Source organism: Rhinopithecus roxellana, chromosome 18, assembly GCF_007565055.1.
Source record: "Rhinopithecus roxellana isolate Shanxi Qingling chromosome 18, ASM756505v1, whole genome shotgun sequence".
Lineage (NCBI taxonomy): Eukaryota > Metazoa > Chordata > Mammalia > Primates > Cercopithecidae > Rhinopithecus > Rhinopithecus roxellana.
Genome location: NC_044566.1, coordinates 47,603,223 through 47,891,580, shown reverse-complemented (window position 1 = coordinate 47,891,580; position 288,358 = coordinate 47,603,223). Strand labels below are relative to the sequence as shown.

Here is a 288,358-nt window from a genome sequence, read left to right as displayed (position 1 = left end):
TAAATTTGTTTAAGTTCTTTGTAGATTCTGAATATTAGTCCTTTGTCAGATGGATAGATTGCAAAAAATTTTCTGCATTCTGTTGATTGCCTGTTCACTCTGATGATAGTTTCTTTTGCTATGCAGAAGCTCTTTAGTTTAATTAGATCCCATTTGTCTGTTTTGGCTTTTGTTGCCATTGCTTTTGTTGTTTTAATCATTAAGTCTTTGCCCATGCCTATGTCCTGAATGGTACTGCCTAGGTTTTCTTCTAGGATTTTTATGGTTTTAGGTCTTACATTTAAGTCTTTAATCCATCTTGAGTTAATTTTTGTGTAAGGTGTAAAGAAGGGATCCAGTTTCAGTTTTCTACATATGGCTAGCCAGCTTTCCCAGCACCATTTATTAAATAGGGAATCCTTTCTCCATTGCTTGTTTTTGTCGAGTTTGTCAAAGATCAGATGGTTGTAGATGTGTGGTGTTATTTCTGAGGCCTCTGTTCTGTTCCATTGATGTATATATCTGTTTAGGTACCAGTACCATGCTGTTTTGGTTACTGTAGACTTGTAGTATAGTTTGAAGTCATGTAGTGTGATGCCTCCAGCTTTGTTCTTTTTGCTTAGGATTATCTTGGCAATAGGGGCTCTTTTTTGGTTCCATATGGACTTTAAAGTAGTTTTTTCCAGTTCTGTGAAGAAAGTCAGTGGTAGCTTGCTGGGGATAGCATTGAATCTATAAATTACCTTGAGCAGTGTGGACATTTTCACAATATTCATTCTTCCTATCCATGAGCATGGAATGTTCTTCTATTTGTTTGTGTCCTCTTTTATTTCCTTGAGCAGTGGTTTGTAGCTCTCCTTGAAGAGGTCCTTCACATCACTTGTAAGTTGGATTCCTAGGTATTTTATTCTCTTTATAATAGTTGTGAATGGGAGTTCATTCATGATTTGGCTCTCTGTTTGTCTGTTCTTGGCGTATAGGGATGCTTGTGATTTTTGCACATTGATTTTGTATCCTGAGACTTTGCTGAAGTTACTTATCAGCTTAAGGAGCTATTGGACTGAGATGATGGGGTTTTCTAAATATACAGTCATGTCACCTGCAAACAGAGACAATTTGACTTTGTCTTTTCCTAATTGAATACCATTTATTTCTTTCTCTTACCTGATTGCCCTGGCCAGAACTTCCAATACTATGTTGAATAGGAGTGGTGAGAGAGGGCATCCTCGTCTTGTGCCAGTTTTCAAAAGGAATGCTTCCCATTTTTGCCCATTCAGGATGATATTGGCTGTGGGTTTGTCATACATAGCTCTTATTATTTTGAGATATGTTCCATCAATACCTAGTTTATTAAGAGTTTTTAGCATGAAAGGCTGTTGAATTTTGTCTAAGGCCTTTTCTGCATCTATTGAGATAATCGTGGGTTTTGGCGTTGGTTCTGTTTATGTGATGGATTACATTTATTGCTTTGTATATGTTGAATCAGCCTTGCATCCTGGGGATGAAACCAACTTGATCATGGTGGATAAGCTTTTTGATGTGCTGCTGGATTCAGTTTGCCAGTATTTTATTGAGGATTTTCACATTGATGTTCATCAGGGATTTTGGCCTAAAATTATTTTTTTGTTGTGTCTCTGCCAGGCTTTGGTATCAGAATGATGCTGGACTCATAAAATGAGTTAGGGAGGATTTCCTCTTTTTCTATTGTTTGGAAGAGTTTCAGAAGGAATGGTACCAGCTCCTGTTTGCACCTCTGGTAGAATTCGGCTGTGAATCCGTCTGGTCCTGGACTTCTTATGCTTGGTTAGCTATTAATTATTGCTTCAATTTTCAGAACCTGTTATTGGTCTATTCAGAGATTCAACTTCTTCCTGGTTTAGTCTTGGGACAAGGGTGTATGTGTCCAGGAATTTATCCATTTCTTCTAGATTTTCTAGTTTATTTGCATAGAGGTGTTTATAGTATTCTCTGATGGTTTTTTGTATTTCTAGGGGATCGGTGGTGATATCCCCTTTATCAGTTTTTATTGAGTCTATTCGATTCTTCTCTCTTTTCTTCTTTATTAGTTTTACTAGTGGTCTATTCATTTTGTCTATCTTTTCAGAAAAGCCACTCCTGGATTCATTTATTTTTTGAAGGGTTTTTTGTGTCTCTATCTCCTTCAGTTCTGCTCTGATCTTAGTTGTGTCTTGCCTTCTGCTAGCTTTTGAATTTGTTTGCTCTTGCTTCTCTAGTTCTGTTAATTGCGATGTTAGGGTGTTGATTTTATATCTTTCCTGCTTTCTTCTGTGGGTATTTAGTGCTATAAATTTCCCTCCACACACTGCTTTAAATGTGTCTGGGAGATTCTGGTACATTGTATCTTTGTTTTCATTGGTTTCAAAGAACATCTTAATTTCTGCCTTCATTTCGTTATTTACCCAGCAGTCATTCAGGAGCAGGTTGTTCAGTTTCCATGTAGTTGTGTGACTTTGAGTGAGTTTTGTAATCCTGAGTTCTAATTTGATTGCACTGTTGTCTGAGAGACAGTTTGTTGTGATTTCTGTTCTTTCACATTTGCTGAGGAGTGTTTTACTTCCAATTATGTGGTCAATTTTAGAGTAAGTGCAATGTGGTGCTGAAAAGAATGTATATTCTGTTGAGTTGGGGTGGAGAGCTCTGTAGATGTCTATTAGGTCCACTTGGTACAGAGTTGAGTTCAAGTCCTGGATATCCTTGTTAATTTTCTGTCTCGTTGATCTGTCTAATATTGACAGTGGGGTGTTAAAGTCTCCCATTATTATTGTGTGGGAGTCTAAGTCTCTTTGTAGGTCTCCAAGAACTTGCTTTATGAATCTGGGTGCTCCTATATATATTTAGGATAGTTAGCTTTTCTTGTTGAATTGATCCTTTTACCATTATGTAATGGCCTTCTTTGTCTCTTTTGATCCTTGTTGGATTAAAGTCTGTTTTATCAGAGACCATGATTGCAACCCTTGTTTTTTTTTGCTTTCCATTGGCTTGATAGATCTTCCTCCATCCCTTTATTTTGAGCCTATGTATGTCTTTGGACATGAGGTGGGTCTCCTGAATACTGCACACTCATGGGTCTTAACTCTTCATCTGTGTCTTTTAATTGGGGCATTTAGCCTATTTACATTTAAGGTTAACATTGTTACGTGTGAATTTGATCCTGTCATTATGATGCTAGCTGGTTATTTTGCCCGTTAATTGGTGTAGTTTCTTGCTAGCATCGATAGTGTTTGCAATTTGGCATGTTTTTGCAGTGGCTGGTACTGGTTGTTCCTTTCCATGTTTAGTGCTTCCTTCAGGGCTCTTGTAAGACAGACCTGGTGGTGATAAAATCCCCAGCATTTGCTTGTCTGTAATCTCCTTCACTTATGAAGCTTAGTTTGGCTGGATATGAAATTCTGAGTTGAAAATTCTTTTCTTTAAGAATGTTGAATATTGATCCCCCCGCCCCCACCCCCGCTTCTGGCTTGTAGGGTTTCTGCTGAGAGAGCCACTGTTAGTCTGATGGGCTTCCCTTTGTGGGTAATCCGACCTTTCTCTCTGGCTGTGCTTTAACATTGTTTCCTTCATTTCAACCTTGATGAATCCGACAATTATGTGTCTTGGGGTTGCTCTTCTTGAGGAGTATCTTTGTGGAGTTCTCTGTATTTCCTGAATTTGAATGTTGGCCTGCCTTGCTAGGTTGGGGAACTTCTCCTGGATAATACCCCGAAGAGCGTTTTCTAACTTGGTTCCATTCTTTCCATCACTTTCAGGTACACCAATCAAACGTAGATTTGGTCTTTTCACATAGTTCTATATTTCCTGGAGGCTTTGTTTGTTTCTTTTCACTCTTTTTTCTCTAATCTTGTCTTCTTGCTTTATTTCATTAATTTGATCTTCAATCACTGATATCCTTTCTTCCACTTGATCGAATGGGCTATTGAAGCTTGCGTATGCTTCACGCAGTTCTCATATTGCGGTTTTCATCTCCATCAGGTCATTTAAGCTCTTCTCTACACTGGTTATTCTAGTTAGCCATTCGTTTAACCTTTTCTCAAGGTTTTTAGCTTCCTTGCGATGGGTTAGAACATGCTCCTTTAGCTCAGAGAAGTTTGTTATTACCGACCTTCTGAAGCTTACTTCTGTCAACTCGTCAAGCTCATTCTCTGTTCAGTTTTGTTCCTTTGCTGGCAAGGAGTTGTGTTCCTTTGGAGGAGAAGAGGTGTTCTGGTTTTTGGAATTTTCAGCCTTTCTGCTCTGGTTTCTCCCCATCTTTGTGGGTTTTATCTTGTTTGTAGATAGTTCTATGCAGTCTTATTGCATATATAGCTTTATGTAAGTTTACTTTTTTTTTTTTTTTTTTTTTGAAGATAAGGTCTCACTTTGTGGTCCAGGCTGGCCTGCAGTGGTATGACCTCGACCTCTGCCTCCCAAGCTCTAGCCATCCTCCCATTTCAGCTTCCCGAGTAGCTGGGGCTGTAGGTGTGCACCACCATGTCCAGCTGATTTTTGTATTTTTTGTAGAGATAGGGCTTCACCATGTTGCCCAGGCTGGTCTTGAGCTCCTGAGCTCACGCAACCCTCCTGCCTTGGCTTCCCAAAGTGCTGGGATTACAAGCGTGAGCCTCTGCCCAGCCATCTTACTTCTTTGTTTTTTTGAGACAGAGTCTTGCTCTGTCACCCAGGCTGGAGTATAGCGGTGTGATCTCGGCTCACTGCAACCTCCATCTCCTGGGTTCAAGCAATTCTCCTGCCTCAGCCTCCCAAGTAGCTGGGACTACAGGTGTGCACCACCATGCCTGGCTAATTTTCTTTTCTTTTTTTTTTTTTTTGTAAAGTAGAGATAGGGTTTTGCCACATTGGCCAGGCTGATCTCAAACTCCTGACCTCAGACCATCCATCTGCCTCGACATCCCAAAGTGCTGGGATTACAGCTGTGAGCCACTGCGCCTGGCTGGCTTACTTCATTTACTTCTTTTTTTTTTTTTTTTTTTTGAGATGGAGTCTCGCTCTGTCACCCAGGCTGGAGTGCAGTGGCTGGATCTCAGCTCACTGCAAGCTCCGCCTCCTGGGTTCCCGCCATTCTCCTGCCTCAGCCTCCCGAGTAGCTGAGACTACAGGCGCCCGCCACCTCGCCCGGCTAGTTTTTTGTATTGTTAGTAGAGACGGGGTTTCACCGTGTTAGCCAGGATGGTCTCGATCTCCTGACCTCATGATCCGCCCGTCTCGGCCTCCCAAAGTGCTGGGATTACAGGCTTGAGCCACCGCACCCGGCCCATTTACTTCATTTTTAAGACATTTGTATTACTGTTCAAATATACTCCTGGTAGCATATCTTTTGGAAAAATTCCTGAAGAATGTATTTTTTAAGTGGCTTTTTAAAAGTGACCTTGGAAATTTCTCTTACAAAAAACTATTAGTTAAGGTAATTATTAAGATTAAAGACTTTCTGAGAAACGCATTGTTCAGTCATTTCATTGTTGTAGGAATGTCATAGAGTATACTTACACAAACACAAATGGTATAGCCCAGCAATATCCCCAACCTTTTTGGCATCAGGGATAGTTTTCGTGGAAGACCATTTTTCCAAGGATGGCAGTGGGTAGGGGGAAGGAAGAGGTGGGGGAGGTTTCTGGATGACACTGTTCTGCCTCAGATCATCAGGCATTAGTCAAGAGTGTCCAATCTTTTGGCTTCTTTGGGCCACATTGGAAGAAAAAGAAGAATTGTCTTGGGCCACACATAAAATACACTAACACTAATGATAGCCGATGAGCTAAAAAAAGAAAAAAAAAATTGCAAACAAATTTCACAATGTTTTAACAAAGTTTACAAATTTGTGTTAGGCCATATTCAAAACCCTCCTGGGCCATATGCAGCCCACAGACCACAGGTTGGACAAGCTTGAGTTAGATTCTCATAAGGAGTGTGCAACCTAGATTCCCTCGAATGTGCAGTTCACAATAGGGGTTCATGTTCCTGTGAGAATCTGATGCCTGTACTGATCCGACAGGAGGCAGAACTCAGGTGGTGATGCTAGCTTGCCCTTGCCTCACCTCCTGCTGTGCAGGCCAGGTTCCTAACAGTCCATGGACCTGTACCAGTCCGTGGCCTGCGGGCTGGGGACCCTGGTATAGCCTACTCCACACCTAGGCTATATAATATAGCTTGCTATGCCTAGGCTGCAAACCTGTACAATATGTTGCTATACTGCATACTGTAGGCAATTGTAACATTATGATAAGTATTTGTGTATCTAAACATCTCTAGACATAGAAAGGGTACGGTAAAAATATAATATAAAAGATTTTAAAAACGGTGCACTTGTATTGGGCACCTGCCATGAATAGAGCTTGGAGCTTGCAGGACTGGATGAGTCAGTGAGTGAGTGGTGGGTGAATGTGAAGGCCTAGGACATTGCTGTACTGTACTGTACTTTTATGCAATGGACAATGCAGTTGGTTTGCTTACACTAGCATCATCACAAACATGTCAGTAATGTGTTGTGCTATGAAGTTATACTGCCTCTGACGTCACTAAGAGATAGGAATTTTTCAGCTTCATTATAATCTCATGGGACCACTGTCATTACTCAGAACATCATATGTAACACAGGACTGCATATGTGTAGAGAGAGAAAGAGGAGGATGAGTGGATGGCTACATAAATATTAGCTGTCCTCACTAGATTAAAACTCCCTTAAGAACAAGAATCCTAGTCTTAGAAGTCTGTAAAACTCACAATGTCAATGTATGCCTACTGCATGCTTAGTGTGTGCCTAATAAATGCCTGCTAGTGGTTAAGCTGGTTGATTGTCTGGGAGCAGAGTTATCTCATCCTACCAGAGCTACCTCTGGGTGATGGTATCTTCAGAGGAGCAGCAGCGCTAGCTGAGTGAGCTAAGCTGTATGTCTCCACGCAGAAGTCGGCTCCTGGAAAACTTGAAACAAACAGACACATTTGCTTATACTGCTCCCAGTCTAATGAGCCTTAGCAAAATATTCTTGGGAACATTATAAAAGCACATAGACAGTACAGTGATAAGATGTGGGGTTTTTTGGGGGGGGTGGGGGTTGGGGGGTGGGTTGTTTGTTTGTTTGAAACTGAGTCTCACTCTGTTGCCCAGGCGGAAGTGCAGTGGTGCGATCTCGGCTCACTGCAAACTCCACCTCCCAGGTTCAAGTGATTCTCCTGCCTCAGCCTCTCGAGTAGCTGGGATTACAGGCACCTGCCACCGCACCTGGCTAATTTTTGTAGTTTTAGTAGACACAGGGTTTCACCATCTTGGCCAGGCTGGTCTTGAGCTCCTGTTGTGTTTTTTTATTTGTTTTTTGTTTGTTTGTTTGAGACAAGGTCTTGGTCTGTCGCCCAGGCGGGAGTACAGTGGCGTGATCTCCGCTCACTGCAACCTCCACCACCGGGTTTAAGCAATTTCCATGCCTCAGCCTCCCGAGTAGCTGGGATTACAGATGTGCACCACCACACTCAGCTAATTTTTGTATTTTTAGTAAAGATAAGGTTTCACCATGTTGGCCAGGCCGGTGTGATCTGCCCGTCTCAAGTGATCGGCCCACCTCAGCCTCCCAAAGTGCTGGGATTACAGGTGCGAGCCACCACGCCTGGCCAGGGATAAGTTTTATCAAACAGCTTGGAGACAGGTAGCTAGGCAGTTACACTCTTAGTTCCAAATGCCATCCAAGATGGTGGCAGTTTCCTACATGATTTCTGGCAAATGTGTTGTGCATATTAAAGAAGCAAAGGATCAAAAAACACATGCTGCTTGTTAGCTATCCAGGGTTCCTCCTGGGATGCTAGGGCAGGCTTCAATTAAGGCTACGTTTGTCTTACTTTGTATTCTTTTTTGCAACATTATTATTGTATTACATACTTTGATTTCACTGAGGTCAGCCAGAAAAAGAAACCAGAATATTAGATGTAAAATTGATTGTAATTTTAAAGAACATTGCTTATTTTTTAACCAAGGAAACAAAAATCTGTAAATAGATAAGGATAATCTATCATAGAAAAGTTAAGTGTTTCTTTATTTTTTTCAGCCTGAATATGTTTGTTTTTTTGTTTGTTTATGAGATGGAGTTTCACTCTTGTTGCTCAGGCTGGAGTGCAATGGCGTGATCCAGGCTCACTGCAACCTCTGCCTCTCGAGTTCAAGCGATTCTCCTGCCTCAGCCTCCTGAGTAGCTGGGATTACAGGCATGTGCTACCACGCCTGGCTAATTTTTGTATTTTTAGTAGTGACAGGGTTTCACCATGTTGGTAAGGCTGCTCTCAAATTGCTGACCTCAGTTGATCCACCCGCCTCAGCCTCCCAAAGTGCTGGGATTACAGGAATGAGCCACCGAGCCTGGCCTTCAGCCTGAATATGTTTGTTAAGTCTTTCTTTACCAATTCTATCCTTCTTTCAATATGGACCTCAAACTCTACTACCTTCTTGAAAGATTCTCTGACTAAAATCCAAGACTTGTGTGACAGTCAAGAATGTGGAATTTGACTAGGTGTAGTAGTTCACCCCTCTAATCCCAGTACTTGGGGAGGCCATACAGGGAGGATCACTTGAGTCCAGGAGACCAGCCTGGGCAACAGTGAGACCTCATCACTACAAAAAGAAACAAAATTAGCAGAATGTGGTGGTGCATGCCTGTAGTCCCAGCAACTCAGAAGGCTGAGGTGGGAGGATCACTCGGCCCTGGGAGGTCACAGCTGTGGTGAGCCGAGATGGTACCACTGAACTCCTGGGCAACACAGCAAGACCCTGTCTCAAGAAAAAAACAAAAAAGAATATGAAATTTACCATCAAAAATACCTGTCTGAGTCAAGTCCTGACTCTAACCATTTACAGTTCTGTCACTTTGAGCAAGTTATTAAATCTCTCTGAGCCTGAATTTCCTTATCTGTTACAATGGATAACAACAGTTTCTGGCTTGCTTTGAGAATTAAATGTAAAGTACTTAACACAATACTGACATGTGGTAAGCATTCAATAAACATTAGTCATTTATTATTATTTTATTATTATTATTTTTTACGCAGAGTCTCGCTCTGTCGCCCAGGCTGGAGTACGATGGCACCATCTCGGTTCACTGCAACCTCTGTCTCCCAGGTTCAAGCAATTCTCCTGCCTCAGCCTCCAGAGTAGCTGGGATTACAGGCACACGCTAATTTTTATTTTTAGCAGAGATGGGATTTCACCATGTTGACCAGGCTAGTCTGGAACTCCTGACCTCAGGTGATCCACCTGGCCTTTGCCTCTCAAAGTGCTGGGATTACAGGAGTAAGCCACCATGCCCAGGCAGTCATTTATCATTAGTAGCACTTACCATCATATTTTTCAGCCTGTTTAAAGTATGTTATAACTGGAAACCCCCTATACCAAGGACTGCAAACAATGACCTGTAGGTCAAATTGTGTTTAGCCAACAGTATTTCTAAACACATGTATTAGATTCATGCGTTGAGGTCTGGAATTTGTCCTTTATTAGCTAACACATCCTATTGTCACTTGCTGCATCACACATTTGCAATACTTGCATGGTCTGTGAAGACACCTGAGTTTGTGAATACCAATCTAAACTTTTAATTTTGTATCCTTAGAGGAAGGAGGACGACCAAAGAAAAGATTGGTCAAACTTCAACAGCTGTCATCAAGAAAGAAAACAGAGGAAACAGTGGTAAAAATCTGCTTCACTAATCCATGCCCAGGACCTGAGAAAAAATATATATATATATTTTTTTTAGACAGAGTCTCGCTCAGTCACCCAGGCTGGAGTGCAATGGCGCCATCTCAGTTCACTATAATCTCTGCCTCCTGAGTTCAAGAGATTCTCCTGCCTCAGCCTTCCGAGTAGCTGGGATTACAGGCACCCGCCATCATGCCCTGCTAATTTTTGTTTTGTTTGTTTGTTTGTTTTGAGACGGAATTTTGCTCTTGTTGCCCAGGCTGGAGTGCAGTGGCGTCATCTCGGCTCACCGCAACCTCCACCTCCCGGGTTCAAGCGTTTCTCCTGCCTCAGCCTCCTGAGTAGCTGGGATTACAGGCATGTGCCACCATACCTAGCTAATTTTGTATTTTTAGTAGAGACAGGGTTTTCTCCATGTTGGTCAGACTGGTCTCGAACTCCTGACTTCAGGTGATTTGCCTGCCTTGGCCTCCCAAAATGCTGGGATTACAGGCGTGAGCCACCGTGTCCAGTCAATTTTTGTATTTTTGTAGAGATGGGGTTTCACCATGTTGGCCAGGCTGGTCTTGAACTCCTGACCTCATGTGATCCTCCCGCCTCAGCCTCCCAAAGTGCTGGGATTACAGGTGTGAGCCAACATGCCCGACTGAGAATTCCTGTCTGTTCTACTCATTGAATGCTTAACCATAGATTGACATATTATCTATTTACTCATGTTTATTTGTTTTATTTTCCTAAGAAACCTACAATCCTCTTGAGGATAGCAATTACATCACGTTATTAATATTTTTTTAATGCGTAAGATACCTAGCTCATTTTTTTCTCATAGTAATGAAGCAGGAAATTTTCCCTGACCCCTTTGTGGGCAGGAGCTGGAGTGCACGGGCGCTAGAACTAGCCAGCCACTTTGGTGCCAGTAGGGGCAGATTCCACTGCGTTCCACCCGACACAGGATAGGGAGCACAGGTAAGCAAGTGCAGCAGCTGGAGCAAGCACTTTTAAGTGCTGGCAGGAGGAAAATTTCATGTGGCCCTGTGGCAGCATCTAGGAGGATGCCCGAGACCCCTGAAGCCCCAGAAAGAATGTTACAGTCAGTGGTCTTTTAACTTCGCTGTCCATGATGGTTTAAGTGTTACCAGCTCAGTGGAGGGTCAGTGTAACAGCCTTTTGCACTCACACCCAAGTTCTTGTCTGGCATCCAGGAGGAATAAGGTCACACAAACCAGTTGGGGATGGTAACACAAGAGATTTTATTGCCTATGAAAGTGGTGCTCGGCGGGAAGGGGAACTGAAAAGGAGCCAGAGCAGGAAGATGATCTTCCTCTGGCCAGCCAGACTCTTCTTTGAAGCAACACCATCAAGCTGTTCCTCTGAAGTCAAGCTGCTTCTCTCCAATGTCCACCCATAGTCTCCGACGTCCAGCTGCTTCTCCTCTTCTCCTCTCCTCTCTCTGCCAGCAGAGCCTGAGGTTTTTATGGGCACAGGATGGAGGTTGGGTGGGCCATGGTGGTTTTGGAAAAGGCAACATTTGAGCAGAAAAACAGAAAATCCTGTTCTCACTTTGGGCCATGGCTCCAGGATTGAGGGTGGACCCCTCGATGAGGACCCACCTTCTTCTGACCAGAATTTCCCTGCCTCTTGTCCCTATCAGTAACACAACAGTAATAGCACTACATATCAGTGTAGGTTCATCACTTGTAAACAGTGGACCTGTCTGGTGAAGGACATTGATAATAGGGTAGGTAATGCATGTGTGGGGGCAGGGTGCCTATGGGATACCTTTGCACTTTCTTCAATTTTCCTATGAACCTAGACTACTCAAAAAAAAGTCTTTAAAAAAGATTTTAAAAATACTATATAGCATTTCCTGAACACTTGCTGTATGCCAGCATGCTGTATACTAAGTGTTTGCTGCATCCATCCCATTTAATCTTTGCAGTAACCAAAAGAGGAAGGTACTACTACTACCTGGGCACATACTACTTGGCACGTTTTATAACCTTTGTAAGTTTCACTTCCCTCATCTAATAAATTAGACTTATTTATTACATCTAATACATTACATCTAATTTACTAGAAGAAGAAAAAAACTTACAAAGGCTGTAAAACGTGCCTAAGAGCACACAGCTGGTAAATGGTGAAGCCAAGATTGGAACAGTGGTCTGTGATCCCAAAGGCCACACTTCCAGCACTTTTGAATATTGCCTCCCAAACACATAAACCAACAAACATTCCTTGGCGAACTAGATGGGTCAAGCTCCCTTGTAATTTCTAGGACACTTGACAATAACTATATATTTAGTATTGTGGATGTTGGAATTTGAATTTTGTTCAGTCGGCAAAAAAGTTTTGCTAAGTATATGCTCCCAAGGATAGATGAGTAAGACAATGTAATGGAAACAAACAATCATAGGACAATATAATAGAGTTTTAATGACCATCTGAAAAAAATGCTGTGGAAGCACAGATGATAAACTTATCTAAAAGTAGTTCACCATATGCAGTTGGCATTTCTGAAATTTCTGCTGTATTCCCAGCATTGTGCTAGGCAATTGACAAATATGTATTTGCTCAACTCTCACAACTACCCCGTGAAATAGGTTTTATTATCCATGTTTACAAATAAGTAAATTCAGACATGAAGTTGATAAGTGGCTTGAACAAGGTCACACAACCAGTGGGTGGTAGAACTGAGATGGAACCTCAGATATGCGATGTGCCAAAGTCCACGGTTGTTCTAGCTTACCAACTAAGCTGTTGTAAGATAAGTTTGCTTCTGATCCTTTGCACAATTAGAAAACACCAACACAACTGGCGTGTATAAACAAGGCTCCAGATCTGTCTCTTTAAGGTACCTCTGGCAACTGTTTGAAGAAGCAGGGTCATGAGACTGAGTCATTGTCTAACTTGGGGAATAACTTACTTAGATATTTTGCTGCTCACTTCTTTTTTTATCAGCTAGGGTTTATAATTCTTCTTGTTCTTTAGGCTGACACTAGTTTTTATGCTTGCTAATCGTGTTTAATAGTTTATCTTCTCATATTTATTATAAGTTCCTTGCAACCATGGTCCTTTGGGTTAATGAATTTTTCCCTGTCCTCTTACCACATCAAACAAGAGAGACTTGTCAGTTAGTTGGTGTAGTTTTATTTGCCATTCCCATGATGAAGGGTCTAGGGCAAAGCCAAAGCATGATCAATAACATTTTTTTTTTTTTTTTTTTTTTTTTTTTTTTTTTTTTTTTTGAGGCGGAGTCTCGCTCTGTCGCCCAGGCTGGAGTGCAGTGGCCGGATCTCAGCTCACTGCAAGCTCCGCCTCCCAGGTTGATGCCATTCTCCTGCCTCAGCCTCCCGAGTAGCTGGGACTACAGGCGCCCGCCACCTCGCCCAGCTAGTTTTTGTATTTTTAGTAGAGACGGGGTTTCACCGTGTTAGCCAGGATGGTCTCGATCTCCTGACCTCGTGATTCGCCCGTCTCGGCCTCCCAAAGTGCTGGGATTACAGGCTTGAGCCACCGCGCCCGGCCGATCAATAACATTTATAGCACATTCTAAGGAAATAAAAACATCAAACAGGCCGGGCATGGTGGCTCACACCTGTAATCCCAACACTTTGGGAGGCCAAGGCAGGTGGACCACATCGGCTCTGGAATTCGAGAGCAGCCTGGCCAACGTGGTGAAACCCTTTCTCTACTAAAAATACAAAAAGTAACCGCGTGTGGTAGCGCACGCCTGTAATCCCAGCTATTCAGGAGGCAGAGGCAGGAGAATCACTTGAACCTGGGAAGTTGAGGCTTCTTCAGTGAGCCGAAATCGTGCCACTGCACTCCAGCCTGGGTGACAGAGCAAGGCCCTGTCTCAAATAAATAAATAAATAAAAATAGCAAAAAAGGAAAAAGAAAGAAAGAAAAAGAAAACCATCAAACAAATGGGGAACATTTTCAGTACACTCTTTTCAGGAGATGCTTTGGGACTGCTGTCCAGCAGAATCAATTCTGGAGCTTGGCTTGTATGTCCTACATCACTAATGGGAAATGCAGGAGGGAGCCCAGGACTGTTAGCAAAGAAGAGAGAAAAGGGGCTGTCACTGATGGAGCGCATTTTGGCAGCATGCAAGCAACGCCTTGAATACAAGCCTGCCTCTGGGCTCAGCAGCTTCATTTCTAGGAATCCACTCTAAAGAAACAATTAGAGAGTGTACAGTGATTTGCATATCTTTAATAGCAAAAGAAAAAAATCCTTTAACAGTTTGATGATGAAAAAATTATGTCAATAAGTTATAATACATCCATACAATGGAATGCTACATTAACAACTTCATGTTGTAGAAAAATATTTAATGACATAGAAGAATGTGCTCCATATATTTCAATCTTTTTATAATAAAATGTTTCAAGCATGTACAAAGCAGCAAGCCCATTATAACAAACCGATTATCCAGTTTCAACAGTTATTTATTCATGGCCAATCTTATTTCATCTACAGTCACACTAGTTTCCCTTCTCCTCCCTCCCTGCATCACACTGAGGCAGATCCCAGAGTTCTTAATGCTTTCATAAATATTTCAGCATGTATCTCCAAATAATAAGGCTCTTTTAAAACACTAAACCACAACACCATTAATACACCTCAAAATTGATGATAATGCCTTAATATCAATATCAAAACAGTGTTTAAATTTCTTCCATTATCTCATAATGTTGTGCCTTTTTAAAAAAAGTTAGTTCTTTCCAGTTAAGATCCAGATGCAAGGTTAGGCGCAGTGGCTCACGCTTATAATCCCAGCACTTTGGGAGGCTGAGGCGGGTGGATCATCTGAGGTCAGGCGTTCAAGACCAGCCTGGCCAGCATGGTGAAACCCCCATCTCTACTAAAAATACCAACTCCTTGTAATCCAGCTACTTGGGATGCTGAGGCAGGAGAATCACTTGAACCCAGGAGGTGAAGGTTGCAGTGAGCCAACATCGTGCCATTGCACTCCAGCCTGTGCAACAAGAGCGAAAGTCCATCTTAAAAATAAAAGAAAAAAAGCTCCCGATGCAGTCCATACCTAACTTTTGCTTACTAGGTCTCGGAAGTTTCTTTTAGTCATTAGGTTTCCATCCTATTTTTCCTTGCAATCGCAATTTGTTGAAGAGACCAGGTTATTTGTCCTGTAGAGTTTTTCTCTTCCTAGATTTTGCTAATAACTTCCCCCATGATACTTTAAACAATTTCCTCTGTGTCCTATATTTCCTTGACTTGATAGTTACTGTTGGTAAAAATACTATACAGGTTGTTACAGGTTGAATTGTATCTCCTTAAATTTATATGTTGAAGTCGTAACCCCTAGCACCTCAGAATGTGGCTATATTTGGAAATAAGGCCTTTAAAGAGGTCATTCAGTGAAAATGAGGTCGTATGTGTGGGACCTAATCCAATCCAACTACTGTCCTTATAAGAAGAAGAGATTAGAACAAATACGGGTACAGAGGGAAGGCCATCAGCAAGGCGAAAGAGAGACCTCAGAAGAAACCAACTCTGCCTAAACTTTAATCTTGGACTTCCAGCTTCCAGGGCTGTGATAAAACAAAGTTGTTATTTCAGCCACCTAGTCTGTAGTTCTTTGTTACGGCAGTCCTAGCAAACCAATGCATCAGTAGTATTGTACTCTGATTAGAAGGAACATATAATTCGTTCTTGAGTATGAAATTCTTTAATGGGGAAAAACATATTACAAACTAATTTTTAAAAAATCTGTGTAATAAGAATGGTGGCCAGGCATAGTGACTCACACCTGTAATCCCAGCACTTTGAGAGGCTGAGGTGGGAGGACTGCTTGAGGCCAGGAGTTCGAGACCAGCCTGGGCAACACAGTGAGATCCTGTTTCTGCTCACACAAAAAAGAATGACGATCAGATTGGACCACATTATGTACTACACACTATGCTAAACACCTTACATTCATTATATTACTCGATCCTTTCACCAGCCCTGCAAGGTAGGGATTATTGTTGCTATTTTTAAATAATGAGACAATTCAGAGATATTTAGACATCAACCCCAGAACACACAGCTAGTGAGGAGCAGAGCTGAGACTCAAAGGCAGCTAACTTGGCCGTCTGCCTGCAAGTTCCAGGCTGCCCATGCACACGATCACTGAGAGTTGAGGTGATGTCAACTACAGCTAGGGGCCAGCCAACATTGCCAAACCCAATCTGGAGAAGAAAGCAGACTGAGGAGAGAGCTCTCCCAGTAAGGAAATGAGGAGCGCCTCTCTGGGGTACTCAGCATCTGAGGTCTCCACCCTGGTTTTAATAGTTCACTCTGCAGTTGCTGGCAGCTATCTGCTGGTGGCTGCTGTAATGACCACAGCAGGGGATCATCAGGGAAAATCACCAAGGCATTATCTTTCACAGACCTCCTGCCTCTTCCCCTCTTCCCCATCCCACTAACGACCCTGCACTTCATGTGCACGTTCATGGCTGTTTCCTTCTGTTTTCATTTCCTTAGGATCAGATTTCTTTTTCAATTCAGAATGAAGAAGCAGTCAATGGAAGGCAATGCGGTGTTGAGGTTAAAAGCACTGGCTTTGGAATAAAACTGACCCGGGTCAGCATCCCTGTTTTGTTCCTTTAACTGAGCAGCTTGGGTGAGGGCCTTATTTCCTCTAGGCCTTGGTTTCCTCTTCTTTAAAATGGAGTTAGCCTTAGCACCTACCTCACAGGGTGGCTGGTGATTAAATGAAGTAATGCACACAAAGCATACAGAGGCTGGAATTTAATGAGGCAGCTTTGAAACATTAGGTAGAGACAAGTGATGGGAGTCAGGACACCACAGAATTCCCTGCCTCTGCAGGGGGCGAGATCCACCACGGAAAATCAGGTCAAATGATTCTGAGTTACTTGGGCGCTAGCAGTACTTGACCAGAAAGTTCCAGGCACTCCTGTCTTCCTCATACGGGCCCTCAGGTTACATTGCCCATGCTTTCAGGGACTTTTTAGCTCTCTTGTCACTCAGTCATCTCTGGACAAATGGAGTTGACTCTGGAAGCTACCATCTGGGTACAGTTAACTAAATAGCAGTGGATCTAAGAAAGAGCCTAGAGCCAGTTTCTTGTTTTCTCATGAAATTCCTGGTCACTAGCTTTGACCAGCAACGGGAAATTTCACGTCTGGTAAGCATGTTAAGCTTTATCTTATGATGTTGGTCTAGGTCAGGGTTATCTCCCTTCTTCCCCCAGTGGAAAAATGCATTGTATTGAGGACAAACCTGCTGTGTTGATGTGACTAACTTGTGTTGATGACACCCAGTGTGATGCAGTCAAGGCTGGTCCGACATCTTCTCTCCATTGCCTTCTCTCTACTGCTCCGGCCCAGACCACATCAGTGCCACCAGCTTCTTCAGATCCTGCTGGCTCTCCCGCTTGTTGGCTTGATCATTCTTGATCAATCCCAGTATGGTTTTGTCTTCTGTCTTCATGGTGGGCTCCATGGTTGAGGAAGCATTATGCTGATACTGGTGATCAAACATGCCTGTCCAGGGTACTCGAGCAAGTAAAGCTCAGCCCAGGAATGCCTAGCCTTGGGCTGCGTGACAGCCTCCAGATCATCTTTTTGTGGGTGTGCATGTTTTCAGTATATGGCCTTTTGGGTTTTCAAGACCTTCACTCTGCTGGGGTGGGGTGGGAGGTGGAGGCTGGTGCAGAGCTACAGCTTCTTTTTTTACTTCCTCTGCTTTTTCTTGAGAAGAGTATGAAGTTATATGTTTAAAGTAACCAATTCCAGAAAAGAGAACTACATTGTTTTATCTACAATGCCATCAAAACCACATATTCTTGCTGTTATAGGATCTATGGGGTGTCAATTTTTCTGGCCAGAAATCTCTGTGGCCATGACACCTTTGCCTGAGTTCTTGTCCTGCATCCAGGAAGAATGAGGTACACAGACAAGTGAAGGGTGAAGAAGAGTTTTATTTAGTGTTAGAACAGCTGAGAGGCGTGGTAGTTCCTCTCCCTAGGCAGGTCATCCAGTCCAGTTGAGTGTTCAGCTCTTAGCAGAGAGGAGGCCCTGGAGAGGGTGGCTCCTCTCTGTAGCCAAGTCATTTGAAAGTCTCTGCAGGTCTCTGAAGCTCCCAGGAGAGGGTAGCTCCTCTCTGCTGGTCAGTCATCTCTGCAGCTCTCAGTGGAGAGGGTACACCTCTCTGCAGCTGGTCATCCTGTCTGTAGTCTTTTTGACCTCTTTGCCCTCTAGCCACCCTTTGGCCTGCTCTGGCTGAGCCCAGGGCTTTTATGGCCCTGAGGGGAGGAAGTGCCTGCAGATTGGTCCATGGGTGGCTATGGGCAGGCCTGAAGAGGCACCATGAGTCCTCACTCCAATCTGCACAACTGGCAGCTTGGCCCCCAACCTTCAGGCCCTCCCTGGCCAGAAGGTGGGACCTTACTGGGAACCCCCAGCCCCTTCCACCCAGGACTCTGTCTGCCTCCAGCTGCCATTCGTGACCCCAGGGCTTGGTCCCAACCCCACTCTGAGATCCGAGTGGGTGCTGGGAGTGGGGAGAGGCCAGGCAGTGGGAGCAGACACCCCTGAGCCTGCAGGGATGGGGGTGGGGTCCTTACTGGGGTACCTGAGGGTGCAGGCTGCACAGATACCTCGGTCCTGCACCTGGGAAGGCAGCTACGGCTGCACCCGGGAGCTCCTGCCCTGCCAACTCTGAAGGGTCAGGACTCCCGCTTGTCCCCAGACCCTGCCTGCTTCCTGGACCTGGAGGCCCAGGTCTGCTGCCACAGGTGCCAAGGCTGCAGCTGCACCTGGGAGGGCAGATCCTGCCTGCTCCCAGCTCCCCCAAGAGTACAGGGAGGCTTGGATACACAGCTGCAGTTTGGGTGGCTGTAGTTGGGCCCAGGAGGGCGGGGCTCCTGCCTGCTCCCTAGAGCAGGAGGTCGGCCTGGGTCTGCAGCTGCGGTTTGGGCAGCTGCAGCAGGACGGGGAGCTCCTGTCCCAACTCAGAAGGGGCAGAGTTTCCACTGGCTCCATGGAGTGTACAACCCTAGCCATGCCTCCCTGCTACAGCTGGCATGGTGACAGCAGCCGCTGCCATCACTGCTAATCTTTGCTGTTCATAGCTTGGGGAGTTAGGAGGGAAATAGGTAGTTATTTTCCCCTGGGTCATTTTTCTAGCCTTTTATTCTTCTATTTTTTTATCTAGCCAAAGACAGACCAATTCATTTATTTTTTGGTTGGTAGATTTGAGGGTTGCCTTCCAAGTAAAATGTTAAAATAAGAGTGGCAGTCACAATGACATAATATTTTATCCTACGAAAATAATTTTCAAGAAATTTACAGTGAATTGTGTGTTACATTTCACCAGAAATGCCCTATGCCACTTTTAAAAAATGAAGTGAGGAACAGAGCATTGAAGGTTTTAATGTTTGATTTACTTCTGTCAAAAGCAATATTTCAGATGTACCAGTCTTCTGTCCAAGAATCGCCAAACACATGGCATTGACTGCCCAGCAAAATAGAATGAACCCCTTATTCTCCCATCTGGAGGCTAAGTTAAGAAAAGTGAAGAAATTTGTTTGGTTATTCAGTCAGTTCAGTGAAGCCTAGAGTGAAGAAACTTATATATATATGTGTGTGTGTGTGTGTGTGTATATATGTGTGTGTGTGTATATATATGTGTGTGTATATATATATGTGGCTTCTGTTAGTCCTCAGTATTAAAAGTTAACTTTTTGTAAAAATTTTTCATTTTTATGAACTTCTGAAATGTAATTTCAATTTTCCTCTTTGTTGGCCAATATTACCTAATATTAGCTAATTATGTTAGCTATATTAGCAATATTAGCTAATCATGTTGCATTATTAGTCCTTTCATTGATATCACATTTTTTCAAGTTACAGACGTGTATCTGTATCTTGCATCTGCTATGGTTTAAATGTTTTCATCTCCTCTAAAATTCATGTTAAAACTTAATTTTTAATGCAAGAGTATTGGAGGATGTGGGTCATGAATGGGATTAGGGATTAATCCTTTATAACAAGACTTGATGGAGTACCTGTAACAGTTGGAAGCTACCTCCTTGTCCTTCTGCCTTCTGCCATGTGAGGACATAGAATTCTTCTCCTCTGGAGGATGCAGCTTTCAAGGCACCATCTTGGAAGCAGAGATTGGACCCTCACCAGACAACTGAACCTGACAGCGCCTTTATCTGGGACTTCTTAACCTCTAGAACTGTGAGAAATAATCTCTGTTCTTTTTGAATTACCCAGTCTTGGATATTCTGTTATAGCAGCTCAAAGAACTAAGACAGCACCTAATTCTACCCATAGACCAATATTTCTTCTATGATCCTTGATTAAGCCTCTGATGTTGTTTAAAAACTCCTCATACAGGCTGGGCATGGTAGCTCACGTCTATAATCCCAGCACTTTGAGAGGCCAAGGTGGGTGGATCATGAGGTCAGGAGTTTGAGACCAGCCTGGCCAGCATGGTAAAACTCTGTCTCCACTAAAAATGTAAAAATTAGCCGGGCATGGTGGCACACATCTGTAGTCCCAGCCATTCAGGAGGCTGAGACAGAAGAATTGCTTGTACCCAGGAGGTGGAGGTTGCAGTGAGCTGAGATCGCGCCACTGCATCTCAGCCTGGGTGACAGAGAGAGACTCCATCACAAAAAAAAAAAAAAAAAAAGCTCATGAAGGAAAAGAAAAGGGTTGAACCAACAGACATTGCACACCAGTATGTACCAGGAAACCTACCAGGCATTTATAAACATGACTTCAGCAAATCCTTCCTGTAATCTATAAGGAAGTTACTTTTATTCTCATTACATGTGAAGAGATTGGGGCTCAGAGAAGTTAAATAACAATTTACCCAATGTAATACAAACAAATAGGATAGTGGAATTGAATTTTGACCCATTCTCCAATGCCAGTATTCTCTAATGCCAAAGTCCATGCTAATTTTAAAAAATATTTTCATTTGTAGCCCAAATTCCTTACTTCTCCCAGAGAAGCAAACACCTGGACACAATGCATCTCTTTAAAGTTCAAGTAAATACTTGGCCCCTCTGAGAAGTTGGTCTTTTCCATAGAGGATCCAAAAACAAGTGTGAACACTTGCGGAATACAATTTTGAATTCTCTGTTATACTCTAGATAGGGGCTAGGTTTTGATAACTGTCTAGAAATGTTGATAGCAAGTAGTGCGATTTGGTTTAGGAATTTTTACTTCTCAAGCACTATCATAAGTGATATTTCTGAATTTCTATATATTATTCTTACCTCTGATAACGGTAACGTAGTGTTATTGCTCCCATTCTAGAAGTAAAAACAAGACAAAGCAAGACAACAAGCTACCAAAAATGTGGCTAACTTGGATTAAGGACTTGGCTGTATACACAAAATAAATTATTGAAAAGTAGACTGGCAGTGGAATCTAGATTTCCCAATTCCTGGTTCCATACACACATTCTTTTCGACAAGTAGTCTCTTTCTAGATTATTTTATGAGCACAAATTATAATAGAGGGACTTCTGTTTTGAGAATGTAACTTGCCATAAGATTTAATTGACCAAAAAATAATGATTTACTGTCTTGCTATGTTCAAAATGTTTAGGATTGGGATTATGTCTATAGTGAGACTCTGTTTTCCTATTTAAATATGCTTTTTTTGCCCCAGGGACCTCCCTCTTAATTTGTATGGCCCTATTCACTTTATGGTTTCCTCCAAAAAGGACATCTGGTGTGGGACTTTAGGCTAGATACTGAGGCCTATACGCAATAATTACAGTTGTTGGTAGGTGTACTAGTCCGTTTTCACACTGCTAAAAAGAAACGCCCGCCCAAGCATAGTGGCTCACACCTGTAATCCCAACACTTTGGGAGGTCAAGGCAAGTGGATCACTTGAGGCCAGGAGTTCGAGACCAGCCTGGCCAACAATGGTGAAACCCCATCTTTACTTAAAACACAAAAATTGGGTCGGGCGCGGTGGCTCAAGCCTGTAATCCCAGCACTTTGGGAGGCCGAGACGGGTGGATCACGAGGTCAGGAGATCGAGACCATCCTGGCTAACACCGTGAAACCCCGTCTCTACTAAAAAATACAAAAACTAGCCTGGCGAGGTGGCGGGCACCTGTAGTCCCAGCTACTCCGGAGGCTGAGGCAGGAGAATGGCGTAAACCCGGGAGGCGGAGCTTGCAGTAAGCTGAGATCCAGCCACTGCACTCCAGCCTGGTTGACAGAGCGAGATGCCGTCTCAGAAAACAAAAAACAAAACAAAACAAAAAACACAAAAATTAGCAAGGCATGATGTCACACACCTGTAGTCCCAGCTACTCAGGAAGCTGAGGCAGGGGAATTGCTTGAACCTGGGAGGCAGAGGCTGCAGTTAGCTGAGATGGCACCTCTGCACTCCAGCCTGGGTGACAGAGCGAGATTCTATCTCAAAAAAAAAAAAAAAAAGAAAGAAAGAAAAAAAGAAAGAAAGAAAGAAAAAAGAAAGAGAAATACCCAAGACTGGGTAATTTATATAGAAAAGAGGTTTAATTGATTCACAGTTCCACATGGCTGGGGAGGCCTCAGGAAACTTACAATTGTGGTGGAAGGGGAAGCAGGTACACCTTACATGGTGGCAGGCAAGAGAGGGAGAGACTGTGTAAACAGGGGAAATGCCAGATGCTTATAAAACCATCAGATCTCATGAGAACTCACCCACTACCACAAGAACAACATGTGAGAAACCATCCACATGATCCAATCACCTCCCACCAGGACCCTCTCACATATGGGAATTATTAGGTTCACAATTTGAGATAAGATTTGGGTGGGGACATAGCCAAACCATATCAGTAGGCATTTGTTAAAAGTGAAGAAGCTCAGGACATGGCCAGAGGACCTTCACAGACAGCTCACCCTCTCAGGGCGGTGCCTGGGAACAGTTCTCCAGGGCCCCAGATCACATTACTCAATATTGAAATGGCTAGATTGTTCCATCTCATCAAAGGAACAAACAAAGAAGAGAAAACAAAACTAAGCAAAAGTGCAGAGGGAATTGGGTGAAACAAAATATAGGTGTGGGGATTCACATTGCTGGGAGTCAGATAATTCAACTCACTAAGGTAACAGAGATGGCTTGGATAGCTTTTATTATTTTTCTCACCATCTCGCACAGTTTTGCAATTAAAAAAAAATCTGGGAGAAGATAAGAGAAAATACTGATTTTAGTCTGCTGCCTGGTGATGTGGGACCTAATAAATATTTGAGAAGGGATACGAGTTTGCAGTGTTATAAATAAGAAATTCATTTTAGAAACTGTAAGACCTGAGCCCTGTGTATGTGTCCACCTGTGTGGGAGACATGGCCATGTGGCACCTGTTGATGAATGTTAGTCTTCTCCAATAAACCATAAGCTCCATAGGTCAAGGCCAAGGACCGTGTGTGTTTTGTTGAAAATCAATCCTCGGCCGGGTGCGGTGGCTCAAGCCTGTAATCCCAGCACTTTGGGAGGCCGAGACGGGCGGATCACGAGGTCAGGAGATCGAGACCATCCTGGCTCACACGGTGAAACCCCGTCTCTACTAAAAAATACAAAAAACTAGCTGGGCGAGGTGGTGGGCGCCTGTAGTCCCAGCTACTCGGGAGGCTGAGGCAGGAGAATGGCGTAAACCCGGGAGGCGGAGCTTGCAGTGAGCTGAGATCTGGCCACTGCACTCCAGCCTGGGTGACAGAGCAAGACTCTGTCTCAAAAAAAAAAAAAAAAAAAAGAAAAGAAAATCAATCCTCTGGGCAATAGTAAGCCTTCATCATTGAATGAATGTTTTGAATGAATGAATGAATGGTCATATGTCTAGAAAGAAATATGTAATTAAAATATTGAGGTAATTTTTATTTTATTTGTAATAGTCTCTGAATTTTTCTTTTTACAGTAAGTATCTGTTTTTTGTTGTTGCTGGCATTTTTTCAAAGCATTAAAAGATTCATTTCAAAAAGAAGAGACGGAAATATATATAATGCTTTTAGGCCCAAAGGAGAAAACACTTCTTGTCAAACAGTCTAAATTTTAAGAAAACTGTCTGCACAAAGATCTTCTACCAACATTATCTCCAAAGAGAGAGAGAACAGAAGAGAGAGTGGGAGCACTTCGCCAGAAGGTCAGGACAGCAACTCCACCTTTTTCCCAAGTGGCTCATTCCTTATTGTAGGGGAGACTCCAGTCTGCAATGTTGCACCCTACCCACCAGGAGATCCCCCTACATTAGACTGTTAGGCCTTCCTAACAGCCAGATAGACAGCTTAACAAAGCAGTCCAATGGAGAGTTGTAGCAGTCAGAGTTCTTCAGAGAAAGAGAGCCAATCGAAGATAATATATATAGATCATGATGTATAGATGTAGAAAGAGATATATAGAGAGACTTATTATAGGGAATTGACTCACATGATTATGAAGACTGGCAAATCCCAAGATCTGCAGGGTGAGTCAGCAATCTGGAGACCCAGGAGAGACAATGATGTGTTTCCAGTAGAATCTGAAGGCCTGAGAACCAGGAATGCTGATGGTGTAGTTCGAGTCAAAAGGCAGAAAAAAAGCTGTCCCAGACCAAAGGCAGTCAGGCAGAAGGAATCCCCTGTCATCTGTGGAAAGGTCAGCCTTTTTGTTCTAACCAGGCCTACAACTGATGGGATAAGACCCATCCACATTTGGGAAAGTGTTATGGACTCAATGTTTGTGTCCTCCCAAAATTCGTATTCTGAAATCCTTACCCCGAGGATGATGGTATCAGGAGGGAGGGGGGGCCTTTAGGAGGTGATTAAGTCATGAGGGTGGCACTCTCATGAGTGGGATTAGTGCTCTTATAAAAGAGACCCCAGAGCGCTCTTTCTCTTTCCGCCATGTGGGCATACAAGAAGTTGGCAGTCTGTAACCCAGAAGAAGTACTGCAGAACCTGACCATACCAGCACCCTGATCCCAGACTTCCAGCCTCCAGAACTGTAAGAAATAAGTTTCTGCTGGTTTTGTTTTTGTTTTGAGACGGAGTTTCACTCTGGTTGCCCAGGCTGGAGTGCAATGGCACAATCTCAACTCACTGCAACCTCTGCCTCCCGGGTTCAAGCAATTCTCCTGCCTCAGCCTCCCAAGTAGCTGGGATTACAGATGCTTGCCACCACGCCCGGCTAATTTTTTGCATTTTTAGTAGAAACGGGGTTTCACCATGTTGGCCAGGTTGGTCTCGAACTCCTGACCTCAGGTGATCCACCCACCTCAGCCTCCCAAATTGCTGGGATTACAAAAGTGAGTCACCATGCCTAGCCAGCTTCTGCTGTTTATAAGCCACCCAGACTATGGTGCTTTGTGATAACAGCTTGGCCATACTAAGACAGAAGACAATCTACTTTAAACATTAGTCATATCAAAAATCACCCTCACAGAAACACCCAGAACAATATTAGACCAAATATCTGGGCATTCTGTGGCCCAGTCATTGAAGCATAAAATTAACCATTACAGGAGTCGTTTCAAGGGCTGGCACCTCCATTTCTATCCATGCTCCACGGTAAAGATTATTCAAAGGGCTTGAGAGACTATCTTTTTGTCTTTTCCTATATCGTTCAGGGTTTGCAAGCAACAGAAACCAAATCTGGTTGATTTATGCGAAAAGGTATCTGTTGGAAGGATATCAGGTTGCTGGCAACATGGATAGAAGGGCTGGTGAAACATGATTTTAAAGTAGCATGTATCCAGGGAAGCTAGCCAGTAGAAACTAGCTTGCAAGAGCCCTACCACCACCAGCTTACACACAGCCCTACCACTGGACACTAAAGCCACACAGCTGCCATTGCTAAACCCATACCATGGCTGTGAATCAAACCCCATCATTTGTCTGCTTCTGTGTCCCTCAAGGGTCAAAGTCCCTGGTGGGAGTGTCTGATTGGCCCAGACAGGTCGTGTGCCTTTATCCTGATGCCAGAGGGATAGGAGAGGAAACATCATCTTTCCATTCCAGCTTATTTAGTGGAAGGTAGAGGCCTGTTTTCCACCTAAAAGAATAGAAGATTCTCCACAACCAGGAAGTGGATTAAGATGCTGGGAAGCCAAAAAGTAGCAATTGTGCACTGCAGTCCTGTTAGAACTGATCTATTCTTCATGTGATCAGTCAGTGCTTAGAATAAAACGAACTCAAGGCAAACACGCCAATTAGTAAGCTTGGCACAGGGGATTATAATCAGAAGCAGGAAGCAACATCTGAGACAGGGCAGTTGGCTTGCTTTTGGATGACTTAGTGTTTGAGACCCAAGCAGAAACTTTGGAAAGAGTCCCTTCATCAATTAGTCTCCTGAAAAAGCACTTAGCGTACATTGGTTATGCACCTGGTGTGGTACATACAAAAGAACAACCCTTGTGAAATAAACAGGTCTTTCAGCCTCTCCACTTCTCCTTGGCATACTATGTTCACTTAGCAGGACAGAAAAAGGAGGAAGCTGTCAGAAGCTGGCCCCTTGCTCTGTCTGTAGTTTGTTTCCATTACTTCCTGTACTTTCTGGGCTTTCTCTCCCTCTATGCCCACAGGTCCCAGTTCCTGGATCAAAACTTGGAAGTGAAATGAAGCTACTCGTAAGGGTTGAGTGAGTAGCCACACTCAGTGGTCTCACTCTATGGGAAAGATTCTTCACCTGTTTGGAAACAAGATGCCTTTAAAAATCTAATAAAAGCTACATCCCTCCTGTACCTTCCCCCACCCCCCGAAAAAATTCATGTCTTCTGTCAAAAGACATTTCAACAAATTCAGTTAAATAATCTAATTGATTTTTACTTGCGATTCATGAATCAGGCAGCATCTCGTCTAAAAATAAAGAGGTGCTATGCCAAGCATGGCAGAATAGCCAGCTTTTATAAAGAAGCTGAGCAGGAACAAGGAAACTGCATAATACAAGAAATGAGTTGGTTAACATCAGGTTACTTTCCTTGGAAGTATTAAAGCGGAAGGGACTTCCTTATCATCTGCCGAAATTGGCCTGTTTGGAGATTTGGCTATTATCTCTCCCGCCTGATTTCTCAGAAGATCACTTAAAACAATTTACTTTCAGCTTGGTGAAGTGGAAATTTAGCATCAGTGACTCCATTTTGGTTTGGTCTGTTGGGGTCTAGTGCAGGAGCTCAGTCCAAATCAATGGTCTCCTCTGAATTTTATTTAACACCTCACAAAACACCAACACATTTGCAAAACACTTGAGAAACTTTACAGCTTTACTGAAACTCAAAAGAATCTAAGAAACAAAGATTAAGAATTGTGATCTAAAATTAAGAAAAGAACAGTTTCCATAAATGTTTCTTCCTTCCTTTACCTTTAAAGCATAAAACCTGGAGGAAAGACCGTCTTTCTGCAGGAGACATCTAGACTCAACAACCTTCTACAGACAAGAGTCCTCAGAAACAAGTTCACTGACAACTCTTTTTTTTTCTTGTTTTGCTTTTTAAGTTCACTAACAACTCAGTGAAATTTCCTCCTCCTCCTTTATCGATACTCCAAGACGGTCGTTCGCTTTGCTGTGCTGCAATTTTATACTGTTCAACTGTTACAAACTTTAAAAATTCTCTGAATACTGTAGTGTGTTTCAGTAGAGTAGAATGGCTTTAGTCTATTAGAATAGAATGGCTTTTAATCAAGTAATTGCCTTTCTTTTTTTTTTTTTTTTTTTTGAGACGGAGTCTTGCTCTGTCGCCCAGGCTGGAGTGCAGTGGCCGGATCTCAGCTCACTGCAAGCTCTGCCTCCCGGGTTTACGCCATTCTCCTGCCTCAGCCTCCCGAGTAGCTGAGACTACAGGCGCCCACCACCTCGCCCGGCTAGTTTTTTGTATTTTTTTAGTAGAGACAGGGTTTCACCGTGTTAGCCAGGATGGTCTCGATCTCCTGACCTCGTGATCCGCCCATCTCGGCCTCCCAAAGTGCTGGGATTACAGGCTTGAGCCACCGCGCCCGGCCAAGTAATTTCCTTTCAAGGGCCGCATTTCTCATCATCTGGGCTAGAAAGAGTCCCTTAATCAATTACCCAACTGAAAAGTACTTAATGTACATTGGTTATGCACCTGGTGTGGTACATACAAAAGAGCAACCCTTGTGAAGTAAATTTCAAAAATCTCAGCAGCTTTTTTTTTTTTTTTGAGAAGGAGTCTCCCTCTGTTGCCGAGGCTGGAGTGCAGTGGCACGATCTTGGCTCACTGCAACCTCCGCCTCCCGGGTTCAAGCGATTTCTCCAGCCTCAGCCTCCCATGTAGCTGGGATTATAGGTGCCTGCCACCACGCCCAACTAATTTTCGGTGGCTCAAGCCTGTAATCCCAGCGCTTTGGGAGGCCGAGACGGGCGGATCACGAGGTCAGAAGATCGAGACCATCCTGGCTAACATGGTGAAACCCCGTCTCTACTAAAAAATACAAAAAACTAGCCGGGTGAGGTGGCGGGCGCCTGTAGTCCCAGCTACTCGGGAGGCTGAGGCAGGAGAATGGCGTAAACCCGGGAGGCGGAGCTTGCAGTGAGCTGAGATCCGGCCACTGCACTCCAGCCCGGGCGACAGAGCGAGACTCCGTCTCAAAAAAAAAAAAAAAAAAAAAAAAAAAAAAAAAAAAAAAAAAAAAAAAAAAAATTTTTGCATTCTTTTAGTAGAGGTGGGGTTTCTACGAAGTTGGCCAGGCTGGTCTCAAACTCCTGACCTCAGGTGATCCGCCTACCTTGGCCTCCCAGAGTACTGGGATTAACAGGTGTGAGCCACCACGCCAGGCCGCATTTTGGATTCTATCATTGCCCTCACTCTCCAATTCAGCTGCTTAGCAAGTTCTATCAATTCCTCCTTTAGAATGTTTCTAAAATCTTGACACCTGATTTCTATGTTTTCCTGTTCAGATCTCTATAATCTCATATTGTCACTGGTAAACTGAGTTTTTTCCCTACTTTGTATTGGTAGCAAAGAAAGAACATGAATTGTAAAAAGCAATCTGGTTTTGTTCACTAGCCAGAGATGGGAGAACGCTAACTCTCACTCTAAACACACCTTCTCCCCGAGCAGCAGAAGGCATGGGGTGTCTAAGGTCTGGGGCGGGCAGCCGGGGGTGTGCAGGGTGCATGTAGGGAGGAATGTTAGCATGTACAGGGTGGGACTCTAGGTGTGCAGAGGCAATTCATAAACTTATGTCTTCATACAACCCGTGTTCACAAAATGGCAGGGAATGTTAGCATTATAATCATGTGTTAATGATCTGAAGGCAACTGGGGGTTGCCAGTTCCAGTTCGTGCCCACTTGTGGGGTCTTACTTCCCTGTAGTATCCAGTCAAGGATAAAGAAGCTCTGGTGCCATCCCAGGCCATCTGGTTTCTTCAGCAGTTGTGCCTATAGATAAAGAGACTGAAGAAAATCAGGCAGAAAAAAGGACTCTCCCAGTTATTTCATCATAGGTGCCCTGGTAACAACACCTGGACTACTCCAACAAACTTTTTTTTTTTTTTTGAGATGGAGTCTCACGTTGTCGCCTGGGCTGGAGTGCAATGGCATCATCTCTGCTCACTGCACCCTCTGCCTCCTGGGTTCAAGGGATTCTCCTGCCTCACACTCCCGAGTAGCTGGGATTACAGGCGTGCACCACAATGCCCAGCTAAGTTTTTGTGTTTTTATTAGAGACGGGGTTTCACTATGTTGGCCAGGCTGGTCTTGAGCTCCTAACCTCGTGATCTGCCCACCTCAGCCTCCCAAAGTGCTGGGATTACAGGCGTGAGCCATCGCGCCTGGCCTCCAACAAACTTTTAATTACACTCTACTCTCTCCATTTTCATCTTCCTCCAACCTGTTATATTTTATACAGCAGATTAATCTTCCCCAAAATATCAATTTCATCAAATGGATGCCTTTTTCAAAAAATTCTGTTTTCATTGCCTACAGAAGAAAGTTTATAAGTCTATAGTCAAACCCTGTGATGGGTTTATGCTGAGTTAAATTGGCTAATCTTGAAACTATATTTCCTCAATTCCCTTCCCCAAAGAGTTTCATGTTAATGTTGCCCACAAGAGATATTTGCATGATATTTGGATAGCAGGCATGAGGGATCAGCCATTTCCAGGCTCTGAGGGTCAGAATGGTCCCAGCTGCGACAGCTAACACAGCACGGGGGTCTACAGGCTAGCAGCCTGCAGCTCCTCAGGCTCCTGCCGGGTCCTGTCTTTCAGCTTCTCCAAGTCCAGGGCCAGGTTTTTGTGCAGCTCAAAGCAAAGGGCATCAGTTCTTCTATATGCCACCGTGTCATCGAGGCTGGAAGTGGTGAGAGACAGAGTCAAATGGTTCTTAAGAGTTTCAGTCCTTGAAGCTCCCTGTTTGCTCTGCTTTTTCCTACTTCCTATCCAGCCGTTCTTCCCGACTGCCAACATCTGACCTATGGAAACAGCAGACCCAACATCAGATTCAAGAAGCAACAGCCCTGCATAGATTCCTCCACCAGCACCCACAACTGCATCAGGGCTAACCCGTGGAATAAACCACTCCTAATGATTCCGCTTCTCTGAGCAAACCCTGATTATGCCCAACCACCCCATTTCCCACTTAATCTCTTCACAGACATCTCTCTGGTACTCCAAGCAGTTTAATTACCCAGGCACGTTACGTGAGCTCCACCTGGATGCCATTGCTATGGTCTTGTCTTCCACTGACACCTCTCTAGTCACCCAAATCTCACGCACACCCTACAAACTCCAACTCAAGTGCTCTCTGCAGCTTCCCTTGGCCACTTCAGCCCATGGTAACCTCCTCCCAGTGACTGGAATGGGGATTCTCAATTTTTCTCATGAGGGTACACATGGGAAGTGAGCCCCAGGGTTCTGGCTGCTCCCAACACCAAGTCCCTCCAAGGATCGAAAAGATTAATATCTCAGCATCAATAATCATTTGCATCCACTTGGAGAGTCTGGTGCAGATCTCTTTTGTATAATATCAAGTTGAAATTTAAATTGTCTTGCAATGGAAAGAGGCAGTGTTACACAGTGACCCAACATAGAACAAATGAGTTCTGAATTTAAATCTCTACATCAATGACAAGGGGAGCTCCAGGTGCAAATCACTCGGTCTTTCTAAGCCTCAGTTTCCACAGCTATAAAAGAGAAATAATCATGTCTACTTCACTGCAGTGATTGTAGAGATTTAATTAGATAGTATGCAGCAAGTATACAATGCCTTGCTTATAAAATTGCTAATAATATCTGCTATAATTATTATTGTATATGTTTATTGACTAGTCAAACATAACAGCCATTAATAAGCTATTTGCAAGAAAACAAATATGTAACATTGTTAAATATTGACCTTGGGGTGAGCATTAGACTAATCACTTTTCATAACTTCTCTAATTCTCCAACAATGCTATCAGGTAGGTACCGTTCAAATACTGAATTTGTACATGAGGACACCTCCATATAATTTTCTTGGCCACAGCAACATAGCGTTTCTCCTACCTCCTGCTGGGAAGCACACATGTTGCCTCCTTTGCCTAAAATGACCTTTCATGACCCTGCCCTACCCCTTATATTCATAATTGTATCCTCCTAACCAGAATGCAACACTGGGTTCTGGCCAAGAGGGCCCCAGACCAGGGAAGTTGTTTAAAATGAGTCGCATGAATGTGCAGGAAGAAACATATGGTTTTTCCTTCCCTAGTAGGAGAAAGGCTGTTGACTCCTATTATAGATTGAAGTGGGTTCCCCAAAAGATGCTGAAGTCCTAATCCCCAGTACCTGTGACTGTGACCTTGTTTAGAAATAGGATCTCTGCAGATGATCAGGTAAAGATGAGGTCGTTAGAGTGGACCTTAATCCACTATGACTGGTGTTCTTATAAAAAATGAAATGTAGACAACGGAAACCTGCATGCACCGTGGAAAGACCATGAAAAGCCACAGAGAGAACGCCATCTACAAACCAAGGAACGGCTGAGCCCGCGGAAGCAGCGAGAGAGGCATGGGGGCCATTCCCCACAACAGGCCTCACAATATACCAACCCTGCCGAAACCTTAATTTCCGACTTCTAGTTTCCAGAACTGTGAGACAATAAATTTCCCTTTTTAAGCCACTCAGTGTACAATACTTTATTACAGAAGTCCCAGGAAACTATCACAAGTGCTAGTCATCTTTCCAAACCAGAGGCCTTTCCATATTGCTCATGCTCTTCCAGGACGCTGAGCTCCTGACTTCTGGGAAGGAAAATGAACTGACCATTTTTGAGGGCACCAGACTCTATATTAGACATTCCTCATCCCATTTAGTCCTCAGACAGTCCCAGGACATACTCATTACTCTCTCCCTTTTAGAGATAAGCAAAATGGAAACAAAGAGATGTTCAATAATTGCCCAGCGTAAATGGTGGAAGTGAGAGTCAAACCCAAGTCTAGCTCCAAAGCCAATGCGCTTTCCAGCATTCCATCCTGTTTCCCCTTCCATTAAATAGCAGATGATTCAACCTTGCAAATGTTCTTGTCCTCTAACCTTTCTCACCTTCTCTACACTTCCCAAAGGGGACACTCATTATTGCAGGAAGAAATTGAGAGGCAGGGTGTTCTCTTAATAAGGCTCAACCCCTAGCCTGGGGTCCCCAGACTTACATAGTTTCCCATCTTACAGAGATATTCAAGGATATCTCATCTAATTAGACTGATTGCAAAGAATGTCAGAAAGAAATGGAAAAAAACAGACTTACGGGATGTCTTTAAAGTTACAATTTTATTACCCCCAAGTGTACATGAAATATAAAATAGGCCAACAAAGTGCTGCCTGGGGGAGAATCCTTGGGGGATCGGCTTTAATGAATAAATAAGTGTGTTTTTGAAATTAGCTTTCCATTGTTTCTAGTAAATCCCCATGAGAGCTTGCAAGTAGTTTCTTTCTTATTCATGAAAAGAATTTCCCTCTATTGTCTTCCTTACCCTGTTGGGGGGATGGTGATGATTGAGAACTTCAGTTCAGGGAAGGCCACTGATACAGACCAGCCAGAGCCAAGGTCAAAAGGCAGAAGGTCCAGCCCAGGGAAGGCCCCCATAAAGGGAGGGTCAGATGAACCGGGCATCCTTGGGTCACTAGAGGTTCAGTCATTGATCCTATCTACTCCAGGAGAACTTCAGAGAAGAGCTCCTATCTACCGGAAGACCTCCTCACCTACTTTGTTGGTAAAAACCAAAATGTTCCTTGACTTAATATATTGATGGGCTTGGACCCAGGTTCCTGTACTGATGTGACTGGACCCAGACTCTTGACCCTGAACAAATTATATCTCGTTTACCACATATGCTGGATATTTGCAAATCCATCTTAGTCCATTGTGTGTAGCTATAACAGAGTACCTGAGACTAAGCAATCAAAAAAAAAAAACACAGAGATTTTGCCGGGTGGGTGGCTCACGCCTGTAATCCCAGCACTTTGGGAGGCTGAGACAGGCAGATTACCTGAGGTCAGGAGTTTGTGACCAGCCTAGCCAACATGGCAAAACCCCATCTCTAATAAAAATAATTCAAAAATTAGCCGGGCGTGGTGGTGTGCGACTGTAGTCCCAGCTACTCAGGAGGCTGAGGCAGGAGAATCACTTGAACTGGGAGGCGGAGGTTGCAGTGAGCCAAGATAATGCCATCGCACTCCAGCCTGGGCGACAGAGTGAGACTCCGCCTCAAAAAAATAAATAATAAATAAAAATTTAAAAAACAGAAATTTGTTTCTTACAGTTCTGGAGATTGGAGGGTCCAAGGTTGAGGTGCCGGCATCTGGCAAGGGCCTTTTTGTTGCCTTATGTCATCGTGAAATGTGGAAAGGAAAGAGAGCAGGAGTGACAGAGCAAGAGAGGGCTAAGCTTGCTTTTATAACAAAACCACTCTTGAAACAACAAGTCCACTCTGAAGATGACAGCATCAATCCATTCACAAGGGCTGAGCACTCATGACCTAAGCATCTTAACTGTCCCACCTCTCAACACTGTTGCGCTGGGGATTAAGTTTTCAATACACAAATTATGGAAGACACATTCAAGCCATAGCCTCCCCTTCCTCCTGATCCGTTCCATTCTCCGTTTTTCTCCACCCTGCTCCATGCCTCAGTTCTTTATCTCTAAGAGCTGCGTCTTTGGACTCTTACCTTCTGGCTTCCCTTTGGGTTCATCAACGTTCCGGGTGTTTATTACCCCCAGATTCTTCAAGGATGGGCCAAGATTTGGCAGTAACTGAATTCCTCTACCAAGGACCAGCTTAGCTATCTGGAAGTCCCATTTCTACAGCTACATTCTTTCCCTAGTTCCTTTAGTCCTTGCCTCCTCTTGCCCCTTCAGGCTCAGCAGAGGTAAGAGTTTCCTGTTATTGCTATCCTGGGTCTTCCCCATCTCCCACCATTGCTCTGTCTACAACTTTTCTAATAGTCCTTTCAATTACCTCTCTTAAAGTGTACCCTCTCTTTTCTGCTGGGATCCTGACTGACATGCTACTGTAGCTTCAGTACCTAGCATTTTGGCAAATAGTAGTGTATTAGTCAGGACTCTCTAGAGGGACAGAACTAATAGGGTAGAAGTATATATGAAGGGAAGTTTATTAAGGAGAATAAACTCACAAGATCACAAGGTGAAGTCCCACAATAGGTTGTCTGAAAGCTGAAGAGCAAGAAAGCCAGTTCAGGTCCCAAAACCTCAAAAGTAGGGAAGCCAACAGGGCAGCCTTCAGTCTGTGGCTGAAGGCCTGAGAGCCCTTGGCAAATCACTGATGTAAGTTCAAGAGTCCAAAAGCTGAAGAACTTGGAATCTGATGTTGGAAGGCAGGAAGCATCCAGCATGGGAGGAAGATGAAGGCCAAAAGATTCAGCAAGTCTGCTCTTTCCAAATTCTTCTGCCTGCTTTATTCTAGTCATGCTAGCAGCTGATTAGATGGTGCCCAAGCAGATTGAGGGTGGGTCTGCCTCTCCCAGTCCACTGACTCAAATGTTAATCTCCTATTGCTTGAACCCAGGAGGCGGAGGTTGCAGTGAGCCTAGGTGACTGCACTCCAGCCTGAGTGACAGAGCGAGACTCCGTCTCCGGAAAAAAAAAAAAAAAAGTTAATCTCTTTTGGCAACACCTTCACAGACACACCCAGGAACACTACTTTGCATCCTTCAATCCAATTAAATTGACACTCACTATTAACATCACAAGTAGGTACTCAATAAGTATTTGGGGGGAAAATGGATTGACGGATAGGCAATTAATTTTCCTTTAGCTCTGATGTGATTCTGCTGCTCTTCCTCTCTCTTCCTAGCTCCTTCTTTTCCTCTATTCCCTTCTCAAACTTTTGACCCTTCAGTCTTTGGTTATTGATATTGCTCTGAAATTGTCCCCTGCAACTGAGAACTGATAGGATAGTCACCCATCACCTCTTAGACAAAAGTAGGAAGTTAACACCTGGAACATCCCAAAACCTGATGCCCCAAACCAGTGTTTGGATTCTTCCCAAAATGTCAGTGGAAAATGTGACACAAGTGGTTGTTGACATGGGAGACATCAGTGCGTGGAAGTCAGCAGACGGACACAGGAGTAGTACACCCCATCCAGCATAAACGGACACAACAGAGAATAAAACGGGCTTGGGAAGGGGAATTCCAGATTCACACTCACCATGCCAGAGAGCTTCTCATTCGGCATTTAACATGCTGACACACTGGGATGAAAGGTTGTCTCATTTTCTGGACCCATAGTGAAATGATAAAGGAGAGAGGCCAGCTACTTGGGGGTCCTTCTCTAGCTAAGGCCGCACATGCTGATTGAGGGCATCTGGACAGTGAAAGGTGATTGGACATTAGCACACATGAAGTCCAAGGTCGGGAACTGAAAATGATCAGCAATATAACCAGGTAGGAACATGTGTTAGCTGGAACTTCTGACCCTCATAAGAGAGAGACAAGAGACCGATAGTTTTACTGATAGAAAAATTGATCTCGATTTCTTTTTTTTTTTTCATTTTATTATTATTTTTTAGACAAAATCTTGCTCTGTTGTCTGGGCTGAAGTGCAGTGGTGCCATCATAGCTCACTGCAGACTCAAACTCCTGGGCTCGGGTGATCCTCCCATTTGAGTCTCCCAAGTGTCTGTGACTATGGAAATGCCACCATGCCTGGCTAATTTTTATTTATGAATCTATTTTGTAGAGACAGGGTCTCACCCTGTAGCCCACACTGGGATGCAGTGGCACAGTCGTAACTCACTACGGTCTCAAACTCCTGGGCTCGAGCAATCCCCCTACCTCAACCTTCTGAGTAGCTGGGACTATAGGCAAGTGCCACTGTGCCCGGGGCTCTGCATTTCTTTTTATCTTGATTTTTTTTTCAACATTCTTTTTTTACAGGAGCATTTTTTGTGGCTTTTAGAAGAAAATATATTTGAATCTCAATCCCTGCATATCTTTTTGTTTCTGTTGTGTTTGACATAAGTATTTGCTGAAAGTCAGGGGCATTCTAGGCCTCCCTGGAGATGGAGGGTGAGAGGACAGGTCTACCTTTGGCCTGTCTGCCATCTGTAGCAGGTATACATTGGGAAAAGCAGTAAGCTGAGAGTGAATTGGGCCTGGGTAGCAATTCTAGTTCTGCCACTGTTCACTAGCTGTGTGACCTTCACCTCTTTGCGTCTCAATTTCCACATGACTACAGGGGGATAATCCCTACAGCATAGCTTTGTGGGGAGGATTAAATCAGGCAACATGTGCCCAGTACCTAGAATAGTCCCTGGGCCTTAGTAGGCCCTCAGTAAGCAGTGGTTATAAGGATCGCTGGCCACAAGGCCTCCCTGCATTGGTTGACCACAAAGAACATGGTGATGGTGCATGATAAAATGAATCGTTTTTGTTTTCCCTGTCCTGACAAAAGAAGTCCCCTGGCTCTTGCTGGGTATGGGGCAGCCAAAGCAGAATGAGTACTAAGAGCCCCCTTTGTCCTGAGTGAGGCCTCATTTGTCGGACACAAATGCTGCTCTGGCAGTCCTGGATGCCTGGGCCACTGTTACAAATCTGTTTGGGTTGGAGTAGCACCAGTTCACCACTGCGATGTGTCCAAGCTCCCAGGCTGCCTGAGTGCAGCTGTGAATTCATTCAGAGTGGCCCTGCACTCGGGGCTCTTGTAACCTCAGGCTTTAAATTCGGAGAATCAGCAATTAATTTTCATGACCTTGCTCCTCTCTGGATGGAGATTTCCCAGGGGCCCTGGCCTGCCAGTGGGTAGGATGACTTCTGAAGAGACTTCCTAGGTTCCAGGAGCCAGCGTTATTGGAGTTGGAAGGGCTAGGACCTGGCAGTCTTCTTGGCAGATGTTCTTCAGAGCCTGAGCATCCCACACATTGGCTGCGGGGAAGCCACTGCTACGGCTTTGTACCTTGTTAAGGAGAAGGAAATGCAGGGTCGGGGAGGGGCGGTTAACCAAATTTAATGGAGAAATTTATTATGAAGAATTATGTCTTTATTATGCTCATTCTGCTCAGACAGACTGCAGGCTTGAAGAAAAGGACAACTGGGAAGCTAATTTCTGGGGCAGAGCCTGAAGCTTATTAGCATACACCCAGGCCCTTGTGTATGAACCAGGGCCACTCTGTCTGGGAGTGCCTCACAGTCACACCCATTCTGCTCAGGCAGTCTGGGCTTCACTCTTCTACTTGGGGAGGGCAGAATGATCAACAAGAACAGAGCAATGGGTCTATAGAACTTTACTGCAAGTGAACATATGAGCTGTCTTTTTAAATAATCATTTTTATTTGTGGTAAAATACATATAAAACTTACCATCTTAACTATTTTCATGAGTACAGTTTAATAGTATTTAGTATACACACGTTGTTGTGCAACCAATCTCCAGAACTCTTCATTTTGCAAAACTGAAACTCTGCACCCATTAAACAATAATCTCCCCAGCTCCCTCTGCCCCCAGATCCTGGCAACCACCATTCTTCTTTCTGTCTCTATGAGTCTGACTACTCCAAGTACCTCAGATAGGTGGAATCATATGGTATTTATCCTTTGGTGACCAGGTTATTTCACTTAGTACAATGTCCTCAAGGTTCATCCATGTTGTAGCATGTGTCAGAATTTCCTTCCTTTTTTAAGGCTGAATAACATGATAAGCTGTCTTTTAAAGTTGCAGTTCAATTAGGGATCTTTCGAATATGCGAGGGAGCAGGATTAGCCCTTCAGGCATAGAGGTTTTCATGAAGTCCACAGAGATTGACTCCTTTCATGGGTTTCCATAGCTCATATTTCAATGACCCCCTTCACATGCTGCCAGTCATTCAGTGGAATTTTATCATTGACTATGTTGACCGTCCTGGGCTGTGCCTGCCCTTTGTACCAAGTTCTGGGGAAGACCAGGCCTTGCATCCAGGGGAGAGAGAGGCCCAGTCTCAACACAGCTCTGACATTTATTAGTGGTGACATCCTGGGTAAGTCACTTCACCATTGTAAATATGGTGCCTCTGAAGTAAAATGGAGATGACATTATGAACTCTGTCTAGGTTGGGTGGAGATTAAATGAAAGAATATATATTAAAGCACCAGGCATGGTACCTGGTAAGTTCTCAGCAAATGGATGTTAAATCTTAGTACAAAGCAAATTAAAGATGAGATTTTTATTTTGACCAAGCATAGAACCCAGACAGACTAGTGGCTCTCCAACATTTTTTGAGTCAGGGGCTCCTCTGAGAGTCACTTACATGCCTACATAATGTGACACTAAATTTCTGGAATTCTTGAATCTCATGATGTCCATCCATGACTTTAGGCACAAGATCAAGGACCCGGGATCGAGATAGCAGAGGATAAAACATTCCCAGAAAATGTAGATCAGGCCGGGTATGCTAGCTCACCCCTGTAATCCCAGCACTTTGGGAGGCAAAAGCAGGAGAATTGAGCTCAGGAGTTTGAGACCAGCCTGAGCAACACAGTGAGACCCCATCTCTACAATAAACAAACAAACAAACAAACAAACAAACAAATAAAATAGCCAGGTGTGGTGACACGCACTTGTAGGTCCCAGCTACTCAGGAGGCTGAGGTGGGAGGATCACTTGAGCCTGGAGGTTGAGGCCACAGTCAGCCAAGATCATGCCACTGCCCTCCAGCCTGGGTGAAAATAAAAAAAAAAAAGAAGAAGAAAATGTAGATCATGTTTTATATAGAGTGTAAAAAGTAAGGAACAGAGACAGGCAAGTGCTAAAGAGACACTAATAGGGAACGCTAAAGCAGTCAGGTGGATCCAGCCAAGAATACTTCCTCGTGGATATTCAGAAATTTCTCAAGGACTTAATGTTTACTTTTCATTCTCCTGTGAGTGGTTCACCAGTCTTAAAATTTCTCCCTCATTTCCACTCTGGGAAAGCACTTGCTCTCATGCAAGCTACACAATGGAAGCATTTACTTGTGTTTGTCTTGTGCTTCGGCTGATTCGACTGCCGGTGGTCCTTCATGCATTCCTCCTGGTGCCGTGTGCTCTGGAGACCCTGTCTGCTGCTGAGTCTCTTCCAGGGCCCCACAGATGCAGCCTTTCCAATGAGATAGTGAGGTAAAGTTGCTCAGGGAATTGTTTTGAACTTTCAGATATGCCACTGTCTCATGAGGTGGAACCTGTTCTCAACTGTTTTTGTTTTGTTTTGATACAAGTTCTAGCTCTGTCACCCAGGCTGGAGTGCAGGCGTGACCTCAGCTCACTGCAACCTCTGTCTCCTGGGCTCAAGCCGTCCTCCCACCTCAGCCTCCTGAGTAGCTGGGACTACAGATGCACACCACCACACCCGGCTAGTTTTTGTATTTTTAGTAGAGATGGGGCGGGGGGGGGTCTCACCATGGTGACCAAGCTGGTCTCGAACTCCTGACCTCAGGTGATCCACCCGCCTTGGCCTTCCAAAGTGCTGGGATTATAGGTGTGAGCCACCACACCCAGCCTGTTCTCCACTGGTTTAAAGACACTCCATATACGTCTGTAGGGAAGCTTAGCACAGCATGGGCAAACATAGCCCCATGTTTCAAGGAAAATTTTGTTTTAAGGGCTCAGATGTCTTAGCCCTATAATTCAACTGCCATCTTCCCCATCGTAGTTATCTCTTTCAAATGCAGGACTGCAGTAAATGATGTGGGGAAGCTTCCAGGCCTAGTGCCTCCCTGCCACACCCTGGCACATTCTCCAGCTAGTCCAGGCCATGGGCATCACCAAAGCAGTTCTGCAAGTGCTAGCTGTCACCTCAAGCTGTCTTTCCCTGGCATCATGCCAACTGCTATTACAGACACCATTTCCACACCCTCCCCTCTGTGGCCTGGTATAAGCATTTTACTAAATTTCAGTATTCCTTGTCACTGCTGCTGCAAGTGTAGCATGAAAGACCTGTATGGTAACAAAAAGCCTCTTGTCTAAGCAGGTAGGGGAAAAAAACATATAGGAAGCTTGATCTTCTAATTGCCCAGGAACTGGCAGGTGACCTTGCTCACCAATTATAGAGCCTTTGATTTAAGTCAAATAGCAAATCTATTAAACCTGATACCTTTGAATGGTTTGAGTAGGTATGCTGTTATAAACTACTTTAAAATGACAGTAATCTGAAGAATCCAGAGGATGATAAGAAACATGTCTACTCACAGGGCCAGAACAAATAACAGAACTGGCCCAAAGTATGCTAAGCCTTCCAAACCCAGAACCAAACCCAGATACCATCGACTGAAAGGATTTCTACTCTTTTTTCCTCCAACAATCTTAATTCCAGCAAAGCCAAGTCTTCTCAGTGACAAGAAAAATAAGTCAGGGTGTATTTTTTTGTGTGCTTTTGTTTTTAAAATAGCACTTTTCTCCTAATTACAAAATCCATTTACGCTTCATGGGGAAAGCTTGGAAAACAAAAACACAGCAGATTCAAGGTTACTTAAGATCTTGCCAAGACTACTTTAGGCATTCTAATATATGTCTCTTTTATATTTAAATAGATTTTTTTTTTTACAAAAATTACATGTTTATACATAAAACCTTTTGGTTTACTGATCTATGTATTTTACTTAGCAATATGTTATAAATATTTTTCATACCAATTGATATTTTCTTTAATATGTTGCCTAGCGGCTACATACAGTTCTGTCATTTGGACATATTATAATCCTTTATTTATTAAGTCATAAGTAAGGCTTTGATGGACATCTTTGAATGAAAATCTTTAACTTCATCTCTGATTACTCTTAGGATAACCTCCTAGACATTTACTTTCTGTTATTAATACATGCACATGTTTTTAATCAGCAGTCTTCAAGTTCATCCTTTGATTCTACTTACTTAGGAGTCATTTCACTACCAAACAATAACATGAATATAGATGCCAAAACAAAAGGAATGAAAATGCCTCCAGTAGACCCAGAAACATGTTAAAGATTGCAGTTGTTCATTAAGGAAAGCTTTAAGGTCAGACCAGAGATGAGCTATTTCCTGAAACGCCAAATAGAGAAAATGAGCGGATGTCAACAGAGAGATTCAAGAGAAGTTACTATAACACAATTTCAAGTTAAATTTCTTAACACTTCCAAAAACAAGTGTCATTGAGGAAAGTAATACGGTTAGAAAAGACACGGGCACACTGTGCAAAAACAATGTATTGCTTGCAGTGATAATAAATAAACTTCCAATATTTGTAGATTAGTATGTCAAAGATAAAATGGTTGGTGGTATGAGTCACAGGTATTTTATTTTCTAACTGTGTTATGGCTGCATACATTTAAAGAGTGAGATAGCTTTACAAGGTTTATTATGAAAAATAACAGTGGTCCCACCCAGTCGCTCTCATTTTCTCCTTATCAGAAGCAACCATTTTTCACATCCTTTTAGCCATTACCTTGACATTTGCCTCTATAATCCTAAATAGTTTTTTTATATACTTGTTTTTACCCAATACTTTTCTGGCTTTTTGTTAAAACAATTGAGAGTACTTTTTAATTTTTTTTTTTTTTTTTTTTTTTTTTTGAGACAGTCTCCTTCTGTTGCCTAGGCTGGAAGGCAGTGGCGCCATCTCGGCTCACTGCAGCCTCAACCTACCAGGCTCAAGTGATCCTCCCACTCAGTCTCCCAAATAGCTGGGACTACAGGCATGCATCACCATGCCTGGCTAATTTCTTTTATTTGTTTGTTTATTTATTTTTTTTTGTAGAGACAGGGTCTCACCAGCTTGCCCAGGCTAGTCTTGAACTCCTGGGCTCAAGCGATCCTCCCTCTTCAGCCTCCCCAAATGCTGGGATTGCAGGTGTGAGCTACTGTGCACCCTGCCACTTCTTAATATTTCTTAGATGAAAGCATTACACTTCGACTTTCCACTGTGGAAGATGAGAATTTAACTCTATTTCCACCACCATCAACACACACATACATCCTCTCAACGTAGTTATCTATCAATCTATCTGCATGTGCATGTGTATATGTATGTGGTATAATCTTGGTTAGATCAGTAACCAGTGATTACATTATAATAATAATATTATCTGATTACTTTTCTGTACAATTCTGTTTTTCCTGGAGTTAATAATGATAGTTTTCTTTGTTGGTTTAGCTTTGTAATGGCAAATATGTATTTGCCATTGAGTCAACTTCAACCTTTCCACCTAGTCAAGAATTACTTAAAGACATTCAGCTGACTAAATCAAGACATTCTGATGCATTAACTATTCTGCGATTTTTGCCTAGAAGTCATCTCTCCTAGAAATGCTGATGGCTCCAACCTGATCTGGTACACAGATCAGACTGTGCCAGGTACACAGCTGCCTCACCCTTGTCCTGAGTGGGTCTTTCATGTGAGACCTCCTGTTTTCTAAAACTCATGTCTTCCTTTTTCTTAATTAATTCTCCCAAGAGATTTTCAAGAAAAAGTGCTTAGGAATTAAACATTTTAAGATCAAGAAAATGTTTTTGTGCCACCCTCTCACTTGATTAATATTTGATTGAAAATAGAATACTAATCTAAAAATAACTTCAATAGCCTCATAATTTTAGGTGGCATTGATCCATTACTATGTAGATTTCAGAACTGTTGAGAAACACAAAGCCCTTCAGATTTCCAGTCCTTTGTAAGTAGCTTGGTTTTCCTCTCTGGAAGACCATAGGATCTTCTTTTGGTTTTAAGTGGTCTGAAAGCTCATGATGCAGTACCTTAATGTGGTGTTATTTTCCCTGGTTGTTCTGGATGTTTCATTCTGTGAAATCTTCTGATTGAGTGATTATTTTCATTCCTTCTGTTTTTGCAGTCTTATCTTTTCTCTTTTCCCTCACTTCTGTTTTTATTTTTGTTCCACTTTGAGATAAGATAACTTTATCTTCCAAAACCTCTTGTTGGTTTTCCATTTCAGCTGCAGTGCTTTTAATTTCTAAAAGCCCTCTTTTATCCCCTTGATATTTTTTTATAGCATAACAGCATCTTGTTCGTGTTTCATGGATGCTTTCTCTGAGAATTTAATTATATTTTTAAGTATTTTTTCTTAAATGGTTTCTGTTTCTCCAATTTGTTTTTTGCTATTTGTTTTGGTTTCCATCTTTATTTTTAGAGGCTCACCTCAAATGCCTAGTGACCCCTGATTTTCTGCTCATATTTAAGAGCAAAGCCTTAAAATTCTGATTGGAAGCTGTCAACACACGGATGGGGCTTATTGAATGTGAGCTTCAGTGTAAAGTGACCGGGTTGGGCCATTCCCTTAGGGAACCTCTGACATTAGTATCTTTAGGTCTTTCCTCTTGAATTGGGCAAATTCCCCAGAGAAGAACCATCTGGTCTCTTGCCTGGAGGGTAGAGGCCCGGCTGTCAATATTATGGGAAGAAGCCTGGTGGTCAATGCCCCTGTTTTTATGGTATCCTTATTGTTAACTCTGCCTAGTGTTCCCCACGACAGAGACCCCCCCTCCTCTTAGTACTCAGTCCAGAAAATAACACTTATCTCCTGCTGGGAGTGGTGAGGAGCAGCCCCTGGTCTACACAGAGCAGGCAAAGCTATCTAGAGATCTAACTGCCTGTTGACTAGACTTTTCGTCAAGAGTCGTGTTTCTAGTCTCACCTTTAAACCCATTTCCATAGATACTTGTGTCATGGATTCCTGAGCCTTTGGGTATCTTCGTAAAATTGCTGGGTGTTTTTTTTTTTTTTTTTTTTTTTTTTCCGACTATTGGCTAGAATTCTGCCTCCTCAGGTCAGCCAAATTGATCAACACTCATCCATCTGCTTACTAGTTTCCAAAATTTGTTGCTGTTATCTTTTTATTCCTATTGGAATTATATCCTGTAAAAAAAAATGTCGGCCGGGCGCAGTGGCTCAAGCCTGTAATCCCAGCACTTTGGGAGGCCGAGACCGGCGGATCACGAGGTCAGGAGATCGAGACCATCCTGGCTAACATGGTGAAACCCCGTCTCTACTAAAAATACAAAAAACTAGCCGGGCGAGGTGGCGGGCGCCTGTAGTCCCAGCTACTCAGGAGGCTGAGGCAGGAGAATGGCGTGAACCCGGGAGGCGGAGCTTGCAGTGAGCCGAGATTGCGCCACTGCACTCCAGTCTGGGCGACAGAGCGAGACTCCGCCTCAAAAAAAAAAAAAAAAAAAAAAAAAAAAAGTCATTTAATTGGGGTTTCAAAGGAAGAAACTCCTGCATGAACTCCTGAAAGTGGGGAATACTTTTAAGGAAGAGAAACCAAACAGTAAAACTACTACCACAAAAGTTCAAAGGGCGATATGCTAAGGGGAGGGTGAGAGTACAAGGAAAATGTCCCAAGCTTAGCTCTTTCTCCTAAAGCATGCAAGCGGAATGCAACTGAACCCAGTGAAAGAGGGAGCAAGATCCTCACAACAGTAGAAAATCAGATTGGGAGGAAGCTTTATAACGATCGGTGATTTTATCTGCCCCAACTCATGTAGACCTATATTTGAATGTAGGTGAATTTCTTTACCAAAACCTTGATAGGTGTGCATTTGACAGGTGTACCTTTGAATGTAGGTGAATTCAAATGAAGTAAAAGGCCCAAGAAGGCAAAGTAACATATTCATGATTATAGCGATCACCAGGACAGGGTCAAGATATACACTCTTGTCTTTCTGATACTAAACTTATGTCCCTTGGCCATATTGATCATGTGGCACTCACAGGCCATATTGCTAATATTACACTTGAGAGTGACCAGCCGTCTATCTGTACTGTCCCCACCTTCCCCCCTGCCTCACTCCCACTGACACTTGGAGCCGTGTGCCCCATAGTTCTTCTTCTTCTTGCAGGACTGTTTGCCTTCTCTCCTCTGTTGGGAGGCTCATTTGTTTCCTTTAACTTCTTGGTTTCCAATTAGTCAAGATCCACATTGCTGACAGATGGTCAGGGTGTGGTTCTCAGTGATGCTTATGGATAATGTAACTTCATCCAAATAATGTCTTGGGGGTTACTCAGAGAAATTTAGCAGATTAGCTAAAGGAAAGAAAGAAGCTTGATGTTATCTTTGCCAGATATAATGCATTAATAGCTAAGGTCAAGTGATTATTTCTTTTGTGTATTACTTATAACATAGAAAATGAGTTTTTATTTCTGAATGATTAGTTTCTGGTCCATGCTTGGATGAGCCAGACATTTAGCTTTGTTGGCACTCTGGTTTTATCCATCTTTCTTCAATTATTCTTTGAAGTTTTTTTTTTTTTTTTTTTTTTTTTGAGACAGAGTCTTGCTCTGTCACTCAGGCTGGAGTGCAGTGGCGCAATCTCGGCTCACTGCAACCCCTGCCTCCCAGATTCAAGCAATTCTCCTGCCTCAGCCTCCTGAGTAGCTGGGATTACAGGCGTGCACCATCACGCCTGGCTAATTTCTGTATTTTTAGTAGATACGGTGTTTCACCATGTTGGTCAGGGTGGTCTCAGACTCCTGACCTTGTGATCCACCTGCCTCGGCCTCCCAAAGTGCTGGGATTACAGGCATGAGCCACCGCGCCCCGCCTCCTTGAGGTTTTGTATGTTGCTACTCCTTCTCCTTGCTCTGCTAACAACTCTTTCCAGAATTAATGCTTTCAGATATGAGTATTGTGGAGGATGTGGAAGGTGCGGCCTGGTATAAGATCACTGAACCAATGCTTAGTGTCACCGATGAATCTTTGCACGGTCCCTAGGTATCACTGGGTACCACACCAGGCCTAGGGTGACAAAAAAAGGAGAAGACAAATGTGGGGGAAAAGATAAAGAGACATAAAAGAAGGGAGGGCAAGAAAAAAGGGAGGGAGGAAGGGGAAATAGAAGGGGTGCTCCTGGGTGAGGGCGGCTAATCTGGCAACGAGACCCCCAGTCTCTGGCTCCACACCTGTGTCCCCCCTGGGGCCTGGGTATTGCACCACAGGTCCAAAGGGCAAGAGTTCTTCACCTTTCATTTTGGCCGTAGTCTGGCTTCCTGTTATTGTCTCATTTTTTTTTTTTAACCCATCCTATTTTCCTTTTCACTTCAAATCTCAGTAATTGCAGCAGCTTCTGAGCATGACTCAGCCCTCAGATGTGATCGGTACAGCCTACAGAAAGTTTCACAATGCATTGGAATGCCTGCAGATAGACCTGCATGTCTAGAGGCATTGGAATGCCTGCAGACAGACCCGCATGTCTCGAGGACTCAGACTCCCTACTTCTTGTTACATCCCTCACTTCCCAGCTTGAGCTGCCTACTTGGCCTCTTAACGACACCTGGCTTCCACCCTGTGAGCCCTAATCTGCATGTGACCTCCTAAGTATTATTTTATGTGTGTGTGTTCTTCATCCACCACCACATCCTGAAGTTACTGAAGGCAGGCACTGTCAGTAAAGGCGTCCCACTGCCGCTCTGCTTTACCACGGCTGTAACAGGAACCACAGATATCACCATAGCTGCCATTTAGTGAGCTCCTCACGTGTGGCAGGGTCTGTTCCAAACACTTTACATGTGATAACTCATTCGATCCTAAAATATAAAGAGGTTTAGATGAGGAAACTGAGGCACAGAGTAGTTAGCTTGGCCACATTTAACACAGGGAAAGCCCAGGACTCCAAACCCTTTCAACTTTACAGACTGTGTGCCCAATCACCGCCCCCAAAGCCAATTGCCACCGTTGACAGTGAACAGCCACTGAGTTAATTACGTTGGAGAAGTCATGGGGAAGTCTGGGAGTTGAGGTGTCTGGATTCCAGTTCCTAGTCTCTCCATTTCCTTAATTTCTTTCCTCTCTATGTGAGGGGGCATATTAAGCAAACAAATGATGATGTACCCCAGCTTTTCTGTCTTTAAAATGGGAAGAACAGACCACTTGTATCCATCTACTGCCCAGAGAAGCCCCATTTGTTGATGATGCATCTCTTCACCAACAGCCCATCAGGGCTGCAACTCTACTGAAGGAAGGTTGAGGGAAACCGTGAACAAAATCAGAGAACAGCTTTCAGAGCAGAGCAATAGCTTACTTTATGAAAGCTTGGGACACGTTCCTTTTTTTTTTTTCTATAATGTCTTTGAGCATTGCAGGAATGCAACACACCAGGTGTTAGCTATTTTCTTAGAGTCCAGAAGTTTGCAGTACAAAAGCATTTGGAATTGCTTTTGAATGCCAGGTATTTAAAGTTGCCAGCTTAATGACTTATTAATAAAGCTCTCCACTGCTTATAAGTGAATGTGATTAACAAAGCCTACTTAATCAGTTCATATAATCTGATTAGCTGGAATAAAACAGGCATCTAGCTCCCCTGTATTTTGCTGAACTTGCACTACACTAAGGGATGTCTATGCTGCAAACCAATTTTTTAAATTTGTGTGTGAGAGGTACGAGCCATGCCCAACACCTTCCCAGGGTGCCATTGACTTTTTGACTCATCCATACTCATCAGCAACCTCTCCAGGGGCCCTGTCTGATCTATCCAACTCCTGCTGGCAGGAAAGCTCCAGTTCCTCTGCCTGCCATGTTCTGAAGTCACAAAACTGTGTAGCCTCCTCTGGGCCCCCTGAGATCATGATGTGGGGGGGGGGGGGGGGGGGGGTAGTGGAGCTGAAAATAGCCTCTGTTTGAGTCACAGGGACAGAGAATCAGGGGCAGCCACCCAGGGTCACCATCCGGTGCCACCCCCTGAGGGTCACCATCTGGGATCTATCACTTGAGGCCACTACCCGTAGCCACCATCTAATGCCACCTCCTGGGGCCACTACCCAGGACCCTCCCCGGGACCATCGCCTGGAGCCTTGTGAGTCAGAGCAGGTCAGGGTGCCTGTTCCTGCCTTTCCAGAGCTTGAGGTCTGTGGATCACCATTTCCCATTCCTCTCTAGCAGTTTCCTGGGTTATTTAAGCAAACAGCTGCTTCCTCATTGTGTCAATCGCAAATCTGGGCAATCACTGGAAGGAAAAATGGAAAAAATCAAGCAAAAAGGCCTCATTAACATCATTTAAAAACTCCTCAAATTAAATGCCTGGATCTGCTCTTCCAGTTGTATTTACCATAATCCCATATTTTTTCCTCCATGTTACAAGCAGCCCTGAACACGGCTTTCTGATTTCCACACCCCTTTGCCTCAGCTCCTCCAAACTCAGAATGTCCTCTTCCCCATGCTCCAGGCTGAGTGAGGTGAATGGAGAGGGGGCTATCTGAGCCACTCCTAACCAGCCCCCTCTCCTTTGAGTCCTCTTCAAAAATTCAGGCCAAATATTACCTTTCTGGCTCATTCTTTGACAAATTAGTCTACAGGAATTTTTGTCCCTAAACTCTGATACTATTTCAGCCCATGAATTACTTATTTAACATGCAGCGAGCCCAGGTTGTTTATAACCCATCTTCAGGATTGAGGAAACAGATAAAGAAAGCATTGGTCCTTGTCCCAGGGAACTTCCAACCTAGGGAAACCTACTGATTCAGATTGAGGTATTATAGCATGGTATGTGCTAAACTAATTATGTGACAAAACTGTGGAAGTGCTTCCCAGCAGGGGGAGAAAAATCACTTGTAATGGTCAGAATTCAGCATGAGATGCATCATCAGGGACAGTAGGTACCCCCAGCAGTGTGGCTTCAAGCAGGATTCAGCCAGGTTCTGCATTTACTTAAGTACCCTTCAGCGTACACTTTGCAATACTTTTAACTGGATTTCTAAAAAATCTCATAATAAATGAACCTTCCTTTCCTCCTCTTGTTCCCGATTTAAAAGTTCTTGGTCCTACACAAATCTCCAGTTGCTCGTGTGCATTGCCGAGCTCTAATCTAGGATCTAAACAGTCCCTGGGAGGTAACAGTAACATTCCTAAATATTGCCATCCTGTGGCCACATGAAGAGAGAAGAGGAAATAGTCATGGATGCTGCCATTTAAAGAGGGAAGTCAAGCACAAGCTGCAGTCCCCAGACCCTCCTTCTCACTCCATATCATGCCCCCAAACAATCGCTAGCAACCATAAAGATGAATTCCTGACCCGGAGAGGCTGTTACTCAAAAACAGACCCACAAGCAAAAGCATTAATGAATGCAGGCCCTCCTATCAATTCAAACGCTCTGCATCTTGGGAAGTCATATTTCTCAAGAGGGCAGGTTTGGGCAGGCTACCAACCAGCCACTCCTCCGAAAGTGCTGGTCTTCAGGAAGGTTGTAGACAGCCTGTTCTTAGAGGCTGCACCTCTTTTCCAGGTCAGAGTTTCTGCCTTCTGTTTGAATAAGGCTGTTGGGAACGGCACCACAGATTTTCAAATGTCTCCAGGAAGCCCCTTGCAGCTGGTAACCCTGCTGTTAGGCCATGTTGACAGCATAGGCCAGGCCTTTGGGACTCTGGCCAGTGATGCTGGCTAGGGAGGAAGGGGGATAAGCCTGAGTCTGTTTGCCTCTTGATCCGTGTGGGTCATTGTCACTGGGGGATACCTAAAATTGAGCCTGAGCAGCCAAGCATGAAGAGAAGAATGGACCCCATGCTTGACCTGCTCTTGGACACTTGATTGGTAAGATACCTAGGTCATTATGTTCCCTGTCTGCACTATCCTGGGCTGGCTTAGGTAGCCTAGTCAATCTAGACAGTCTTACGTCTGTGATGAGGTCAGGTTTCTTTGCTATGAGTCATTTCCCCCACTCACATAAGTGGAAAAAATTCATCAAACACATGCTTGTTTGGTCAGCTCTGCAGCTTATCACACGAGGTGATGAGCACATGACTTTGTCAGCCTGCAAATTTACTGGAGTGACTGCTGATGGACAAAGAAAATAGTTGATGCTAACCCCTCCACTAGTGACAATAATGACAGAAATATCTTACATTTGATTGAGTTTTTAAGCTGTGTATGTACTGTGAGACACAGGTATGAATTTTTTGGTTGGGAAATTGATACTCTTTCAATTAACTAGAATGGAAAGAATAGAGAGCAGTTTTGTAATTTTAAAACATTAGATTCATTTTTCTAGCCTCGAGTAAACATAATTAGTAAGGATAAAATGAAAACTGATTACCTTCTTTTATCTGACAGAGAATGATAGTAAGAGTCATGCCCATGATTGGAATTCCAACATTTATTTGATTAAATGGTCTATGTATTGAGCACCCATAGAGTACACTGCACAGACTCAAACTGTGGGAGCTTATGACCTAAACAAATCTCCCCAACGCAAGGCAGTTGTGTGATGAGGCTTTGCATACATTCCAACAGCTCATTACTATACAGCACTGCGTCTGCAAAAGGAAATAATTCCAGACATGGTAATCAAGAGGGCATTGTAGCAAGAGGATGATTTTGAAGTGATCCTCCAAAAACCCAAAATATTTTGACAAGCAAAGCCAAGAATGGAGGAGGGGCATTTCACATAGACGGAGTGGCTTGAGCATACCTTTCCTGAAGCGGAAAACCATGTTTAAAAATAATAATAATAATAATAATAATAATAATAATAATAATATGGTTTGGGTTAGCTAGAATAAAGGAATCTAGGAGATAAAGTTAACAAATAGTTTGGTGTAACGTTCTAAAAACCCCTGAAAGCCAGTATATCAGTTGGGGTTCAGTCAGAGCCTATACAGCTCAAGACCAGTTGAAATAATTTCATAAGAGGAATTAGTTACAAAGGTGTTGGGAAGGCTGAAAAGTTAATAAGGGGATGGTGAAGCCACCTTTGGCTTATCACCAACAGGGAGCTGCTACCACCCATAGGGCCAGAGCCTTAAGAGCTGGGGCACCCCTGGAGGAGCTGGGTCTTCGGTGGATGTTGCCCAGTAAGATCTGGGTCCATGGAGGGAGTCTGTCTGGCAAGAGTTTGGAACCCTAAAGAAGGGCACAGCCACTAAGAGACACTGCCTGACTTGGGGCAGAGGGTGTACCCTGGCTTTTTCCACTACCCTCCAATCTCTCACCAGCACACTGGCCAAACACAGCTGCGAGCTGGTTGGCAAGACAGCCTTGGATTGGAAATTAATTTGCGGGGAAAAGGCAGGACAGATCTGGGAGCAATCAGGCAAGCAACACCATAGTCATATTGTAGGATTGGACTATTCATTGTAGGATTAGACGATTCATTAAGTAGTGAATAGTCCAATCCCACAATCTGACTGTGCTTGGGGTTTTTGGAGGAGAATGTTAGCAATCATGGCATTGCAGTTTGGGAAGGAGGGGGTCCTGGAGGAGAATGTAACAATCATAGCATTGGAGAATGACAATAAGTTTCATTAAGTTGCTGTGAACATTTATACAATCATCGTGGGCTGAAAGCCTCCAAAAGATATCCACATCCTGATTCCCAAAGCTTGTGATGTTACCTTATATGGCCAAAAGACTTTGCAGATGCTACTAAATGAAGATTTTTTTTGAGATGGAGTCTTGCTCTGTCACCCAGGCTGAAGTGCAATGGCACAATCTTGGCTCACTGCAACCTCCATCTCCTGGGTTCAAGAGATTCTCCTGCCTCAGCCTCCTGAGTAGCTGGGATTACAGGTGCCATCACCACACCTGGCTGATTTTTGTATTTTTAGTAGAGATGGGGTTTCGCCATGTTTGCCAGGCTGGTCTCGAACTCCTGACCTCAGGTGATCTGCCTGCGTTGGCCTCCCAAAGTGCCGGGATTACAGGTGTGAGGCACTGCACCCAGCCTAAATGAAGGATCTTGAGATAGGAAATTATACTGGATTATCCAAGTTGACCCAGTGTAAACACAGGGGTCCTTATAAGAAAGATGAAGGAGGCATCAGAGTCAGAAGGTGATGTGACAGTAGATGCAGAGGTTGGAGTGATGTGCTTGGAAGATGGAGGATGTGGCCTCCCAGAACCTGGAAAAGGTAAGGAAATGGATTTTTCTCCAGAACTTCAGAAGGAACCAGCCTTTCCAATAACTTTAGCCAACTGCAAGTGACTCAGGATTTCTGGCCTCCAGAACTGGAAGAGAATAACATTGTGCTGTTTTAAGCCATTAAATTTGTGTTAATTTGTCACAGCAGCAATAGGAACTGAATACAGTATCGGCCAAGTGCATAAACTGTGGAGATTTCACATTCCCAGGTCTCATTTCCAGGACCCGCTGGCCAGAATTATTCTTTTTCTCCAGTTTAAATCCTTTGAAAATGTAGATTACTCCACAAGCTCCCAGGCACACAGTGATACAAGTCCCTGCCCTCAAGATGCCTGTTTACTCCACTGTAGGTGGAGGTCCAGTCCATCAATAGGTCCACTCCATGAGGACCTACACTGTGTGTGCACGAAGCGGTTGCAGGTCCTTGTGGTAGACTGCTTCTGAAGTGGGTTCTGCTGTTCATGCCCTGATAGAATTCCCTCCCCTTGACGGGCGGCCTGGACCTGGTGACTTCCTTCTACTGGCTACACTGGAGTAGATAAGCTGTCACTTCCAAGAGTGGGTTATGAAAGACTGTGACTCCTTGCTTGTACATTCTCCTTCCATCCTTCCCTCCCTTTCCCCTCCTCCCCGCCTTCTCCTGCCCCCTCCTCCTCCTTCTCTTTCTTCTTCTCCCCCCTTCTTTCCCTCTCTTTCTCTCTGCACCTCTCTCTCTCTCTCTCTCTCTCTCTCTCTCTCTCTCTCTCTCTCTCTCTCTCTCAGGAGCCAGCTACCAGCAGATGCATCCAGGAGACCTCCCAGCCTGTGAAGACTCATTCTTCTTCTGAGGCCTCATGCCTTGAATATGAGATCAAATAGGGCCAGCATTTATTTGTCTTGGGCCGCTCTGTTTGTGCAGGCTGTCTTCCCGCAGTAACTCGGAGCGTCTCTTAAGGAGCGTGGGGAGAGGCGGCAAGCCCGCCGTGAGAATGTTTCGTTTGTGTGAAGGCCCCCACAGGCCCCGGCCGTGGACTGCTTATTTACGTTCAAGAAATAAATATTGAAGAATGAGAATCAAAACCAGCAGGAATTTAGACAGAGAAATTCTGGGTGGTAAGGAAGATTGTGTGATGATTTCACAAGCAGGATTTCGGAGAGGATTCTGTCCTCATACTAATACGTTTGAGGGTGCAACGCTCTGTTTTCTCGCTGCCGTGCCGTTACCTGCAGTCCTTGGATTCCAGGCCCCTGTTCTTCCCTGCTTTTGCTCTTACCTTGCCTCCATTTATTAAGGGCTTATTGGATGCGACGCTTTGCACTGAAAGCCTTTGCACTGAAATCCCGAACATTTGAGATGGGTCTCAGTTAATTTAGAACGTTTATTTTGCCAAGTTTGAGGACTCACGCCTGTGGCACAGCCTCAGGAAGTCCTGCCGACATGCACATTCCCAGGTCTCATTTCCAGGGCCCGCTGGCCAGAACTATTCTTGGTCAGGGCGTAGGTTAGTTTTCTACATTTTAGGGAGAGGCGAGACATCAATCCATCCACGTAAGAAGTACATTGGTTCAGTCTGGGAAGGCGGGACAACTCGAAGCAAAGGCAGGAAGACTTAAAGCGAAGCGGAGGGGCCTCCAGGTCACACGTAGGTGAGAGACTAATGGTTGCATTCTTTTGAGTTTCTGATTAGCCTTTCCAACGGAGGCAATCAGATATGCATCTACGTCAGCAAGCAGAGGGGTGACTTTGAATAGAATGGGAGCAGTTCCCAGCTTGAAGGGGTGCAAGATCTTTTCCTTTCACACTTCTATGCTCTGCTCATTTAATTCTCACAGTTCAGTGAGGCAGGCACCATTACTAAACCTATGTTACAAACGGGGAAACATACCTAAAGAGGTTCACATCATTCGCCAAGGTCACAGAGCAGTAAATACAGACTCTGGAGTCCAGCAGCACCTCAACTTTTACTTTAAAGCCAAGCCATTAACCATTGGGCTTCACGACCTCCCTCAAAGAAAACTGCTTCCTGCCTTTCCCTTTAAATAAAAACTTGGTTCTTTACATTCTAAACTGATTTCACTTGTTAATAGCATTATGTATAAACCCATCTCCTCACAGTTTTATTTATGTATTTATGTATTTATTTTTATTTTTTTGAGACCGAGTCTCACTTTGTCACCCAGGCTTGAGTGCCATGGTATGATATCAGCTCACTGCAACCTCTGCCTCCCCAGTTCAAGCAATTCTTGTGCCTCAGCCTCCTGAGTAGCTGGGTTTACAGGTGCCACCACCATGCCTAGCTCATTTTTGTTATTTTAGTAGAGATGGGGTTTTGCCATATTGGCTAGGCTGGTCTTGAATTCCTGACCTCAAGTGATCTGCCCACCTCAGCCTCCCGAAGTGTTTGGATTACAGGCATGAGCCACTGCGCCCAGACCCACAGTTTTATTTTTAAAGAGTTGGCTGTAGTGCGGGTTTCTCAGCCTCAGCACTATGGACATTTGAGGTTGGATGATTCTTTGTTGTGGGGTCTGTCCTGTGCATTGTAGGATGTTGAGCAGCATCCCTGGACTCAGCCCACTAGATGCCAGTAACACGCCCCTTACCCCTGCAACAACTGTTGGAGCAGGATGAGCCACAGGCAAAACTCCTTAGACACCAAGTTAAAGAAGGAAGGAGTTTATTCGACCGGGAGCTTTACAAGACTCCTGTCTCAAGCGCCGAGCTCCCCAAGTGAGCAATTCCTGTCCCTTTTAAGGGTTCACAACTCTAAGCGGGTCTGCATGAGAGGGTCGAGGGTTGTGATCGATTGAGCAAGAAGGGGTATGTGACTGCCTCATCCTCCCGAAGTGCTGGGATTACAGGCATGAGCCACCACGCCCGGTCTCGTTTTCACTAATCCTCAAGAAAGGAGCCTAAGGATTATTAGAGGCATAAAAAGTTCTGTAATTTCCATAGGCACAGCAGTGCTGAGGGGGGCAGTGGAGTAGTGACAGAGGACTTGGTGAGGAGCAGAGACCATCAGCCATTATCTCTATGGCACCAGCATTCACAGGATCCTCTGAGACCATCACACAGCTTCACTATTTGATTGTTTGGGTATATCTAAATTCTCAACTCTAAAACATGTGTTGCTTGTGGTTGTCATTGTCACAAGCCCTAGGACTCTTAGCATCATGGAGCAGACATTGAGATTTATAAATGAGGAAAGAAAGAAAAAGTACTGCAAAAGTTACTCAGGCTCACCCTATTCACCCTTGTCTAGAGGAGGTGCTTGCTGTTGCCTTACATACGGAATTGAATACAACTTTTGGAGGTTGTGTTAGCTATTTTACATCCTTAAGGGAACTTTTAGAAAATACCATATAGAGGCTTCATTGGGGTTTCAGTTCCTTCAGACCCTGAGACAGTATTTGGATGCTAGTAGTTTATTTGGGAAGTGACCTCAGGAAGCATGGTAAGAAGTTGGGGAAGGGAAGGAAGCCACTGACATGTGCTTTAACAAATGGTGACCTATGTGGGCAACTGTGGCTCAGTTCCACTGGGCCCTCCAATGGGTTGTGCCAAACACGAACATGTCTTAGAACTGTGCCTCTAAGCCTTAGCGAGGGGGAATATTTATCTACCACCTCCCATTCCTTGCTGGTTGAGGGTTGCTCCTGGGACAGTAACTCCAGGCCTGTCTAGGTTGTTGCTTCTGCAGCCAAGGATGCTCTAGTGGACAGAGAAGGCCCTTGGTCAGAGAGAAGCAGTAGTTGAAGTTAAGCAGACGGCTGAGTCACATTAGTTTTCTATGGCTGCATAAAAAGTTACCCCAAAATTTAGTGGCTTCAAGCAACACACACTATGATATCGGTTTCTGGGGGTCAGGAACCCAGGCACAGCTTTCCTAGGTGATTCTGCTCAGCTTCTCTCAGGGGCTGCCAGCAAGGTTTTGTCTGGGACTGCGAGCATCTCAAGGTTCAACTGGGGGAGGATCCATTTCCAGGCTCACTCAGGGGTTTGTGGGCAGGATTTAGCTCCTCACAGGCTGATGGGCTGAGGAACTCAGTTCTCTGCTGGCTGTTGGTCAAAAGCCACCCTCATTTCTTTGCCAAAAGGGCCTTCCATGGGACAGCTCACACATGGCAGCTGGCTTCCTCAGAGTAAGCAAGCAGGAGGGCAAGAGACGACAAGCATGACCAAAGACAGTCTTCTGTGTGTAACCCAACCTCAAAAGTGACGTCCATCACTTTCATTGTGTTCTGTTCATTAGAAATGAGTGCTAAGTTCATCCCACAGTCAAGGGGAGGGAGTTACACTAGAGCTGGAATAGCAGGAGACCCCCAGGAGCCAATGTAGAGGATGCCTATTGCAGGGGTGTAGGCGAACTCCCCACCAAAGTTCTAGGTGAACTCTCGGCTTAGCCAAGGACTGTGACTGGGGCACTGGCACATCTGCCTAGGTGAAGTAACTTCATGCTGCTGCACTGTCGCTAGTTACTGGGAACTATTGCAATTATCTTGAAACAGAGAGGCCCTGGGACACAATATTTTTAAAGGTAAACATTATTAAAAATAAGGACATTTCATTAACCTGGTGCAGATTTAAAGAGTCCTTCTGTCTCTCTGCAGATCTGAAACTCACTTCAACTGAGTGACAGGGGCTTCGCTAAGTTCCAGGGACACAGCATTAAATCCAGAGCAATCCCCACCCTCAGGGGACTACATCTGCTGGAACTGAAAGGGACAGAAGCAAGGATGGCAGAACAGGGCAGTAACTGCTGTGCCGGATGTCAGTACACGCAGCAGACGGATGCCAGCCCACTGGGCTTCAGACAGTCAATCCCAGCAGGGTGGGGAGGTGACTGCCTCTCCTTCCTCTAGAATGAGGCTTGCGGGATCACCAGCATTCTTACCATGTGCCTTCATGTGCTTTAATCTTTCGTGAAGATTTACTGTCAAGCACTTTCCAGGTAGGCGAGTCATGCTTTAGGAGGGACACTATGCTTGGCCCTCAAGAAAAGCAGGAATAAAAGAGAAAGAAGAGGAAACAGAATGGCAGAAACTAACACATCCCAAACACATCAGATGGCAAGCAGCTCTCCCTCTCCCACCAATTAGTGTCCAGTATCTGACCCCCACCCTGCCACACCAGCCCTCTGCCCCGTTAACCAGGCCACCCGCCCTACCCTCCACTATGGGTGGGCACTCCCAGGTGCTGATCTAATCTACACCTGCCTACCAGCAGTATTGGAACCACAGATGCCTCCGGAGCAGACAGCTCCTCACTGTGAGAGCACTTTATCCCCTTTATTTAAGACAAACTTTAGGCCGGGCACGGTGGCTCAAGCCTGTAATCCCAGCACTTTGGGAGGCTGAGGCGGGCGGATCATGAGGTCAGGAGATGAGACCAGCCTGACCAACATGGATGAAACTTCGTCTCTACTCAAAATATAAAAATTAGCCGGGCGTGGTAGTGCACACCTGTAATCCCAGCTACTCAGGAGGCCGAGGCAGGAGAATCGCCTGAACTTGGGAGGCGGAGGTTTCAGTGAGCTGAGATCACACCACTGCACTCCAGCCTGGGTGACAAAGAGAGACTCCATCTCAAAAAAAAAAAAAAGAAAATAAATTATCTTGAGGTTAAATCCATTATCCTGGATATGAGAATGAAGTTCAATATCTTATGAATGAACCTGTTGCCTAGTTCCTGCCTCCTATCCATTTACAGTACCTGGAGGGAGGCCCCAAAGGTAAAAGGGAAAGGAAAATTGAGTCATAAGAATTAAAGACAGGACCAAGGGTGTTTCCTTAGTCAAGGCCACAACTGATTTTTTCAGCATCTCTCTCCTTCCCTTCATTAATTTTCATCTCCTCTCATCTTTTTTTTCTGTTATTTTTTTCTTTTATCCTTTTCTTCCCCTTATATTTCTTTTTCTTTTTTATTTTATTTATTTATTTATTTATTGAGACAGAGTCTTGCTCTGTTGCCCAGGGTGGAGCGCAATGGCGTGATCTCAGTTCACTGCAATCTCCGCCTCCCAGGTTCAAGCAATTCTCCTGCCTCAGCCTCCAAGTAGCTGGGATTACAGGTGTGCATCACTGTGCTCAGCTAGTTTTTTTATATTTTTAGTAGAGACAGGGTTTCACCATGTCGACCAGGCTGGTTTTAAACTCCTGACCTCAAGGGATCCGCCTACCTCAGCCTCCCCAAGTGCTGGGATTAAAGGTGTGAGCTGCCATGCCCAGCTCTTTTTATTTTTTTAAACTAACTTCTGTTGAATCAGTATCTTCAGAGGGTGATTTAAATAGTTAATTAACCAATTAATAACAAATAATTATTCATATGAATAATGATGTAAGTCATTAAGTGATTTAAGTAATCATTTTAATGCTTTCAGTGCTGGTGGGTGAGGACATGGGACCTTGTTTCAGAAACCCCCGTGGTAAGTGCCACTCATGCAGCCCTTCACCTGTGTCTTCTAAATGGCACCTCATACAAGCATACAAGGGAAGAATGAGGGCTCTGCTTTATAGAAGAAGAAATGAGGTGTGACTAAGCCTCTCTTAAGTGATTGAGCTGAAAAACTGAACTCTTATCTGTGCGGCTCCAAAGTCTATGCTTTTTCAACCACACCAAACACCCTAAGTGCCCAAAACAAACCGAAGAGCACTACTGTATTTTGCAAACCAAAGAACACTACATGTAAGTTGCAAATCCACTGATCCTATAACTTTTTACTGTCCTTACCCCTTCATGTCCATTTTGCCCTCCTCACTTTCACTAAATCTCACATCATTAAAATCTACAGTGTAGAATGCTTCCTCATGTACATTCTTGCCTAGTCCATTTTGTGCTGCTATAGCATAATACCCGAGACTGGGTAATTTATAATGAATGGAAATCTGTTTGACTCATGCTTCTAGAGACTGGGAAGTCCAAGATCAAGAAGCTGCATCTTCTTACTGTGAGGGTCTTCTTACTGTGTCATCACATGACGGAAGGTGGAAGGGCAAGAAACAACAAGAGCGAGGAGAAGGAAAGGGGCTGAATTCATTTTTTTTTTTTTTTTTTTTTTTAGATAGAGTCTCACTCTGTTGCCCAGGCTGGAGTGCAATGGCACAATCTCAGCTCACTGCAATCTCCGCCTCCCGGGTTCAAGTGATTCTCCTGCCTCAGCCTCCCGAGTAACTGGGACTATAGGTCCATGACACCACATCTGGTTAATTTTTTTTTTTTTTTTTTAGTAGAGACGGGGTTTCACAGTGTAAGCCAGGATGGTCTTGATCTTCTGACCTCATGATCCGCCCGCCTCAGCCTCCCACAGTGCTGAGATTACAGGCATGAGCCACCATGCCTGGCCTGAATTCATTCTTTTATCAGGAGCCCACTGATGTGACATTACTCCATCCATGAAGGCCAAGCCCTCACGACCCATCATCTCCAAAAGCTCCCACCTCTCAATGCTGTTGCACTGGGGATCAACTTTCCAACATATGAACTTTGGGGAACACATTCAAACCTCAGTATCTCTAAACTCTCTTTTCTCTGTCTGAACTAGTCAGTCTTACTTGCCAAGCGTCCACCTCTGGTAAAACCCAACTCTCCACCCATCTTAAACCCATGCCCAGGCCGCTGACTGTGGCTGGAGAAAAGCACATGCTGGATGACATGCTCCAGTGGCCCTCAGCCTTCTCCAGACATCCTTTGATGTGCTCCTGGGCCTTCCCTCCCACTGTGTGCTTTCCTCCAGCCTCACACCCTACTCCCAGCTCCTCCCTCTCAAGTGGTACCCACACTTCCTGTTTCCCCTAAAACCATCCAAAGAGAGCACCCAAGCTCCCCTGCCCTCCTACCTTTACAGAAGAACAGTTCTGCTCCTGTGTAAGGACTACAGTCATGTCCTCCCCCACCCACTCACCTGGTCCTGGCCTTTCTCCCTCTCTCCTGTATCATCAATTCCTCTCTCTACTGATTCATTCAAGCACACGGTTCCCTCTCAACCCCATCTTCATGTCGCTACCACCCCATTTCATTCCTTCTTTATAAAGAAGGTTAAACTTCTTAAGAGAGTCATCTCTATTCTCCACCCGTAATTCCTTCCCTCTCGTTTCCTCATCAATCCCCTATAATAGGACATTTGCCTTCACCCCTCACCAAAACTGATCTTGTCACCATTGGCCTCGCATTACCAAACCCAGTGGCCAATGCTCAGCCCTGCCCCCCCTCCCCCACCCGGCCTGTTGGCATTGGACTAAGCTGATCCTTCCCTCCACTTGGAAACACTTTATTCTCTTGGCTTCTGGAACTCCCCCCCCCCCCCCCAGGTATTCCTGTGCTTCAAAGGTGGCTCTTTTTCAGTCTTCTCTCCATTATCTCCCCAACTTGTGAATGTTGTAGTACCCCAGAGATTATCCTTTGTCTTTTCTTTTTAATCAGCTATCCTCTCTTGGTGAGCTCAGTCAATCTACAGCTCTAGACACATCTAAACACTGTGAACTCTCACATTTCCCTCTGCAGACCAGATGTCTTCTCTGAACTCCAAACTCAGAGATGTATCTGCTTATTCAACACCTTCACATATGTATCTAATATACATCTCAAAAGTGATACATCCAAAGCTGACCTGCATCCATGAAAATCCCCACTTTCCCACGAAGCCTGCCTTGCCTCCCTGCCTTACCTCCATCCCAGTTACCAGACATTTTTGTGGTCCAATTCTTTAGTCCCAAAACCTTGCTGTCACTAAAGTCAGTGGGGTTTCCTCAAATCCCACATCCAAGTCATCAACGATTCACGTCTCCTTTTCCTTTAAAGTATATCCAGCATCTGATTACTCCTGAGCACTGCTACCATCCTACTCTGCACCATTATCCTCTCTCTCCTGGATTATTGCAAGCACCTCTGACTGGTGGCTCTGCTTTTGCCTGTGCACCCAGCAGTCTATTCCCCATACAGCAGCTCTAGCAAACCTGTTAAAATTCAAGTCAGGTAGATGATACTCCTCTGCTGAAAATCCTCCAATGACCAGACTGAAAGCCAAAGTCCTTAAAATGATGTGGGATGCCTGCATGATCCGGCCCCTGTCACCTGTTGGTCCTCAGTTCCTCCTACTCTTCCCCTTACTCTTTCTGCCACAGTGGCCCCTTCTGTTCCTTGAACATACCAGGCATGTTTCCACCCCAGGGCCTTTGCACTGGTTGTCTCTCTGCATGGGAGCACCTCCCAGCTATGAATATGGCTCACTCCTTCAAGTCTTTGGTTGAATATTACTTTCTCAGTGAGGCCTTTCCTGAGAAACCTATTTGGAATTATAGCACCTTATATTTCCAAATGCTGTTTTTCTGGTTTTATTTTTCTCTATAGCATTTATCATCATCAATATACTATATTTATCATTTTGTTGACTTTGTCCCCTATTAGAAGATACGTCCCTTGAATGCAGGGAATTTGACTGGTTTGTTTGGTACTGTATCCTCAGAGCCTAGAGTTGTGCCTGGCACATAGTAAGTGTTCAATAAGTATTTGTTGGATGAATGAATACTCAGCCCAATTCTCTGAGATGCCCACATCCTTTCTTGGTAAGAAGTCGGCTGTTTCAAAAGTCCCCAGTGTCTTTCAGGTTTAGGAGGCAAAAAGTCTAAAGGTTAGTATTCTCTGCCCCTTGGGCCTGGTATTTATAATAGTGCCAGGCCTAAACTCCAGTGAACTTTAAACTCCAGACTAGGCTTGATCTACTTTCTCCCACCTTCCAGGCATGTGCATAAACTCAAGGTTCAGAAGTAAAATCAAAGAGACAGCCCTACTCCAAACCACCTGCCTGTCCAGGGTCCTTCCAGTTGTTATTATTCTCTGTCTTCCCTGAACTTGTCATCGGGCTTTCCTAAGAAGGAGAGTATGGCCATCCATCAGTGCCCGGGGCCGGCCCATTCCTTGGGCCAAATCCCACCAGCAAACAGAAGAACGGCAGCTACTACCCAGCTCACCCCACAGGCAGGGCCTGTGTCATGGAGCTCAGGAACCAGGAGTTCTCAGTAACACAATGGAAATGATGATACCCAACTCACCAGCTCCGATTCTCTCTTAATTTCCAATACAACCAGAATCTGGGGATGGGAAAGGAAGAAACAGAAGAGGAAGAGCTAAGAATGAAGCAAAGGAAATAAGCTTTCCCCTTTCTCTAGGGACACCATCAACTGTGTCTCCAGGAGATTTAAAGGGCAGGGAACATCACACACTGGGGCTTGTCGTGGGATGGGGGTTGGGGGAGGGATAGCATTAGGAGAAATACCTAATGTAAATGACGAGTTAATGGGTGCAGCAAACCAACATGGCACATGTATACATATATAAGAAACCTGCACATTGTGTACATGTACCCTAGAACTTAAAGCATAATAAAATAAAAAATATAATAAAAAATATGTTAAATATAAACAATATATTATAATATAATATATTATATTATTATATATATTATTTATAATATAATATTATACTAATTAGATATATTATATATTAATATATATTATATATATAAATTATATAAGATATATTATACTAATATATATACTAATAATATATATAATATATAATTATACTAATTAGCATAATAATATTATACTAATATTATATATATATAAATAATATATAATAATATAATATATTATATTATAAATAATATGTATAATCCTATAATATATATTATTAGTAATATAAAAATATATTATATTATTATATATAATATAATATTAGTATAATATTATTATGCTAATTAGTATAATAGTAATATAATATAATATATTATATTAGTAATATAATAATATAATAAATATAAAAATATAATAGAATAAAAAATATAAAAATTAAAATATAATAAAATAAAAAATCCATTGATGAGTGGATTTTACAAGTGTGGCATATTCATACAATGGAATATTATTAAGCAATAAAAAAAGGAACTACTGCCACATGCTACAACATGGATGAACACTGAAAACATTAGCCTAAGTGAAAGAAGCCAACCACAAAAGACCATCTATGGTATGATTCCATTTCTCTCAAATGCCCAAAACTGGCAAATCTGTATATAGAGAAAGTAGATTCATAGTTTCCCAGGGCTAGGTAGGTTGGGGAAGTGATGATTGCTGCTAATGGGCACAGGATGTCTTTTTGGGGTTTTGAAAATGTTCTACAATAAATTGGGGTGACAGTTGCACAACTCTGTAAATATACTAAAAACCAATGGATCATACACATTAAATAGGTGAATTGTATGCTATGTAAGTTATATCTCAATAAACGTGTTTTTGGTTTGTTTGTTTTTTTCTTCAAAAAAGTTAATTCCCTGTCTGGGAAAGTTGTGTTAAGGGGCAGATTTAATGTAAAGCTAATGAAGCTTACACTTCGGGACCCTCCTTTGTATGGGACATATCAAAATAAATAATCAAGTCATAGCTAATTTTGGATTCATTATTTTTATCCTTTTTTTCTTTTTCTTTTTTTGAGATGGAGTCTCACTCTGTTGCCCAGGCTGGAGTGCAATGGTATGGTCTTGGCTCACTACAACCTCCACCTCCTGGGTTCAAGCAATTCTCCTGCCTCAGCCTCCCGAGTAGCTGGAACTACAGGTACATGCCACCACACCCAGCTAATTTTTGTATTTTTAGTAGAGATGGGTTTTCACCATGTTAGCCAGGCTGGTCTTGAACTCCTGACCTTGTGATCCACCCACCCCGGCTTCCCAAAGTGCTGGGATTACAGGCATGAGCCACCACGCCTGGCCTATCCTTTTTTTTTTTTTTAATTAGCTGATTAAAAAAAAAAGTATTCCCAAGCTGCATAAGCTTTAGGATCCACAAAACCTGGATGTGCCCAGGTAAACATAATTTTTATGATCAGAAAAAAGTAACCATGATTTAAGCTTTTTTATAAAATTATGAATGCAACTCCTTTTGTGCAGTGCTAGGGCCCCAAGGAAAGCAGAGCCTTTGAACCTCTTGAGATCTCTTCTCACAGTCACCTACAATGGAATCGTCATGTGACTTCATGGGGAATTTGATCATAGGCTCAGGCTGGAATAATTCACAGGTCCCTCCAGGCTGGAGAGAAGGAGAAACAAGGACATATAGCTCTCCCCATCCATGTGGGAGGTGACTTGAGAACACTGGTGTTCCAGGAGCTTTTCCAAGAGTAAACAGCTCAGGAGCATCACGAGGAGAAAGGTTGTTTTAAAAAATAATAATTTGCTTATTTATTTTTTAAATCCATGGCTTAACTTTAGCCCTGTGGAGTCACCCTTTCCTTTAATATTTAAGAAAAACTGGCTCCAAGTCTCTAGTGCACAGACTGTAGGAAAACTAGAGCCCGCTGCTCTCCCAGGTCTGTTGATCCCTTTGCCTCACATTTCAAGGAGCAAGACTTTTAAACCCACTCCAGACAGAGTTCTAAGCACAGAGACAAACAAGAGACATTATTAGAAAAATGAGCCATTGTAAACCTGTCCTTTCCTCCAGGCCCTCAGGAGGTGGTGCGGGATCTGGGCGCAGGATGCGCTTGAGCTGAGTGGGAAGGACAACTGGGAGACCCCATTCAAACCAGGATAGAGGGAAGCTTTTCCGGGTTTGAGGTACAGGGTATTTTCAGGCCTCCAGAAAGAATTCAAGAAGGAGGCAGAGTAGCAGGACTCCTGTGGTTTTACCAAGAGAGGGCATCCCTCACAGACAGGCAACTGTTCTGAGAATTGGGGGTCTACTCCTCACCCGCTGCTGCCCCCCTTCAGTTGTATAGACCCCTTAGTCAGGAATCAAGCAAATTAGAAAGAGACTCAAGATTTCAAGATTGCTAAAATTCAGGCTCATAGAAAATAAACAAGATGCCGTGTTTTTACATTAATTCAAGATTTTTGTCAGTGGCTAATCAAGAGATAGCCTTATTGAGTTAACGGGATCAAATATTCTGGTTCTGGGATCCTCCCTGTAATCCTGTAACCATGCTGGCTGAACTCTGCACTACCACAGTTTCTGAAGCAAGCTGCTCATCAATATTCAGGACCTGCCGCTTGAGGCAAAACCTCTAAAGCCTTTGGGATTTCCCAGAAACTGTGTATGATTGCAAATATTTAAATGCCAAAACAGTCCTTAGGTTTAAATTAGCCAAGTTACACGAAATGGACAAGAATTCAACTTAACAGATACATTGTGGAGCCTAGGATCACACTGGTGGGGATGTGTGAAGTGGGACATGGGTTCTGGGTCCCTCCACACTCTCCGGGTGCTTTCTCCTCACCCCAGCATTAATTTCCCCACACCCTAGGGATAACCCAGTCATGGCTGGTGAGGCATTTTGCTATAAATTCCGTTTAAGCAGTCCCTATCAGAGAAAAAAAGGGCTAACATCATCCAGCACTTCCCAGCTCTGTACAAGTGGACTGTTTATCCATTATCAGATTTTAGCCTCACACAGCCCTGGACCTGTACAGCGAATCATCATTTTTCTAAAGAAGAAAGAAGCTCGGAGAAGTTGAGTAACTCTCTCAAGGTCACCCAGTTATTATGTGGTAGAGCAGGGATTCCAACAAGTCTGTCTGATATCAAAAACTTTTTTTTCTTCCCACTATACCATTCTTTTTCAATTCTAAGCAGCAGAGAGACTTTTGGCAATTAACAGAGGCTATGAAGGATGTTTCCGAAATTTTTACTTGGGGTCTTCATTTAACTTTATAAATAGTCTAGGAAGCCATTGATGAAAATTTCGACTCCCAAATTTTTAGCCAATCGGTTTTCCCTCTTGAACTTCAAACCACAGATCTGATTTAACATCTCCAGTTGAATGTCTGATAATGTTCCCAAATTTAACACACCCAAGCCAGTCTCTTGATCACCCTTAATGCTGCCACTCCTGCAATCTTCCCACTTCAACTGATGATGACTCCAGCTTCCAACTGCTCAGAACAAATATTTTGCCATCATCCCTGACTCCTCTCTCGCTCACTCCCCACATCCCACCCAGCAACAAATATTGGTTTGTCCAAAAGGAATTGCGGTTTTGGACCATGAATTTTAAGTCATTATAACTAGGCTCAAACGCATTTTTATTAATCAAAATAGGAACTATTATAATCAACACATTTTTGCTAACGAGAAATAAGTTTGTTTATTGTTGTAGTATAAAAATCCGTGCTTCAGGATTCAACAAACTCTTGGAAAGCATTTTCTGCATCCTGCTGGTTGTGGAAACATTTTCCCTGCAAAACATTGTTGAGATGCTTGAAGAAGTGATTGTCGATTGGCAAGAGGTCAGGTGAATATGGCGGAGGAGGCAAAATTTCGTGTCCCAATTCATTCAACTTTTAAAGCATTGGTTGTGTGACATGCCATTGGGCGTTGTGGTGAATTGGGCCCTTTCTGTTGACCAATGCTGGCTACAGGTGCTGCAGTTTTCTGTGCATCTCATGGATTTGCTGAGAATACTTCTCACATGTAATGGTTTCACAGGAATTCAGAAAGCTGTAGTGGATCAGACCAGCAGCAGAATACCAAACAGTGACCATGACCTTTTTTTGGTGCAAGTTTGGCTTTGGAAAGTGCCTTGGAGCTTCTTCTCGGTCCAGTCACTGAGCTGCTCATTGCCAGTTGTCAGTTGTTGTAGAAAATCCACTTTTTGTCACACTTCACAATCGGATCCAGAAATGGTTCATTGTTGTTGTGTAGAATAAGAGAAGATGACACTTCAAATGACGATTTTTAAAATTTTCGCTCAGCTCAAGAAGCACCCACTTATCAAGCTTACTCACCTTTCCAATTTGCTTCAAATGACGAAAGACCATAGAATAGTCAATGTTGAGTTCTTCAGCAACTTCTTGTGTGGTTGTAAGAGGATCAGCTTCCATGATTGCTCTCAACTGGTCATCGTCAACTTCTGATGGCCAGCCACAAGATTCCCTATCTTCAAGGCTCTCATCTCCTTTGCAAAACGTCCTTGAACCACCACTGAACTGTACATTCATTAGCAGTTCCTGGGACGAAATATGTTGTTGATGTTGCGAGTTGTCTCCACTGCTTTATGACCCATTTTGAACTCAAATAAGAAAATTGAATTTGCTTTTTGTCTAACATCATTTCCATAGCCTGAAATAAATATAAAATAACAAGTAATAAATCATTAGCAAAGAAAAGCAAGAAATGTGCATTGAAATGATGTATAACGTAAACACATTTATTTAAGAATGTCTTCTGGTGTCAAACAGCAAATTTCAACAATGCAAAAACAGCAATTACTTCTGCACCAATATCAGTTGTACTTCCAAAACATGTACAGAATCCGATCACCTCTCACCATCCGCCTGCCAGCATCCTGCTCTCACCTGAATTACCTTTTGGGGTCCTGACTGGTCTCCATCACCCTTGTTCTCCTACGGTCTTAACGCAGCAGCCAGAGTGATTTTTTTCAAGTGTAGGTTTTCTTTCCCATTTCACTCAGAGGAAGAGCCTGGCCTTCCCTGCCCGCAAGGCCCTGGGCTCTGGCCCCTCAGCCCCACCTCCTGCCTCTCTCTCCCTCCCATCACTGCCCCAGCCACACCAGACCAGCCTCCTTGCTGCTCCTGCGTCAGGCCCTACCTGGACTGCTCTGCTCCCAAGTCACCCAGGCCAGCCCCCTCACTCTTTCAGTTCTTCACTCAAAAGCCAAGGAGGCCTTTCCTGGATGCCTGTTTTAGTCCCTCCAAGCTGCTAGAACAAAACACCATAAACTGGGTGGTTTATAAACAACAGACATTTGTTTCTCACAATCCTGGAGGCTGGGAAGTCCAAAATCAAGGCACCAGCAGACTTGGTGTCTGGGAAGAAATTGCTTTCTGGTTCTTAGATGGTGCTTTCTAGCTGTGTCCCCACACGGTGGAAAGGGCTAGCTGGCTCTCTGGAACCTCTTTTATGAGCCCATTCATGAGGAATCTACCCTCTTGATCTAGTCATCTCCCAAACACTCCATGTCTTAGTACTATCACATTGGGGATTAGGTTTTCAACATATGAATTTTGGGGGACACCAGCATTCAGTCCATAGCACTGCCCTTTCTAACATCACAACCTGTGCTTCCTTTTCCTCTTTACTGCTTTGTTTTCTGCCCACTCCTTACTTTCTGACTCACTGTGTGTAAACTTGTTTATTTTGGTTATCTGTCTCCTCCACTAGAATATAAACTCCAAGATGTCAGGAATTACATCTGTTCAACAAAATATGAGTAGAGCTTAGGAAAGTATCTGGCACACATGAGGCTCTCAATTAATATTTATTGAGTGAATGAACAAATGAATCTTCCCCTTATCATTCTTTTTAGTGCATACTATGTAAAAAGAAACATGAGCTTTATGATCCCTACAGAAAATAATTCAGCTCATGTTAGCTATGTCTCCAAATTCAGTTTCAGCATAACACATTTTTTTTGTTGTTGTCTGAGACAGGATCTGGCTCTGACGCCCAGGCTGGAGTGCAATGACACGATCTCAGCTCATTGCAACTTCTGCCTCCCAGCCTCAAACCAGCCTCCCAAGTTGCTGGGACTACAGGTGCACACCACCACGCCCAGCTGATTTTTGTATTTATTGTAGAGATCAGATTTCACCATGTTGCTTAGGTTGGTCTCGAACTCTTGGGCTCAAGCAATCCACCCACTGCCTCAGCCTCCCAAAGTGCTGGGATTACAGGCATGAACCACCGCACCCAGGCTACATTTTTTAAAAGTAATATTTTATAAAAATCCCTGCAAAAATATTAGTATTCAAGACAGCAGATTCTTCTTTGCAGTACTCAATAGGTATAGGTATTTAATACTTTTTTCATTGACAAATGAATGAATGAATGCACAAATAAATAGGTGAGCCCATCATTCAAACCCGAACTCTGTTTTAATAAGATTGTGAGTGTCTCTCATAGGAAAGATGCACCAGAGAGCCATTCGAGTTTCATAATAGTAAAAAAGAATTAATATTCTCCTAAAATTTGGAACACTGCAGTACTTCTGGGAAGGGATTTGTGTAGGGAAAACGCACCAATGTCATGTTATAATTAACTGCACAAAATCGAACTGTCAGGAGAAAAATGTGTTAGAGAATGGGTGAGAAAAGGTCCAAGAGGAAAAACCTGGGCTAGCAGTCAAGTGCTGCTTTAACAAAAAGGCAGATGTAGGAAGATGAAGGAAAATATGCATGATAATAACCAAGCTTTTAATAAGTCTTGTCACAGAGGAGTGAAAAGAGTCCACAAGGAGGATGCCTGGATGAGTGCTGCCCTTAAGTGACATATTTACAGAACTGCTAAAATGACAATGAAATATAATCAGCCAGGGGAGCTAGGGAGAAGACATCCTTACAGGAGATGAGTGATGTAGCTAAAAAACTTTTTTGGTGTTTTTTGTTATGGTAAGTGTCAAATACACACAAACATATAGAGAATAGTATAGTGAACTCCATCTATCTACCGCCTCATGACAACAATCATGGTCTATCTTATTTCCGTTTAGTGCTACCCATTCCCCCTCCTCCACCAAATGAACTATTATGAAGCCAGTCCCAGATATCACATCATTTCAATGTGAATCTCTTAAAAGATAAGGAAGATACCTTTTAAAAATCACAACATAGGGCCAGGTATGGTGGTTCCCGCCTGTAATCCCAGCACTTTGGGAGGCCAAGGCGACTGGATCACTTGAGCCCAGGAGTTTGAGACCAGCCTGGGCAACATGGTAAAACCCTGTCTCTACAAAAAATACAAAAATTAGCTGGGCATGTTGGCACATGCCTGTAGTCTCAGCTACTCAGGAGGCTGAGGTGGGAGGATCATCTGAGCCTGGTGAGGTGAAGGCTACAGGGAGCCATGATAGCACCACTGCACTCTACCCTGGACGACAGACTGAGCCCGTATTTCAAAAACAAAAACAAAACAAACAAAATCTGAACACCATACTATAAGCACACTTAAGAAAAAGCTAACAATAGACTACAGATACTGAAAATCAGCAGCAAAGAATGAGCTATATTCTAGTCTAGCTAACTAGAGGTACAGGGCACCTGACTACAAACTTCAAATGGGGAGACAAACTCAGCACCCATAGAATTTGCACTGGCCCACCTGACTGCTAATCAACACCTCAATTTCTCTATCACTTGCTCCTTTATGGGTTCAAGGTCATCTGGCCACAGAGCAAAGTAATATCGAGTGGACTTCTGAAGAGGGCTCGACCCCAGCTGTGTCACGTCTCACTGTGTGAAACTGGGCAGAGCATTAAACTCTTGAGAAATCTCATCTGTACAGTAAGAAAAATAATATAATAGTATTTAGCTTGTAGGGTTTTTATAAGGACTAAATGAGCTAGTGCTTGCATTCACTCAGCGAAGCAAGTGCAAAATCTATTAACTTCTCCTATTATCATTGGAAAGGGTGGTGGGTGAGGGTATCACAATCGGGATTAAGAGTGATGATTTTCTTAGGCTGGGCACAGTGGCTCACATCTGTAATCTCAGCACTTTGGGAGGTTGAGGTGGGCAGATCATTTGAGGTCAGGAGTTCAGGACCAGCCTGGCCAACACAGCAAAACCCCATCTCTACTAAAAATACAAAAACAAAAAAGCTGGGTATGGTGGCGCATGTCTGTAACTGCATTACCCCCTCTACAGCTACACGGGAGGCTAACGCAGGAGAATCACTTGAACCCGGCAGGCAGAGGTTGCAGTGAGCCAAGATCATACCACTGCACTCCAGCCTGGGCGACAGAGCGAGACTCTATCTCAAAAAAAAAAAAAAAAAGTGATGATTTTCTGAGATATCTAAGATATTCAGTTTTGAGCCAGTCACTAATGCTTCTGGGCAAATTTTGATTGTGGATTTTTAAGTGCCCAAGTATCTCAGACTCCATTTAAATAGCCAGTAGAAATTATTTATTTTGGCTTCAGCAAGGTATGTTATTCAAAAGCATGTGACATTTTTATTGTAATACCAATTTCGATATCTTGGCCAAGAACATCCTAAAAATGGGCTAAGTCCTAGTAAAAGCATTGTATAGCAAGGAAGATGATCAGTGTGAAGGAAAATGCTATATTCTAAAGACCATTTTGGGGACTAAACACATTTTAGTCTTAACTGCTCACAAGACAAAGGAATGAAATAAACACATGAAAAACTTAAGAGTGACCATCAGTTGAAGGCACTAAGAACAACAGGAAACAGTGGGGGAAAAAATCTAAGACTTTATAGAGTGGGAAGAAAGTTAACCTTAAAAACAACAAACTAAATCTAAAAGGGTAAAAGAAGCTAAAACAAATATTCCCTGGGATGAAAAATCCCAGGGAGAGGGGGTGATGAACAAGACATAAAAGCTGAGGATGTGTAAGGGGAGAGGGAAGTCAGGCAAGATCTGAAGCTGTCCTTGCAGAAGCAGCGTCACATTGGCCACTCTACATGAGGGGCCATCATTCTGGGCTCCACCTGGGACTTCTGAGAAACAGAGAAAAACTCAAAAAGAATGAAAGATGTAGGGGGCGGGGAAGTTGTTTAATTTATTATCACTCTTTCTTAGTGCATCAAGGATTTGAGGAGCTTAGATGGTAGGACTGCAGTGTCCACAGTCGTTCTTGCCACGGACTTTGCATATGCTGTTGTTCCTGCTGCTCGGAATGCGTCATCAGACCCCACATGACCTCACTGGTTCTTGGTCACTCTTTAGGAGTCAGTGGAGACATCAGCCCTGGAAAGGCTTACCTGACTTCTCAACCGTATAGGGGGCACTCCTATGGCATCTCAACTCCAATCACATTATGCCCTACTGTTTACCTGCCTGTCTCCATCTGTGTACTGTCAGTCCCCAGAGAATAGAAAACACATCTTGTTCACTACTGTGTCCTCCGCATCTAGCATAGTGCCTCATCAATAGTTGGCATTCATTAAATACTGTTGAAAAAAAAATCAACACATACATTTACTGAACGCTTACTGTGTGCCAGCATGTAAGTAAATGCTTACTGTGTGCCAGGTTAAACGCGATTTCCATTTAATCCTTTCAACCCTATGAAGTAACTGTTGTTATTCCCCCCGCCCTCTTTTTTTTGAACAAAGTCTTGCTCTGTTGCCCAGGCTGGAGTGCAGTGGTGTGATCTCAGCTCACTGCAACCTCTGCCTCCTGGGTTCAGGCGATTCTGCTGCCTCAGCCTCCCAAGTAGCTGGGATTACAGGCACGTGCCACCACATTGAACTAATTTTTTCTATTTAGTAGTGACAGGGTTCCACCACATTGACCAGGCTGGTCTCAAACTCCTGACCTCAGGTGATCCGCTCGCCTTGGCCTCCCAAAGTGCTGGCATTGCAAGTGTGAGCCACCGTGGCCGGCCTATTTTCCCCATTTTAAGGTGGGAAACTGAGGTGCAGGAACTCTAGATTATACAGTTGAGATTCAACAAAAAGTGTGACTCCAAACCTACCTCCTTCATTGATCATACTCATGGAATGAAAGGAAGAACAGATGGAAGATTCAAGAAGGAAATACACACATATAGCACTCAGAAATTTCACTAATCTGTGACCAACAGCAAGGTGAAAATGTTTTAAATATTAGTACCTGGAAGAAGGGACAAATATTATTTTGCATAAATGTAAGGGATAGAAAAATAGCCCCTCTTTTCCGGGTGAGCAAAATAAAAAATTCAGGATGCCCTTTCTCATGGGGTCAGCTGTAGATGAATATTTACACCAATAACCCCTCACTGCCTTTCTTGAAAAACCTTCGTCTCCAACATCCTACAGTGTCATCACTGGAGGTTATTATTATCTAAAGGGGTATTCTTTGAGCACAAAAATGAGAGGTCATGTTCTCTACCTTCTAGAATAATAAAGACTTTTCCTCTTTTGATAGTTAAGAATCAAGAGAAGAACCTCAAATATTCTTAGGTAAGAACTAAAATACATTATGAACATTCATTCTGGAAATGTTAACCTTGTTTCTAATCTAGAAATGAAACATCTTTAAGGAAGATAGAGTTATAGAAGGAAGTATAGCTTCTCAGGAAATGTGACTGACCCATTACTGCATTTTTGTAAATACTGGCCCATTAGGGGCCTATTTTTACTCTTACGGAGTTAGGCCATTTATACAAACATTCATTATAAGTCAGTTTTTGTGTATTGTTATGTTTTCTTTTAAAAAGTTGATGGAGCAAAGTGCCGTGGCACGTGCCTGTAGTCCCAGCCACTTGGGAGGCTGAGGTGGAAGGATCACCTGAGCGCAGGAGTTTAAGGCCAGTCTGGGCAACATAGCAAGAACTCGTCTCTATTAAAACAAAACCAAAAAAAAAAAAACAGTTGAGGGACTAGAAATGGCATTAAATATGGAACAGGTTTCACTGTTACTGTCAGTTTGGGTTCCCCTCTTTTGTTTGTGTGCATGTGTGTGTGCATGCATACATGTGTGCTAAGTGACTGCCATCATACAACAGCATAAGTGACAACAGAACTGGGCAAGCTAGAGACCAGGAGTGGAAGTCCAGCCAGACTCAGGAGATCAATAAAATGAATGAGCCAAGGCAAGGAGTCAACAATTATAGACAGACCATCTTAGATCTAGGCAAGAGGGCTCCTGGGCCCACACCAGAGAGGGGTCCCCTGTGGCCCGCTTCTGGCCATGCCCTTCCCCATGAGGTGAGAAATCTGTTGAACCAAAGGCATGATCCACCTGCAGCCAACTCCTAGATTATGTTCCAGGTCCCCAGGGCCCTGGAATTGCCTGCCCAAGCAGCCCAAGCCCTTACCAGGCCTGTAGGGGCCTCTCTCCAGAGATCATCCTCCCAAGGATGCACATCACTGCCAGCGTGACTGGACCTCTAGGCCCAAGTGGTAGCGAGGGGTCAGCTTGGATGTATGAAATGGGATGTGCATACTCTTGAGTGTTCAGCCTTTCACAGCACAAGGCAAATTCAGAGCAGAGAGGAACCAGTGAGGAGTGGGAGGAGAAGGGGTATGGAGATGGGTCCCCCCCACTGCCATGTCCCAGTTCAGAACACTGAGGAGCTCAAGACTTCTCACTTCAAACATGACCCTCCTTGTCATTATGAAGGGAGGAAGAGAAAAGCAACATGGCACCATTACCCAGACCAGTGTCACCAGAAGCTGGCTCCAGTTCTCAGATGGGTCCTGGTGTTCTCCAGTTGAACCCAAACAATTTCACAAAACACCAGCATCAGACAAGGCCACTCTGTGACCAGGATGGAGCAAGATGAAAACAAGACCAGTCTGTAATCATATCTGAGCACAGACCAAAACAAGAACATTATCCAAACCACAACAATGACCACATCCCTTTTTCCTTGCTAGTATGAATGACCACTACTCCTTTACCAATCACAGCATGAGCCCTGCTTTGTTAAGATACCTGCTCACTGAACTACCCCCACTTTCTGATGGTGACTATTTAATTCAGAGCAAAGTCGTGCCTCCTTGAACCCTCCTGGCAAGTTTCCCATCATCAGCCCAAATACTCCAACAACTCCCTTCTACACGTGATTGAGATACTCCTTGGGTCCCCATGGAGTGTGATCTCTCAGTGCAATGAGTCAACCCACCCAACTTTGTTCACTCCAAGTATGTTCCTGGTGGTCTTTGCCTGGAGGGCATCAAGAGAAGGTATATTTGCCAAGGAAAGAGAGTAGAACATAGTATATTTAACAGCTCATAAACTTGCTTTCAAACATTTATGCACTTAAACAGGCATCATATGGGCCTCTACTTGGATTCTCACCCAGCTCCTACAAATATTCCAGCAAACCTGCCTCTAAGGCAGGGCTTCAAGACGGCATGACCTACTGTGACTGTGGGCTTCTGGGGAGCAGAGCCGTGTGTTCCAAGGAGATGCATTTGGGAAACCCAGAGACAGAGTGGTTTCTAGGGAGGCCATGAGAACCGGAACAGGTTCCAAGGTGGGCAAATTGAAAATCGTGCTCCAGGATTCCAGAAAACATTTAGAAGGTCAAGTAAAATACGGTACAAGGACAGATCCTAGAATGTGCCCATTTGGAGATGCCAGCGGGGACAGCAGACACTCCACGTGAGAGTGAGTTCCACAGAGTGCTGTAGTTACTGATGCCAGCATGGGCAGGGTGTCCTCAGGGAGGGGAAGCTTACCAGAGAGGAGCCCTTCAGCATCCGCACGGAGGAGACCACACCGGGAATTGTAGGTTACAGCCATGACTTCCCAAAGACATCCACGTGTCTGTACGAAGTGTTCCGTTTTGTTCTGGTATCTCTGTGTGCCATCTGATTGTTCTGAAACTTCTAAGGTAGCACATCTTTTCATTTGTCCTTAAGCGGGAGCTGAGGATGAGAGTACCCTTAAAGTGAGAACTTCAAACCACTTCCTTTTTTTTTTTTTTTTTTTTTTTTGAGACGGAGTCTCACTCTGTCTCCCAACCTCCGCCTCCTGGGTTCAAGTGATTCTCCTGCCTCAGCCTCTCAAGTAGCTGGGATTACAGGCACACGCCATCACACCCGGCCAAATTTTGTATTTTCAGTAGAGACGAGGTTGATCTGCCCGCCTCGGCCTCCCAAAGTGCTGGGATTATAGGCACGAGCCACCGTGCCCAGCCTCAAATCATTTCTTTAAGTGTTAATATGAGGTTATTTCCTGGATTTAGATATTACGACTCATCAGAATAGGTTTTAATTGGACAGAAATTGAAAATATTTCCCTTCATGCTGAAGTTTATTCCTAATATGATTTTAGTAAGACGTTAATACTTTAGTTATGACATAGGTAAGTAAAAAAATGAAAAGAAAAATAGCATTAGATGCACACCTATCATAAGTCTAGAACTGAACTGGTTCACTTAGGTAAATTCTCGTTTAAGTAAGGAAACTAAAATGAATGGCTTGCAGAATTGAGCAACTGAAGTCTTCTAGATGTGCCTCTTTGGGTCCTTCCCTAGTAGACCCTTAATAAAGGACTTGAAAGCCATCTATAGAGGTCCAGCTAGTCAGCCATTGCATCAACACTCTCAACCGAAGTCCCTAAAGTAAATCAACTTGAGTGATTCCCATGGCCAGAAGCTCACAGCTTACCTCATCTGAAATCTTTTTTTGTTGTTGTTTTTGTTAGACAGAGTCTCCTTCTGTCACCCAGGCTGGAGTGCAGTGGTGCAATCTCGACTCACCACAACCTCCACCTCCCAGGTTCAAGCAATTCTCCTGCTTCAGCCTCCTAAGTAGCTGAGATTACAGGCACCTGCCACCACACCTGGATAACTTTTACATTTTTAGAATAGAGACAGTGTTTCACCATGTAGGCCAGACTAGCCTCGAACTCCTGACCTCAAGTGATCTGCCCACCTAGGTCTCCCAAATTGCTAGGATTACAGGCATGAGCCATGAGCCACCGTGCCCAGCCTTTTTTTTTTTTTTTTTTTAGAAACGGAGTTGTGTGCTGTCACCCAGGCTGGAGTGCAGTGGTGCGATCTCAGCTCACTGCAACCTCAGCCTCCCGGGTTCAAGCAATTCTACTGCCTCAGCCTCCCAAGTAGCTGGGACTACAGGCGTGTGCCACCATGCCCAGCTAATTTTTGTATTTTTCAGTAGAGACGGGGGCTTCACCATGTTGACCAGGCTGGTCTCGAACTCCTGACCTCAGATGATCCACCCACCTTGCCCTCCCGAAGTACTGGGATTACAGGCATGAGCCACCATGCCTGGCCTTTTGTTTAAAAGTAAAAATTCCAAGCTGGGCAAGTTGGTTCATGCCTGTAATCCCAGCACTTTAGGAGGCTAAGGCTGGAGGATCCCTTGAGCCCAGGAGTTTGAGATTAGCCTGAGCAACATAGTGAAACTCCGTCTCGATTAAATTTTTAAAATGGATAAATAAAAATAAAAATTATATTCCTATACAAACGTTGAAAGGGTACCAGCACAGTGGATACTCTCCACCTAGGTTAGCCACTCTTTCTATTAACATTTGCCTTCTCTCCTTCTCTCAACACACACACACACTTTTTTCAGGTAGACCATTAAAACTAAGTTGTATGCATTCTTACACTCCACTCTTAAATACTTCAGCATGCATCTCCTATGAATAAAGAAATTCTCCTATATAATTACAGCACTCTCTATTACTACACACACCCAAGAAATTAATATTAATTGAATAATACCATCTAATATACAACCTCTTTTTAAACTTCTGCAATTGCCCTGGACAGAATTTATTTTCTTGTTTCTTTCTTCCCCTGGAAATAAGATCTTCTCAAGATTTATGTATCATATGTCATTGGTTTGTCTCCATCTTACTTTTCAAGCAATTATTTAGAGGAGTTTTAGATTCACAGCAAAATTGAGAGGAAGATGGACAGACTTGCCTTATATCCCCTGCACACACATGTGCAGTAGCCTCCCTTACTGTTAACCTCCCCACCAGAGTGATAGATTTGCTGTAACTGACGAACATACATTGGCACATCATTATCACCCAAAGTCCACAGTTTATATTAAGATTCACTCTTGGTGTTATACATTCTATATGATGGATAAAGGTATAATGACATGTACCATTATTGTATCACACAGAGTATTTTCACTGCCCTAAAAATTCTCTGTATTCTATTTGTTTATTCGTCCCCCATAACTCCTGGCAACCACTGATTTTTTTTGCTGTTTCCATACTTCGCCTTTTCCAGAATGTCATTGTTGGAATCATACAGTATGTAGCCTTTTCAGATTAGTTCTTTTCACTTGGTAATGCGCATTTAAGTTTCGTCTACATCTTTTCATGGCTTGACAGCTCATTTCTTTTTAGCATGGAATAATATTCCATTGTCTGGATGTACCACAGTTTATTCATTTACCTATCAGAGGACATCTTGGTTGCTTCCAAGTTTTGGCATTTATCAATACAGCTGCTATAAACATCTGTCTACAAGTTTTTGTGTGAACATAACTTCTCAATTTCTTTGGGTAAATACTAAAGAGTGTGATAGCTGGATCTTATAGTGAGAGTATGTTTAGGTTTGTTAAAAACCAAACCAAAACAAAACAAAACAAAAAAATCCCACCAAACTATCTTTCAAAGTGGCTGTGCCATTTTGCATTCCCATGAGCAATGAGTGAGAGTTCCTGTTGCTCCACATCCTCATGAGCATTTGGTGTTGTCAGTGTTCTGGGTTTTGGCCCTTCTAATAGGTGTATAGTGATTTTCTGTGTCCTATTTTCAGCATCTCTGATTCTCAATAAATTCCTCCCAACATTGAGCCAACATAACCTCCCTGTAAATTTCACTTCTTGGCATTCTCCAGTGGTTCTCAATACATTCCTAACACACATCTGCAAGTACGAGTGACAAGATTAAACAAACAGAGGTTAATATCTAGCCGTTCCAGACTTATAAATGGTTCTAAAAATGTCTTACAGCAAAAGTCTCAAATTAGATGCCCACAGGTTCCTTCCAGACAACAGATACATATTGCTTGTCCCACCCAGTGAGTGTGCACACACGTGTACATATACATGTACTCAGTGTGAATTTGTTGCCAGAATTTAAAAAGTAGGATTTTTTTTTAAGATCTGGATTTCTGGTTCTTCCTTAAAAATGAAATCAGAAGAACTGGCAACACTGGCTGCATATTCCCAAAAAACAACAGTTGGTTGAAATTGAGTAGCAGCTGCTGCCTTCAGATGGGCCTGGACCCCCATTTTCATAGTCCACCAGCCGGATACCGTCTCCTAGTGTCAGCTGCCATTTTTCCTTGTGATGTTACTGTCACTTTTCTTATTCCTGGATTCTCTGTCACCTTCACGTTTCCCACCTGGTCTCAGTAGGCATTTGTATAATCCATGCCAAGTACTTCTTTACATTCAAACACCTACACATCACCATCTCATTCTTTTTTTTTTTTTTTGAGATGGAGTCTTTCTGTGTCATCCAGGCTGGAGTTCAGTGACTTGATAACGGCTTACTCCAGGCTTGAACTCCTGGGCTCAAGTGATCCTCCTGCTTCAGCTTGAGCAGCTGGGAATACAGGCAGACACCATCATGCCTGGCTAGTTTGTTGTTGTTGTTGTTGTTGTTGTTGTTGTTGTAGAGTAGGGTTCTCATTTTGTTGCCCAGGCTGGTCTCAAACTCCTGGCTTCAAGCCATCCTCCCACCTCTGTGTCCCAAAGTGTTGGTACTTCAGGTGTGAACCATAGTGCCCGGCATCCATCTTAATCTTGAACTAATCTTACAAAATAGATAGGAATATTATTATCCTCATTTTTTCAGATGAGGAGACCAAGATTAGTACGTAGTTTCCCTGTAGTAAAACAACAATTTGATAAGATATAGGATTCCGGGAACGACAAAAATGTGTAAAACCTATGATGTGGAGGACAGGATTCTTTAAGAGACAGTCATCAGAAGTGTAGGGAATCTAACCCTGCTACAGAGAAGAGACACCTATTTTAAGCAATGTTACATCATTTGCATTAAGGTTATTGTAGATGGACTTGAATAGAGCCGTCAGTTGGTTGCCATGGAAACCTTGAATTAGTGAAGGCAGTCTAGTAGCCTGGGTCATGTGGATTTAAAAGAAAGAAACTTTTGAAAATACCTAACTAAAGAATTTCTGGAATGAGAAGAAGGATACATTATTCAAGGTGCTTATGAATTCCATCTGGGAAGCACATGCTGATCAGAAATCATGACCAAGGCTGAGGCCACGCGAATGAACCCTCGAGCTTTCCTGTTTTGCTTGAGTAGCTCAGACGCCTGCTTGAACATCTCACAGTTCTGGCTGTGGGTCTTCCTGCGCTAAGTTATTGCAAAGAGACAAAGGACGTTTGTACTCATCTCAGCTAAACGTGATCTTGTTACAGGCTCCTCTTCCTGACTTCTTCCCTTTCCTATATGGAACATCTGCTTATGTAAAAATATAAATCAATAAAGATTCACAAAGACCTTCTTGTCTATTGAAGTGGAACAGAGATCATAGGCTTTACTCCCAAACTCAACTTGGCTTACATGTTCTTGCTCAGATAATTAACTCTCCAATTAAACTCAGATCTGGAAAACAAGGCCACAAAGTCCTCTGAAGTGTTGGAGCCAGGAACAAATGGACATGGTTTAACAGTCAGAGAACACCGTGTTCCGGGACAGTCAAATATAGAAGCTTTCAGGGCCAGCAAATTCACCGAATCTCCAGAGTGATTTATTTTACAATTCAGACAAGTTTTAGGATAAAGATTTTAAAACTCATTTATTTTTAGGTAAACCTCCCTCCTTGCTAAAGAAATACTCCCTAGCTGATGACCATAAGAGGAAGTCAAACTCTACAGTACCAACAATGGTGAGTAAAACAGAGAGTGTATTTCTCCAGCACAGTCCTCAAGATGGGTTCAGTATCAACTGCAAGTAGGCAATTGATATTCTTTATTAAAAATAGTCATTAATCGTCATAGCAATGACCAGCACAGAGAGGATTTTTGTTAGAAGTGAGAGCTCACTTGAGAAATCAATGCAGAATAAGACTGAGCTCTATGGGTATGGAGGGCATACTGGTACCCGTGCACAATGTCACCAGGTGTGGGCTCTTCAGGAATCACATTTCATTGGCTATGCAATTTTAAGAAAGCAACAGATGAAGAAGCAAGATTAAGTCCTCGAAATAGTGGTGAACAGGATAACACAGCTTCTACACCCATGGAGTAATGAGCCCCTGGGAACAAGCATTTAGCACGTTTTTACAAGCATGATCAGTGATTTGAAAGTTTAGAATCTATGAGTGGATCAAGCAAGAGCCGGTGCACTGGTTGAACCTCACTCTCCACAGTGTCTTGGACGTGGGCTCACAAGGCCTGACTGTGCCTGCCTTTCCCAACTCAGTAGTCAGTGACCTCATGTCGGTAACCTGAATTCAGCTCTGGTAAGAATATTCACACCACAAAACTTAGTAAATTTCCTCCTCTGGAGAGCTGCTTGTTAAACAATACCAGCACACTACTGCACACTATCACTGAGAGAATAAAAGATGTAACACAGGGGTGGTAGTGCACGCCTGTATTCCCAGCTACTTGGGAGGCTGAGGTGGGAGAATCGCTTGAGCCCAGGAGTGCAAGGCTGCAGTGAGCTATGACTGTCCCACTGCCCTCCAGCCTGGGTGGGTGACACAGTGAGACACCGCCTCTAAAAAACAAATTTTTAGAAATATGATTATTAAATCATAAAACATGAACAAACATAAGGTGACAACAAAAAGCAGTAACGAGTAAAAACAATGGTGCTATCTTTTTTTACTCTGAATGTTTATAAATGTAAACATGTAAAGAAAACAGGATAACAATATTATGGCATTCCTATAAATCTTCCATTTGGGTTACCTTTGGCTTGGGCTACACCTATGTGCAGTGGCAGAATTTTAATTTCATTTCCGAAGATTTCCGTTATTTGCCCATCAGAGTAGTAGAAAATGCAAAGGATATAGACGTCCACAAACCTGAGTTCTAATCCAGTTCTCTGTGAGGAAATGGGTGAATGTTACGTAAAGATCAGCATCTATCCACTCTCTGCTTCAGAGTACTATTCAACAAATGATAATAACGAAACATACACTGTCTACCATCATGAGGATATTTCAAGAAGCCAAGAGTCGTAAATATTTCGATCTGGAAACTGACCGGTCAGCTGGCCCACCCCTCACTTTATGGATGAGGACAATGAGGCCCTAAGAGATTGAGTGACTACCCAAGGAACAGCTACGCAGTAAGTAGTAGAGCCATAACCTGAACCCAAAGCTTTTACCTGTAGTCTTTCCAGCAAGCCACACTACTTACGCATAGAATGAAAGACTGCTATATAAATGAATCATAGAAGGCTTCTGTGTATTGGTCCCTCAGTTGTTTTTTTTCCACCACTGCAAGCTGAGACCAATTAACTCAAAAGCCTGCAGGCACCAAACTCAAACTTTAAGACACCCAGTTATTTTTTAAATAACCCAAATAAGTAGACTATTAGCCATTTAGAGTCCACCTGTTTTGCACACTCCTTGAAACCTCACCTAGCATCTGTTGGCCATTGATAAGATACAGCATTGCAATGATGAGACCCCCAAGCTACTACCGCCCTTTAGGGGTCTCTGATCCAGGGACTCGCCTCTGTGCTGCTAAGCAGCATCACCTAGACACAGAAGCCCCCTCACTGATCCCTCCTCTCCTTCTGGATGTTGGCCCCCTGGAGCCTCTGGCTATCTCATGCTGTGAGGGGCTTCCCTTCTCGTGCAACCTTCACGTCACCCAGTAAAGGTTGTGTGTGATTGCCTCTTGTGGTCCCCCCTTTCCTCGATCAGCCCCCAAGTCCCTCAAACCTACAGAAGATGCAAATGTGCAGAAGTGATAAACATGAACTAGGCAGGGCATGGTGGCTCACACCTGTGATTCCAGCACTTTGGGAAACCAAGATGAGCAGATTGCTTGTGCTCATGAGTTCAACACCAGGAAGGGGAACATGATGAAACCTCATGTCTACAAAAACAATTTAAAAATTAGCCAGGCATGGTGATATGTGCCTGTGGTCCCACCTACTTGGGAGGCTGAGGTGGGAGGACGGCTTGAGCCCAGGAGGTTGAGGTTGCAGTGAGCCGAGATCATGCCACTGTACTCCAGCCTAGGCGACAGAGCCAGTCCTTGTCTCAAAAAACATTAATTAATTAAATTAAATAATTAATTAATTAAATTTAAAAACATAGACTGTACTCAAGGTCCCAGCACGGGCAGATGTGGGGAGCAAATGCCACAGAGATGTTTGGTGCCACCACTAAAACTAAGAACCAGGGCAAAATGAACCCCAAATGCTGGTTTCCTGATTCCCTGCGGGTCTTCTTACTACTGTGCAGCAAGAGACACTGATAGGTCTTAGTCTTGGCCATATGTAGATAAGGCCTGGTAACTTGGCCTGATCAAATTTTACACCTCTCTTATACTCATTCCCAGGTGTGAAAAAAGAGATTAAGAAGACATCCATATCATGAATTGGCCCCTGCGGCCACAAAGCACAGGTGCATTCCCTTGGTGTGCATCTGGAGCACCACAATGAAACTGAGACTCCAGGACAATGCAGAATTCACACAGCATGTGGCTGTCATTCAAAGGCAACACTGCTTTAGAAAACTAGGGAAGGAATTCCAGCTTTAAATGGAATGCTTTACTATTTTGGAAAGCTCCAAAGTCAAAATTCTGCCCCTCAAAATGTAAATGCATGTACTTTTACAAATAGTATAATCACGCAAAACTATTCAGCTACTTCAAATGCTTCTGACAAGCTGAAGTAAAAATTGGCAGGTAACCAGTTAGAATTATTCTTACTTCCTCTTGCCATGGGAGTGGGGAGAGGCCATTTTGTGAATTTTTCAATGACAGGTTTGATGAAATCATAGAATGAACTAGTTCAAGTATATTTTCCTGGTTTTGGCTGCTAAATAATTGCACCAAAATTAAAAAAAACTAAGCTGTAAATTCAACTCAATTTCACTTGGCTTGGAATCACCACATTTTGAGATAATTTAACACATTCATCCCTTGTACTAAGAATGATAACTAATAATGATAGTTGCCACAGGTTGATCAAATCTGTGCCAGGTACTGCACTAAGGTTTTAAATATATTTACACATATCATATTCATGACAAATCCAACAAGATAGACACTATCTTTATTCCCATTGTAGAGATGTGGAAACTGAGGATGCTTAAGTAACTTGCTTAAGATCAGGCAGTTTCTCAGTCAATTCGTTTTGGTTCTAGAACCACCCTGCCCAATACAGTAGCTACTAGCCACATACAGCTATCAAGCTCTTGAAATGTGCCTAGTCTGAATTGAGATGTGCAGTAAGTGTATATTTTGATTACTTGTATAAAGAAAATAATGTAAAATAGCTCACTAATAATTTTTAAAATGTTGATTCCATGTTAACATACAAAAACAAAAACGTGCTGTTAAAATTAATAAGTAAAATATGTAAGCTACCACAATTAATTTCACCTACTTGTTTTGACTTTTTAAATGTGGCTATTAGGAAAGTTAACACTCCCGTGCTTGGGCCTCACATTATACCCCTATTGGACCCCACCACTCTAAAGCCTCAACTCCACCATTCTGCTTTACCCTCCAAAGGAAAGAGTTTATACTATTTACATTTACAAGGAAGTGTGATCTTCTTTCCTTGCAAGATTTGTGTATTGTTTGTATGTGAAGAAATTGAGGCATAAAATGGTTAAGATCTAAAGTTAAATATTAATCCTAAAACAATCTTCAAAGCCTGCTGAGAACAAAAGATTGCATCCTCTACTCAGCTTGACTTGTTTGACCTGCTTTCCAACCTGGACTGAAGCCATGGAGTTCAAGAAGTTTAGCAACTGTTTGAGGTTTAATGCCTAATCGAAAGCCAAACATAGCCGTTGCTTGTGTTTTTATTCTTGTTTTATGCCCACTCATGCTATGCTCAGAGAGAAAAACACAGCAAGGTCGGGAGGATACCAGCTTGTGTGGCATTTTTCCAGGGGTCATGTGCTGCGTTATATAGGATTCTCTAATTATTTAATGATAATCATTGGGTTTCCATTGTCAAGGAAAATATGCAAAACACATGCTGATAGGCAGATTCATTGAATGGCATAAGAACTCCTTAAGAAAGCCAAAGCTATTTATGAACCCTACTCATGGCTCAGACACTGCATTAGTTCAGAGTTGAGGCTGGATTTTCACATATTCCTCTGAAAGTCCCTCAGCAGAAAATATTTCCTGAAATATGAGCAACTCCGCAGGTGCCATCTAATAGAACAGGACTTGGCAATTAAAACCAAAGACGTTCTTGTACTTTCTGCTGAGCTCCTGGTCCACCCCAGCCCCATCCAACTCTGAACATTTGACGTCTGTGCTTATTTACTTAGTTCCCTGGAGCACCGGTGGCTTTTCTCTGTCGCTGTGTTCACCTGTGAGAGGTCTATTTAAAGAGCCTTCATAATGTTCTGAACGTTTACATTTGAGCCAAGCCCTCAGCTCGACCTTTCGACATTCTCCTTCTCTTATTTTTTCTCTCTCCCACTGCAGTCCTCTCCTTCTTTCTCCCTTGCAGACCTGTGAAGGGAGAGGCTGTGACACTGAAAACCTTCCTGGGGAGGTGGTAGGACTGGCCCTCCGCCCTGCAGCCCCTCCTTAATGAGGATTAAGTGTTCCTCCCTCACGTCCCAACACTGGGCAGCTGTCCCCAAGCCATTTAGGATCAGCCAATGACATGCCAGAGAGTTACATTGGAGAGAACAGAGACCGCGTGCCTTTTTATTCATAGGACAGTGTGTGCTCATATAACCTCTCTCTATATATAGATAGACCCAGCTATTACCTTTCACAGCTCCTCCTTGTTTAACCTTATCTTTCTTGACTCATTGTATGTTTCATGTTCCTAATGGACAGTATTCCACGTGGCACGGTGGAAAGCTCCTGAAAGCCTGGAGGCACAGATTCTCATCGCTGTTCTGCTGCTAACTCGCTGCCGCGTGACTTTGGACATGTCATCAGACTCTCTGGGCCTGTTTCCTTAATGAAATAGAAAGTTGGATTGAATGATACCTAGGATCCTTGCTGTTTTACAATTCTATGATCCTTGAACGTCTCAGATCCTCTGTAATAATTAGTATTCACTTCTCGAAATATGTCTTTCCTGTGGCTGACTCCATGGATTTCCTTCTCTTTGGAGACGAGTGGCTGCCCAGTGGCAAGGACACTGACCAGGTCCCCTCACAAGGTGATTAACGTGACTGCATCCCAGGCTCCAGGACAAGGCCCAGGCGATAGGCAACTGCACAGGAGTTAAATAGAAACATTTTTAAAAACACTTCAAGGGGAGGAAATTGATTTACTGAAGAGTAGTTTGTAGGAAACAGAATGTGGATAAGGCCCACATTAGTTCATAGAAGAATCTCATGAAGTTTTCTTTTTGTTTTTTTTTTTTGTTTTTTTTGTTTTGTTTTTTTTTTTTTTTGCGACGGTGTTTCATTCCTGTTGTCCAGGCTGGAGTGCAATGGTGCGATCTCAGCTCACTGCAACCTCCGCCTCCCAGGTTCAAGCGATTCTTCTGCCTAAGCCTCCCAAGTAGCTGGGATTACAGGCGCCCACCGCCACCATGCCTGGCTAACTTTTGTATTTTTGGTAGAGGTGGGGTTTCACCACGTTGGCCAGGCTGGTCTTGAACTCCTGACCTCAGGTGATCCGTCCGCCATGGCCTTCCAAAGTGCTGGGATTACAGGCGTAAGCCACCATGCCCGGCCAGAATCTCATGAAGTTTTTATGGTTTGCTTTGTCTCTTTGTTTTCTAGAGTCTTGGCTGAAAGGAGGAAGCCCACCTTCTACCCTACGGGGTACTTCCGGAAGTACTGTGGGGTCATCACAGCATGTCTCCCTGCTTCTGGTTCTCCCCACTCCATCCCATTTTGCACACGGAGGCCAGATAAACATCACTAAAGCTGCTCCTATCACTGTGCCCCCTGCCCCTCTGGGCCACCTGGACTAAGCACAGCCTGCTTGGTCTGGCTGATCAAGGCTCCCATGTTAAACCCTCCACTGTCCTGATCAGCTCTTCTGACAGCTGCTCCCTGAACACAATGTCCAGGGCTCTCCTGCACACCTAACTCACCTGGCATTACCCTACACAATGTCATTGTGCAGTCTTCTCTCTCAGGAGGGCCCTCTACACTCTCCAACTGCTCAGTCCGATCGGTTCTGTAACACTTACGTCAAAACATTAACTTCATGGTACACTTTCTCTTTCCTTCAAAACCCCTTGACCAATGCTGTTCAATAAAAAATAGATGCAAGTCACAAATGGAACTAAAATTTTCCAGCTGTCTTATTTAAAACAAGGAGGAAAGTGATGAAATCAGTTTTTGTAATATTATTCTATTTCACCTAAAATAGTTAAAATTCTTTTATCTTGACATATAACAAACATAAAAACTATCAATGCTTTATTTTACATTCTTTTATTTTGTACCTAATTTTCAAAATTCGTTTGTGTTTTCAACTTATAGCACATCTCACTTAGAATGCTACATTGTTTTTTGGTTTGGGGGATTTTTTTCAAGACAAAGTCTCCCTCTCTTACCCATACTGGAGTGCAGTGGTGTGATCATAGCTCACTGTAACCTTGAACTCCTGGGCTCAAGCCATCCTCCTCCTTCAGCCTCCTGACTACCTGGGACTACAGGCGCATGCCACCACACCTGGCTAATTTTTTATTTTTTGTAGAGTCGGGGTCTCCCTATGTTGACAGGCGGGTCTCAAACTCCTGGACTCAAGAGAAGTTTCTGCCTGAGCTTCTCAGTCTTGGGATTGCAGGTGTGAGCCACTGCACCCAGCAGGATGCTAAGTTTTTATAGGAAGTACTTGATGTGTAAGTCAATCTCATAAAACTTACAATTAAAAAAGTACCTTCAAGTGCCCAGGTTTGTTCCAAACATACTAAAAAGTCTGCCAATCACCGAGTCAAGTATCCATTTTTTAAAATTTAAACCTAAACGAATTAAAATAAGATAATATTAAAATTCCAACTCCTCAGTTCTCTAGCCATATTTCCAGTGTTCTGCAGCCACATGTGGCCGGGGGACAATATTGGACAGCATAGCCACGGGCCCACGTGCCTCTGAGAGGTGTCTATCACGTTTGGTTTTGTTCAAGGTTTCGTTTTTGTGTAAACTCAGTTAGACCACATGACTCCCAGAGGGCAGAACCGTCTCATCCTCTCTCACCTCTCTACCTCCACTGTCCAGCCAGCCCTGAGCCTGACACACACCAGGCTCTGAATCAATACTTTATGAATAATATCAATACTTTATGAGTAAATGATCATATTCTTCCTATCAGGTTATTAATTATTTGAGCACATATTTTATTCTTCTTAGCAGTTTCTATTGCGCTAACACAGGGCCATGCCCATAATAGACAGTCAACAAGCATTTCTTCCTCACTTAGATGAATTTAGGATGCTATGGCCATGTAGGTTTCACTCTTCACATTATTTTGTACTCAAGCACACAAAAAGCATCTGTATCTCATACATTAAAAAGAGCTTTTAAGGTTTCACTATTTAAAATTCATTTTAGTGTTAAAATCAATGGATTTAACCACCAGATGTGTTAGGATCATACTGTAAAGTTGGCATAGAAATATCCTTCCTTCTTAAGCAGTGATCTCAGCGGGAAGTTCTGACAGATCTCTCTTTCCCTCCTTCCCTCCCTCCTACATTCATTATTCACCAAATCAAACACTTGACTTCTAAAGACATACAGGCACTATAAAAACTTTAAACAAGGTGGAAAAAAAAAAAAAAAAGAGACTAAGAAGGAAAAGAAACTAAGAAGGAAGAGGACAATGGTACCACCAAGTTCAAAGCCCCCTACTACAAAACCCTCCCAGGGCTGTGGGTCCACACAAGAGGGTGGGGCCAGATGGGCACAGCAGGGGTTACACCAATTTCCAGGGCATCGGGTGCCTCATCTGAAGGTCAGTTTCTTGAGAGAGAAATCTTGTGTCTATGATGGAAGTATTCCTGTAAGAGCAAATGCTTCAATCTCATCAAACGTTTTCATAAAGACGTGAAATCAGTCCCATTGCTTCATGGAAAAATTCATCGTCAAGCCAGGTGAGGGCGACGAAGCCGATAGCAGTGCAAATGCAGAGTCCTTGACCTTCAACACTGAACGTGAGCGTGGGGGCTCTAGGGACGTCTATTCTCAAAATTCCTGAGGACTAGTGGGTTAGGAACTTAAAGAGTTTATGATCCCTCCCATACCACAGCCTTCACTGTCTGACCGCACCCCAAGAGAAGGATATCAGCCTTCATTCTTCCACTCTCTTTTTTTCTCTCTCACTCCCACAAAATGAAACTAACGATTGGTGGTGTTGGTGTTCAACCCTTCAAGGCCCCAATATGCTGCCGATTGATGGATTTACCTTGAACTGAGCTACTTCTTGCCATTTGTCCTAATTAAGTCCCTGTGACAGAGTGGGGATGCCAATTACAGTCTTCCTACCACACATTCCATTTGCCTCTGCACTAGTCCAGCGGCTTCTCACCATGGCTCTATTTATCCAGCGGTACCTGACATCTGAATAGGAGACAGCAGAGTCTGCTCCAGGGCAGTGCCACAGCACAGCACAGATAATCGCTTGACCAGGATTCCTAGTGATTTCAATATGGTTGGGGGCAGGGGCTGCCTTCTTTGTTTCTTGGCTTTTTGTTATTTCTAAATGTATTGAAGGCTGTTTTCAAAAAACTTGTTTTGAACAAAATTGAAATTATAAAACTATCCAAGGCAGCAATTATAAATGGAACCTCACTTTTAAGCCTAAAATGTTCCACCCGAGTTGGAATTTCCTGCCAAGTTTCCTCCCTTGAATATTTTTCCTTATAGTTGCATGATTTCCAATTGATTTTATATTTAGTAGTGGTTCCCAGAAGTCCTAAGACAATAGCCATTTCAAAAAAAGTTACATGACTAAATGAATCCTCACCTTAAGGGAATTATGGCAGTGAAACACATGTGATTCAGAAGCTAATCTTTATCATCAGATGAAGGATAGACTAAAACTATCCTTAAGGCAAGATTCAGTGACTGGATTACTGAGGACCCTTTAGAGTGAAAGTGACAGAAAACCAACTCAAACTACTTAAGCAAAATAGTCTGTCTTGCCTTATATATCTAGTATATTTATGAATGAATCTGGACTTCAGGCAGGGCTGGATCTAGGTGCTGAAACAAAGTTGTCAGGATTCTCAGCATTCATGAACTCCATTTCTCAGCTTGCTTTCCTCTGAAATTGTTAAATTTTTATTCACTCCTGTTTCAGCAGGCTTTCTTTAACATCTAGGGGAAATGGCTATTGGTTATTCCAGACCATATGCTCCTGGCTTGGAAATCCTATTGGGAAGAGAAGATCTCTTTCCTAGTATGTAAATCAATCAATCCTTAGAAGGATCCTCACTGGCACTGATTTTGTCACATGCCCTTATCTGCAGTAGCCACTTTTTCATGGGACTAGGGGTTGAGAATGGAACATGAATGCAAACGTGATGGCAGGGCAGGGAGTTTTTTATCAGAAGGAGAGTGGGGGATAAAAACTACAGTGGCTACACCAAGGAATGGCTGGGAGGAGTGGCAACTACTTCCCTAAATTTTCATTTATTAAACATCTACTCAGCTATGTAATAAACCAAACACATTAAAATGGCTGCTCCCTCACAGTTTATAATCCATTACAATAATCTTTATCAAAATGTAAAAGCCATAACAACTAAATGCAAAGTGTGACCTTTAATGGGATCCTGTATTAAAAAAAACTATAAAGGACATTCTAGAGATGGTTGGAGAAATTTGAATGTAGACTGCATATTCAGTTACATTGTTATAAAATTTTTGGAGTCTATTTACATTGTTTTATGGTTGTAGGAGAAGATCCTTTCTCTTAAGAGACACATGCCAAAAGACCTAAGGCTAAAGAATGGTGGATGCCTGCAACTAATTCTCAAGTGGTTCAGCAAAATCAAAGCGAGTGTGTGTGTGTGTGTGTGTGTGTGTGTGTGTGTGTGTGTGTTTTCATCTGCAAGCCATCCTTAAACCATGAAAACCATGCAATCCAATTAACAGTAGTAGGTATAGAAAAGCAGTAGGTTTACATACCCTGGTCTAATGCAAGTCCCTTAACCCCTTCCAAATTGATAAAAACCTTAGGTCAACCTACAGGGAAATTCTACAACGCCAACTGTCCATTACTATGGGCATTTAGTGAAATCAAGTTATGTAATCTAATAAAATCCTAATAATTACCAAGAAGCTCTTCTACATCCTGTTTTACATCATCCTGGTCTCAATATTTAGGAAATCCCTCCACTCCAGAGCCTCTACACGTTTTGAAAACTTTACCAACCTATGAAACAAAGCACATTCTTTCCTCCAGCTGCAGCTCTCTGTTCTTACTAAATCCAGAAAGGGTGTGACACCTCTGGATTAGTTTCCTATTGCTGCTCTAACAAAATGCCAACCCAGATGTATTCTCCTGCAGTTCTGGGGGTCAGAAGTCTAAAATCAAGGTGTTGGCCAGGCTGCACTCCTCCTGGAGGCTCTAAGGGAGAATCTATTCCCTTGCCTCCCCAGCTAGACGATGCACATAAACAAAATTACCAGGCACCTTTTGCAACTCCTAAAGAAAGCACATGTCTAGGCGACAAGCATCAATAATGACTGTCAAAACCAGTAGGTCACAAGTTGACTGGGGATTTTGAAAGGACTGGATGAAGGATCAGGATAACAACACCAGGACCCTGTGATTAAATCTTAATGTCTCAAGGGGAGGGAAATTCCACCATCTGAAGTGGTGCAATAGGAAGTACACATCACAGCCTGTGAAGAATTTTGACCTAAAAAATATGATAACCTGAATCTGATCAAGCTTCTAGATGTATTTATCAGACTATAAGAAATAACAGAACATAGGCTGGGCATGGTGGCTCACGCCTATAATCCCAACACTCTGGCAGGCCAAGGTGGGCAGATCACAAGGTCCAGAGATCAAGACCATCCTGGCTAACAAGGGGAAACCCTGTCTCTAGTAAAAATACAAAAAAATTAGCCGGGCGAGGTGACGGGCACCTGTAGTCCCAGCTACTCTGGAGGCTGAGGCAGGAGAATGGCGTGAACCAAGGAGGCGGAGCTTGCGGTGAGCCAAGATTGCGCCACTGCACTCCAGCCTGGGCGACAGTGCGAGACTCCGTCTCAAAAATAAATAAATAAATACAAATAAAGAAATACAGAGGATATGGAAAGTTGTTAAATAAAATCTCAAGGATACAACCAACCAAATCCAGTATGTGGGAAATTCTATAGAACAAAGTACTTATTTTCATCAAGAAGTATCATGAAAAGAAAATACGAGAAAACGGCGATTTAGATGAAAAGAGATGTATCGGCATATAATTCAGGCTATGTGTGGACCTTCTTTGGATTCTGATTTAACTAAACCAACTATAAAAAGACATTTTTGAGACAACTGGAGAAAGTTGAACATAGACTATGATAATAGTAAGGGATTTTTGTTCATTTTAGTGTTATTTTTGCTTATTTTAAAAGTCTTTATCTGTTAGAAAATCATACTAAAACTATTTATTAATTAATTATTATTATTATTATTTATTTTTTGAGACAGAACCTTGCTCTGTCGCCCAGGCTGGAGTGCAACCTAAAACACAATATCTACGTGATACAAGGGCTATACTGGAAATGAAGAGACTGCTATGAGAAAAATAGGTGAAAGGGACAACATTTTGATTAGGACAGAGGATGAAGGGGGCAGGGAAAACTTCTTTGAAGAGCTGACATTTACCTGAGATCTAAAAGATGAATAAATGTTTGCCATCGGTATATGTCCATCAAATACTAAAAAAAAGAGGGGCTGAGTATGGTGGCACGCGTCTGTCATATCACGCTTTTGGAGGCCAAGGCGGGAGAATCGCTTAGCCCGGGCGTTTGAGACCGGCCTGCGCAACATGGTGAGACCCTATCGCTACAGAAATTAAAAAAAAAAAAAAAAAAAATTAAATTAGCCAGGCATGGTGATGTGCACTTGTAGTCCCAGCTACTCTGGAGACTGAGGTGGGAGAACTGTTTGAGCCCAGAAGGTTGAGGCTGCAGTGAGACATAGAGAGCGAGACCCTGTGTCAAAAAATAAAAATAAATAAAAAAGGAGGAATATTATGAAAATAAATGTCCAAGTAATATCCTGGAATTTGCAGAAATATTATGCTCTTCCCAAGCTTCAAACCCTATTTGCTGAATGAATTAGGGCAGTGAATGATTAGAGTAACATGGGCTGTTGGTGACAGAAGCCAATTGGCAGTTGCCAGTCTTAATAACCTGACTCTACTTATGCACTGTCCCCCTTTCTCAAAGTGTGGATTTCAGGAACTCTGCCCATTTTTGCCCAGAATAACTCTAATTTAATGGGAACCGAACTTTTCCACTGGGCTCTGAACGCTTCCCAAGTCACCCAATCTCTCCTGACGCCAGCACTGTCTCCTTGAGATGGTCCAGGTTGCCTCTCACCTGCCCCAAGACAAAGTATCCAAAGGTTAAATCTGGGACTCTGGAGAAACCAGACAGGAAACAAGGGTGAGACCCAACCACAGGGAGCCCAAGACTGGGCCCAGAGGACGTGCGGGGACAGGGGACTCGGGCTGAATGAAGGTCATCTGAATTTGGGAGTGTGTACCTAGTCTGCAAGATGGGGGACCTGATCCCAGCCGACCTCTGACTCAAATGTGAACTTGCATCAATCACTTCACTGCCCTACCCCTGAGTCTCAATGTCTTTTCACTTGTATCATAATGGTGAAAATCATGGTGGCACACCTTTGGCCCTCAGGGATTCAGCTGTAAGGTTTCAGTTATTCCAATAACTTTGGGAAAGGCATGCTGGTACAGTTTATCCCTACAAGCAGAAGGCTGTCAAATTGTTGATTCTGGACACAGCATCCAGAGGGTGGTACAGAGCCATTATTATCCCAACCCAGCACCTCTTGTTTCACCATGAATGGGAATCCTAGCTACCTTGTCTCTCTGGCCTTCCTCCCTTTCCTCCCCATCTCCCAGAGCTCATCAGTCTTTTCCAGTTCCTCTTTCCCTGGGACCAGGGAGCAACACGAAGTATTGCCTCCAGGAGGGCGGGGCAATTGGGAGGGTCTGTCCTGAGTCTTTCTTGAGCTTCAGAGGAGGAGACATTAGATTCTACAAAGTGGACCATCTACAAGAAAAATAGTCTTGCGAACATTGTTGGTTTTTTAAATACATAAATTTGTTATATTATAGTAATAAATCACAGTCTCTGCTGTGCTTACCATATATTCCCTACCAAAGGAAAGGGGCAAGGGAGTGAGAAAGACAGAAGATAAAGAGGAAAGAAAATTCCATTTAACTGTAGATATAAATTATCATCAAACACTGTTAGCTGTGGAACATCTTGTGACAATTTGAAGGCAAACACCTGCCAGTTTCCGCCTGACTTCACTTTTAAGGATCTTTGTGTACATTGGACCCACCCAGATCATCCAGGACAATCTCCCTATCTTAAAGTTAGCTGTTTAACATCCTTAATTCCAACCTTAGTTTCAGACTCAAATATAGAGAATGAGGAGACAAAGTTGGCAAGAGTAGGTCTATGCATTAACTAGTTCTCAGAATACTTAATAGCTAACTCCCTATTCTTTTTAATATTGTACATTCTTGGCCAGGCATGGTGGCTCACACCTGTAATCCCAGCACTTTGGGAGGTCAAGGCGAGTAGATTGGCTGAGCTCAGGAGTTCATGACCAGCCTGGGCAACATGGTAAAAACCCCATCTCTACTAAAATACAAAAAATTAGCTGGGCATGGTGGTGTGCACCTGTAGTCCCAGCTACTCGGGAGGCTGAGGCAGGAGAATTGCTTGAACCTGGGAGGTGGAGGTTGTAGTGAGCTGAGATCACACCATTGCACTCTAGCCTGGGCGACAGAGTGAGACTCTGTCTCAAAAAAAAAGAAGTCCAAAATGGGCCTCACTGGGCTAAAATCAAGATGTCAGCAGATCTTCGTTCCTTCTGGAGGCTACGGGGAGAATACATTTCCTTTTCTTTTCCAGCTTCTAGAGGCTGCCTGCATTCTTTGGCTGGTGGCCCCATCCTCCATCTTTAAAACCAGCGGCAGTGAGCTGGGTCCCTGTCATGCTGGCATCTCTCTGGCTCTCTCTTCTGCCTCCCTCTTCCTGATTAGCAACTTTTTTTTTTTTTTTTTTTTTTTTTTTTGAGAAGGAGTCTTGCTCTGTCCCCCTGGCTGGAGGGCAGTGGCACGATCTCGGCTCACTGCAAACTCCGCCTCCCGGGTTCCCGCCATTCTCCTGCCTCAGCATCCCGAGTAGCTGGGACTACAGGCGTCCGCCATGGCGCCCGGCTAATTTTTTGTATTTTTAGTAGAGACGGGGTTTCACCGTGGTCTCGATCTCCTGACCTTGTGATCCGCCCGCCTCAGCCTCCCAAAGTGCTGGGATTACAGGTGTGAGCCACCGCGGCCGGCCTGATTAGCAACTTTTAAGGACCCTTGCAATTACATGGAGCCCACTCACATAATCCAGGATAGTCTCCCTACATTAAAGTCAGCTGATCAGCTACCTCCATCCTCCTTTGCTACGTAATATAACATATTCACAGCTTCCAGGGATTCAGATGTGAACATCCGTGGGAGGCCATAACCCTCTATGCCACAACTTGCAAATCCCCTCTTCAGGACTGGAGGAGAAAGGCCTGGATCATGACAAACCATGTTGAGGTGTCAGGGTCAAGAGTGCTGTGTCTGCTCCTGCCCCCACCACCCCCTGCACACCTATGCACTGGTCCCAGTACTGCGTCATCCACACTAGCAACCCACAGCCTCCACTTTATGGCTTTTCCAAGTAGGCCTCTAGCCTCTGAATCCTCAGGCGTCCTAACGATCTGATGTTTCTAAAGGCTTCTTCCATCCCAAACTCCAGATTTAGCTTGAAGCAAGGGAGGAAGTAAGAGTCAGCCAACTTCCTATGACCTCCGTGTCTCTCTGCCTCGCTTATACATCAACAACCTCAGCAGAAGGCTCCAGGCCGTTCTCTTCCTCACACCCCTCCTCCCTCAGGGCTGACTCCACAGCCTCAGCCTGAACCAGCACAGGCAAGGGAGGAAGCGTCTGGACAGTGTGCTGAAGGAGCTCTAATGATTCAGGTTCTCCAGGTGTATTCTTGATATGCTAGATTCATTTAGGAATTTCTTCCTTTCACCACACTCTCTTCCTCATTCAAGTAGTCTGGCTAAGGACTAAATCTAAAATTTTTTTTAACAATTAAAACTGACCAATTGCTTTATTGATCTATTGGCTATCTGCCTTTCACCCAAAGCTCCCAAAACTCATTGCTTCTTTGAGTGCCAAGCCCCCAGGGTAACAAGGTTTATAGGCTATGGAAACACATCTGAAAATACTTCCAAAGTGCACTCCGATTTCTCTAATATAAAAATACGCATGAACTGAGAAGTGAAAAAACGGAGGTTTACACTAGAGTCCAGGACAATCTGAAACCAATCTGAAAAGTGGTTAAAGCAGCTTTTAGCAAAGCCCCAAGCTGGAAGGGAAATTTCTCTACCTGAGGTACGTTACTCGCTTCTCCCAATGAGCCACAGACATCCGGCAGGTCAGGAGGGAGTGCTTTTAGTCACAGACTGTGAGAACAATTCATGATAAGGTGTTAGAAGCTATTAGGCTTCTTGTTGCTACTCTTGTTGACACTTACAAATTATCTAAAACCCCCCAACATAACCCATTGCCAAATCATTAAGTTTCTGAATGCATTTGGCTGAATGTGCTGTGTACTTGAATTTAAAAGCAAGGGAGCTTTTCCTATGAGATACTGTGAGGCAGCAGGGTTTGGTCTATGATTAAAAATCCAATTCAAAGCCCCATCATTCAGGGGCCAAATGATCTTCTTATATAAAAGGGCTTTTACCAGAATTGTGCACATCTTAATTATGGGAGGACTGGTATAGGGTTTACTACCAACCTCCACTTAAGGGGCATAATAAAGAAGGGGTCTTGGAGCAGTGAGGCCAGAACTTGTAGACGTGGTGGGGTCGGTGGGGAAGAACAGAAGGACGCATATCCTCTTCCTTGAGAGCAGCCTTTTGTGGCAGGCCACACCCCAAGCCATAGGAGGCAGGGGAAACTGGGCACACTGTTCAATTTTATTTTTAAGGAAAAAGGAAAGGAGATTTCGAAGCTTCAACAGCACTAATGGGTCAGTTTCTTCAAGCTGGGTTGATAAGATGTGCCTGGGGTCTTGCCAGGGAGAGGTCCCTGGGCAGTGCGCACAATCCATCCTCCTACGAGTTTGTTTCGTCTGTTGTCTTTTGTTTGTTTGTTTGTTTGTTTTTGAGACAGAGTCTTGCTCTGTCACCCAGGCTGGAGTGCAGCGGTGCAATCTTGGCTCACTGCAACCTTGAGCTCCCAGGCTCAGGTCATCCTCTCACCTCAGCCTTCCAAGTAGCTGGGACTACAGGTGTTGCCACTACACCCAGCTAATTTTTTGTGTTTTTGTGGAGACAGAGTTGCACTGTGTTGCTCATGCTGGTCTTGAGCTCCTGGGCTCAAGCAATTTGCCCATCTCGGCCTTCCAAAGTACTAGGATTGGGTCGGAGTTAGCTCAAGCGGTTACCTCCTCATGCCGGACTTTCTATCTGTCCAAAGTACTAGGATTACAGGCATGAGCCACTGCCCCAGCCTTTCTGTTGTCTTTCTAGTACAGTGTAGAATGTGTCACACAGGATTGTTTAAAAGTCTGCCAAACCGGCCAGGCTCGGTGGTTCACGCCTATAATCCCAGCATGTCGGGAGGCTGAGGTGGGCACATCATCTGAGACCAGGAGTTCGAGACCAGCCTGGCCAACATGGTAAAACCCCGTTTCTACTAAAAATACAAAAATTAGCCAGGCGTGATGACAGGTGCTTGTAATCCCAGCTACTTAGGAGGCTGAGGCAGGAGAATCTCTTGAACCTGGGAGGCACAGGTTGCAATGAGCCGAGATTGCGCTGCTGCTCTCCAGCCTGGGCAACAGAGCAAGACTCTGTTGCAAAAAAAAAAAAAAAGTTTGCCAATGTTGGTAGTAGTGATGTTCAGTAACATACTGTAAGCGAAAAAAAAAGCAGTTAACAATACAATATATATTATATCATTCTAATTTTGTTAAAAGCATTATGTAGATCTACCTTACATATGTGAGTATGATGTTAGAAGAAAATGCACAAAAATCTTAGAATGTAATACTCATGCGTGATTTTAAAACATGTTTCCATTTTTTTTTTGTATTTCTCAATTTTCTACAATCGATATGTGTTGCTTTTATTATCCTAAAAACAAAGATTAATTAAAGCAAAATGTCAGGTAAGCCTCTTGCTAGGGAGAACAAAGTTTAAATTCCCTCTTCTCCTCCTCCTTTGGCAGATGATTCTATCTTCTAATGAACTGAAACCAGATTCTGCAGAAGAGAAGTGAGGGGATAAGAATTTCTGGGTGAACTTCTCTACACACTGGTAACCAAAGGGTTAGTGGGGCTGCAGAGGTTGGCAGGTCCAGTGGGTAGGGATGGGGTGGGTCCTATGTTGCTGAGAAACCTGCTCTACTCTTTGGAGGCTGCAAGGCACTCATCCAGGGCCCTTTCCTGGATAGAGAGGTTGTCCTCACCAGGGTCTGGGTGACCAGGGAGATTTGAAAACAGGGCAGGTGGCCAAGATCCTGGGCAGGACTAGTTGAGTCTTTGAGGCGTCAGGTGGGAAGCAGAGAGAGTGAAGTCACAGGCTGTGTTTTCTCAGCACAGCCAGTTCCATTTGGCAGGCAGGTGTGGACAGAATGTCCACAGCAACTGAGAGCACAGCAAACCGGCTGGGCGCGGGCGGTTTCCACAGCCATCTCCCAAGGACAACATCCTGCCCAAAGCCAGGCTTTCAGAGAGGTCCCCGCCCCTGACTCCAGGTATTATGGTTTAACAGAAGGAGCTCAGCCTAAGTCAAATGAGTTACCTTCTAGCTGTGTGACCATGAGCGATTGCTGAACTTCCTGAACCTGTACCCTTATCTGTAAAAATGGGAACACTGTAATAGCAATCCCACTGAGTTGTTGGGAGTTTTAATGAGAACACGTATATTAAACACACTCTGTAATTGTGCCATAGTAAACAAAGCCTTGTTACTCTCATAAGGAGACAGGAGCCTAACCTTCTGCACCCCCCCCCCCATTCTCCATCAAGGCAGGACCTGATTAGGTAAAGGTGACAGTCGTGAGTCACCTGAACAAAGAAGACCCTGTCCACTTTTGCCATCTCCTCTACATGCTGGCTTCCAGCAGAGCACGCACTCATGGTCTGCCCCCAAGAGAATCATGGGCACTAAACATCGTGGAAGAGGTTAAAATAGAAGTTTTCTGCTGGGTAAAGTGGCTCATGTCTGTAATCCCAACACTTTGGGAGGCCAAGGCAGGAGGATCTCTTGAGGCCAATAGTTTGAGACCAGTCTGGGCAACACAGAGAGATCCCATCTCTACAAAAATTAGTCGTGTGTCTGTAGTCCCAGCTGAGAGTCTGAGATGGGAAGATCACTTGAGCCCAGGAGTTTGAGACCAGCCTGGGCAACATAGGGAGACCCCATCTCTACAAAAAATTTTAAAATTAGCTGGGCATAGTGGCACACACCTGTAGTCCCAGCTGTTTGGTAGGCTGAGGTAGGAGGATCACTTGAGCCCAGGGGGCTAAGGCTGCAGTGAGCTATGATCAAACCACTGCACTCCAGCCCGGGCGACAGAGCAAGACCACATCTTGAAGAAAAACTAGAAGTTTCCACTGAAATGCTGAGACAACAGACAGTAGACACTACATTAAATTGTGATGCAAACCAGCCTGGAGCCCTAGCAAAGGTGGCGGTAGCCAAGAACTGTCCAGAAACTCAGATCTTCCCACTGTGGAGGGTATGAGGGGATTCTAGGAAGAGGGATTTGGGAGGAGGACTTTCAAAGAATCACTTGTTTGCTGAGTTCCACTCTGCCTAAAGAGAAAGGACAGTGGTTGGGTCCCCTTTTACCTCAATGCAAGAGAGCAGAGCTTTAAGGAGACCACCTGGAGACTGATGTGAATCCCTTCCAGTTTGGGGACAGGGACGGGGCAGGCTGGTGTCTGTCTCCGGGTGAGAAGTCTGAAGGGCGCAGGGAAGTCTGGATAGGTGCTCCCAAGCCAGGGAGAGCTGCTGCATTGGGAAGGCACTGCCCTCCCAGCATCTACTGGGGCAAAATGTGTCTAGAAGCTCCCCAGGGCCCCACTCTGGGTAGGGCAGGAGGAGGCTCTGTGGGGCTTCAAGCTACTGTCCACCCAAGAGCTAGAGGCAGACTGCCGGGACACGAGGGGCTGGGAAGGTCAGACTACAGCTGCTTCCGAATTCCTGGGGATGAATGGAGGGGGTGGGAGGGAGGCTCCAAAGAACCCACAAAAGCTCCCAGGAGAAAACAAGTCAGCTCTGAGCCCCTGGCAGCCTGGAGAGCATGAAGCCAGTTATGACCGTGTCTGAGGCAGCAGAGCTTCCAGTCGCCCTCATCTCCCTCCCTACATCCCAACCCAGGGCAGCTCAATCGCTACTAGACCATGAGCAAGTGAGCACGGAAGGAGGTGAGCAAGGAAGAGAAAAGAGGTGACCCCATGCAGATTGTTGACCACAAACAGACCACTGAACAGAGCAGAGGACTGAAGTAGTGACCAGGACATGAGCGTGGAGGTCTGATTTCTGAAAGTGAAAATGACTATATAGCATTGTATTTCCTTAGTGAATGCTTGCCATTTTATGTTTCCTCGGCATCCATTTTTAATCTAGATTTAACCTTGTACCAGAAGCAGGGCTTAATCACCCTTGACACAGTTTCCAGCTCTCTGCCTCAGCCTTCTCCCAGGTCTTCAGTATGGTCAATCCAGATATCTCCTTTCTCCAGTCTGCTCCCGGTGGCCACCTCCCTCCGGGACAGCTGGACACAGCCTGCTTGATTCTCCCACTGACCCCTGCATCCTGCACGGACTGGGAAGATTTGCTGCAGTGACTCCATAGAACTCGTGGTCACTTGCCGTACACCAGACAATTAAAACTCCCTGTGGGAAACCTGCATGGTAATACCCTGAACCCCGACAAAAGCTTTAGCCTACAGGCCTCTCCCTCTCCTGCTCCCCACCCATTAGGCAAGGGTGAGCCCCATCTTCCCATAGGCCCCGAAAGGCATGTTGCCCTCTTCGTTCTGACCCGTAAGCCATCCACGGCCTCTGTCATTCTGTGTGCTTCCTTGAGTGGTCTCCTCTGTGTCTCACCTGACCTCCAGACCCATACCCCACTTCTCTCGTAGTCAGCACTCTCTAGAGTGGCTATCTCAGGAGGAATGAACTGCACACGGGTCAGCCAAGAGCCACAGGGAGTTGCCAGTATAAACAAGTTTCCTGTGAGTGGGACACCTGGTAACAGGCTGGACACCGAGGCATGAGGCTGTCCACGAGGATACAGAAGCACGTGGGAAACACTCACAGCCACCTCCCCTGGAACCCCAGCAGGAGAGGGCTAGAGTGTATAGCCACTTTCCCGAGCGAGACCGCAGGACCAGATTAGAGGAAAATACAGCACCCACAGAGTCACCAGGCAAGTCCTGAGACCTCCCACCCGGACACACAGGGCAGGGGGAGAAAGAAAACCACGCTGCTTTCCTGACTACCCTGCGGGAATTTCCTTATTCAATGAATCAAGGTGCAAATTACACATTTATTGAGCCTGCTGAGCACTGTGGCAAGCCCTATTCCTAGCCCTTTACTTTTATTAAATCATTGAACCCTTACAACCACCATATAATGTATATAATGTAGTATCCCTGTGTTCACGATGAGAAAACGGAGGCACAGAGAAATGAAGTAACTTGTCCAAAGTTCACATGGATGGAAAGCAGCGGAGGCTGAGTTTCAAGCCAGATCCATCCTTCTAGCCTTCACTCAAGGGCTCCTCCGGCACCGTCTTTGAACTCTCCAGGATGCCACAGCAACTCTTAGGGTGTGTTTCATGCAGAACCGCGATTGGTGCTGAGGCCCTAGTTAGGCAGTGATCTTCCTTGGGACAAAGGCTAGATCTCACTCATTTTTGTGGGACAGGACCGAGCCTCAGGGTGTCAAACTGTTTAGTCATGCCTGTCCCCTCTCCCCTGAAGAGAGCTCTGACTCCACACATCCTTGCTTTGCCCTGGCCCAACCAGCTCTTTGGATTTAGTGATGGCGAGCTGGGAGCTGGGGCAAAAGTCACACAGAAGAGGCCTGAAGGCTAGGGAGGAGTTTTTCAGACTTTGGGAGAGGAATGGGATGACTATGAGGGGTGAAGAGAGTGGAGAAGAGAGAAAAAGCATAATTTAAGGTACAAGCCAGAATCCACTTAGGGGTGTTCAAGAATCACATGCAAGATTTGCTAGAGATTACATTTTTGTGGCTGGACTGTGGCTTTTATTGTTCATTTCTTTTTTTTTTTTTTTTTTTTTTTTTTTTGAGGCCGAGTCTCGCTCTGTTGCCCAGGCTGGAGTGCAGTGGCCGGATCTCAGCTCACTGCGAGCTCCGCCTCCCAAGTTCACGCCATTCTCCTGCCTCAGCCTCCGGAGTAGCTGGGACTACAGGCGCCCGCCACCTCGCCCGGCTAGTTTTTTGTATTTTTTAGTAGAGACGGGGTTTCACCGTGTTAGCCAGGATGGTCTCGATCTCCTGACCTCGTGATCTGCCCGTCTCGGCCTCCCAAAGTGCTGGGATTACAGGCTTGAGCCACCGCGCCCGGCCTAATGTTCATTTCATTTTGTTTCTGTCCAACTATGCTCTGAGGCTGACTGTGTCTTGGCTTCCCAATCCTGCCGGATCTCTATTCCCAGAACCTAGTGTCTGATGCACAGTGGGTGCTAGGTAAATGTCTGCTGAACTGAATTGAAAGTACCTTGCTAAGAACTCTGTAACTCACAGCCCAGCTGCCTGCTTCAGTGGGTGAATGGGCACTGAGGAAGAGCTGGGAACAGAATCCCGGAAATGCACACTAAGAGGCAGCCTTGGGGTAACTTGACCTCAGCTATTTAATAAAGACCTAAGAGTTAACTGGTGTGTGTGGATTAGGGTCGGGCAGGCTGACAGGAGCCTGGGCTGGTGCTCACACTGTCAGAGCTTGGGCAAAGTGTAAGGCCTCCCTAACTCCTAGACCTAGGCTTCGAATTGTTCCTCCGGGTGGTGTGAGTTAGAGCTGAGGGTGGGCAATTTGACCTCCCACAATCCCAGCTTTGTCACATCTGTGTGGTTAGAGTGTGGCCTTCCAGCCCTTTTTTATTAACTTACATTCACCTTATTCTACTTTTAGGTAACCTTTGACAATGCCCCACTCTTTGAAATGGTCCGTACAAGGGATTTCAAGAGGTCAGCATCTTGTGTCCCATATTTTATAAAAGGAGCCTTCTTTTCTACATGTGGAGCCCAGCTGGGGAGAAGTATGTTAAGAAGCCAGCCTTGAAATACCCATATGACACATCATCAATTCAAGACCAGGCCTCATTTTTCTGCCACTTGGTTAGGGGATTTTTTTTCAGACACTGTGGGACAGAAGGAGGCCTTGAGAGGGGTCAGTGCTCTTTCTATCAGGAGTTCAGTGAAAAGTCTTATCTTTGCCAGCCTCAAAAATAAGGTCAAGAAGAGATAGTCTTTCAGTTTACAGTTGGACTGTTGTAGCCTCAAGAACATATGAGGTATTAATATTAGCTAGGAATCTCTGACAAGGACCAGAACTTGCATCCTCAGATATCTTCAGTGCTGTGGGTCTTCAGCACAGCCTTGAAGATAATTCCTAAAAAGCCTCAGTCCACAAAAATATCACCAACTTCAAAACAAATTCACATCACATCATTATTGCTCAGGAACAAATGCTTCAGATAAAAGTAGAAAAGCCAGATGACTCAAACTAGAGAGGAAGAAACGAGACCTCAAACTTTTGCTGCCACTTGGGAACAACATTGTTTTTTGTTTGTTTGTTTTGTTTTTTTTTTTAGACAGGGTCTCACTCTGTCACCCAGGCTGGAGTGCGGTAGGGCAGTCCCAGCTAACCGCAGCCTTGACCTCCCAGGCCTAGGTGACACTCCCACCTCAGCTTCCCGAGTAGCTGGACTACAGGCATGCACCACCACAGCCGGCTAATTTTTGTATTTTTAGTAGAGACAGGGTGTCAACATGTTGACCAGGCTGGTCTCAAACTCCTGACCTCAAGAGATCTGCCCACCTCGGCCTCCCAAAGTACTGGGATTATAGGCATGAGCCAGTGCACCCAGCAGGAACATTTTCTCCTCTCCTGCACATTTTCAAGAATTCCAGGACAGTGACCTTACTCCTTATTACTAGGCCAGCAAGGGACTCTTTGCAAGCACAAACAACAGAGAAATATTGTTGTGAACAGGCACTTGGCTGACTTTTGTCAAAATAGTTTTAACTGTTTAATACAGATGATGATAAGAAATAGGACTTTGTTTTTCAACTTGGTATAATTTCAGTAGGAGGTTTACATCTACTTTTCTGCTTAATGTGTTTCTTCTTAATGTAACATGGAATTTTGGGGCAGAGATTAAGAGATACCTGCTGAGGAAGATGTTTATAAATTATGGCAGCCTTCCTATGCCTGGTGGAGGCCAGCTGGAGGTTACCTGAAGGGGAATCATTACCCCTCCCCTGCATCATATCAGGATCTCCTTTTAGTCAAATAATTCACACAGTCTATAAATTATATCGAGCCAGAACACATCTGCTGCCCAGAGGGAAGGAGACAATGGAACTGTTTGCAGTCAGTCAGATACAGGTTCCCGAAAAGTAAATATCCCTTGGTTTGCCCAGCAGTTCTCCAGCGACAAATGGGCCACTTTTCATGTTTCAAAATGGCATGCATATGGCAAGATGACAGCATACTTCAAAACGAGTAGCTGTGGAACGCCAGGGACATCTGGGCAAGGTCCTGGGCCCACTCCAGCGGTGGAGCAGTGTGCAAGGCAGATTGCTGGGGGCACAGCAGGCATGCTCAGGTATTGCGAGTGAGCACCGAGGAACCGAGGCAGCTCATGCGGCGCACCTTGGCTGAGCGCGACATGGAACAAGATATGGGCCGCCATCTTTCAAATACCCGCTGTAGGGGGGACCATCCCAGTGGAGGAACAAACCATGCAAGACTCGCCTCCAACAGCGACACCGTGTGGCAGCTACGCCAGCTGCAGGCGTGGGCCGCTCAGGCTCGCATCTAGCTCAGAGGGAAGAGGCAGGACTGTGTCCCTTTGGCTCAATAAGGCACTGGGATCATAAACCCTGTGCCCCAAGCTTGGGCAGCCGCTCGTGCCAGTTACATTCATTTTCATCTCTCTCACAATTGCTCGGTATGTAAGCATGGGAATGATTTTTAGCTGTATTGATTTATGGGTTGCCTGTGTCTCTGAATTTCTGGCCTCTTGGTAAAAGTCAGGGCTACCCTTAATAGACCCTGTTTTTGGGCCGGGCGCAGTGGCTCACGCCTGTAATCCCAGCATTTTGGGAGGCCGAGGCGGGCGGATCACGAGGTCAGGAGATTGAGATGATCCTGGCTAACAGGGTGAAACCCCGTCTCTACAAAAAATTAGCCAGGCGTGGTGACAGGCGCCTATAGTCCCAGCTACTCTGGAGGCTGAGGCAGGAGAATGGCCTGAGCCCAGGAGGCGGAGCTTGCAGTGAGCCAAGATCACACCACTGCACTCCAGCCTGGGCTGGAGACTCTGTCTCAACAACAACAACAAAAAAAGACCCTGTTTTTCGAGAGGACGTTATAGAAGTCCCCCTAAGTAGCAACAGTATACTCACTGCTGGAAAAGTACAGTTCATTCCTGATACGGTTCGGCTGTGTCCCCACCCAGATTTCATCTTGAATTCCCACGTGTTGCCGGAGGGACCCGGTGGGAGGTAATTGAATCATGGGGGCGGGCCTTTCCCATGCTGTTCTCCTGATGGTGAATAAGTCTCACAAGAGATGATGGCTCTGAAAAACGGGAGGCTCCCTGCACAAGCTCTCTCTTTGCCTGCCACCATCCACCTAAGATGTGTCTTGCTCCTTCTTGCTTTCCACCATGATTGTGAGGCCTCCCCAGACACGTGGAACTGTGGATTCTCCATTAAACCTCTTTCCTTTATAAATTACCCAGTCTCTGGCATGTCTTTATCAGCAGCATGAAAACGGACTAATACACCCCACTGACTGGGTAAAAAAACGACTCAATGTTTCCAGGGCTCAACTGACTGCTGGAATGATATCAGACCCCTCATCTTCAGTCCATAACCACCTACCCCACCCGAGGTGGTAAGAAACTGTAACCCCTAACTCTGCTCTTTGCCCAGAGATCTCCCCTTTCTTTCCCCCTGGGTCTCAGGGGGTCAGCAGTGCCAATGCAGCTTTCTCGTGTCTTCCTCAGATGCCGTGAGTGTGAACTCCCTGCACAGAGAAAAGCTGCAATGGGGGCCACCCTGGGACAGCGCTGCTCAATCAAGTATCAGTCAGGTGAGCATAAAGACAAACGTCACATGCCTCTCTTCCCTACAGCGGAAGAAAGTGCCTGAAAAAGAGACCGAGTGGGCTGGACTAACCTTTAGTATTTAAGTACCGTTTTCTCACACATCTTAGTCACATAGGGAAGTCACTAAAGGTGAACTGTAAGTGGGGAGAAGAAAATGGATCCATGGAAATTAAATGGAAAATTATTTGAAATATGATGGAGGTGACACTCTACAATCTGCCTTCCAGCCCAGATCACAGACTTTCCATCCATCCCGCAGTGTGTCTCACCCTTCACCCAAAGCACCTGTTGATGCCAGGTGTGCTGGCTGGCTCAGAAGACCAGGAATGAATATAGGATTCTTCAGACCTCCCTATTTTGTCAGGGAATATAATCCCAGGGAGCAGGGCCAAGGGAGAAAGGGAATGAAGCAGAGAAGGAAAGAGAACCCACTCAGGGGGCCAGTTACTGAGCTGCCTGCCACCAAGTGCCAGTGATGGCTACATCTGTGGGCAGTCATTCAAAATATATTTATTTAACACTCATTAAATCCCAGGTATTGTGCAAAAAGCATTAGAGTCCCTATTCTCACAGAGAAATCATGTGAATGGCGTCTAAAGCCTGTCCATTGGAGTGCAGGGAAAGGAAGAATTTACCATCATCTCTTGCCTTCATTGGGCAAAGATTCACCCCAGAGGGCATTAACTCCCCAACACTTCCAGCTTGCATATGGATGGACACCAGGCAGGTCTCTGCCCTGAGGTGGGAGATGAGAGGTGACCAGTGTGCACATAGGCAAGGCACTGTTGTGCCCGTGTGATGTCAGCTGGAGCCCATGTGCCACAGCAGCTGAGACAAGAGGCAGGTGAGGCCAAGAGGATCCGAAACACCATCCTGGGAAGCATTAGAAGAACAGAGTTGTAGCAACTGTTTGCAACTCCACACTGAGACATCTAGAGCTGTGTGGCAGCCAGCAGGACAATGTGAAAGAGCCAGTCTCTCCCAGAGACCCAAGTGACACCAAGCACATACTAAGTCTGAGCAGTAAATGGGACTTCACAGGCCTTTGTGGTCTTCTGAAAACGTTCTACGCTCTGGTCCGTAATCCACATCCTGCACCACTTTGGAACCCAGCAGAATCACAATCCAACCCTCTCTCCTCCAGGAAGGCAGTTAGAAAAGAGGTGTCACAAGTCTGCAGTCAGCCTGTGTTCAAGTCCCAGGTCTGCCACCTACTGGCTTCGTGACCTTCTGCAAGATTCCTAAACTTCCTTGAGCCTCAGTGTCTTCCTCTGTAAAATGGGAAGTTGTGCTATCAAACGACGTCATTGAATGTAATGTTTAGCCAGCCCATTGTCCAGCTCTAGCTCCCCATAAATCCTCCACAAATAGAAGTTGTTGTGATTATTATGCCGCCAAACTCTGTGTACCTCCGGGAATATCAGGTTTCTCGGGGAAAAATTAGGATGGTGTGATACTCTGAAAGGATTCTAAACCTTTAAATATATCATGAACTGCTCCCCCCTTGTGGGCAAATAGGAAACTTGGCAACAGGAAAATGGGCTGAAACAGAAATAAAATTGGGTAGTAAAATTAGCATCACATTTTTCCATCTTTGTTCAGGGCTCATCAGGAGTGAGTCGGTTCTGGAAGAAGGGAAATGAATTCATCCTAAAAGAGAGTCTGGTATTCTTTGCCCCACTGTCAGACTTGCTGTTTTATCCTCAAGGTGATGCTTGAGGATGACTTTGTACTTTTATGAAAACAGTCCCAAGTGCTTAACTTTTCATAAGTGGGCATACCCTGTTCCTTGACACGAAGAGGTTCCATGCTACTTTGCTTTTTGAGTACCTAACAATCAAGGCCAGATGCAATGGCTCACACTCACAGTAATCCCAGAACTTTGGGAGGCTGAGGCAGGTGGAAAACTTGAGCCCAGGAGTTCAAGACCAGCCTGGCCAATATAGTGAAACCCTGTCTCTACTAAAAATACAAAAATAGCCAGGCATGGTGGCTCGCACCTGTAATCTCAGCTACTCAGTAGGCTAAGGCAGGAAAATCTCTTGAACTTGGGCGGTGGAAGTTGCAGTGAGCCAAGATTGTGCCATTGCACTTGAGCCAGAGTGACAGAGTGAGACTCTGTCTCAAGGAAGAAAGAAAGAAAGAAAGAAAGAAAGAAAGAAAGAAAGAAAGAAAGAAAGAAAGAAAGAAAGAAAGAAAGAAAGAAAGAAAGAAAGAAAGAAAGAAAGAAAGAAAGAAAGAAAGAAAGAAAGAAAGAAAGAAAGAAAGAAAGAGAGAAAGAGAGAGAGAGAGAGAGAGAGAGAGAAAGAGAGAAAGAGAGAAAGAGAGAAAGAGAGAAAGAGAGAGAGAGAAAGAAAGGAAGGAAGGAAGGAAGGAAGGAAGGAAGGAAGGAAAGAATCGTAGCTTTTTTTTCTTGCTTTCAGTTAGTGAAGGGCTTTATTAGCCTCACAGGTGTCTACGCAGCTCTGAATTTGTGCCAGCCTTCACACCGGGCTTGGGGATAGGGAGCTGAGCCTCTAGGGGAAAGTTGCTTAGAAGGGGACACACATCCCGAGATAGGTGCACACAGAGAGGCAGGCATTTGTTTAACAGACACTCACTGAGCACTTCCTAAGCCCAAGTGCTGTGCTAAAAGTCAAAAACTGAGTGCCGGCCCGGCACAGTGGCTCATGCCTCTAATCCCAGCACTTTGGGAGGCTGAGGTGGGAGGATCCCTTGAGCTCAGGAGTTCAAGATCAGCCTGGGCAATACAGTGAAACCCCATCTCATTTTAAAAATAAAATTAAGACAACACAAAGCCTTAGTGCCTTCCCTCTGCAATCTTAGTGTCTAGAGGAGGATACTGACAAATAGATGATTACAATACAACCGGGCTGAGAATGGGAACGGGAGAGCACACCAACATGCCCTTTCTAGAGATGTAGCACCAAGAGTCCACACCAAGCTTCCCTGCAGCTAAGCCAGCCTACACTTAGTTCCCGGCACACCTCAGTCTTCCAGTCTCTGGTTATTGGTTCAGACCACTCCTTCCACTTAAATGGAATGTTTATATTTTATGTTTATCAAATAAGCATCAATTTTTTAAAGGATTGATGAGCATTCCTCTACAAGATCCTTTTCTACCCAAGTCAAAGTCACCAATTCATATTACCAAAATTTCCCAGGGCCCAGGGCCATGAGGTTTAGAGAGAGGGAGAAATTCCTCTTGCCCCATACAAGGCCTGCTTAGCAAGTTCCTCTTTCCAGTGCTAGAACTGCCTCTTCCCAGTGATGACAATGTGCAAATCCATACCCTTCGGTGGAAGTGCTCCACCCCATGCCCAAGAGCTGTATCAGGGGAGGCTATACTTATGCAATGTGAGAGGTGAGGGAATGAGGTTGTATCTCTATCTCCCAAATTACCAAAAGAATGGACAGCTCCTTGCCTTTTCAGTTTCAAATGTTTTATTGATACATAACATTCATATAGAAAATTGCACAAATCATAAGGTATAGCTAGATGAATTCTCTCAAAGGATCACCTCCCCCCATAAAAACTACTCAGGTCAGCAAAACTATGTTTACACTTTTGATATGTCTTAACCTCTAAGTTATTCCATCTTAAAGAATTGAAATTTGCTGACCCCAGGCCAAGTCTGTGTTGTCCCTTCTCCAGCACAAGGCCGAGGTGATGCCTGCTCTTCCTGTGCGTTTGGGGTCTCTGCTCCTCATTCCAGCAAACAGCGAAGTCGGACCTAATACACACAGCTCCACAAGAACCACAGCAGTGTTTGCCGACATGCCACAGTGTGAGTCCACAGGCAGAATGAAGCCATTTCCCAAAGGAAACATTGGCTGCAAAGATACACCTCTGCCTACCGTGAAGACAGCATTTGAATCCTTAAACAGGGCAGCAATGACTGCTTCCAGCAGTCATTAGCCTCTCAATTAAACAGCCCATTCAGGTAGACCTCTCTTAAAAAGAAACAGTTTCCGTTAAAAGTATAGTCAAGACTTCACCCCTTGCCTGACTAAAAACCCTTGAGGGTGCTGAAATGATCTTTTCCCCATCTTTTATCACTCCCAGAAAGGTTTCAAAGAATTACAATTAAATTCCACTTTCCCCAGAGGCCTCTGAAAGGAGGATGCTTCTCCCTAGCACACGGCGTAGGACAGGAGGCTTCGCCAGGAGACGGAGGCAGCGGAAGAGACATTTCACTGAGATCCTGGGATTACCTGCCATACCCACAAATATTCTCTTTCCTTCAAGATTGGCTAAAGTCCAGTTCCCACTCAGCCTTTCGCGCTCTCTCCAGGGACCTCGTCTGGTATTTGCCAAACACTTTCTCATATACTAAATCTTTGCACTTGCCCTGGTACCTTATGGTTATCTAAGGCTCAGACAAACCCATTTACAGACTTCCCAAACATCCCCTTGGTGCCAGACACTGAGTTGGGACCTGAATACATCAGGGACAGCATACTGATCACTAATTTTATCTCCCCTTTTAATAAAGTTGTCCCTGGGAGCTGGCTTCCAGACCAGGAACTACACCTGCCATCCTCCTTGCATTAGATGAGGCCATGTGACCATTTCTCAACAACGGAAAGTGAGTAAAAGTGATGTGTGTCATTCCTGAGAATAAGTGTTAAGAAGTGTGGCTGCCCTAGCCCCTCTTCCCTTATCCACTGGCTGGATACAGAGGACTGCAAAGCTACAAGGCATGGAAAAGCCACAGAGTAGGAGCCAGAGTCCCCAGATCACCAAGGAAGGGAAAATCACCCACCAACCCAGAATACTGCACGGGCCTATTATGTGATTGAGAAATTGATTTCCACCGTGCTAAGCTACTGAAACATGAGGGATTACTTGTTACAGCACTAGTATTACTCTGACTTTACAATGAACAAGATATGATCTCTATCACAGAGATGCTGATATACAGAAAATTTAGACTTGCACTTTAGAAGTCTCTTTCTAGGTCATGCATGGTGGCTCACGCCTGTAATCCCAGCACTTTGGGAGACTGAGGCAGGTGGATCACCAGGTCAACAGTTTGAGATCAGCTTGGCCAATATGGTAAAACCTCATCTCTACTAAAAATACAATAGCCAGGCGTGGTGGCACGCACCTGTAGTCCCAGCTACTCAGGAGGCTGAGGAAGGAGAATTGCTTGAACCTGGGAGGCAGAGAGTGCAGTGAGCCGAGATCGTGCCACTGCACTACAGCCTGGGCAACAGAGCAAGACTCTGTCTCAAAAAAAAAAAAAAAAGAAAAGAAAAGAAATCTTTTTGTAGCAACAAGATGGAGAATAGGCAGAAGTGCCTCCTAAGAAGAAAGATAGATAGAGATACATAGATATAGATATAGATATAGATATAGGTATAGATACACATACACCTATACGTGTATGTGTACACACATACACACATCTATATATACATATATATATTAGCTATTAATTTTATTTTTTCAAATCCAACATTTATTCTCCCTTCTTATAACATCCTAATTTTCCTTAATCCATGTAGTTTAAGTAGAACTGATTAAGTAGAACCAATTCTAAAGGTCTATCAGAGCCATCAGAGCTACACTGGGACCTTTTCTGGAAGAATGAGAGAGAGGCATCCTCTTTCCTCAGTGGTCTACTAAGAGATAGATTGTGGGACTGGTGCCTGTGGCAGCCATCTTGCCCCCATTAAGGGAGAGATTGCTGAAAATGGAATGAAGGAAGAGAGGAGGTGGAGTGGGTTCAAACATCTGGCCTATGATCCATTTTCCTCCCAATCACTAGGGGGATTTGTAGAGAAAGACGACAAATGACAAAATTTATTTGTGATTATGCTGATAACTGACCTCTTGATAAATAGTTTCAAGAAGAAAAGCCTTTATTTATGGACTGTTGTTAGCAAGATGCCCCTGGCTTAGAATTGCTTATGGTAAACAAATCTAGAACTGATGGATAAATGAGGCACGTAAAAATTGAAAATGTCACATAAGCTCAGTAACAATTTTGCAAGAAAATGGAGATGTCTCATAATATAAACCCTCCTTGCTGTGTAAGATGAGCACAAACATTACTTAGAGACCTCATCTTACTACTCTCAGCCAGAAAGCATGTCTCGTACAGGAAAGAAGGACCTGGGGAACCTCGTGGGATCTCTCTCAGCTCTCTCTGTATTCAGTTATCTATTGCTGTGTAACCAATTTCTTCAAAATGTAATGGTTTAAACAACATTGTTTTATCCTCTCTTGTGTTCCCTGTGGGCCAGGAATTTGGACAGGGCACAGCTGGGTCAGATTTTCTTTGCTCCGTAGTGTCCAAGACCTCCCCTGGAAACACTAAGAAACTGGAAGTGACTCAGTGGCCGGGGCTGGAATTGCATGCCTGGAGATGGGTGCTGCCTGGGAGCCCAGCCCACGCTAAGAATGGCATTCCTCCCCACGTGGCCTCTCCACAGCTTTCTTTGCTTCCCCACAGCATAGTGGCTGGACTCCAAGACTGCAAATCCCAAGAGGAATAGGCAGAAGCCATATCATCTTTTATGACCTAGACCGGAACGTCATCTAGTGCCACTTCTGTCGTGTTCACATGCCCACCCAAACGCAATCGAAGGCAACATGGACCTCACCTCTTGAGGGAAAGGTGACAGTGTCACACAATGAGAAAGGCACATGGGATGGGAGAGCTTGCTGGGGCCATCATGGAAAGTGCAGTCTGCCTCATGCTGCTTTCGCCTGTGCCATCAGATTGTTTATATATTTGCAATTCCTAGTAAAGGTGAGATCTTCAATTTGACAGAGGAATTAAGAGTCAAGAGATGATGAACAAGAAAAAAAACTCAATGGGCCGGATACGGCGGCTCACGCCTGTAATCCCAACACCTGGGGAGGCCGAGGCAGATGAATCACTTGAGACCAGGAGTTCAAGATCAGCCTGGCCAACATGGCAAAACTCCGTCTCTACTAAAAAGCACAAAAAATTAGTTGAGCGTGGTGGTGCACACCTGTAACCCTAGCTACTTGAGGGCTGAGGCAGGTGGATAGCCTGAGCCTGGGAGGTGGAGGCTGTGGTGAGCCAAGATCATGCCACTGTACTCCAGTCGGGGTGACAGAGTAAGACTCTGTCTCAAAAACAAACAAGCAAAAAAGATATTTAATAACCATGCCTGTGCTCTATATCTGGCTGTGTCTGAAGTCAAAATCATCCTAGCACTGCCCAACTGCATGAGCCAATATGTTCTCCTTTTTATGTAAGCCTGTTTAGTTTGAGTTTTCTTTCCCTCATAATCAAAATATTTAAGAATAATATAGTGTGTATATAGTATTTACCACCCTATAAGGTGGTACTTTAATCTGTTTGTTTGTTTGTTTGTTTGTTTGTTTGTTTGTTTGTTTATGAGATGGAGTCTCACTCTACTGCCCAGGCTGGAGTGTCGTGTGGCACAATCTCGGCTCACTGCAACCTCTGCCTCCTGGGTTTAAGCGATTCTCCTGCCTCAGCCTCCCGAGTAGCTGGGATTACAGGCACGCACCACAACACCCGGGTGATTTTTGTATTTTTAGTAGAGACAGGGTTTCACAATGTTGGCCAGACTGGTCTCAAATTTCTGAACTCAGGTGATCCACCCACCTCGGCCTCCCAAAATGCTGGGATTATAGGCATGAGCCACTGCACCCAGCCACTTTAAGCTGCTTATAAAAATATACACATACTGGGCTGGGTATGGTGGTTCACACCTGGAAGTCAATAGTTCAAGACCAGTCTGGGCCACATGGCGAGACTCCATCTCTAAAAAACATTTTTTAATTAGCTAGGTGCCGTGGCTCATGCCCTGTCATCCCAGCACTTTGGGAAGCTGAGGCAGGAGGACTGCTTGAGGTCAGTTGTTCAAGATCAGCCTGGCAACATAGTAAGACCCTGTCTCTACAAAAAGTAAAAATAGAAATACAGATTTGGTCATCAACAATACTTTTAAAAGCTGAGTATAGACAAGACGTTCTGCTAAGTGCTGAAGATAAATGGATGAGCACAATAGGCAAGATGTCTGACCTCGTGGAGCTTCCTTCCAGGAAGAATCATCGTCATTGGATGAGTGACAGTTGAGGCCATGGGTGTGCATGAGGCCAACCAGGAATGCAGTCTTGGGTAAGTTGCAGACTGTATTTCAGGGCTAAGCTGAGGCAAGGATCCCTCAAAGGAGATTGAGAAGGAATGGCCAGAGAGGGGAGATTAAAACCATAAAGAATGTCCTAACAGCCACCCAGGAGAGAGTATGTAGACTGAATATGAAAGTGTTTAGGCCAGGTGCGGTGGCTCACGCCTGTAATCCCAGCACTTTGGTAGGCTGACGTGGGCAGATCATGAGGTTAAGAGATTGAGACCCTCCTGGCCAACATGGTGAAATCCCGTCTCTACTAAAAATACAAAGATTAGCTGGGCATGGTGGCAGGCACTTGTAGTCCCAGGTACTTGGAGGGCTCAGGCAGGAGCATCACTTGAACCCGGGAGGCGGAGGTTGCAGTGAGCCAAGATCGCACCATTGCACTCTAGCCTGGCAACAGAGGGAGACTCCATCTCAAAAAAAAAAAAACAAAAAAACAAAAAAAAAAAAAAAAACAAAAAAAAAAACCAGTGTTTAGTAAGGTATTATACAATAATACCTTCAATAATTACTATTTTTTGCTCTCATCTCTAACTTTTTAAAATCATTGTTTAGGCATTTGCCTTACCTGAGTTTCTTTAGGATGGGAACACTTTCCACCTTGGTGCCCCTTGAATGACCTGGTGAGTGTCTTCCATGCTAAGTCAGTGTTTGTGGAAGTATCATGTCTGTTCACTATTGTGAGTGAGTGTGTGTATGTGTGTGCGTGAGAGAGAGAGTGTGTGTGTGTGTGTGTGTGTGTGTGTGTGTGTGTTAGATAATCAAGCTACCTGAAGGGAGGGGCTGGAGAGAAGCTTTGGTTTGGGTTCTTTATCATCAGATGCCCTAGCAATTAAGTCACTCAGTCTTTGTGTGTTGAAGTTATTTCTCCTCTGTTCCAGTAGCTAAGCCTTCATGTGTGATCTCTGAGCTCAGATGTGCCGCCTGTAGGGAAACGCTTTGTTTACTGCTCCCTAATCCCTGTTGCTCCTTTGCACAGGGTGTTCTCACAGGACTATTTTCGTTTCATTGTTAGAATCAAGGTTTCCAAGACTAATAAGCAGAGCACTTGACCTAAACAAACCAGTTCAGCTGAGATATGAATAGGCAGCCATAGCTGCACAGAAATCATGACCAGAAAGGACCTAAGGGGCATCTAGAGATGGATGCATTTAGGCCAGCCCCCTTGTTACACAAGTGAGAAATAAGTACACAGAGAATTTCCAAAAATTGTCCAAGGACACAGGTAGTTAATGGCAGAGCTAGAATTGGAATTGAATACCCAGACTCCCAGGTCTTTGATCCTTATACCATTCCCAAGGTTTCCTCTTAAACTGAGTTCATCTGTAAGCCTAGCCTACTGCAACCTAAGTGATTCTGCAATTCACACATGATGTGATTAATGTTGCAGAGGGACTGCTAATGGTCCAGCTCTCCGAGTGGGCACAGATGAATGAATACATGAATTGCTGATCCCACCATTCAATGGTTATTTCCATAACTTATATACTAATGTTTCTAATCAACATTCATTATGGCATAATATCTGTAAAGGTCTGAGACTAGAAAGTTCTTCAGACTCAGATCTTATACTCTTTGCAAGACCTTTGTATGACCATCTTTCTTTTTTCTTTTTTTTTTTTTCTTTTTGATGAGACAGAGTTTCACTCTTTTTGCCCAGGCTGGGGTGCAATGGAGCAATCTCGGCTCACTGCAACCCCCGCCTCCTGGATTCAAGCAATTCTCCTGCCTCAGCCTCCCAAGTAGCTGGGATTACAGGCACCTGCCGCCACACCCAGCTGATTTTTTTTTTTTTTTTTTTTTTTTTTTTTTTTGTATTTTTAGTAGAGACGGGGTTTCACCGTGTTGTCCAGGATGGTCTCGATCTCTGGACTTTGTGATCTACCCACCTCGGCCTCCCAAAGTGCTGGGATTACAGGCGTGAGCCACCGCGCCCGGCCGACCATCTTTCTTTAAGCAGCTGCCACTGCTTTAAACAACAGGATGAGAAAATGCCATCAACCATGCAAAGCAACAGCAGCAGCAGCAACTTTGAAGTGGTCGTTGCTCCTGTCATCTCACCTCAGGTCCTAATCCTTTTGTGACACGATCACCTTCTCCAGTGGTAACTAATCGTGATGTCACAAATAGAGGATTATAACTCTAGCTGAGGAATAAACAGTAGGAGGAAAAGAAAGATCCTGTTTCCATGTCGGTGTTTCTGGAAAATTTGCCTTTAGGGAAAACACAAAACAGAAAATCCACTTTATTTTCACATTTAATAATAAGAAGAATAAGAATGTCTAACATGTCTTGAGTCTCTTTCTAAGAGGCAAACACTTTGCTGAGTTATTTTTCACATACGTGATCCCAGTTAATATCTATAACAATCCTGCAAAGGAGAAATTAGTCACAATTCACCAAAATGGAAAAGTAGATTTAGAAAGGTTAAGTAAATTCCCCAGAGTTTTTATAGCTAGCAAGTGGCAGAACCAGAATTTCCTACAAGTGAGCTATGGGATGAAATTAGATCTTCAAAATGTGGAATAAGATATGGAAAAATTCCATAGACCCACAGGTTCTTAAAGAAACCACAAATGGCAGACAGAAGTTATTGTCCGTTTTATAGAGGAAGTTCCTGACACCTGGAGACGTTTAAAAGCTTTCCCAAATTCCCAGAGCTAGTAAGTAGCAGAAGAAAATAAACAAACATACAAAAATTGCGTTCCTTTTTTTTTTTTTTTTTTTCTTTCCTGAGACCTGGCTTCTGTCACCCAGGCTGAAGTGCAGTGGCACAATCTCTGCTCACTGCGACCACTGCCTCCCAGGCTTAAGCAGTCCTTTCACCTCAGCCTCCCAAGCAGCTGGGACTACAGGCATGCACCACCCTTATTTTTTTTTTTTTTTGGAAATGCGGTTTGACCATGTTGCCCACACTAGTCTTGGACTTGTGAGCTCAAGCAACCTGCCCACCTTAGCCGCCCGAAGTGCTGGGATTACAGGTGTGAGCCATGGCACCCAGCCAAAAAACCTTTTCTGTTCATACTCCAGCACACTACCCTATAAGTAACTTTAATCATTACTGAGCATCTAATATATACTAGGAACTGTTCTGGACACATAATTTATCTCATTGAATTCTTGCAACAATCTTATCAGGCAGTTATCACTATCCTCAGTTTACAGATTAGGAAATTGAGGCAAAGAGAAATGGAAAAATTAAATACACGAAAACCCAGGTCTCCATACCTCTGGTTTGACTTATATCACATTATGTACTAAACACTGGGAGACTGAATTTCCTTCATCATCAAAAAAATAAGCTTTCACAAAATAAGCTTTCACTCACCTACCATGTGCTTCAAATTTCTGTCATTTGATTCATTCCTTCTAAATTATAATATTATATTATTAGAAGAAAATGTCAGCCAGGTGCAGTGGCTCACACCTGTAATCCCAGCATTTTGGGAGGCCGAGGCCGGCAGATTGCCTGAGGTCAGGAGTTCAAGACCAGCCTGGTTAACATGGTGAAACCCTGTCTCTACTAAAAATACAAAAATTAGCCAGGTGTGGTGGTGCATGCCTGTAGTGAGCCGAGATCGTGCCACTGCATTCCAGCCTGTGTGACAGAGCAAGACTCTGTCTCAAAAAAAAAAAAAAAAAAAACAAAACAGTCAATGGTCCACCAATATCCATCTTCCCCTCCTCATTACCGAGTCCCCTTGCAGTTAGCAGTGGAATGTGAGGAGAAGCAACATGTGCTACCTACCTTTGGCCTCCACCTCAAGACCATGGGTGTGTCTCCTTTGTGTGCCCTTACCTGTGGCTGGACATTGATATGAAGGCACCTGAACTTCAGCTATGCGGATGAGGGCGACACCCTCAGAGATGGTGGAAAAGTGAAATGGAAGAAGCCTAAATCCTTGAATGACTCTATGAAGCAGACCCACCTACCAATCTGGAACATTTACTTCATACTGTTTTCTGAGAAAGAGGAAAAAGTATGTCCTTTTTGAGCCACCATATTATTGAGCAATAATAAATATCTATTGTTTTAAGCCACTGAGTGATATTGTCACATAGCAGTAGCAGCTGATGCAAGCAGTATACTGAACATCTTTCACCAGGCCTCTTCATGGTTCTAGCAACAGGAAGTGACTAGCTAAGCAGAAAATAATTTATTGAAAAAGTACTGCATGATCCATAGAATTAAGAGGAAGCCTACAGAAGCAACTTCAGGAAAACAGGCAGGAAGAAGGGAAGTTAGGCAATTGGACTCACGCCCCAAAATTATACCATAGGAACCACTTGGCGATGTCACCCCAGTGGCCACTGCAGGACCCTGGACACTAGACACCAGAGTTAGCAGCAGGAACTGGATGCCATATGTGTCATCATGACCACCAAGGCCCCTGGAGTCCGTTGTCACTGCTACCAGAACAAATTTCCCACCATTCTTGCTTCCTTACTTCTCTTGTGCCAGAGTCTAAGCCCAGGCCAGAGACTCTGACTGGCCATACCTAGATTAAGTACCCAAGCTTTGCCTGCTCAAGAAGGGGGTATGTAGCAGGCTTTATCAGCAATTCTGGTCCCATTAGGACTCCTACAGGAGAGATGTTCAGTTGTCAGGCAGCCAAAAAATAAAAATAAAAAACTACAAATTGTCCTCCCAGAAGAAAAATGCTTCCAGATCAATATGGTTCTGTGGAAACTCTCAGGTGTTAAAACCTCTCTAATGGCTGTTGGTTCCTCCAAGCTCTTTATATTCAACTTCCTGGTTTATGTTCATCAGGGACTTTTTCCATTATGAGCGACAGAAACTTCATTAAAACTATTACGGTATTTTTTTAAAAAAGAAGGGGGTTTACAGGCTCAAACAAGCAAAAAGCACAGATATGTCCGGGTTCAAGGGCCTGCATGACGTCATCGGGCCCCTTCTCTCCCCGTCTCTGCTCTGTGTTCCCGAAGGCCCTCCATTGTCACTGTGGTCCTCCCTGTCACCATGGCAAGACACAGGGCTGCCTCCTCAGGCATGCGTTCTCTCCTCCTCACGCACCCATAGTCTCACATGGAGTCTGTGGCTAGGCATCCTCTCTAGAGAGAGATCCTCTCCCTGGCAGTTCACAAAAATCCTGGATGGCATCTCACCGGGATCTAACATGCCGTTGCTGAGCTAGCCACCAACGGCAGGGAGTACAGCAGGTGACATTGCTACACCTAAAGCCAGCTCCAGCAGGGCACAGTGGCTCACCCGTGTAATCCCAGCACTTTGGGAAGCTGAGGCAGGTGGATCACTTGAGCCCAGGAGTTCAAGACCAGCCTGGCCAACATGGTGAAATCCCATCTCTACTAAAAAATACAAAAAATTAGCCAGGCATGGTGGCACACTCCTGTAATCCCAGCTACTCAGGAGGCTGAGGTGGGAGGGTTACATGAGCCCAGGAGGTCAAGGCTGCAGTGAGTCGAGATTGCACCACTGCACAATAGCCTGGGCAACTGGAGTGAGACCCTGTCTCAAAAAATAAAAAATAAAAAATTACAGTTAGTAAATGCCCAAACTGGGCTTCAAATCGATGTCTTGATCCCCAGGATGCCCATTTCCAGTACACCCTGGGGCCTCTCTGCATTTCCACCTCTGATGGTGTTCCCCAGCCAGTCTCCCATGACTGCGATTTCTGTTCCAGGTTCTCGCTTCTTTGAGATTTTATTTTAGCATTCTTCTCTGTGCACTATGTGGATTCTGCTTTAAGAGCTTAATCTCTTTATCTCTCTACAGGTCTAAAATAACAAAGGATCCTAATGACAGTAATGATAACTATTGTTCACCCTCACATGAATGACTATACTTCACTATTTCTCTTGGAGATCTGGTCATTTTAGAGATTTGTTTTATGCTTTGATTTAGAATTACAGGATTTAAATTTATCACTTGAGAGGCATCATAGCATGCTGAAGGGGCAAATGCCTGGGACTCAGAGGACCTGGGTTTTCACTCTGGTCCTGCTACAGACATGCTGTGTGACCTCAAGAAAATGACTTAACATCTCTGGGTCTCATTTGTTCAACTATAAAATTGGGGGTCTGGAATTTTTTTCCCCATAGAGACAGGGTCTCACACTGTTGCCTATGCTGGAGTGCAGTGGTGTGATTGAAGTTCACTGCAGCCTCAAACTCCTGGGCTCAAGTGATCCTCCTGCCTCAGCCTCCTGAGTAGCTGGGACTACTGGCTCATACCACCACACCTGGCTAATGTTTGTATTTTTTGTAGAGACAGAGTCTCACTATGTTGCTCACACTGGTCTCAAACTCCTGGCCTCTAGCAATCCTCCCACCTTGGCCTCCCAAAGTGCTAGGATTATGGCCTTGAGCCATCACACCTAGCAGCCTGGAATTATTAATCTACAAGAATTCTTCCAGCAATTTGATGAAGGCACTAGTCTAAAGTTAACTCCATGACCATTTAAAAAATCTTTAAAATATTCAGAATAGGTTTAAAATAAGTAGCAAGTGCTGCTTCATAGGGAGGTGGTGGCGAGAGCTCCTCTGGGTAAAATAACAGCTTGTGGCTGACTTCAGTTCCATGAGGACAAAGAAGGGGGCAGGGCTGTGTCACCCGAGTCTTGATATAAACGTTAATTAAAAATGCATGCCCAGGCAAAAGGAGGACACCTGGTGCATTAGTGATGGCCTGGATATCTTCGTTGCAGGGGTGACAGGGATCCGGACAGGAGGCAGGAGGTGGGGCATGGCTTGAGGCCCCGCTGAGGGACAGGGTAGGCAGAGAGCCGGCTCAGAAGTCCCTCCCCGTGGGGTTTAGGGTGTAACCCTGGAGCAGAAGGAGCCGACCACTGAGTATTAGGTGAGCATGTTTCATTTAGCAGGAGACGTGGGGACAGACGCTGCATCTCTCATACCCCAGAGCACACAGAGGCCAGCCCCCAGCCTTCCACCTTGAAGCCTGCAGGCCATGACAGAAAACAGTGACACCACAGTCAGAAACGGGAGCCCTGAAGCAGAGTGGCCTGTCCCTCCTCAGGAGCCAGTGACCTCTGGAGATGGAAGGACTTTGTAGTGTGGCACCCTCCCTCGCTCTGCCTCTCTCTTGCTGATCCCTAGGCCAGCTGCTGTCCAGTTGTTTCTGTTCTGAATCCTCTAATGCATCCTCAGAGCCTAAGAATCGGAAACTCATCTGAGCTTCATGGTAGAGAGGGTTGGAGAACTCGAGGAGAAAGCCCCGGGGAATAGCCAGGGAAAGGAGTCTCCCCATCTTTCTGCCTCCACCGTAGGCCATGGCCCTTCCTACCTCCTGCTGCCTGGCCACAAACTCCATGTGAGACTATGGCCCAGTGGGTCTGAAAAGCCACCCAGTTCCTCCCGTGGCTCCTCAAGTCCTGTGCAAATACAAAGGTCAAGCTAGGTAAGCACAGGCTTCTGCCCTGGTCACAGTAACAGGGAGTCTGTTGCAAGCAGTGGAGAGGATTTTGGAATGTCGCATATCTCCTGGCTGGGCAAGGTGGCTGGGAGTCATCCTGCCTGCAGGTAGACAGAGGGTGTGGAGCTCAGGGATCATGAGTAAGCAGTGGGAAGCGGACGTTGGTTTTTGTTTTGGCTTGGGGTGTGGTTTTTTGGGTATTTATTTATTTATTTTTGAGACAGCTCTATTACCCAGGCTGGACTGCAGTGGTGGGATCATAGCAAACTCCTGGGCTCAAGTGATCCTCACACCTCAGCCTCCCAAATAGCTGGGACTACAGGCGTGTGCCATCACGCCCAGCTAATTTTTAAAAATATTTTGTAGAGGCAGGGAATCTCACTATGTTGCCCAGGCTGATCTCAAACCCCTGGCCTCAAGTGATCCTCCCGCCTTTGCCTTCTAAAGTGCTGGGATTACAGGTGTGAGTCACTGTGCTCAGTCCAAGAGCAGACACCCTGAGAGTGGCTAGACTTAGAGTCTGTATAGCAGAAGCAAGTAGGCTGAGAAGATGGATAACAAAAAACATCATAGTAAAATTTTCTCCTCAGCACAGATGAGATGCTGTGTTTCCAGTGCCAGATCACTTTAGGATTATCAGGAAGTACAATAGTGAGAACTGTCATATAAAAGGTTTGCAAAAACTCTAAAGTCACGGCTAAAAGAACAGTCAGCAGCAGCTCCTCAATGCCTTCCAAGCTTTCAACGATGTACTAAGACAGCTTCGCTGACTCCTCCAGGCACAATGACACATCCTCCATCCACTCGACCCATACCTCCTCTATTACATCCAGAGAGGGCGTGGCCTTCATCTGCTTTGTTTACCCTTGGACTCTCAGTATTTGGAACAGCCGCTGGCACATGGAAGAGACTCAACTATCTTAAGGTTGGATGAATAAATGAATGATGATTTAAATAATCATTCATCTTCCTACTAAATCATATACCCTTTTAAATAATTATTTTTATATCCACAGCCCCTGTAGCAGTGTCTGGCACATAGTACGTGATGATTAAATGTTTTTTGAATGAAGCAAAAGTTTCTGACGCCAACAGCAGGCACTGTTTGCTCTCTGGCTGCCCTGGGAATTGGGCACTCCCACCCCACACCCTCATCCCTCATCCCTCATCTAAGATTTAGATGAATTTCTGAGTTTCTCTTAACAAGGGATACATTCACTTCTTTCCCCTCTAAACACATGTGTGCGAATCATTTGTTTTGGCTAAAGATCAAGCCAGGCAAACACCTAGCCCCCTCCAACATCAGAAAAACAAACACAGGATGGAGTGAGGATGCAGCTTCAAGAGGAGAAAATGTCTACCCCTTTCGGCTCATTTAAGGAGTTTATTTTATAAGAAACTGTATTTGTAGGATTATAAATGAGAACGTCCAGACCTCCCAAGCTCTATGCAGGGACGCTAAACCTCCCCCATCAATTCCCTCGGGGTGTGTGGCTCCGGGATAGCACCCCCATCATCATATCTGCATAATAGACATAATTACTATTATCAGGGTGAGTGACAGAAACACTGTTATTAAAGATGTTGCGTAATCTTACTTTTTTGTTTTTGCCGATGGTAAATTAAGACAGTTTTGCTCTTGCCTTGAAAGGATTCAGCTGTCCAGCTTCTCCTCCCATCCTCCTTCCTCCCTCCTTCCCAACCCATTTTCCTCCCCTGCCCGCCATTCCTCCTCCCTTTTGTTCCTACATCGACTGGACTCCCATTATTTTTCTCTGGGATCTAACCAAAAGCCTCACCTTTGCCCTTTCAATGTTGGGTTGAGATGTGTTCCCTGATTGGGTCACCATCCTCTGTTTAGGAGTCTGGGGAGCCATTCCTCCTCACCCCCACCCCAGCAGGCTGTCCAGCTGTCTTGTCCTGGAATTACTGCCATGGTCAGGCTTCCCTTCGGAAACTCGTTTGTTGCACAAAACTCCCAGCTGTGGTTTTTTGGTGCAGTGGGACCTGAGCTTTATTTAGTTGGTCCCTCCAGGGGTAGAGAAGCATGGGGCAAAGGCTAATCTTTGGTTGGAAGTAGACACGTGTTCTGAAAAGCACGGAGTCTGAGCAGAAAGCCCACATGTTAATAAAAAACTAAAAGCAATTATAAAATTACCATTCGTATCAGTTTCCTAGGGCTGCAATTACTAAAAATTACCATTAACTGGGTGGCTTAAAACAAGAGTATATTCTCTCACAGTTATGGAGGCTGGTGCCATACACCATGTGCCATACGCCATGCTCCCTGGGAAACTCTAGGGGAGGAGCCTTCCTTCCCGCTTAGCTTCCAGGGGCTCCTGGCTATCCTTGGCATTCCTTGGCTTGTAGATTTGTCACTGCAATTTCTGCCTGTGCCTTCACTTGCACTTCTTTCCTCTGTGTCTGTCTCTGAGTGTCCTCACCTCTTTCAAAAACACCAGTCATTGGATATAGGGCCCACTGTAACCCTGTATGAGCTCATCGTAATTACATCTGCAAAGACCCTGTTTCCAAATCTCAGTGGACAAGACTTTGGGAGGGACACTGTTCAACCCAGTACACAATTTAAAAGACAGAGGAAGAGAAACAAAATCTAAAAGCATTTTCTCTGTTGTTTTTTTTTTTTTTTTTTTCCATATTCTCTTGCATAGCTTTCATATATCCTGTAGGGGAGCAGAGAAGCAATAAAAGGATATATTTTAATTTCTTGATGGTAAAAATAAACTAAACCAATTTAAAAAAAAATAAGCAGCATTGGTTCTCAACCAGAAGCAATTTTTGCCTCCGAGGAAACACTTGGCAATGTCTGGAGACATTTTTCCTTGTCATGACTGGGTGAGTGTTGCTGGCACCTAGAGATCAAGGATGCTATTAAACATCCTACAACGCACAGGTCAGCCCTTCACACAAGGGATTATGCAGCTCAAAACATCAATAGTGCCGAGGTTGAGAAGCTCTGATCTGGCATGTAGAAAATCTCTTTAAAACCACGCTTTGATCATATTTCTCTCCTGCTCAAATGGCTGCACATTATCTTTGAGAATTCAAGCTCCTTGGCCTTTCAAACCTTCCAGAATTTTCCCCAGGGTTCTCTTTCCAGTCTTATCTCTCTCTCTCTCTTATTTATTTATTTATTTATTTATTTATTTATTTATTTTTGAGATGGAGTCTCACTCTGTCTCCCAGGCTGGAGTGCAGTGGCACTATCTCGGCTCACTACAACCTCCAACTCGTGAGTTCAAGAGGTTCTCCTGCCTCAGTCTCCCGAGTAGCTGGGACTACAGGCGCCCGCCCCCATGCCTGGCTAATTTTTTGTATTTTTAGTACAGACAGGGTTTCGCCATGTTGGCCAGACTGGTCTGGAACTTCTGACCTCAGGTGATCCTCCCTCCTTGGCCTCCCAAAATGCTGGGATTACAGGCATGAGCCACCGCACCAGACCTCTCTCTCTCTTTTTTCACAATAAGAAATATTTGTATTATTTTTCTTCAAAATTGCCTTGACTATTTTTTTTCTTTTACTTTTATTTTTAAGTTCAGGGGTACAGGTGCAGGCTTGTTACATAGGCAAACTTTTGTCATGGAGGTTTTCTGTACAGATTATTTCATCACCCAGGTATTAAGCTTAGTACCCATTAGTTATTTTTCCTGATCCTCTCCCTCCTCCCACTCTCCATCCTCTGAAAGACCCCAGTGTGTGTTGTTCCCCTCTACATATCTATGTATTCTCATCATTTAGCTCCCACTTGTAAGTGAGAACATGTGGTATTTAGTTTTCTGTTCCTGTGTTAGCTTCTAAGGATAATGGCCTCCTGGAGCTCCATCCGTGTCCCTGCAAAGGACATAATCTCATTCTTTTTTATGGCTGCATAGTATTCCATGGTGTATATAGACCTCATTTTCTTTATCCATTCTATCATTGATGGGCATTTAGGTTAATTACATGTCTTTGCTACCAGCCTTCTCTCTTACTACTCCCTAACATGAACCCTTCCTGCCCACCACCCTGGGCTTCCTTGCTCAGGCCCCTCACAGATCACTCTGCTTTGAAAATGTTTCCTTCCAGCCTTGCCTCAATCTCAAACCTCACCTGTACTTCAAGGACCAGCCCAAGCTCCACCTCCTTCTAGAAACTGTCTGGGACCAGCCTTCTCCCCTTCTCTCAGTAATCTCCAGCCATGTGGGTCACAGCACTGCCTAGCTAACACAGGAAGCTCTCTTCTACCTCTCTTCTCCTGGGTCCTTGTGTGACTGACTGCTTCTTAACCTTTCTGTTTCAGCTTAAATGTCATCGACGCAGACAGGCCCTCACTGACCTCCTGTTTACTCCCCACATTCTCTGTCACATGGCTCTCTTTGGTTCCATCCTCATACTTGGCCCTGTAGAGTATCCTGTCTATTCAACTCAACTTTCTTCCCTGCCTTTTTTCTCACACTGAGAACAGGAATCTTGTCTACCTTGTTCCTCAATATACCCAGCCCCTTCACAATACCATGAGTCTGATTTACAATAAGTATTCTATCTGATAAATGAATGAAAAAATGAGTACCTTAACTCATAAGCAGGGAACTTGTTGTTGACTCTCAGGGTACATCGCTCTCATTCTCAAGAGCAGAGCTGCTCTGCCCACTGGCACAGCGTTATGCACTGGGTAGGTATCTCATAATTATGAATAAGTGCTTGCCACAAATTTAATATCTACAGAGATTACATTCGAGTATTTCTAGATTTAGACTCCACAGTGATCCTGCTTTATAGTTAATTCTAAATGGTTGACGGGGGGAGCCTGAAGCAGAATTCTGACTGATTAGGTAAACTACCTGGTAGGTGCTACATTCTAATGAAGATTTCAAAATTGCTTGCAGCCATGAAAAGGAATAAGATCGTGTCCTTTGCAGGGACATGGATGAAGCTGGAAGCCATCATCCTCAGCAAACACACACAGCAACAGAAAACCAAGCACTGAATGTTCTCACTCATAAGTGGGAGTTGAATGATGAGAACACATGGACACAGGGAGGGGAACATCACACGTCGGGGCTAGTTGGGGGGTGAGGGACGAGGGGAGGGAGAGCATTAGGACAAACAGCTAATGAATGCGGGGCTTAAAACCTAGATGATGGGTTGATAGGTGCAGCAAACCACCATGGCACATATATACGTATGTAACAAACCTGCACGTTCTGCCCTTGTATCCCAGACCTTAAAGTAAAATTAAAGAAAACAAAATAAAATTGCTACACTTGTGCTGTTTGATGGCACTAGTATACCTCATATATTATCACTGGGCTTTATTGTAGGAATACATTTCCATCGGTCTGCTCGTCAAAAATCTATCCAGTTGTTTGCTCTGCAAAGACCTGACAGAGAGCCTTCCACTCCCATTTTATTTTCCTCCCTGGGGCAGATGCAAAGGAGAATTTTCACTGTATTTACATGGCATTTTCCAATAATTTCCTCCATCACCTGTGACAGAGAGGCTGTCTACTGATATCCCTGTTCCTTTTCTTTCATGGCTGTAGAATTTTCAGTTGGGGCACCTAGTTAGAAACTACATTTCCCAGACTCCCTTGCACTTAAGTATGGCCAGGAGACAAGTTATGGCCAGTGGGTTGCGAATGGAAGGTATGTGTGCTACTTCCAGATCATGCACTCGAAAAATGAGTGTCTTCCCTTTCTTTCCTTCTCTGGCTTAAATGTGGACATGGTAGTGCCAACCATGCAAATGAGAACAACATCCAAAGATGGCAAAACAACGAAGTAGAAGGCAACTGGGTCAACAACCTCATAGCTGCCATGCAGCCCGGATGAGGGGTCAGAAGGTTCCACAAGATAGAACTTTCTATTTTGTTTAAGTGACTGTTATTTGGGATCTTTTTTAAAAAGGTGCCCTTGTAGGCCCCACACTTTTCTACCTTCCCCATTAAGAAAAGTCAGCAGTACCACCTCCATTTTGCCAAACTGAGGTCAAGATAGGGTGTGCCCCTGTTGCTCAATGAAATCAGCAGAAATTCTAGATGTTGAGTCAGCATCTCCTGGGATGCGTTTCCTCAGCTTCTTCGGCCGCCCAACCTTCTTCTCTTCGTTGACCTATCCTTAGCCTTCTCTCAGCTCCTGTCTTGATCTTGCCTGGGGGCACTGATCAGACTGCACAACACATCTGAATAATGGATACTTTGAGAGACCCTAAGCAGGCTTATCTCCTACTAGCAATGTTTTTTACATCCCCAGATGGAACTTGCCCCATTCCTTTTTCTCAGCTTTCCCTGAGGTTTCATTTACTGTACCAAAATAGAAGCACAGTTTCTTTTGCCTTAGAGATACCTGCAGAACATGTGATCTGAGCTTGTCGCTGTGGATTGTTTTCAGGTTATTAGAGACCCCCTCAGACATCAAAAATATCAAAGTGTTCTCAAGTGATCTCTGTTTACCCATGCCCATTCACCATTTGTTGAATAGAGATGATCATCATGTCTCTAAGTAGTCTAAATGAAAGCAGCCAAGAAAGAAGGTGGGGTAAGTCAACTCGTTCCTGCAAAAATTGTTTGTCAAACACCTGCTCAGGTGCCATCCTAGGCACTGGGGATACACTGGTGAACAGACAGTCAAGGACACAGAGCTCCCATTTTAGCTGGAGAGAGACAGGGAAGGAAGAAGAGGAGGAGGAGCAGAGGAAGAAAAGAGAGGAGAAGGGGAAGGAGAATGGGAAGAAGAAAAATGAAGCAATTTCAGATTGCTAGGAAGAAATTCAGCGTGCTATGAAGAAAACACAATGGGTATGGATCAGAGCAGGTCTCTCCCAGGAGACACTGATTGACTTGAGGTTCCAATGACAGGAAATTGTTGGTCCAGGAAAGGGAGCAGCAGATGCCCACCCAGGTGGGAATACACTGGGTGTATTGAGGGGAAGACCCTTATGGCTACAGTGCAGCGAATAAGGGGTGAAGGGCATGAGACAGGGTCAGCTCATACTCCTTCCAGCCCTGCTTTTCACACATTGGACAGGTCAGGGAAAGAAGCAGTGAGATGCCTATCTTTAAATATTGTTCTTCCCAACAAGAAGAGAGGAGCTGAAGAAACCTCTGTGAGTCTCGGTTCCTGGGTCCAGCCCCCATCTGCTCAATGTCCTTTAAAGAACACTCTGCCTGCAGTGTTTACACTTGTACGTTTGGTAATTCTGACAGTGACAATAAATATTGGTAATTGATAGCATCACTAAGCTTCCACATTGAGTGTATCCTCCTCTTCCAACTCCTCTAAGATACATACCTCTCACCGCACTCAGATTGTAAGACCTCCTTTTTGTTAAGGCTGAATGTTTAATGGAACAACTAATCCTAAAAGCAAGGCTGAGAGCGACAAAAAAGAATCTTGCCTTGCACAATAGCAAAGACTTGGAATCAACCCAAATGTCCATCTGTGACAGACTGGATTAAGAAAATGTGGCACATATACACCATGGAATACTATGCAGCCATAAAAAAGGATGAGTTTGCGTCCTTTGTAGGGACATGGATGCAGCTGGAAACCATCATTCTTAGCAAACTATCACAAGAACAGAAAACCAAACACCGCATGTTCTCACTCATAGGTGGGAACTGAACAATGAGATCACTTGGACTCGGGAAGGGGAACATCACTCACTGGGGCCTATCATGGGGAGGGGGGAGGGGGGAGGAGGGAGGGATTGCATTGGGGAGTTATACATGATATAAATGATGAATTGATGGGTGCTGACGAGTTGATGGGTGCAGCACACCAACATGGCATAAGTATACATATGTAACAAACCTGCACGTTATGCACATGTACCCTAGAACTTAAAGTATAATAATAATAAAAAAAAAAAAAAAAAAAAAAAAAAAAAAAGAAATCCCTTCTCTCTGCATTTAGGACATGATAGCTCAGATGGCCCCATCTCATCTTTGAGCCACCCAAGACAAGGGTTCCAGTTGGGTCTCTGGGATGGATCAGATGGGCTCATATGACTCTGTCTTCAGACTTCAGGTTTACCTTTGAAATGAATGTAAGTATGTCAGAGACCAATGTCAGCTACTTGGTATGTAGATTCTTGAATCTACTTTTTCTCTTTTCCTGTAAATCATGATAACTTCTTCCTCACTCTGCGGCATACCTGTCATTCTCTGTAAATTCACAGAAGTCACTGCAGGCCTGTCTGTGGTCAGTTATTCAGCGTCTGTGCTGTCGATGGGGAAAGCACATGGACTGGCCACGGTCCTTCAAGTTTTGTGGACACAGATACTGAGCAAGTAATGTCTGGGGTGAGAAGCATTAGGGAGGAGAAAATCAGATCCCTTTGCAAACAACCATCTTCAATGTCCAGCCCTGGGCCTAGAGAGCTAGGTGAGTTCTCACCTTGGGTGAGTTCTTAAAGTTCTCACCCATCTTGAGACATTTGTTCTGTCCTTTACAGATCGTTTTGCTTTGTGATGTATACTGGAGGAAAAAAATAGGAGCAACTAGTTTTGCTTGCTAGCATCTGCCTCCATTATCCTATCTCCCAAAGCACGACCCCATCCCGTTTTTCTTACTCCAAACATCATCAGAATGTGGGCGATGTAACAGAAAAGGATGTGGAATGGTGGGAAAAGGCCAGCATTTGGCCTGAGATGATCTGGGCTCTCATCCCAGCTTTGCCTCTGAGAAGCCCCTCCACACTCCGAGGATAACTCCCATCCCCACTCACAGGGTTATTGTGAGGATCAATGTGATCATTTACATAAAAATGCTTTGCAGACCATGGAGCATTATTCTCATGTCAGCTGCTGTTCCACAAGTCATAGCATATTCTGGACTTCAGCTTTTCCTGACACTCAGATACAGATTCCTGCTATTCTTTTGTGACACCCTTCATTACATGCCCCTCCTTCCATCTTTTGTTTGTGTTCATTTAAAATGCAAGCTAGAATGGCTTTCCCTCAGCGCCATGCTGGTTCCTTTAACTGCCTCTCTTATTTTCTTCCTTGTTGCAATTTTCTGTAATGTTCCAGATGAGATGTCATTGCAAGCTTCGCAACCTTCCCAGGGCCTTTCAGAGTCATCCTCCGATCCAAATCTCAGGCACCCCCCTATTCCATTTTACCAACTTGGAAATTCAGAAAAGTCCTTTCAATCTAGATCAGAGTTGTCTCTCTCAGACTGGTGTCAAGTAAAGATCTATCGAACCCTTGGCTTGTCCATGGAATCTGTCCCGTTTGCTGTGGCCCGAGAGGAACTCGACAGAAGCCAGGGGGTCAGAATTCCTTTTCAGGGTCTGATATGGTGGTTCAGAGCCTCAGCAACTATTGACTAGGAAGTTCGTCCTCACACTCAAAGTTTTCTTAGCACTTCCAGACCTACCCTGAATCAGGCCCAGTCAAACTAAGAAGCCTTGCTCAGCCTGGCCTTGCTGGCTGCCATGTCTCTGTTCGCTGCAGAGCATGACCTCGGCCTCCCAGGCAGTTTGCAGCAGCTGGGGCAAGCTTGAGAGCTGATTTACACTTGGTCTGGGAGGCAGGTCCTTTCTCTCAGGACGTACCAGAGGCAGCTCAAGCACAAGCTTCCTTTCTTCATCCAAGCTGGCCACCACTGACCCTCGTGGCAACTGGCCAACCGCATTACTGCCCTCTCTGTTCCTAACAACCACAGAGGCCTTTGCATTGAAGCTCTTGGAGTCAGAGCAAGAATGTTGTAATCCTCCGCTTGGGAAGCTCCAGCAGTTGCCAGGTGACATCATAGGAGGGGACTGGGGAGAAGTCCTGAGACAGGCAGGGAAGCAGATGCTGTGGATCAAGCCGGTGTTTAAGTACAAACATGGGAAAACTCAAGCATACAGAAAGGAAACTAACATCACTTTTCTCCACTTCACTTAAAGAGGTTGCTGGATAATTGCAGCTCAGATGCAACTCCTTCATTGGAGGTGCCTTGTAGCCAGCGACAGTGACTGGGGAAGGAAGCAAGGTGGATGATTAAATACTGGGGTGTTAAGGGGCGGGGAGGGGGAAACTTCATGATGCTGGCAAAGATACTATGGAAGCAGCTCCTTTCAAGCTGTGGGCAAACAAGCCAGGGACCCAGCACACTTCAGCTGGGGTTCTCATCCTAGAATCCAACCGCTTTCTTCCTGGCCTGGGCAGCGTGGTTTCTGGAAACACAGAGAAACATAACCAAAGAGCATCCCAGTAAAACGCATATGATCCTTGAGAAAAAGCCCAAGCATGGCAGAGTGGTGGCCGTACCCCAGCTCTCAGCCTCGGACCTTTGCTTTACCAAGCACCTCTCTTTAGAGTGGCTTATGAGGAATCTCAGATGGTATGCCTGTGTGTTCAAACAAAGATGCAGAGCTGTTTGGTTACTATGCAGGAATGAGTCTTTCTTCTTTCTTTACTTTTTTTAGCCTCCTTAATTCAATCTACCCATCTTCCATACTCATTACCAAATGTCCCCGAATCCCCTGTGTCAGACAGAAACAACAACTGTTTGCTTGAAACACAGGTTCATTTATATGCTGGAATATGACACATCTTACAAATGGCAAATCGAGAAGCATTCTGAAAAATAAGCACTGGCTGGGAAAAAAATGTAACTTTATATGGTCCAAAACACTCAATGGGGAAATGCCATCATTTTTACTTGCTGCAATCAGAGCCATCAGTAGACCTCATCTTTTTAAATTCTGAGTACTTTTTAAAAACATGTGCCCCTTTAGGTTCTGGTAACTAAAGCCTGAGGGTTTTGTTGATTTCGGAACTGTTTAAAGATTTTCTTGGAGTTATCTAAGAAAGTGGCCCCTTTTCTTCTTTTTTGTTTTGTTTTGTTTTGTTTTATGGAAATATTGACCCATCAGGATTTACTTAAATCCTCCTTGGTTATGGGCCTCCAAAGACAAAGCCATATCCATGGCAACCACAGGCCACACAGCAAAAGAAAGAACACATCCAGACCCAGCGCATAATAGCTCTGTTTACTGATGACTAAGATCTTGAAAGCACTACTGTACATTCCGACTCCCAGCTCAGGGCAGGACTCCAGCCTGTCCTCATCTTCCAAGTCCAGCATCTATAATCAGAGCCACAGAAAGGGAGAGAAGCCCTTTCCCAGCCCTGGCCTCCTCCTCCCTGGAGGTGAGGGATATGCCGCTTCTATTAAGGCTCTGGATGGTCCTGCAAGAAACAGTAGGCCAAAATGAGCGGTAGGCTGGATAGGGACAAGTTATGTGGAGAAGTGCTGGAGCCCTTACAATTCTAGGGGTTTCTCTGCCTAATTCTAGCTTTGGGTGGCTGCCTTCTGAGGCCGGCCCTGCAGGAACAGCCTCACGCCAAGCCCATGCTCCAGAGACAGGCCTTCAGACCCCGAGAGGCACAGGTAGCAAGTTCAAGTTCACATTCACGTGTTTTGTGATTTGACGTTTGACCCCTTCGTGCACCAGCATACCTCATTTCATCACTCTTTTCCATGTGCCAATAAAAGCCTGGTAAACACATAAGCCCGAGTAAAGGGCTGTGCACACCAAGTGCCCGCCAGCTTCCTGACACACGGACGCAAAACAAGAACTGATACAACTCTCCTCAAACTGCTAAACAAGAACAAGTCTCAGGTTTGGAAAGAGTTCTCAGGCAGCCCAGCCATTCCTCTGGAAAATGAGTTCATCAGAGAAAACACTTGGAATGGAAAGAACTCAAGTTCAGAGGGCTTTTATTTAAACCCCAAACACCAGAGCCCTCCACAGTAAGGTTTCAGGTGCCCAGGTCTGGGAGGCAGGGGCCACGGAAGATGGGGAGCAGCCAGGGGCCTGCGATCCAATCCCATGTGCCCTGCAGGGACTCCCAGGCAATAAGAAAAGCCATTCCTATGGCTCGTGAATTGTGGAAGCCACCGCTAAGGGGAGGAATAAGGAATGGAATCAGTGCTTCATTTGCAGCAGCTTGAGTTTTTATCTGTTTTCTATGTGTGATTCTACATGCATATTTGATTGAATTTTTTAAAAGTTTCAGCAGTTAAAACATTTTGAAAATCACAGTTTGAGAAAAGAAGAGGAATAGCAGCAGGAGAAGGAGGGAGGAGGGGTAGGAATACAGGTGTGCCGACTGGGCGGCATGCGCACACACACACACATTAGCTTATTTAGCCATCATCCCATTAACCTCATCAGGCAGGCATTGTATGTTCTATTGCTTTCTATAGATGACACTGGGATTTGAACAAAATACAGAACTTCCCCCAAGGTCACACATTGGCAGAGTCATCCCAAGTCATGCGTCAAGGCTGACACTGCTCTCCAGGGCTAACTAAATCTCTCTCCTCCCCACCAGTTTATTTCTCTGCAAACTTGTAGCTGTTTGCGTATGGTTACAGAAAATAAGAAAGGTAACCTAAAGAAAGGTAACATGGGCTGGGACAGCTCTGCCAGGAAATTCCAAATATTAGGTGCCTGCTAATGTGCAGTACTCCCCAGGCTGAATCCGTCACTGTGACAACCTTTGATGGCAGACGTATTCCGACTTCTAAAAGCTCCATGCTGAAAAGCAGGACTCTGTTTCTCGTCACTAGTGCCTGAGGCACTCTTTTAGATCTCCATACTTTGGAGATGTTTAAGCTGCTCCAATTTTTACCATTACAGAGAACTTCGTAGAATTGCCGGGAATTGGAGCCAGCTCTCTATGCACAGGGAATTTTCCACAGTGTCCTTGCCAGAAAGGGAGCGTGAGCTCCAGTTACTAGGCCAAGTGAAAAGGATTTGTGAAGGTTTCCTTTCAGAGCCATGTGCTGGGCAACCACTGACAACGAGGAACCAGCTTTTGGGCTCAAAAAGGCTGGTGAAAATAGCCAAGTTTCTCTGCCCAGATCTGCTGGCTTTTTTATAATTTGGACTAGTTGGAAAACTCGCCAGAGAAGGTTGGGTTTAGCAGGAGCGTCAGGGCTGCTAGAATGGGGGAAGTAACGATGCCCCGGTATCAGGCTTTTTGCTTGGTGTCTGGTCATTGAGTTCATTTTGCTTGCCAGGGGCTTATGGATCAAGCAGAAGCTGGAGAACGAATCTGCGACACGAACTTCAAAAAGAATCTTGCACGGCTGATCCCTCAGAACATCTCCAAGGGTTGTGGAACTTGTTTCACCCAACTCAACTTTGGGTGACACAAGGAAGCAATTGGTGGTGAGGAAAGGAACAGAGAACTGCGATGCTAGGGACTCGCATCTACACCTGGTTACTTAAAACTAAAGAACCAACAGAATACAGCAGCTGCTTCGTCTACTTGCTGATGGAGCAGTGGAAGCATAGGTATTCTCTTCCAAGCCCTCTGACTCCTCTCTACCCCTGACTCCCAAGCCTATCACCCTCACTCAGCAGTGACCTACATTTACCTTTGTGTCACGCGCTTAGGTCCGTTGGCAGACTGTTGTGGTAGACAGCATATTGAACCCACATAATCCATAGGTTCCTTATGTTTATTCTTCTCACTAAACTTTTTAAAACTTTGTTTTGAAATAGTAATAGGCCCACAAGAAGTTGCAGAACTCTTAAAATTTAGCAAGAATTTACTTGAGACAAGACCTGTAGTTTTTGTTTGTTTGAGACAGAGTCTCACTCTGTCGCTCAGGCTGGAGCGCAGTGGCGTAGTGTTGGCTGACTGCAACCTCCGCTTCCCGGGTTCAAGCGATTCTCCTGCCCCAGCCACCCAAGTAGCTGAGATTAAGGGGCCTGCCACCATGCCCGGCTAATTTCTGTATTTTTAGTAGAGACGGGGTTTCACCATGTTGGCCAGGCTGGTCTCAAACTCCTGACCTCAAGTGATCCACCTGCCTCGGGCCTTCCAATGTCCTGGGATTACAGGTGTGAGCCACCACACCTGGCCTAGAGCTGTGGTCTTACTCACCGTATCTTCCTTTCTTGGAGGTCTGTTTGCTCTATGGGGGACACAACATGAGGACAAGAGTAACAGGAAACTAGACATTCATGAACGCTTAGGGTCTAACTTGCTTACAAGCAGAATGATTTTATATATATATATATTTATACACATATATGAATACACACATATATATGTGAGAGACAACCACTCTGGAGAAGAAACCTATATATATATACACACACACACTATACACACACATACATATATATGTGAGAGACAGAACCTGTCTCTAAATATCCAAGCTTTTCATTCTGTTTTTATTATTGCTGAGCCTCATAAGAAGTGAATTTTATTTTCCCTTTTTATTATTGTATTTGTCACATCTGCCACTGGCCTCTTTCCAGCTTGTGAAAGTACCAGTTGTTTCTGCTAACCCTTAAATAAGAGCTCAAATTATTGTAATTCTCGATATAGAAATTCATTCTGATAAATCTCTCCAGGGCCTTCCACACCCAGCTAAGAAATAGCAGACCAAAACTCCACCTTACAAGAATTTAAGTTTAAATAAATAAATAAATAAATAACAAATTTTTTAAAACTCTTCAATTTTCATTTGCAAGAGAATAAGGAAAGGAGCACTCTGACAAGAGGGAAGTTACCCAGAGGAAAAAGATGAACGGGATCTAGGTTGTGTGCTTAAAAGTCTTCAAATGGTAGAGAAGAGCATTTTGTGAATGGTTGACACTTTTGGTTTACTAAAAAATGTCGCCTATAACCAAAATAGCATTTCCTGTGCAAGGCCCAGGGCATCTAGGTTTTGTTTCAGGGTGAGAAGAGGGACCACCCGCCTCGCCCTGGGGGAGGGGAGGAAGTGGTGCAGCACAGCTGGCTTGGAATCTTGTCCCTTCTCTGCCATCATTGCAAGTGATGCTGTAAGGAAAAATATTGTTGTTCATAATCTGTATCTTTGCTCTTCTTTGATACTTAATGTATCAAAGATGTAGATTTCTGGAAGTAGAATTACCAAGTGAAAGGAAAGGCATACGTATGGCTCTTACTATGTATTACATGCTAAGCAACTTTCCATGAAATGTGTACCAAGTCACCTTCCCAGTGTATCCCACAGTCACACACAGAGCCTGCAAGATGCTAAGTGCCAACATTAAAGCACCCCACTTAGAAAATTATTACAGGGTCTTTGGGGAGTCAGGTTCTTTGATTCCTCACATAATGTAGCAAGATCAGAAGGGACTGGAAAATTTGCAGGCTTTATTGACCAAAACTTGTGAAAAATGAACTAACGAGCACCCCAGAGCCCCTGTTAGCTCATACTGTAACTTTGCACACATTAGAAAAAGTCACATCTTCCTTAAAGCACTTTACTCCATCTGCCAGAAAACGATCACAATAAATATCAAATCTACGCTGACTGCGATGGGCAGGCAGGTCCTTTGAGCCATGTGGTGCACATTCGCTACTCTCAAGATGTCTGCCACTGCAGGTCTGGAGGATTCTATGCCAAAGCTTGTCTCTGTCACTGCAGGCCACATACACGACAGAACCTCTCTCACCTGCTGGTGCGCACACTCAGTCTCCCTCCTTTCTCCACCACTCCGTGATTGCAACAGCCAGGCACTGCTCAGTTAGAAAACCCCTAAGCCTTCTATTTGCCTGGAAATTACAGTTGCCCCCAGAGGTGTCTGCTTTCAAAGGTGTTCCAGCCTGTGTTTCCTGCCCTCTTAGGTTGCTCCATTTAGATATCCCAGCAGTGCCTTGAATTTGTCAGAGGAGACAAATCTCATTCTCTCTGCCCCACTTCTCTGTCTCTCTGGGGATGCTTATCATCTTGGAGTTGTCAACAAATCATCCCTTCACGCCCCACCACCAAGCTGTTGCCAAATTCTGATTATTCCTCCTTCACTTCTCTTAGTGTTTCGCTCTTTCTCCGCCTCCCCTGAATTAGTTAACCCCAATCAGGACATTAACGAGCACAGGTTATGGAAAATTACTCCAACTTCTGATAACTGTCAAGTTTACTGTTCCTACCTTAGACTCAATGAACACATTGAACACAATCCCCCTGTATGAGCGCTTACAGTGGAAAACAGCACTGGATGGAGAGGCACCCAGGGGCAAGAAATAAATGGTGAGGTCAATGCTTAGACTCGCTAAGCTTATGCATGAGAGAGTCAGGTGGAAGGTGATGCAACTGCACGGGCTGCAGGTGTTCAGCCAACAGAGCCAAAACCCACTGGGGGCTTCCCTGACAACAGCAAGGTGAGCTCCCCAGGTCCACTGTTAAGTGCTGCAACACCCAGGCAAAGTCCTGACAGGCTCCCCTTTGCTGCACAGAGCACCATTCCAATTCTGCAAGCTTTGAAGTTTCCAGTGGAAATCCTAATGTGGGCATCATCCCCCCAACTAACCTGCAGTTTTGATGAGGCAGAAATCCCCAGCATCAGATCCACCCCAAGGATCTACTGTTTCCATTTTAAAATGCAGGGCAAACAGGACAGGCTTCCCATAAAACTTGCTGCTCCTCCCAGCCCCTCCTCACCCCTCTTTTGGGAACTTCCCCGTGGAAAGTCTGAAGAAGAGATGGACACAGGTCAGAGCCAGCATGTTCCAGGTTTCCCTTGAGCTGCTGCTCTGAACACTGACCTATCTTTTTGCAAACAGTTTGTGGCAGTAGACAATCCTTCCTTCTTCATCTCTATTGAAAAGAAAACTGGAAGAAATAATGAGTGCTAGGCCAGGCGTCATGGCATACACCTATAATCCCAGCACTTTGAGAGATGGAGACGGGCAGATCACCTGAGATCAGGAGTTCAAGACCAGCCTGGCCAACATGGTGAAGCCTCATCTCTACTAAAAATACAAAAATTAGCCAGGTATGGTGGTGCATGCCCGTAATCCTAGCTACTCAGGAGGCTGAGGCAGGAGAATCGCTTGAACCCAGGAGGTAGAGGTTGCAGTAAGCCAAGATCACGCCACTGCACTCCAGCCTGGGTGACAGAGTGAGATCCCATTTCAAAAAAAAAAAACAGAATTTGGCTTTGCCCAAAGAGAGGTCTGGCCTTTGCCTTCAGCTTCTGGGATACTCCTATCATTTTTCATAGGAGTATCTCTGTTTAGGGCAGGGGCTGATCACTTCAGATTGTGGGGTGGGGCTGGCCATACTCAGTAGTCTTAGGGTGGGAGGCGGTCATGCTAGAAAGACCACCCATGTGCCTTAGAGTGAGGGCTTTGTGTCACATGGTATTAGACAAGTTGGAGGCTGAGTTCAATCACACGGACAGTCGGTCAATCATGCATACGTAATAAAGCCCCAATAAAAACTCTGGATAACAAAGTTCAGGTGAGCTTCCATGGTTGTCAATACTGCATGCATCTGGTCACACATCAATATCAGGAGGGTCCACACACTCCACAGGGAAAGAGGGCAACAGAAGTTTTGCAGTTAGAACCCTCCCAGACTCTGTCCCTTCCTTTGGCTGATTTCAGTCTCTGTCCTTTCCCTGTAATAAACCATAACCGTGAATATTGCAGCTTCCACTGAGTTATTGGAATCCCTCTAGAACATCATCAAACCTGAGGGTGGTATTGGGAACCCCCCCAAACTTGCAGTTGGTGTTAGAAGTGAGGGCAGTCTTGAAACAGTGCCCTCAAATTTTGCAGTTTTGCTAACTCTGGGCAAATAGCCTTAAAGCAAAGCATAATGTGATCTGGGTTAGTCCACAAGGAAAACTTTATTTTTGGACAAGTTTGCCAAATTCTGAAAATGAGGGTTCTGGAATCCATCTCAAGAGACCTCTTAAAACAGTCTCATCTTCCTTCCAAGGTGTGGTTTGTGCTGACCACAGCAAAGCACCAGCCAGAAGGCCCTAGAGTCCAGGGAGTCTCATCCAGGGGGTGGACCTCTCTCCACACCTAAACCTCCAGAGCTTTCCCATCACATTTAGAATGAAATCCAACCTTCTTACCCTTTTTGTGTGTTTGTGTGTGTGCTATTTCCCACACAACATAAATCTAGATAACTGCCAGCACATACTAGACACACTATAAATGTTTGCTGAACACATGAATAGCCCAAATATAAAGAATATAGAAATGCTTATTTTTGCCAGCAAGATTTCATCTCTGGCTTAGTTTTCTCTTAATTGAGATATAATTCAGATTCCATACAATTCAGTCTTTTACAATTCAGGGATTTTTAGTATATTCACAAGGTTGTACAACCTTGTAAATATGTTAAATCACCACTCTTTATGTTAAACCACCATTATTTAATTTTTCTGGCTTAACTTTGATATGAGTTCCTCCTTCCTCTCTACCTTGTGGTTCTAATGATAGCTGCCAATCAAAATACCCCACGTTCATCAACCCCAGGCAGGGCCCAGGGCCTAGGTGAGGTCACATTCCCCCAGCACTTTCCAACAAAAACTAAGAAAGACCTTCCTTCTTGGGTGGGGAAGCTGGGAGGAATGAATGAGTACTGAGCCAGGGTGCCCAGATCTCTTGCCATGTGGAAGAAGTTGGTCCATGATAGCTAAAAATAAATCTGACACACAGAGAGACACAGAGAGGAAACACTGATTCTGGTTGTCCCCACGGCCAGCCATCCCATTCTACTTCCCACAGTTTGGTTACATTAGCCAACGATCCTCCCCTAGTGGAGTTCCAAAGGCTTTCCGTAACTTGAAACTTAACGTACTCCAATCATTAAAGTCCTTGTCCTGCTCACACATCCTTCAACTATGCTTATTAAGTGTTTACTGTGTGCACGGCACTGGCCTTGGAGAGTACAATCTAGCAGGGCCACAACAAGTGTGGTAAACGCAATGAGAGGGAAACGTGCAGAGAAAGCATCTCATCCACAGTCAGGACAGAAATGACGCCTAAGCTAGGACCTAACTTCAGAAAGGAATAAGTATAGGAAGAGAAGTATACAAGATGCCACGGGAATCAGAAGCAACCAGCATCCTCAGGAGAGGTAAGGGAAGCTATAGGAACCATGTGATGTTCAAGTTGAGCCTTAAAGTATGGATAAGATGTAGATATTTAGAGAAAGGGCATAAGAGCATCTCAAGTAGAAGAGAAATTGAGTAAAGGCCAGATACAGGAAACAGTGTGAAATTAACAGGAATCTAGGATACATGGAGGGAAGAGGTAGGAATTAGGCTGCAAAGGCAGATTGGGGGCACTCAGCAAGACAAACTCTTCAGGTTTAGGGCAGGGAAGCAGCATGCTCAGCTCTGCACTGTAACGGACAGGAGAATGCAAGATAGAGAAGATGGGCAAGATGGGGTCAGGGAAACCAGTGTGGTGACTATCACAATAGTCCAGAGAACCAGACGATTTAAACCAGCAGAGTGGCTAGGGAAGTAGATAAGAATATATGTGAGCACCACTGAAGAGGTAGACATAAGATTTAGTAAAATAATAAAATAAATAAATAGTAAAATAAAATAAGCTTTAATTAGATATGGTGAGAGTGGAGGAGAAAGAGGGACTAAACATGCCGATGATGACAATGATGATGATGATGGTGATGGCCTTCAACTGGGCTGAGCCTTTTATGCGCATTATGTCATTTAATCTCCACAACCCTATGAAGTAGGTCCCATTCTTATCCCCATGTTAGATTCTAGGCAACTGAGGAACAGAGAGATTAAGTAACTCAAACAAGAAGAATCTGGATTGTACTTTAAAAAATAAGTAATTCAAGTAGAAAAGGACTTGGGAAGGAGAAAGGGGTCACTTTTGCACATACTGTGTTTAAGTTGCCTATTTGCATAAAGCTGAGCCCCCAACTTCAGTCTGAGTGTATCCCTATCGAACAGGAATAGTCTTACCTACATTTTCTTTCCTTTCTTTCTTTCTTTCCTTCCTTCCTTCCTTCTTTCTTCTTTTCTTTCTTTCCTTTCTTTCCTTTCTTTCCTTTCTTTCCTTTCCTTCCTTCCTTCCTTCCTTCCTTTCTTTTTTCTTCTTTTCTTTCTTTCTTTCTTTCATTTCTTTCTTTATTCTGTCTATTCTTTCTTTTCTTCTCTTTCTTATTTCTTTCTTCTTTCTCTTTCTATTTCTTATCGTCTTTCTTCGTATCTTTCTTATTCTTCTTTCTTTCTTAATTCTTTCTTCTTTTCTTTCTTTCTTTCTATTTTCTTTCTTTGCTTTCCTTCCTTCCCTTCCTTCCTGTCCTTACCTCCTTCCTTCTATCCACTTCACTTCCTTTCTAAATTCCTTCCTTCCTTCCTTCCTTTCTTTCCTTCGTCTATATCCTTCCTATCCTTCCTTCCTTATCTTTCCTTCTTTCTTGCTTTTCACTTTCTTTCTTTTCTTTCTTCTTTTTTTTTTTGAAACAGAGTCTGGCTGTGTCACCCAGGCTGGAGTGCACCAGTGCGATTTTGGCTCACTACAACCTCTGCCTTCCAGGCTGAAGCCATTCTCCCATCTCAGCCTCCTGAGTAGCTGGGACTACAGGTGTGCACCACCACACCCAGCTATATTTTGTGTTTTTCGTAGAGACAAGGGGCGGGAGGAAGAGATTTGTGTTTTTTGTAGAGACAGGCGGCAGGGAGGGGGAGAAGACGGTGTAGGAGTTGGGAGGGTGTCTCACTTTGTTGCCCAAGCTGGCCTGGAACTCTTGAGCTCAAGCTATCTGCCCACCTCAGCCTCCCAAAGTGCTAGGATTACAGACATGAGCCACTGTGCTGGCCTTACCTACATTTTCTTAATGAGTACACAACAAGGTGCAAAATCCCAAGCTTTCTTAAATCAGGATAGATTATGTTGACTGCTCCCCCATCTACCGTGGCTGTCACTCTGTGACAAAAGGAAATTAGATTCATCGGATAAGCTTTGTTTTTCACAAAGTAATGTGGGATGATTACCCAGTGCCCTGTGGTCTTCTAGAAGTTTGCAAATTGATTTTTTGATTATTTGTTCCAGTGATTTTCCAAGTAGTCAGTGTTTTTCCAAGTTATTCAGCTTTACAGTGTGGGTGAGTTAAAATTCATATTTGCTTTCATATTAATATATGAAGTGTTAATGTTGTAATTATTTAGGATATTTTTGCATGCAGCATCAGATATACTCTGAGGTAACATATATATGAATCTGCATGACTATAAACACATTTGTTGAGAGGCACAAGGCAATTTTCATGCGGAATCCCTGAGTTGATGACTATATGCAAAAAGGAAAGCATACAGGAACACATGGTTAGTTCAAATACCCCAAACAGGTTAAGCTCATCACTTTCTAGAAATGACTATATATGATGAATTTTTTTTAAAAAAAAACTTCAAGTAGAAAAATTACTACTGTGTTTATGCAGCTATACTGTGAATCCTGACAAAAATACAAGAGAATATTTTTTTGGCCAGGCACGGTGGCTCACGCCTGTAACCCCAGCACTTTGGGAGGCTGAGGCAGGCAGATCACTTGAGGTCAGGATTTCAAGATCAGCCTGGCCAACATGGTGAAATCCCATCTCTATTAAAAACATAAAAATTAGCCGGGCGTGGTGGTGCACACCTAAAATCCCAGCTGCTCAGGAGGCTGAGACCTGAGAATCACTCAAACCCAGGAGGCAGAGACTGCAGTGAGCTGAGATCACGCCACTGCACTCCAGTCTGGGCGACAGAGCGACACTTTGTCTCAAAAAAAAAAAAAAAAAAAAAATTAAATGAATCTTCTCTGCACTCAATCCCCCTAAGCCCCCCTCCTTGAAGCCCGGATTTGGAGGGAGTAGTGTCTGGCTAGAGCACCATGCAGGAATTCAATCTTTTGTGGATACAATCTAAAGTCCAATACTAGGGAATCAAAGAAATAAAATCTCAGAATAGATGTTTCACGGGTAAAACGAGGGTCTCAGTTAAACGACTGCTAAGGGGCTTTCCAGCTTAAATAGTCTATGAATCTAAAGACTGACTATGAGGATGATGAATGGAAGTTATGGCAAAAGATTTTACAAAAATACAAAGCTATAAAAATGCCAAATATAACTTAAGTAACCATCTCCCCACAAAGTTAAACCTTTTCATATCATTAAGTACCTGTCTTCAGAAATATCTACTAAGCTCTGAGTCCACTAAATATTACAGGCATCTCAAGAAAGCTTCTGTCAAATCCATGAGGTCAAAACTCTATTTTATGAAAATGAATGATTAACAGGATGAGTAGACGTGACAGCCTTCATATAAATGGAATTCACCTGCCATCTGAAAGCAGTTTTGTCTTGCTTTTTGGAGACAGGATCTCACTAGCCCAGAATGGAGTGCAGCAGCAATCATAGCTCACTGCAGCCTCGAACTCCTGGGCTCAAGAGATCCTCCCACCTCAGCCTCCTGAGCAACTGGGACTACAGGCAGGCACCACTGCCCGGCTAATTATTACTATTTTTTTTTTTTTTTTGAGACTGTGTCTCCTTACGCTGTGCAGGCTGGTCTTGGTCTCCAATTCCCGCTCAAACGATACTGCCACCTCGGCCTCACAAAGTGTTGGGATTATAGCCATGAGTCCCGGCGCCTGGCCTGAAAACAAGTTTAAAACAAACACACAGCTTCTGCCTGGCAGCCCCCGGCATCAGCTACCCTCCCTGGCCTTGCCCCTTAGACTCAGGAGCTGTGAGAGCTGCCTAACCCCTTCTTGTTTACCTAAACCCTAAGAAAAACTTAATCCCTGATTAAGCACTCTGTAATATCATCTGAGTAAAATAATCTAAAATAATAATCAAAAAATAAAAATAGGCCAGGTGTGGTGGCTCACGCCTGCAATCCCAGCACTTTTGGAAGCCTAAATAAATAATAAAAATAAAAATAATTTTATTATTAGATAAGATTATAGTGGGCCGGGTGCAGTGGCTCACGCCTGTAATCCCAGCACTTTGGGAGGCCAGGCGGGCGGATCACGAGGTCAGGAGATCGAGACCATCCTGGCTAACACGGTGAAATCCCGTCTCTACTAAAAAATTCAAAAAATTAGCCGGACTTGGTAGTGGGCGCCTGTAGTCCCAGCTACTCCGGAGGCTGAGGCAGGAGAATGACGTGAACCCGGGAGGCGGAGCTTGCAGTGAGCCAGGATCGCGCCACTGCACTCCAGCCTGGGCGACAGAGCAAGACTCCTTCTTAAAAAAAAGGTTTTAGTCTTTATTTTAGTCGTTAAATATAGTCTTCATTTTAGGTAATAACATCTCATCTAATAACAAAGGGATGCATTTATTTGCATGACAATTGGAAACTGTCACACGTCAATACTAACACTTCTAATTCTAATCTAGCATATCACAAATTCTTAAAGTTTTTTTTAAAACACAATGTGTCAAATAAATGTATTAAGAGGAAAATGTGTTGGTTTTGTTTTGTTTTGTTTTGTGTTTTGCCATCGACTGGAGCCTCAGTATTTGTTATAACCTAATTTTCTTTCCCACCTTCCAAACTGGTTTAGTTAGCTCTCTGCATCCCAAACACAATAGATTGTTCATTGAACTACCCTGCCTTTAATAATATGTATTTTCTAGAAATCTTGCTGTCCTAGAATGACTTTAGGTAACTTAAAAGCCCTGTAATGCCTCCCTCCCTCTCCCGGCATCCTCCTCTCTAACAACAACAACAAAAAAACCCTATAATGTTCTAAAATTGCATCTTTCCTTTTTCTTTCAAAAAAGAGCACTCTTTTGGTCATTTGCTCATCTCCACAGTACAAGGAGAAAATACTGGAGAAAAAACAGCGGGTGTATTTCGGCATGCGACCGCTTGGTTCCCCCGCTTTCCTTCACCTCAGCCCTAATCTCTCATTTCAAAAACTGACTTCAAGCTGTTGTCAGCTATGTCCCTTCCGCCACCTGCTGCAGGTGGCTGGGGTCTGAGGAGGCTTGACCCTCACACCCGCACCAGGGGTCGGTCCTTGGTTCCTTTCAGCCCCGATGCGTCTCGCGTGCTTTGAAATGGAATTATAGTTTTGGCTAAAAACTTGCCTTCTCCGCGATAGTGAGAATCTAAATTGACTAAACGCACGTTCTAAAACGCTAGCGTTCCCACACCGGGAGTCGAACCCGGGCCGCCTGGGTGAAAACCAGGAATCCTAACCGCTAGACCATGTGGGAGACGACAAGAAACCCGCCAAACCTAGACAAATTAAGTCTTCTGGGTCGGCTTCCGCCCGCTCCATCACGTTCGTCCGTAGGCGTCAAACCTCCTCCCGCGCCTGCGCGGAGTCTGCAGCCGTTTAAACTGTTCAGGTTCGTATTCTCTCCTTGCAGGGGCCTTGGAATCTTTCTTCAATCTGTACTCGCGTCTTTGGTGATCTCATCCAGTCTCCTGGTACTAGTTACCATGTCGACACCAATGTAGACACTAGATTGGATGAGTCATTGTTCACAATTCCTCACAAGAGCTCCTGCAAAGTCCGAAAGAACTGGGGTTTGAACGTTAGAGGCTGGTGAAGAAGTGAGGACCGCGGGGCGTCGTAACACCGCGCAGTGGAGGCCACGCTGCACTGGCCGGTTTCCCCCGACAGGGTGTGTCCCACAGACGCGCAATGCTTTGCCTGAATCTGTCCCTCCCCTCAGCGCTGGTCCAGGCTGGCCACAGGCACCACCCCGTCCCTGAAAGTGGATCTTTTTCCTCTGAAAAAACAGGAACGAGGACTGCCCGGAAGCCTGGAACATTCCAGGTTCTGATGACCCAACGGCTAAAGCCAGGATTTGTGTCACCGAAAGCAGTCAGTGGCGGTCTGTAAATGTCGCTTAGAAAAGTGGAGAAAGTCTCTTACTGCAGGCGTTCATGGTAGATGGAAACTCCTAGTGGTTTCCAAGGCCCTTTTCGATTTGAAGCATTTCAAGGGAGCGGTTGATGCCTTAGCAGTCTACTGTTTGAGTTAGGGAAATGCAAAGAGTCAGCCATTGGGGATAGCCGGCGGAGGGCAGCTGTGGCTGTGGTATCCTCAGTGGCTTAAGCTACAGATAAGTTGTGTTTATTAGCAGAAACAGTGTTAATGGAAGTCTGGGGACAAATTGTGGAAGTTTCAAAGAGTTCAACTAGCAGAGGATACTTTGAAGCCCATTTAAAAGCTAAGATCACTCCTCACTCCCCCAACTGCCCAGAGACTTAGAAGGTCCTCCTTCTCCCTCTGAGGGTAAGGTTCATCTGTGACATTCATCCTCAACAGAGGAGGGGCGGGAACAAACCGGAAATAGAAACTGTTCTGCCTTGCACTCATTACCACGATGAAGCTCCCCACCAGGGAATGAACATAATCCAACATAATTAAAAGTGAATTTGGGCCGGCGCGGTGGCTCACGCCTGTAATTCCAACACCTTGGGAGGCTGAGGAGAGTGACTCACATCTGAGGTCAGGAGTTCGAGACCATCCCGGCCAACATGGCGAAACCCATCTCTCTTAAAAATACAAAAATTAGCCAGGCGTGGTGGCGTACGCCTGTAATCTCAGCTACTGGGGAGGCAGAGGCAGGGAAAATCGCTTGAACCGGGGAGGTGGAGGTTGTAGTGAGCTGAGATCATGCCACTGCACCCCAGCCTGGGTGACAGAGTAAGACTGTCTAAAAAAAAAAGAGGAATGTGGCTCTGAAAAAAACCAGAAGCATTGACAGCAAACCTACTCTGTGTATCAGACACATGCAAATGTGTTTATTTAATCCTCATAGTGTACCTATGAAATAGGTCTTATCCACATTTTAGTTGGTTCTTCCTGTACTATCTTTGAACAGAGTACATAATTTCTTAATCAGACAGCTGCTTTCCTTTTGAGGATATCTGCTTTGGAACACCAAAGGAAACTCTCCAAAACAAACGCCTTCAACTACAGAATACCTGACATCTGTGGTTCTCAATTTAGGGGCTCAGATTTCATAAATACTTTTCAGTTTTATATTTCCCTTTGATGAGAATTCTTTTTTAAAAAAGACATCTTACTGGTTTTCAAGATCTAATTTCTCACAGTAACCCATTCATTGGACGGGCACCATCCTTAGGATGTAACCAAAATGTGAATTTACTTTTGGTTTCTCATGATCCCTAAACTGAAATTTGTTCCCTTTTTCTCTTTACCAGTTGATGAAAACTCGAGCAGTAGCAGAAAGTCCTATGGTCACTTTATTTTTATTGTTTATGTTGAGACAGGGTCTCACTCAGTGGCCCAGGCTGGAGTGCAGTGGCTCAATCTTGTCTTACTGCAGCCTTGACCTCCTAGGCTCAAGTGACCCTCCCATCTCAGCCTCCCAAGTAGCTGGGACTGCTGGTGGCACTCACCACCAAGCCCAGCTAATTCTTGTCCTTTTTGTAGAGATGGGGTTCCACCGTGTTGCCAAGGCTGGTATCAAACTCCTGGACTCAAGAGGCCCACTTTGGCCTCCCAAAGTGCTGGAGCCCTATGGTCACTTTAAGTAATAAAACACAATCCAGCACAATACACTGTTTAACAGCTCAGTCCTCATTCTCAAACAGTTCGCCCCAGCCCAACTTGGGCATGATTTCCAGCTCAAAGCGGTGGTTTGCTGGAGCAGGCTTCTACTGCCTCACAAGAGCTCATGGTGGGCTTTTCTTCCTAACTCCGTGTTCAGTGACATCACATTGATAGCCATAGATGGCCACACTGGGAGTATTTACCCCGTGGAAACAGGTAAATGCTACAAGCAGGGCTTTTTCCTTGAAAAGCCAGTGTGCTGGTCAAAAAATAGCGATGTGCTGGTTAAATTCACACCAGGTGTGATCTACTTCTTTCTTTCTTTGGCCTTCCACCTTTTGAGACTCTGGGGTCCTCCAAGATTGGAGTGTGGGGAAGGGAAGGAAAAGGGGCACAGGGCCAGGCACGGTGCCTCAAGCTTGTAATCCCAGCACTTTGGGAGGCCGAGGCGGGTGGATCACCTGAGATCAGCAGTTCAAGACCAGCCTGGCCAACATGGTGAAACGCCGTCTCTACTAAAAATACAAAACTTAGCCGGGCACAGTGGCAGGTGCCTGTAATCCCAACTAGTTGGGAGGCTGAGGCAGGAGAATTGCTTGAACCGGGGAGGCGGAGGTTGCAGTGAGCCGAGATCGCGCCACTGCACTCCAGCCTGGGCGACAGAGTAAGACCTTGCCTTAAAAAAAAAAACACATAAGTGTGGGGGCACAGAAGTTCCTACTCAACTGGCATTGTCCAATGTCAGCTTCCAGCTCTCTGGGCCTAAACTTGTTTTAGGGCTGACTCCTTTTCTCAGTGGTACTCCATGGGTCTCTCAAAGGCTTCCCTGGGCCTCTTGGACAGGGCCTCACGGAAGCGGGTAGCAGTGTTTTGCCCAGTGTGGGCCTCAGATCACTGGTATTAGGATCGTCAGTGGCTTTGTTCACCTGCAGATTCCCAGCCCCACCCACCCAGGACTTACAAATGAGAATCTGAATTTTCACAAGGACTTCCCCCTCCAAATGATTCTGATGCCAGTAGACTTTGAGAAACACTGAACCACATGACAATAAATCCCCTTCAGTCGCTGAAAGCCCATGATCCCTGAGTTTCTATCATTTCCTGTTCCTGCTCAAAAGCCTGGAAAAATGGCATCTCGTTGTTTGCTGAGTAAAATCTAAATTCTCTGGGCAAGCTTTCCAGGCTCTCCATAATCCAGCCCTGACATAGCCTGCTAATACTATCCCACCACAGCCCTCTTCAGAGGGGCCACATTCTACATCTCCCCACCTGCTCTGGCCTTCCCATCCCTTTGTTCCACCTTGCTCCACACCACCTTCCCACTCTTCTTTCCAAGCCCGACCTCAATCCCAAGGCCAGCTCAGCCTCTGAAGTCACCTCAGGTCCTCTTGTTCACAAGTCACTCCCTCCCGCTTCCTCTGAATCCCAAAGCACAGACCTTTAAAAAATGGTGATATAAGCTTACGTCTTGCCACCCTTATTATTTCAGTTATTTAGCAGGAAAGTCCATGAATAAAAATCAGATTTTGTAATCCCCCTGGGAACCCAGTCCTGCACTCAATCATTCTGTCACATACTCCTTCCTTTTATCTAACTTAAATACTTCCTGCTGTACTTCTATATGAAAGCTGCCACCTTTTAACCACCAGCAGGAACAAAATGTTCCTGGGAGGAGGGGGGAAAAAAATGAATTTTTGAAGTTTGGCCAGACCAGTAAGTGAGCTGCATTTCTTCAGTTCCGCACACACACAAAAAAAGCCTTCTTGTTGACACAAGAAACAGTTATTCCTGTTCCCATGCATCTAGGCCTGATTTTCACTAGGCAACTGTCCCATTTTATCCACCATTTGATACTGGAAAAAAGCCTCAAACACATTGTACTTGCCAGGCATCTCCATTAGCCAAAGCAATCTGGGGTGTGATTCAGGTCTGTGTTTGCCAGTCATTTAGGACTTAGAATGGTTTCCACTTTAGTAGGCCCAGGAGCCATCCTTTATAAGGCCATCACAAATAAGCACCAATTAAATTCCACTCTCCCAAGAACAGCTCTGGCCAGCACAAACTCAGCCTATGGCACAAGGTTAACCTCAAAGCTCTCTTGAGTAATAGCACCTGCCCCTGCTGACCAGAGTGAATTAATCTTCATGGCCTAACACTAGGTTCAGTTTCTAAAACAGGGTTTGATCTCAGGAGGTCACTGGAATGACAGAGCTTCCTCGAGGGCTTGTTTAGATCATAGAATTCTGCCCCTCCCCTCTGTGCCAAATCTAGCAACTCCTACTTGTTCTATGACTCAGGGCAAACATCCTTGAACTCTCAGTGCTGGGTGAGGTGCTCATTCTGGATTATCATTAGGCTGGATGGAGTTCCCCGTTTCCCTCCCTGTGGTAGACAGTAAGCTCCCTCATGGCAGAGTCTGGGTCTTATTCTGTTGTATTCCCAGCTTCCAGCACAGTGCTTGGCACACATAATGACTTAATGAATCAGCATTTTAATATAGTAACAATTTAATTCTCACAATAGTAATTTAATTCTCACAGTGGCCCAATGAGATAGGTACCAATATTATTCCCATTTTATAAATTAGAAAACGGAAACATAGGACAGTAAGTAAGTTACAGAAGCAGGATTCAAATCCAGGCATTTCATCTGGGCATAATTACTTAATTAATATTTTTTAATATATTTTTTTTCATGTAAGACTTCCTGCACCAACTTAATGAGTCTCTTAAAATATCTTGGTTTCTTTGGGGATCCTCCTATAAAAGTAACTTTTTCCCTTGAATCAGCATATAACGAGAGAGAACTATTCCTCAGCTAGGTAAAAATATCTCCACAGCATCTTTCTTTACACATCATCAGCACTCAGTGCATGTCTGCATGATTGATCGCTTGCTTCATTCATTCATGCAATAATGAATCAATCCATCCCAGAGAAATCGTCTTGGTTTCTACCTAGCACCTAAGTGGCAAAGCAAACTAACTGAGAGTCTCGGAAGGCCATAATTTTAATATTTAAGTAACAACAACATAGAACAAGAAACTACATCCCTGTCTCCTAATATCGCTGACACACACTCTCTTTCTTCCCCCACCTTCCCTTCACCTGATCTGATAGCACAAGACAGGAAGAACTTTACCAGCCCATCATCATACTCACCCTCATCTGTGTGCTCCTACCAGAGCTCAGACCTGGGATGACATGTGCTTTTCTTGTTTTCCTTGAAGAACACACTTAGGAATTGTGAGTCCAAGCACTTCATGGCCTGGCATCCAGAAAACTTGCCCACTGTTGTAGTTTCTCATTCCATGTTGCAATTGCTCAAATATTGAAATTATGGCCCACTGAGACCCTCAGTTAATTTGCTTTGCTCCTTAGGTGCTAGGTAGAAATCAAGTTGGACCTTGTATTGGAGGTTAAAGGTATTTCTGGTTAATTTCTGGACTTCTCAGCAGTAGTTCAGAGTGGAGTGAGCGTTCTAAACTCATGTTCTTCTTTCCTCTTGAGATGATCTATCTGAATAATCTTCAGTAGGTCCATGGCCAGGGATTACGCCAAGTTTAATGTTCATCATGACACCTGATATATATTTGACAGTGCTTGATATAAAAACAATAGCTATCACATATAGGATTCACTATGTGCCAAATAATTCTAAACACTTTAATAATTAACAATTTAATTCTCACAATGACCCAATGAGATAGGTACCAATATTATTCTCATTTTACAGATTAGAAAACTGAAACATAGGGAGGTTAAGTAACTCGCCCAAAGTCTGACAACTTATAAATAGTAGATGCAGGATTCAAACGCAGGCATTTCATCTCTGGAGTCTTCATGTATCTTCATATACCTTAATAAATCTACCCCTACTATTATAAGCATAATGCCCAAAACAGGGCACTGTCATAAATAATCATAATAATGCCTTCAGCAACAATGGCAGCATACAGTCTGAAGCCTGAAGGCATCTTCAAAGGAGAATGAGGAAGAGGTTATGGGCTCTTCTTAAACCAATAAAAATAAACATTTTGTGATCTAAGACTTCGTAGATGCTAACATTGGAACAGAGAAAATGTCTGTCCCTGGTCCCTTCTTCCTCCTCACCTACCCATTTTCAGAAATATCACCTCATTTATGGCTGTTCAAAAATACACTAATGTTTCTCTCAACCCGGTGTAGAGATAGAAATCTCATCATTTCCCCCGCAACCTCTACTCAGAAAGAACTTCACTGTTGTTCACTGATTGGTTAATTGATTGATTCATGCAATCAACAAACCAGGCTGGAAGATTCATGAGGCATAAAACATCCTATCCCTCTAAAGCTGCAACCTTCTTGGCATCCACACAATTAATGAGGACCTCAGGATTCACATAGCTAGAGCTGAGCTCCTGAGAGTCCACCCCCAACCCCACTCCCCAACCAGCTCCCTCTGCATCTTCTCCATTCCAGTTAATAGCAGCTTTATTCTTGCCGTTGTTCCAATCTAGAACCCTGGAATCACCCTTGATTCTATTCTCAGCCTACCTCCAACCCCTCAGAAAATCCTATTGGCTCCGTCATGAACATAGACCCAGAATTGGATCACTTCTCCCATTCCCCTGAGCCACCATCCTTTCTCACCTGGGTTAGACTGTGCACCACTTCCCCACCTCTGCAGCCTATCCTCAACAAGGCAAGCAGAAGGAATCTTAAAACAAATCAGCTTATGCCACTTCTCAAAATCCTCCAGTGGCTTTCCATCTCATTCAGAATAAAAACCAAAATCCTGACTATAATCTACAAGGTCCTGCATGACAACCACCCCCTCCCATTCATTCTCCTCCCTCCCCATGCACCGAGGCTCCACTTGCCATTCTTCTAATCCTCTAGCTATGTCCTTACCTCAAGGTTTTTGCACCTGTTTGGGGAGGAAAGAGCTTTCCAGCCACCTGCATGGCTTGCTCCCTCATCTTCCCCAGGTCCTTTAGAAATTACCTTCTCAGTGAGATCTTCTCTGTTTACCCTATCTAAAGTTTCAGTAAATGTTCTGCATTTTTCCTGCTTTTCACTTTCTCACTAGTGCGTACTGGTATTTGACATACTGTGTGTGCACTACATTTATCTTGCTTGTTGTCTGTCTTTTTTACCATGGCACAAACATTTTTGCTGTTTGGTTCACTACTGTATCCCCTGCCTGGAACAAAACTTGAAATTTCGTAGACATTCGATAAATATTTGTTGAACAAATGAATGAATAAGGACAGTAACACAGGTGACAGCATTCAAGGGTATGCTGAATGATAATGAACACCATGAGAATTAAGAGGCATTAATTTTTTTTTTTTTTTTTTTTTTTTTTTTTTGAGACGGAGTCTCGCTCTGTCGCCCAGGCTGGAGTGCAGTGGCCGGATCTCAGCTCACTGCAAGCTCCGCCTCCCGGGTCCACGCCATTCTCCTGCCTCAGCCTCCCGAGTAGCTGGGACTACAGGCGCCGCCATCTCGCCCGGCTAATTTTTTGTATTTTTTAAGTGGAGACGGGGTTTCACTGTGTTAGCCAGGATGGTCTCGACCTCCTGACCTTGTGATCCGCCCGCCTCGGCCTCCCAAAGTGCTGGGATTACAGGCTTGAGCCACCGCGCCCGGCCGAGGCATTAATTTTTAATTCTCACCAAGAGAATTAAGATCACTTCTGCTGAGGGCTGTCACAGAAATGTCAAAAAGAGGATAGGACTCCAGGTGGATGTCAAAAAGAGGATAGGACTCCAGGTGGTGGACAGAACCTAGCACGTGGAGTGTAGCATGAGCATAACTCGGAAGCAGTTTGGAGAGGGGCCATTCATTAGAATATGTCGTTAATTTCCGAGCAGTTGGTAGACAGTTCCCTACCATGAGAAACTGTCGAACAATAATATCTCTCTTTGGAGCTCTTCTGAGGATAATAATTTTATAAAGGGGACTGGGATATACTACTGAGTACAGATTAAGTCAGCTGCTGATTACTGGCACAAGAGCTGAATCTCCTCTTAGCAATCCTTTAAAATGAAAAGGCTATTCAGACTACATCAGAACAGCACTGTCTCCCATTTCCTGTTCTGTTAAAGCTCAGGGTCTTTCCACTCTACCTACAAGTAAACGTTTAATCAACAGCATTTCCTAGTGATCCTGAAAACACCCATCTGCATTGCTGTTTATCTTTTCCCCTATTTCCCTGGACAAAACATTGAGCAAGGAACAGTGCCTGTCAAAGTAGAAGCAGAAATGCAAGAGAGAAGCTATGTAGCAGATGAATCAGAACCACCAGCAGCAATATTCCTATGGAAATAAACAAAGACAACTAAATGAGAAAAGTTAAAAGCGGTTTATTCAGAATTTGCCATAGCGAGGGAGCCAGCCACCATCGCTTGTGTTTTGGTGAGACTTCAAGGCAGGCAGAGGAGCAGGAAAGCTTTAAAGTGAGAAAAAGGGAAGGTTTCAGGTATGCCCTGATTGGAGGCTGTCTGCATGAGGGCAGGCTAACTAGAAGAGGAACATCTTAAGGGATTGGTGAGTGGGGGCATATCTGGCTTTCTCTGGTTGGTCCTAAATTAAAATTAAGAACAAAGGCCGGGCGCGGTGGCTCAAGCCTGTAATCCCAGCACTTTGGGAGGCCGAGACGCGCGGATCACAAGGTCAGGAGATCGAGACCATCCTGGCTAACACGGTGAAACCCCGTCTCTACTAAAAAAATACAAAAAAAAAAACAACTAGCCGGGCGAGGTGGCGGCGCCTGTAGTCCCAGCTACTCGGGAGGCTGAGGCAGGAGAATGGCGTGAACCCGGGAGGCAGAGCTTGTAGTGAGCTGAGATCTGGCCACTGCACTCCAGCCTGGGTGACAGAGCGAGACTCCGTCTCAAAAAAAAAAAAAAAAAAAAAAAAAAAAAAGAACAAAAATTAGAGGCTGGGCGCGGTAGCTCACGCCCTATAATCCCAGCACTTTGGGAGGCTGAGGCGGGAAGATCATTTGAGGCCAGGAGTTCAAAACCAGCCTTGCCAACATGACGAAACCCCATCTCTACTAAACATGTAAATAGCTGGGCGCAGTGGCGCGTGCCTATAGTTCCAGCTACTGGGGAGGCTGAGGCACAAGAATGGCTTTAACCCGGGAGGTGTAGGCTGCAGTGAGCCGAGATTGTGCCACTGCACTCCAGCCTGGGTGACAAAGCAAGACCCTATCTCAGGCCGGGCGCGGTGGCTCACGCCTGTAATCCCCGCACTTAGGAGGCTGAGGTGGGCAGATCACCTGAGGTCGGGTGTTTGAGACCAGCCTGACCAATATGGTGAAACCCCGTCTCTATTAAAAATACAAAACTTGGCCGGGCGCGGTGGCTCAAGCCTATAATCCCAGCACTTTGGGAGGCCGAGGCGGGCGGATCACGAGGTCAGGAGATCGAGACCATCCTGGCTAACACGGTGAAACCCCGTCTCTACTAAAAAAATACAAAAAACTAGCCGGGTGAGGTGGCGGGCGCCTGTAGTCCCAGCTACTCGGGAGGCTGAGGCAGGAGAATGGCGTAAACCTGGGAGGCGGAGTTTGCAGTGAGCTGAGATCTGGCCACTGCACTCCAGCCTGGGTGACAGAGCGAGACTCCTTCTCAAAAAAAAAAAAAAAAAAAAAAAAAAATACAAAACTTAGCCTAGCTGTGGTGGCACCTGTATTCAGGAGGCTGAGGCAGGAGAATCGCTTGAACCCGGGAGGCAGAGTTTGCAGTGAACTGATATCGCACCACTGCACTCCAGTCTGGGTGACAGAGGGAGACCTTGTCTCAAAAAAAAAAACCACCTATTTCAAAAAATTAAAGAGGCTGTAAGTTATTAATCAAGTCTTGGGGCTTCTTATTACAGAAGCTACTGTTTAGCTTCCTGGATTGTTCTAGAGATAGCAGTGTGACTCCAAGTCTGACTTAGAGCAGGCTGGTTTCCTGGGCTGTTTATTATGGAGACGGGGCTGTTTCCAGGGCAGGTTGCTGCAGGTTGCGGGTCAGAGCTCCATTTTTACATGTGGTCCAGCCATTGCCTATATGTGTACACAGTCTCTTATTTCCAAGAGGGTCAGCAGTCTCCCTGCAGCTTCAAAACTCCTCTGCACGACAAGACATAATCCAGCGTCCCCTCACTTCTTCCTTCCACTTGCCAACCCATGCCCCTCTCCTAAGGCCCAACAATGCTAAATCTTCCCTTCATTTTTTCCTCACTGTAGCATCCCTCCTACCTCACCTATTTGAGCAAGAGATCTCTTTTATATTTAAAATCCTTTTGAAAATCACCTTCAGCTGGGCGCAGTGGCTCACACCTGTAATCCCAGCACTTTGGGAGGCCGAGGTGGGCAAATCACCTGAGGTCTGCAGTTCGAGACCAGCCTGGCTAACATGGTGAAATCCCGTCTCTACTAAAAATACGAAGTTAGTCAGGTGTGGTGGCGGGTGCCTGTAATCCCAGCTACAAGGGAGGCTGAGGCAGGAGAATCGCTTGAACCCTGGGAGGCGGAGGTTGCAGTAAGCTGGATCACGCCACTGCACTCCAGCCTGGCAACTGAGCAAGACTCTATCTCAAAAACAAAGAAAGAGAGAGAGAAAGAGAGAGAGAGAGAGAGAAAAGAAAGAAAAGAAAGAAGGAAAATCACCTTCATGCAGTCTCCGACACCAGCCCCCTCCCAAAAAACTCCGGTTCCCCTTTTCTCTCTATAGTGTTTATGGGTCCATTATTTATTTACAGGTACACATACTTATCATGGGGTATTAACATAAATAACAGTGGCTGTGTTGTTTCCCAAGACGGCTCAGAGCCTGGGATAGTACCACATGCACAGAAGTGCTTAGTAAATGGTTCTGAAGGATAAAAGACAGAGCTATGCCTTGGAAAAACCAAGAGTAATGCCAGTCAACCAGACCGAAGAGTTTCACATCATCTGCTTGACCCTGGGTGACAGCTTTTCTCCTCAGACCTTCTTTTACTTTAAATTTAGAAGCATACCAGAGGCATTTCAGAACTGTGTGCATCCTCTACATTTGGAAAAACAGTTTCCCAGCTCTGTTTGGGGAGTGGTAAAATTATATATCACACCCGATATTATATGTATATAAATATTAAATAACATTGAATAGCTATCATAGGTGAGGATTTAATTAAATCAGTATCTGGATCTGTAAATGAAATCCAGGTACTGATTTAATTAAATTTTCACCTATGATAGCTATTAAACTAAAGCCACATGGCAATAACAGGAATGCAATCAACCTTCCACATTCACAATCAGAACTACAAAATAAATTGAGCAAGTATAATAAAGACGAACATAACAGCATCGCAATATGACAATGCCCTTTACCTAGATTCAGATTGGCTCCTGAAACACCTTGGATTATCCACTAGGAAAGCCTGATGTGGCCTGAGCTTTTGTCCAATACTCAGTACCAGCACTATCATAAGTTCTATTCAATTAAAATAAATATATGGCCGGGCATGGTGGCTCATGTCTGTAATCCCAGCACTTTGGGAGGCTGAGGCAGGCAGATCACCTGAGTTCAGGAATTCAAGACCAGCCCGGCTAACATGGCAAAACCCCACCTCTACTAAAAATACAAAAATTAGCCAGGCATGGTGGCACGCGCCTGTAATCCCAGCTACTCAGGAGGCTGAGGCAGGACTATCGCTTGAACCCAGGAGGTGGAGGTTGCAGTGAGCCGAGATGGTGCCACTGCACTCCAGCCTGGGTGACAAGAGCAAAACTCCGTCTCAAAAAATTTAAAAAATTTTTAAAAAGTAAAATAAATAAATTTTTAAACCGTCCATTATAAAACTTTCAAATACATATATGGTCAATATCAGTTTACGGCTATTTTAAAATTGCAACAATACATGCACTACTGATCTCTTTTAAGATATTCATCCATTTTATCTGGGTTCAAATTCTAGATTCAAAAGAATAGTCAGGAGGGCCATTATGTGTAAACACCGAATCCGAAGAGTGTAAAACTATCCTGTTAATTTTGTAAGTCCTGGCCGGGCATAGTGGCTCACACTTGTAATCATCCCAGTACTTTGGGAGGCCAAGGCAGGCAGATCACAAGGTCAGGAGTTCGAGACAAGCTGGCCAACACAGTGAAACCCCGTCTCTACTAAAAATACAAAAATTAGCTGGGTGTGGTGGCAGGCACCTGTAATTCCAGCTACTCAGGAGGCTGAGGCCGGAGAATCACTTGAACCCAGGAGGTGGAAGTTGCAATGAGCCAAGATCACACCACTGCACTCCAGCCTGGGTGACAGAGCAAGACTCCATCTCAAACAAATCAAAAAACAAAACAACAAAACAACAACAAACAAATTTATAAGTTCTGGTGTTTACTCTCTGTAATCTTGATCTCCTCTGAAATTCTCTGTTGAAGACGGAAACCCATCATCTCCCTGGAACTCAGCCAATGGCCTGAAAAGATACAAATAATAAATACCACTTCTCATTTGCATCCTGCTTTATATTTTACAAATCAGTTCATGTGGAAGTCATGTGGGCCACAAATGGTGGGTGAGGCATAATCAAACATCTGCCGAGTTCTTTCTCTTACAAGATAGCAGTCATTATCAGGGTAGGGGACAGACACAGGAATTTGCACAGTTCTCTGCAAAGCCCATAAAATTGTATGCAATCTTAAAAAGTAACCAACGGGGTCATCTTCCCTGCAGCATATGAACATGTTTCTTTCTGCCTCCTTCCAGCATGCTCTACAAAATAGTCCCGGTAATCGCCCGTGTTACCAAGTCAGCTGTCCATGGTTGCTCCCTTCCCTGACCTAAAGAAAGATTCAAGTTCAAGTTAATGCTAGAGACCCCTAGGCAAATTCCCAACTCCCTCCCAGGCCATTCCCTCCTCCCACTTTCTAACCTGTAGTCAAATAGCCTTTTAAAATCCTGTGCTGATTATTTTTTATCCTTTGGGATGCTGGGACTGGGACCCTGCAGCCCAGGCTCCTTTTGGCAGCTGGTTCTCTCTGTTTGGCTCTGCCAGGAGGGGTACTAGAGGAAGGGAGCTGTTGGCTTCCTGTTCCTAAGAGTGACCATGATCAAAACACCTCATCCCGGCAGCAGCAGTTGCTTCCAGTTTTTCCAGTATTTCCAGAATCAGCCTCACTACCTCCTTCCACTCAGAGACACCAGCACCTATTGGCTGGCATCCCCTTCTCAGTATGAGGCATCGGGGCCAGCCAAGGGGGACCTTCCTAGCCCAGAGGGCTGAGTCCTCACCCTGCAGGGCCCTGCTCCAAGCCCCTAAGTCTAAAAAAATCTTGGTCTCTGACTTTTGTTCACCCAGCCTCAAGGGTGATTGCTGTTTCTTCTTCTCCTTTTCCTCCTTCTCCTCCTCCTCCCTCCTTCTTCTTCCCCTTCTTCCTCCCCTTCCTCTTCTTCTTCCTCCTGTCCTTCCTCCTTTTTCCTCCTCCTCCTCCTTCTTTTTCTTCTTCTTCTTCAACAGAGTCTCACACTGTTGCTCTGGCTGGGGTGCAGGGGCGTCATCTCGGCTCACTGCAACCTCTGCCTCTCGAGTTCTAACGATTCTCCTGCCTCAGCCTCCCAAGTAGCTGGGATTACAGACAGGCACCAGCAGACCCAGCTAAATTTTCTATTTCTAGTAGAGACGGGGTTTCACCTTGCTGGCCAGTCTGATCTCGAATTCCTAGGCTCAAGTGATCTGCCCACCTCCGCCCCACAAAGTGCTGGGATTACAGGTGTGAGCCACCACACCCAGCCTGTTTCCTATTATTCTTACCTCTGTGATACCTAAGTATCCCCGCTTTGCCTTTCTCTTCCCTAATACCTGGCTAACAATCCCTTCTATTAAGTTATCTGTTGAAATTCCTGTCATGGTTTCTGTCTCCTGACTGGACTCAGACTGATACAAGTCCCTTATAGGAACTCTTTCTATCTGCTTTCATGTGAGCAATTAAGAACACAGCTGCTGTTGCAATCTCCCAGGAGGTCTTTTGCTTTATTAATTCCTGTTCCAGGGACTGGTCCTCAACTTGTTAGGCTCAGAAATTGGCTGTGTTAGCGAAAAACAAAAGGAAATCTGTCCCTCAAGTCACTGTCATGAGGAAAGAGACATCTGGGCCAGCATGACCACAATTAGCCTGCCACAATTTCATGGATGCTGGAAGGCACAAAACCTCTGAGTCAGAAACAAAGGGCTTTCTATTCATGGCCATAGCAGTAGCCAGAGTGTATTTGTACTGGTTCCTCAAGTCCCAATTGCCACATGACACTGTGAAGAGGACTAGGTGACATGTGCATATGCAGTGGATCGTGTTCCATAGGGAACCCTGGTCTTAGGAAACTCGTATATTTTATAATGGGCAGTAGGCTTGCCTGCCCTGTGCTCCACAGAGAGCCACTACGTCTCTTTTCCAAGGCTGTGTGCTACACAAACATCCTTGAAAAGACAGTCCAGCACCAAGGAAGCATGAGGGACCCTTGGAGAACTATCTCCCAACACTCATCTAGAGCTTGCATGTAAACATGAACTTCCGGTGAGGGTAATTAGTTGGACAATTCAGTTGGTTTCCATAGCAAAGATCTATCTACAGGAACTAGAGCAGTTGAGTCTTTGGGTCAGGGTCCCCCCGATCCTTTCTTATTTAGTGCCATTGGGACTCTCTGAATCTAGATTTTTTTTAAATTACAGCATATCAACTACCCTCCCCACCCCCCCTTTTTTTTTCTTTTGAGACAGTCTTGCTCTTTTGCCCAGGCTGGAGTGCAGTGGCGTGATCTTGGCTCATTGTAATCTCCACCTCCCAAGTTCAAGCGATTCTCCTGGCCTAGCCTCCCTAGGGATTACAAGTGCGCACCACCACACCTGGTTAACTTTTGTATTTTCAGTAGAGACGCGGTTTCACCATGTTGGCCAGGCTAGTCTCGAACTCCTGACCGCAGGTGATCTGCCCAACCCTCGGCTTCCCAAAGTGCTGGGATTACAGGCATGAGCCACCACGCCCCAAATCCCTTTCTTATTGACATAGATATGGTTTGGATATGTAAGTATTGTTAGTCAAGTCTTGTTCTGACCAGTAACTAAACTACCCTGTCTCTACGAAAGTGAGTGCGTTTTCTGGACATTACCAATTATGGGATTTAGAGGGCAGTCCTATTTCCAAGTTGCTGGAAATTACCTTACTATCTATCCTTTAGCACCACCTATCCCCAATTCCATAAAAAGCCTTAGTTTAAAAACTAAAATTGCTTTCTGCTGTTTTTCCTTAATATAAAACTTAAAAAAAAAAAAAAAACTTCTATCTATAGATATCTTTACAACACACACTGTGGTTTTTAGAATCTCAGGGAAAAAATGCTACCTTAAATGTTAGTAGACTAAGATTCTTGACCTCCTAAATCAGTGTCAAATGTGAAATCATAGCTAATGCCTGGCCTGCATAGTCAGCACTCAATAAATAGTAGTCGTACTGTCAGGACTCTGGAAAATAAGAGAAATGAATCTGAGCAAAAAATAGGAAATTAGAAGAATAGCAGTATCTTCTAGAAACCTGCAGGCAGAAATGCAGCCAAGTTTGGAATATCTACCCTGCCCTTGCCACTCTGTACAGTATGACCCCATTCATTGCTGCTCATTCAGCTACTATGTGCCAGGCACAGTGCCTGAGGCCGGAAAACAATAGGAAACACAAACAGACACGGTTTTTTTACATTGTAAAGCACAGAGGTTACAGTCTAGTGGAGAGAGACAAATCAAATTATCATGCAAGGAAATAAAAAACTGCCACTGTGGTAACTGCTGAGACAGGCAAGTACATGGTGCTGAGTGTGTATAAAAGGAGGACCTGACCCACTGAGGGAGGTCAGCAAAGGCTTTCCTGAGGAAGCGATGAGCAAGCAGGGACCCAAGTCTAAGCAAGCAATAAGACAATAGGGAAATGGGAAGAGCTTTCCAGACTTAGAGAAGAGCAAGCACCTCCTGGCAGGCAGAAGGACACTGAGGAAGCATGGCTGGAGCTCAGGAAGATGAGGAGACCGGCCAAATAACAGTAAAACCAAGGTCACAGAACGAGGATTTTGCCCACAGCTGCACAACTTCTGGGATCCTTTCCTTATACTACCACCTTCCTAGTCAACAGACATCATTTTCTTTCCTCTCCAAACCTTCCCCTGGGACAGAGGTCCATCCGTTAATGCTCATTCCACAGTAAAAAAGAAATCACAAAGTAGAACATAAAAAGGAAATGCAAAAACTTAAGCCACAAAAACTGAAGACCTCGCTATGGAATTTTTCTTTTTTGAGTGTGCCCAGGAGTCTTGGGGATGGTCTATGTCAGTGGTATTCAAAGTGTGGTCCCAGGACCAGCGACATCAGCATCTCCTGAACACTTATTAGAAATGCAAATTCACAGGCCCCACTCAAAACCTATGAATCAGAAATATGGGAGGTGGGGCTCAGCAATCTGAATTTTAACAAGCAAAAAGCCCCACAAAAAGGGCTTCTGTTGCACAGATAACAGAATAGTCTCAATCAGTGCTTCCCAAACCTGTCTGATCATCTGAAGCAACTGGGAGCTTATTAAACTACTCCTGGGCTACATCCCAAAACCTACAAAAATTGAAATCTCAGGGCAAGGCTTGGGAATCTATATTGAGATGATCACCCTGGTTTGAGAACCATTGGTCTATATCAAAGTAACAGCGTCTGACATGGTGAGCAATTAATTTCAAGTGTCATTTGTCTTTGCCAAGTAATTAAGGGTAGTAAGTACCTCAGGCTCTGCCACTCCAACTCACTACATTATTTGATTGATATCTTCCATCTCCTTAACTCTTCCCAATTTTAAAACAATGTAAGACATTTCCAATTTTGACATTTATTGAGAAATTTATGCTTGTCTCTCAGTCTTGTATCATCACAGCCACCACACACTGTATGAGACTTAGTGCTTACCAAATTCAAGCATTATGCTTTTAGCTGCAGTCTAAAGATCTGTTCTGGAAAATGTGTTTCAAAATATCAAAATCATCCAGCCTTGTAATACAAATAGGCACCCAATTCAGAACTTTTTTTTTTTTTTTTTTTTTTTTTTTTTTTTTTTTTTTTGAGACAGAGTCTCCCTCTGTCATCCAGCCTGGAGTGCAGTGGCCAGATCTCAGCTCAATGCAAGCTCCGCTCCTGGGTTTACACCATTCTCCTGCCTCAGCCTCCGGAGATGTTCTTGTCTCTCAGTAAGGTCATCTAAATGTAACCTGTTTTGCATTTGAAAAGTCCAACACTGGGATCCCTGCACTGCTGTTCTGAACTGGGGGCTGCTGACTGACTGGATCAGTCCTCAGGGTAGGGGGAGCTCCGGAAGGAAAGGCACAACTCCCCAGTCAAAAGCCATGTGGGGTATGAAAAAGGAGGCCTGGACACTACCTGGTCCTTCTTCCAGTCTCACATTCTCCTGAAGTGCCTGAATGATAAACCCCAACTGAACTCTGAGGAAATATTTAATTTTTATTTTCTAAATTAGGATACATCTTACACACTGGCACATTTCATGCATTGGCAAAACCAGTAAAAAATTTGTAATACATTGGTAAGAACATGGATAAAAAGAAATTCTCATGTACTAGTCAAATAATAGTTTTCAGAAAGTAAAAAACATAACAAAGTAAGCACAGGTCAAAAGACATATTAACCAAAGGACCTTATTACCAAAGGACCCCACAAGATGACAAAAGAGAATGTCACAGAAGAATGCTATAAGATCTCATAGTTAAATGCTAATGTGGTTAATGTTCTACAAGGCTAAAAAACTGTAACCTCTTTTCTATCACAGAAAAACAACACACCGTTCTACCAGATCATCGTTTGCAGCTTACCAATGTTGTACAAGTTAACATCTAGCTCTAGAGTCTGGGCCCGAATCGACAGTAAATCATAGTCACAACATTGTAATTACCCACTAGGTGGATTTGTTTGACAATGGTCTAGTATACTGTTTCTCAAACTTTTTTATTGTTAATTTTTTTTTTTTTTTTTGAGACAGAGACTCACTCTGTCACCCAGGCTAGAGTGCAGTGGTGCAATGTTAGCTCATTGAAACCTCTGCCTCGTGGGTTCAAGTGGTTATCATACCTCAGCCTCCCGCATAGCTGGGATTACAGGCATGCACCATGATGCCCAGCTAACTTTTTTATTTTTAGTAAAGACAGGGTTTTGCCATTAGACTGTACATGAATCTAAGTGCAGCATTAGATTCTCATAGGAGTGCAAACCCTATTATAAACTGTGCATGCAAGGAATCTAGGTGCACTCCTTATGATAATCTAATGCCTGATGATCTGAAGTTGAACAGTTTCATTCCAAAACCATCCCCTTGCCCTGTCCATGGAAAAATTGTCTTCTATGAAGCTGGTCCCTGCTGCCAAAGAGGTTGGGGACCACTGCTTTAAATCTTCGGCCAGTTAACAAGCTCCCTTCTCAATCAAGGTAAATGCAGAAAGACAACTTATACAAATGCAGGGAAAACACACACCAACTACCAAGAAGGAATCCCTCTTTCCTAGCTAAGAGGGAACATTTAAGGACAACAGATAGCACACAGAGCCACTGATAATCCAAGGGGAAAATAAGAAACAGAAAATGTGAAAATTCTGATTGATCTCTTCTGAGATGAAAGGGTACTACATGTATGAAACAAGAATTAGAGGCTGGGCGTGGTGGCTCATGTCTGTAATCCCAGCACTTTGGGAAGCCGAGGCATGCGGATTACCTGAGGTCGGGAGTTTGAGACCAGCCTGGCCAATATGGTGAAAGCCCATTTCCACTAAAAATACAAAAATTAGCTGGGCGTGGTAGTGCACACCTGTAATTCCAGCTACTCTGGAGGCTGAGGCAGAAGAATCACTTGAACCCGGGAGGTGGAGGTTGCAGTGAGCCGAGATAGTGCCACTGCACTCCAGCCTAGGTGACAGGACAAGACCCTGTCTCAAAAAAAAAAGGGAGGGGAGGTGGGGCTGGGCATGGTGGTTCACGCCTGTAATCCCAGTACCCAGGCAAGCGGATCACCTGAGGTCGGGAGTTCGACACCAGCCTAACCAACATGGAGAAACCCCGTCTCTACTAAAAGTACAAAAATATCAGGCATGGTGGTGCATGCCTGTAATCCCAGCTACTCAGGAGGCTGAGGTAGGAGAATCGCTTGAACCCAGGAGGTAGAGGTTGCGGTGAGCTGAGATCGAGCCATGGCACTCCAGCCTGGGCAACAAGAGTGAAACTGTCTCAAAAAAAAGAAAAGAAAAGAAAGAATTAGAGACAGCAATCTTTACTATTTAAATACAAATTACTAGCCAGGCGAGGTGGCTCACACCTGTAATCCCAGCACTTTGGGAGGCCAAGGCAGGAGGATCACTTGGGGCCAGGAATTCGAGACCAGCCTGGGCAACATAGAGACTCCATCTCCACAAAAAATTAAAACTAAAATTAAAAAAATAGCCAGGCTAATAGTGGTGTGCGTGCCTGTGGTCCCAGCTAATCAGGAGGCTGAGGTGGGAGGATCACTTGAGCACCAGAATTTGAGATTACAGTGAGCTATGGCCATGCCACTGCACTCTAGTCTGGACAACAGAGTGAGACCCTGTCTCTAAAAAATAAAGAATTACTAAATTTAAAATGAAATAGAAGAGCTGAATAATAAGGTAATGGATGTGTTCAAAGGGTGAATTAGTGGTCTGGAAGGTGATATTTGAAGAAATCTTTCAGAATAAATAGATGAAGACAAAATACAGAAGTATAGTGAAGAGGGTAAGTTAGTAGGTCTGATATCCTCCTAAGAAAACTATTTTTAAAAATCATATTTAAAATTGCCTTTAGTACAAGAATGGTACAATGACTCAGATGAAAGAACTGTGGGGTAAGCACCATGAATGACAAATGTCCCAGAGATCTAGACACAAATTGGTGAAATTTTAGGACTCCAAGCATAAAAAGAAAACCCTAAAAGTTTTTCATGAGGAAAAAATAGGTTATTTATCAATAAATAAAGAGAGGTAATCAGATTGGTGTCTGACTTTAATCAGCAATACTGGATAATAGCATACGATTGTTATAGCTTCAAAATTCTGAAGGAAAATGATTTTGAGTCTAAAACCATAACTCAATTTAAAAAATTTTAAATTGAAGATTCAACATTTAATTACTTGAAGATACGCAGCAGCACACCAGAAAACTAATCCTGGGATGCAAGAGAAAGCAATCAGAAGAAAACAGTAAAACTCATAGTGGCCTAATAACTATTTACACATACAGGCCAAGATCCTAGAGATTAATCTAAAACTAAAATTGAATCTGATTACATCACAAGAAAAGGCTGAGGTGGGGAAGTGAAACAATGCTACTGACTTAATTGGAAGATGGGTGGAAGATATGGCTACTAATTAACTCTAAACATAAAGAAAAAAAGGTAATCACTAAAGAAATAGCAATAGGTTTAATTACTTCCAAACCACTGGAGGAAACACAAGGAGAAAAAAAATAACAATCAAGCCAATAAGATGATAAAATAAAAACAAGAAAGCATGATATACAGAAAATACAAAATAAGACAGCCAGGAATAGTCCAAATGTTTTAATAATCTCAATTCATATAAATGGATTAAATTTCCCAGAGCTGGTTTGACTAATTAAGGAAAATAGAAGTCAATTATAGATATGAGAAAAAGTAAAGTATTTCAGTTATAAAAGGCACAACTCACCCATAGTCATGTAATGCTTACATTTCAGAAACTGATTAAATGAACAATAAGAATGTAGAAGGCAGAAAGTTTGAACAATTAACAAGCTAAATCCAAAAAAACCTGTACCCAAAACAGGCAAAGCACCCCTCTACCCAAAACTCACAGAATATTTACAAATACTGACCATATAATTCCATACGGTAGAAGCCATACAGGTTATATTGTATCTGCTTAGAAATTTTAAATACACTTTGAATCTGAAATACCCATTAAAAACAAACAATAGTCACCATAGCTAAAGACATAGAGCCAACGGAGTACTCAAAGGAGTATTTTCAGTCCTAAATACATGTATTATCAGGAAACAAGAAAAACGGAAAAGAAAACTGTTTATATAATACACCTTAAGGCAATGTGGGGATCAACAACATCCCTGGAGATATGGTCATCAATGAAAGTAGTCCAGGAGTCCGTGAATTCATTTATTAACCATAAGCCTGTAAAATGTATATGCTAACTAGTAATAAAAGTGCAAACTGTGCTGTATTTTAGAGTATCAACTCAGTTGTAACACTAGTTACTTCATCCTGATGAGATGGCTGGGAATCACATCTTTGAATATATCAAAATTAAACTGAGTTCCTTGAAGCAGACATGGCCTCATTTTGTATACCTTTAATATAGGCACAATAGAGGTACATAGAGTAAGCCCTCAACAGTGTTATATGAATTGAATTAATTAACGTATGAGGCAGATAATTTCCCAAAATATGGGGCTCACTGGAGGAGTAGGGTGAAACAGAATAAACAGATCTGTATGGTGGGTACAAGGCTGGAAAACACTGGCTAAACATGAATCTTCACCCCAGGTCTGTGACATCACTAGGGTCACATGCCAGGTGTTCCAGGATTCTGGAGAGGATTTTACCAACATGGAGGAGCTATCAGATTTCTTACCTTTCTTCCTTGACAGCAAGATTCATGAACTTCAATAATCACAACGTTAGGAAAAATTAATCTTCAACTATAACAGACTAATTTTTAAAAACAAATTTAGTCCCTTTTAGCTGTATGTCAAAAGGGCAGACCAATAGCTACAGCTAGTACAATGACTAGAGCACAAGCTCAAATTCCCTGGTATTATAGGAGACAAAAAGATCTCAGTAGTTTTCATTTACTTTACAATTTTTAAAAAGCTTCAATTAAGTACTCCAGTTGTATCTAAACATAAACAGAGGCCCCATCTGTATTAATATTTTAAACATTCAATATTTGAGCTATGTAAGTCGTGCTAGTAGGTGAATTTAAACATGTCTTAAACAGGGAATTCTGATATTTCGAAACTTTCTGACTGTATTAATTCGATCTGGTTTACTTTTAAAATATTCCCCCTTGCTACAGAACATCTTCCTTTTCTGCATTAAAAACAAAATGGCTGTATTTCTCTGCCCAACTTTGCTTAGCTGAATCAATCCTTTTAAAAGTTTTCTTCTTTACTGCCAAACCTATCTTCAATTCTTAACTGACACATCAGTCATTCTTACATGAGAACAATACATTAAAATAAATACAAAGAAAAAATTCTCCCAGCAAATACTAGATTCAATCCCAACAATATGGACACAGTCTTAAAAATCGGTTAGGTATTTATTTGCATAGAACCAAAGGAAAGACTTAAAATTCCAACATATACCCTATGAGGCTTACAATTTAATTACAAATCCAGTTTTGAGGGAAAAAAGGGTTTTGGTTTTCCTCTACTAACGAGGATGATACTGTTTCACACGCTTCAGTTATGCATGCTGAAACATCAGACGTCTATACATCTTTACTTTTTGCAGAATTAGTATCCAGTCCAAAAAAGTCTTTTTTGATGATGTACCGAACACACTGCAAAATCACATTTCTTTCATGTCGAATGTCCGGAGCTAGAAGCTAAAAGACAATTTGAAAAAAGATTAGCTGGTAAATAAATTATATCTGGGAAATACAATCTAAAATACTGCATGTACCCTCTCTTCATAAAGACAGAACAATAAGAAATATGTATTATATTTACTATTTTGCTAAAAAACAATGCAAGAACATGTCCTTTTAAGTTACATAAAGACTATCTAGCTTTTTAAACAGTACTAATGCTTATATTTGGAGTCCTCTCTAAGAGTATCTAGCATAGGACATGAAAGTATTTAATAGTCTGCAATTCTCTCTTTTTTTTTTTTGAGACAGAATTCCACTCTTGTCACCCAGGCTGGAGTGCAATGGTGTGATCTCGGCTCACCGCAACCTCTGCCTCCCGGGTTCAAGCAATTCTCCTGCCTCAGCCTCCCAAGTAGCTGGGATTACAGGCATGTGCCACCACATCTGGCTAAAAAGTCTGCAATTCTTTAATCTAAAATGTCAAAAGAGGATTGCCGAAACTCAAATTCATAAGCAGTCTAGAAACTGGTAAGTACATCTATTTACATGTAACAATGAAAATAGCAGTAAAAAATTCCAACATGCCTTGACTTTTATGATTCTCCCTTTTTGTGCTTACTGTATTTAAAAAAAGCTAAAAATCCCTGGTATTTAGAATAAGCACATAATCAAGGAATCATATGTAATTTGCCAAAAAGGATTTTATTTTCTGATGTTATTGATAGAGTTCAGAAACATCATACAGAAACTTTCAGTGGAAAGTTTACTTAATTTACCAATTATAAGGTAACTTTTTTTTTTTTTTTTTTTTTTTTGAGACGGAGTCTCCCTCTGCTACCCAGGCTAGAGTGCAGTGGCCGGATCTCAGCTCACTGCAAGCTCCGCCTCCTGGGTTCCTGCCATTCTCCTGCCTCAGCCTCCCGAGTAGCTGGGACTACAGGCACCGCCACCACGCCCAGCTAATTTTTTGTATTTTTAGCAGAGACGGGGTTTCACCGTGTTCGCCAGGGTGGTCTCGATCTCCTGACCTCGTGATCCGCCCGCCTCGGCCTCCCAAAGTGCTGGGATTACAGGCCTGAGCCACCACGCCCGGCCTATAAGGTAACTTTTTAAATGTAATTTACCATCTATACAAAATGGAGCGTGTATTTCAGATCCATTTTAATAGGAAGCAACTGTGTTTACACGTAGCACCTCAAGAGTGTAGCCACTGAACACTTTAGCTACAAAATAAGTACTTATCTTGTAAGTCAAAACCAAAGAGACTTTTCACAGAATGTCAACTAAAAAATGTGGAATACTTCTATTGCTTAGACATGAAAATCTTTGATCTTTGAACAGCCTCATGTCCACTACTGAGAACTCAAAGATGCATTGTTTCCTCTTGATAATTTGAAGAAAGCTGTTAGATTTTTGAGCACATAATGCTGAGAGTAAAGCCAAGAATGCACGGAATAAACACAAATAAATAAAGGTGTACAAAGAAAAAAAATTAGCATGGTAGTGCATGCCCATAGTGGCAGCTACTTGGGACGCTGGGGCAGTAGGATCACTTGAGCCCAGGAATTCGAGGTGGCAGTGAGCTATGATCACGCCGCTGAACTCCAGCTTGGGTGACGAAGCAAGACCCCAACTCTTAAAAACAAAAAAAACGGTTAGGGAGGGAAGGAAGACAATCCCAGAAGACAACAAGTGAGAACTGTCAGAAAACCCCGGGCCTTTCCTTTTTGTTACTTTTGGTTCTCCATAGACATTTGTATTAAAAATCTTTTTTTCCCTTCAGGTTGCCATTGTACTTTTAGCTGTGCTTTCACTGGAAACTTTTTTTTGTTGTTGTTGAGACGGAGTCTTGCTCTGTTGCCCAGGCTGGGGTGTGGTGGCCAGATCTCAGCTCACTGCAAGCTCCACCTCCCGGGTTTACGCCATTCTCCTGCCTCAGCCTCCCGAGTAGCTGGGACTACGGGTGCCCGCCACCTCGCCCGGCTAGTTTTTTTGTATTTTTTAGTAGAGACGGGGTTTCACCGTGTTAGCCAGGATGATCTCGATCTCCTGACCTCGTGATCCGCCCGTCTCGGCCTCCCAAAGTGCTGGGATTACAGGCTTGAGCCACTACGCCCAGCCTTGCTGGAAACTTAAAAGAAAGTCAATAAACTTCAATAGATACTTCCTTACCAACTAGTGAAACCTAAATTCTTTTATTTTAAGTGGTTGTAAAAATTACATTATTCCACATTCACTGAACACACCAGCTATATGCCAAATGTAGTTGCAGAATTAAGATACAAAGTCTCCAAGGACAATGTGTCTCTGGTAACCTTAAAACACACACACACACACACACACACATCCCAGTGGCTCTATCTTTATGACATGAGAACACAAAGATTAGAACCAAAAGAAAAATAATTTACCATTTCCAAGAGATATGGATGGTGTGTTCTTGGTTCGAATAATGTTTGATAGTTGTGATAATCTTTTTTCCTCTTAGGGTTTGTCTTTTTAAAACTTTTCTTTCGGTTCTCACTCTTGGCTTCTGAAAAATTTCTAACAGTTGCTTTAACATCTTGACTTGGACTCTTAGGAGCACTGCTATCAAGAACCTGGTTTTCTGCCAGAACATCTGCTTCAGTCTTGATGGGAGTTTCTAAGTGTGATGAAAAACAAACACAAAAATAAGCAAAACAAAACAGGTAGACCTTTCAAAAGCAACCAAAAAATCCAAAATAATCCTCCTAGCCATAATATTGTCCACTTAATAACTTAAAACTATGAAAGATTTTTGCAAGGCATTTAAAATGTATTCTAGTATTTTTCAAATTGGAAGCTAAACTACCAAAAATTGAGGAGACTACCATGAAGAGCTACAGAAAGTGATTTCTATGAAGGAAATAATGCCAGATGGAAACTTGGATCTATACAAAGGAATGATAAGTGCTGGAAACAGTAAATATGTGAATAAATATAAGACTTTTTTTTCCTCATTGGAAAATTTTTAAAACTAAAGCAAAAATATTAAGTGTATGTGGAATTTATAACATCTATAGAAATAAAATCTAAGACAATAGTAAAAAGGAAGGGAGAAGGAATATTTAAGTAGTATACTGCTGTAAAATTCTTAAATTACATGTGAAGTAGATAATACCATTTGAAAGTACACTACGAAAAGTTAAGCTGCACACTATAAACTGCAGACCAACTCCTAAAAAGTAAAACAAAGAAGTTAAAAGGATGAAAGACGATAGCAAGCATATACCAATCCCATGAAAGCTGGAAAGGCTGTATTAATGTCAGACAAAAAAGACTTCAGAATAGTGAACATCACCAGGGATAAAGAGGAACAGTTCATAATGCTAAAGGGGTCAATTCATCAATAAGACAAAACAATAACACCTAAAAACAGATTTTCAATATACGTGCAGCAAAAACTGATGAAACTGAGAAAAGAAATAGACAAACCCATTATTATGATTGAATACTTGAACACTCCAATCTCAGTAATTAAAGAAAAATTGGACAAAAAATTCGTATGGATACAGAATACCACAAAGAATTAACTCAAATTGACAAAGAACACCCGACCTAATACATTTTCTTGTCAAGCTCATATGAACATGCACCTTGTGTTGGGCCATAAAATAAGTATCAGTAAATTGAAGAAATTGAAAGGATAGAGGTATGTTCTCTGACCGTTAACAGAATTAAACTAAAATCATTAACAGAAAACTAGCTAGAAAAACAAAACAAAACAAATATTTAGAAACTAAACAACACACTTCTAAATAAACCATGAGTTAAAGAACAAATTGTAAGAGAGATTAGGAAGTATTTTGAAATAAATAAAAATGAAAACATAATGTATCATATTTGTGGACTACAGCTAAAGCAGTCCATGGAATTACATTTATGACTTTCAATGCTTAAATTAGAAATGAGAAAAGTCTAAAATCAATGATCTAAGCTTCTATTATAGTGTGGTAGGGTCTGAGGAAAGAGGAAATACTAAAAAGTGAAAAACACTGGATTAGAGTGAAAATCAATGACAACAGAGAAAAACCAGCAAAGTCAGAAGTTGGTTCCTTGAAAAGATTAATAAAATTAATAAATGCACCAAGATTTTTTGAGAAAAAAATCAATTAACAACTTGAGAAATAAAAGACGAGGACATCATCATAGATCCTACAGATATTACAGGAAATATTATGAACTATATACCAATAAATTAACAACTTAAGTGAAGTAATTCTTTTGAAAAACACAAATTACCAAAACCCACTCAAGAAGAAATAGGAAAATATGAATAGTTCTGTACCTATTAAGGAAGTTTAATTCATAATTTAAAACCTTCCCAAAAACAAAATGGCTTCACTACTGAATTCTACAAACAAGAAACAAAAAGAAAAACTGGCAGAAATCCTAAAAAAAAAAAAAAAAAAACCTTACAAAAGAGAAGGAAATAGATCCCTACTCATACCAAATCTATTATAATAAAAGAAAACCAAAGACCAATATCCCTCATGAACATGTATGCAAAACTCCTTAATAAAATATTAGCAAATCAAATCCATCAATGTATTAAAAGGGTAATAGATCATGACCAAGTAGATTTTATCCTGGGAATACAGGCTGGTTTGACATTTGAAAATCAATGGACATTTCACCATTATTAACAGAATAAAGGAGAAAACCCATATGAACAGTTGAAAATTCACAAATTTTAAGCTCAGAAACTTCACCTCTCCCCCTTCTCCAATGGTTATACTATTTACTTACTATAAGTGAATGTGATATGAGATAAAGAATTCTATTCTAGAAGTTGGGAGACAAGGTTCAATTGCCTAGACAAGAGTGGCAAAACCCGTAATACTCAAACATTACATACGACTGAATGTAGAAATCACATTTGAAAAGAAGTATAGGGACAAGTGTTAAAAGCAGACTCTGGTGCCAGACTGTTAGGTTCAAGTCCTAGTTCCATCCTTTACTAGCTGCGTGACCTTTGGGCAAGCTACTTATCTCTGCCTAAATCTCTTCATCTATAAAATAGAGATGATAAATAAGAAAAACCAGGACACTATTTTCTATTATTTCCTTCCCCCTCAAGTATCAATCACTCAATTCAGGAACACAAAGTCAAATGAATCAGAGCTTATAACTGCCAATTTTCTGCTAAGAAATGAGGACAGGGACTAACATTTATATTTTTCTCTTTCTTGAGATTTACAGCATTTCCCAGCTGAGTGTCATATATTAATGTAATGTTGACCAATTAAATTTTAAATATAGCCCGTTCAGTTCTATCAAACGCTTAACACACTTTTTGGTTTGTGGCCGTCTGAAACAGTCTTTAGTTTGGAAATCTTCCCATCATAGTCAAATCAGTTTAAGGAAACATAATTCTGGGAAGTTGTAAAACTGTGCTTAAATTCTAATACAGTTAAAAAAATGCTAAAATGCTAACATGCAGAACAGATATTAAACCAACCCATTTGGAAGTATTTCTTATTAAATTTATATCTTAGTGATTCTTACAGTCTTAGATGTATTACTTCTTTCTTTGCTTCAGTCTTACTTGAGGGACCCTTTCCTTGTTTAAATATCTTTCCAGAAAAATGCTATTCATGTTTAAGATTCTAAACACTTTTATGCTAATTCTTAAGTCAAGACAGATCTTAATTATGAAGACACAATTGTTAAACTCTGTTAGGAAGAAACAGATTGTTCCTATACATTTAGAATCCAGGTAAATAAGCAGTCTTCTAGATGCTATTCCACAGTTAAAAGACCACTTTGTTTCCTTGGTTTATTAATTTAAAACTCCCTATGTGTCAATATCCCATCCTAGATCCCAGAATTAATACTGAAAGCTAGAAATTTGCTAGTGACCTGGATGGCTTAATAAAGCTGAATTCCAACTACATAAAATAATTCTTAAGACTTAGGAATGTGAAGCAAGGGTTTTTTCCTTAAAGCAGGACATTTTAACAATTAGTCAAAATAAATTCATACAAAATCATATATATCATTTAACAGATAATATCCTCTGTTATCTATAAATGTCTACGCATTACTGTGCAAGATGACAGTAAATGCCAAAGAGAGAAAGACTATAATGAAAGGAAGGTAAGTTGGTTTCTTTGGACTTTTAAGTCTCCAAACCTATATGTCAGGTCTGCTACATAATAGCTTGCCAAGCTTTTTCCATCTTTTTATTTTATTTAATTAATTAATTTATTTATTTTGAGATGGAGTTTCACTCTGTTGCCCAGGCTGGAGTGCAGTGGTGTGATCTCGGCTCACTGCAACCTCCGCCTTCTGGGTTCAAGCAATTCTCCTGTCTCAGCCTCCCGAGTAGCTGGAATTACAGGTGCACAACACCATGCCAGGCTAATTTTTGTATTTTTAGTAGAGACGGGGTTTCATCATGTTGACCAGACTGGTCTTGAACCCTAACCTCAGGTGATCCGCCCGCCTCAGTCTCCCAAAGTGCTGGGATTGCAGGCATGAGCCACCGTGCCCAACCAAGCTTATACTTTCTATGCTTAAGGTTCTATAAAATAAAGAGGTGATCTCAAAGATCCCTTCCAGTTTCCTTTCTTTCAATTTAAAATGATGGCAGTCTCAAAATGAAGGTATGAGTATAAAAATACTGTTCCATCTTAAGAAACAGAGAAGCAAGCATTAGTCCAGCCTGTTGTTATGGGATTCTGTAATTCTGGTAATAGTTTTCTTTGTTATCACCTATTATGAATACAACTGATAAGCAGGACATGTAATATTTGTTTAAAGAATAACTCCATCTTCATACTAGTGTATGAGAAACAAGACTACAAAAAAATGCCGTTTTTCTTAAAATTAAAATGAGGCAACCATCTGTTAAGGAATATTCTGATAAAGCCAAAGTAGCTTATATTTCAAAATTCAAGTAGCTATTAAGAAGCTACCATAGTAAGCCATGGCCCACTTAAAAAAGAAAAAACTTCCCATGTTACAGATACATATAAACATCATTTTTCATATTAAAGCCTAATGGCTCCTTATTCAACATCTTCCAAATACATAAACATTGATTATCTCTAGCCTAGTCAACATTAAAAGTGCTGCCATCTCCATCAAACTACATTTCCTTTTTTTTTGCCAGAGTCTGTCGCCCAGGCTGGAGTGCAGTGGCAAGATCTCGCCTCACTGCAACCTCTGCCTCCTGGGTTCAAGCAATTCTCCTGCCTCAGCCTCCTGGGTACTGGGACTACAGGCACGCACTGCCATGCCCGGCTAACTTTCGTGTTTTTTGTAGAGAAGGGGTTTCACCATGTTGGCCAGGCTGGTCTCGAACTCCTGACCTCAGACGATCCACCCTCTTTGGCCTCCCAAAGTGCTGGGATTACAGGCGTTGAGCCACCGTACCCCGCCCATCCAATTACATTTGAATCTTCTCTTCATCCTATAGAAACACTTACAGACCTGTATTCTTATCCTCAGTACAGCTCTTACTTTGATTACACATCTTGTCCTGAGACATACACATGAATTCTTGCACGGCCAGTAAAGTCTAAATAAAATTACCACATAGAGCCAGGTATCCACAACAGTAGACACAGATTTATTCATTAAACATATGCTGGATTATTGATATAAACCTTGGATTAAAAACTGCTACACTGTATCAGATCAAGAGCCTACTCACAGCTCTTTCAGGTAGCTCTGAAAGAGATGCTGTAGGAAATTACACTGGTTTATCACAATTACATTTCACAATGAAGCCTCACACGTTACCATCTGTAACATCATCTTTAAAGGTAAGACATGTATCCTGAATGTTACTGACTTCTCAGAAAGCCTCTTGAAAAGATTCAATTTCTTCTGACCTTTAAAATGCACAAGCTAATGCAACCACAAGTATAAGGTTGTTGTGTATTCCAAGTGAGACCATTTATGTAAATATGCTCTAGGAAGAACAATGCCCTATATGCATTAAAAAAATTGTATCGCACTCTTTGTCATAAAGGATCTCTCTCCATCTACCAAAGATGCTATAAACACGTTATAATAAGGGTTCTTGAGAGCAAAGAGAAAAAAATGAATTTTCTTTTTGCCATTTCTTTTAGAATTTTCTTCAATTCCATTAGTGGATATTTTCTCTTTTTCCTTCCAATTCTTTCATTATATTGTATTTTTTGCTTTTTTATTCCCAGAATAGTAACACATTTCTTTATTACTCCAGAGTTCCTTTAACCCAAGTTAACTTTACTTCTGATTCAAATGAAAAAGGAATTTGAAGACCAAATAAAGAATGCACATCCTGGATGTTATTAATGTGCAGCACGCACCAAAGGCAAAAAGCAACAAAACAAAACCCTGTAACAACATACACCATGACTTACCTTCTGGCTCACTCTCTGACCCTGAAAGACTGCCATAGCTACTCATTAGTGAGCATAGGGCTGGTGTCACTTCCTTGGGTATCACAGAACGTTGTGGTTTTTCCTCCTTATCAGATTCTGAAGGGAAAAGAACTCAGATTCAAAACATCTACCACTATAAAAAAGCTGACCATCCCCCACTCCCACATTTGTTAGTGAAAATTAAGTAATTTCTTATCATTTCCTTAATCTTTCCAAAAAACAAATTCTAGAAGGCCAGGAACACTTCCCCCTGGTTTACACATCTTCATGGGCCAAGAAACCATTTGCCCCAGAGGAGACAGTGGGGGAAAAGGAAACTATATAGAGCGCAGTTAGTTACTCAGCATGCTTCACAGGTTACACAATCTGAGCATACTCTAAATTAACTTAATTACATAGTCTTTGCTGTTCATTTACAAGTAGGAGGAAGGCCCAAACTTTATTTAACTTCACTGGATTGGGATCACTGCCTCTGAAAATTAGGTTTAGAAATAAATGAAATATTAACATACCTATGCTTTTAACTGTTTTTAAGACTGTTTTTCGGGATCCAAATAATATTCAAAGCATTTCTATAGGCTTAGTCAAACAGTAATGCTGAAATTAATCCACCCAAAGTTTTTTTAGAGACAGAGTCTTGCTCTGTCACACAGTTTGGAGTGCAGTGGCATAATCTCGGCTCACCACAACCTCTGCCTGCCAGGCCCAAGCAATTATCTTACCTCAGCCTCCTGAGCAGCTGGGATTACAGGTGTGTACCACTATGCCCGGCTAATTTTTTGTATTTTTAGTAGAGATGGGGTTTCACCATGTTGGCCAGGCTGGTCTCAAACTCCTGGCCCCAAGGTGATCCACTTGCCTTGGCCTCCCAAAGTGCTGGGATTACAGGTGTGAGCCACTGTGACCAGCCCACCCAGAGTTTTTATTATTTAAAACTTAAATAAACAAGAACTTAAATAAACAAGGCAACCATGAGAATTTACCAAGCATAATACTAAAGTGCCTGCCAAATGTAAAGTGTTTGATCCAGGCCCAGCAAGCCTAGTTGTAGCCCCAGGACACCACCTATTACATTTCTTTTTGGCAGCTCTAACAATCTATTAACTCTATTCTAGACAACCAATAAAAATAAGGCCTCACTGAAGACAATAAGTAATTTGTCTATTTAATTAACCAACTCAACCCAAAACCAAGATAAAATGTTTCAAGACTAAGCATTTACTGTTCACCAAGCCAGTCTAGGGGAAACCAAAGCATGCCAGTAGGAAATGGGAGTACCTTTCTATGTGAATGTTCAACTGCCACCTTCTGCTGGATGAAGCTAAATCCTCTCTCCTCACTACCCACCATCATACCTATAAAAGTACTCCTTGTCAATTTTAAGCTAAATTACCTTTTCTCCTTGATTAATAAAGGGAAAGGAAAGTGTGTAGTTTATGCGAATTACGAGGAGATTAAGCAGAAATCTACCACAGTGTTAGTATGCAGACTTTCCATTCATTGGTTGAATGATGAAAGACCAAACTGTAGCATTTATTTCCAAGACTCAAAGAGAGGTAACAAAAATTACAGTAATAGTTGAATATTATGTTCTTCAAAAGCATGATCTGACCTAATCCTTATGAGGTATGTGATGAGTGATGAAACAAAAATCCAGAGAATTTGAGTACTTTTCCTTAAGATAACTATAAATCAGTTGGGTCAAATTTAAAGCCTGGCTCTCTGACTCCATATCCAAATTGTTATCAGTGAGCTAGAATGCTTCCCACAGACATATAAAGTCTTCTTAAAATGAAGCCATCCTATCAAAGTGTTTTTATGGTCCACAATAATGCTAACAATGTCTCCCAGCTATAGCTCCATTTCTTTCTTCCCTTTTATAGTAAAACTCCAAACAGTTATTTGATATGCAATCATACCTTGGAGATATTGTGGATTTGGTTCCAGACCACTGGAATCAAGTGAATATGGCAATAAAGCAAGTCACACACATTTTCCGGTTTCTCAGTGCATATAAAAGTTATGTTTACACTACACTGTAGCACATGAAATGTGCGATAGCATTATGTCTTAAAAAACAATGTTTGTACCTTAATTTAAAAATATTCCATTGCTAAAAAATGCTAAAACTCATCTGAGACTTCAGGAAGTTGTGATATTTTTGCTGACGGAGGGTCTTGCCTTGATGTTGCTGGCTGCTGACTGATCAGGGTTGTGGTCACTAAAGGCTGGGGTGACTGTGACAGTCTCTCTGCCTTGACTGCTATTCCTTTAGGTATCGGCCCCACATTTCATTCAGATGTCTTAATGTCACCGTATCAGAGATGCCTTTACTGATCACTTCAGATAAAAGAGCGTATCTCCTTCTCTGACCACTATTCTCTATTATTTTACTCAGCTTCACTCATCTTTATAATTCTGTCTTTTGTTTGTTTGTTTTTGTCTTTTTCGAGATGGAGTTTCACTCTGCTACCCAGGCTGGAGTGCAGTGCACTCCACCTCCTGAGTTCAAGCGATTCTCCCCTTAGCCACCTGAGTAGCTGGAATTACAGGCACTTGCCACCACGCCAGGCTAATTTTTGTAGTTTTAGTAGAGACAGAGTTTCACCATGTTGGCCAGGCTGGTCTCGAACTCCTTACCTCAAGTGATCTGCCCCCCTTGGCCTCCCAAAGTGCTGGGATTACAGGCGTGAGCCACTATGCCCAGCTCCCACATTTTCTGTATTACTTTTATAATCAGAAAATAACAGAAAAAAAAACAAAGGGAAACTGACTCTGGAAAACTGTATTCCTCACAATCCAATTCATGAAGCAGAGGGTAAGGCTTTAATGTCCTTTCCCTCCTCGCTTCTTTTTCAAACTTTGTATTTTGAAACAATTTTGGATTTATACAAATGTTGCAAAGATAGTACAAAGTCTCCATATACCCTTCATGCAGCTTCCCTAATGTTACCATCTTACATAACTAAAGTACCTTATTATAGCTAAGAAGTTAACACTGGTACCACACTAGTATTTAAACTACAGACTGTAATGTAATTTCACCAGCTTTTCCACTAAGGTCCTTTTTCTGATCCCGGATACAATCTGCTATACTACACTGCATTCGGTTGTCATGACTCCTTAGTCTTTTCTAAATCTGTGACAGTTTCTCAGTCTTTCCTTGTTTTCTATGAACTTGACACTTTGAAGATTATTGTCAGGTATTTTTAGAATGTCCCTCAGTTTGGGTCTGTCTGACATTTTTGAAGATTAGACTGAGACTATGGATTTTGGGGAGGACTACCACAGAGATGTGCCCTTCTCATCACATCCCAGGTCCATGATATCAGTAGGACTTATTACCGGTAATGTTGACTTTGACAGCTTGATGGTCTGCCTGCTTTCTCTACTACAAAGTTACAATTTTTCTCTTTCATTATTATATTTTTTGAAATGAGTTACTAAGTTTAGCTCACACTCCTGGGAAGAAGAATTAAGTTTCAACTCCAGTAAGGAATATCAAAGAATTTTGGACATATGTTAAAACCACAGTAATTAATAATTAATAAATAAATATTTTGGGGGGAGATATTTTGAGGCTATAGCAAATATTGTTTCATTTTAACGTTTCACCACTAATTTTACCATTCATCAGTGGATCTTGCCCAAAACAATTATTGGTGCTCTAATGCTGACTTGCTCTTTCTCTCATTTCTTCTACATTTAATCATTAGAATTCTTTTGTAAGAAAGATCTGTCCCTCCTCCCCCACATTTATTTATTTATTTAGGCACTGATATCAGTATAGACTCATATTTATTCTATTCTGAGGGTTATCATTTATTATTATTTATTTTGTGGCACCAATTGTTCCAACTTTGGCCCTTGAGAACTCTTTCTAGTATCCTTCTGATATGCCCACACCTTCACATTTTTTGAGTATTTTCTTACTTTCTGGCACTATGAGATGCTCTAGGTTCAGTTTATATTTTCCCTGTCCCAACCCCAGAATCAGCCATTTCTCCAAAAGGCTCTGGTTCCTTTACCTGGAGAATAGCATTTGGAAACCACAATTAGAGACCTAGGTGTACTTTTTCCTAGGTGTGTCAAAGTTCACTATACTTGACTTACCCAAAGGGTAAGTTACAAATTCACAAAATAACTCTTTCCCTATGTTTTCTTCTCCACTCAGTTAAATGTTTAAGGGACAAACCACATGTAATAACACTTCGAAAAATACTGTCCTTTTGGCACTATCAGAACATCTTCTACAGTGACTTTTCATCTTAAAAAAAAAAAAAAAAAAAAAGTCCCTGGGCTCTACCTAGCAGCTCTAATGCAGGCATTTTTAGCACCTATCTGTAAAGACTATGCTGAAGGCATTGTACTGGCTCACAAAATAACACTCAAGAAACCTCATTTTTAAAATGCTGCTAAAACATCTTTCTGAACTGAAAATACTAGTATCGAGATAGCAGCAATTGATCTGATAAAACCAGACTTCAGCATTTTTATAAAATACGAGCTCAAACAATTTCTCTTACCATTAAAACATTAACGACATTTTTCTTAGGGTAAATCTCACCTCTCTCTCTCATATATACACATCATGTTCCCACCATCCCCAAAAAATAATCTAATGCAATCATCTTAAAAATTATCCTTAGACCATGAGTTTCTGGAAGGCAGGGAGACTCCTTTGAAATCCTCGGCATTATAGTGAATTACAGTGCTGGGTAAGCCAAACACAGGACCTTATAAATTCCCACCAAAAGGAAAGTAGCAAAATAACATTGCCCTTTGAATGTCTTGTCCACTCTAAACACCAGCTGTAAAACTTCCTATCTGGCTTCTTTCTGTAACTTATTTCTTTACTTACTTATCTGTACCCGCTGCCCACCAACCCCCATCCCACTATCTCCTATTGCCTTTATGGAGCAAAGCGCAATTATATGCTGTAGCCCAAGATTTGTAATTAAGTATTCTTTAAAAAATGCTTAAAAGTTTAAAATGTTTAATAACAATAATAAAAATGCTTAAATGTTTAAAAGTCACCCTCAAAAATACGGACTTTGCTTTATAGTCTCCAACTCTCAAAGAAGGCAGTTAACAATGGGTATCCATGACACCTGATGTGCTGGGCCAGCTTATTTTCTTATTTTAATGCCTACCTTTAAAACAACCTAGGTTATGTGAGTGTGCAGTTAGACTTATGTCCCAGTGTTCTATGACAACAGCTATATTTTAACAAATGACTAGTAAGTTGGGTTGCCTTTGTCTTGTGGATACTGAGGCACCTCAGTCATAGATGCTCAATGCCACCTTACTGACCCGCTTTCTAGCTCAGACAACTGACTTATTGTTTAAAACTACAGGCCAGGAAAGCCATAAACTTGTTGCATATGTATTTAACCAATGGCAACAAAATGAACTGGATGCTAACTAATGAGACACCAAATCAAACAAAGAAAAAACAATCCTTAAGTTAGGCCAGTCAGCAGAATACACAAGGAAATAAAAAATATGCTAGTAAGGAAATCTAATGACAGACAATAAACCACACTCAAAACTGATAAATTGGGAGACTCCTTTAAATAAAAGGCTTTCCCCTCAAAACAATGTCAATTCTCAATTCAAAGTAGCTGCACAATTACTGAGAGTACACATAGCACCAAATACAATAAAGAAAAGGTAAGCCCAGGCAACGATTTTCCAAGCATGATCTGAAATTTTTGAAAATCCTCTAGAACTTGAGTCTTGTTTAAAATGTGAGTGCTGATGTCTGGATTAAGTTCTGAGCCAGAAAAAGGCAAAAAAAAAATGGAAGCAATTGGGAGAACTTTATTATTAAAGTGAGCTTAGTGCTAAAAAGTGTCAACTGCCATATGAGAACAGTGGGTCATGTTATCACAATGCTGGCCGCTGGCCTGCCACTGACAACTTGAATAACCAGCTTTTAAGGTTGGCTGGTTCTGGCCCAAGGTAAGAGAAGCTGCCTCCAAACAAGTGGAAAACATATATTGGAGAGTGGAGAATATTTAGGGCAGCAGTGTCCAATCTTTTGGCTTCCCTGGGCCACACTGGAAGAATTGTCTTGGGCCACACATAAAATACACTAACAGCTGATGAGCTTTAAAAAAACAAAAATCACACAAAAGAATCTCATATTTTAAGGAAGTTTATAAATTTTTGTTGGGCTGCATTCAAAGCCATCCTTGGGGGCATAAGCCTGTGGGCCATGGTTTGGACAAGCCTGACTTACGACATATGAAAACAGGGGGATGGATTATCTGTAGCTATACCTGCAGTAAAAAGTTAAAGAACCTATGGCTTAAAACAACGGTCCCCAGCCTTTTTGGCATGAGGGACCAGTTTTGTGGAAGACAATTTTTCCAAGGACAGAAAGTGGGTGGTGGATTGGGGATGGTTTCGGGATGATTCAGCACATTACATCTACTGTGTACTTTATTTCTATTATTATTACATTGTAATATATAATAAAATAATTGTGCAATGCACCACAATGTAGAATCAGTGGGAGCCCTGAGCTTGTTTTCCTGCAACTAGACGGTCCCATCTTGGGATGATGGGAGACACTGACAGATAATCAGGCATTAGATTCTCATAAGGAGCACACAACCTAAATCCCTTGTGTGCAGTTCACAACAGGGTTCACGCCCCTATGAGAATCTAATGCTGCCGCTGATCTGACAGGAGGCGGAGCTCACAGGCAGTAAGGCGGGCAATAGGGAATGGGTGTAAATAGAGATGAAGCCATACTTGCTCGCTGCTCCCCACCTCCCCATCCCCACTCCCTGCTGGGGTTCCTAATAGGCCAAGGAACTGTACCCCTGGTCTAAAACAGATTTGGAAAATATCAAAGTCCAGAGGAAATCCCAGGTAAAAGATAAGGTGAATTTAAATGACAGCTTTCCTACAAAATTAAGCTACCATAATTTGATCATTGGCATTGTGATTTCCTTGGTTATAATACAATATTATAAAAATTAATAAATTTTTAAATATTCAAAATTATAAATTTGTAGCTTATATGGGTAATTTTTATATTCAAGATATATGTTCTCATCTTTGACACTCGAAACAGGCATGTTCCCATCCTTGACCCTCATTATAGGTAAGGGTTTCAACATTTAAACCAAAACAAAATTATTTGAGATCTCTCTCTCTCTCTCTTTTTTTGAGACTGAGTCTTGCTCTGTCGCCTAGGCTGGAGTGCAATGGTGCGATCTCAGCTCACTGCAACCTCCACCTCGTGGGTTCAGGCAATTCTCCTGCCTCAGCCTACCAAGTAGCTGGGATTACAGGCATGCGCCATCACGCCCGGCTAATTTTTGTATTTTTAGTAGAGACGGGGTTTCATCATGTTGGCCAGGCTGGTCTCGAACTCCTGACTTCAGTTGATCCACTTGCCTCAGCTTCCCAAAGTGCTGGGATTACAGGCGTGAGCCACCACGCCCGGCCTGAGATCTCTCTTTCAACTGCTTCTCAGAATCCAACTGAGTTATTTCTACCAATAAGGATGAGAGGATTTACCACTGTTTCTCATGTCTAAGGCATCTATTGAGGACTAAGACAAGCTTAAATAGAAGCAAGATACAATCGTCTCTTAGTTGGTGTTTTACTAGATGAGTACATACTGAAATACTTTTTTTTTAAAAAAGGGAAAACAGTATTAACCATCTACCAAAGCTAAGTTAACAAAATGAAGACAACAAAGATTATCCAATATCAGAGTCTTAGTCCTTCAAGTGTTCATTTAGAAAATTGCACAAAGTAAAAGGATTACATAATTTTCAAATTAGTAACTTACTGATTATAATGGTAGTCTTCACATTTGTGTTTTAAGTGTTTTAATGACATAAAAGCTTAAATTTGAGTACAGATGGTCTTTTGTCATCAAGGCCACACATTACAAGTCTGAAGAAGCAAGTGATCTCTCTCTAAAATTTTTTGAAAGAAAACAACAACAAAAAATCAGTGCCCAAGAGTAAAATCAGCACTGGCTCAAAATACCATCTGCCTTTTTCTTGCTCTCTCTCACATCTCAACTATCCTAGACTCAAACAATATTTTTTTAAACAAATTCAGACTTCATATTTAGAGGATGTGCAGTGTACTGGTGGAGTGAGACTCATACTTTCAAATTCTCATTCTGTCACTAAAGAGCAGAATGACTCAGGTAAACTATTAGGTTGATGCAAAAGTAACTGCATTTTTTACTATTACTTTCAATGGCATAAACATACTTAGTCTCTATGTTCCTCATTTCTAAAATGGAAACAATAATGGTATATGTGTAAAAGGTTGTCATGAGAAGACTTCATCTATATAAAGCATATAGAACTCAGTAAGTACCTTATTCAATAAGTGTTAGTTGATATTAACTTATCATTCATGTTTTTACTAAATTTTATCTTCTACTTAATCTAATGTTCCCTTATGCAATGATCTTTTTCCATCCTAATTCAGTCAGGGAATTAGTTATCCTTTCTTTTCTTGCCATTCATGAGTTCAAAAACTTGCCATGTGATTATCATAGAAGCCAACATCATCCAAGTTAAACAGGCTACAATCAAATCTACAATGTCAGTAATGTCAGTTCACTCAGTAATAATCTTTGGGTATTCCTTTGCAGTACAAAGCATATGCAATTAGATAAAGCATCACAATGTTACTGGAGGAAAAGGTAGTATAAATATTTACATATACATTTCATTTTTCAGGAAGAGAAATGGAGTCTCAAAGCCTAAATGATATCTGTATGTGATAGCAGCATTTTAATGCTTTTATTTTTCAACTAATAAGCAAGGTAACTTGCCCTATAAGTTTTAAAGGAAATTCAAGAACAAATATATATAAATATAAACTATGCTCTGAAGAACAACAGTACTAAATCAAACATAATGAATTAGTACTTTTTGCCCAGAGATCATGCTCATGCTCAGTAGCATAAAGTATACTGACTTCCATTAGAATTGCTGCTTTATAGGTAAAGGGAAAATCCACATATTTGAGCAAACTTGAATGTACAGCATTAATACATTCAAAACAATCTTAAGAAATTTCTAAGGTTACATCATACTAATGAAAATTATCCAGCAACAACAGTCTTTCTCCTATAGCCTCCCTTCCCCATGTACCCACCCAAGACTCAGAAAAGATGTTCTGAAATGACGTTTTAAACAAGATGCTCCCATTAAAAACAAAACAAAAGCATCATTCTGCATTGTTACACACTTGATATTAAACCTTCCACAAACAAGGCTGTGAATAATCAACTTCAGCATCATTGTCTATACACTTATAAATGTTATTTTCCTGTTTAGCTTACCAGAATCACTGTTTATCAAAACACCAAGAGGATCTGCATTTGCCTCAGGTGGACCTTCTGGCTTCAAATCACACAAGTGACTGCCTGATCCAGTGACTGCTCTCTGTCTAGCATTGTCGTTTTTCCATTTGTGATTCTTGCCAGGACTTCTGATTTTTGCCATTTGTGAATGTCTGGACATCCCCTTCATCTTTCTGGAGTAAGAAAATTGTAATTTTTAACATAAAAGGCACTGACCTTCCAAGAAAATTTTGAAAAAGACTACTAGATACAAAAGAAACTTAGTTGTAAAATTGATCATTTGTAGCCTAGTACATTAAACAGACCAAAATAAAAGAAATTCCAGTGACTTCCAAAGACAGGGAAGCCTATGATAGAACTTTAGAAGGACAGCAACCCACAATATACCACATCTTATTGATTCTATGCTGCAAATTTCTACCCATATTGTTATCCTTCTGAAATTGGGCTGCATAATATCATCATTAAAGGCCAATTTAACTGGCAGCATTCTTTCATTCTTCTATTGTACATGAAAGTGTTTTTTTTTTTTTTTTTGAAACAGTCTCGCTCTATCGCCAGGCTGGAGTGCAGTGGCATTATCTCGGCTGACTGCCACCTCCACCTCCCAGGTTCAAGCGATTTTCCTGCCTTAGCTTCCCAAGTAGCTGAGATTACAGGCACGTGCCACCACACCCAGCTAATTTTTGTATTTTTAGTAGAGACAAGGTTTCACCATGTTGGCCAGGATGGTCTCGATCTTCTGACCTCATGATCTGCCCACCTCTGCCTCACAAAGTGCTGGGGTTACAGATGTGAGCCACCGCGCCCAGCTGAAAGTGTTTCTTAGAGTTTATAAAGTATGTTCACTCTTGTCTACTCATTTTATTTTCTTTTGAGACGGAGTCTTGCTCTGTCGCCCAGGCTAGAGTGCAATGGCATGATCCTGGCTCACTGCAACTTCCACCTCCCAGTTTCAAGTGATTCTCCTGCCTCAGCCTCCCAAGTAGCTGGGATTACAGGCACCCACCGTCAGCCTGGCTAATTTTTGTATTTTTGTAGAGACAAGGTTTCACTGTGTTGGCCAGGATGGTCTCGAACTCCTGACCTCAGGTGATCCACCCACCTCAGCCTCCCACAGTGCTGGGATTACAGGCATGAGTACACCAGACTTATCTACTCATTTTTAAGGAGTTAAAGTTTCTGAAGCATTTACAAATATGCCTTGCTTGACCTTCATGAACCCTCTGAAATAGGTAAGACAGGTACTATTTTCTCTACTTTATAGGCCTATCACAACACATAAGCTATTGCAATTTCACAGCCAGCTCAAATCAAGTGCCCTCGCAACAGCCACAACTACTTTTAGAAAGAAAGCAAGTATTGGCTGGGTGCGGTGGTTCACGCCTGTAATTTCAGCACTTTGGGAGGCCAAGGTGGGCGGATCACTTGAGCTCAGGAGTTCGAAATTACCCTGGGCAACCTTGTCTCTACTAAAATAAAAAATAAGCTGGGTGTGGTAGCAGGCGCCTGCAGTCCCAGCTCCTCAGGAGGCTAAGGCACAAGAATTGCTTAAACTTGGGACCTGGAAGTCACAGTGAGCCGAGATTGTGCCACTGTACTCCAGCCTGAGCAAAGCAAGACTGTCTCCAGAAAAAAAAGAAAAGAAAAAGAAAGCAAGTATTTATGTGAGCATCTTCTAATTTAAACTATGTGTGTGTGTGCAGGGGCGGGAAAGACAGTTAAAAAAGGTTCCTTCAGAGTAGACAGTAACACAAGGCATTCTTTGGTGGAACTGAGTTTTCACAAAGATAGGTTTTTGACAGTTTGTCATTTACTGGGCAAAATTCATTTTTCATTAATAATGGAGGATGCAGTAAACAGATTAATTAGAAATCTGCATCTAAATCTCAATTTTGTCACTTATAGGCTGTGTCTGCTGAACAAATATTTGTATGCCTAAGCCTGTTTATTCCTTTAAACAGAATGGGAATCATAGGGACACAGAATTAAGATAACATACAGTACTTCACAGTTAGAGCAAGATAACACATTAAGCCTAATGGGAGTTTACTATCATAACATTTTTGAAATAATTTGTTAAACCAACATGTTTAATTTATGTATCTGCAAATCTGCAACCCAGAGATTTTTAATCCCTTTAGGGTCATAATAACCCTTGGAGAATCTCATTATAAAAATTAATATATAGGTATAGTTCAAATTTTGCAGAACGCCATGGACCAATCTCCAGTGTCCATCCACAGATGTCAGGCTAAGAACCTAACAGTGTCAGTGCAAAGAAAACAGGTCTAGTTTCTGCCTCTGGCTCACTGGCCCCATAAGGATAATGAAGAGATGCCACTTTCCTTGAGCTCCCATTCACAGATGCCTTCCCTGTATCTTTTCTCTTATAGCATCTGACCACAGCTAGCTTGAATGATCATGAAGGTATTCACTAATAAGTAATGAGTTAAAAAGATCCTTCACTAATGACATCTATAAGACTTAACTGAGAAAGTAGTGTATCTGTTATTTGCACTCTATTTCACCTTTGAGGTAGTAGTTCTGTTATACCACTTGACAATCATTTGAAAGGAAAAGTTTATTTAATCAACCATCTAAAAATAGTTATAAAAGGTATAATGTAAATAAAAATGTAGATGTATATAAAATGGAGAGATTAAGGAATAAAAAAAGATTCCATCCAAAAGAAGGCAAGAAAGGAACAAAGAACAAATTAAAAACCCAACTATATTGGGAATTACATTAAATGTAAATGAACTAAGCGCTAGTTAAAAGGCAAAGATTTTCAGTTTGGATCACTAAGAAGACAAAATTATATAATATATAGGAGATACACTTTAAATATAGAGACACAAAAAGTTTAAAAGGAATAGGTTGTCGAAAACACGATCCTTTCTCCACTGCATTATACTGCCAGATTTATCGTAAGTTAGGTGATTGTTTCTCAGTGGATCTGTTTGTGGGCTCTATTCTGCTCTATTTATCTATTTATCCTTGGACAACACGACACTATCTTCATTACTCTAGCTTTCTTAGTTGCTGTTCTAGATCCTTTGTATTTTCATATGCAATCATGTGCCACATAATGACATTTTGATCAACAATGGACCACATATATGACAGCAGTCCTGTAAGATTATAGCAGAGCTAAATAATTCCCAGTAATGTCATAACATCATAAAGTAAAAAATCACTTTTACAAAACAATTTAGTGTAGCCTACGTGTACAATCTTTGTAATGTCTTAGTGTATAGTAACGTCCTGGGCCTTCACATTCACTCACCACTCACTCACTGACTCACCCATGGCAACTTCCACTCCTGCAAGTTCTATTCATGGTAAGTGTCCCATTCAGGTATATCATTTTTTACCTTTAATGGTGTATTTTTACTGAAACTCTTCTATATTTAGATACACAAATACTTAGCATTGTGTTACAACTGGATACAGTAACACATGGTATGGGGATGTAGCCTAAGAGCAATAGGCTTTACTGCACATCCTAGGTATGTAGTAGGCTGTATTATCTAAGTTTGTGTAAGTATACTCTATGATGTTCATAACGACAAAATTGCCTAACCCGTTTCTCAGAATGTATCCCTGTCATTAAGTGACACACTGTAATTTTAAAGCTTATCAATCTCCCCCATCCCTCCTCCACCTAAATAAATAAATAAAAATAAAAATAAAAACTTGCTGGACTTTTGACTATAATCAATTGGATTTGGGGGAGAATTAAGATAATTATATTGTTTTCCAGTCCATGTATATTATATATTGCTCCATTTATGCAGGCCTTGAATTTTTCTGAGCAATGTTTTGTAGTTTTGAGTGTAGAGTCTTGCAAATCTTTTGTTAGGTTTATTCCTAGGCATTTGATACTATTCTAAATGGTATCTTTTAAATTTTCACTTTTTAATTGTTTGTTGCTACTTTATAGAAATAGAGTTGATTTTAAAATATTGATTTTACATGTATTTGGCAACCTTGCTAAATCCATTTATAAAAGTGGTAACACTGGACATCCTTATCTTGCTTCTAATCTCAGGGGAGGTGGGGGAGTGATCACTACTGCACCATTAAGTATGATATGGCTATAGAGTACTGATAGATATCCTTTATTAGATTAAAGAAATTATTTTCTATTACTAGTTTGCTGCTATGTCTTTTTTTATGAACAGGTGGTACATTTTATCAAACTGTTTTCCCTACTCATTAAGTTAATAGCATTTTCCTCCTTCACTGTGTTAGTGTGATAAATAAACATGCTCCTGGAATAAGTGCCATTTAGTCATGATGTTTATCCTTTTTACATACTGCCAGATTTAATTTGCTAACATTTTGTATAGGATTTTTGTCTCTCTGCTCAAGAGTTGTGTTTGTTTCAAAATTTTCACTTTACATATTTTAAAGCTATATTACTAGACACATACAGATTTAGAATTGGTATGTCTTCTTCTTGTTGCACTGACTCTTTTAACATTACAAAATATTCCTATTTATCCCTAATAACACATCTTGCTTTAACATCTATTTGGTCTGATATTAATATTGTTGTACCAGGTTACTTTTGGTTGGGGTCTGCATGGTATAACAATTAGTACTGGATCAACTGTAATTCATATGTGAAAAAATTTTAAAGGTCCTTAACCCCTACACTATGTACAATAATTAATTCTAGACATATACCAGAATGGCAAAGCAATAAATCTTCTAAAAGAAAACATAAAGAAATAGCTTTATGATCTCCAAGTAAGCAAATATTTTTTAAGGCAGAATACACACAGCACTGACCACAAAAATAAAAGATTAATAAATCAGACTTCATGAAAATTGCAACTTTTATTTATAAAAGACACCATTAAGGACTTCTGTTTCTGGCCAAAATAAAGTAACAGGGACTGAATTTATGCTCCTACCTGAAATAACCAAAAAATTAGCCAAAATGAAGAAACAACGGTCTCTATGACATAGGACATCAAGCAATAAGAGCAGTGATCCCTGAAAGATGGAAAATAAATGAATAGTGAACCCCGCAACTGCCCTTGCTTACAGCCTTGAGAGTTTCCAGACTGCAGAGAAGAGGAATCCAGATGGGACCTGGTAGAATCCCTGAGTTGAGGAACTGGAGTTGAGACACCAGAGAGAGCAAGACATCTAGAGCTTGCAGGATGTACCTGAGAGGAAAAAACTACAGAGAGAGAGAACTCTAGAGATTTGCAGAGGATTTACCCTGGACTATTTAGCAGAAGACTGATCGGCATGTATTTGTCAGGAAACTACCCAAAGTTAGGGGAAAAAACCATCCAAAAGGATCAGAGTTATCAGCACCTTATCTTCACTCGGAGTCATAACTAGGTCCTGTTTATACCTCATATTTCATAGGGCATGGGGTAAGATACCCAGTAAGATCTTACATCAGTAGTGAGTAGTTAGGTTCAGACTAAACACTGCTCTGGTTTCGTCTACCAAATCTTAAAAGCAAGACCCAGAAGGATCAAACTGTTTCTAAGTAACTCAGTTGTGTTCCCAGAAAAAAGTTCAAGAACATTTATAGAAACACAAAAATATACAGCACCTAATGTGGTTTGGTTGTGTTCCCACCCAAATCTCATCTTGAATTTAACACCCACAGTCCCACATGTCATGGGAGGAACCCAGTGGGAGGTGATTGAAATATGGAGGTGGGTCTTTCCTGTGCTGTTCTTGTGATAGTGAGTGAATGAGTCTCATGAGGTCTGATGGTTTTAAAAAGGGGAGTTTCCCTGCACAAGCTCTCCTCTCTCTGCCTGCTGCCATTCCCAGAAAATGTGACTTGCCCCTCCTTGCCTTCCTCCACAATTGTGAGGCTTCCCCAGCCACGTGGAACTGTAAGTCCAGTTAAACCTCTTTCTTCTGTAAATTGCCCAGTCTTGGGTATTCTTTATCAGCAGGGTGAAAATGGACGAATACAGCACCCAATAATGTAAAATTTCCAGTGTCAAGTATCCAATAAAAAATTACCAGGCATGGAGCCAGGAGCAGTGGCTCACACCTGTAATCCCAGCACTTTGGGTGGCAAAGGTGGGCAGATCACGAGGTCAAGAGATTGAGACCATCCTGGCCAACATGGTGAAACCCTGTCTCCACTAAAATTACAAAAATTAGCTGGGCGTGGTGGCGCATGCCTATAGTCCCAGCTACTCGGGAGGCTGAGGCAGGAGAATGGCTTGAACCCAGGAGTCAGAGGTTGCAGTGAGCCAAGATCACGCCACTGCACTCCAGCCTAGGGACAGAGCGAGACTCCATCTCAAAAAAAGAAAAAAAAATTACCACGCATGCAACAAAGCAGGAAAATATAACACAAAATAAAGAGAAATATCAATTAAAAGGTGATCCAGAACCAACACAAATATTAAAATTAGCAGGGAGAGATTAAAAGTTACTATAACTGTATTCTTTATGTTTAAAAAGTTCTTTATGTTTAAAAAGTTAAGTAGATCTTACATCAGTAGTGAGATCTTACATCAGTAGTGAGTAGTAAGATCTTACATCAAGCAATAAGAGCAGTGATCCCTGAAAGATGGAAAATAAATGAATAGTGAACCCCGCAACTGCCCTTGCTTACAGCCTTGAGAGTTTCCAGACTGCAGAGAAGAGGAATCCAGATGGGACCTGGTAGAATCCCTGAGTTGAGGAACTGGAGTTGAGACACCAGAGAGAGCAAGACATCTAGAGCTTGCAGGATGTACCTGAGAGGAAAAAACTACAGAGAGAGAGAACTCTATTCTTTATGTTTAAAAAGTTAAGTAGAGAAATAAAAGAACCAAACCAACCTGTCTTTTTTTAATGAGACAGAGACTCATTCTGTCAATCAGGCTGGAGGGCAGTGGCACAATCACAGACCACGGTAGCCTTGAACTCCTGGGCTCAAGTGACCTCCTGCCTCAGCCTCTCGAGAAGCTGGGACTACAGGTGTGTACCACCATGCTCAGCTAACTTTTAAATTTTTTTGCATACAGAAAGTCTTGCTATGTTGCCCAGGCTGGTCTTGAACTCCTGGGCTCAAGCACTCCTCCCACGTTGGCCCCCCAAAGCACTAGAATTACAGGCATGAGCTACCATGCCCAGCCCAAATCAAACGTCTAAGAATAAAAACTACAATGTCTGAGATAAAAAATGCAAAATTACACTGAGACAAAATACACATATACATGAGACTAATGAAAGATTAGACACTGCATAAGAAAGATTAATGAACACGAAGGCATAGCAATAGAAATGATCTAAAATGAGACACAGAGGAAAAAAAGTTTTAAAAAATGAAAAGAGCATCAGTAAGCGATAAGACAACTTTAAACAGCCTATTATACATGTAACTGGAGTCTGAAAGGGAGGGGAAGGTAGAGAAAAAACATTTGCAGAAATAATGGCCACCATTTTTCTAAATCTGATAAAAATTATAATCCAAGAAGTTCAACAAATGTCAAGCACAAGAAACACAAAGAAAACTATATCAAAACACATCCTAAATTGCTCAAAACTGGTGATAAAGAGAAAAATCTTAAAAGAAGCCAGAGATAAAACACATTTATATAGATAAAAAAGATAATAATGACAACAGATTTCTCATTGAAAACAATGATAATGAGAAGACAATGGAATAACATCTTTAGAGTACTATACATTTGAAAAACTGTTAACTGATTACATATCCTGCAGAAGTATCTTTCAAAAAGGCAAAATACTTTTTCAGACACACAAAGCTGAAAGAAGTAATTCCCAGCAAATTCTCACTACAAGAATATTAAAGGAAGTCCTTCAGACAGAGGAAAGGTGACATCAGATGGAAAGATGGATCTACACAAAAGAAGGAAGAGCACTAAAAACAGTAACTACATAGCTATCCTAACTGTCACTGACCAATCCCCGGCTTTAACGGAGCCTTGTCAAGATGAGCAGATACGCCTGACTCCTAGCTGATCCCAAATATCTGAGCAATGAACACTTATTGTTGTATAAAAAAAGGAAAAAGGATATCCATTAAGACAATAAAAAGACAAGCCACATATTGTGAGATGTACCTGCAATACATATACTCCAAAGTAAGATTTGTATCTGAGTTAATGACTTTTACAAATCAGAAAAGCAACCCCAATTAAAAACTGGTCAAAGGCTTGAACTGGTACTGCACAAGAGAATATTCAAATAGTCAATAAGCATATGAAAAGGGATTAGAACCATAAGACAGGAGGAAAATGTTATGACAAGAGGAAAAGGTGTAACTTACCAAGCACTGACCAGGACACAGAGCAATAAGATGCATTTAGTAGAAGTGTTAAACTGATTCGACCACTTTGGAAAACTGGCCATATCTATTAAAGCTAAACATATGGATACCCTATGACCTAGCATATTTGTATGACCAATGAAAATGAGCTCTATGTAAACAAGACAGGTAAAAGAATGTTCACGGTAGCTTTATTTATATTAGCCCATATAACCCAAAGGTCCATTAACAGTACAATACATATATATTCTCACAATTAAGTTCTATACAGCAATAAAAACAAAACATTTTACAACTATACACAACATGGATAAATCTCACAAAATAATTTTGGGCCATAGAACTCATACACCTAAGAATACATATGATATAATTCCATTTATCTGATTACAGTTCCCAGAACAGGTAATATAATCTATGATGACAGAAATCAGAAAAGGGGTTACCTTTGTGGTGAAGCATTGAACAGCAGAGGGCTTAAGAGAGCTTCATGAGGTGAAGAAGTTATGTACATTCACCTGTGTGGAGGTTATATGGATGGATGTATGGGATGGGAGTGGTGTATGTGTGTATGTGTATAAAAATTCCTCAAGCGCATTTAAGATTTCTATATTTTTCATATATTATAATGTACTTCAATAAAAAATGAAATAGAAAAAATTCTTAAAACTTCTATGAAAGGGAGGGAGTTGGGGGGGAAAGATAGCTCATACATTGCTGGTGGGAGAGTAAACTGGTCTAGCTCCATAACAGATATTCGGTAGTAATGTGAATATTACAGATACACATAACTCTTTGACTCAGCAAATCAATTTCTAGTAATCTATCTTCAGAAATATTTACTCATATGTAAAATATTGTTATGTATAAGGGCAATATGAAAACATTTTTTATTAGCAAAAGGTTGGTAAGAACTTAAATATCCATCAACAAGAAGCTAATTGTTAAAAAAATGACACTGTGGGACATCCTTAAGCTTCCTACACATCCTGTTTTTGTTTCTGTTTTGTTTTGTTTTGTTTTTAAAAGAGACAGGGTCGTGATCTGTCATTCAGGCTGGAGTGCAGCAGCACCCATCTCCAACCTCTGGGCTCAAGCGATCCTCCTGCCTCAGCCTCCCAACTAGCTGGAACTACAGGCACATGCCACTATGACCGGCTAATTTTTCTGTTTTTATTTTTGTAGAGACGAGGTCTTGCTATGTTACCCAGGCTGGTCTTGAACTCCTGGGATCAAGTGATCCTCCCTCCTTAGCCTTCCAAAGTTCTGGGACTGCAGGTGTGAGCCACTGTGCCCAGCCACATCCTTAAATAATGAGGTTTGTTACACATTAATGTGGGACAATCTCTAAGTATACTGCATGGCTAACAAAGCAAATATAGTATCAAAAAAAGGAGGGGAAAGACTGTATCTATCATCTACCTGCTGTATAGACATCAGGTATCTCTGGAAGGATAAAATGGATCACCTCTGGGAGGAAACTAATTAGCTGGGAGACAAAGATTGAAAGGTCTTATTAATTATCTATCCTTTGAAAACCATATGAATATAGGATAATCCTTACTTTACGATATAACTATTTGTGCTATCAGGTTGTTGTTAAAAAAAGATAAATTGACCTTTTTTAAGTAAATAAGTTATAAAAGCAAAGATTTCAGAATTGAGTACATAAGGATTTTAAGATTTTGATTTGTGCTCCTTTTTATTATTTGTAAGCATGAGGAACTCACCCATACTGTGTTGTTGTCAATACTGCTCCTCTCTTTTCCTTTTCAAGTTTTAACTTCTTCTTTCTTTCAATATTGGCCAGAGTTGGATAGTTTCTAGAAAATAATAAAAGTTAATTATAATACGGCTTTTACAGTACAACTTTAAATAAGCAATCAAGCAATTGCTGAATTTAGCAATTTTGTTTAACAACTAACACAGCAAATTATAAACCTTTAACTGCTTCTACAATTTTTTAAGAGGGAAAAAAGTACTTATAACAATGTTCCTCAAAGTGTGGACCAGCTGCTGATCCACAAACTTTGCTAGCAGTCTGCAACTAGATAAAAAGGGTATACTGGAATTTAAATCAAATATCTCATACAATGTGCTCAAACTGATCTAATTCATTTATATGGCATGTACCTATAAATACTGCTTAAAAAAAATTTTAAGTCTATTCAATTTATTCTAGTCACTACCTTTTATTTCTTTCTTTCTTATTTATTTATTTATTTTTGAGTCGGAATCTCGCTCTGTCACCCAGGTTGGAGTGCAATGGCACAATCTCAGCTCACTGCAACCTCAGCCTCCCGGGTTCAAGCAATATTCCTGCCTCAGCCTCCCAAGAAGCTGGGATTACAGTCACCTGCCATCAAGCCCAGCTAATTTTTGTTTTTTTTTTTTTTTGTAAAGACAGGGTCTCACCATGTTGGCCAGGCTGGTCTTGAACTCCTGACCTCAGGTGATCCACCCACCTCAGCCTCCCCAAATGCTGGGATTACAGGCATGAGCCACCACGCCCGGCCAAGTCTATTCAATTTCTTATGCAAATACATGCTAGGTATATTGAAGTTACCAAGATGACGAGGAGACAGTTCTCAAAAAATTTACAGGCCAGGCACGGTGGCTCAGGCCTGTTAATCCTAGCATTTTGGGAGGCTGAGGTGGGCAGATCATTTGAGGTCAGGAGTTTGAGACCAGCTTGATCTACATGGTGAAACACCATCTCTACTAAAATACAAAAATTAGCCAGGTGTGGTGATGGGCGCCTGTAATCCCAGCTACTTGCGAGGCTGAGGTAGGAGAATCGCTTGAACCCAGGAAGTAGAGGTTGTAGCAAGCAGAGATCGCGCCACTGCACTCCAGCCTGGGTGACAGAGCAAGACTCCCTCCCAATAAACAAACAAACAAACAAACAAATAAATAAATAAATATACAGTCTACCAGGAGGATAAGAAAAACACACAAATAGCGATAACATAAGACAAAAGTACCCCAAAGGGTATAAAGATTTGTGTGAGGGACGGTGTGGAATGGAAAGACTTTATCTAATTGGAAAAATCCATACAGAAAAGAAATGAAAGAAATTGGTCTTAAATGGTAACAGAAATGAGAGTGTGCTAAACAGACCAAACAAAGCAAACAAACCAAGACTTCAGAAAGTGAAAGAGGCTGGGCACAGTGGCTCATGCCTGTAATCCCAGCACTTTGGGAGGCCGAGATGGGTGGGTCACTTGAGGTCAGGAGTTCGAGACCAGCCTCGCCAACATGGTGAAACCCCATCCCTAGCTTAGCTAGGCATGGTGGCAGATGCCTATAATCCCAGCTACTCAGGAGGCTGAGACAAGAGAATTGCTTGAACCCAGGAGGTGGAGGTTGCAGTGAGCTGAGATCACGTTACCGCACTCCAGCCTGGGTGACAGAGCAAGATTCTGTCTCAAAAAAAAAAAGTGAAAGAGATATCTGGAGAATGATGAGTAATTAATACAGTAGGAAACACAGTTATAGGCCATCAGACTGGAAAGGAAGACTCAGGCCAAAATATGCCTTGAATACCAAACTAGAAAGTTTATATTTAATTCAGCAGGTGATGGAGAGCCACAGAAAGTTATGAACAGGGAGAGATATGTACAAGGCAGTGATTAAGATGAAATCTGACAGAAGTGTGCAAGATTAATTGCTTTGTTTCTCTACACAGCTGTGTGGAGATGCAGACACCAAACTTTCAGGGTGAGAGCAACAGATTCCAGGAGTATCAAAAACACAGAAGGAGGGGAACAGCTCTCAACTACTCAATCTGGCTGCTGATCAGAGGAAGTTTTGAGAAACATCAACAAACGTTCTCTGCCACTGCTTCTAGGACACTTCTCTACCTTCTTCCTATTTTTAATAATTTCATTACTGACTTAAATAGCACAGACAATATAGAAAGCCTATGGGTGGGGCATACTGAAAGACAGGAATGGAAATGACATTGGGTAAGTAGTTTAGTAATCAGAAAAAAATGCAATGAATTTCAATGAGGACAGTGTGAAGCAATATATATCCAGTCAAGAAAAACAGACTCAATAAAAAAAAGATGATGAATGTACAAACTATAAATAAACATAAAAGGAAACGATCAAGGTCATAGGAGATAAAAATCTGACAGTCAGCAATATATGACTACATTTTTAGAAAGCAAACATAATCTAAGGTTATATGAAGTAGACTCTGGCACTTTTAGACTCTGAGTGTGAAATCTTCCTCCAGGATACTCAAAAGCAGTCAGATACTCTCAGGGTACTGTTTCCAGTTCTGTACTTCCAAACTAAAGGAACACTGAGGGGGAAAAAAAAAAAAAAAGACTTGGAAGGGATTCAGAAGAGACTCAAAGATGATTAATAGGATGAAAAATAAAACCTCCAAAGAAAGATGAAAGGAACTATTTGCAGCCTTTAAAAGAAGATGAGAAGTGGCAATAAAAATAGTTTTACAGAGAGGATGGTCCAGTTGTTCTGAAACTGAAGAGAATATGCAGAAGTAGAAATGAGAAAACCAGTGATGACTTTCACAGGCCTCACAGTGGCGAGACATGTAACTCACAGCTACTCAACACCCTCCACAACTTTCAAATTTACTTCTTATTACTTAAGTTTCTTCAACATTTTTGCAGAGTATTGCAGACTCTTACCATGCTGGGCTATACGTTACATGATAAAATTTGGCACTACAGTGTACCATGTACCAGATAGCAGATGCTAGGTAACTGCTTTTCAATGGTAAAGAATTTAAACGTGTCATAGCAAGTGGATTTTAGGTAAGATATAAGAAAGAATTCCCTAAATGAAACATCAAAGATGTGATGTATAGAAACTCCTTTGATGGAAGCCTTCTAAAACAGTGAATTTTCTCTTTCTGGCAGACTGCAGTATCATGTTCCTAAAGGCAAAGAAACTTATCTTCCTAAAGTTAAGTATCATGTTCCTAAAGGTAAGGAAACTTGTATTCCTAAAATTAAGTATCATGTGCCTAAAAGTAAGATTAGAGTTTTAAAAAGTTGTAAGATTTTATTTTTCTTGGTGCTGAAATCATTTTCCCTAAAGCCAAATCATACAGCATTGGTACCGCATAGGTCAGGAATTAAGAAAGAATCACTTTTTTTGGTGGCTTTTTTGGGGAGGTAGGAGAAAGCAGGTTATTAGTGGAAAGCCTTAAAAGTTACCAAATTAAATACACTCTTCCAAAATTTATTACATTCTTATTTACACAGAATACAGATATTTAAAACTAGGGGGGAAAAGGTTGCTAGAAAGCAAATTATCCCAAAAAAGAAAAATCAGAAACACAAGACCTAGTTACACACAAAAACAACAGTAGGAAGCCACACTCCACCAACATGAAGCTGAGATAAATGAATAAGGAAAAAAAAGGAGCTCTGATGAAGGAGTTCAGGTTCCTAAAGTACAAGAAATAACAAATCCAAAGACTATTGAAAAAAACATAAATTATGTCTTACATTGCAGTTACATACATGTAAAGCTTAGTTCAGTATCTCCTGTTAGAGAATGGACAAGATGAAGTTATAAAGACTATGACAAGGGAGATTTTCACCGTTGGTTTCTCTATATTTTTATCTACTAAAATCATTTTCTCCCTATACTTCTATCTTTCCCCAGTTCACTAAGAGGAAATGGCCCTGAAACTATGCTTTTTTCCCTTCCTCTCTTCCCTCTCTTTCATTTTTTACCACTTCTTCACCTTCCCCATTGCCTATACCTTATGCCTCCAGTGACAATCTTTAAGCACTACAGAGCCAACACATGGGCAAAGCGTGTTAACCATTATCTTAGCACAGATCATTCTGGTCACATTATTCTCTCCAATTTTTTCCTATGCTCAAATCACGACCCATTTATTGGCTTTTCCCCTCTGCCTGTTCTATAAAATATAGTCACTCTTCCCACTCTCATTGAACCACAACTGCTTCCACACAAGCTACACTACTGTACTTTTATTTCTTTCTGAACATCAAAAAGATGTAGCATTCTTTAGGAGCAGATCTCCTGCGTGGAATTCTGCATGAACCAGGGAAACAAAAGGATTTCCTCAGAGTCACAGTAAGCGTTGAAATAAATTGTGAAACTACTCCACCTAGTGGACTCCCAGTCTGCTGTGAAAAATGTTCCACTATTTCTATAATAAAAGCAAGGTTTTGGAAACAAACCTCTACCACTCATTTTCCCTAAAGCCAAATTATACAGCACTGGTACTGCATAGGTCAGGAATTAAGAAAGAATCACCTTTTTTGGTGGCTTTTTTGGGGAGGTAGGGGAAAGCAGGTCATTAGTGGAAAGCCTTAAAAGTTATCAAATTAGGCCGGGCAAGGTGGCTCAAGCCTGTAATCCCAGCACTTTGGGAGGCCGAGACGGGCGGATCACGAGGTCAGGAGATCGAGACCATCCTGGCTAACATGGTGAAACCCCGTCTCTACCAAAAAATACAAAAAAACTAGCTGGGCGAGGTGGCGGGCGCCTGTAGTCCTGGCTACTCGGGAGGCTGAGGCAGGAGAATGGCGTAAACCCGGGAGACAGAGCTTGCAGCGAGCTGAGATCTGGCCACTGCATCCAGCCTGGGCGACAGAGCGAGACTCTGTCTCAAAAAAAAAAAAAAAAAAAAAAAAAAAAATTAAATACACTAGATACCTCTGAGTCTGACCTGAAAAATACAGAGATGAAGAAATAAAGACAAAGATGTACTTTTGTTAAAGAAGCTGCATGCCAAGCAAACCTTCAGAGTTTTCTTTAGGCTTTAAAATTCTTACTCTGTGAACTCTTTCACAAGCTTTTCCTAACACAGCAATTACATAAAGACCTTATTTTTCCTGCATGTCAAAGAATATAGTGGCTTCATCGGAAAGAATGTAGCTCTCGTAGAAAGACTAAATTCATGAAATAAGGACTATTCTGCCATACCAATGTGGAACTTATTCTTTTTAGGAGTTCAAGTAATATTTTTTAAAAATTGAGAATGACAGGAATGTAGAAAGTAAGTACATTTTCGTAATAGGTGTTTTTTGTTTGTTTGTTTTTTTAAATTATACCTTAAGTTCTAGGGTACATGTATGTGCACAACGTGCTGGTTTGTTACATATGTATATTTGTGCCATGTTGATACGCTGCACCCATCAACTCGTCATTTATAATTCCCAATGCCATCCCTCCCCCTTCCCCCCGTTTGTTGTTTTTTTATTGAGACAGTCTCACTCTGTTGCCCAGCCTGGAGTACAGTGGCGCGATCTTGGCTCATTGCAACCTCCGCCCCCCAGGTTCAAGCAATTCTCCTGCCTCAGCCTCCCAAGTATCTGGGATTACAGGCACATGCCACGATGCCCGGCTAATTTTTGTATTTTTAGTAGAGATAGGGTTTCGCCATGTTGGCCAGGCTGGTCTTGAACTCCTGACCTCAAGTGATCTGCCCGCCTCGGCCTCCCAAAATGCTGGGATTACAGGTGTGAGTCACCGCACCCGGCCCATAATAAGTCTTTTAAAAATTGCTAGTGCGGATAGTATTTGTGTATTTTTGAGAAATCTATCAAACATCCCAAAAGAAGAGCAGTATTTCCCATATCTTCCAATAAAACATACATATAGAAAAAACATATATAACATAAACTTCAGAATATGTTAAAGAGCAATAACCTGAGAAACAAAATATGGTAGAACCTCAGATGAACTCAGCCAGTGCCCAAAGAATTTTCAGAACACTTACTAACAAAGCAACATCACAGGTACAAATAAACTTCATCCAAAACTGTCATCTTCACCCCATTTCCTCATTCTCTTTAAACACCTCTAAATTTCACAAACCTATAACCTCACTTATTGCCAACAGATTTTGCCCATTCCTCTTCCAAGGCACTTCTGCCTGCTATCATAGCATACCTCTGGAAACCAGAGCTAGACTCTATCCCCTCTGCCCCCACCTGTCCTACATAAAAAGAATCACCAGCAAGCCTATCAAACACTTGCTCAAGCCAATCCTTTATTCAGAAGAATAGAGCTGCTTCCAAAACTCACAGTTTTGAAATTCCACTGTGCCACTAAGAACTAAAGCAAACACTGCTAATAGCCTATTCTCCCCCATTCCTTAACAATTTTGTTTTGGGGCATCCCATCAACTCCACTCCCACTGAAGGGGATCAAGCAACCCACTTCTAGCCAATGAGATCCATATAAGTATCTCCTGGTTGGAACTAAAAACAAAGCTACTGTTTTCCCAATGAAAAGGGGGGAAATAAGGCTACATATACCTTTTGCCTTTTTCTCTTCTTTCTGCCTATTCTGTGGCTTAATATTTGCATATGCAAGAACTTTCTGGTGACAGGCAAGAGGAGAGCCACCTACTCCGGTGCAACAAGAGACCGCCTGCGTCCATGGTACTGTCATGCAGCAACAGCAGCCCTGAATTTTTTTTTTTTTTTTTTAAACCTTGGGAAAACAACACCTCTTCGCACTAAGCCATGGTAGTAAGGTTGCCATTTCATTTCCTAGAGCATGACTAGCTGACGCAAGCACCACTGCACCCTACCATCTCCTTTTATCTGAATACTTTCCATGCTCAAATAGGCATATCTTGATTTAAAACTATCCTCCTAAACAATCTGGCAGTTCTTCATAAAGTTAAACATATGCTTACCATATGACTAACCAATCCCACTCCTAGATATTTATCCAAGCCAAATAAAACCCTATATTCAAAACAAAAACCTACACATGAATGTTTATGAAGACTTTACATAATGGCTAACTACTGGAAACAACACTCAACTGGGAATGGATAAACAAACTGTGATGCATCCACACAAAGGAAAAGAGTAATACTCAGCAATAAAAAACAAACAACTGTTACAAGGAACAACATGGATAACTCTCAAATGCAGACTAAAAATAAGTGAGTTAGACTATAAAGGCCACATACTATATGATTCCATTTATGTGATGTTTCTGCAGAAGTATGAATATAAGAACAAAAAATAAATCAGTGGTTGCCAGTGGGTGGAGGGGAGGCTGCCATCAGGGCATAAGGCAATTTTTCCAGGTGAAGAAAAACTGTTCTATATCATGATTCTGGTGGTATTTACATGACAGTATATATTTGTCAGAACTATCCACTAAAAAGGGTGAATTTCACTATATGTACAATATACATTAAAATAAATTGGGGGAGGGAGGCACATCACCTCTTATAGGAAGTCTTGAAAAACAAATTGATGGCCCTCCCCTCCAGAAACTCAAATATCTCTTGACTAGTCAGGATTATCCCTACATAGCTAAAATTAATGCTTCAGTTACCTGTGGTCTTATGGCCACCTAATGTATATTTATTCATTTCATATTACAGTGAGAATCCTAAAGGCAAGAGGTTACTTATGTCTGTTTTTGGTGAACTCAGCCACATATAGAAAGGAATCTCTGTCCTTTCAAATACTGAATGTTCACCTCTAATTTTCAAACTAAACTACTGTCAAGAAGTTATTCAAAGATAAGCAAAATGTCTATTAGCATTTATTGAAAGGTTGCTGAGATTTCTTGCTAACATTAGAAAATCAAACTAGTCTTCTACAAGAACTTTATATAAATACATGCTGCCTAAGCTAGTTTTCATCTTCAAATATTAATATTCCTCAAGTTTCTCTAGCCAGTGGAAAATTTTTCCTTTAAACATTTGTTACACAAAACCATAAGGGGGCATAGTTCACACTCACGTAGGGAAAAGTCATTAATACTTCAAAATACGGATCAATTTGGTTTGTCTCAGTGACTGTCTACCCCATGTAGTGAGAATTCAATGTTCAAAACCACAGCAGTTTAAGTACTATTAGTTACACTATAATTTCCAAGCATAATTATTAATCATATCAACATATTTCTGCCCAATTTCTCTAAAAACAACAAAGGTACAGCTAAAACATTACTTATAAATACAAGTCTCAGTAAGATTTCTCCAACCACTTACTTGTGTGTACCAAAACAGAATTATACCCATAATAAAAATATCTTCAAGCCCCATTTACACACAATAACATTTACAAGCATTCCCTATAACTGTGGCACTATGGGATAGAAACAGCCAGGTAAAAGTTGGTTCTTACATTTCAGAGCTCACACTTAATTCAAGAATAAAAGACACATATGCAAAGAAGTTCACCAACAGGGTCATAATAAAGGATATCTGTGCTAAAGAGGCAGAAAGGAGAAACCATATTCAAAGAAGGGCAAGACATTTCTCTAGACAGATGAGAAAAAGTATCCCCAGAAGTGGATGGATTTCAGATGAGCTAAGAGCAATGAGCAGAATTTTAAAGATGGAGAAGGTAAGGCCGGGCACAGTGGCTCACACCTGTAATCCCAGCACTTTGGGAGGCTGAGGCGGGTCAATCACGAGGTCAGGAGATTGAGACTATCCTGGCTAACATGGTGAAACCCCGTCTCTACTAAAAATACAAAAAAAATTAGCCGGGTGTGGTGGCGGGCGCCTGTAGCCCCAGGCTGAGGGAGGCCCAGGGAGGCTGAAGCAGGAGAACGGCGTGAACCCAGGAGGCGGAGCTTGCAGTGAGCCGAGATCGTAACACTGCACTCCAGCCTGGGCGACAGAGCGAGACTCCATCTCAAAAAAAAAAAAAAAAAAAGAAAAGATGGAGAAGGCAAGATCTTCCAGAAGCAGCACCATGAACAAAACTAAAAGGGCAAAAGTTCACAAACCCTGTATGAGATATGATAAATAACAAGTTTGGCTGAGACAAAAAGCCCCTATAAGCAAATAATGTGGAAATAACCAGAAAAGACAAGTGAAGCCCACATTATAGGATTCTGGTTGCTAGTTCTACGGAGTTTTATTCTCACGGGCATTTTAGTTGATTAAAAATAAAATCAGTTTAAGAAACGTTTAAATTTTACACTACACAGTCATCCATATAACTAAGAAACATATGCATATTGAACATCTAATTTTGCACCACAAAACAACACAAAGAAAATACCCTAAACTTCTCTTCGGTCAAGCCAACTTCTCAAGTCAGATAGCACTGCCAAGTGTTCACTTGAAGACTACATTTCAATTGTGTGGGTTTTCTTGAACAGGATGTAGCAACTGAGCCAGAGCTGGGATTTTGCCAGATGAGTGCAATGGAGGACAAAGGAAGAAGGAAGCTGAGATACTGACAGGAACAGCTGAAGTGAGCTAGGCTGGGTAGGGAAGTGAAGTGAAGGAAGAAGGAATATGACAGAAAAACAAAGTAAAGAGGATGGGAAGCCCCAACTATTCCAAGCCTGGTAGAGGTGACAGTGAGCTGGACAGATGGAAAGAGGAGTATGTCCAACTTTAGAATCCAGGATGTAAAGGAAGTGGCTGAAACTGCATGAAGGTGAAGGGCACTGGAAATTTATTTTGTTTTGTTTTGTTTGAGACAAGGTCTCGCTCTGTTACCCAAGCTGCAGCGCAGTGGCGTGATCATAGCCCACTGCAACCTCAAACTCCTGGGCTCAAGGGATCTTCCTGCCTCAGTCTCCTGAGTGGCTTGGACTACAGGTGCAGACCACTACGCCTGGCTAATTTTTTATTTTTGTAGATACAGGGTATCACTTGATTGCCCAGGCTTGGTGGTTAGAAATCTAAAAGTGAAAAGGTGTTGAATGAATTCAAAATATATACAATTCCACTGCAGCATCTAACATGCCAAGGGCGGGTGACAAAGGCAGTCAATCCCTGGGGAGGGTATGAGAATTGAAGACAGATGGCACAGAGCTCAAAGGAGAAGGGCCAAGGAGGAATCACCTGGAACCCTCATCAAGGAGGCCCTGTGTATGTCACAACATCAGTCACTTTCTGTTCTTGTTTTATTTGACCTTTCCATCGCAATCTGCACTGCTAACCATATCTTCCTTCTCAAAATTCTCCCCTCCGCTGGCTTCCAGAGGAAGTTTTCTTCGACCTCTCTGGTTCCCACTCAGCAGGCTTGTTGGATTTTATTATTTATTAGACCTTTATGTTGGAAGGGCTCAAGGTTCAACATTAGGCTACCTTCTCTTTCCACTCTACCCTGTCTCTGTGGGGAATCTCTTCCATATTCACAGTTTCATGACTCAGAAAACTATCTCCAGTCTGGTCTGGTCCAAGTCCCAATGTCTACTCAACATCTTCAAATAGATGCCTCAGGATCTCCTCAGACTCAACAATGTCCAAACCAATACCTCCAAACCCCATCCTCTTCCAGTGTTCCCTGTGTCAGTAAGAGGTACCACCTTTCATAGAGGTGCTCAGTCCAGAAATCTGGAAGTCTCCTAAAACCTCTCTCCTCTTCAATCTCACTATCATTTAATCCCCACTGTCCATTTTCACCTCCCAAATGTTCTACATCCACCTAGTTCTCTCCACCCCCACAACTGCCATCTTTTTTTCTTACCTATACTCACAGTTCCTTGAACATGCTAACCTCTGTCTGACCACTAATCCCTGCCTCCCCTTTATCTTTTCCTAGTTAGTTCTGAGTTCAGCTACCCCTCCCTTTGTCATGAAACACCCTAATCTTCCAGAGTAGATGAAATCCCCTTCCTCTTTTTTTGTTTTGAGACAGAGTCTCGCTGTGTCACCCAGGCTGGAGTGCAGTGGCACAATCTCGGCTCACTGCAAGTTCCGCCTCCTGAGTTCACGCCATTCTCCTGCCTCAGCCTCCCGAGTAGCTGGGACTACAGGTGTGTGCCACCACGTCTGGCTAATTTTTTTGTATTTTTAGTAGAGACGGGGTTTCACCATGTTAGCCAGGATGGTCTTGATCTCCTGACCTTGTGATCCAACCGCCTCGGCCTCCCAAAGTGCTGGGATTACAGAAGTCCCCTTCCTCTTATATGCTGAGGGAGGGAATAGTAGAGGGTCATGGGAGAGTGAAAGTGCTATGGACAAAGTAGAAAGAGTAAAGTTGGTTACCATTAATTTAATAGTGATTCCACATTTCCCAGTTTAAATGATTTAATTTATACAACCACAAGATAGAAGAACCAAAGTTGGCAAATCGAGAAGTCACTTCAGACTTTCCCTATACCCTTCAGTAAACTCAAAGCTTCAGAAATTTAAGTTTAGTCAGATAACTTTCGAGTTGTTTTACAATCAGTGCTGACTAGTAACTGCTACCATTCCCCTCAAGAGAATTAAACATTTATAAAAGGGACTGACACCAATGAGCTGAACCTACCTCTAACTGATCAAAGTCAAGGCTAAGTAGCAGGGGAAAAAAACCTCGTGTCTTAGCAGTTAGGCCATTTCCATCCCATCTAGCAGGATACAATCTTTCATACCATCGTCATCAGCTCTTTATAATGTACATGTCAGAAAGGAAGTGGAGTTAACTTCTTGTTTGATTACTGCTCTATGCAAAAAATGAAAGAAGAAGGAAAGAGGAGAAGAGAGGAGGAGGAGGAGGAGGAAGAGGAGGAAGAGGAAGAGGAGGAAGAGAAGGAGGAGGAAGAGGAAGAGGAGGAAGAGGATGAGGAGGAAGAGGAGGAAGAGAAGGAGGGCGGATTAGGGGGAGGAGGAGATAGCATGTAGGAGAGAGTCGCCGGACCGCCCTTCTGCAGGCTGCCTCTTCCTCTGAAGGGACGGCGTCGCGGAGTAGGAAGAAGGCCGGCGGAAGAGCTCTCTGCTTTCTTCAGGAGGAGAGAGGAGGGGGGTTGCGACTACGAGGTCTCTCGCGAAAAAGAAGAGGAAGAACAAGAGGAGGAAGAAGAAACAACCAACAGATAGAAAAGAAACAAGGAGAACAAACAAAACATTTTTTAAAAAAGCCCAGTTACTTGGGGAGTGACGTCATGAGGAGAAAAACTTGTATCTGCAAAGAAGCTACCTACAGAAGGCAAGGAGCTTCAGATCCCGTGCTTCAAAATTCCTAACTCAAACTACTTCTTGGTCTCAGTCCATTTTATGTTGCTATAACTGAATACGTAGATTGGATAATTTATAAAGAAAAAAATTTATTTCTTACAGTTTTGGTGGCTGGGTGGGGACTCTCTGTAGAGTCCCAAGGCAGCAGAGGGCATCACATGGCAAGGGGGCTCACAGGAGACAGGCAAACTGATCTTTATAATTGACTCACTCTGATGATAATAAGCCCACTCCCTTGATAATTCATGAATCCTTTAATCCATTAATCCACCAATCCATGAATGAATTAATCCATTTATGAGGGTTCTACCTTCACGATCCAATTACCTCCCAAAGGTCCCACCTCTCAACACTGCCACACTGGGGACCAAGTTTCCAACAAATGAACTTTTGGGGAACACATTCAAACCACAGCATGGTCCAAACTCCTTCAACTTCTAAGTTTGACCTTCCAATTGGCTAAGGCTCCCTTATCACTGCCATGGTTAAGTATTCTCACTCTACACTATTTAACAGTACTTCAGTCAACAAATATGTATTTCTCACATACTAAATTCTAGGCACTGTGCAAAGCACAGCAGAATCAAAGATGTATAAGAGCAGGGCCAACTACAATGCAATGTGACAAATGTACTATGGTTGTATAAATAAGCTATGTATTTGCAAAGGAGGTAGTAACTAATGCTTTAGGGCAGTGTATTTCAGGGACTGGCAACCAGCCAATCCACACACACCAGAGTAGAAATCAACTATGTCACTAAGCATGATATTTAGTTCAGCTGACATTTTTTCATTTTTTCTTATCAATAAAGGAAGTAATATACTGATTTATATTCTGGCACAAGGTCTTTTGTTATAGAGTGGCACTCTGGTGACATAGAGGAAGTGAAGAGTAAGAAGAGAGTGGTAAGTCAGGCAACCTTTAAAACAGGCCTACAAGATAAATAAGATTTTGCCAAAGAGATCAAAGGAAAAAGGCATTCTAATATACTCTACTCCAGGTGGCCTAGATTCCTTCATTTGTTAGCCACAGATGCTCTTGAAATGCTATGTTATGTCCACCAAGTCCCTGTTGACTGGCTGGACCCGACTTGTTTAAAAATTGAATTCCTCAGCTGGGCGTGGTGGCTCACGCCTGTAATCCCAGCACTTTGGAAGGCCAAGACAGATGGATTACTTGAGGTCAGAAGTTCGAGACCAGCCTAGCCAACATGGCGAAACCCTGTCTCTACTAAAAATACAAAATTTAGTCAGGTGTGGTGGTGCACACCTGTAATCCCAGCTACTTGGGAGGCTGAATCACTTGAACTCAGGAGTTGGAGGTTGCAGTGAGCCGAGATTGCGCCACTGCACTCCAGCCTGAGTGACAGAGTGAGACTCTGTCTCAAAAAAAAATTGATTTCTAATTGTCCCTTCACCCTCATCCAACTCTTTCCTTTGCACATAGTATTAATACCTGATACACGTTTGTTGAATTATATTTATTCTCAGTTAGTTCTGAATCTTCATGCTTCTGCTGGTCTCCCTCAGAATTACCTCTAAAGCTGTAAAGGGCAGCATCTAACTTTTTCACAGCAGAGTACATCTGGCACATCACCACCCATGTCAGTGTATTTAAACTGAACCTTAAACTAAGGTGAGCCAAGTACAAATGTAACCTGCTGTTCACAAGAGTTTGAAGTATCTTTCTTGACCTTTAAGGATAGTTCTTCTTGTTTTCATCCCAGGCTCTCTTTGTTTTTTAATTCCAGGAAAAGAGCAGTTGACTTTAAAAGTGCAACTGATCATTAGAGTAGTTCTGCATAGTCTTCCGCTTCAGGAAGAAGCGTTCTAGTCTTTTCTGAGAAGGCAGTATAACAGGGCCCTAGTGGAATTTCAAGTGTATTACAGCTAGACATCAACTAAACTTTCTTCCCTAGTAAGTGTAAAACCACAAGTTACATGGTGATGCTCAAATTTCTTTAATTACAGGAATGAATTCCTGATCTTCTCATTGTTAAGGAAAAGCACCTGTATATCTTAGCCTTAGCACCTGTATATCTTATTTAGAGGTAAGCCTGGGATGAAGACAAGAAGAACTATCCTTAAAGATCAAGAAAGATACTTCAAACTCTCGTGAGCAACAGGTTACATTTGTACTTGGCTCACCTTAACAGTTTTGGTTTAAGTCCACTGACATATGTGGTGATGTGCCAGATGTAATGTTCTGTGATAATACACTTCTGTATAATACACTTTTTGGTAAGAGTACCCACCCATTATTGCCTCAACCACTGAACATCTAATAGGTGACATGTAGTAGCCCCCCTCAAGAGCAACATACAGTCCCATTATGACACATTCGCTACTTAAATGAAGAGTTCTTATTAGGTCTTCCTAAAACTACCTTCAATATTAGTCTTACGTAATATGCCTTATGGTCCTGTTCCCTAGTTCCAGCATTCTAAGGGAATTCAATGAATTTAACTATATTAATAAGCCTTGCCACAGTAAAATAGTTATTTCACCAGTTTTGAACTCTACTCACTTCCTTCTTTCTTCCCTCCACCGTGCAATTTCCTCTGGAGTGTCTAACTTGATCTTCTTCATGCCAGGAGCATGCATCTAGGGGGAAAAAGCCTGCTGAACATCAGGAGGCAATATCATATGCTTTGGACTAATTTGGAGACTTTGTTTCTACAAGTAAACTTATGTTGGATACAATTTTAAAACTAAGTAAGGAGGTTGTATCTATCTGTACTATAACTTTTTCTTTAAAGGAAGAAGAAGAATCTATCATGTATTTAATTAGTGCTATTACTAGAGGGAAAAGGGGTAACATAATTTTGATTACAAAGTAGATATGTCACCCATTCTCTCAAACCACATTAAACACCCAAATGAATGACTTACCAACCAAAACCTAGAGAGGTCACTAAAGATATGAGTAGACGTGACAATCTGTAGCAGCATGGTGTAGTAAAGCAGTATACAATTTGGAGTCAAGAAACTGAGGTCCAAGAATCAGTTCTCAGGCCTTGGGCAATTCATTTTTTAAAATATTTTAAATGGGGCCAATATAAACAACTATAGTTGTTTGTGAGGAAAAACTTGAATAAATGATGTCAAAATCCTTACAAAGTACTCCATGAATGTTACTTATTATTAGGTATATAAATGAACAGTTGTGAAGATAACAGATCAATAAAATAAAAAGAGCATGTATTTAAAAATAGGATTAAAAAAACAGAACTTACATTTCTCCAATGGAACTGGACAATCTTCTCGTGTGCAGTAAAAGAGCAATCTACTTCAGGGCACTGTAAGAGTTAAAAAGAAAAAACACTAATAAATGTTTTGCATGTTAAATTTATCCCACTATACATACACAGACATATTCTGGCTGTATTACATAGTTATCCCATCTACATGGTATTATCTCTGCATACTTATGTCAGTAGCAAAACAAAAATGACTCCAAAACAGGGCTGCCTTTAGGCAAAGGAATGACACTCTCAGAGTACATGGCACAATAATGTATCTTATTTACTTCTCCACTTGAGTGAAGGCATACATTAGTAAACCTGTGAAAAGTTAATTCCTATAGTTGAGGGGCATTCCCAAAAGCAGAAAAAGAACCTTTCCAAATCAAAGGCTTCCTTTTTAACCTTTTAAACATTTTGGTTAAGGTTTTCTAGAAAGTACTTGACAAGATGTGAACCAGCCTTTGAGGGTGACAGGAACGGCCACATTACACAGTATGGTTCAAGGGCAGACTTAAAGGGGAAAGAACTCATCAAGATGCACAAGGTAACTGGAGGGGACGACAGCCTCTTCCCAAGCAGTAGAGGTACACAAATACAAAAAGCTGCCAGAGCTCCCTTCTTTGCTACCACCTTACCTCCTCCCTGAAGCAGTGGGATCCCCACTTTCAAACCCCAGGGTCACTGCCCCCAGCTGTCAAGTCCTCAAACTATATTTCTGTGGAAACTATAAACTTTAAAGGAAAACAAGCTTGGAATTTCTACCAAATATACAGATAGAAGAAGGCCACTTTGCTACATCAGTTTCAGGACAACTAAGAAAACCTACTTTTGTATGTTCAGACATGTGTTTGTCGTACTTTTCTTGATTTTTAAAACCACGATCACAGGTATCACAAAAAAAGTGAAAAACTGGTTCCTTTCTTTTCTGCAAACAAAAACAGAGAGGAATTAGGCTTTTGGTGAAAAATCTCTAATCAATAATAAAAACATAACTATTGTTCTAGTAATACACACTTTGATGTTTCCAATAACCCTTTCATGTGGGAGAAACTTGTGAGTATACTTCCAATGAAGAGATTATTCTATTTCTTTCTTTCATTTTGTTTTTAACAAATATATTAGTAAAATCCAGGCGTAATTTTAAACTTTTTAAATCCAAATAGTGCTAATATAAATTATGAGCAGATTGCAAATTGGTTATCTAATTAAGACTCAGTACAGAATATGCTGAAATGACCTGAAAATAGAGTAAAAACAGCAGCTCATCTTTTAGAAAAAAATAACTACCGCTGACCCTTGAAAAACACAGGTTTGAACTGCAAGGGTCCACTTATAAAAGGATTTTTTTCAATAAATATATTGCAAAAATTTTTTTGGAGATTGGTGACAATTTGGAAAAACAGATAAACCACATAGCCTTGGAAATATCAAAAAAAAAAAAGAAACAGTTAAGTATGTTAGGAAAGTATAAAATATATGTGGACACCATTCTATTTATATATTAACAAACTATTTATGTTATTGGTAAGACTTCCAGTCAACAGTAGGCCATCAGTAGTTAAGTTTTAGAGGAGTCAAAAGTTATACACAAACTTTTGACTGCACCCCTAACTGTTGTGTTGTTCAAATATCAACTATATGGCCAGGCTTGTTGGCTCACGCCTGTAATCCCAGCACTTTGGGAGGTAGAGGCAGGCGGATCACTTGAGGTCAGGAGTTCGAGACCAGCCTGGCCATAGTGAAACCCCAATTCTACTAAAACTACAAAAATTAGCCAGGCATAGTGGTGTGCGCCTGCAGTCCCACCTACTCTGGGAGGCTGAGGCAGGAGAATTGCTTGAACCCAGGAGGCGGAGGTTGCAGTGAGCCAAGATCGTACCACTGCACTCCAGCCTGGGCGACAGAGTGAAACTCCATCTCAAAAATAAATAAATAAATAAAATGAAAGTACCAAATATACAGCTATTTTTAAAACCACGGAAAAGAAAAAAAAAATTAGGTAAATATTATTTTTGAATCCCAATTTGCTATATTCATGTTTAACCACAAAATTCCTTTTTATAGCAAGGCTCCACTGTGTCAATAATGGAAGCAAAACACTGAAGACAGTTATGACAGAAACGCAAGACATAAACCGTGACATAGGGACTAAGGGGTCGAATTCAAGAACATCTTTCAAATACCTTTTTTTTCTGTTTTCTACTGGGAGGTAAGCTGAAGTCTGTGAATTTTGCATCATTCTTTCGTGGATAATAAGAATGTTTAACTAAAAAAAAAGAGATCCATAGACGTTTGAAACAATATAATTATTTAAATTATAATTAAATTTTATCTACTATAGCATGTTACAAATATTTCAGTAAAAACACTGGTAAACTACCCTTCTAGGAGGAATAGTAGGTCAAACAAAATAACAAAGATTAAGATTAGTCTACCAAATGACTACTTTTCAAACAAAGACTGGTGTGATATGTCCACAGATGCTTTAGGCGTCAAAGTTCAGAAATGGACAACCTAACCTGATGAAATTCCTTCGGTTATTTCAAATGTCAGAAATGTAACCAGTAAAATCCCCAACACAGCTCCTTCAGCATCAATTTCACATCAGGAAAACAGAACCTTGTGAAATATGTCTCCTCTCAAATCCCACTGTACTTTTCTATTCTTATTACCATGCCCCAAGTCAGAAATTCTGATCTTCCACCAGATTACTCCTAGATTGTCTTCCAGTTCCTAACCCTCCTCTTCCAACTGGTGCATACTGACACCAAAAAAAAAAAAAAAAAATTCTCCAATCCTGTCACAACTTGACTCAAAAATCTGCATATGGGCCAGGCATGGTGGCTCATGCCTATAATCCTAGCACTTTGGGAAGCTGAGGCAGGAGGACTGCACAAGGCCAGGACTTCAGGACCAGCCTAGGTAACCTCGCATGACCCCATTTCTACAAAAAAAATTTAAAAATTAGCTTGGCATGATGGCACACACCTGTAGTCCTAGCTGCAGTGGAGGCTGAGGTGGGAGGATCCCTTGAGCTCAGGAGTTTGAGATTGCAGTAAGCCATGATCATGCCACTACACTCCAGCCTGGGCAACAGCACAAGACCTTGTTTATGTCTCTTTTTTAAAAATTATTCTTTTCACAGAGATAGGGTCTCACTACATTGCCCAGGCTCATCTCACACTCCTGGCCTCAACCAATCTGCCTGCCTCAGCCTCCCAAAGTCCTGGGACTACAGGCATAAGCCACCATGCCCAGCTGACCCTGTCTCTTATTTATTTATTCATTTTTTGGTGGAGGGGGGAGATGGAGTTTTGATCTTGTTGCCCAGCCTAGAGTGCAGTGGCACAACCTTGGCTCACTGCAACCTCCGCTTCCCAGGTTCAAGCGATTCTCCTGCCTCAGCCTCCCGAGTAGCTGGGATTGCAGGCATGTGCCACCACGCCTGGGTAATTATTTTATTTTTTAGTAGAGACAGGGTTTCACCATGTTGGTCACACTGGTCTCGAACTCCTGACCTCAAGTGATCCACGTGCCTCGGCCTCTCAAAGTGCTGGGATTACAGGCATGAGTCACTGCACCTGGCCCCGTCTCTAAAAAAAAAAAAAAAAAAAAAAAGTAGGGGGAGGGGCTGGCATGATGGCTCACGCTTATAATTCCAACACTTTGGGAGGCCAAGGTGGGCGGATCACTTGAGCCCAGGAGTTCGAGATCAACCTGAGTAGCCTGGCAAGACTGTGTCTCTACAAAAAATACAAAAATTAGCCAGACTTGGTGGTGTGTGCCTGTAGTCCCAGCTACTTGTGAGGCTGAGATGGGAGAAACACTTGAGCCCAGCAGGTCGAGGCTGCAGTGAGCCGTATATGTGCCACTGCACTCCAGCCTGGGCGACAGAACAAGACCCTGTCTCAAAAAGTAATAATAATAAAGGATGAGTTTGACCTTCTCTCATTCTCTCTCATCATGTGATGCCTTCCTTGATGTTACAATGCAGCAAGAAGGTCCTCAAGAGCCACTTGATCTTGGACTTAACCTCCAGAACTATTAGCCAAATAAATTTCTATTCATTATATATTATCCAACAGGTCATAATCTGTCATGGCAGCACAATAGGGACTAAGACAGCTTCCTAGAGACCTCCCATGAGATTCTAATTTACTTTCTTACCCTACTTTTCCCCCATACTTTTCACATACTCTGCTTCAGTCATACCAGAACCCTGCAATCTCCAGAACTTGCCTTGTACTGACACCTCCTTCTCTACCTCAGAAACATCTCTTCCCAAATTCTATACATCTCCTAAGACACTTCTTCCAAAAGCTTTTCCCAATTTCCTCTACATTCTGAAATCAGCTATTATATGCCTCTATCATCAGTCACATTGTATTTTGGTTCATACTTATGAATATATCTCATCTGACTTAGCCAAGTCCATATTTCCAGCATCTGCCATACAATAAACACTAACTGTTTGCGCCAGGCGGGGTGGCTCATTCCTGTATTCCCAGTGCTTTGGGAGGCCAAGGCAGGCAGATCACTTGCAGTCAGGAGCTCGAGACCAGCCTGCCCAATATGGTGAAACCCAGTCTCTACTAAAAATACAAAAATTATCCAAGCATGGTAGTGCGTGTCTGTAGTCCCAGCTACTCAGGAGGCTGAGGCAGAAGGATCCCTTGAACCCAGGAGGTGGAGGTTGCAGTGAGCTAAGATGGTGCCACTGGTCCAGCCTGGGTGACAGAGAGAGACTCTATTTGAAAAATAAATAAATTAAATAAATAAATAAATAAATAAAACACTAATTGTTTGGATTCCGTTTAATGCAGAATTGAATTTTATGCAAAGCTGGAGAAAGCTTTTAAGTGAACAATCTTGTAGCTTGAAATATGATCTATATGGTGTCAACACCCAAATTTATAGCTCCAGCCACAAATCTCCCCTGAAAGTACAGACTAATAGCTAAAAGCCTATTCAGAATCTCTACCTGACACAAATATATTCCAATTTCAATTCCTGGACTTCCTTCCAAATCTGCTCCATCCACATTCTTACCTATCTCAGTAGCAACTCCACCCTTCCAATTATTTGGCAAAAAGCTTTAAATTATCCTTCTCTCCTCTTTATCTTGCATCCCATATACCCTATCTTTCAGTAAATCATGCTGTCCGCACCTTTAAGGTATAAAAGCACTTCGTTTTTTCACTGCACTTCGTTTTACTGAGCTTTTTGCAAGCTAAGGGTCTGTGGCAACCCTACATCAAGCAGGTCTATCGGCACCATTTTTCCAACAACAATGTGCTGTCTCTGTGTCACATTTTGATGATCCTCGTAATATTTCAAACTTTTTCATTTTTATTACATCTGTTATACTTTGATGCTACTACTGTAATTGTTTTCAGACACCATGAATCATGGCCATATAAGATGGTGAACTTTATAAATGCTGTGTATGTTCTAACTGCTCCACCAACCGGTGGTTCTCCTCTCCCTCTCCTCAGGACTCCCTATCCTCTGAGACACAATATTCAAAAGTAGGCCAGTTAATAACCCTATCATGGCCTCTAAGTGTTCAAGCAAAAGGAAGAGTCGCATGTCTCTCATTTTAAATCGAAAGCCAGAAATGATTAAGCTTAGTGAGGAAGACATGTTGAAAGCTGATACAAGTCAAAAGTCAGGCCTCTTGTGCCAAACAGCTAGCTAAGTTGTGAATGCAACTACTGAGAAAGGGTCTCACTCTGTCAGCCAGGTTGGAATGTAAAGGTGCAGTCATGGCTCATTGCAACCTCAAACTCCTGGGCTCAAGGGATCCTCCTGTTCTGGCCTCCTGAAGTGCTAGGATCACAGTTGTGAGCCACCGTGCCTGGCTGAAAAGTTCTTGAAAGAAATTCATAGTGATTCATAGATAGTGATTCCTCCAATGGATCTGAGCAAAGTAGATTAAAAACCTAGAAAGGAGGTTTTGATTCACTATTCAAGACACCATTAAGAACATTCATGATTTATGGAAGGAGGTCAAAAGATCAACATTAACAGGAGTTTGAAAGAAGAAATTCCAACCCTCATAGATGATTTTGAGGAGTTCAAGACTTCAGTGGAGGAAGTCACTTCAGATGCAGTAGAAACAGCAAGAGAACTAGAATTAGAAGTGGAGGGGCCGGGCACAGTGGGTCATGCCTATAATCCCAACACTCTGGGAGGCCTAGGCAGGTGGAGCACGAGGTCAGGCGATTGAGACCATCCTGGCTAACACGGTGAAACCCCACCTCTAATAAAAATACAAAAAATTAGCCGGGCATGGTGGCCAGCGCCTGTAGTCCCAGCTACTTGGGGGCTGAGGCAGGAGAATGACGTGAACCCAGGAGGCGGAGCTTGCAGTGAGCCAAGATCGCGCCACTGCACTCCAGCCTGGGCAACAGAACGAGACTCTGTCTCAAAAAAAAAAAAAAAAAGTAGAGGCACAAGATGTGACTGATTTGCTGCAATCTCGTGGTAAAACTTTAATGGATGACGAGTGGCTTCTTATGGATGAGGAAAGAAAGTGCTTTTTTGAGAGGAAAAAAAAGTCCTGGTGAACACTGTTGAAATGACAACAAAGGATTTATAATATTATACAAACTTAGTTGATAAAGTAGCCTCCACTTCCTGGGCTCAAGGAATACCTCCTGCCTCAGTCTCCCATGCACCTGGGACCACAGGCATGCCACTATGTCTGGTTAATTTTATTTTTTTTGTAGAGACGGGGGTCTCATTTTGTTGCCCAGGCAGGTCTCAAACTCCTGGGCTCAAGCAATCATCTTGTCTCTGCCTCTCAAAGTGCTGAGATTAGCTAGGTGCAGTGGCTCACGCTTGTAATCTCAGCACTTTCAGAGGCCAAGGAGGGTGGATCGCTTGAGGTCAGGAGTTTGAGATCAGCCTGGCCAACATGGTGAAACTTTGTCTCTACTAAAAATACAAAAATTAGCCAGGCTTGGTGGCGGGCACCTGTAATAACAGCTACTCGGGAAGCTGAGGCAGAAGAATCACTTGAACCTTGGAGGTGGAGGTTGCAGTGAGCCAAGATCGCACCATTGCACTCCAGCCTGAGCAACAGAGACTCTGTCTCAACAAATCTAAAAACATAAATAAAGTGCCGAGATTATAGGTGTGAGTTACCCTGCTCAGCCTAAAGTATTTTTTAATCATGGTATGTAAGTTGTTTTTTAAGACATAATGGTATTGCATACTTAATAGACTATGGTATAATGTAAAAATAACTTTTTTGCCCCATATGATCTGCAGGAAAACATACCTTTTACATGCACTGGAAAACCAAAAAAAAAAAAAAAAAATTGTGTGACTTGCTTTACTGCAGTGGTCTGTAACTGAACCCACAAGAGCTCCAAGATATCCCTAGATCTAGAATCCAACTACTTCTCACCATCCTTTGGGCTTCACCTTGGTCCAAGTCTCCAGTGTCTCTCATTTAGACAAGTAATTACAATAGCTTCCTAACCCGTTTCTCTTTCAGTCAGTTCCCACCAACAGACACATTAATCCTCTTAAGTAAATCAGATCATGTCAATCCCCTGTACTACCCACTTCACAACAGTAAAAGTCAAAGTCCCACGATCTATAAAGACATACCAGGTCTTACCCTCTTCCCCTATCTTCTACAATTATACTCCAGACTCAGTCCTCTGTAGCCACGCTGGTTCCCATTTTGATGTATAGCTTCTAAGCCTCAAGGCCTTTGCACTTGCAGTTCCTTCTGCCTATACCCCTATTCTCCCAGATGTATGCACGGCTGTGATCCCTCACCTCCCTGAAGTCTTCGCTCATATGTCACCTTTCTTATGACTAACAATGATATTTAAAACTGCACTACCCGGCCGGGCGCGGTGGCTCACGCCTGTAATCCCAACACTCTGGGAGGCCGAAACGGGCGGATGCCTGAGCTCAGGAGTTCGAGACAGGCCTGGCCAACACGGCGCAACCCCATCTCTACTAAAAATATAAAAAATTAGCCAGGCGTGGTGGCACGGGCCTGTAGTCCCAGCTACTCGGGAGTTTGAGGCACGAGAATTGCCTGAACCCGGCAGAAGTTGCAATGAGACTCTCTGCAGAGATTGCATAGGCTGGAGTGAAGTAGATCGCGCTACTCTTCACTCCAGCCCGGGCGACACAGGCACTCAGTCTCCAAAAAAGAAAAAAAAAAAGAAAAGAAAACCCTTCACTACTTACCATTCTTCTTTGTTTTATCTCTCTCCACTGCACTCTTAACCTTCTAATGCACAATATTTTATTTTGTTTATTGTCTGTCTTCCTACACAAGAGAGATATTAATATTAAGCTCCATAATATTTTTTGTATGTTCTGCTCACTGCTATATACCTAAATTCTGGTACATAGTTGGAATTCAATAAACAACTGCTAAATGGAATTAACAGGCAACAGGAAAACATTCTAATCAGATATATTTTGAGATACTAATGACCAGACTCCAAGAGCGCAGAGGCAAGGCAGAGTGGAGAGAGGAAACGGAGAGATGTATGCACGGCTGAGGGGAGAGGAAAGAACGGGGAAAAAAGGTAAAGGGGTCGACCCACGTGGAAAAATAGCCTACCTGGAGGGTTGAAGGACTTCTGATGCCGAGGAAACCTATCAGAAGACTGTCTCCAATACCATGATGTCGAAGCGTGGAAATTCCAAGGCTGGCCGTTGGGCTGAGGCTGAGAATCAAGAGGGGACTGGGCGTCGAAAGGGGGTTGCGCCCCGGGAAGAATCTGGGCGTCGAAGGGGGGCGGCGCCCCAGGAAGAGACTGGGCCTCCATGGGGGGCTGCGACTCAGAGGAAGGTTTTGACCCGGCTGCGGGAAGCGAGGACGTAATCGGTGGTGGCGGAGGCGGCAGCATTGCCCAGAACACCCAGCTGTCCCGTGGCAGGGCAGTGTCGCTCAGGGGCCCTAACGTGGGAGTCAGCTCGGGAGACGCACGCCACCCGGTTGGAGTCACGAAATCACTAGCCGGCTCAGCCATACCACCTGCTGGGTCCGGAGTCTAGCACGCGACTGTGGAGCAAGCATTAGGCGTCACTTCCTTTACTGCGAACTGCGCCGCTCAGCCAACCACAGGCTTTACGTCATTGGTCGGCGTCGGGAAACCTTCCATTCTTTGCTGCTGATCGCGGGATTCCATTTGGGTAGGTTTGACGTTCGTGGATAGACTCGTATCTGTGACCAGTGTCAGCCACCGCGGATGGCAAGAGACCTGATCGGACCGGCCCTGCCGCCCGGCTTCAAGGCCCGTGGAACAGCGGAGGACGAAGAGCGGGACCCGAGCCCTGGTAAGCGGCGGCGTCTCCGCTGCCCTCCAGGCCCATCCACCCGCTCCCTGGCCCGGCCCTGCTAGCTGAAGAAAGTCGGAGGCCTAGGAGGGCTGAGGAGTGGGGAGTGGGCGCGGCCCGACCCGAGAGAACTTTTCTTCCCAAACGGTAGCAGTGGGGAGGAGGCTGGGGGACCCTCCTAGAAACCGAGCTTTTGCGTGGTTTGGCTTCGTGATGATAATACATTCTCATTTAGCGCTAAATAAGAGCTGCACGCTGCCCTAACTGACTGATACCCATTCAGTCATTTAAGCCGTATAAGGAAAAGACTATTTTCCCATGTTGCAAATGGGTACGCCCAAGCCCATGCCAGCGTCTAGATCATACTGCTAGCAAGTGATGGGGCCCGACTTAGAAGGAAGCGTTTCTCCTAACCTCTGTGCCATATTGCCTTCTGATTTACAAGAACCTTGCAGATCCTGTTCTCTCCAGCCCCCGACCTGCTTTCCTTGCCTCTCATTCTGTTAATTGCATCTGACACATCAGCCCAATACTCAATCCAGCCTGAGTTGCTGCGCAGTTCCTTAACGCTCTAGGCTTCTGGGCTTCCTCTGGTCGCATTTCTAAACATAACTGACAAACATCTCCCCCATCCTTCAAGGCCCAACTTAAATGTCACACCAATAAAACCTTTCCAAATTCCCCAAAGCATTGTCACGCCTTTCTTTTTGCCCTCGGGTTTTTTCCTAATTACATTGCATATTTAGTACACTATATTTGAATGATTTGTCGACATAATCTGTCTTCACCATTGCACTATGGTCTTCTACCTGAACACGCAACAGGCGCTTTGTATATACGAAGCGAATGCTTCTCAGATTCCGCCATGCATACCTATCTGGTTTAATGTTTATTCACATTTGTGGACTAGCACCGACAACCCAGTTGGAGGAGAGTAAAGCTGAAAGAGTAACCCTGCCATTTCTGAATCTAATTTTTCTTCCTTTTCTACCCGGAGGTCATGTTTCTACTACAGGCCCCTTTCCAATCTAATTTCTGTTGTAACCATTTTGAAAATTATGCTTTCCAGCCGGGCGAGGTGGCACAAGCCTGTAATCTCAGCACTTTGGGAGACCAAGGCGGGCGGATCACTTGAACTCAGGAGTTCGTGACCAGACTGGCCAACGTGGTGAAACCCCATCTCTACTAAAAGTACAAAAATTAGCCAGACGTGGTGGCAGGCGCCTGTAATCCCAGCCACTCGGGAGGCTGAGGCAGGAGAATCGCTTGAACCCAGGAGGCGGAAGTTGCAGTGAGCCAAGAGCGCCACTGCACTCCAGCCTGGGCGACGGAACGAGAGTCTCAAAAAAAAAATAATAAAAGTAAAAATAAAAAATTATGCTTTCCTTACCGTAGGAGATAGCTTTAAAAAAAAATAAAATAAGGCCAGGCGCGGTGGCTCACGCCTGTGATCCAGCGCTTTGGGAGGCTGAGGTGGGCGGATCTGAGGTTAGGAGTTCGAGACCAGCCTGGCCAACATGGTGAAACCCCATCTCTACTAGAAATAGCTGGGCGTGGTGGCATGCACCTATAATCCCAGCTACTCAGGAGGTTGAGGCAGGAGAATCGCTTGAACCTGGAGGCAGAGGTTGCAATGAGCTGAGATTGTGCCATTGCACTCCAGCCTGGGCAACAGAGCGAGACTCTGTCTCAAAAAAATAAATAAATAAAATAAAAAATAATGATTTTATTTTAGCAAGAAAAGTTCCATTTGACCAAGGTTGAAGAAAGGTGTGGTTAACCAATTTAGCTAGTTGGGTTCCTATGTGTCTGTTGTTGCTGGTTCACCACATTCCCTGATTTTTTTTTTTTTTTTTTTTTTTGGAGACGGAGGCTCACTCTGTCGCCCAGGCTGGAGTGCAATGGCACAATCCCATCTCACTGCAACCTCCACCTCCCGGGTTCAAGCAATTCTCCTGCCTCAACCTTCTGAGTACCTGGGATTACAGGCACACGCCACTGCGCCCAACTAATTTTGTATTAGTAGTAGAGAGGGGGTTTCCCCATGTTGGCCAGGCTGGTCTCCAACTCCTGACCTCAGGCGATCCACCCACCCCAGCTTCCCAAAGTGCTGGGATTATAGGCGCGAGCTGCCACACCCGGCCCATATTCCCTGATTTTAAACTAAGGCAGGATTTGCAGATAAGCAACCACCAACTCCTGCATAGATAATTCTGTTATGGTTTGCTTCCATCGTTCTACCAGCTTTTATGTCAAGTGCATCTTTCTTTGTCTGCTCTCTTCTGTTTCTTTTATGTGTTAGTTCTCCGCTTCCCCCAGCACTTAATGCCGTGCATGTGTAATATTTGTATTGCCCTCTACTTGAAGGAGTTCCATTACAACCTGCCTGGCACATAAAAGATTCTGGGTCCAGGTGCGTTGGCTCACACCTGTAATCCCAGCACTTTGGGAAGCCAAGGCCGGTGGATCTCGGGGTGAGAGATCAAGATGATTCCGGCCAACATGGTGAAACCCCGTCTCTACTAAAAATACAAAAACTAGCCAGGCATGGTGGCGTGTACTTGTAGTCCCAGCTACTCTGGAGGCTGAGGCAGAAGAATGACTTGAACCCGGGAGGCGGAGGTTGCAATGAGCCGAGATTGCACCACTGCACTCCAGCCTGGCGACAGAGTGAGAGTGTCTCAAAAAAAAGAAAGAAAAAAAATTCGGCCGGGCGCGGTGGCTCAAGCCTGTAATCCCAGCACTTTGGGAAGCCGAGACGGGCGAATCACGAGGTCAGGAGATCGAGACCATCCTGGCTAACACGGTGAAACCCCCGTCTCTACTAAAAATACAAAAACTAGCCGGGCGAGGTGGTGGGCGCCTGTAGTCCCAGCTACTCGGGAGGCTGAGGCAGGAAAATGGCGTAAACCCGGGAGGCGGAGCTTGCAGTGAGCTGAGATCCGGCCACTGCACTCCAGTCCGGGCGACAGAGCGAGACTCCGCCTCAAAAAAAAAAAAAAAAAAAAAAAAATTCTTCATATATATTTGTTGAATGACTGCTCTTCGTCAAGCACAGTATCTTACACATAGTGTCATTTTTAACGCATAATCCCCCCTGCTATAATTCCATTCCCTTCATAACCTTCTAGATGGCTAAACCTAAAACAGTTGCCAAAAAATCTTCACATACCATTTTTATTTCGTCTATCTGGATTTTTAAGAAGTTTGCCAGTACCAATGGCTTTCACATCCACTGTATCACACCATAGAAGCTTCACTTGGACCATCTTTCAGTTACTACTGGCATCACCCCCCCTCCTACAACCAAAGAGTAACTGCATGTTTTCTCTTTGGTAACTGGCTTCCTTTCTTGGTACTATATTACTTTTTGAGATTCATTGATGTAGATTAGCATTATTATAGATTGTTGAAGTTCATAATCTGGTCTTTAAACAAATAGAATTATTATAGGTTGTTTCTTTACATTGCTATATAGTCATCCATTGGATGAATGTTCTGCAATCTATCCATTTTACATTGGATGGACATTTGAGTAATTTCCATTTGGAGGCTGTTATAAAATGTGCTGCTCTGCATTGTAGTATATGTCTTATGGTAGATACTCCCACCTTCCAAAGTCACCAAAGTTCTCAGCATGTATGAGAATTCTAGTTGTTCCACATTCTAATAGTTTTTTCTTTTAAATCCGGTGGTTTGTAGCAATATCTCATGGTAGTTTTAATTTGTATTTCCCTGGTGACAAATGAAATTGACCACCTTTTCATGTGTTATTTGACCATATGGATACGTGCTGTGTTTGTTCTTTTGCTTATTTTTCCATTGAGTTGTCTGTCTTCATATTGATTTATAGAGTTCTTTTTATAGTCTGAATATGAGTCATTTTCCAGATAGGTGTATCAGAAATATCTTCTCTAATTCTGTGGTTGTTTTTTCACTCATGTTGGTATGTTTTGATTAACATAAGTTTTTAATTTTAATATATTCTGACTTGTAATTTTCTTCTTTTATGGTAGAATTTTTGGCACCCTATTTAAGGTATCTTGCCCACCCCAAGGTTGTAAAGCTGTTCTATGTTTTTTTCTAAAAGCATTATTATTTCAGCTTTCATATTTATATTTGCAATTCATCTGGAATTGATGTTTGTGTGTGGTGTGAGATAGGGATGAAAATTTTTTGCCCCTGTAAGGGTATCCTGGCACCATTTATTGAATAGACCATCCTTTCTCCACTATCACCTTCCATCAGGCAACCATATATATGCATCTAGTTTTTTTCTTGTTTATTCTGGTAAAATATACATATCTATCATATTAGCCATTTGTAAGCATATAGTTCAGTGGCACTTAGGTACAGTCACATTGTTGTGCAGTCATCACCACCATCCATCTCTTATAACTATTTTCACCTTCAAAACTGAAACCTATACCCATTAAACAATAATTTTCCATTCTCCCCTCTCCCCCAGTCCCTGGTAACCACCATCTACTTTCTTTTTCTGTTAATTGGACTCTTCTAGGTACTTCCTTTAATGGAATCATACTGTACTTGTCCTTTGGTTACTGGCTTATTTCACTTAGCATGATTTCTTCAAGCTTCACTTATTGTAGCACGTTAGAATTTCTTTTCAAGACTCAACAATATTCCATGTAAGTATATACTGTACAGACTACATTTTGTTTATTCATCAGTTGCTGGACCCTTGGGTAGCTATGTATGCTATTGTGAATAATGCTGTTATGAACATGGGTGTACAAATAATCTGTTCAAGTCCCTGCTTTCATTTCTTTTGGTCGTATATCCAGAAATGGGATTGCTGGACCATGTGGTAATTCTACAACATTTTGAGAGGCCGGGCATGGTGACTCATACCTGTAATCCCAGCACTTTGGGAGGCCGAGGCAGGTGGATCACCTGAGGTCAGGAGGTCAAGACCAGCCTGGCCAACATGGTGAAAGCTCGTCTGTACTAAAAATACAAAAATTAGCCAAGTGTGGTGGCTTGCACCTGTAGTCCCAGCTCCTGGGGAGGCTAAGGCATGAGAATCACTTGTACCTGGGAGGTAGAGGTTGCAGTGAGCCAAGATCGCGCCACTGCACTCCAGCCTGGGTGACAGAGCGAGACTCTGTCTCAAAAAAAAAAAAAAAAAAAAAAAAAAAACCAGTTTGAGAAACTAGCATACTGTTGTCTACAGCAGCTGCACCATTTTATGTTCCCACTAGCAGCGTACAAGGGTCTCAGTTTCTCTACACCCTCCCATTGCTTGTTAATTTCTGTTTGTCTTTCTTTTTTTTTTTTTTGTAATAGTCATCCTAATGGGTATGAAGTGGTATCTCATTGCTTTGATTGGCATTTGCTTAACAATTAGTGATGTTGAGCACCTTTTCATGTGCTTATTGGCTTGTGCATCTAGTTTTAAGAAACTTGGGCCAGGTATGGTTGTTTACTCTTATAATCCCAGCACTTTGGGAAGCTGAGGCAGACAGATTCTTGATCCCATGAGTTCAAGACCAGCCTGGGCAACATGGCAAAACCCCATCTCTACAAAAAATACAGGTAGTGCATGCCTGTAGTCCCAGCTACTTGGGAGGCTGAGGTGGGAGGATCGCATGAGCCCAGGAGTTGGAGGTTGTAGTAAGCTACGATCATGCCACGGCACTCCAGCCTGGATGACAGAGTGAGACCTTGTCTCAATAAAAAAAAAAAAAGAATAAGAAGAAAAGAAAGAAGCTTGAATTTAAAGTCTAATTTCTAAAAAAAAATGCTCTCTCTCCAATGCCTCACATTTCTAATTATCTAATGATATATATGATGTGATATTCTGAACAATGACCCTACGTCAACAACAACAACAAAAACACGAATAAATAATTTCAAGAATACTTTTATTAAGAAGAAAACCATGTATTTTGGAAAACTGTGTGACTATGTTCATCACATGAGGAGGCCCATAACACCTGAATCCCAAGATTAAGTTTTGCACTGAGCTCTGAAAACTAGCAAAATGAATGAAACTAAGGGATGGGAGGGAACACTCAAACAACAACATGTATGAAGACTTTAAGGCAGGATGGGACATGATGGGCAGCAGGAACAGAGAAGACCATGTAACAGAAGCGGAGAAAGCGAGGGGTAGATGAAATCACTGCTGCTGCTGCTGCCTGGATGGCCACATTCTGGCAAGAAGGCAAATGGGAACTGGAGAGACCACATGAAGGACCTTGGTCTCTATTCCAAGAGCAACAGATGTCACTGAAGTTTTATTTTATTTTTTTACATTTTTACTCAAGTGTAATATGTATATAGATCCTTCCATACTGCTAAATCAAATGGAACTTTTTCAGTCTTTCTCTTATTACTTAACAGTATTTTAAGATTACCTACTCCTCTTAAAACTCTCTTGTGGCTGGGCACGGTAGCTCACACCTGTAATCCTAGCACTTTGGGAGGCTGAAGTGGGAGCATCTCTTGAGCCCAGAAGTTGGAGATCAGCCTGGGCAACATAGCAAGACCACGTCTCTACTAAAAAAATTTAAAAATTAGCTAGGTGTGGTGGTGCACACCTGTAGTCCCAGCTACTTGGGAGGTTGAGGTGGGAGGATCACTTAAGCCCAGGAGGCCAAGACTGCAGGAAGATAGGATCATGCCGCTGCACTCCAACCTGGACCAAAGAGCAAGACCCCCCCCTTTTTTTTTTTTGCTCTTATTGCTCAGGCTGGAGTGCAATGGTGCAGTCTCCGCTCACTGCAACCTCCGCCTCTCGGGTTCAGGCTATTCTCCTGCCTCACCCTCCCAAGTAGCTGGGATTACAGGCATGCGCCACCACGCCTGACAAATTTTGTATTTTTAGTAGAGACAGGGTTTCTCCATGTTGGTCAGGCTGGTCTCAAACTCCCGACCTCAGGTCATCCGCCCGCCTTGGCCTCCCAAAGTGCTGGGATTACAGGCATGAGCCACGGCGCCCAGATGCAAGCCCCTATCTTTAAACACACACACACACACACACACACACACACACACACACACACACCCCTTCTCTTCTGTCGGTTTCTGTGATACCATACTCCCCTCATTTTTGTCTTCTCTTTGGGCAGCTCCTCTTCATCTCGAATAGATTATCTTCGGTTAAACCTTCAGGTGTTAAAGATTCTGAAAGCTGACTCCTAAGCTCTCTTTTTTTATATTTGTACTCTATTTTCTCTTTTAAGTGATGATATTCCCACCCATGGGGTGAAGATTTTTATATAAGAACTTAGATGCTTATCCGACATCTTTGTTTAATGATTCCCAATGAGAGTTCCTATCAGAATCTTTAAAAAATGACATGAACTTCTAAAACAAATCTTTCAATGTCCTAGCCAGTCTCTTCTTCCCCCCCTCCCCCCGCCCCCCCGTCAGGATTTTAATGTATTCCAAGTTCAGGAGCAAAGACTAAATTACCCCCTCAGTCCCTGGGACTGTCCCAGTTTTAGCACTAAAAATGCCACATCCCAAGAAGCCCTTCAATCCCAAGCAAACCAGCACAGTTGGTCACCCTGTTTCTGTCTTCTGTAGCAGTGCACCTTAAACTTGAACATGTACATGGATTACCCAGAGATCTTGTTAAGATGCCAACTCTGATTCAGGTGATCTGGGTGAGGCCTGAGATTCTGCATTTCTGACAAGCTCCCAGCTGCTGCTGCTGCTGGTGTTGCCAAGACCACAGTGTTTGTGGTGAGGGATGGGAGCACATGTGGCTTTCTCTATCTGCAGTTATGCTGGATTGTTTGCTGGTTTGCCCACTAAACCATGAGGAAAGGAACCATGTGCTAAGCCTCTGCAATCCCCAATACTAGCAGGGTACCCAGCACAAAGTGGGTACTCAGTAGATTCCTTTTGGCCGACTAGAGGACAGAGTAAAAATTCCTGGCCAGGCACAGTGGCTCATGCCTATAATCCCAGCACTTTGGGAAGCTAAGGTGGAAGGATCACTTGAGCCCGGGATGTCAAGAACAGCCTAGGCAACATAGTAAGACCTCATCTCTACTAAAAATTTAAAAATTAGCCAGGTGTGGTAGCATGCACATGCAGTCTCAATTACTCCGGGGGCTGAGGCAAGAGGATTGCTTGAGCCCAGGAGTTTGAGGTTGCAGTGAGCTGTGATCACACCACTGCACTCCAGCCTGAGAGTTAGAACAAGACCTTGTCTCAGAAAAAAAAAAAAAAAAAAAAATTCCTTAAGAGGGGCCCAGGATTTATGGGGGTTAGGGAAGCCAGGACCTGCACGAATGCAGCTAACCATAATCCTTTGTGTGGATTCTGGAAGAAACCTAATGGCTGGCAGGGAAGGGGATTTTGTTTGTTTCTTTGTTTGTTTTTGTTTTTGTTTTTGAGACAGAGTTTTGCTTTGTCACCCAGGCTGGAGTGCAGTGACGCTATCTCAGCTCATTGCAAGCCCGCCTGCCGGGTTCATGCCATTCTCCTGCCCCAGCCTCCCGAGTAGCTGGGACTACAGGTGCCTGCCACCACGCCCAGCTAATTTTTGCATTTTTAGTAGAGATGAGGTTTCACCATGTTAGCCAGGCTACTCTCGAACACCTGACCTTGGGTGATCTGCCCACCTTGGCGGCCTCCCAAAGTGCTGGGATTACAGGCTTGAGCCACCTTGCCTGGCCCTTTTTTTTTTTTTTTTTTGTAAACAGACTCTCAGTGTCACCCAGGCTGGAGTGCAGTGGCATGATCTCAGCTCGCTGCAACCTCTGCTTCCTGGTTCAAGTGATTCTCCTGCATCAACGTCCCAACTAGCTGAGATTATAGGCGTGTGCCACCACACCTGGCTGATTTTTGTATTTTTAGTAGAGACGGGGTTTCACCATGTTGGCCAGCCTGGTCTCAAACTCCTGGGCTCAAGTGATCCACCCGCCTCAGCCTCCCAAAGTGCTGGGATTACAGGCATGAACCACTGTGCCCAGCCTCTTTTTTTTTTTTTTTTTTTTTTTTCAGTTTTTACAAATTGTGATAAAATACACATAACATGAAATTTACCATCTTAACCATTTTTTAAATGTACAGTTCAGTGGCATTAAATACATTCAGATGGTTGAGCAACTATTACCACCATATCCACATCTCTTTTCATCTTATAAAACAGAAAGAAACTCTGTACTCATTAAGCAATAACTCCTCATTCCCCCCTCCAGCTCCTGACAAGCACTGTTCTATTTTCTGTCTCTATGAATTTGACTACTCTAAGTACATAATTTGAGTGGAATCATACAGTATTTGTCTTTTTTTTATTTTTTATTTTTTTTGGACTGGCTTATTTGGACTTTTATTTGGACTGGCTTAGCATAATGTCCTTAAGGTTCATCCATGTTGTAGCAGATGTCAGGATTACCTTCAAGTGAGGGTTCCTGAATCCAGTCTGATATCTGCCCTGTGTTCCTCACATTCTGCTGTCCCAGAAAGATCTGACAAGCATGACCAGAGTAAAGAGGAGAGAGGGAGCACACAGGTCTGAGATGGAACAAGTTAACTTCATTTGAATACTCTGAAAATTGACTGCTGGGAAATGACCCTGAAGTCATATTAGAAACCCTGGGGTGCAAATATTTTCTCAAGAGTGGTCCACACACTCCATATTCTGTTCATTGGAAGCTGAGTGGAGCCTTGGCCATTTTGACTCTAACTCCAGTCTCCTTATCTGCAGTGACCTTCACCTCCATTAATTTCACCTACATTTGAAGCTGGAGTGGGGAGTCTACCCTACTCCAGCTCCAAAAACATGAATTCAAATCTCATTCTCAGCAAGAACCCCTTATTCATTCATTGTTCCCACTCAAGTTACTCCCATTTCATTTGCTTTTTATTTTTGTTTTTTAACCTCATTGAGCCTTCCATCCCTAAGTACCTCTATCCTTAAGCACTTCCATCTGAGAGGAGTGCTTACATCCCTACTCCTGTTAGACTCCATGGTCCATCCATTCATCCACTCTCTTGCTGGTGCTCTCAACTGCTTTATCCCATTGGGTATTCTGCCAAACCCATCTAACGAAAGCCCAGCCCTGGATCAGTCCAAGTGTTTATCCCTTGTGAGCCTACAGCCAAGCTGCCTAGTGCTGCTAGAAGAAACCTCATGCCTCCACAAACTAATGCTGCTAAAAGTTAGTCTGTTCCTAACTGGGTCCATAGGTCTGTCCAGTAATCTTCACAGGCTTCACCTCCCTTCTCTTCCCCAATCTGCAACCATGGCTTTTTAAAACTTTCCCTTTCTTCTAAAATTGTATTTTTCTGTCTACTTCATTCATTGAACAAGTAAAAGCTATCATAAGAGAACTTCCTCAATTTTCTGTTACTATAGCTAAAAACTTTCCTGAATCCATGCCAAGCTTTTTGTCTGCCCTTTGGTAATAATGGAAGAGGTATACTGCTTCCTTCTAAAGCTAGTCCTTCCATTTTTACTCTGACTCCCTTCCCTGTCCTTAGGGCCACCTGCCCTTAGCATTTAACCAAAACATTCAAATTTTCCCATCTTTGAAGAAAACTCTACTTCATATCCCCCTCTAGCTGCTCCTTTTTCTTTCTTACTGCCCCTGAGTCTTCCATTTTCTTCTTAACCCGTTGCATTTCTTCTCTCACCAGTCCACTGAGACTCTCACCAATTCAAGGCTCCCTTTTCAGTCCTAGTCTTCCTTGACCTCACAGCAACATTTGGCTCCTCTTTCTATCCTCTCTTGGTTCCAACCATCCTGAACACCTTTCAGTTTTCTAAATTTGGTGACTTTTGCTTTCAGGCTTTTGCAGATGCTTTTCTTTCTGCCTGGACTACTCTTCCTCCAGTCTCTACCTTCTTTGCCCAGCTAACTCAGGTCCTAGGAAAAATTCTTTGATGTTAACTGCCTACTGCCTGTAAAAGATGGGTTAGGTGCCCCTTCTTTATATTTGCATGACTTAACCATGTCATGGGGTCAGCAAACTTTTCCTGTAAAGGACCAGATAGTAAATACAGTTGACCCTGTAGATCTGTGGGTTCTCAGTCTTCGGGTTCAACCAACTCTAGATTGAAAGCACAATATTCAAGGGATGTGGAACAAAGGCCATAGCCACAGATTTTGGTAGCTGCAAACTGGGGAGCTGGTCTTGGAACCAATCTCCTGAGAATACCAAGGGACAACTGTACTTTTGACTTTGCAGGTCAGTAGGCAAAATCAAGATTATTGTGAAAGTATGTGTATAACAAGAAGGAAGCAAACTTCACAAAATTTTATTGTTGCAATCCAAAACATAATACCATATAATTTTTTTTGTAATACAGGTCTACTAATGAGAAGAATAGAATTGGTTTTGGGGAAGTAACATATCATTTCATCGGGGTTCAAGTTAGCGTTCCTAGTCATCAAAATCAGTTGCAGATGTTCATCCGTTAATGCTGATCTGTAATGAGATTTTATGTATTATGCTGACTTCATTGTTTTGTATGCGTAATTCTGTGTGATATGAAAAGGGAAATAAAGTGAAATATAAGGAAGGCATAACTCCTGTTCTCATGGAATTTATTATCTGTTTGGAAAATTATCATTGCAATAGGCGAGCCTCCTTAATGATGATGACAAGCATCACTGCTTTAGGAGAGATATGGAATAGTTCATTACATGTTCCCAAAATAGTTTTTTGAGATTATTCATAGTTCAGAAGGATATTTATCTATAAAAAAGTGAAGCCAGACATGTCCTTACTTTTATTAGGAGGTCTGTATTGTGGTGTATACTGACTGATACTTTTAATATTCTTCTCTTTTTTCTTTTTTTTTTTTTTTTTTTTGAGACAGAGTCTTGCTCTGTCACCAGGCTGGAGTGCAGCGGCATGATCTTGGCTCACAGCAACCTCCGCCTCCTGGGTTCAAGTGATTCTCCTGCCTCAGCCTCCTGAGTAGCTGGGACTACAAACACGTGCCACTACGCCCAGCTAATTTTTGTTTTTTTAGTACCGACGGGGTTTCACCATGTTGGCCAGGATGGTCTCGATCTCTTGACCTTATGATCCGCCTGCCGTGGCCTCCCAAAGTGCTGGGATTACAGGCATGAGCCACCGTGCCTGGCCTCTTTTTTCTTTTTTATATCGCCATCTCAGTATTCTGTCATTTCATGATGAAATAGTTGTTTATTTTGACACAACTCAAATAGAAATTAATGGTACTATGTGCTAAATGTTACTTTTTTATACTATTTCTCCTGTGATTATTTTTTAAAGGCCAGGTTTTCTTAGATGAGTTTTATCTTCATCTGCTTATTATCTTTTTAAAAAATGTATACCCATTTGTTTCTTTAAAAATCCAAGGCAATTTTTTAGTTGTAATAGCACCAGGTGTGGTGGCTCATGCCTGTAATCCCAGTGCTTTGGGAGGCCAAGGCAGAAAGATCACTTGAGGCCAAGAGTTCAAGACTAAGCTGGACAACATAGTGAGACCCTGGTCTTAAAAAAATAAATAAAATAAAATTTAAAAATTATCTGTACATGGTGGCAGACACCTGTAGTCCTAGCCATGCAGGAGGCTGAGGTGGGAGGATCGCTTGAGTCCAGGAGTTTGAGGTTACAGTAAGCCATAATCAGATCACTGCTTTCTGACCCAGGAAATAGAGCAAGACCCCATCACTAAATAAATAAATGAGTGAATGAATACATAAATAAATAAAATGTACCTATGTATGTTATAATACCAAGAACAGCACATATTTAGACCATATTACACATCTAATTGCTTAAAATATATAAAACAATAATAAAATTTTTTCTTGATACACACCTATTCAAAATTGGCCAATAGTATACAATTGATAAATTACATTGATAGCAGTCACATATAAGAAGTCAAAGAAGCAGAAGAGGAAAAAACATATCTTCCCTCTTTAATGTACTTAGAATCAAGAAGATGAAAAGAGACAATCACTCCTGTGGGGCCACATTATTCATTGAGGTTGGAGGTCACATATAGTCTCTATTTATAATTGGGGAACATTTACATACTAAGACATTAAGTCTTCTTCAGGAAACCCTAAACAGCAGTTGTAGACAGGAATCCCATCCATGATGCTTGATATTTTCCTCTTTTTGCTGTAACGCAGCATGCCTTAGTTATTCTTTTCTAAGGCATGTTATGTACCTGTTCTATAGTAATGCACCAAGAGAGATAGGAAAAAAAAATTTTTAATAGGCTGGTGATTCCAAAACTAGCCTTAGTTTCTCCCCTGAGCTTTATACTGTGATAATGTTTGGCTGTGTCCCCACACAAATCTCATCTTGAATTGTAGTTTCCATAATCCCTACATGTTGTGGGAGGGACCTGGTGGGAGGTAATTGAATCATGGTGGTGGTTACCCTCATGCTGTTCTCATGATAGTGAGTGAGTTCTCATGAGATCTGATAGTTTTACAAGTTTTCCCCCTTTCTCTCCACACTTCTCCTTCCTCCTACCATGTGAAGAAGGATGTGTTTGCTTCCGCTTCCACCATAATTGTAAGTTTCCTGAGGCCTCCCCAACCATGCTGTGCTGTGGGTCAATTAAACCTCTTTCCTTTGTAAATTACTCAGTCTCAGGTATTTCTTCATAGCAGCGTGGGAACGGACTTACACACCCTATACAGCCTAGTATGCCCAAGTACCACTGATAGCACCACCTACATTTTTAAGGCTGTATGAAACTTAAAATGTGAAAAACAAACTCTCAACTCTCCCCTCCCAGCCTATTTTCTTCCCAGCCTTCTCCATATTAGAGAATAGCATTGCCATCCACCTGCCTAGCTAGTCAGGCACAAAACCTAAGACCTATCCTTGGTTCCTTTTTTTTTTCTTCTCACCTCTAACATCCAAACCATTAGCAGTCCTCTTTGCCCTTCCATTAGAGTATGCTGCAAATCAAACATTTTTTTCTTCTTTTTTTTAGATAGAGTCTCGCTCTGTCGCCCAGGCTGGAGTGCAATGGCGTGATCTCGGCTCACTGCAACCTCCACTGCCGGGGTTCAAGCAATTCACCTGCCTCAGCCTCCCGAGTAGCTGGGATTACAGACTCATGCCACCACTCCCAGCTAATTTTGTATTTTTAGTAGAGACAGGGTTTCACCATGTTGCTCAGGCTGGTCCCGAACTCCTGACCTCGGGTGATCCACCCACCTCGGCCTCCCAAAGTGCTGGGATTACAGGCGTGAGCCACCGCAAACCATTTTTTATCAGCTTTCTAGTGCATATCCCCTGTTGCTGATCTCTTTTGTCTGTTGTCCATAAGCAGACAGTGTGTTTGTTTGTTTGTTTGGTAATTCGTATCGTTTCTCTCCTGACCCACAACCTCCCAATGACTGCCTGTTGTAATTAAAAATCCAAAGTCCTGCTGGATGTGGTGGTGCACGCCTGTAGTCCCAGGTACTCAGGAAGCTGAGGCAGGAGGATCGCTTGAGTCCAGGAGTTCTGGGCTATAGTACGCTATGCAATCTGGTGTCCACGCTAAGTTCAACATCAGTATGGTGACCTCCAGGAGTGAAGGACCACCAGATTGCCCTAAGGAGGAGTGAACCAGCCCGGGTCGGAAACAAAGCATGTGAAAACTCTCATGCTGATCAGCAGTGGGATCGCACCCATGAATAGCCACTGCCCTCCAACCTGGACAACACAGTGAGATCTTGCCTCTTAGGGAAAGGGAACAGAAAATGGAAAGGGAAAGGGAAGTCCAAACTCCTTATTGTAGCCAATACTAGGATTTATTGAGCACTTGCTATATGCCAAAGACTTTGTTAGGTACTTTGCATATATTAACTGATGTAATCTTCACAACAGTCCTGTGAGGTTGAAACTATTATTAACCTTATTTTACAAAGCAAGAGTGTAATAGGAAGGTTAAGTAACTTATCCAAATCACACAGCTAGTAAGTGGCCAACCTGGAATTCAAAGCACAGAGTCTGACTCCAAAGCATAGGGTCTGGCCCCTCTATACCATCCAACTCGATCTTGTCATTTTGCATTTCTTAAGCCACACGGGCCTTTTTCTCCCTCAAGCACATCAGGCTTGCTCCCTGCATAGGAGTTTTGCACTGGCTGTTTCTCTGTCCATGGCGTCTATCATCTCATCATTTAAGTCTCCACTCAAATGTCTTTTTCTCAGAGAGATTTTTGCCTTACCACTGTCTTTAAAATTACTCTCCCACATATAGTGTCACCTTTTTCCTGTTTTCATAGCAGCACTTACAATATCTGAATTGATCTTAATTCTTTTAACGTTTGTTTCTCTATAAGTATTTAATAACTGTTGTTGGATGGATGGTTGCTGACTATTGAATATTGGCTAGTATAGTGATTAAGGATACAGGCTTTGAAATCAGATTCCTGGGTTCATATCCCAGTCCCACTCTTTAGTTGTATGAAGTTAGGCAAGTCACTTACCAATTCTCTGCCTCAGTTTCTTCATCTGTAAAATAGAAATAATACCTCCCTCATAGGATTGTTATGGGAATTAAATAGAATAATGTGTATGTCTCTTAAAACAAGTCATAACACCTAAGAACTCAAACCATGTTATTTGTTTTTTATTTATTACACTTAAGTTTTTGTAGCAACAGATATTACTATTATTATAATATTGAATGAATGGCATACCCAGAATACTCTTTGGAAAGTCATGTTTCCAGGCCCTCCTCCAGGCCAACTGGGTCAGAATATCTGAGAAAAGGGCCTGTGAATCTTTAAAAATATACATATATATTTTAGGGAGTCTGATAAATATCCAACCTTGGGACCTATGACAGTAGCCTTTTAGCATCACTATTTAGGATCAACCTGGACAGTTGTGTCTGTGTGACATCATCAGTGACATCATGACACTGCAGTGACACCATGCAGTAATTTGTAATTTTGCTGAGATGTAAAGTGAGAGCAAGTCATCCTGATAAGTGGACCTAGAAGACCCTTACCAGTCTCCCTAACATCCCCATTACAGTGCAGCCTCGTTCTCTTGCCTGTATTTCTGTTGGCAAGCAGTAAAACTTAGAGTGACTCTAATTTTATTTCTGCTTGGAAAATCATCTCAAAAAGAAAACTAACCAAGAAATATGGGGATGCCAGGAAAGATTTTTTTTTTTTTTTTTAAGTAGTGATTCTACCTTAAACTGTCTGTAAGAAAAAAAAAATCATGAAGCTGTTTTTTTTGTTTTTTGTTTTTGGCAGGTGCACCAACCAATGCAAAAACTGCACTTTATCAAGGAAATTACATGCTATTGCTATAAGTTTGGGTTTATAAGTTCAGATATTAACAAAGCTTTTGTGAATCTCATGAAAGAGATTGTGTAAGACATAATTTCTGCCTTCCTAGAGCTGGGAAGACAAAACCATCGTACACAAAACAGCAAGTGAAGTTAAAGCGAATAATAAATGATAGACAACCAGTGCTGTTTATTTCAGAAAAGAAAGTGAAAATATCAGCTAGAAGGGTTCACTGAAACAGTAGTGGCTAGTGATGACAAACAACAAATCTTCTTTAGTTGCAGGACCAGCTCTGCCCCCTAATTATAAAAGCAGTAGTTCAGATTCATCAGACAGCGATGAAGACAGTAGTTCTTTGTACGAAGAAGGAAATCAAGAATCTGATGAAGATGACACTGGTCCAACTGCAAGGTCAGTCATTTAATTAAATTAAATGATAGACCAACCTTCAGAGCTAGTATAAGTTGTCTGGAACAGATAACTAATAAGGGGATATTAAATTTCCATTTATACAGCACAGGGAGAAATCATTTTGTATGGCATTTCATCCTGAACCGTACCTTTTACAAAGAAATTTATTCTAGTAGGGTGCAACTGTAGAGATACCTAGAATTTCAATATATATATATTTTTTCCCTGAGACGGGCTCACTCTGGCGCACACACTGGGGTGAAGTGGCATGATCTTAGCTCACTGCAGCCTCTGCCTTCCAAGTTCAAGGGATCCTCCCACCTCAGTCTCCTGAGAAGCTGGGACCACAGGCGCCCAGCAAATTTTTGTATTTTTTGTAGATTTTTTTGGTATTTTTTGTAGAGATGGGGTTTCATCATGTTGCTCAGGCTGGTCTCAAACTCCTGGACTCAAGTGATCTGCCTGCCTCAGCCTCACAGTGCTGGGATTATAAGCATAAGCCATTATAAACACCAGCCAATAAAATTTCTACATAAAGGATTTTTCTTAAGATGTCATTGAAGTGATGAAGTAGGCTACATAAACCATAGAATTTCTTCTTAAAATTATATATGCGGTATATGTTTTCTTTAAATAAACTAATGATTTCTTCTTTTTCTTTGTTTTTTTTGAGACAGAGTCTCGCTCTGTAGCCCAGACTGGAATCCGGTGGCATGATCTCGGCTCACTGTAGCCTCTGCCTACTAAGTTCAAGTGATTCTCCTGTCTCAGCCTTCCAAGTAGCTGGAACTACAGGCATGTGCCACCAATCCTGGCTAATTTTTGTATTTTTTAGTAGAGACAGAGTTTCACCATGTTGACCAGGCTGGTCTTGAACTCCTGACCCCAAGTGATCCGCCCACCTCGGCCTCCCAAGGTGCTGGGATTACAGGCGTGAGCCATCGCACCCAGCTGAATGATTTTCTTCTAATCTAGCCTTACCACTATGGGTCTATGTAAATGAGAAGTCAAATCTTTGTTTATTATTGAGTAACAAGGTTTTTTTAAATTCATTTTAAATATTATCAGGTGGAAATAGCAACTTAAACCCCTTCCTTAAATGAGAATAAAAGTCACAGTCACAAACTTTTTACTTAGCAACATCTGACCAATAGACTTTGAAACTTCATTGAGGGGAATCTTTAATACCACAGAAAATATAGAATAGTGATATATTACTGCTGTAAAGAAATAACCAATCTGTATTTTAGGCCAAAAATAAATTCCAGGAAAAGACTAGTTACAAACTATTGTCATAGGCTGGGTGCAGTGGCTCACGCCTGTAATCACAACACTTTGGAAAGCCAACATGCGCAGCTCACTTGAGGTCAGGAGTTTGAGACCAGCCTGGCCAACATGGTGCAACCCCGTCTCTACTAAAAGGATACAAAAATTAACTGGGCGTGGTGGCGCTTGCCTGTAATCCCAGCTACCTGGGAAGCTGAGGCAGGAGAATTGCTTGAACCTAGGAGTGGGAGGTTCCAGTGAGCCAATATCATGCCACTGCATTCCAGCCTGGCCAACAGGGCAAGACTTCCTCTCAAAAAATAAAAAATAAAAATAAAAAGAACTATCATAGTATCCAGTTTTTATTTGGCAAGATTAATTTATTGTTGCAGTGTTTATACAACTAGATTTAATGCTTTTATAAAAAAATTAAAGTGTGTTTTTGTGAAAAAAATTTTGATATGTATGCATAAAGTTATACTACTGTGTTTTCAGAAAACAGAGGAAAAATCCGGATAAGGATGATGATGATGATGATGGGTTTTTTGGACCAGCCCTTCCTCCTGGATTTAAAAAGCAGGATGATTCTCCTCCAAGGTGATAATGTGTAATATTTTAGGCTAGTCTTTCTTTAAATATTTTAACTAAGGAATCTTTAATGAATTAAAGAATTGTCTGAAATTATGTTTTAACTGAAATATTTATATAGCATTTTGAAATGGGTCATTCATAGGGAAAAGAAGTTGTTTCCTATAATAAAAATAATTATTTACATGTTTATGACACTTTCATAGTTTACAGAAAACTTCCACATCTGTTATTTGATATTCACAAAAGTGTTTTGTGGTAAACAGGGTGGATCATCCCTCTCCCCACTTTATAAACAGATAAGGTCACACACACATAGTAGCAGACCTGGGGCTAGAATCTTGATGTTCTGACTTTTAATTCAGTTATTTTCTTAATTATTTATCAGTGGAAGAAACAAATCCCCAGGTGCCATATTAGACAATTGGACTAACTTCTCTGAATGTCACATTTGTTACTGTAAGCTAGGATAACAGCATGTACTTTACAGAATTGTCGTGATGATTGAGGTTTCGTAGTTGTATACCTAGACTTTGCATGTATGTGTGTGTGTGTTTAATGTATATGGAGCCTGGCACAGAGTAAGCATAGAGTAAATATTTATTCCTGTCTTCTTCCCAGAATTGTAAAATTTTTAAATGCCAAATATAAGATTGCACGTTAAATTGTTTATACTTCATAATACTGTATACCAATATGCAAGAACAAGCAGAAAAGGCTGTTTATTTTCTATTCAAAGTTTATAATCACATTTGGCAGCTCCTAACTTCCATTACATTTGGTTGTCTTAGATACACAGAGATAGGCAATCTACAGACCCCAAACTAAAAATGATTTTTACATTTTTGAGAGTAGCTAAAAAAACGACGACAGATATGCCACAGAGACCCACGTGTGGCTCTCAAAGCCTAAGAGTTACTATCTAGCCCTTTATAGAAAGTTTGCTGACCCCTAGGATGTAACATTCCTTTTAAGAAAACATATTACTTAAATGTATAGCAATTTTTTTTCTTGAGAGTATTATTTTGGCAATAATAAAATACATGTGTAAAATAAACAGCTGGCATTACATATTGGAGTTATAAACCTTTGATAGCATCATAACATGCCATGGTTATATTCCTTTACTGTGTTTTAAGATTTTAAATACTGGTAATTTTATTACCACCAATCCCCTGAGGCCGGAAAGTTAAGTTTTAATTGCATTTGTAGATTGCTAAAAATTGTACTCAGAAAAAATCTATGCTGTACTCATAGCTTATAAATGATACCTAATTTTATCTTTTTAACAGTGCCAAACTTCCCTGTCTTTCATTAGCAAATTGTTCTGCTCAAAGAAGTTTCATGAATCAAGACAAGAGATTATTAAATGGTCAGGATGGGAGCCCAGACTTTCTGACTGTCAGTACTGTTTTTTCCCCTGCCAGGATGCCTGTCTGTGGGGTTCTAATAGAACATGGTGCAACCTAGAAATTTTAGCTTAGGACTTCATTACCATCTGGGTTGGTAACATTGGCACAGTGACAACTATGGAAAAAACATTGGTACAAAAGCAAGGATGAAGAATCTTAAAAGTATGAAAGAGGGTATTCTTTTATTATTTTTATCTTTTTAATTTTTTCCTTCATAAGGTAAGGCTGTCTCTTTTTATGACCCAGTATTCAGGCAAGTCTCTCTTCTGAAGTGATGACAATTGCCTCATTATGTGGCAGTAGGGCAGCTGGAAAGAAAATGCACTTTGACATCAAGTAGACCAGGGTTTGAACTCTAGCTCAGCCACTTACTAATTGTGTTAATCTTGGACATGATTTTGCTCATCTTAAAAGTGGAGTGACTTACACTGACCAGGATTGTTTTAAGAAAACCAATGCACTGCTTGAAATGTGGTTAGCACAGTACCTTTTTCCCTTTCTATGCATCTTAATGAACTAGCTGCATACTTCTACAGTTCCACATCATTACTGTATTATCAAGTGAGAACAATGTATAGATTTTTAATACTGCCATGTTATATAGACCACAGATTGCTGACATTGTCTGCACATGCTATATATGTCCTTAGAGGAACTCGATTTCTACTTTGGTAGTTCTGACCATAATTATAATGCCCCTAAGGTATCTTTCACTGGAAGGGAATCTCAAAACTGAAGGAAAGTCAAGGCACAAAATAAAAAAAGACCATCACAGATTTTAGTACAATTTTTTTAAAACATTGCCATAATATAGTTCTTTTTAGGAAGTGTGCATATGCCAGTGTCACAAATATTGAGAATTACTGGCTTAGTCTCTGATTATTGACTAACAAGTAGAAAATTCAAATGTGAAAATTAGGTTTTTAAAAGACATCTAGCAGAAAGATACTAGGTAATACTAGTAAAAATAAAGTGTTAAAATTCTTATTTTCAACATTTGTTACTATCTGGCTTTATTATTTTTGTGAACCTTTATTCTGAAAACTGCTTTTTAAAGTCAGGGAGAATGTCAAAAGTACATTTTATTTTTCAGGCCCATAATAGGTCCTGCATTGCCACCTGGTTTCATTAAATCTACACAGAAAAGTGACAAGGGCAGAGATGATCCAGGACAACAGATATCATCATCCCATTTCAACTCTAAGGTTTGGAAAGTTTTCATTGAAAGAATAAGATGTATTGTAACAAACTCTAAACTTTATGCATACTGTTACTACAATCACTGGACTCAACTGTAATGTAAGACTCAGTTATATTCAGATTAATTTAAGATTGTAACATAAGTAGATGAAATAAAAAGCTGTTCACAAACCTGAGATTCTGTTAGGAAAATAACAGGGTTGAAGGGGTGTTACCTATTCATGCTTCTTATCTTTGAAGGGGGGCTTTAAAGTGTTAGAAGAATGGAACATGAAGAAAAGTTTAAGGAATGATTGTGATGTGGGCTGGAGGAGGGAAAGTTGAAGAGCTTTTTAACAATGGTCTTTACCTTGAAATTTACTTTCTCCTAACCAAGCTTTAGTACTGTGTATAAAAAAATGCGCTGGTGGATAAGTAATTTTAGGAAAAGATAGACCAAATGACTTTGGAGTAAAGTATAAAGGCTGTTTCTCTCCTTAACAAGAGTTGAGATTTGTAGAGTACTTTATAATTTGTAATGCGTTTTCCCTATATGTGGACCTTATTTTATCTTCTCCACGGTTTCATGAAACAGATATTATCTGCACCTTACAAATGCTAAAGACCAAAAAAATTGGGTACCTTACCCAAGATTACACAATTTTTCCTGATTAAACCCATGGCACAAACCCAGTTCTTATGACTTTAAATCACTTGTTCAGTCTGTTATACTGCAGTGCCTACCTATATATGAATTCATATATTCCGGAGACTCCTGTTTATCTCCACTAAGAATTCAACAGTTACACTGAGGTTGTTACTCAAAGGATGTGTAATGCAGTGGTTAAAATTATTAATTTCAGAGTCATTTACTTATTCTTTCAACAAATGCTTGTAGAACACCTGCAGTGTGGCAGGCACATAGTCACAGAAGTCAATCTGTCAACAAATTAGTTTGTTCCTATCTTCATAAGACATCCAGGACTCAGCCACTTCTGCTCCCACCCTGGTCCAAGTGACCATCAAATTTCACCCCTTTTATTGGTCTTCATGCTTTATGTAGCCATTTCTCCTCTACTACCCCTTCTCAACACAACAGTTGAAGGGGTCCAGATGAAACAAAGGCAGATCGAAGTCAGATCATGTCACTAACACTCAAAACCACCAAATTACTCCTCCTCTCCCTGAGTCAAAGCCAAAGTCCTTTTAGGGCCCTATACAGTCTGGCCTCCATTAGTACTCTGATTTTATCTTTTGCTTTGATGTGACCACACTGGGCTCCTTGCTGTTCCTCCTCAAATACAGCAGGCCAGCTCCTACTCCTGAGCCTTTATGCCTGTTGTCCAAGCCTATGCAAAATGGTCTTCCCCTACATATCTATGTGGCTGACCTCCTAGACCTTCGGGTTTTTTGCTGGAATATTATCTTTCCAATAAATCTTCTCTGGCCTCCAAATTAAAATATGCTAACCTCCTCTTCCCTTCTTTAATTTTCCCCATAGTATTTATTGCCACCAAAGAAACCATTAATTTTACTGCTTCTTTTTGTTTATTGTTGGCCTCTTTCCACTAGAATGTGGCTCCATAAGAACAGAGTTTTTTTTTTTTTTTTATCTTATCACTAGTGCCTTATATATAGTAGATATTCAGAAGTATTTGTTGAATGAATGAATGAATAAATCAAACACAGTGCCTGCCCTCATCACACCTACAAGGTAGTGGGGAGTACATACATCAGTTTCTAACATTGTGAATTATTCAAAAGATGAGACAAAATATAAATGGAACCATGATGGGGGAATCTAATCTGAAAATTATAAAAAGTCTTTTTCAGCCAGGCGCAGTGGTTCATGCCTGTAATCCCAGCACTTTGGGAAGCCAAGGAGGGTGGATTGCTTGAGCTCAGGAGTTCAAGACCACCTGAGGGCAACATAGCAAAACCGCATCTCTACCAAAAATAAAAAAAAATTAGCAAGGCACGGTGGCACATGCCTGTGGTGCCAGCTACCTGGGAGCTGAGGTGGAGGATGGCTTGAATCTAGGAGGTAGAGGTTGCAGTGAGCTGAGATCGTGCCACTGCACTCCAGCCTGGGTGACAAAGCGAGACCCTATCTCAAAAAGGAAAAAAAAAAAAAAAGGTCTTTATCTGAGTGAATGTCTACTAACCTGAAGTTTGATTAATTGGAGCTAGCTCAGCAAAGAAGGCAGGGAACATTGTTCCAGAGAGAGAGCAGATGGCTTAAGGCAAAAGAGAGTGTGGAGAGGATGAAAGTTAGGGTTAAAGAAGTTCAATATGGTTAGAACGGAGAGTGCAGGGAGAATGGTGAGAGAGAAGGTGAGGAAAGTAGGTAAGAGCTGTTCGAAGCTTTGCATTGAGCCTAGCTTGGGTATGCTTAGTTTCATGATCAGTAACGTGCAGGTCATTACGCTTACCTCATAGGGTTGTTATAAGGATTAAATCAGAGTAGTAGTTGTATTAGTCCGTTTTCACACTGCTGATAAAGACATGCCCAAGACTGGGTAATTTATAAGGAAAGAGGTTTAATTGACTCACAGTTTAGCATGGCTTGGGAGGCCTCAGGAAACCTACAGTCATGGTGGAAGGGGAAGCAAACATGTCCGTCTTCACGTGGCAGCACCAAGGAGAAGAATGAGTGCCCAGCGAAGGGGGAAGCCCCTGATGAAACCATCAGATCTTGTGAGAAGAAACTCACTCTCACAAGAACAGGATGGGGGAAACCACCCTATGATTCAATGATCTCCACCTGGTCCCTCCCACGACACGTGGGGATTATGGGAACTGCAATTCAAGATGAGATTTGGGTGGGGACACAGCCAAACTATATCAGTAGGTATTCAACTTAAAATAGCTCCCATTATTACCATTGTTCTTATTGCCTCCACTATGGATGCCATGAGCATAACTGAAGAATTTAGGCTAAGTATGAGGAATCCTTTCTAACAAGGGTGTTGAAGAAAAAATTACCAGAGGAAGGACTTCCAGCCATATGGAAGACTGAGATGACATCATCAGGCTAGGCTTTCCCCACCATGAACACAAAGGAATGCTAGGGGAAGAAAGAAAATAACAAAACACAGCAAAGCCCAAAAGGAAGAAAGGAAAATCCACACATACTAACAACATTGAGGGAGTTCAAAGCCAGACACAGGTTTACACACAGCAGGGAACCACAGTCGTTTTAGAGAACCCAGTCATAAACCCCAGAGAATCTGGGAACAGGAGCCTTGGCTTCTGGCTCACTCAGCCAGAGGAGATTGAATTGAACCCCCTGCATAAAGCCTGCAGCCTCAAAGTTCTGCTGTGTCTGTAAAAGGAGGACAAGGGGACTAGAGGACTAGAGAAATGTAACCCACTGTCCCTAGGAAGGTGACAAGGAAATTTGCTTCTGCCTAGAGCCTTGTCATACTATCTGTAACCTACTTTCAAATGGTTCTGAATAAAAATGCGTGTGTGTCTATTTCATGGGGAGAGGGACAGAAAACAAACCAAAAGAATGAATGTGTTAAAATGACATGTGCCACTCAGTTGGTAAATCTGAGTGAGGACATATTGGTGTTTTTTGCGCTCATCTTAGCACTTTTTTATAGGTTCAAAATTTTTCAAAAAAAAGTGGGGAAGAAATTTTCAAAGGAGTAGCATAATTCAGCATTATTCACCCTTGGAATTTTGTCCTAACCTACCTAGTTAGCAAATGCATAGCCTACATCATTTCCTAGGTGGTACACATTCTACATTCCCTAGCTTCTTTTGGTGGAAGGCAAGGGTCAGGCTGAGAGAGATTACACTGTAGGTCCATGTGTGAAATACTCTCGCTCTGATTGTTTGCCTTATAATTTCCCTTTAATTGAACCTTTTTCAAAAAACCTTTCTTTTTCAGTTTTGAGATTTTCGTTTCTCAAAGATAGGCTTCTCTTAGCCTCATTCCCGGCATATACCCCCAAATTAAGACATAATAATACTAATGCTTGACATTTCTTGAGCACTTACCACAAGCCAGACACTGCAACACCAGTATAAACCTAACCTAATCCAAACAACAATCCAGGGAGGTAGTGTATCAACTGAATGCCTTCAGCTACAAATAACAGAAAATCCAACTCAAAATGGAACTTTATCTTAACCTACTTAGTTAGCAAATGGGTTAATTTACTTGGTGATATATGTTCTGTATTCTCAAAATAAGGAAAATATGTTTCATACATAATAAGAGGTCAAGAGGTAAGATGATTCCAAGCTTGATAAATTCATTTGCCTCATGATATCATCAAAGGCTCCAGTTTTTCTACCTTCCTGCTCTATAAGAGAATTAGCAGTATGTTAATTCCGCACTCATCGTACCAAGAAGCCTGCCAAAGTTCTAAGACTTAGGCTGACTGCCTTCATCATACTAAGAAGCCTGCCAAAGTTCTAAGACTTATAAGCAGCTGGCAGTGTCCAGACACAGAAGAGGAATGGTCCTTTCCCTGTGCCTCTTTTGTAGAGGAAGGAAAACCTCTACCAGTTTCCTATAGACCTTTTGTGTTTATTTCACAAGAATTGTGTCATGTGTCCATGCCTAAACCAGTCAGCTTAGCAAGAAGAAGAAGACCAAAGTGACTACTTTGTAATATTTTGTAAACACATCCATACAATAGTTATACTTTTTTTTGTGACTGGCCTAGAATTATCAATATTTTTCCCCAGGTATTAGAGAAGGTCCCAGTTCCCTGAGAAGGGTGTGGCTTTAAGAGGATAAACAAAATGCAGAGTTCTCTTGGCAATAGTTATTGGTAGAAGCTGTTATAATTCTCTTGTCAAAGACAAGAAAACCAGGGCTTAGAAAGGTTAAATAACATGCCTGAAGTCACAGGGCTAGTACAATGGCAAATGAGGCCTTCAACAAAATCAGCCCAAAGTATAAATCAATAGGGTACCTAATTTCTATTGCAATTCTGGATAAAATGTGCAACTTTTTTTATTAAAAGAAATAACTCAGGCCGGGCGCGGTGGCTCAAGCCTGTAATCCCAGCACTTTGGGAGGCCGAGACGGGCGGATCACGAGGTCAGGAGATCGAGACCATCCTGGCTAACACGGTGAAACCCCGTCTCTACTAAAAAAAAAAAAATACAAAAAACTAGCCGGGCGAGGTGGTGGGCGCCTGTAGTCCCAGCTACTCGGGAGGCTGAGGCGGGAGAATGGCGTAAACCCGGGAGGTGGAGCTTGCAGTGAGCTGAGATCCGGCCACTGCGCTCCAGCCTGGGCGACAGAGCGAGACTCCGTCTCAAAAAAAAAAAAAAAAAAAAGAAATAACTCATCCAGGACACCAAAATAATTTAATACCCGTAAATAGGAATTGGGCATATTATTCTGTTTCTGATTTTCAGTTTAGTGTGTTTGGTCTAATTTTCTGTTTGCTTCTCCATCTCCGCTTTTATTTACCCCTGAACATGAGTGATACTTATTTCTAAAAATTGCAGGCATCATCCTACCAGGAAGGACATGCTGACATTCTACCTTTATGAAACCATCTCATATTAAGATGGAAATGAGACTATCATTAGCTTATTCCACTAATACTGTATTGGTGCCATGACTCTTAGAGTTTTGTTTTGTTTTGTTTTCATGTCTCATAGTTTTAAAATTTCATTATAGCTTTTATATCTGAACATTTTGCATCACCAAATATTTGTATCTGTCGTGGGTTATAAATATGTTTAACATAATGTCTGTAACATCAGAAAGCTTACTATTGTAGATATAAGCTAGAAACACTTAAAGCTAAATCACTAACAGTTGAGATAAAATGATAGAGGGGTTGCTGTTATATACATAGAAAAAATACTGGCCTTGATCTTGGAATATTTGATTCTTAGATAATAGTTTTATAAAATCAGACAAGTTGTTTATTCTAATTACACTCTAAGCCTAAGTCTCCTCCAAAAAAAAAGAAACCAGAAATAGTGCCATTTTACAGTTTTGTTACAAGGATCAAATGAGGTGTATGCCAAAATCCATAGTTATTAAGAATGTGTTTGTGTGTGTGTGTGTGTTAGAGTAAGCCACAACACAGTATATAATTGTCTAATTATTGTACTATGTTGAGAAGAATTCTAAGTCTACATCTATGTCCTTCAGGAAGAGAGTGAGGTCTGTCATGGACACAGGAATAGAGGTGGGAGGTGGGAGAGAGTCTGCATGCCATGGATTTGTCATCTCTGTGCTAGGCACTTGAGGAAAGTGAGGAAAAAGTCCTCATGGTTCAGTGATGAGCCAGCAATACATTGTTTACTTTTTAATTTTTTATGGATAATAAGTTTCAGTTAAATGCAGGTAATTTAGAATTATTTTTTATAACCTATAGCTCTGCTCTTGGTTTAAAGATAATGTCTTGTTTTAAAAGGAAACAGACAGCAGTGAAGATGAGGATATTATTGGACCAATGCCTGCAAAAGGACCAGTTAACTATAACGTAACGACAGAGTTTGAAAAAAGGGCCGAGAGAATGAAAGAAAAACTGACCAAAGGAGATGATGTAAGTTTTAAAAACACTTTAAGAAATACACTAAATAGATTAAAAATCTTAATTTTAGAAATAAACACTAAACTACATAATGTTTAATATATTTTGTTTTTATGTATAACATTTTTTTTTTTTTTTTTTTTTTTTTTTTTGAGAAGGAGTCTCGCTCTGTCGCCCAGGCTGGAGTACAGTGGCCGGATCTCAGCTCACGGCAAGCTCCGCCTCCCGGGTTTACGCCATTCTCCTGCCTCAGCCTCCCGAGTAGCTGGGACTACAGGCGCCAGCCACCTCACCCGGCTAGCTTTTTTTGTATTTTTTAGTAGAGACAGGGTTTCACCGTGTTAGCCAGGATGGTCTCGAACTCCTGACCTCGTGATGCGCCCGTCTCGGCCTCCCAAAGTGCTGGGATTACAGGCTTGAGCCACCGCGCCCGGCCAACATTTTTTTTTAAATTTAGGAGTTAGAACCCAGAAACTCTAAAAGAAAAGTAACAAATTAGATGAAAGTCTTTGTAACGTATGTGACAAACATGTGACAAAAACATAAGTAACTTTTAAACTTCAATTGCATGACATAGTTGCTTGTACATACATATGTACTCATACACGATACATACTTTCTATGCTACATTTTTTTTTCTGTTAAAGGATTCATCTAAACCCATTGTAAGAGAGTCATGGATGACTGAACTTCCTCCAGAAATGAAAGACTTTGGTCTTGGGCCAAGGACTTTTAAGAGAAGAGCTGATGACACATCTGGAGATCGATCAATCTGGACAGATACTCCAGCTGATAGGGAAAGGAAAGCTAAGGTGAGAGGCTTTGTTTGTTTGTTCATGCATTTCTGTTCATGTTGGCTGGATTTTGAAAAGATACAATGCAAAATTATTTAAGGGTACTATTTTTTTTAAATTCTGATTCCAAAAGGATAATACAGATTTTCCTCTGGAGCAAGATTATGAGGAAGGAAAATGACACCAGTTGCTTGCTGTTTACTTACTATTTCCTAATAAACGGTCTCATTTAAACCTCAAGAAAACTCTGAGACATAGGTATAATGACCTTATTTTATAGATGGAGAAACTATCCTCTATGAGGTCAACGTTTCTAGGGTCACAAAGCTAGTAAGTATGAAAAATAATCTCATTTTAGACCTGGTCAAAAAGACCAGATTCCCTGGTCTTTTTACACCATACTATCTTTATGATCATATATCTTTTAAAATATTTTAGAAAAAAAAAAAAAAAAGCTGCAGATTAACCAAGCAAATTGAATGGTGCCTAGAGGATCTCTCTCAAAATGACCATATCTCAGGTGCACTAAACTTAATGTTACTGTCAAGATAGACAAGAACCACTGTCATTAATACATTAAGTTATCCAAAAAATACCAGCTGGCTGCAGTGGCTCATGCCTGTAATCCCAACACTTTCTGAGGCCAAGGTGGGCAGATCACCTAAAGTTAGGAGTTCGAGACCAGCCTGGTCAACATGGTGAAACCCTGTCTCTACTAAAAATAAAAAAATTAGCCGGGCATGGTGGCATGCGCCTATAATCCCAGCTACTTGGGAAGCTGAGGCAGGAGAATCACTTGAACCCAGGAGGCGGAAGCCGCAGTGAGCCAAGCCACTGCACTCCAGCCTGGGCAACAGAGCAAAACTCCATCTCAAAAAAAAAAAAAAAAAAAAAAAACCCAAAAGTCTGTATGCATAAAATACATTATTTTTAATTTTCTCTTCTTGAATCTTTTTCTGTTATAAAATATTTCATTGTATATTAGGAATTAAACCAGTATCCCCAGTACTACTCCTTCAATTTAATCCATCTGTGGGTTTTGGTTTTTTCTTTTTGTTTTTTTGTTTGTTTGTTTGTTTGTTTTTTAAGAGACAGGGTGTCTCTATCACCCAGGTTGGACTGCAGTGGCGCAGTCATAGCTCACTGCAGCCCTCAAACTTCTGGGCTCAGGTGATCCTCCTGCCTCAGCCTCCTGAGGAGCTGAGACTGCAGGCACACAACTAATTTTTTTATTTTTTATTTTTGTAGAGACAAGGCCTTGCTATGTTGTCCAGGCTAGTCTCAAACTCCTGGGCTCAAGCAATCCTCCCAAAGTGCTGGGATTACAGGCGTGAGCCACTATGCACAGCCTCTCTCTAAAGGTTTTATTTTATTTTTTTATTTTGTTGTATTTTTTATTATACTTTTAAGTTCTAGGGTACATGTGCATAACGTGCAGGTTTGTTACATATGTATACTTGTGCCATGTTGGTGTGCTGCACCCATCAACTCGTCAGCACCAATCAACTCGTCATCTATATCAGGTATAACTCCCAATGCAATCCCTCCCCCCTCCCCCCTCCCTATGATAGGCCCCGATGTGTGATGTTCCCCTTCCCGAGTCCAAGTGATGTCATTGTTCAATTCCCACCTATAAGTGAGAACATGCGGTGTTTGGTTTTCTGTTCTTGTGATAGTTTGCTAAGAATGATGGTTTCCAGCTGCATCCATGTTCCTACAAAGGACGCAAACTCATCCTTCTTTATGGCTGTATAATATTCCATGGTGTATATGTGCCACATTTTCTTAAGCCAGTCTGTCGCAGATGGACATTTGGGTTGATTCCAAGTCTTTGCTATCGTGAATAGTGCCGCAATAAACATACGTGTGCATGTGTCTTTATAGCAGCATGATTTATAAACCTTTGGGTATATACCCAGTAGTGGGATGGCTGGGTCATATGGTACATCTAGTTCTAGATCCTTGAGGAATCGCCATACTGTTTTCCATAATGGTTGAACTAGTTTACAATCCCACCAACAGTGTAAAAGTGTTCCCATTTCTCCACATCCTCTCCAGCACCTGTTGTTTCCTGACTTTTTAATGATTGCCATTCTAACTGGTGTGAGATGGTATCTCATTGTGGTTTTGATTTGCATTTCTCTGATGGCCAGTGATGCTGAGCATTTTTTCATGTGTCTGTTGGCTGTATGAATGTCTTCTTTTGAGAAATGTCTGTTCATATCCTTTGCCCACTTTTTGATGGGGTTGTTTGTTTTTTTCTTGTAAATTTGTTTGAGTTCTTTGTAGATTCTGGATATTAGCCCTTTGTCAGATGAGTAGATTGCAAAAATTTTCTCCCATTCTGTAGGTTGCCTGTTCACTCTGATGGTAGTTTCTTTTGCTGTGCAGAAGCTCTTTAGTTTAATTAGATCCCATTTGTCAATTTTGGCTTTTGCTGCCGTTGCTTTTGTTGTTTTAGACATGAAGTCCTTGCCCATGCCTATGTCCTGAATGGTACTACCTAGGTTTTCTTCTAGGGTTTTTATGGTATTAGGTCTAACATTTAAGTCTCTAATCCATCTTGAATTAATCTTCGTATAAGGAGTAAGGAAAGGATCCAGTTTCAGCTTTCTACTTATGGCTAGCCAATTTTCCCAGCACCATTTATTAAATAGGGAATCCTTTCCCCATTTCTTGTTTCTCTCAGGTTTGTCAAAGATCAGATGGCTGTAGCTGTGTGGTATTATTTCTGAGGACTCTGTTCTGTTCCATTGGTCTATATCTCTGTTTTGGTACCAGTACCATGCTGTTTTGGTTACTGTAGCCTTGTAGTATAGTTTGAAGTCAGGTAGCGTGATGCCTCCGGCTTTGTTCTTTTGACTTAGGATTGTCTTGGCAATGCGGGCTCTTTTTTGGTTCCATATGAACTTTAAAGCCGTTTTTTCCAATTCTGTGAAGAAACTCATTGGTAGCTTGATGGGGATGGCATTGAATCTATAAATAACCTTGGGCAGTATGGCCATTTTCACGATATTGATTCTTCCTATCCATGAGCATGGTATGTTCTTCCATTTGTTAGTGTCCTCTTTTATTTCACTGAGCAGTGGTTTGTAGTTCTCCTTGAAGAGGTCCTTTACATCCCTTGTAAGTTGGATTCCTAGGTATTTTATTCTCTTTGAAGCAATTGTGAATGGAAGTTCATTCCTGATTTGGCTCTCTGTTTGTCTGTTACTGGTGTATAAGAATGCTTGTGATTTTTGCACATTAATTTTGTATCCTGAGACTTTGCTGAAGTTGCTTATCAGCTTAAGGAGATTTTGGGCTGAGACAATGGGGTTTTCTAAATATACAATCATGTCATCTGCAAACAGGGACAATTGGACTTCTTCTTTTCCTAACTGGATACCCTTTATTTCCTTCTCTTGCCTGATTGCCCTAGCCAGAACTTCCAACACTATGTTGAATAGGAGTGGTGAGAGAGGGCATCCCTGTCTTGTGCCAGTTTTCAAAGGGAATTTTTCCAGGTTTTGCCCATTCAGTATGATATTGGCTGTGGGTTTGTCATAAATAGCTCTTATGATTTTGAGGTACGTTCCATCAATACCAAATTTATTGAGCGTTTTTAGCATGAAGGGCTGTTGAATTTTGTCAAAAGCCTTTTCTGCATCTATTGCGATAATCATGTGGTTCTTGTCTTTGGTTCTGTTTATATGCTGGATTACGTTTATTGATTTGCGAATGTTGAACCAGCCTTGCATCCCAGGGATGAAGCCCACTTGATCATGGTGGATAAGCTTTTTGATGTGCTGCTGAATCCGGTTTGCCAGTATTTTATTGAGGATTTTTGCATCGATGTTCATCAGGGATATTGGTCTAAAATTCTCTTTTTTTGTTGTGTCTCTGCCAGCCTTTGGTATCAGGATGATGTTGGCCTCATAAAATGAGTTAGGGAGGATTCCTTCTTTTTCAATTGATTGGAATAGTTTCAGAAGGAATGGTACCAGCTCCTCCTTGTACCTCTGGTAGAATTCAGCTGTGAATCCATCTGGTCCTGGACTTTTTTTGGTTGGTAGGCTATTAATTATTGCCTCAATTTCAGAGCCTGCTATTGGTCTATTCAGGGATTCAACTTCTTCCTGGTTTAGTCTTGGAAGAGTGAAAGTGTCCAGGAAATTATCCATTTCTTCTAGATTTTCTAGTTGATTTGCGTAGAGGTGTTTATAGTATTCTCTGATGGTAGTTTGTATTTCTGTAGGGTCCGTGGTGATATCCCCTTTATCATTTTTTATTGCGTCTATTTGATTCTTCTCTCTTTTCTTCTTTATTAGTCTTGCTAGCGGTCTGTCAATATTGTTGATTTTTTCAAAAAACCAACTCCTGGATTCATTGATTTTTTGGAGGGTTTTTTGTGTCTCTATCTCCTTCAGTTCTGCTCTGATCTTAGTTATTTCTTGCCTACTGCTAGCTTTTGAATGTGTTTGCTCTTGCTTCTCCAGTTCTTTTAATTGTGATGTTAGAGTGTCAATTTTAGATCTTTCCAGCTTTCTCTTGTGGGCATTTAGTGCTATAAATTTCCCTCTACACACTGCTTTAAATGTGTCCCAGAGATTCTGGTATGTTGTATCTTTGTTCTCATTGGTTTCAAAGAACATCTTTATTTCTGCCTTCATTTCGTTATGTACCCAGTAGTCATTCAGGAGCAGGTTGTTCAGTTTCCATGTAGTTGAGCAGTTTTGATTGGGTTTCTTAGTCCTGAGTTCTAGTTTGATTGCACTGTGGTCTGAGAGACAGTTTGTTATAATTTCTGTTCTTTTACATTTGCTAAGGAGTGCTTGACTTCCAATTATGTGGTTAATTTTGGAATAAGTGCAGTGTGGTGCTGAGAAGAATGTATATTCTGTTGATTTGGGGTGGAGAGTTCTATAGATGTCTATTAGGTCCGCTTGGTGCAGAGATGAGTTCAATTCCTGGATATCCTTGTTAACTTTCTGTCTCGTCGATCTGTCTAATGTTGACAGTGGAGTGTTGAAGTCTCCCATTATTATTGTATGGGAGTCTAAGTCTCTTTGTAAGTCTCTAAGGACTTGCTTTATGAATTTGGGTGCTCCTGTATTGGGTGCATATATATTTAGGATAGTTAGCTCTTCCTGTTGAATTGATCCCTTTACCATTATGTAATGGCCTTCTTTGTCTCTTTTGATCTTTGATGGTTTAAAGTCTATTTTATCAGAGACTAGGATTGCAACCCCTGCTTTTTTTTGTTCTCCATTTGCTTGGTAGATCTTCCTCCATCCCTTTATTTTGAGCCTATGTATGTCTCTGCATGTGAGATGGGTCTCCTGAATACAGCAGACTGATGGGTCTTGACTCTTTATCCAGTTTGCCAGTCTGTGTCTTTTAATTGGAGCATTTAGTCCATTAACATTTAAGGTTAATATTGTTATGTGTGAACTTGATCCTGCCATTATGATATTAACTGGTTATTTTGCTCGTTAGTTGATGCAGTTTCTTCCTAGCCTCGATGGTCTTTACATTTTGGCATGTTTTTGCAATGGCTGGTACCAGTTGTTCCTTTCCATGTTTAGGGCTTCCTTCAGGGTCTCTTGTAAGGCAGGCCTGGTGGTGACAAAATCTCTAAGCATTTGCTTATCTGTAAAGGATTTTATTTCTCCTTCACTTATGAAACTTAGTTTGGCTGGATATGAAATTCTGGGTTTAAAATTATTTTCTTTAAGAATGTTGAATATTGGCCCCCACTCTCTTCTGGCTTGTAGAGTTTCTGCCAAGAGATCTGCTGTTAGTCTGATGGGGTTCCCTTTGTGGGTAACCCGACCTTTCTCTCTGGCTGCCCTTAAGATTCTTTCCTTCATTTCAACTTTGGTAAATCTGGCAATTATGTGTCTTGGAGTTGCTCTTCTGGAGGAGTATCTTTGTGGTGTTCTCTGTATTTCCTGAATTTGAATGTTGGCCTGCCCTACTAGGTTGGGGAAGTTCTCCTGGATGATATCCTGAAGAGTGTTTTCCAACTTGGTTCCATTTTCCCCCTCACTTTCAGGCACCCCAATCAGACGTAGATTTGGTCTTTTTACATAATCTCATACTTCTTGCAGGCTTTGTTCATTTCTTTTTCTTCTTTTTTCTTTTGGTTTCTCTTCTCGCTTCATTTCATTCATTTGATCCTCAATCGCTGATACTCTTTCTTCCAGTTGATCGAGTCGGTTACTGAAGCTTGTAGATTTGTCACGTATTTCTCGTGTCATGGTTTTCATCTCTGTCATTTCGTTTATGACCTTCTCTGCATTAATTATTCTAGCTATCAATTCTTCCACTCTTTTTTCAAGATTTTTAGTTTCTTTGCGCTGGGTACGTAATTCCTCCTTTAGCTCTGAGAAGTTTGATGGACTGAAGCCTTCTTCTCTCATCTTGTCAAAGTCATTCTCTGACCAGCTTTGATCCGTTGCTGGCGATGAGCTGCGCTCCTTTGCAGGGGGAGATGCGCTCTTATTTCTTGAATTTCCAGCTTTTCTGCCCTGCTTCTTCCCCATCTTTGTGGTTTTATCTGCCTCTGGTCTTTGATGATGGTGACATACTGATGGGGTTTTGGTATAGGTGTTCTTCCTGTTTGATAGTTTTCCTTCTAATAGTCAGGACCCTCCGCTGTAGGTCTGTTGGAGATTGCTTGAGGTCCACTCCAGACCCTGTTTGCCTGGGTATCAGCAGCAGAGGTTGCAGAAGATAGAATATTGCTTAACAGCAAGTGTACCTGTCTGATTCTTACTTTGGGAGCTTCCTCACAGGGGTGTACTCCACCCTGTGAGGTGTGGGGTGTCAGACTGCCCCTAGTGGGGGATGTCTCCCAGTTAGGCTACTCAGGGGTCAGGGACCCACTTGAGCAGGCAGTCTGTCCGTTCTCAGATCTCAGCCTCCGTGTTGGGAGATCCACTGCTCTCTTCAAAGCTGTCAGACAGAGTCGTTCGTGTCTGCACAGGCCTCTGCTGCTTCCCCTGTTGTTGTTTAGCTGTGCCCTGTCCCCAGAGATGGAGTCTACAGAGACAGGCAGGTTTCCTTGAGCTGCTGTGAGCTCCACCCAGTTCGAGCTTCCCAGCGGCTTTGTTTACCTACTTAAGCCTCAGCAATGGCGGCCACCCCTCCCCCAGCCTCACTGCTGCCTTGCGGTTAGAGCGCAGACTGCTGTGCTAGCAGTGAGGGAGGCTCTGTGGCCGTGGGACCCTCCCGGCCAGGTGTGGGTATAATCTCCTGGTGTGCCCGTTTGCTTAAAGCGCAGTATTGGGGTGGGAATTACCCGATTTTCCAGGTGTTGTGTGTCTCAGTTCCCCTGGCTAGGAAAAGGGATTCCCTTCCCCCTTGCGCTTCCCAGGTGAGGCAATGCCTCGCCCTGCTTCAGCTCTCGCTGGTCGGGCTGCAGCAGCTGACCAGCACCGATTGTCCGGCACTCCCCAGTGAGATGACCCCAGTACCTCAGTTGAAAATGCAGAAATCACCGGTCTTCTGTGTCGCTTGCACTGGGAGTTGGAGACTGGAGCTGTTCCTATTCGGCCATCTTGTTCCGCCCCTCAAGGTTTTAATTTCTGTAAGACATCCCATTCGATTCTCAAATGCTTGACTAATTGTCACCTTATAATTATAAATTCATCAGTTCTGACTAAAGCAGTTCCACACTTAGTTCATTCCACTAGCTCTGTTTATATTACTCATCAGTACCTAGAATTATCAGGATTTCTGTTTTCAATCTGGAATGGACTAGCTCTGTTTATATTACTCCTCAGTACCTAGAATTATCAGGATTTCTGTTTTTAATCTGGAATCATCAATTTTCCTGTTCTATCAGGAATTGTATTTGGTTGCAGGTGATAGAAAGAGGCAAGAGCTCCTTAAGGACTTTTCATTTTACTGGAGAATTGCCTGTGAAATAAACAGTGGTACCCTTAAAGTGTGGAGGGCATGTTGCAGTCTCCACACTTGAGCACCCTGCCTGCATAGTAGGCAACATTATGCATAATTTCTTTTTTGTCCTAAGATTAAAGAGAATCTGAGAGTTATAATAGGAAGGTGAGGCGAACCAACACACATAGAGGGAGGCAGCAAAGGATGTGGATCCAAGAGAGCCACAAAAACCTTGAAAGGCTGGTGTTGGAATGCCTATTATTTCTTAGCTGGTTTTGAAATAATAATTATTTATTGGAGTTTTTATAATTTAGCCTTTAAGATTGTCTCCAAAAAAATAATTAATTCCCTTGCTTACATGCCTTTTTATTTGTGTCCTTATTTATTTGTTCTTTTTTATATCCTGTTTCTCACTGTAGATGAATAGATGTCTAGCTTACAGCTAGATATGTAGGGAGTCTTCCTTGGAGGAAAATATCATGGAATAATGGAACACATGGAAACCAGGCTATATTGTTTGAACTTAAGAGATTTTAATCCCTATGACTGAGTTCTTTAGATCTGGTCATTCTTTTCCGTGCTGAAATGTTTTGTTTAGTATTTACATTGGACTCATAAAGGGATTATTAATAAGTCTTAAATTTTATATAACAGTGCATTACAGAATATAGTACCACAGACATATATTTATGTTACAAACTATATAGTATCACAGAGCTATTCATTTTCTGTTGTCTTTGATCCTGTGTAAAGTTCATGACTAATTTTTATAACAGATCTTAGCCGTATTTCCTTCTTGATAGGTTCCCTCCACTCCATCCTACTTCTTATATTTGATTTTCCAGCATACCTCTCATACCTCTACTGTTCTCACATTAATTTAGCCAATATGGCCTAAAAGAAGATTGCTCTTGGCCGGGCACAGTGGCTCATACCTGTAATCCCAACACTTTGGGAGGCTGAGGTGGGTGGATCACAAGGTCAGGAGATCAAGACCATCCTGGCTAACACGGTGAAACCCTGTCTCTACTAAAAATACAAAAAATTAACCAGGCGTGGTGGCGGGCACCTGTAGTCCCAGCTACTCAGGAGGCTGAGGCAGGAGAATGACGTGAATCCAGGAGGCAGATCTTGCAGTGAGCCGAGATTGCACCACTGCACTCCAGCCTGGGCAACAGAGTAAGACTCTGTCTAAAAAAAAAAAAAAAAAAAAAAAAAGAATGCTCTTTAGAAAGTAATGAAAGTGTTTTACATACATTAATTGAATGAGATCAGTTAATTCCTCACTTTCCAGTCTTGACAATATCTACTACCTCTTAATATTAAATGGTTAGGTTTTTATTTCCATTGTACCATAACATCCCTTTTCTTTTTTTATAAGTAAAACATCTATTTTCTGGGAAAATGTAGAAATGAACTATTTCTATGTTTTTAACTTACTTTATTAAATACAGTGTTGTTTTAGTCCATGAGGCCTCCTAGGCAAATTAAAATAAGAATATGCTTAGAGACTAGTGGTTTTCAGTAGTTTTTATGTGGGCCTTCCCCATTCCTGCTTGGGAGCATATGCTCTAGAATATTACTGTAACATTTTTTCTAAATAAAATGTGTTAGACTAGACACTTCATGTGTGTGTGTGTGTGCTAATATAAATGATAGTTTTGTTTCAAATTCTAGTTTCTTGCTGATACATATGTATATATTTTTTTTTTCTTTTTTTTTTTTTTGAGACAGAATCACTCTGTTGCCCAGGCTGGAGTACAGTGGCACCATCTCAGCTCACTGCAACCTCTGCCTTCCAGGTTCAAGCAATTCTTGTGTCTCAGCCTCCCAAGTAGCCAGGACCACAAACACTCGCCACCACGCCCAGCTAATTTTTTGTATTTTAGTAGAGACAGGGGTTTCACCATGTTGCCCAGCGTGGTCTCGAACTCCTGAGCTCAGGCAGTCTGCCTGCCTCTGCCTCCCAAAGTACTAGGATTGCAGGCGTGAGCTACCACGCCCAGCCTCTTGCTGCTATATTTTGTATATTGATCTTGTATCCTGCAACTTTGCTGTACTTGCTTAGTAGTTCCAGGAGTTTTTTGGTAAATTCTTTGGAGTTTGCTACACAGTCCACAGTTTGCTACACAGTGCTAGGATCTGTGAATAAACACAATTTTTCTTTTTTTTTTTTTTTTTCAAAATGTACATTTTATTTCCTTTTCTTTGTTTTTTTGTTTGTTTGTTTTCCTACAGGGTGATTTTATTATTTTTGAAAATAGTAATGTAGGATATCTTTTTAAGCCTTGTTTTCACTTCCACCTCTCACCACTGTTAGTCAAACTCATCCTGAGTTCAATAAATAGGTTGAGTGGGGTGGTTTTCTTTTTTCCTTGTTTTCAAGAAAATCATAGACTAGAGCAGTAACTGATCGCTTATCAAGTATGTTAATATTTTGATTTTTTTTTTTTTTTATGAGACCAGTCTCACTGTGTCTCCCAGGCTAGAGTGCAGTGGAACGATTTCAGCTCACTGCAACCTCTGCCTCCCAGATTCAAGCAATTCTCCTGCCTCAGCCTCTCGAGTAGGTGGGATTACAGGTGCCCGCCACCACGCCCAGCTAACTTTTATATTTTTAGTAGAGATGAGGTTTCACCAGGTTGCCCAGGCTGGTCTCGAACTCCTTACCTCAGGTGATTCGCCTGCCTCGGCCTCCCAAAGTGCTAGGATTACAGGCGTGAGTCACTCACTACGCCCGGCCAAGTATGTTAATATTTCTAATCAGAAGGGATTTCATAAACCTGGCTTAGTTGTGTCTCTTGTTACTTAATTTGAGTAAAAATAATATTTATTTTTTGTTTTATCTTAATTTTATGATTCAGTAGTGTGTTGTCTGTGTTCATTCCTCAGGAAACACAAGAAGCAAGGAAGTCATCCGGTAAGAGAGATGAAGAACATATATTATCAGGAAGAGATAAGAGACTGGCTGAGCAGGTATCTTCATACAATGTAAGTAAGAAAATAAGATATATAGAGCCAGGTGTGATGACTCTTGCCTATAATCCCAGCTACTTGGGAGGCTGAGGCAGGAGGATCACTTGAGGCCAAGAGTTCAAGACCAGCTTGGGCAACATAGCAAGACCTTGTTTCTAAAAACATTTTTTTTAATGAGCCAACTGAGTTGCAAGGATCACTTGAAAGCCTCGCTGCCTCAAAAAAAAAAAAAAAAAAAAAGCCAGAAACAAAATATATAGCCTTTTTTCGCCTATCTTTTAGTTCTCTGTTTATTTTTTTCTCTTTTGCTTATTTCTGTTTCTTTTATATGCCTACCTCTTTACCATGCACTTTTTATACATCTATCCTGAAAGAAACTCTGTTGCATATATATATGTTTTTATAAAATTCTTCTGTGTTTTTCACGGATATTTCTAATTCACATTTTACATATTAAATTAGCAGAAATCTAATTATTAGAGATAGGTAGCACTTGATGAGAGAAAGCAAGACCCCTACTCACTCATGGAGAACTTCCACTTATAAATGTTTAAATTATAAACAGATTTGGAATGTTGGATGTAAATATTTAAATATGGGAGAAAAAACGTTTTTTGAATGTAGTTCAATCTAAATTTATAAACTAAACAGTCAGTATTCATTTGGCATATTATTTTGTTATCTTCTGTCTTAAAAAAAAAAAAAAGGTAAATGTTGGATGGTGCCTGCACAAAAAGAAAAGGAAAATGATAAATATCCCAGCTCAAAGAATAAATGTAAATTACTGAACCCATTGGTCCCTGAAAGGTGTTTAGGAAAATTATTTTCTGTTCCCAGTGTATTAAAGAAAATTCCATAAGCTCTAAAATATAGTTAGCTTGATTTATTGTATGTATGTTGACCAGTACCACAGTGAAGCATGCTTAAAACATTTTTGGAAATTGACCAAAAACTTAGCTCACTTGAAGTATTTATGAAAACTGACCAGCTCAGAAGTCAAGTATCAACAAAATCGAAGGAATTACTATCATTCAACCCAAATTATCTGACCACAAAGAATTGAAGTTTGGATTCAGATTAACTTAAAAACCCACTATGGCCAGTTGTAGTGGCTCATGTCTATAATCCCAGCACTTTGGGATGCTGAGGCAGACAGATTGGTTGAGTCAAGCCATGGTTGTGCCACTGCACTCCAATCTGGATGGCAGAGCAAGACCTTGTCTCAAAAAAATAAAAATTTAAAAAAAAAACTGGAAATCAGAAAAACTCAAAATTTAAACTTTGTATCAAAGAAAAAATGATAATGGAAATTAGAAAAATGTAGACCTGAATGACAAAAATATAACATATCACAATGTGTGGGATGCCATATGAAGTGGTATTTAGAGGGAAAATTTAGAGCCATAATGAGTTATGTAAGAAAAGACCAATGGCTGAAGATAAATAAGCTAAGCCTTTTTCCAAACTGGCATTTCGTATCAAACTAAACAGACACGTACCCTGCTATTTTCCTCCTGGGTATTTACCTAAGACAAATGAAAACACATCCACACAAAGAGTTGAACGTGTTATTCTTAATAGCCTCAAAAAAACTTATCCAAGAATGTTCATAGACGCTTTGTTCATAATAGTTAAATACTGTAAGCAGCTCAAATGTTGATCAGTAAGAGAAAGAAAACCAAACCGTGGTATAAATGAAACTACTGACCAATAAAAAGGAACACATTACAAATAAATACAACATGGATGAATCTCAAAGTCGTGCTGAGTGAAAGAAATCTTACACAAGCAAGTACATACTTCTTATTATGTTTATATGGAGCTGTACAATAAGCAAAATGCATCTATGGTGGGAAAAAAATCAGAATGCTAGTAGTTGGAATTGGGGTATGGAATTTGACTAGGAAACAGCATATGCCTGAAGTGATAGAAAGGTTCCAGATCTTGACTAGATTTTGAGCTATAAAACTCATTGAATATACACTTAATATTTATGTATTTTATCATATGTATATTCATCTTAAAAATATATATATATAAACAAATATTGAACTCAAATGCATGCCTACGTATTTAGGGGGACATGTAGTGATGTTTACAGTTTACTTTAAAATGCATCCAAAAAATTAGGGTTCTAATCTGAACCCTGAAAGCTGAAATTCCAGATACTTTCTATTCAAAGTATTAATATAGTCTTAAGACTAAGCCACTCTAGAAACTGTAGCTTTTGATAAATCGAGCAGTCTTTAAAATACTTTAATGAAGACAAAAACCAATCAAGTAGAAGTTTGGCATTAGTTTTCAAAAGCCGTTACAAACCCATCTTATTCAAAAATGAATTGCTGTTGGCTAGCCATGGTGGCTCACACATGTAATCCCAGCACTTTGGGGGATACTGAGACGGGAGGATCTTCTGAGGCCAAGAGATGAGCAGTATAGCAAGATCCCATCTCTACCAAAATTAAAAAGGTAAAAAATTAGCTAGGTGTGATGGCACACACTCGAAGTCCCAGCTACTTGGGAGGCTGGAGTTGGAGGATCACTTGAGCGTAGGAGTTTGAGGTTACAGTGAGCTATGACCACACCACTGCACTCCACTGCAGGGTCTACACAGAGCAAGACCCTGTCTCTAAAAAAAATTTTTTTTAATAAATAAAAAATGCTGTAAATATTGTATATTGTTAGAAAATGCAAACATTTATGTTAAATGATTAAATGTGGTAAGTCAGCAAGTTAGTCATTTAGCAGATTAATCTCTTACATCAATCAGCTTTCAGCTTTTGATTTTCAGTGAATTGACTGCTTCTAGGTGTTATTTATTATTTTATTATATTTTGGCTCTAGTTTGGTCCTGTGTGTCACAGTGTGCAAATTATCCTAAATCAGACCAATAGTAGTACACCTGAAACAACTGATAGAAAAGTTTATTTCTTTTATCATCATGAGTTTGAGCACTTGAATTGTTTGGATTGATTGTATAATAATAGTCCAGTGATTTAATGTATTCCTCTGTCTCTATTGATGGTTCATTTGCTAATATAAGGAATAATCAGTACACTGAAATCTGACATCTTTATTTCTCCATTTTTGTTTGCTATTTGTTACCTTACATACAATTTTGCTTATTGTTATAAATCATTTTCCTCAGTAGTGGCTTTAGGTAAAGTAGTAAGATCCCTACAACTCCATTCTTTCTCACATCTCCATACATCTGCTCAAACTTTGTTCTCAATTTTCTCTAGGTCTTTGTTATATATTTAGGCTTTCCCCTTCCAACTCTTGCTAGCCTGTCAACCTTCATCATTACCACCTCACTAAGGAGTTATCTCATTAGCAAGGAAAGATGTGAAAGCAAGGAAGGAAGGAGAAATGTGGAAAAATGGAGCTAAAAGATCAAGTTTTGATAGTGTAGCTTTTTTACATTTATACATACATATAATGCTACATATATGGTTTTCCATCCTAAAATTCACCTTACTACACTCCTTTGTATTGGCATCCTATCTCCTATTAATACCAAACTACTAGAAAGAATGATCCAAAAGTGGGTTCCACATCCCATGGATCACCTCTATCAGAACTTGGGCAGTAAAAGCGAGGTTTCTGAGACCCACAGTTGGCAGTTTTGATTCACTAAATCTATGATAGGACAGGCAATCTATATTTCTTTTCAACCCGTCAGTGCTGGAGACCAGCAATCTTCAAGTGTTTTTGCTTGGTATCCCCTAAAACTGTGTGTGTGTGTGTGTGTGTGTGTGTGTGTGTGTGTGTGTGTGTGTGTGTGTGTTTTGAGACTGAGTCTCTCTCTGCTCCATTGCCCTGGCTGGAGTGCAGTGGCGTGATCTCGGCTTACTGCAATCTCCACCTCCTGGGTTTAAGTGATTCTCTTGCCTCAGACTCCCAAATAGCTGGGACTACAGGCACATACCACCATACTGGCTAATTTTTGTATTTTTAGTAGAGATGGGGTTTCACTATGTTGGCCAGGCTGATCTTGAATTCCTGACGTCAGGTCATCTGCCTGCCTTGGCCTTCCAAAGTGCTGGGATTGCAGGTGTGAACCACCACACCTAGCCCTAAAACTGTGTATTTTTTAATTTGACATCTAAAATTTTTCATCATAAGAGCCAGGCATGGTGGATTATGCCTGTAATCCCAGCACTTTGGGAGGCCAAGGCGGGCAGATCGTGAGGTCAGGAGTTCAAGACCAGCCTGACCAACATGGTGGAACCCCCCTCTCTACTAAACAAACAAAAATTAGCTGGGTATGGTGGTGGGCACCTGTAATCCCAGCTACTCAGGAGGCTAAGGCAGGAGAATTACTTGAACTCAGGAGGCAGAGGTTGCAGTGAGCCAAGATCCCACCATTGCCCTCCAGCCTGGAGACATAGCAAGACTCTGTAAAAAGTAAAATGTAAATTTAATTTATTCTTTTAATGAAAGACTTTTTTTCTAGTTAGTTCCTGGTCTTTGGATGAATGTTACTTATTGCCAGAATAAGACAGGTTTCATACAATGTATACTACTTGGTTGACTGGTACACTGAAACTTCAGACTTCACCACTGTACAATTCATCCATGTAACCAAAAACCACTTGTTACCCCTAAAGCTATTGAAATAAAAATAGAAACAAAAAAATTAAGACAGATTTTATCATCAATTGTATTTTTTTATACTTCTAAGAGTTAAGAAACCAGGTTTTTATAAAGAAGTGAATGAGAATGAACCTATTTTGTTATAGCGATGTCATTCAGTTCTTTGAACAATTTGAGTTATTCTCTTAAATTCATATTGATCTATTTACAAAAACTACTATTAATAGTCTCTTAACTGTCAAGTCATTAGGATCTCCTTTGATTTTTTTCGACATTGATCCTGTTAATAAGTTTTCTCATTCTTTCCAAGTCTGTGTAATGAGAATAACAACATTTAATTTACAAATACATTGTGAGGATATAGTAAATGCTCAATAAATCTAACATTTAGCATTGATTTATTGTTTCTTATATAGCTAACACTGTACTAAATCCTTTGTATCCATTAGATCATTTAATTCCTCCCTTCTTCCCTCAAATATTTAGAAATTATCATTATGACTACTACCATTTTACAGCTGGGGAAATGAGACTTAAATTACTTGCCCATTGTTACCAGTGTTGAAAGCAGCAGGACCATCATTACAATGCAGATTTTTCTGAATTTGGAACTTAAGTTTTATTTCTCCATGCTCCATGTATTGGTTACCTTTTTTTTTAAGACAGAGTTTTGCTCTTGTTGCCCATGCTGGAGTGCAATGGCATGCTCTTGGCTTACCGCAACCTCTGCCTCCCGGGTTCAAGCGATTCTCCTGCCTCAGCCTCCGAGTAGCTGGGTTTACAGGCATGCGCCACCATACCCAGCTAATTTTATATTTTTAGTAGAGACGGGGTTTCTCCATGTTGGTCAGACTGGTCTTGAACTCCCGACCTCAGGTGATCCACCCACCTTGGCCTCCCAAAGTGCTGGGATTACAGGCATGAGCCACCGCGCCCAACCTTGATTACCTATTTTTCCTTAGCAATATTTGATGCTTTTTTTTTTTTTTAACCTCCTTCAATTTTGTTGAACATAAAGAACTGGAAAGCACTTGATTTGCTAATCAGTTTGTTTCTAAAGACTTTATCAATACTTATAAAATAATTAAGAGTACTTTGCGTAACCCAGTATATTGAGCAGAAGTGAGAAAATGCAAATTGTGTCAATTTAAATACACATTTACTAATTTATCTTTTGTACATTCTACTAAAACCTTATGGCTCCAGATTGAGTTCAGTTAATTTACGAGACATGTCTGTCACATAATCTAATTGACAAAGTCATTTCTGGTTGTCAGATCAGCCAGACCAGACTTTCTGATTCACTTTTTCCATTCAAATAAATGTGTTAATGACCATTCATGTGAAACTTTGAATTCTGATCTAGGTGCCATTTTACCTTCTGGATAAAATAAGATACTGTCACTTTCAGCATTTTTTACTAGTGCCTTGTTATTTTGCTTTTACTGAGCTTTCTTCACTCCTTCCCCCTCAAGTACATTCTTTGGCAGTAGGAAGGGCCTGGAAAAGGTATGGTTGTTAAGCAAAAGTTGTCTTTTCTTCCATTATCCACTCTTCAATATATCTGAATTCAGAACATTTCAATAAAAGGTGAAAAACCCATTTCCAAAGGACCCTACACTCTTAGGAGAAATGTGTTTCAGACACAGGAGGACACAGAGCCCTCCTGTGTTTACAGTTTCTTGATTAAAGGAAGTTTCAACCATACCAGTATTTTAGATTTTTTGTCTCATACCCTGAAGACTTTTGCTCTCCTAAATAATATTCTATAGTCTCCTTTGTTAAATGAGAAAGGGCTGTAATGAAAGGGGTGGCATCTTCACAAGAGGTAGTCTAGGCCAAATCAATTGTAAGAAAGACTACATGAAGAAGTAGAGAACCTTGGAAAAATAACCTTAAAATTACCCATGCCTTCATCCTCCATGGACTCTACTCTGTGTAGCCCCCAGGGATATGTATACCCCAGTTTGAAGGTTGCTGGTCTGTACTACCAGCATCTCCTTTTCCATCTCCCTCCCTGCTCCTTCCATCCAGGACTGTTCTGTCCTTTACCTTAGTCAATACTCGAAGGTCTGTAATCAATCCCTAGTTTATTAAATCAATTATTTTTGCTGAAACCTTGTCTTACTAGATACATCTGAAAATGTGAACACCTACCCTAGCTAAGAAGAAAAAAAAAAAATGAGGGAATTAAGGGAAAAAGAGAAAGAAAACTGAAAGGAACAAAAATTATCTTAGCTTACGGAACATGCCAACATATGCTGCACAGGCCTTGAATTTTACCACATCCGTGCTCTTACTACTTTTCTTTTACCTTTGTTTTTGCTTCAGCCTGACAGTGCCTTCCCTTCCTGTTCATCCATTTAGCCTTCAAAGACCAGCACATCTATGAAGTGACAATATGATTGCTCTTTCTTTCACACCCCTGTTCTTGGTTTGTACTCTGATGTTTAGTATTTAAATAACCATAATGCTTTTCATTACATATTTTCTTTATAAATGCTGTCTTGGATTTGGAAAAAAAAAAAAAAAAAAAAAAAAACAACTATTGGGGTTTATAAATAACCCTCCTTAATGTGCACCATTACTATCTAATTATTCCATTTCATGATCATATTCTGTCAATAATCTATACAAACTCTAGTTTTTATTTCTGCTCTCCTGCTCTCTCCAGGAATCAAAAAGAGCAGAATCTCTTATGGACATACATCATAAAAAGTTAAAGAGTAAGGCGGCTGAAGACAAAAATAAGCCTCAAGAGAGAATACCATTTGACCGTGATAAGGATCTCAAGGTTAATCGGTTTGATGAAGCTCAGAAAAAGGCCCTAATAAAAAAATCTAGAGAACTAAACACCAGATTTTCACATGGCAAAGGCAATATGTTTTTATAAGTAAGTATATTTCAGTGAGGTATATTTTAATACTGATCAATGTGAACTTTTATAAATACTCTGTTGTCTTTAATATTGTGCTCAAATCTATTTCCTTTTATAATAGATTAAAAATTTTATGTTTTTATAAGTAAACAGTGATTTTTGAAAAGTCAGCCTTGTGGGATGAAAAATATGGCTTACTGGAAAAATAGCCTGTCCTTCATAATAACCTAATAGGGCATTGCTATTAAAAATGTTAAAATAAAAATTCAGCTTACGAGCAATGGCAAAGGAAGGTGTGGTTTGATACTTGAGTAGATATGCACACTTTATTAAAGATGAAGAAAGGCTTGCTAGTAGTTTGTATGTTAAACAAAATCTCAACTAGGAAATGTTTGTTGCTTAGAAAGGTCCCCTATAAGTTAAGGTTCAAAACTATTCCGATGTTCATCCACAGCCCAAGGGTTCAGAATGGTGATTAAGAAATTACATAAAGCTGGGTGCAGTGGCTCACGCCTGTAATCCCAACACTTTGGGAGTCCAGTGTGGGAGGATCACTTTGAGCCCAGTAGTTTGAGACCAGTCTGCTTAAGATGGTGAGACCCCATATCTACAAAAAACTAGCCAGGTGCAGTGGAGCACACCTGTGGTCCCAGCTACTCAGCAGGCTAAGGTGGGAGGATCCCTTGAGCCCAGGAATTTGAGGCAGTAGTGAGCTGTGATTGTGCCATTGCACTCCAGCCTGGGCAACAAAGTGAGACCTCATCTCTTTAGAAAAAAAAAAAAAAAAAAGAGGCCAGTGGGTCACACCTGTAATCCTAGCACTTTGGGAGGCTGAGGCGGGTGGATCACCTGAGGTTGCGAGTTCGAGACCAGCCTGAACAACATGGTGAAACCCCATCTCTAATAAAAATATATTTAAAAAAAAAAATTACCCAGGTGTGGTGGCACGTGCCTGTAATCCCAGCTACTTGGGAGTCTGAGGCAGAAGAATTGCTTGAACCCGGGAGGTTACAGTGAGCCAAGATCGTGCCACTGCACTCTAGCCTGGGTGACAGGAGTGAGAGACTCCGTCTCAAAAATGAAAGAAAAAGAGAAAAAGAAAAGAAATTACATAAAAGCTGAGGTTGCTTCTTAAAATCTTTATGATTTTTAATTGTGTGAAACCTATATCAATATTCAAATGTGATTTTTGAGGGAAATATAGTTAAATTTATAAGTATTTTCCAACTTACTGAGTTTTCTTATTCTTACCTCAGGGGGATTTCCCTGTGCAATGAAGAAAAATTGAAGAATACTCTTTGTCCATCTTTATTTCTTTGTTTTTGGCTTCTTAAGATTAGAGATTATTTTAATCTTAAAAAACATAGAGATTTACCTTGTTCTTTGTGTCCTTTTAAGGTCATGTGGAAACATAAAACGAACGTTTCTTATGTAGAACAGAATATTCTATGTGCCTTTAGCTTCTGTGGAAGTATGGGGAATTATGGGCTTTTCTTCAAATAATTATTTTAAGAGGCTTCCATTCCCCCTGATTTTTGTGATGTCTCACAAGTACCCTCTAAGGTCTGGTCAGGACTGACTGCCAAATCTCTACCACAGCCTGGACCTCCTCGTGAAATATACCTAACCTGCCCTAGAGTCAGTGTGTCAAGTCCTTCCTGTAAATCCATGACTTTGAAATGTGTTGTTATTTCCCTTTAAACTGCAGCCAGTGAATACAAATTTACTTGAAAATAGAGGGTATGGGTTTTGCCTGTTTTGTAATCAGTTTTCTTGTTTTAGTACTCAGGGCTTTTTATTTGTTGTTTAATTTTTTTAATTGTTTTTAAGTCAGAAAGATCTCTGGGTTATCTCATGTGCTAAGGAAAAACTATTTTGGTTTTTCCAACTTTAATAGTTAGTATTTCTAGGGGAGGCAATCAGGACGAGATATGCCATTAACTGTTAGCAGTGTGAAATCTGTAAGACTCAAATCTCTATGATCTCAACCAAAGCTTTCTGAGTCCTGGAACTTTGCTTTGGGACAATCTTACTTTACTCATTTATATACTGTACTTAACAGTTTGTAGCTAATATATGGGGTCATAACCTTTTTTTAAGCTAATTTACGGGGGTCATATCAATCATGAATAGCCTTTTAAAAAATTAATAATCCCTAAATACAAAAACGGAAATGGAAAATTTATAATCATGACCCTTCTAATTGGGAGCATTATAAGTTTGTAATGCTTTAAGCACTGCCTCTTATGATGGTAAATTTATAAGATGATAAATTTTATTTAAACTATTAAACTATTGTTAAATAAATGGCAATTCTATAAGTTATATTTTCTTGCAGATTAATCCCAATTGTTCCACTAGTATTCTAGTTTTGATGAGACACAAATTTTTATTGTTGTTTATTTTTGTTTTTTTGAGAGACAGAATCTTGCTCTGTCACCCAGGCTGGAGTAGAGTGCTATGATCTCGGCTCACTGAAACCTCCACCTCCTGGGTTCAAGCAATTCTCCTGCCTCAGTGTCCCAAGTAGCTGGGACTACAGGCATGCGCCACCACATTCAGCTAATTTTTGTATTTTTTAGTAGAGATGGGGTTTCACTATATATTGTTCCAGGCTGGTCTCGAACTCCAGACCTCAGTTGATCCACCTGCCTCGGCCTCCGAAAGTGCTGGGATTACAGGCATGAGCCACCACGCCTGGCCGAGACACAAATTTTTAATGGAAAAAGATTCTGATTCCTAGTTCATGTAAGCTTTATGAAAACTGAGTAAACTATATGATGGTACAAATTATTCTTCCTCTAATAATAGCAGTACAATATAGTTTTTCCATGGCATCAGTGTAAACCATAGCAAACTAAAGGAGCGTTGCTATTAAAAAGATGAATTAGCTGGGCACGGTGGCTCACACCTGTAATCCCAGCACTTTGGGAGGCCGAGGTGGGTGGATCACCTGAGGTCAGGAGTTCGAGACCAGCCTGACCAACATGGCGAAATCCCATCTCTACTAAAAATATAAAAATTAGTCAGGCGTGGTGGCGGTCGCCTGTAATCCCAGCTACTCGGGAGGCTGAAGCAGGAGAATCACTTGAACCTGGGAGGCGGAGGTTGTAGTGAGCCAAGATCGCACCACTGCACTCCAGCCTGGGCAACAAGAGCGAAGCTCCATCTCTAAATAAATAAATAAATAAATAAATAAATAAATAAATAAATGGATGAATTATTCTCCTAAGCAAATTGAAAAACTTTCTTATGTACTCAAAATTGAACAGAGCTACCTTTTGACTAAAAATGTCATTTTTAATGAACAGTATTTTCTGAACACAAAATTTTGTACAAGAGTATCTCCATTGCATTAATTTAATTTTGTTATAATTTTTTCCCAATGAAAGGAAAAAGTATTTTCTAGCTCCTCTTCGTTATGTAAATTCTTAACATATTTTTGAGAAATTTGTATTTTTTAAAGTAAAAGTGTTATCTTTGGATACTTACTTTTCTTTGTTTTCCTCATTTAAAGAGAATAGGGATATTTCTGTATTATATATTTACTGTTTCATCCCTCAACTTTGGAGTGACCATGACCTTGGCATAAAGGAGAGAAACCTCTGCTTTCCGCCTAATGCTTCCAGTAGTTACTACCTTACTGGCTTTGGAGCTAATGCTCTTTTGTACCAACCTGAGGATAATTTTAACAAAATGTAAGGCCAGTTTCAGAGGTTGTTTTGCCCCACAGAGAGACTAATACCAATGTAAGAATATTGAAGGACAAAGTAGTTATTGCACAGGATGGAAAGGTGTTCTTTATTTCATCCCCTCCCCACTTCCGAAGCTGCAAAAGACCTAATTGAATCAAGTCTCCTTTCCATCTGGCAGAAGACATTTTAATAAGGACTTTTTAATTTCCTACATTTTTTGGCCAAGTATCATAGGAATGTGACCTCTTTTGAAATTTAAAAATGAAGAAGAAAAAAAGAGCAACACTAAGTTCATATAATGGAACAGATACTTGTAATGTTCTTACCATCGAACGTGCCATTTAAGTTTGTTATACTTGAAATTATATGATTTTGTCCAGCTCTCTAAATTGTCATCTCCAATAGATTTAGATGCTTCAAATAGTAACCACATTACTGGTAAGTAAATAGTGGGATTATTTGGTTTAGCAGGTGGGGAAGTAAGGAGGGATATAACAAAACACGAGAGATGGTGGGTACACCCCTAGTAAGACCGCCTTACCAGATAAATGAAATCCTTTTTGTATTGGGCACAACATAGTAAATTAAGTCTTGCTCTAAAAAAAAAAAGAAAAGAAAAGCCCTGATCTAAGAGTTTTTAATCTTGTTTAGTTGTAGCAACCACTTGACGTTTAAGTTATCATTTTAACATCGAATGATTCTTTGTTTTGTTTTTCGTTTTTGAGATGGAGTCTCACTCTTGTTGCCTAGGCTGGAGTGCAATGGCGTGATCTCGGCTCACTGCAACCTCCACCTCCCGGGTTCAAGCAATTCTTCTGCCTCAGCCTCCCGAGTAGCTGAAACTACAGGCGCCCACCACCGCGCCTGGCTAATTTTTGTATTTTTAGTAGAGACGGGGTTTCACCATGTTAGTGAGACTGGTCTCAAACTCCTGACCTCAGGTGATCTGCCCACCTTGGCCTCCCAAAGTGCTGAGATTACAGGCGTGAGCCACCACGCCTGGCCTGAATGATTCTTTGAATTAACAATTTATTTAGAAGTGAAGTTGAGATTGGCCAGGTGCAGTGGCTCACGCCTGTAATTCTAGCACTTTGGGAGGCCAAGGCAGGCGGATTGCCTGAGCTCAGGAGTTCGAGACCAGCCTGGGCAACATGGTGAAACCCTGTCTCTACTAAAATATAAAAAATTAGCCAGGCGTGGTGGCGGCGTGCGCCTGTAGTCCCAGCTACTCGGGAGGCTGAGGCAGAGGAATTGCTTGAACCCGGGAGGCAGAGGTTGCAGTGAGCTGAGATCACGCCACTGCACTCCAACCTGGGCAACAGAGCGAGACTCCATCTCAAAAAAAAAAAAAAAAGAAGAAGTGAGGTTGAGATTTGCATGGTACCAAGGCTTACATGCTTTAGAATAGATCAATGGTTATTATATAAATAATTTTATCCTAAAACATTATGGCATTTTTTGTTTCTTATTGAGGGTAGATAATGTTAATATTAAACTACTAATAGGAGGCCCTTATCACTTCTCTTTTCATTTTTTCCATGCAGTGATAGGTATTATTAGAAAAAGTTATTTGTTGAGTTACAACTAAGAGGAAGAAGTAACATGATGGAAAGTGGTTGGAGATAGCACCCAATTAACATCAACAGCCAAGTCTTCTGTTTGAGAATATTGATTTATTTTGCTTTGGCTTTTGATGCCATTGTGAGATTTAAGTCTGCAGTTTCAAAAGCTCATGCTACCTAAGAGAGGTGATTTTTGCAGCTTAAAAAATTGCTTGTGACTGCACTATGTACACAGTTAAAAAGCTGTTCACTGCCCCTTTCAACCTGTTCATTTTGAGCTTTACTAAGAGAATGTTTTTAGGAACAGAATTCCTGAATGTAATTTTTTACGTATAAATAAAGTTTTATCTATATCTGAGAAGTTGTAGTTTTTGTTTTGTTTTAACATTATTAGCTTTTCTGAAGCAGGCAGTATTGGTAAAGATAATATTCTGCAAAGGTTTATTCCAGCCAACCAGATCATTGTAAGCTATTGTAAAAAACAACAACAACAACAACTTTAACTCTAGACAACTCGTTTGCCAGGTTTTCATTATCCTAATGTAACTATACAGATATTGTCTGTCTATTTAGAAACACAAGACAGACAAACTGGAAATGCTCTTGAGAGCACTGTGGCACTGGGTTATAACCAAGATTCCATTGTTCTTCCTATCACAGGACCTGTAACAGTGGGTAGGTTTTTCTGGATTGTTTGAGTATGAGTTTCTTTGGTTTGGTCTCTCTACCTCCCAAATTGAAAGTGACCAAAAGAGATGCTTTGCAACATGAAAGCCAAGCATTGAATGATAGGAATCTGAACATGTAGGGTCAAAAAGAGAACCTTTGCTTTCTCAGATCGTTTCCCTATAATAAGTATTTCTTGAGGAGCTTATATGTTTGTTCATTTATTCAATAAACATTTATTAAATGCCTCAGTGCATGCTAGGTGCTAAGAACACAATGGTGAACCAGGCAGGCATAATATTCCTCCCTGGGAGAAGATTCTGTGCTGGTCACTTACAGGGTGTTCACAGATAAGTAAAGCAGATTCGTTGATTTGTGATTTTATATTCTAGTGGGAGAGCAGAAAAAGATCTGAGTAAAAAAGATCAAGCAACTGCATATTGTTGATAGCTGTTAGAGAACAGGGTAGTGAGAGACTAGAACCAGTAGTTGAGGATGGGCATTCTACCGAGTTAGGGTGAGAAGAAGTCTCTGAAGATGTGTCATTTAAGCTGAAACCTAAAAAAATGAAAAGCTAGCAGTGTGAAAAGTGATGATCACATATGCAAATGCCCTGAAGCTTTAGTTCTTTGGTGTTGGAAGAACTGCACCAGTGTAGTGGGTATATTGTGAGAAATATGATGGCTCAGGGTTGGGTCTTCATAGTATCTAGTGATACTATGAAGCCTATATAGGAGCATCTAACCCAGTCCTGGGAGGTGAAAGGAAGCTTCCTAATGGAGAATACTTTTTTTTTTTTTTTTTTTTTTTTTTTGAGACAGAGTCTCGCTCTGTCGCCCAGACTGGAGTGTAATGGTGTGATCTCAGCTCACTGCACCCTCACCTTCCAGGTTCAAGTGATTTTCCTGCCTCAGCCTCTTGATAGCTGGGATTACGGGTGCCCGCCACCACACCTGGCTAATTTCTGTATTTTTAGTAGAGACGGGGTTTCACCATGTTGGCCAGGCTGGTCTTGAGCTTCTGACCTCAGGTGATCCACCCGCCTCGGCCTCCCAAAGTGCTGGGATTACAGGCGTGAGCCACCGCCCCGGCCTCCAATGGAGAATACTTCTTAACCAAATTATAAACATGACATTGGAATTGACCAGATGGTTCTTACACCAAAGGTCTACCTTGCTGGCCTTCCAGAATTCCCCAAATGTGTCTGAATTCACTCTTAGGCCCTTGCTCTGCAAACACCCTGTATGTAACTCTACTAATAACTGTCATTAGTTATCAGAACATTAATACATTGAACTGAACAGTGAACCTATACTTTATCATCAAAACTATAAATATTTAAGAATATTTTTTTTTCAGAAGTTGTAAACTACTTGTTTCCTCCTGGGCCTGGTTATTGAGGGTTATTTATATTCTTTTTAAGAACTGAATAGGCCGGGCGCGGTGGCTCAAGCCTGTAATCCCAGCACTTTGGGAGGCCGAGACGGGTGGATCGCGAGGTCAGGAGATCGAGACCAACCTAGCTAACACGGCGAAACCCCGTCTCTACTAAAAAATACAAAAAACTAGCCGGGCGAGTTGGCGGGCGCCTGTAGTCCCAGCTACTTGGGGAGGCTGAGGCAGGAGAATGGCGTAAACCCGGGAGGCGGAGCTTGCAGTGAGCTGAGATCCAGCCACTGCACTCCAGCCTGGGCGACAGAGCGAGACTCCGTCTCAAAAAAAAAAAGAAAAAAAAAAAGAACTGAATAGCACCAGATGAATTCAACAATTATTACTCAAGTCTTTAGAATTCTGGACATAGCAGGATGTTTTTATTTAGGGACTGAAAAATACAGTAGATCAGTCTATCTCTTAATTTGTAATCCTTAAACTATTTCTAACAGAATCACCTAGGAGTTCATTTAAATGCAGATCTCCAGGCCCACACCTATTGAATAGGAATCTTTGGGGTTAGAATCAGAGAATCTTCATTTTTAACAATTATTCCAGGCCATTCTTTGTAAATTCAAGTTTAAGAATCACTGCACTTAAGCGCAGACAAGGTAGCTCACGCCTGTAATCTCAGCACTTTGGAAGGCCAAGGCGGGAGGATTGCTTGAGGCCAGGAGTTTAGGGCTACCCTGGCCAATATGGTGAAACCCTGTCTCTAAAAAGAAATTAAATTTAAAAAAAAGAACCACTGCACTTACATGTGTTCCTAAAAGCAATCCCCTCTCCCCTGTTACATGTTCTGTTTTCCCATTATATATTCCTAAATACATAATCACTTTACATTGCATAGCAACAAACACCAGCAATACTTGCCACTTGAAGAATGGATTGTCACTTCTGTTGAGTGAATGCCTAAAAGCATTCACCCTTCAAACATCTACCAACCAGCTGCTACAGTGCTCAACATTCTACTGCCAATGATAATTCACTTTCCTTGCACTTTACCTTCTCTTCAGCACCTTTTAAAATAGGTAAGTCCCTAAGAGGAACAGTCAGATTATAAGGTCCTTGTCCCTGGCTGACTTGAGGCCAGGGATGCCTGATGACTGAATGCCTCAGAAATGCAGAATATTGAAAAGGCAGAGAGCACAAAAAGGGAGCACTGGTAGGCTATAGATAATCTGCAAAGAGTGATCTCTACCTTACGACTGTTTTCCTTGGGGGAATTAACCAGTTAATGTTACTTTGAGGTCTTAGAGAACTGTGCTTTGGCAGCTAAGGTATTAACTTCAGAAGCAACTGAGTTTACTTTTAGATACCAGTTTCTGTATTTGCTGACAAAAGACAACAGTAGGTAAAAGAATGTTAAAAAGAAACAAAAGGCCAGGCACAGAGGCTCACATCTGTAATCCCAGCACTTCAAGAGGCCAAGGCAGGAGTATCACTTGAGGGCCAGAAGTTCGAGACCAAACTGGGCAACATGGCATGACCTTGTCTCTACAAAAAAAAAAAATTTAAAAATTATCTGGGCATGGTGGCATGGCATACATCTGTAGTCCCAGCTACTCAGGAAACTGAGGCAGGAGGATCACTTGGGTCCAAGAGTTCAAGGCTGCAGTGATCTATGAACGTGCCACTGCACTCCAGTCAGGGAGACAGACTCCGTCTCTAAAAAAGAAAAAAAAAAAAAGCAACCAACTTCTGCAGAACTAGGTATGAAAGACAAATAATAAAGTTATAAGGGTGCATCATTGTTTTGAGATCTGGACAAATTTCGAGAACCTATTCAAGAACACTGAAAAGCATTTCAAAGTTCATTTTCATATCTCTGATTACTTACCACTGTCCTGCCCTTTAAAGCACTTCCATTTGTTTTCTTTATGATGGGGTAATGTTAGCCAAACAGGCTATATAATAAGGTATTTAGTCCTAGTTTTGTCTTCATGTCATCAGAGCTCTGAGATGAAAATAAACTTGTTCCTTTTTTATCACTAGGTACAAAAGAACAAATGAAGTTGCTGATGTATATAACATGATGATTGTTGTCTTTTTAGGTGATGGCTGAAAGCAACACATTTTGCTCACCTAAGGATAAATAATACTATAATACCTAATTCACACTACACACTTAACAAAAGCAATTTATCATCAGCCTAAGATTGCTCATTTTTATAACAGATACAGCTATAATTAATTTAATATTGTCCAGCAAATAAATCTAGAAATTGTGGTTATTCTTTAGTCTTCATTTTAACTGAATTTAAATTAGTATTTTTCCCTAAAAGCCTTGTATATTGCCTAATAAAACTGTCATATTTGAAAACAGAGGTTCTTAAAGTTTAAAATGTTTGCAGTCAAATGACAGTTTATCAATAAAGATTTAAAACTATCTTTTAACCTGTCAGTTTGTAAGATGTTAATCCATTCTACTGTGTTGCCTCTAAGAAAATGACATGAAAAGATGGTTTCAGAGTATTTCTTTCTACCAGCAAATCATAAAGAGCTTTTTAAAATCACATTTATAGTCTTTCCAGTGAGCATATGTGAACACACAGTGGAGCTGCATCTTTATTGAGTGTTTACCAGAAATGAGCAATATCTAGGCTTAGGCGAATGGAAAGTGATAGTTGAACAAAAATGATGCCCAATTTAGTCAGCAAAACGGATGTCTTTCCAACTTTGATGTTCATCAGAATCCCCTGGAAGCTTATTACGAGCATAGATGCCCTAACCTTACCAGAGGGTTTTTTGGTTTGTTTTTTGTTGTTGTTCTGTTTTGTTTTTTTGGAGACAGAGTCTCGCTCTGTTGCCCAGACCGGAGTGCAGTGGTGCACATCTTGGCCCACTGCAACCTCTACCTCCCAGGCTCAAGCGATTCTCATGCCTCAGCCTCCTGGGTAGCTGGGATTACAGGCATGCACCACCACACCAGGCTGTTGTTTGTATTTTTAGTAAAGACGGGGGTTTCACCATGTTGACCATGCTGGTCTCAAACTCCTAGTCCTAAGTGATCGGCCCACCTCGGCCTCCCAAAGTGCTGGGATTACAGGTGTGAGCCACCGTGCCCAGCCAATCAGAAGTTTTGATTCCATCTATAGGTTTGGAGTTGGACCCAATAGATGGTTGGGCCATCTATTTTGGGCAAGCTGCCCAGGTGATTCTGTGTACCCTGAAGTATGAGAATCCAACTTGTTTTGGTCTGAACATGACATTGCTAGAGGTTCTTTTTTTTTTTTTTTTTTTTTTTTTTTTTGAGACGGAGTCTGGCTCTGCCGCCCAGGCTGGGGTGCGGTGGCCGGATCTCAGCTCACTGCAAGCTCCGCCTCCCAGGTTCACGCCATTCTCCTGCCTCCGCCTCCCAAGTAGCTGGGACTACAGGCGCCCGCCTCGTCGCCCGGCTAGTTTCTTGTATTCTTTAGTAGAGACGGGGTTTCACCGTATTAGCCAGGATGGTCTCGATCTCCTGACCTTGTGATCCGCCCGTCTCGGCCTCCCAAAGTGCTGGGATTACAGGCTTGAGCCACCGCGCCCGGCCTGCTAGAGGTTCTTAAAGTTTAAAATGTTTGCAGTCAAACCACAGTTTAGAGTCTCACATTAAGATTAATAGAATCGAGGTTAAGATTTCTAGAATCAAAGATGTTAGATGGTTGTCAGACTGTGGCCACTGAGCCTCTTGATTCAAAAGACAGGAGGTAAAACTCATTTTCCTAGGCTCCCTTGCTGCTAGAGCACAAGTATGTGGCCTGGCCTCTGCCAATCAGATGCACCCACGTGCAATTGGTATTCCAAGGGAGAAAAGGGAAGAAGCTGGCATTCCCAGAATCATCTTCTGATGGGCATGTTAGTGGACATGGACAGATCTTCAACAGCAACAGAGGTGGCATGTCTGGCACCCAGTCCCAAGCATCAGTGGTGTCAACTGCTGTGACTGTGAGACCGGCTTCTCTAGAGGAGCACTGCAGTGTGGGTGGACATATTCCTGCTTATATAATTTCTGGGTCGGCTTAAACTAATTGGAATATACTCCTTTGTTTGCAACTAAGCCCTGACTAACATATCGAAGTTATACCATGCCAGTTAACCATGGTATAAACTTTGGAGACAGCAGCCTGCAGTCAACTCCTATGGAAACACTAGCTAGGTAAACCTGAGAAAGTTTCTTAACCTATTTCAACTGTAATTTCTTTGTCTCTTAAGTGGGGCAATAATAACTCACAAGATGTTACCAGGATTACATGAGATGACATATTTAAACAGCACAAAATCCAGCATAAATGATGGTTGCTGTTATTGTAGCCCCCTGGCTAATAGATGCACTCAGACAACTTTGGTAAACCGGCTCACTTATTTCTTATGACCTCAGAAGATTCCTGTATTGGGACTCTTGGCAGCGAGTGATAGCAACTCAACTCAAAAATTGGCTTAATCAAAAAAAACATAGTTTATTCACTCATGGGACCAGGCACAGTGGCTCACACCTATAATTCCGGCACTTTGGGAGGCCAAGTCAGGAGGACTGCTTGAGGCCAGGAGTTCAAGACCAGCCTTAGCAACATAGGAGACCACATCTGTACAAAAAATTTTAAAAATTAGCTGGACACTGGGTGTGGTGGCTCACGCCTGTAATCCCAACACTTTGGGAGGCAGAGGCGGGCAGATCACAAGGTCAGGAGATCAAGACCATCTGGCTAACATGGTGAAACCCCGTCTCTACTAAAAATACAAAAAAATTAGCCAGGAGTGCTGGCGGGCTCCTGTAGTCCCAGCTACTTGGGAGGCTGAGGCAGGAGAACCACTTGAACCTGGGAGATGGAGGTTGCAGTGAGCCAAGATTGTGCCACTGCACTCCAGCCTGGGTGACAGAGCAATACTCTGTCTCAAAAAAAAAAAAAAACCAAAAACAAAACAAAAATTAGCTGGGCACGGTGGTGTGTGCCTGTAATCTCAGCTACTTGGGAGACTGAGATGGGAGGTTGAGGCTGCAATGAGCCATGTTCACACTACTGGACTCCAGCCTGGGCAACAGAGTGAGACCCCTTCTCAAAAAACTAATTAAAAATAAAAGATTTTTTAAAAATAAAAATAGTAAAAAACAAAAACTAAAGGAAAAAAAAAAGAAACAAAAAAAGGAAGAAAAAATAAGATAAAGATTTATTCACTCATGTAATGAAAAGTCCAGACTGTAGCCCTGGCTTTAGGTACAACTGGATCTGGGTGCCCAAAATGCGTCACAGGATTCTCTCTTCCTCGGCCTGCCTTCCTTTGTGTGGACTTCATCCTCAGGTGGACTTCCTAGACAGTGACAAGCTGGATAGCAGCATGTCTAAAGTGACGTTCTGCCAGTTTAACCAACCAGTGAAAAGAAAGCTGCTCTTTCCCAGTAGTTCCTGCCAAATCCAAGAACTGATGCTGATCGGCTCACCTTTGGTCGCTTGTTCACCCTAAATCAACCACATGGACAGGAGATCAAACACCCAGTAGCCCAGGCTAGTTCCTATCTCCACCCGTGGAGCCAAAGGCTGGGTTAAACTCTATCTAAACCACCTAGAACAAAAACTTGGTAAGGTAGTTCCCTAAAAGAAAGTGGAAATGTTGTCATTGGAAACAAAGATTACACGTACTATAAAGATAAAAACATCTGATGCTATGGCTCCGTCTCAACCTTTGATTCTCACCAGTTTTCTAATGAGAATGCCGACATTGTGTTTACCAAATTGGGGTCTCACCCTCCTAACCTGTCCATTCATCTCAGGTTTACCAGTGTTAGCATCTGGCCATTGTGAACCCCCTTTTCATTCGATATCTGCTAATCCTGGCTCATGGTTATGAATTTTCATGTGCAGAGGGGATGGGGCCCATGCACACATCGACATGCTTCAGAGATGACTCAGCCAGGGTAGGTGCTGTGCAGTAAGATGGCACTGTTTCTAAAATGCCTGCTCCTCCCTCTTGATTTGCTTCCATCACATCCTCTGACATCAAGAAGTACATTTAGCACAAACAAGGTAGATGAGAAATGAGCTGTCACAGTTTATTCACCACTTTCTGCTGCAATTTATAAATCACAGTACAATTCAAAATGATTTATTTAGCCTTTCAATCCAAAAAAAGAAGAAGAAGACAGGGAAATGAAAAAAATATGAAGGATGACCAGCTCCATCCCAATCAATAGCAAGTAAGTCTGCCTGACTCTGCCAATTAATCGTGTCTCTTGGATATGAGATGTCCAATGACAAGAGGCTTGGAGAGAGGTTAGCCAAAGTCGAAACCAGATTCGCCATCACTTCAAGCCCAAGGGGCCTAGAGTTAGCAACTCCCCTAACCATTATCATTGGTTGAGGCCACTGGTAGGCCACTGGATTCCTCAGCTTGCTCAGCAGTTCTCTACCCTGTGTGCACCATAATGTTTCCCTAAAGGAAACTGGAGGTATTGTTACCAAAAGAAGATAATGTATTCTGGGTAGGCAAAACATAAAGAAGAAAAAGGAAACTACAATCAGTAAAAAGCCTGACATAGAGTAGTTTGAAAAGGATTTCTTAAAGCATTATAGAGAGGTAAGTATTTAATAAATGGTTGTTTATCATATAATTAACAATCAAATATGATGCTGTAATCCTGCTGGCCTCTCATACATGGCCATTAGATAACTTGTAAATGTATTATTCTAAAGAGAATAGAAGGGCAGGTGTGGTGGCTCCCAGCTGTAATCCCAGCACTTTGGGAGACAGAGGCGGGAGGATCACTTGAGGCCAGGAGTTCAAGACCAGCCTGGCCAACAGGCAAAACCCCATCTCTACCAAAATTACAAAAATTAACCGAACATGGTGACACGTGCCTGTAGTCCCAGCTACTCAGGAGACTGAGGCAGGAGGATCACTTGAACCCGGGAGGTGGAGGTTGCAGTGAGCCAAGATCATGCCACTGCACTCCAGCCTGGGTGACAGAACAAGACTCTGTCTCGGAAAAAAAAAAAAAAAGGAAGTATTTTTTTCTTACATAGGTAAATATTCCTAAATGAGCTTTGTTTATACTGCCTAGTAAGCAGTTGAACTTCAGTGTGAGCAATAATGACATTAATTTAAGGCATTTAATAATACAAATTATAGCCGGGCGCGGTGGCACACGCCTGTAATCCCCGCACTTTGGGAGGCTGAGGCAGGTGGATCACGAGGTCAGGAGAGCAAGACCATCCTGGCTAACACAGTGAAACCCCGTCTCTACTAAAAATACAAACAAATTAGCTGGGCGTGGTGGCGGGCACCTGTAGTCCCAGCTAATTGGGAGGCTGAGGCAGGAGAATGGTGTGAACCCGGGAGGCGGAGCTTGCAGTGAGCCGAGATGGCTCCACTACACTGCAGCCTGGGTGACAGAGCGAGGCTCCGTCTCAAAACTAATAATAATAATAATACAAATTATACCTATTAGAGTGTGAACTTTGAGTTCTCAGTCATAATGGAAAAAAAAAAAAAAAAGCCGGCGGCGGGGGATGTAGCTATAGCCAAAAAAGAGCTAGTAGAATATTGGATAATAGAAGAGAGAAAAGAAATACAAAAGAAAAGAAAACTGTGCTACACTTGGACAAACCTATGGTGGGTCTATCTAGAAAACTGTTTCTTGGCCTGGTGCAGTGGCTCACGCCTATAATCCCAGCACCTTGGGAGGCCAATGTGGGTGGATCACCTGAGGTCAGGAGTTTGAGACCAGCCTGGCCAACATGGTGAAACCCTCATCTCTACTAAAATACAAAATTAGCTGGGCGTGGTGGCTCACACCTGAAATCCCAGCTACTCAGGAGGCTGAAGCATGAGAATCACTTGAACCCAGGAGGCAGAGGTTGCAGTGAGCTGAGATCGCATCATTGCACTCCAGCCTGGGCAACAGAATGAGAAGCCATCTCAAAAAACAAAAACCAAAACCTGTTTCTTATTCTAGTTTTGATACCTCAAGAAAAAACATGGTAAGAAAAGAAGATCTAGAGAAGAACAACTAAATTGATTAGTAGTTCTTGTCTACAAATATTGATCGAGCTTCCACGATGTGTGAGACCGGTCTGAAGATAAAAAAGACATGGTCTTCAGCTTCACAGTCTAATGGGAGAGACAGAGACACAGAAATAGCTCTAATTATGCAATGTGGTGAGCAGAGAATAGAGATATGCACAGGACACTGATTGAGGTCACAGAGAGGAGGCACCAGGAATGGCCAGGGATGAGCTGAAAACAGACAGAACGAGAGAGGAATACAAAGGGACCTGTGGGTGTTGTTTCTGCTATTGTTATGTGTACATTTAGGAGTGAGAGAAGCCAGTTTGAAAAGAAGAAGCAATGTAAGGCGAGAGCTGGAGTAACTAAGAGAAAACAGATCCAGCAGGAAGGCTAGAGTTACGGGTGATGTATAATGGGTTGGCCCAGAATAAACAGGGAGAGGGGCCCAACCTCCTCCAAACCCAGAGAAGAGCAGATAAAGATGGTTATGGGCAGTGATAAGCTTGGAGGCAGAGGGCCAGAAAGTTAAGGGAGATCAGACCTGGCATATTCAATTTGTCGGAGTAGAGATTTTTAGCCTTTCCAGATGTTGAGAATCTGATGAAAACTACACGTTTCTCTCAAAAAGGCACATTAGGCCGGGAACCATGGCTCACGCCTATAATCCCAGCACTTTGGGAGGCCAAGACAGGAGGATTGCTTGAGCCTGGGAGTTCAAGACCAGCCTGGGCAATATAGTGAGACCTCGTCTGTACAAAAAAATAAAATAAAATAAAACTAGCTGAGGGTAGTGGCACAGGCCTGTAGTTCCAGGTACTTGGGAAGCTGAGGTGAAAGGATCACTTGAGACCTAGAAGCAGAGGCTGCAGTGAGCCAAGATCACGCTACTGCACTCCAGTCTGGACAACAGAGCAAGATCCCATCTCAAAAAAAAAAAAAAAAAGGCACATTACCCAAATTTTAACATATAATTTTAGTTTCTCAACCTGCTGAATCCCAACCACAGACACCAGGTGGAGAGGCTGCATTCTACCCAGGTAAGACAGGTCATTTGCTGAGAGTAAGGTTTTGGGAGGACAGAGGGTGCTTAAAGGTTTGGAATAAACACTGCAGCCCAAGTGAGAGGGACCAAAACAAAGAGAAGCGGACGGCAGAGCTAAAGTTCCTGGCCTGGGTTAGAAACAGTGGTGTGACATGTCTGTCCGCACAACTGTGCCAAGGTGAATGGCAGCATTGATCCAGGCTGGGAACTTAAGATAGCAGAATACCCATTAGGAAAGACTGAAGTAATTAACATGAATTCCAGAGCAGGTAGGGAAGAAGAGAGCCCAGGAGGGGACTGACAAACTGGGAGAGAGGGCTTTGTTCGCTGGAAGGGGTGCTACCTCACATTATACCAAAAACTCCTGGAAAAATGCGGAGCACTTCCTCCCTTGCTGAGGTGGGCACACCTGTCAGCTCTTTGGATCTGTCACTAATTGTCATAAGCCATCTTCCCTTCATGGTCACATCCGGATCTCCTCTGCACCTCTCCTTGACCACCTGCTCTTCTCCCTCCACATACAAACATGCTCAAGGCTTTCCCACATCAAAAACAAAACAACAGAAACAATGAACCTTGCTTCAAGGACAAGGTGAGATGGAATTAAAGCTCATCTGCTGGTCAGGCGCAGTAGCTCATGCCTGTAATCCCAGTACTTTGGGAGGCAGAAGCGGGCAGATCACCTAAGGTCAGGAGTTCAAGACCAGCCTGACCAACATGGTGAAACCCCATCTCTACTAAAAATATAAAATTAGCCGGGGGTGGTGGCGGGAGCCTGTATCCCAGCTATTCAGGAGGCTGAGGCACGAGAATCACTTGAATCCAGGAGGCGGAGGTTGCAGTGAGCCAAGATCATGCCATTGCACTCCAGCCTGGGCAAAAAGAGCGAAACTTTGTCCGAAAAAAAAAAACTCATCTTCCATAGAAAACTCTGAAACAGACACACATATAAAGACAGCATTTCAAATAAATGGTGTTGAGACTACTGGGTAGACATGTGGGGGGAAAATACATTAGATCTCTATAAATCAAAATAAGCTCCAGATAGATTAAACCTTTTTTCCCTGGGACAGAGTCTCGCTGTCTCCTAGGCTAGAGTACAGTGGCACCATATCAACTCACTGCAACCGCTGTCTCCCGCGTTCAAGCGATTCTCCTACTTCAGCCTCCCCAGTAGTTGGAATTACAGGTGCACACCACCACACCTGGCTAATGTTTGTATTTTTCGTAGAGACAGAGTTTCACCATGTTGCCCAGGCTGGTCTCAAACTCCTGACCTCAAGTGATTCACCTGCACTGGCCTCCCAAAGCGCTGGGTTTGTGGAGCCACCGCAAGTGGCGAGATTAAACATTTATAAATGCAGCAAGCAAAACCATAAAAGTCTGATAGAAAACACAGGAGAATTAGTTTTTGTATTTTATATATAAAAAATATATAAATACATATGTAAATATATAGCTGGGAATACAGGCATGTGCCACCGCACCCAGCTAATTTTTGTATTTTTAGTAGACACGGGGTTTCACCACACTGGCCAGGCTGGTCTCGAACTCCTGACCTCATGATCTACTTGTCCTCCCAAAGTGCTAGGATTACAGGCGTGAGCCACCGTGTCCTGCGGTGTGGCCTTTTAAAGCCCATTAAAAGGGGCCTGGTTAAATACATTGTTACCTCCATCCTACCTCTATTCTACACTGCTATTTAAAAGAATGAGTCAGTTCTGTATATCCATCTCCAAGATATCGTAAGAATACTGAAGTGTAGAATCATGTGTTTCCAAAAATAAAGGTAAAGAGGGCCTACTTGCTGCCGCTCTCTCCACTTGGATGATCCGCGAGCACTTGAAACACACACAACAGGACCAAAGGAAAATTCAATATTTGCTTTAAATCAAAATCTGCCTATAGAAGCAAAGAATATCTCTGGGAGAAGGCACAATAAACCAGTAAGTGTAACTGTCATGTTACAACCTCTTCCCCTAATATTCCCTCTTTCTGTGAATCAGAAGCACAGACAACGAAGTCGCCCAATCTAGGGCCGGAGAGTCATTCTGGAACTTGGTTATGAATGTAACGCCATAGAAACAAATCCGTAAAATTCAGATTTGATGACATTACTCCCCTATTTAAAGTCATTGATTTCTGCCCCCCTCCTCACACTCCTTCCCTCCCTCCCCCTGCCCAGTGGAGAGCCTGTTCCTGCAAGGAGGTGCCTACCATCTCTGCTCTGGATGCTAGCAAACGTCCCGAAGAGGCTTTCGTATGTGGTCTAATACTGAAAGGTGCTTCTCAGGTTTTTCCACCAGCACTGTCTGTGTACCTGCTTCTGCCTGAAGAGCTGTTTGGAAGGTAGCAAGCATATGAACCCAAATAGAGACAGGAATTACTACATGTTATCCTCTGGTTTATTTTGATGACGAAGTCCCCCTACTGATAAAACATTGCATTATTTCATCTTTCAACCCTGAGGGACAGAATCCTTGAACACCCAGCTCAAAAATGTCCTCTAGCGCCGGGTGCGGTGGCTCACGCCTGTAATCCTAGCACCTTGGGAGGCCGAGGCGGGAGGATCACGAGGTCAGGGGATCGAGACCATCCCGGCTAACATGGTGAAATCCCGTCTCTACTAAAAATACAAAAAAACTAGCCGGGCGAGGTGGCGGGCACCTGTAGTCCCAGCTACTCGGGAGGCTGAGGCAGGAGAATGGCGTGAACCCGGGAGACGGAGCTTGCAGTGAGCCGAGATCGTGACACTGCACTCCAGCCTGGGCGACAGAGCGAGACTCCGTCTCAGGAAAAAAAAAAAAAAAAAAAAAAAAAAAATGTCCTCTAGCTCGATAGCTTACACAGATTTCCCAGCCAGTAGGTCACCCCACTGTCATTCTTCCATTAGCTCTTGGGACTGTTATGAGCTGTTTACTTGTTTTGCAACGGATTACGGACTGTGTGAAGGCAATATTCTATCTTTTTTGTTAGTATTATTTCTAGGGCCTAGCTGAAATATAATAGATACTTAGTGAAGTTTGTAGGAGGGAGGAAGGGATGGATACATTAAAAGAAATGAAGAAAGACTTCTTAAAATCTTACGAGTACAAACTTGAGTTCTTTTCTAAGTGAGGTAGACTTGGAAATGTTAGAGATTCCACAAGGAGGCACTAGAGTTCCACCTGTCTCCCTCCGCCAAGAACAGCCGGAGCCAACTAAGTCTTGCCTCGGCTGATACCTTTTAACAGATGCCTGCTTTAGCCGAGTAAGCCAAGAAAGATGATTTGAAATGAGGACGGAGGGAGGAATGAAGGCAGGGACGCCACAACACTGTTATGGTAAAGAAATGATCATTTTAAAGGGACTTCAATAGAGAGCCCCCCAGCCCCACCTCTGCACAACATCCTACTCCTAGCGCTGGGAGCCACCCATCCAAACAATAGGATATTGTTTTCTCAGCCCAGTTTTTCCGCCTCCTCTAATTAAGCTAAACACTAAGGCTCATAAAATACTGGGTTATCATTCTAGCTCCACAGTATTTCCCAATTGAGTGCTCATTCCGTGACAGATCACAGCTATCACAAATATTATTACCATTTCCTCCTTGGTAACCTCCCAAAAGGTCACTGAAACTTTCATCCTGGACCTCTGAACCCTAGATTTCTGTGTAGGCTGACAAGAAAGAAAAAAAAATCCTTTTAAATTTCAAACACATATCTAACTCCTGTGAGAGACCGGGAAATGTAACCATGGAAACCAGAGCATGAGTGTAACCATGGAGACCCATTGAAACTGGCTGGGCCATTACCGTCTAGAAGCTGGTTGGGGCTGTGGCAATTAGAAGGACTGTTAGCCCTAGTTAATATGGTCAAGTGATGTCAATTGTTTAGGTGAGTGTTTTACAGACATTTAAGTAATTTCTGGGTACTGCCAATGCTTTAAAATGTTCGAGAGAAGCCTTTTCATAGGGCTTCCTATGTCAGACTAATTTCTGAAGGATCCTCCACATCTTTCTCCCCAACCCTCTTACCACACCTCCAGAGTCATGACTTAATCAGTCACTCATTCAGCAGACACATGCTAATTACCTTGTAATCACCTTGATGCGCTGGGCTCTACTGGATCCTATCACATACATTATATAATATGGTGTATAC

At 42.4% G+C, this 288,358-nt stretch overlaps 2 protein-coding genes and 1 non-coding gene across 4 annotated transcripts; 1 reads left to right on the top strand and 2 right to left on the bottom strand.

Moving 5' to 3' along the window:
* Window positions 1-145,567: 145,567 nt before the first annotated feature.
* Window positions 145,568-145,639, bottom strand: TRNAE-UUC. The gene has a single exon. It is a non-coding gene; the product is annotated as a tRNA-Glu (tRNA).
* Window positions 145,640-166,563: 20,924 nt separating this feature from the next.
* Window positions 166,564-220,845, bottom strand: NUFIP1 (nuclear FMR1 interacting protein 1). Of its 2 annotated transcripts, XM_010368056.1 has the most exons (10): window positions 220,386-220,845; window positions 213,970-214,052; window positions 212,613-212,711; window positions 211,778-211,840; window positions 211,069-211,145; window positions 196,367-196,459; window positions 186,341-186,534; window positions 176,986-177,102; window positions 171,019-171,251; window positions 166,564-168,622 (listed from the first exon to the last, which is right to left on the bottom strand). In XM_010368056.1, the coding sequence occupies exons 1-10, from the start codon at window positions 220,795-220,797 to the stop codon at window positions 168,506-168,508; spliced, it is 1,488 nt and encodes a 495-aa protein (XP_010366358.1). In that variant the 5' UTR covers window positions 220,798-220,845; the 3' UTR covers window positions 166,564-168,505. The 2 variants fall into 2 exon arrangements, with proteins under 2 accessions (XP_010366358.1, XP_030778122.1); XM_030922262.1 differs by lacking the exon at window positions 176,986-177,102.
* A 54-nt stretch (window positions 220,846-220,899) lies between these two features.
* On the top strand, window positions 220,900-270,159 carry GPALPP1 (GPALPP motifs containing 1). Its single transcript, XM_010368055.2, has 9 exons — window positions 220,900-221,104; window positions 237,605-237,737; window positions 239,499-239,600; window positions 242,097-242,208; window positions 248,584-248,715; window positions 249,351-249,515; window positions 260,277-260,375; window positions 267,631-267,849; window positions 269,091-270,159. The coding sequence occupies exons 1-8, from the start codon at window positions 221,017-221,019 to the stop codon at window positions 267,847-267,849; spliced, it is 1,050 nt and encodes a 349-aa protein (XP_010366357.1). The 5' UTR covers window positions 220,900-221,016; the 3' UTR covers window positions 269,091-270,159.
* Window positions 270,160-288,358: the final 18,199 nt, after the last annotated feature.

Excerpts from the sequence above, each read along its gene's own strand:
- NUFIP1 (XM_010368056.1), bottom strand. The coding sequence starts at position 220,797 with ATGGCTGAGCCGGCTAGTGATTTCGTGACTCCAACCGGGTGGCGTGCG. Across the intron at positions 214,053-220,385 it reads GAAGTCCTTCAACCCTCCAG|TTAAACATTCTTATTATCCA; the intron begins GTAGGCTATTTT and ends CTTTTTTTTTAG. Across the intron at positions 171,252-176,985 it reads GTCAGAGAGTGAGCCAGAAG|AAACTCCCATCAAGACTGAA; the intron begins GTAAGTCATGGT and ends CATCACACTTAG.
- GPALPP1 (XM_010368055.2), top strand. The coding sequence starts at position 221,017 with ATGGCAAGAGACCTGATCGGACCGGCCCTGCCGCCCGGCTTCAAGGCC. Across the intron at positions 221,105-237,604 it reads AGAGCGGGACCCGAGCCCTG|TTGCAGGACCAGCTCTGCCC; the intron begins GTAAGCGGCGGC and ends AATCTTCTTTAG. Across the intron at positions 239,601-242,096 it reads CAGGATGATTCTCCTCCAAG|GCCCATAATAGGTCCTGCAT; the intron begins GTGATAATGTGT and ends TTTATTTTTCAG.